At 39.6% G+C, this 288,358-nt stretch overlaps 3 protein-coding genes across 7 annotated transcripts; 2 read left to right on the top strand and 1 right to left on the bottom strand.

Moving 5' to 3' along the window:
- The first annotated feature begins 15,714 nt into the window (after nt 1–15,714).
- On the top strand, nt 15,715–34,710 carry Cldn16 (claudin 16). Its single transcript, XM_057765991.1, has 5 exons — nt 15,715–15,867; nt 25,900–26,002; nt 30,081–30,245; nt 33,568–33,759; nt 34,577–34,710. The coding sequence occupies exons 1-5, from the start codon at nt 15,754–15,756 to the stop codon at nt 34,708–34,710; spliced, it is 708 nt and encodes a 235-aa protein (XP_057621974.1). The 5' UTR covers nt 15,715–15,753.
- A 14,778-nt stretch (nt 34,711–49,488) lies between these two features.
- On the bottom strand, nt 49,489–69,011 carry Tmem207 (transmembrane protein 207). The gene is made up of 5 exons (XM_057763541.1): nt 68,937–69,011; nt 67,105–67,142; nt 60,411–60,455; nt 59,467–59,612; nt 49,489–49,619 (listed from the first exon to the last, which is right to left on the bottom strand). Exons 1-5 carry the CDS (start codon nt 69,009–69,011, stop codon nt 49,489–49,491), a joined length of 435 nt encoding a protein of 144 aa, XP_057619524.1.
- Nucleotides 69,012–128,799: 59,788 nt separating this feature from the next.
- Il1rap (interleukin 1 receptor accessory protein) lies at nt 128,800–267,964 on the top strand. Of its 5 annotated transcripts, XR_009056812.1 has the most exons (13): nt 128,800–128,950; nt 171,967–172,031; nt 215,068–215,353; nt 218,435–218,621; nt 230,207–230,372; nt 233,106–233,177; nt 237,064–237,190; nt 239,408–239,556; nt 247,488–247,637; nt 249,052–249,195; nt 258,900–259,463; nt 259,746–259,827; nt 265,333–267,964. XR_009056812.1 is itself a non-coding variant. In XM_057764133.1 (12 exons), coding segments are annotated over exons 2-12 (1,911 nt in total). In that variant the 5' UTR covers nt 128,800–128,950; nt 171,967; the 3' UTR covers nt 259,748–260,260. The 5 variants fall into 5 exon arrangements, 3 of the variants coding, with proteins under 3 accessions (XP_057620116.1, XP_057620115.1, XP_057620117.1); XR_009056811.1 differs by having other exon boundaries at nt 258,900–259,827; XM_057764133.1 differs by lacking the exon at nt 265,333–267,964 and having other exon boundaries at nt 259,746–260,260.
- The last annotated feature ends 20,394 nt before the right edge of the window (nt 267,965–288,358 follow it).

Below are 288,358 nucleotides of genomic sequence, written 5' to 3'. Positions count from 1 at the left end.
GACCCCAGATTTCTTTCACTGAACTGAGCTGCACAGTCATGAAGAAGTCTGTGCAGTTATGGTCAGGGAGCCTGACTTCTGCTCTAACTGACAGCCGACCTTGATACTGTCCATGTGACGCAGACATGAAAAGATGCGGGAGTCTAGGAACCATGGTGGCTTCCATCCAAACTTCACAGGGAAGCCAGGAGCTAGGCAATGTGTGATGACGCAAGAGATGGGAGGCAGCTACTATCATGTGACCCAAAAGCCTTGAGAGCAAAGATTAAAGTACCGTGAGGACCTCACAATGCTGGAGATGCTGTAAAACATCTCCAGAGAAAGGCTTCAGGAAAAGTAAGAGGCAGCAGAAAAGCCATGTGTGAAAGTGGCAAAGTTAGAAGGATGAGGTCACCAAGCCAATTGAAACTCATGTGCCATGGATGCCCTGCCATGGGTCTAAAGGATTTGTCATCTGCCTTATTGAGTTTCAGGACGTGCACTGTGTCCTTGCTACACCATATTCCTTATTTTAGAATTGGAAGTTCTTCGTGCCACTGTGCATGTGTATGTATGTGTGTGATTTGCATATGTATGTATTTGTGTGTGTGCATGATGTGGTATGTGTATGTATGTGCAGATATACGTTCCTCTGTATGTGTGTGTATGTATGTTCATGTATATGTGTGCAGGTGTGGTATATGTGCATGTATTTGTGTGTATGTGTGCATATATGTAAGTTCATGTGTGTGTGACATATCTATGTGTGTGATGTGTGTATTTGTGTGTGTATGTGTCTGTGTGTGTATGTTCATGTGTGTGGCATGTATATTGTGTCTGTAGGGTATGTATTTATGTGTGTGGTGATGTTTGTGCATGTGTGTGGTATTTGTGAACATATATGTATGTGTGTGCATTTTTGTGAATGTGGTGTGTGTGGCAGCTGTCTTTCTTATCTTATAGGATACTACAGCTAAGGTTTCATCTTAAGTATTAGAAGTATTTCAGGCTTTGACTTTATAAACATAAACAATTTTAGAGCTTTAACAGTTTGCTAAATTTCAATTTCTGTGTGTGTATATCTGTGAGTATATACCATGTGTGTGCAGCAACCTATTGAACCCAGAAGGAGGCACTGGGTTTCCAAGATCTGGAGTTGCAGGAAGTTGTGGGCTCCCTAACATGGGTACTGGAAACCAAACTCTGGGCCACTGAAATAGCAGCAATGGTTCTTGTTGAAACCACTGAACTATCTCTCCCGTACTGAGTGCTGACATTTTAAAGGGACTCTTGGAAAACAATTCAATGCACCTTGCAGAGATGGCTGTGAAGATTTGAGGGTAAAAGGATGCTATGATTTTTTTGCTGAACTGTCCCTGACAGACACTTGTGTTGAATATTTAGTCTGCAAGTGATGAGAGTGTGGCAGGAAGTGAGAGCTTCAGGAGCTGGGTCTGGCCAGAGGAATTCTGCCCTTGAGAGCACACCTTTTGCCTGGGTTTCTACTTCCTACTGTTCCTACTTTCATTCCCCCTGCTTTCCATTTGCCATGGAGCAAGCTACTTGGCCTGCCCTCTCCACGACAATGGTCTGAAACCATGCTCTAAAGAAATATTTCCTCCTAGTAAATTTGTTTCTGTTATCCATCTCTTTATAGTTATAAGAAAGACATTTACTGACCGAATGCTGATGTTTGAGAGATAAAAGTTACCTCCCTACCCAAGGGGAACTTTCAGTGACGCAGGGAAGAAAAGCCCAGAGACAGGAAAGGTCCAAAGGACTGACCTCTTGTAGTGGCTTTCTAGAATCTCCTAGTGATTGGTGACTGGAAATGGCAATCTCTGTGGGCATCTTCCATTTGATAGCAACTTCTAGATGATTCAAGCAGATTTGGGGAGTAGATTAGCTGTGAAGTGACATAAGAGTAATACAGAAGAAGGAAGATGTGTTTGTTCTGAGTGACGAGAAGGGGAAGCATATTTCAGTCAAGAGGAGACTTCTAAGCAGCAGGATGGGGTTACTGATTTAAAAGACAGTATGGATTACTGAATACAATTCAACATGGGGTATGCCAGGGCCTCATAAGATGTGAGTCTAGGGAAGGGAGCACAAAGGATCAGACTGGGAAAGAGCCTGCATGATACACTTTATCTTGATAGCAACAATAATCCTTTAAATGGCAAGGGAGAAGCAGGCTTTCCTGGCACAATGCTGCAGTTCAATACTGGGGAGGCTGAAAGATGGGGCTGTGGGTCTGAGATTTCCATGGGATACCCTAGGGAGATCCTCTTTCAAAAATAAAAATGCATAGAGCTAAGAAATCATTGCTACAATGTTTACACCCAACAAACCTTTTCCTCCCCTGTTTAAATTCTGTGACATGGACATTTCAGGAGAGTGGAGCAAGGGAGCCACACAGTTAATGACTTTCTATTATAAGAGCTTGCTGTTTGGAGTTCTGTTTTGAATTTTATCACTATTCTTTTGGTCTATAAATAAAGTTTAGTGTAGAGCACCTTAGTCAATCCCTGGTAGGAAAGCAGGCAAATAAACAATGAGACTAAAACCAACGCCTTAAGAGTCCCTTTGTCGGCTCCTTAAACCTCTGAGTCGGCCACTAGAGTCTAGTTAGAAGTAAGGCCCAACAGCTTCCTGTGTTCTACGTAGTAACCTGTGACCACAAAATGTCAAATGACAATGAAATTTGATATGTAATTAATGCAATGTGTTTGCAGTGCTGTGGATAGTAAGACAGAGAGCAGATTTCTCACTGCTCAAGATTCTTATAGGCAATGCCAAGCACAGAGAAGAGTCAAGGACTGGGTTTCATCTGTGTCATTAACAGCTACTTCTCTTGGCTAAAATACTTTTCTGGAGCCTCAATTTATCTACAAAATGAGAAAATTTGCCAAGAAGATATCCAAAGTTCCTTTCAAGTTTTGGTGATAATACAGTGTAGAATTCTGTACTGAATAGTGGTCCTGTGACTTTCTTCTCTGAAATAAATTCTGATATTAGATGTTTGCTCCAATTAATTACTCAAGAAATGGCCATGGATTTGAAATGGGGAGATTCTGGGGACACAAGAAGAGTTGGGGGATGGAAATACAATGTCCTTTCATATATGAATCCCCAAATAAATTTGAGACTGAAATAACAACACAAACAGCTGCCTCCCATGTGATTACTGCAATAGACAATAGTAAGTTAATATTAATCTCAATGAAATATTAAATATAAGCTGGAACTACAATGCAGTCATAAGAAGACAGCAGCTGAGAAGACGGAAGAGATTCTCAATGTTAAGGTTCTCAATGATGGGAAAGATGGCACTCTAGTGGCAAAGGTTCTTGCTACAAAAAGGTAGAACTTATACACTGCTTTTGCATTACGTATAAGGCAAGATATAAATGTAAACAGAGCTACCACATTTCATGAGTAATGTGCTCCCAGTGGAGAACTGGCTGAAACTACTTGACTGATTTAGTCAAGGACTTAAGCAGCTTGCTTCATAGTTTCATCAGAGTGCTTTGTGGAATTAGAATGATGATCCACATGTCATTCTTTCCAGGCACTAACTCCTTCTGTTCAGTGGTCAGTGAGGAGAGTACATCTGAATGCTGGCTGAGAATCTCAGTGAGTCAGAAATGTGGGCTGGTAGCAGAGGAAGTGCAAGCCTGCCTCTGAGCAAGCTTTGGTTTTGAGTAGGCTCTGGTTTCCTTGGGCAGATTTCCACCTACCTGACTCACGGAGATGACAATGGTCTGCTCTGATTCTGCTTCCCTGAAGCTCTTTCAGATTGAATAAGTTACTTACTTAGTAAATGGCTTCTGTTTTCTCTTATCTGTAAAATAGTGATTTTATTTCCAAGTAGCTCTTTAAAGCACACACACACACACACACACACACACACACACACACACACACATACTCAAGTTGAGTATGACTAAAACAAGAAAATATAAGAGCTCAGATGTAGCTGTTGGCATGATGGTGCTTTCCCAAAATCTCAACACCTGGGACATGAAACAGGACCAGCAGAAGTTCAAGGCCAATCTCTCAGCTACATTGTGAGATTAAGGCCAGACTAGACTATCTGAAATCTGTGTCAAAACAACAAAAATAGGTCAGTGAGATGGCTCCGTGGGTAAAGGCAGTTGTTGTCAAGCTAATAGACCTGAGTTATATCCCCAGGACCTACATAGGAAGGAAGACACTCACTCCAGCAACTGTCCTCTAAATAAGAGGACACACACATGCCATGATACGTATTTCCTTCCTACACATACACTCATACCTAAACAGTTTTGAAACAACAGTGAAAAATAACTAAAGTACAGGGCATAGGCCTTTTACTTATTAAAGGCATCAGCTACAAAATTTACTTGGCTGGTTTCTTTTTTCAATTGCTTTTGTCAAACCTCAATTATACAGGGTTATTATCTACAATGATCAAATTTATTCAACAGCTGTCAAAAACTTCACTTCTCATATTACTGTTGAATACTGTTTAAGAAAGTTAGAAGTATGTGGTGTACTAAAGTCAAGTATCTAGAATTCCAGTCACTGGTATATCATATAAATGTGCCCTTCCTCTTGAATGTGAAGAGTTTGCCACACAAATGGTTTTAACATAGAGTTACTGTAGCACGGTCTCCTTGGAATTTGTACACTCAGCATGTCTTACCTGGTAATAACAAATATATCTATAGAGATCTTGAGCATGACTGAACCAGCTCTAGAATTCCTTATCCACTGGTTACTCTCTAGTGTATCACAGAATATCCAGAGCATGGAGTTCACTTATTTACATATATGATGTGTATGTACCCAAACCTAGCATTCAATAGATCAGGTTGCACAATTCCTATTTTTTTGGTATTCAAAATTTTAAACAAAACCACCTTAGCATGTGGGCTCCTATAATTATACAACTACTGTATATGGCATTGTTAGACACTTGCACAGTCGAGCCATATAGACTTATGAGGTAGTTTCAGATATGATGTGGGATGCCCTTCTATATGTGTGCTGCTTTTATTGGTTGATGGATAAAATTTCTTGGGCCAATGACTTAGCAGAGTAAAACCAGGCAGGAAATCAGGACAGAAGAGAGAGAGAGAGAGAGAGAGAGAGAGAGAGAGAGAGAGAGAGAGAGAAGGCAGAGTCGAGGAGACTTCATGTAGCTCCTGAAGGAGAAGGATACACCAGAACCTTATCGGTAGGCCACAACCTTGTAGCGATACACAGATTAGTAAAATGGGTTAATTTAAGATGTAAGAGTTACTTAATAACAAGCCTAGGGTATTGGCCAAGCAGTGTTGTAATTTTTTAAAAAAAAGATGGAGAAAATGCCAGAACCTTTCCTAGTAGTCCACAGCCCCATGGTGATATAAAGATTAATAGAAATGGGTTAATTTAAAAAATAAGAGTTAACCAGGAATATGGCTAAGCCATTGGCCAAAACAGTTTTATTGCTCAACCATTAAAAGCAACACATATACAGAAAGACATCCCACATCACAGGTAAGTCTTTATATTGGAAGCTAAAATATCTGAAATAAAGATGCATTTAATACATTTGCTGAACAGCATAGCTTACCGACAAAGCACAACATAGAAAGAGCATCCTTAGCTTAACTCTATGATCCTGTGGCTGGCTAGTTACCATCACCATCATGCTGCTGCCCTTCTTTGTAGAGGCTACATCACTTCTTTGGGTTATCCCAGGAAAAGAACAGTTCAAAATATGAGATGCAGTTTCCACACAATCGAAAGTCAATGTAATCAGTCACACTGCAACATATTCACTGTTATATAATTCACTACGGATGGTTTTTTATTAGCTTCCTAAACTTGGTTGTGGGATGTCATTCTGTTTAAAGCTTAAAGTTTGAGGACAAATAAGAGTAAAGTTTTTAGTTGGCAGGAAAGAGCAGAAGGATGTTACTTGGTCTACCTGATATTAGATAACTCTTTTTCTCTTGCTTATTTGTTTTCTTTAGTATCAGGGATAGAACCCAGGGCCTTGTATAAGTTATGTAAGTCCTCTGTCACTAAGTGACATCCCCAGTCCTTGTCTAGTGTCTAAACTCTTCAGTGGCGTTCAGTGATGAGATCACATCAATTCCAGCTAGAACTGATACTCTTTTATAAAGATGAGGTAAGCATAACCTTGACCTTCAGCATCAGAGTTCCATACTGTCCACATATATATTTTACATTGGACACACACAGGAGAACAGATTTACACAATAAGAGAGCACAGTGCTCCTTAATTTCATACTCCTTTCTTTTACTTATAGGCTCTAGACAATGATATTACTTACATTTCTGATATCATTCAATTCTGCTGTGTGAATGAAACAGTTGGTCATCCACTGTCACAAGCAGAAACTCTCTGAGCATGCTTGAAATTCCCAAGTGTTTAGACAAGGTTAGATGAGCTAATAATCCATCAGATAAGCTGACAGCAGCACATTGTAAGGTGGCCATGAAGGCTGTGATAAGTGCACCACAGCCCAGACTAGCAGCTGAGCTCTGGACATCTTCAATGTTTCTTTACCCAACATAAATTAAGTATAGTCAAAGCACTCACCATTTGACTGGCTTTTGTTATGACTCAAAATAAAGTATCAAGATGGAGGTGGGGGCTTCAGGCCTTTGGTAGCCTTAGAAGTCAAGTCTCTCCAACCCTAGAAGCTCAAAATTTTTCCCCCAAGATGGGACACAGAAAGCAGGACCTATTTGCCTGGAGCCAAATCTGACTCTATCTATCTATCTATCTATCTATCTATCTATCTATCTATCTATCTATCTATCTATCATCTATCTATCTATCTATCTATCTATCTATCTATCTATCTATCTATCATATATTTTATACACACACATACACACACACAAATATATATGCATACTTTAAGCCTCCATGTCATTTCTGTGTCAGACCTGGACATAAATTTTCTAACCTACCTTGTTTGATTGAAACTTACACAGCTGCAATTCTAGGACCTGTCCTTCCCTGCACCGAGAAGGAAGACTCATTGCAAGGGGAGGACCCACAAGGAACTTTCCCAGACATGCCTTGCTGCCCACCCTCAATGCTTTCCTGCTGGCTTATGCCTTTGATCCTCTCATATCTCTCTGGGAGTTTGCATGTGTGTGTAGGGAGGCATGGGGGCATATTTCATGTATATGAGGTTGTATAACCAGCCTGAAAGAGATGAAAATACTCTAAAGAGACACTCCAAGCTATCACATTATTGTATATAAAAAGCAAAAAGTACTCACTAAGAAATGAGAATCCTCCATGAGCCTCTTGCTAGGAAAAGAAAAAGGGGGAATCCAGAGAGGCTACTTTTCACACAGAAAGACATTTCATAGTTTCAACAACTTGTCAATCAACCCTACAGGAAGAGACTGAAGCCCACACCAAGACAGGCCAATGCTAGGTGGGACCACATCTTGATCAGTACTGCTTAGACGTGCATATCCCTGGCCTTGTATTTAAGCTTGCATTTTACTTCAGGACCCCAAAAATGGATTTAAAGGGCTTTCTGGGTCTCTTCGTCCCTCTTCCCAAAATTGCCGCACTGAATACATCTCCCTTTTCTGCTTTCTACTATGAATTTGTCTGTTTTAATTGACTTCTTAAGTATAGCTGACAAAACTTGGCCCCTTGGGGTATAAACTACTGTGAACTCAAGTTTAGCAACAGATTCAGGTCTGTGTCTTTCTCTGTGTCTGTATGCCATGGTGCGTATGCATAGGTCAAAGGACAATATTTCGGGAGTCATTTCTCTCCTTCTGCCCCTTTCCTGAGGTAGGGTCTATTGTTTCTGCTGTTCCATCAAAGCCACAAGTTCACAGATCCTCTCCTGTCTCATCTCCCTTCCCATAGTTACAGCCATGGTGCCACTGCACCTAGCTTGTTTAAATGGGTTCTGGATTTCCGACTCAGGCCACCAGGCTTATTCAGCAAGTAATTTTGCCCCTTAAAACCACTAGACAAATAGTCTTGAAAGAGCCATAGGAGAGAAACAAGTATACTGCCTTACAGTTAATTTTTTTGTCACTAGTATTGTTAAGACTTGTTATTTTATTTTTGTATGGATGTGGACCAAGTACAATAGTACAATATATGCATACATACTTACTTTTGGTACATACTAATAAAGCAAGAAGCAAGATAGTCTAAAGAGAGACATGCTTGCACCTTTGTTTGGCTATCAGACTAAAATTTGGTCCCCCAAAATTGGAATTTCCCCAGGAATGTCATGCTGATGAAATGCTTGAGCACTGGGGAAAGCTATGGTAGAAATTACTTTGCAGGAATAGATTGCACTCAGTGCTGACAACCCTTTTGACAGTACTGCAGGAGAAACTGGAACTAACACAATTAGGGAGGTCAATGGTAGGCAGGCTGGGCCACATCGTGGCCAGCACTGCAGAGTTATACATACCTGTTGATTCTTATTTAACCTTAGTCTCATGCCAGGTCCCCAAAGTTGGACTTGGAGGGTCATTGTTCCTCATGCAGTGCGGCCACATTGAAGAAACCCCCTTCTCTGCTATTTAGCATCATGTTTCCTTAATGGGCTGGTAGCCAGTAGGTAGCCACGCCTAGCTTGGTTGCCTACCAGAGCCCAGACTTTGATCCTGACAACTTCAGCCACAGTTGCAGCTTGTAAGTCACAAGATCTGTAATTTGCTGGTTATTGATTGCATTTTGTATAACATATTGAACCTTTATAAATACTAATTATTTTCCATAATTTCATGAAACAATTCATAATGCTTATTCTATCAGCAAGGAGGCCCATAGGAAATGCTCAGTAGCTTACCGAAGACCTGACATTATTAATTGATGTGGCCCACACTTGGATCTCTGTAACTCTACAGTCAAACGTGTAAACCAATGATTTATTTTGTCATCAGTTACAGCCAGCATAGGTTTTTAACAGCAGCAATTGATTTTAATGTGCAGATTTTCCACTAAATTTTATGCATTGAAAACAAAGAACGAGAAGGTCCTTCGTGACATGTGATCTAAACTTGTTTATCCTAAGGACTTGTGCCGCTATTTTCGTGAATATAAAAATGACTTATGACACTGAGGGAATGTGATTCCACCCAGAAGCATCTTGCTGTGCACTGGTGAAAATGCGGGGCTGCTTCCACCTGCAGACCAAAAGGCCAACTGCAGTGTTTCCAATTTCACAAGCACCTCCTTTCACAGGCCAGCAGCCAGGGTGGTGACAGACTGTGGGTACAGCAGGTGTCTCCAAAGCCTCAGCCAGGATTTACACCAGAGAGTAGTAAATGCCTGAAGTGATTGTCCTAGGGACCTTGTGGGCCATCTGGCTCTGGAGCCACAAAGGTGAACAGGATGCTTCCATAGCTTGGGGGACTGGATGTTTCAGGAAAGAAAAATCCAATATTGCGCCACCTGTCAAATGTGGGAACATGGAGGATTGTGTAAAATTTAATATATATCTTTTGAGAGCTTACCATGTGTCAGAGAGCGCTTTTAGTGTGTGGGTTGCACTGGAAAACAAAACAAAGATGTCTTATCTTCACACAATTTTGACGAGAAAATGAATTTGAAAACATTTAGCAGACTCCATCCAGCTGCTCACATAATGATATTATGCTTTATGTTTACAATAAGCTGAGACATTTTACATTTCTAAGTGATGTCCCTGGGTACTGCTATAGGGAAAGTACTAGAAACCAAGGTGGTTACCTACACTTTTTATCCCAGCAATTAGGCAGATCTCGTGAGTTTGCAGTCAGCCTCCGAACCTTAGGACAGCCAGGACTATGTAGAGAACCCTGCCTACAACAAAACGAAAAAAAAAAATAGTCCAGGCTGATATTAGAGTTACCTGGATGAAACACCTTGTTTTCTTTCCATGCTTTGCCCGCTGCTCTGTACGGTACACTTCTCAAGGACTGGGACCCAGTCTTCAATTTCCATTCTTTCTGTTGCCTTAAAACCTGACATTAATGCTTTGCACAAATTCAGCTGTCCCAAAGTACACGCCAGGTAAAATGGTAATTAACTGTATTTGACTGATAAAACTATATGATGGACCATGGAGAAGAGCCAGACTGAAGAGACCCATGATGCATTGTATCTACATGCTCCATGCTCCCAGCTCCCTCACATTTCTGTCTTCTTCAGAAGCGTCCTCACATCGCACCTATATCAATCTGTTGAGCTCAATTTTAGCCCCTGTCATATGAGCTTCTAACCCACAGAATTTAACATTTAGACATGAGCATTTTATTTTATTCTTTTAAAATGGTAAAAGTCAAAGCACAGTCAACTCTATAGCTGTTTTGAATAATCCTCTCTTCTCAACCACATACAACTCCAATAAATAGTAAGAATAAATTCTATATTACACTATAGATTTTTCGTGTGGAAGAATGTTTGATTTTCAAAACCAGAAACTGTACACACACACACACATACACACACACACACAAGAATACTCAGTGTTTAGTTTTGTTTTAACTTCCTTCCTACTCTGAACTAGGTAGAGATATTGGATTTGTGACCTGCTAACGCCACCAATTAGGAAAATGTTGGGACAAATGCTGATGCAGTACAGGCATCCCCTTTCCTTGACTGTGTGGGCTCTGCAGTACATAGCTCTGAAAGACAGTGTGCTAGTCACTCTTCTGATGTTTGTTTGCTTTCTGAACCAGTCTCTGAAAGCATGATCCTGCATCTCAGAAAAGAGTGTATGTTAAACACAGAAAAAATATGCATTCCCGGCATGCACATGCAATTTCCTGAATCCAGGTCTCTCTGTGTAGAGCTTCCCAGTCTGTATTTATAGCTACTGGCCCTGGAGATTCCAATGTTCACTCAAGCTGAAGAACCACTGCCCTAGGGTATTCAGTGAGCTGGAGAAATAAATTGTGAGAAGTCCCTGGGCAGGAAGCTGAGTAACTGAAGTCAGGCCTTTCCTGTATTCAGCATGCAGTTTCGGAATCAGGTTGGTCCCTTGGATCAGCAGAACTCGAGCGTTTCAGATTTCCCGGCACAAGGGAAGACTGACTTGTGACTCACCAAGGTGGCATGGTGTGTGGCTTTGCACAATGGTCCATCCCTTCATGTTCAGGTGCTACACAGAAGAAGTCAAATAAGATGAATACAGTGAACTAAGTGGAACAAAGAGCAGCTAACTGTGCTAACAAATGAGCGAGAATTCCTACTCAAATAGGTCCTCTGTAGGACAAAGGATTATATTCTGTTATGTTTTGAAATCCAGCTTTGTATTTCAATTGGAATGTTATAAATGGAGTGAAGAGAGTTCATTTCAAAATAGGACAGTGTGGAAGGAAGGAAGACTTGATTGGGGGAGGGGGAGGGAATGGGAGGTGGTGGCGGGGAAGAGGCAGAAATCTTTAATAATTAAATAAATTAATTAATAAAAAAAAGAATTATAAGAAAAAAAAACAAAATAGGACAGTGTGGTCACGAGTTTATCATTTTAATATATCCTTTCTCTCTTTCTTTTCCTTTTTAAACCTGAAGTTGATGTTTTTCATACAATATATTCTGGTTATGGTTGCCCCACTCCTAACTCTTCCCAGATCTTCCCCCCCGCAACTTTCCATCCACCCAAACCCACATCCTTTCTTCTGTCTCTCATAAGAAAACAACAGGAATTGAAAAGAAAAAAGTAAGAAAAGATGAAAAAAAAAAAAAAAACCAAACTTGAATAGGACAAAACAAAAAACTTTGTGTTTCATGTGCTTTTTCTTTTCTTTTGTTTTGACTTTCTGTCCCTCTTACGTGTCACTTTTTTACTTTCAGACAGTCTCGTGTATCCCAGGTTGGCACTCAACTCATTATGTAACCAAGGATGACCTTGAACATCTGATATTCTTGCTCCTACATCCTACGTACTGATATTACAGCCATGGGTCCCTATGAGCAGCTTATGTGCTGCTTTGGATCTAACCTAGGGTTTTGTAGATAATAGGCAAGCACTCTACCCTAGACCTTTCTTTACACATATTCCTGAAGGCTTTTTTTTTTTTTTTAAAAAAAAATCTGTTTTAAGTTTGTTATATTTTTACTTTAAATTCTATGGCCAAATATTACTAAATGAGGAATAAGATTATTCTAGCCATGAACTGATATATCTGAATAACTGATTCTGTTTGGATAATGATCTGTTTGTAATCATTCTCTACTCTTCAGTCACTCCCTCCTCATCTCAATCTCTGTTGCATGGTAACTATGCCAAATAAATTTTTACTATACTACCTCTTTTTACTATCATAGTTCTTTGACCTTAACATATATAAGCCTTTCTGATGAACTGAAACATTTCTAAAGTACTTTTTTTTTTTAACCTAGTGGCTACAAATCACTTAAAGCCATAAAGGCCACCCACCCAGGTAGAGGTAACTTCAGTCGTCTCCAGCATGCTAGGATGCTTTTCAGAGAACTGGGATTGGTCATGTGTTGTTGTTTCGTTAGGCACATTTTCTCAAATTAATCTACGAGATAAGGATAATAATGTAAGGAATTCTTGGATGTGTTAATTTTTACCCCTGTTGCTATTGATTGATAGTCTTTCATGATCTTTTAATCGGAAATGTAAAAGGCAAAATCATTATTGCAAACTGCTTTTCATATGTGTGGGTGTTTTGCCTAGATTTATAACTGTGTACCATGTGCAAGGAGGCTAGAAGAGAACATTAGATTACCTAGGACTGGAGTTACCGAAGGTTGTGAGCATCCATGCAGGTGCTGGAAATTGAAACTCCATCCCCTGGAAGAGCAGCCAGTGCTCTTACCCTTTGAGTTATCCCCTTAACCCCCCTGAAAACTTTTTAAAATGGGTTGGTATTAATTATCATGTATATGTCAGACTTTTCCCTCCTTTTTTGCATGGTCTCACTCTATAGCCCTGGTTGGCCTGAAACTAAAACTCATGAAGATCTCCTTAAAGGTTGGCGTCACCATGCCTAATACTGACAGTTCTTTCTTTTGCCAAACCAATAAATGCAAAACAAAAACCTATGATTGGTCCAAGTAGTTTGAGAGTAAGGAAAAGAGCCCAATATTTCTTCAGGGGTTGGATAAATCGATAGTTATCCCTTAACATTTCAAGGTGTAGGACTAGAGGTGTGGCTCAAACGGAGAGAAACATAACTAAGAAAAAGAACAAGAGAGGTGTTCTGTCAATAGCTTTTGATAGTACTGTTGATATTACCTTTCTTTTCTGGAAACCAAAGCTTCAAAGCAGGCAAATTTACACACGTTTCTAAGGAACTGATTAATGAAAGAAAAGAAAGGGTGTATTCATTGCATAAATTTAATCGCCAATATTTAAGTCCACCAAGAAGATTTGAACTTTAAAAAGGTTGAAAAAACACTTAATTGCAAGAAAAAAATCAAATAGATTTAATTTATAATCTAGGCTTATGCTGGCATGGATCAGCAGTAAGCACTTGCTTTGCAGGAGTGAGGTGCTGGGTTTAATTCCCGGTACCCCCAAAACAGTATTGACAGAACTTAGTCATACTATATAGTATGTCAAACATGACAGGCTGTGTCTTCATTCACACAGCAAAGAAATGATTATTTAAGAAGTGTCACAGGACCACCAGGATGGCTCAGGAGGTAAGAGAAGGAGCAGGGCAAGGCAGGGCTGGCTGCCTGGATTCCGTCCACGGAGAACCCATGGTTTAAAGACAGAATTGACTCCTTAAACCATCCCTAGCCTACACACACACACATACACACACACACACACACAACTAAAATATTTGAATGAAAATAAATCAATGACCAAAGCATCATGTATAGAGTATATAATGACCAAAATCTAAGTCAGTAGCACAATCATTCAACATTTACCATTTTTCTGTGATGAGAATCCTCAACAACCTTACTAGCTATTTTGGAATACATATTATTGTAGCTGTAGTCAGTCTGCTGTAAAACAGACCACTTGAATTTTTTCCTACTGTTTGTAACCTTCCCTGTCACATTTTCCAGCTCCCATAACTACCATTCTGCTTCATTTGTTTTTGAAATCAACTTTTTGGGGAATCCTGCAAACAAGTGATACATGTAACGCTTTCCTCTCTGCGCCTGGAGTATTTCATTTCACGACCTCCTGTTTCATCTGGGTCCCTGCAAATGACAGGATTTCATCGTTTTTACGGCTGAAGTGTATTACCTCGTGTAGAAACTGGTATACTTTTTCTCCTTGTAGTCCTCAGTTAATGAACCCTTAGGTTTTATCTATCTCGGCTGAAATGAAGGACCAAGTGAAGAAGTCTGTTCAAGATCTTGAATGCTGAATTTTTTTTTTTCATACCTTAACTTTTTGAGGAACCTCCATCGTTTTCCACAGTGCCTGTACTGACTTAGAAGTGAGCATTTAAACCAGACAAAAACCGCATAAGTTGTTGCTCTAAGACAGCGGTTCTCAACCTTCCTAACGCTGCGTCTCTTTTAATACAGCTCCTCATGCTGTGGTGACCCCCAATTATATTTGTTGTTACTTCATAACTTTTAGTTTTCTTTACAGGTCATAGCTTTTAATTTTTAGTTCTGCTAATTTAATTCATACCAGTAATTTTACTACTGATATGAATTGTAATGTAAATACCTGTTTTTTTAAAAATCGTTTTAGGCCACCCATGTGAAGGGGTCGTTCAAGCCCAAACAAGAAGAGGCTCACAGATTGAGAACTATTGCTCTAGGAGCAATGGATCCAGTACAAAGGGTTCTTTGATGCATTCTTAAGATGCTGTGGAGCATCTTATCTGTGGAGTATCATGTCTGTAAGTCGTTTAGTATGATTTCATGAATATATTTTACATTAGTACAGTAAGCCAGCTGAACACACACACACACACACACACACACACACACACACACTCATGAAGACCATATCTTGCATTAAGAAAGGAAATAATTAAATACCTCAATTTTGTATTTTGTATTTGTCACACATTTGGGTGCCATTGAAATCCATTGACTTTTTAGTTTCTGTGATTTGCGTGTAGGCACTTGGGGTTTTATTTAACTGGCAAGCAAACAAACCATGCTCTTCTCAATAAGTGTGTCTAAACACCATGTATCAATAAAGATAAAACAATGATTCACAGATGCACATTAGTTCTCAGCCCTGACCTGAAAGCTCAGGGTCCTTGGGCCTTGCCTCCTGCCAAGTGTTCTACCCAAGACTTTGGAATGTGAACTCGCTTGAGCTAGTACCTGCTTAGCATATTTTCTCTGGTGACTTGTCTGTCTAAGGTAGTCTGGGAATATTAAAATAGTCTGACAATAAAACTGCAATCGGTCAACCATATAGCTACCTTCAAAGGGGGAGGAGAACAGCTCCCTCTCCCAAGGGGCTGAGTAAGATCAGTTTACAGGCTCCAGCCCTGCCTGGAATCCATCTTGGCACAGCCACAGGTTCAAGTTAGCCCACAGCCAGGGCTCCTTCTTCCATGCACGACAATGTGTTCAGCTCTTCCCCTGCCCTGGCTTTTGATTGGCAGCGTGGCTGCTGGATAGTGACCTCCAGGACCCTCGCTTGATTACAACCTGTTTGCACGAGTCTTTCTGCAGTTTAAGGTGCTTACAAGAGGGGTGAGGAACAGTAAAAGCCTGGGCGCTCTCATCCCTAGGTACTGACATCAGAGGCCAAGAGCATCCGAAGCCAATAGCATTCCAGTGGGATGGCATCTACTCATGCATCCCTTCCCTGTCTGCCGGCTGCCATGAGGGATCTTCTTCAGTATGTTGCCTGCTCCTTGGCCCTTTGCTCCACTGCGTTTTTGATTGTGGCGACCTGGACCGACTGTTGGATGGTGAACGCTGATGACTCTCTGGAGGTAAGAAGCCAGTCCTCTTGATTTTGATCTAAAATGTCTGTCGGCCTTACGCCCACACACAAACCAAGGTGTTTCACAGGATGAATGCAAGCAAAGACAGGCAGCAAGAGTAAACTGCTACCCTGTTTCACAAATGAGGTAACTAAATAATCCATCTGTTTTCCCAAGGGTACATTTTCACAAGTCATTATCTATATCTCTATTTATCTATCATCTATCTATCTATCTATCTATCTATCTATCTATCTATCTATCTATCTATAAATGTCTGCCACAGAATCCTCCACCCCTCCCTTTTTTATATACCAAGCTGAGCACTGGGACAACCACAGCATTTTTTTTTTATCTTAAGATACATGTGCCAATCTTAATGGCAGAATTCAGAGTCCTGTGAGAGACATTCCAAAGCTAATTACCTGAAGTGTTGAACAAGCTAACTCTGTGAAAATCCTTTTGAAAGAGAGCTAATAATCTCAGGCCTTTGGGAAAGTGAACTCAAGGGGTATAAAACCTACTTAGTTGGTGTAGCATGGGGAAGAGATACTTTTTAGGAGAAGACCCTCAGGGTAACAGTCTTCCGAGTGCATCTCAGAGCTCAGAAATAGGCATAGACTTAAGAACTTCACTTAAACATGGTTACATAGCAGGTACTACTGCTTAGGAGTGAGACAACTGGGTGAACTTACACTTGGGAGTCTGATATTTTTCTCACTTGGAAAAGAAGCAAAGTTCAATTTTTTTTTCCTGTAGTATAGTAGGGATATGGGCAGAGCTGAATAGAATTCAAATCTTCAACCTTCCCTGCTTTTCCTTAATAGTGCTGAGGAGAATGCAGGTCAGATACAACTCATGGAGTGGGGAACTCAGAAGAGTAAAGGGTTAATCTGTCTTCTTTTTTCTGTGTATCCAGGGGGAACGGTCTGCACCTACCAATACTGTAGCATCATCTCTATGAAGGCTAGGGAAGATTGGGTGGGGGGGGGAACGGATATGTTTCTATTCTAATTCTGTTTACTAGACTCTCAAGTTGGAGTTGGTGAAACTCACAACTTTTTCTATGTTGTTGTGAAACCCTTTCCCTTGTGTGTGTGTGTGTTTAAATTTTTTTCTGATTACTATGGGATATTTCAAAACCAATGCTGTTGTCAATGCCTCCTTAAAAGTGAGAGCTTGTTCCTAAAAACTGTTGTAACATGGAAGTCCTCTGGGTCGTCTGCTTTGCAGGGAGAGCTGGGATACAATGCATTTGCACAGTAATGAAGAAAAAACTGTGCCCTTTGGATGGTGCTCAGGGGAGAGTGTGGATCAAACACTCGGCTTCTATTAGTTTGTCATTATTCAGTCTGCCAGTCAGGGGTGATCAATAGAGAAATATGTTGCACTTGAGCACACTTTAAATTGAGTTTTAAAAAACGCTTTTAAAATATGTAAAATCCCATCCAAAGCCATTGGTTAAATATTTTCTAAAGCAGTTTGAAAGTCTTTTGGCTCCCAGTGAGAGAGTTGTTAACCGTCTCCGTTAAGAAATAGAGTTTTCAAAAGTCGGGCTTGCTCAGAGGGAGGCAGGAACTCCGGCACAGTTGCAGCGTCTCCCTTTGATTTTACTTTGTCAATCCATCTGTCATCCACATGGTACAAGATTATCACCAGTTCAAATGAATGAGATGAGCAGTCCAGATTATTCATTTCAAGTAAATCCAAATCTTCAAAGAGTTGATAGTTTCTTATCATCTTTCCTCTCAGCGAAATGTGTTCTCCAAAGAGTCTACTTGTGATAACTACCTTGTACACAGTAGCATCCACTTTTTTTTTCTAACGATCTCCATCTGTCAATATTTTTAAAGGGCCATCAATCTCTCTTAATATTTTCTTTAATTGACCGGAACAAAATTGATTATTTTTTGCAAAAGTGTAAAGGTTCTGGCCATCGTTGACTCATGTAGGTGTTCTCTCTTTTGCCTGCCACCACTAGTCCACACTAGCGTTTCACTTTCTTTAAGCAATTGTTAGGGGGAAGAAGTAAGTGCGATAAAAATATGTAAATGAAAACATTCAAAGAGGCAGATGAAGTATTCTGGCTCATGACTTTTTTAGTGTAAACATGTGGGTTGGAAAATTGGTTCTATGGTTTAGTTCAACTTGGCAAGTTCATAAATTGTATGTCGTGAAAAAGCGTTGTGCCTATGATACTAAAAGAGGCAACAATAAAACAGGAATGCATCTTGCCTTTCAGGGATGGACACTGAGCGCAGGTGGGAAAAAAGATAAGCATGAACTATAACAAATGACATAGATCAGTTCATATTTGAGGAGTAAATGAGCAGAATACCACTGGAGCAGAGTTGATAAAGCTGTCACTCCCCATTAGGCATATAGAAATGGGTCTTATGGAAGAACAGGCTATCAACGTAAGCCTGCAAATGATGCAGTTTCCAAGGGTAGAAATGGCAGCAGGGGCTTTGCAAAACAGGACAGTGTGGCAAAAATACGGAATGGGGAAAAGTCCCAGGCTTGGGAAAGGATGTAAGCCAAAATAGGAGGCACAAAGTAAGACACAAAGAAAGATATTCTTTGATTTTACTATGGTACACCCTCCTTGAAAGGTGAAATTCTTTGTATTTAGTAAAAGAACCAGGAAAAAAGAAACAGCACCCAGGAAGAACAGTGGGCACGACCCTAACACTGAGCCACTCTCTGCCCTCACTAAATCCTTAAGTCTGCTGTTCCTGGGAAGATTTGGGGGCTGAAGAGAACAGGTGGAAAGTTTTGCAAGCCTGTGGTCACTTAGCGTCTTGCTCCTATTAGCTGTCTTCTCATAGGGAAATCACACCATTTGTCTTCAGTTCTCTTTCTCAAATATAAGATGGGGTTGAATTCCATAGTCCTTTTGTCGCCTTTTTCTTAATGTCTGGATTCTTTCACTGTCTGCAACCACTGAGCAATCAATGGCTAGTTAAATGAGACCAAAGATATCCATAGCTTCCTCAGAAAAACAAAACAAAAGCATAAAACCTTCCATTAGGAGTTTGCTGTGAGTGCTCCCTAGCTGTACTCTGTTCCATATCCTCATTTCTCATTTCCTACATTCCACAGCCCTGTCCTCAATATCTCCCTCACATCCTTTTATTTCTTTCTCTTCCCTCCTCCCTCTTTTCTTTTCCTCATTTCTTTCCTTTATCTTTTTTATCCTTCTCTTTTATCTCCTTCTCTCTTTCATTTGGTCTTCATGTTGCTCCTATCTCTTCTCATTCCACAAAGAGTCCTCAGCATCTACAGCTTGGCTCTCACTACAGCAGGTTCCTGGTTACATGGCTTGTGCTCCCTGAAGCATCTATAGGTGATTCACAGTGTAGTTAGGGACACAGACTGTTACAGTTCAGTGTGACAAGTCCTATATTTGATGATGAGCAACTGTAAGTGAATACCATGCACTGTTTTGGATAATCAGAGGAGTCTTCCTGCAAGTTACCTCTAAAGTAGGACTGGAAAAGTAAGCGAAGGAGGAGCAGAGAGTGTCCTAGACAAAAAAATGGAATGCACAGAGCTATCAGTGTGAGAGTGCTGTATGTTTGTTGTATTGTTCACATTTCCTGATGTAGACAGTAAATTATAGGGTGAGGTAATCAAAGTCTTAAAGTGGTATGCAAAATATAGGTCCAGTCCCAAAGGCAATAATGCCTCACTGTAGGCAGATACATAGATGCCTTTTAGAAATATCAGCCTGTCTGGCTGCTCCTGGCGGATGGTTCAAGGGGGCCAAAGGGGCTATGAAGAGACCATTTAGAGGATATGGCGCACGCCTTTAATCCCAGCACTTGGGAGGCAGAGGCAGGCGGATCTCTGTGAGTTCGAGACCAGCCTGGTCTACAAGAGCTAGTTCCAGGACAGGCTCCAAAACCACAGAGAAACCCTGTCTCGAAAAAAAAAAAAAATCAGGAGAAAAACAATAGTCGTGTAAATATTATTGGTAGTTGATGTAGAACGACATGGAAAGATGTAGGAAACTCTGTTTCAGATGAATGGGGTTGGGGGTTGACTGCCTGTGCTAGAGAAGGTAATGGGAAGAAAGAAGCCAGGCTGAAATTTACCTTAGCAACTTGAAGTCACTGCCTTGATTATGGGGTCACTCACCCAGTGTTCAAATGGAAATATGAATTTCTACACTGAAGTCAAGGAACATGCTCCCTACAACACTGTATTTTTTTCTGGCTTAGCTTAGCATGGTGGCTGAAACAGTTCTTCAATGGGGAAGTATATAATAACAACTATACCCAATACCAGAGGCACTCAAGTTAAATTCCCTTTGTCTCCCCTATACTAGGAGAATGGTAACTCCTTTGACATAGCTTCTTCTGAGAATTAAATGAGTCCATGGATTACAAAGTATTTACCACAGCACCAGGTAAACACAAATCAGCCAATAAATGTCAGATATATTATGATTAATTTATAGTTCATTGTTTTGTCTGGTTTTGGGGGAGGAGATGACATTTTGTATAATGCCCACTGAACTGAGAGATTGAAGAATGAAGCTCTGGCCTCATTTCTTCTATTGATTCTCTTAGACTAATGCTGTTTATTTCTCTGGGCAGTGATTTGCTCAGCTTCATACTTATGACTGATTATTGTTTTACTTGAGGATCAAGGCAGACAATGGGGTGCTGTAACAGAAGTTATCTATCTACCAGTGAATGTTCACAATGGACAAGAGTTAGGAAGATTAATAACATTATTATGACGCTAACTATCTTGGAGGATGTGTATTTATTTATTTTAGAAACAATACTTTCTTAAGAAAGTTGCTGGTATGGTCCCCTCATTACCAGGAGGGGGAAAATGTTTATGTAGGATGATTCAATTTCCAGTTAATTTTTTGTTAATTATTTCCTGGAAATCGCTATATTCTGAGCACCATTATGACTAAACTTTTATTACCTCAAAGGAAGATTGCTCACATTAGAATTTATTTCACCCTCATAATCAGGTTTTCTCCTGGGATTTCTATTTGCCTTACTGATGCTATAATTCTTCCAGACATAAAGTATGTATTAAAATTATTATATATTATATTTATAGACCATTTTAACAGTTTTTCCTCCTGTTTGGTTTCAAGTTCTTTTAGCAGACTTTTGGGACTATGTATGGACTCCTATGCAGCTCATGATTTCCTCCTGCAATGAGGTCCACATTAAATAAATTTAGGATGCATTTGTACACATGAACTAAGGGGGAACGTGTTACAAAATGTAGCATATTACTGAGAGAATGAAGGAAAGATGTTTTTAAGAAAAAATAAATTGCTTTATGTGCATTTATGTGGTGATCCATCTTTGTAATTTTGGAACTCAAGAGTGTGAGACAGGAGGATTACTGCAAGTTCTAGGACAGCTTACACTACTCACTGCATCTCTGTTGCATCAAACCAAAACAAAAAATGAATTAACAACTGGACATATGTACCTAGGAAGTAAGAAGTGCATTGTGTAGCACTGACCACCTCGGCCTTCAGATGTCAAAGCAGAGTTAACATACATTTGTGTGGGTTGACAATAATTGATAGACTTTTATCTCTGGTAAATATCTATGGAGCATCTGTTGTACACCAAGAAGGAGGAAAATAAGGAGCCACATGTAAGCTGCTGTTGCCCCATTCCCAGCTTTAGTTGACTTGCTAGTTAGCACATGACAAGCATTCAGTGAAACACATTAGAACATGGCATTGTAGATAAATTCCTGTGGAATCACAGAGGAGGAGGAGATAAACTCCAGCTAGAAAGAGCATAGGGGGTGCCTTATAGAAAAAGAAACGTCTTTGAAGGGGTGGGGCTTGAATTCCTAGTAGAAATTTGACAAGTGGAGAGAAAGGAGCACCATTTTAGTAGTGACCAAGTTTAAATAGTTCAGTGTACTGAGGAACCAGGCAAAGCCACTGTGTGTGAGTGAAATGGCAAGCAGCCACTCACTTTTGGCTAAATGCTGCTATCCACATGGAGTTTAGGAGATGAACTGACCAAGTGGGCAAGGGAAGTCAAGTGTCTGATTGTTTGTGCATCTCTCCACGCTGAGTAGTGGCGAGCCGTTGGAAGATGTGCTTTGGCTTCTGCTTTGTGGATGCTTTGGAGAACTTCATCTTCTGGTGTGGGAAATGATCCACATCTCACTCTGGGGAGCAGTGACGTCACTGAAGCATACATCCCTTCAGCATTACTGCCTGGGTTAAACAGGACGATTGCATGTTAAAAGGAATAAGATCAAAATTAGAATTGACGATTTCAAATGACCCTGTGAGATTAAGTTCTTAGTTCTGATTTTACAGTGTTTGCTCTGTAAGAAAGGTTAGCTACACTATTTAAGCACTAGTTAGCCTTTAAAGAACCTTATTTTAAGGCTTTTGAGAACTTCTGTTGGCTTACCTCATAAAACAGTTCCCAATAAGCCATTTTATCACAGGTAGTGAAAGCGATGAACTGTAGCAAGGAGGGCTTTCCTAAAGTGATAGCAGAAAAGTCTTTTAACCTTGTATTTTGTGTACAAAGGCACCTTTAAGGGTATCTGCAGTAAGTGCTGTATTAACACAGAAGTTTAGTTAATTTTGGCCCCCATTCTCACGTCTCTTAGCCGAGTGTGAATGCCAAGAGATTTAATGGTGTGCCCCTAGCATTAATGCCTAATGAAACTGAATTCCTTGCTTCCTCTAATGACCTCATTGCTTCTCGAAATATGCTCATGGCGGGTAAATGATCAATAGCCTTGAAATTGACACCAGTACTGGATTATAGCTGAATTCCCTTAGTAGTAAGGATGGTGTGTGAGTTACACCGTGTATAGCAGGAGTAGCCATGTATAGCGTAGCAAGGATGTTTTCCCAGTTGATTCGGACAGTAGAAAAATGTGAAAATTCACTGTTTACTTACAGAACAATGCCTGCATATCTTTAGTGTGCCATTTAAGTTATAATAAAACAAATCTGTGAGCTGAGAGACTGAGGACATGGACACTAACAAGGCCTCCTTTCCTTCAGAGTCTTGTGTGTCAATATGTACTCAGCTATATCAGTTTCCTGAGGCTGCCATAACAAATGACCATAAGGAAATTAATCTCTCATTGTCCTGAAGACCCGAACTTTACAATCAAGATCTTTGCAAAGCTTCACTCATTGCCTCTGATGCTCCAGGGAGACTTGCTCTGGATATTTTCAGATTATAATGGCTGTGAGTTGTCTGTGATTAGTATAGTTGTGGCTGCCATCACTGAGTGTTCCTGTGGTCTCCTTCCCTTCTACCTGTGCCTTCCATTTGTGAACATACGATAAGAACACCATTATACATTAGTTCAAAATCTGTCTGCACAATCCAATGTGATGTCTTCTTTTCAGGTCTTTAATTCAGTTATGTCTGCAATCAGGCCCATAGTCATAGTCATGGCTGAATCTTTTAGAAGGCTGCCATTCATTCTATTATATCTAACAATTTTTACTATTATCATTTTCAGTGAAACCCAATATAGCCACTCCTTAATTCGTGTTAGAAATTCACTACCATTTTCATTTGCAGTAATAATTTATACTATGGGTTAGTAATTTTTAATAGTTTCCTAAGCTTGATTTTTAAATATTTATTTTTATATATGAATACTCTATCTAAATGTATGTCTTACATAAGAAGAAGGCATCATATCCCATTATAGATGGTTGTGAGCCACCATGTGTTTGCTGGAATTTGAACTCAGTACCTCTGGAGGAGCAGCCAGTGCTCTTAAACCTTGAGGCATCTCTCCAGCTCCTGATTTTTAATACTTTTAACTACCTTGTCATTATTTCCCTTGTATGGGTGAGGAAATTGAAATTCAAAACAGAGAAGATTTTGCCCAAAGTTATGACATAGCTATTAAAAGTGTCAGTTTGTACTTAAAGCTTATGCTCATATACATGTATATGTACATATCTTTCTTTAGAAATCATATCAGGTTGTTCAAGACGGATTTTCTTCATTAGACCCTTGACCTCTGTGTTCTCTCAGTCAGATAACCCTTTCATAAAATCTAGAGCACTGTAGGGACAACCTGCCAAAGTGGTGATTTGAAGAATGAGAGCCTTGGCATGAGAATCAAGTTAGGTCCATGTTGTGTGAATTCTTTCCATCACCAGTTTTGGAGTGCCTGCCTTAGGACACAGCTTCTGTCTGGGGACACGATCTCTTATAAGGAAGAGGAGGGGTCTTGCTTGCTGTCTTGCTCTGGCTTGGGCTTGGCATGGTCAGAGACTCAAGTGGGGAGGAGAGTCGGCGTGGGATAACAAATCAGAATTTTATACCTTTGTGAGGTCCCACATAAGGGCATTTCACCAAAGGCTGTCTTCAACAACAAAAACAGCAACAACACACGTTGTAAGTATTCCACAAGCAAGGTTTGGAATTACACACACCTGTGGTTCAGTTGCAGCCTGTCTCCTGTATTATTGTTGACTAAATTGTTACAGTATTTTTCCTTTCCTGTTTCTCTATGTCCTTATTTGTAAATATTCCGTTAATGCTCTTCAAGAAACAAATGACATGATAATATACTTCAACAGCAGATCCTTCAAAGTATGAACTCAATATGATTGTTAATCACCGTCAATTACAAATATTTTACACAAAAAGCAATAATGAGAGTATCAGCAGAGTTTTTTCAAGTCCCACGCAGAACACGGGCAAGGGTTTCAGAGTGCTCATGTTACCGTGTCACTATGCTCACCTCAATGTGATTTTCTTTTTTTTGGAAAATGTTTTTCTGTCCTTTCCCTTCCCATGGTTACCATTTCAACACCCCTCTCTTTGTTATTTATTCTTTGGGGATGGGGTTTAAAATGTGACTTTCCACAGTACCTCTCAACGTTTTCTAGGCTAGCGTTAGATTTTCAAGGTAATAGGATATGTTATTGAATCTGAAGAAACAATCATATTGTCTCTGCTCCATATTCATGAGCTCTGTCAAGAATACTTGAAGCTGCTGTCTGCTGAGATGTTTACCATTGTTTTGTTTAAAGTTTATGGTGACTTCCAGTCCACCAATAAAGGATTAGAGTGTGAGGGCACTGGGACTGCTTTGCTCTAAGTGGACATTATCTTCTGCAGGCCAATTCTAAGTAAAAGTGGTGTACAGCTGTCAAATTATATTAGATTACTTCTCAGTTCCTTTATATTCATGTCATAGCTTAAACATTTGTAATATGTCAGTGTAACAGCCAGGAAGATGATCAGGGATTCTCAGTCATTTATTGTTGCCTTAATCATTTATTGGTTTTCTTTGCTAATTTTAAATTTATGAACCTCATATAAAACAGCATCTTTCTTCATGAAAGTCAATGCCTGTAATGAAGATGAATTAATGTGCATTACTGATAGACTTGAGACATTAACATTACCGTCTATTGTTTTATAGATTTATTTATGAGTAAATGTTAGGACATGGAAGTGAAATGGATTGTCTTTGGGTTAAAGCATGACTCAAAGACAGAAGAATAGATTTAGTTCTGGTTTTAGTCCTTTCAACCATGATTTATTTCTCCACAAACCCCCTCTTATCAGGAAGTAAATTCATTTCTTGGCCCAGAAAGCCTTTAATTGTCTAATTGTCATTGTTTAAGGGAAACTTTCCTAACATGCATTGCTTTATATAAATAGACTTCTTTCTTTCTTTCTTTCTTTCTTTCTTTCTTTCTTTCTTTCTTTCTTTCTTTCTTTCTCTCTCTCTCTCTCTCTCTCTTTCTCTCTCTCTCTTTTTACAGGATTTCTTGGTTTAACAATTCTAGCTGTCCTGGAACTAGCTTTTGTAGACCAGGCTGGCCTGGAATTCACAGATATCCACCTATCTCTGCCTCCCAATTGCTGGGATTAAAGTCATGTGCCACCATCACTCAGTCATAAACAGAATTCTAATCATGCCAGTAACCACTGTACTTGGCTAGCAAATAGGATAACTGAGCTTCCATTTGACCAAGAGGAAATGAAGTTGGCTTCATGTTGTTTTACACATGTCTTTTCTCACCTCCAGGTGAGCACACAATGCCGAGGCCTCTGGTGGGAGTGCGTCACAAATGCTTTTGATGGGATTCGCACCTGTGATGAGTATGACTCAATCTATGCAGAACATTCCTGTACGTATACTATCAACCTTCTTGTTTGCCAGGAAGGGAAGCTGAGCTCAAATTTTTATTTGGTTTTGCTTACCGTTGTATGGTATTAATGCTCCAATTTGAAATATTGGCAATTAGAAATGGGTGTCATTTTTGAAATGTTAATTGAATCGTTTATAATATTTCACCTTTCCCCTTGAGTTTGTAAAACACTTTATGCTAAAAATATTGTCTGAACTATGTAATAAGGGACCTGGCACATTGCCTAAGATACAGTAGGCTTATAGTAAATATTTTAATAGTTGAAACTTTTCCTTTGGGTGCTGTGAATTTTATGATTAGGATCAACAACCTAGATGAATAGCATTCATAGATATGCTTCAACTATGACTTAGCTCAAGTAGAACTCTTATTGGGTTTTCTTTTCTCAATTGAAGATTTGCTAAGATAGAGTATGAGATGCAGAGAGACAGAATCAAAGACAGACAGAGGATATGGAATTGGTACATGAGAACACCAGTACGTGAGAGGATCATCACCCTCCATGTTGGAGTCAATTCTTTCATCTTTCTTTTAACTTTAAATCCTACCTCAATATTTGCAAGGCCATGTTTACATAAATAGAGCAATCTTTTAAATTAACAATCCATTGTTGATGCCCTCATTCCTTCTCCAAGGCAGTGACTTATTTACTTAGGACTTTGAACCTTGCCAAGAAATACCAGACCTGCGACTAAAGGAAAATGTTATTAGTCTTTCAGAGCCAATAATGGCTGGTAGTACCCCATGAAAAGATAAATAAAAAATGGGTCTTGTGTATGCTATTTTATCCCAGACATTTATTTCAGTGCAGGATAAAACACTTAAGCAGAGCAATTTTCAAAAACAAACAAACAAACTAACTAACAACAACAACAACAACAAAAACTTCATCTGTATTTTGGGAGTTAGGTGTCAGAAATATTTTTGCCATAATTTATAAGGCCATTTTATTACTTTCCCCCCTATATTCAGCTAGTTCTATCTACATAGACAGACAGACACACAAATACACATACATGCACACACAGAAAAATAACCAGCATGAATTGATGACTAGAAGCTTATAACAGACTCTCAGCCTATTCCAGAAATGCAATGCATAGACAAAGCCAACAAGACAAACATAATTTTTTTTTATTTTCTTAATTATTTGTTTATTATCCTATTCATTTATTTTCTTATTTACTATAAACTAATGTTTGTGTTTGGGTGGGTGTGGGCATGAACATTCCATGGTGCAGTTGTGAAGGTCAGAGAGTTAGTTTATTCCTTCTTTCTGGGCTTCGGGGGGCTTCAACTCAGCTCTTCAGGGTAGGAAACAAACCCATTTATTGAGACTTCTGCCAAAACAGACCCAAGGCAGCAACCCCCAAATAGCAGGCCTGAGCTAGTGACTTCTGCTGGAGCAGGCCAGCGGCAACGACCTCCACAGGAGCCTGTGTACAAGGGAGTCACCACTGAGGGAACAGGCCCAAGCCAGAGACCTCACTGTAGCAGGCTTGAGACAGTGACCTCTGCCAAAGCAGACCAAGAGAGTGGGTTTAGTGGGAGCAGCCCCAAGCAAGAAACTTCCATGGTTATCAAGTTCAAAAGAACCCTTGGATTGCAGAGCAAACCCCTGGGTGCACTGAGAAACCTCTGGGAACATCAAGTGACCTCCAGGGTAACTGCAACTATGGCCCTGACTGTACCATGAGAAGCCACCATTTGAGCCTTGGATCCACCTGGAAGACTGATTACTAGACACACAGCCCAAAATACACCAATCAAAGGAAAAGATAAGTAGACAAGAAAAGAACATATTCAACACCATAAAGAGCAATGTGACACTAATAAAAACTAGTGTCCCTACAACAGCAAGACATGAACAACCAAATATTGATGAAGCAGATGAAAATGACCTAAAAAGTAACTTTAGGAGAATGTTTGAGGCCCTTAAAGAGGAAATGAAAAATTCCCTCAAAGAAATAGAGAAAATTACAAACAAAAAATTGGAAATCAACAAACTCCTTAAAGAATCCAAGTAAAAGCAATAAAACAGAAGAAATAAACTATTCAAGACTTGAAAACCAAAATAGAGACAATAAAGTAAATACAAACCAAAAGAATTATAGAAATGGAAATTATGAGAAAAATGATCAAGAACCGCAAATGCAAGCATAAACAGCAGAATACAAGAGATGCAAGAAAGAATCTCAAGCACTAAAAATACAATAGAGGAAATAGACTCATTGGTCAAAAAAAACCATTAAATCTAACAAAAGCTTAACACAAAATATCCAGGAAATATGGGACACCATGAAAGAATAATAAAGATAAAAGAAGTCCAACTCTAAAGCACAGAAAATATGTTCATAGAAGAAAACTTTCCCAACCTTAAGAAAGATATGCATATGAAGATACAAGAAGCTTACAGAACACCAAATAGACTGGATCAAAAAAAAGAAAGACCCCTTGTCATATAATGATCAAAACATTAAACATACAGAATAAAGAAAGAATATTAAGGGTTGCAAAAGAAAAAGGCCAAATAACATATAAAGGCAGACCTATCAGAATTACACCTGACTTCTCAATGGAAACAACGAAAGGAAGAAGGTCCTGGTCCCCTCAGTTTCTCCTAAATTCATAGAACCGAGCTAGATAACTCCTGCAATTTGTGTTGTCTACCTATACCTGGTGTGTGACCCTAGATGGGCACTTGTCCTGGGGGACTTCTCTTCATAAAGGTAGTTTGAACAACCCCAAATAAGAATGTTAACTCTCTTCTGGTAGCCAGAACTCAACCTCCTCCAAATGCAATTTTTCTATAGCTAGCCTGAACATTTTGCTTGCACATCTGTCCTCCTGGAACCAAACTGACCATGGGCTCAAGTCCTAGAGTTTCACAGAGACTCTCTGTATGGAACAGAAAATGAGAGAGGCTTTAGAGAAAGAGGAAACCTGGGCCTATGTAGATATGGAAGAAGTCAGAGTATCCCATCCTAATGCCATTAATGGCCTTACATGGGCCAAAGTTTTCTCATTAGTTGGAGAGCCACTTAAATATGCCACAGATAATCAAGAAGGTGTGTTGAAATAAAGAAAATAAGCAATCTAGCTGATAAAACTTAGACTTCTCATAGTCATTCTTTTAGTTTTGAGGCAGGGAAGCTGAGGTGACAGGGACTTGAGGAAGCTGAGGTGACAGGGACTTAAGGAAGCTGGTCCCATTACACTCATAATTGCGATGCAGAGTAGGGTGAATGCTTGTGGTCAGTTCACTTGATTCTTCTTATGTAGCCCAGGAAATGGTGCTGCACACTTTTTGGATAGATTTTTTTCCATCTTAATTAACTTTATTGATGATCCTTTGCAGGCAGGTCTAGAGGGAAAATAATCCCTCAGAAATATTTCTGGAGACTTATCTCCTAGGCAATTCCAGATCCTGTCATGGGGACAGTTGGTAGAAACCATTGTATTAATATAAGGACACATGTAGGGTATATTTACCTCCTGATAATGTAAGAGGAAATTTCATGCTTTGATTTATTTATTTTTTTTCTGCAGGCACATCATACACATCTTAAAATTTTGGACATGGAAAATTGGCTGTATTTCCACAAAAATAAACTAGAATTTTATCTCCTCATTGGAAAAAACTACTTAAAAACAAGAAGGTTTCAGATTATAATGAAAATAAAATATAATTAGTTTAAAAAAGGAATGAATGTATTCATCTTTCCTGTGATCCAGGTAGCAGTAGTTCATACACTATTGGGGTGTAATTTCCTTTGTTTTTAGAATTTAGAATGAAACACGAGGTCTCCTGGACTAGCACAGTCTTCTGTCTCTGAGCCATATCCCCATCCCTTCTTATGTAGAAGTCTGTGTAACTGCAGTGGCTTCACGGCAGTTTTGAATTTCTGGGAAATGATGGCACTCATGTTGATGCTTATATAAACACCAATTCTGAAATCTATGTGTGGACTTACATTGTGTCTAACCTTGTATTCTGTAATGTTCTTGTGGGAGTTATGTCTCCTCTTTTCTCTGCTGTGACTCCATGCTCTCCCAGTGAAGTTGGTGGTAACCCGAGCACTGATGATTACCGCGAACATCCTTGCTGGCTTTGGATTTATCACCCTGCTCCTGGGTCTTGACTGTGTGAAGTTCCTACCTGATGAGCCACATATTAAAGTCCGCCTCTGCTTTGTTGCCGGGACCACATTACTTATTGCAGGTACTGGCTTGGTTTGTTATAGTCAGAGACTGTGAGTCCCTGATCGTTCTTGTGTTGTGCTACGGAATTTATCATTTCTCCTCATTTAAAGACCTTTATCCATAACCTTCCTCCTCACAGTGGACAGTTCTTATATATACCAGTGAATTCATTTAACAAGCTTAATGTTGTATAACTTTGTTCTAGAAGATTTTTGAAGATGTCACTAGATACTCTTGTCTTTTTATAAAACAATAAAACAAACATTCAAGTTACTGAAGGAAATCTGTTTAGGTATTAAAATATATAGTCAAATTAAGAGGTCTGAATAAACTAAGCATTGAAAGCATTGTATAGAAATAGTCTGCCATACACATAGATTTTTAAAGCATGCATTCTGTTTTGAAGTTCGAGAAGTGGTATTTTCAAATTAGTTGGTAAATGTAACAATATTATAGAAAGTGATGGTAACATACCTTTTTCTAATGGTTATGTGTTTGAATTGCTTGGATGAACACTTAGGATTATAAACCCAAAAATGTTTAAAATAAATATTACCAACCCTCTAGGAGGGAAGATTTGTTTTTTTCCACAGGCGAAATATTTTTCAAAACACCCTTTCCACATATTGCTTTATCTCTCACTTGTCACCTTTCTCTTTTAGACCTAACTTTTGATATACAATTTATACCTCAGATAGTGGAGCCCCTGTACTACCATTTAAAGCCAGTCTGTTGTTAGAAGACTAATCTGTAGGCTTTAGTCAAAATGGAAAAGGAATGTAATTTCTTGGTTCATTTTGACATGATATGGAATATGGTACATCCATTACTAGAAAGGAAAGGCAGGGTGTTTTTTTTTATTTTGTAAATAGGATTTGTTTGTTTCCTTCCTGTCCCTAGCACACTGAATTGAACAGTACTGGATACAGTTTAGATGTAGGTATTGACTGTACATCTTAGATTACACACGGATGCTGACTGTATCTGGGATGCCCAGTTTACATGTGGATGTTGACTGTATCTGGGATAGCCCAGCTTACAGTGGATGTTGACTGTATCTGGATGCCCAGTGTACATGTGGATGATGACTGTATCTGGGATAGCCCAGTTTACATGTGGATGTTGACTGTATCTGGGATAGCCAAGTGTATATGTGGTTGTTGACTCTATCTGAAATAGCTCAGTTTACATGTAGATGCTGACTATATCTGGGATGCCCAGTTTACATGTGGGTGTTGACTGTATCTTGGATAGCCCAGCTTACATGTGGATGCTGATTGTATATAGGATGCCAAGATTACATGTGGATGCGGCTGTATCTGGGATAGCCCAGTTTACAAGTAGATGCTGACTGTATCTGGGATAGCCCAGTTTACAAGTAGATGCTGACTGTATCTGGGATGCCGCACTTACATGTGGATATTGACTGTATCTGGGACATCCCGGTTTACATGTGGATGCTGACTGTGTATCTTAGATAGCCCAGTTTACATGTGAGTGTTAACTCTGTATCTGGGATAGCATGAATTCTAGTTAGGATTGCCATTGTTATGCTGAAACACCATGGCCAAAAGCAAGTAAGGGAGGAAAGCGTTTATTTGGCTTTACTTCCATATCATAGTCCATTGCTAAGGGAATTCATATCAGAGACTCAAACAAAGCAGAAACCTGGAGGCAGGAGCTGATGAAGAGGACATAAAGTGATGTTACTTACTGGCTTGTTCCTCATGGCTTTCTTACCAACTTTCTTTTTTATAGAACTCAGAATCACTAGCCCACGGAGGGCACCAGCCATGATGGGCTGGTCCCTCCCCCATCAACCACTAATTAAGAAAATGCCTCACTGCCAGATATGATTTTCTCACTTTCTCAATTTCAGAACAATCTAGCTTGTATAAAGTTGACATAAAACTATGCAGCACAGCAAGGTGCTATGATTGACAGCACAGATTATGTGAGTGTTGACTGTGTATCTGTGACAGTACAGTTCACATGAGTGTTGACTGTGTATCTGTGCCAGCACAGTTTACATGTGTGTGTTAACTGTGTGCCTGAGACAGCATGATTACAGGTGGAAATTGGCTGTGTATTATGTGGGATAGCATGGTTACATGTGTTGATTGCATGTCTGGGAGAACATGATTACATGTGACTGTTGGCTGTGTATCTGAGTCATCACAGTTTGCATTCAGGTGTTGATTATGTATCTGGAAGAGCTTCAGACAAGGGTTTTAGAAACACAGAATTTTTTTAAACAGCATATACTTTCCATTGAAAATTAACATAGAAGGCATAGGGTATGGTGGTTTACACCTTTAATCCTAGCACTCAGAGGCAGGTGGATCTCTGTGAGTTTGAGGCCAGTCTAATCTATATACTGAATTCCAGGACAGTGAGGGCTGTGTAGAGAAATTCTGTCTCAGAAAGAAAAAAATTAACATAGAATGAAAACATGTTCCATGCTATTTGTGTTTCTGTGTTTCCTGTTTTCAAATTTTGTTTTGAATATTTTCTTCTATGAAACAATCCTGAGCCACATAAGGCATTTTGTTCAGGGATAAGTCATATATATGATGGAAGCCTCATAAGAATATACTGGAACTAATAATTTATTTTGCCTAGCAATGCAGTAACTGTCATATCATCGCAGCATAAAGCATTACTCATACAGTTGTGGCAGTGTTGGCACTGATGAACATACAAAACTATAGTACATGGTATTTGATGATAATGTATAGTATGTTACCAGATATTATAGATAATATATTTTTACCATTAATTTAGAGTGTACTCCTTCCACTTTAAAAATAAAAAAGCGTGTTTTCTATAAAGCATTGTACCCTGTGCTAGCAGACCCCTCCCACTCACGGATGCTGCATCTTTTCCCTGCACTGTTGTCTCTTGATATGGACCTCAGTTGCAAATTGTTTTGTTCACTGTAGCTTCAGAAGCAATGAGCTATGATATTTTTATATCTGTGTTTGTAGGCACATGCACCTGCCATGTAGCTCAGGTGTACAGCACACCACCACACAAATTTCTCTGTTAAGTGATACATGACTGTACAAAAATAAATTTGGAAAAATGGGAAACGTCTAAAAAAAATCCCAGCAAGCATTTAGAGTTTCAGAAACAGATGAGCACTGTGTTATTTTATTTCAGCGTTTTGTTCTGTGAAGAGAAATATTGAGGGCAATGGTAGAAGCTGTCCAAACTTCAGTTGTTCGTGAATCATGTAGCAATGCTAATGCTTCAGATGCATTTTGAACAATAAGCAGGTCCTTGTGACTAAAATTTGGAAAGTGCTCTGTATTATTCCTGATCCACCTCATTTCTTTCAGGTGCCCCTGGAATTGTTGGCTCTGTGTGGTATGCTGTGGATGTCTATGTCGAGCGTTCCTCTCTAATTATACACAATATATTTCTTGGGATCCAATATAAATTTGGCTGGTCCTGCTGGCTTGGAATGGCTGGGTCTTTGGGTTGCTTTTTGGCTGGAGGTCTCCTCACCTTCTGTTTGTATCTCTTTAAAGGTAAGGACAAAGCAGAGTAAGAGCTCCTCTTTTATAGTCATCTTTCTCAATCCGAAGAAAACACCTCTCATCAGACCGAATGGCTCTGATAGCCTTCACAGTTTCAGCTGTTCAAAGACAACTCAATTGCTGCATTCAGGGTTTATTTCCAAGGAGTAGATGCTAGTGGCCAAGGAAACCCAGAGCTGCAACTCTGTCCAGTATCTAAACATGCACTAGTAGTTCATGTACCATGGTACCTAGCTTCTCTAAATCAACTAAGTTAATGTTTATGGGTAAATGGAGAGCTTGAATAAGGGTCAATCAATATTTTTTGTAGGAACCTAATGTATGATATTAGTTTTCTAAAAAAAAAAATAACCAAAATGCCAAGATATCTTAATCATAAAACAAAACAACAACAAAAAAAAATCAGCCACATTTTCAATCTAAAGTTAAGCTTCAGTTTGAAATACTGAGAACCTCATTCTTGGATGATTTCAACTGAGACCTGTGTGTGTGTGTGTGTGTGTGTGTGTGTGTGTGTGAGAGAGAGAGAGAGAGAGAGAGGAGAGAGAGAGTGCATGTGTGTAACTGTATGCATATGTATATGAGTGTTTGTGTGTTTGAATGTGTATGTATGTATGTGCATGCATATGAGTGTGGAGTGTGTATGTATCTGTGTCTGTATGGTGTGTGCACAAAGCATGTGTTTGTCTGTGCAGGTGTGTTTAGTCTGTTTTAGAGAAAAACATAAAAAAAGACTAGATTTTTTTATTTTTGAAAGTTAAATGGATCACATTTATTTCATTTCTCTCCATTTATCTCTTTGAAACAGGTGTCATACCGGAGAGGAACTATTCCTATGCCATGAGGAAACGCTATTCCATGGCAGGTACTTCCGTGGTGAGGTCCTACATGGCCCCTCGGACAGAGACAGCCAAAATGTATGCTGTAGACACCAGGGTGTAAAATCGGCCAAATGTCAATCTGTGTTTATACATTGTTTAATTAATCAATCAATGTATTTAAACTAAGAAAAACAAGTGATCAATTTTGGAGCATTTATTTACATTTCAAATTCAATGTATTATTTGTTGGTTCAATCAAAATATTTCTAATGTTGCTGTCACATCTTCTATGAGTCTCGCTACTGTTCCCTCACAGTCTCGGTATATTTTGAGTTAAGGCTGATAGAATGTAGAAATATGTTTCAGGTGTCTTTATTGTCTTTGGAGATTATGGCAGGGTGATATTAAAGTGAAATGATGCTTCAGAAACACAAAGCAATTTAAAACAGGTCCAAGGTTCTAATTTTGAAAGGATCGAGGAGCTCTTACCTCTCCCCGACTCTAAGCACAATTTTTATATTCTCAGGGAATTCGTCAGTAACTTGAAGGAAGGTTATTGTTCTAAATTTAAACTTGTATATCAGAATCTACTGTATTCAAATATTATTCAAATGGAAGCAGAAAATACCAGCCTCATATACCAGGCTCCAGTGGGAGCTGCAGATGGGAACTTCCCTCTCACATTCGAAATGTCAATGGCAAATGCTGAATTAATGTTGGAGTCAAGGGGGATGTCTTCCCAAGAACGCAAGAGATCAGAGGATAATTTTCACAGCACCCCAAATCTGCCTATGTGTGGTCAAATTATGTTCTGCTGTATAATGACTTGACCAGGGAGTCCCTCCAAAATGGATTGAACACCCGAAATGCACCACATTACAATTCACCAGCTAAGAAGCTCACTCATCAGCCAATGCTCAGAGTGAAGCAAATACAAATGGATTCTATTATTCTAGAGTTGAACCTCAAATCTACAGAAGAAATCCTCATGAAATGTATGAGGTTTGTTTTTAGGAAACAAACAAACAAACAAACAAACAAACAAACAAAAAAGATAACATAAGCACTTAAAGGAGCCAGTGCAGACTCTTAATGAAATACATGTGTGTTTCCAACATATTCACTCTTTTAAATCATAAAGACCTTTAAAAAACTAGAAAAATTAATGTCAGATTTCTGGTTTTTTTCTAATTCAAACAGACAACATAAATACTCTTATACTACCCTAAAAAAAACCAAACAAACTAAAATTTAGTTCTTTGGGAAAAGAGAAAGGAAGTTATGAATTTCTGGATTCCCCCAAACAAGTGCTTCTAACTTAGAAAACTAAGAGTAATATGAATATGAAATGTCAGAACACTACTGTGATGAGTTCATGGGAACGTCACAGAGTGTCTTCTTAATGCTAGCTTCTGGAACAATTATAATCTAATCTTACTACTAAGAACAGTTGGATCCACCTATCTTGTTCACGGATTTCATTAATGGTGTGGTGGAAATGTAAAAACCTGTAGATCATACCTAGTCATCATGTGGATATTATTTTATGCATTTCAAAACCTTTTTGTTGTAAGGGAGCTGTGGGCTGTGTTCCTGCCACCCCAGCTCCTGGTCGCCTGGCTAGCTTATGCCCTGAAATAACAACACACAAACTGTATTCATTTAAACACTGCCTGGCCCATTATATTTAGCCTCTTCTAGGCTAATTCTCGCGTATTAATTTAGTCCATTTCTAATAATCTGTGCAGCACCACTAGGTGTGCTTGCTGGGAAAGATTCAGCATGTCTGACCTGGTGGCTTGCTTCATCGCGTCTGGCTCTGAGAGGAGCTGCCCTGCATCTGCTCTGGAGCACAGCGGCATGACATCTGTCCCAGAGAGGAGAGCTATGGAGTCTGAGCTCACTTCCTCTTCCTCCCAGCATTCTGTTCTGTTTACTCCACCCACCTATGTTCTAACCTATGAGGGCCAAGCAGTTTCTTTATTATTTAACCAATGACCTTCCTCCATCACCTTTTATACATTTTCCATGCTTGTTTTAATTTTGAGTGTTAGTTGGGAGTGTTTGAGTACATCCCTGTGTGTACACGTGTACAGGTGTGTTCAGAGGCCATAGGAAGATGTCAGTTATAATAGTGTTAATTCTTACCCTGACACAATCAAATGAGAAGAGAGTCCCAAAGAGAGACAGTGTAGATCAGGTTCACTTATGGGTGTGTCTGTTGAGGGTTCTGACCCTGCCCTCCAGCCATTACCCTCTTGGTTCCTGGGGTAACAACTATCCTGTTTCAAACACAGTAGATTAGTTTTTATCAGTTTTTGAACAATTATCTGTTTATCACTCCTATTCAGTTTCTTTCCCTCAGTATCATAGTGAAGTTTAAGATACATCTGCCTGGTTGCATGTAGCTATGTAGCTTATGTAGTTAAGGCTGTTAATTTTGTTACTGTATACTACTGGATGAACATGCTTGTGACCTCCGTTTTCGCAGTGATAGACATTCGATTTGTTTCCTGTAGTTTCCTATTATAAACGAGGTTGCCATGAGCACTCCTGAATGTGGTTTTGTCAATCATCCGCGCTCACTTTTCCTGTAAACCTGAGAATGAGGTTGCTCTATCAGAGGTATGTGTACGCTCACTGTATTGGATGACATAGTCTTCTAAAGTGCTGGTACCAACTTCAGCCTCACAGAAGTGTGGGAATTCCAGGTGCTACACATCTGTATGAACACTGGTGTTCTCTGTTCCTATAGCCAATCTAGTGTTACAATGTACAATAACATACGCTGGCATTGAAAAACAAAAATTAAAATTACATTTAATTTTATTCTCCCTAGTGGATAGTAGACTATTGTATGCTTTGTAAGTTTATTAGTCATTTGGATATCATATAAATGAATTTAATATTCATTCAGTTACAAGTTTTCCTATTGTGTTTCCTGTTTCCTTTTTTCTTATTGATTATTAGGTAGTTATCATATTTTTTTACACTAGGCCATATTCAGAGATATAAAACACAAATGGAATGCAACTTTTTTTTTAAACTCTATAAATGGTGTTTTTGACTGAAATTATTTATAACACATTGCAGTTCTTTATATTTCCTTGGCAGCTATTATTTTTTGTATTCAATAAATATTTAGACATTTTGGGGATATTCTCCTCCACTTTTTTATATTCTATATATCGTAATAATCATTTACATTTATTTTTATTCAAACTGTAACAGTATGTAAAATCTATAAGTCTCAAGTTCATTAAATGATAGTTTTAATACACCCAACATACTATATAATTAGGTTTGAGATTAAGAAACAATAATAGCATAAAACTCTTGACTTATTGTTTAGATAAATTCTGCAAAATTACTCTGTAACATGGTTAACAACTGACTCAAATTTGAAAATAATGTTAGGTAGTTGAGAGAAGATAATACGTACAATTTTATTGTGTTATAGAACTGCACAATTTTCTTCTTATATTCGTTGTCTTTAATTGTAGAATCATGAATTTTAAATTTTTAAATAATCTTAATTGCAATGTAATGATAACATAGTACAATTAAATGTATTATTTAAAATGCTGAATGCAAGCACACAATATAAATGTATCTACATATTTGTGTTATTTATTGATATTAATATGAAATAATATGAATAATATGAAAGATTGTTTCTTCAGTGTCCAGTGTTAACTTAACATAGTTTGCATTAGAGAAATGCTTCCTACATATTAGGGTTGGTATTTTATTCCTTTTAAAAGCACAGTTTTTGATTTTTTAAATCAAAATCATCATCATCTTATTTTTATTATTATTGGATAAGGAGACATGCCATAGCACATGTTTGAAAGTCAGAGGTCAACTTCATGGAGTCAGCTTTTTTCTTTCACTTTTATATGGGTTCTGAGGATCAAATTCACGTTACCATGCTTGTGTGGTAAGTGCTTTATCCACCAAATCACCTAGCCATTCCTGTTTTTTTTTAATACAGTAGAAATATTCACCATTTATTCCTTTTAGCATTAAAATTTATTTTATGCTTGATTTCAGGATGAGTATATTTTAATAAACTTATTTAAAGAATAAAATGAGTGGATCTATTGTCTTTTAGATAATTATGCCCCCTATAAATTTATATACTTGAATGTTTAATCATCAGGGAGTGGCACTACTTTAGAAGGATTAGGGGGTGTGGTCTTGTTGGAGGTAGGCTTTGAGGTTTCAAACATGCATACTAGGCCCAGTATTGCTTTTTCTCTTAGCCTGTGGGTCAGGATATAGTTCTCAGCTACTGTTCAAGGGCCACGAGTGCCACCATGTTCCCATTATGTCCCCCACAATTTGAAAATGGGTTAACTCTGAAATGTAAGCAAGCTCCAATTAAATATTTTCTTTTTATGAGAATTGTCTTTGTCATGATCTCTCTTTGCAGCAATAGAATGGTGATGAAGACAGGTTCCAAAGGAGAGAGTGTAATTATTTTTTTAAAAAAAAAACACAAACTTTCAGCTTAAAAATAGAAAAATATATATACATATATATGGTACAGTTCCTCTATTTTTTTTCTAATAGAAAATGTAAAAGGTGCGAAGATGTTCTAAGTTTATGAAGTAGCCTACATAATATCTACTATGCTGATTATACAGAGCACCTTCACTACACCCTTACTTTGGAAAAGAAGTCATCATAGAAGAAGGGACAAGCACCACAGTTCACAATTGTGAACATTCTCTTCACAAATAAATAATAAATAAATAAATTTCCACAAACACTTATGAACAGTGACAGTCAGAAGCTCAACTTTCTCTGCCAAACATAAGAGAAAAAAAATAAGGTTGGAAAAAAATCTGTCTTAATAATTTAGAATTGTAGAACAATATCAATATAGTAATAGACAGAAGTTTGGCATCATTTTATTTAATGCATTGATTTTATAAAGGGACTATTACATATTTTTGCACTAGGATAAAATAATAAACAGAATTTTAAAACCAGTAGTAGCATATACAATACTGCTATATAAAAAGTTGTATCATAAAAAATAAAAAAATAAATTAAAACGTTACATCATTCTTGATGTAGGCTTGAAGGCAGATATATTGTGATTAAGGTGTACAAAACAGTATCTCTCTTTCCTTCCAAGATAGGAAAATTGAGGTTAAGATATTTATGCTAAAATCTTCAATATCTCTCCTGGAATACAGTCTAGAATAAGTGCCTGCATTATCCATATACCAATGTCTTCTTAAGCCAGACTTTATCATCAAGGATGAATCAATGATTTCTTAATGAAGCTCCTCACCATACCACATTCTTTCCTTTATTTTTTAAATCTTCTTCCAAATCAATTCTTTTATCATTTTATTTTATTTCTATATCTTAATATTCTCAGTCTTTAGAAAATCATCCTTGTCTTCCAGGAGGGGACTTTGCTGCTACAAGAATATTAGAGTATTTTGCATGCAAATGGATGGAAATAGAAAACACTATCCTGAGTGAGGTAACCCAGACCCAAAAAGATGAACATGGGATGTACTCACTCATAATTGGTTTCTAGCCATAAATAAAGGACATTGAGCCTATAATTTGTGATCCTAGAGAAGCTAAATAAGAAGGTGAACCTAAAGAAAAACATATAGTCATCCTCCTGGATATGGGAAGTAGACAAGATTGCCAGGCAAAAACTGGGAACTTGGGGGTGAGGTGGGATGGGGTAAGGGGAAATGGGGAGAGAAAAGTGAGAAGGGGAGGATGGGGGGGAGCTTGGGGGAATGGGATGGTTGGGATAAAGGAAGGGTGGATATGGGAGCAGGGAAGTATATATCCTAATTAAGGGAGTCATCTTAGGGTTGGCAAGAGACTCGATTCTAGAGGGGCTCGCAGGTGTCCAGGGAGATGTCCCCAGTATATTCCTTGGGCAGCTGACGAAAGGGAGCCTGAAATGGCCCTATCTTATAGCCATACTGATGAATATCTTGCATATCACCATAGAACCTTCATCTGGCGATGGATGGAGATAGAGACAGAGACCCACATTGGAGCACCGGAATGAGCTCCCAAGGTCCAAATGAGGAGCAGAAGGAGGGAGAACATGAGCAAGGAAGTCAGGACAGCGAGGGGCCCACCCACCCACTGTGACAGTGGGGCTGATCTATTGGGAGCTCACCAAGGCCAGCTGGACTGGGACTGAATAAGCATGGGATAAAACCGGACTCTCTGAACATGGCGGACAATGAGGGCTGATGAGAAGCCAAGGACAATGGTACTGGGTTTTGATCCTACTGCATGAACTGGCTTTGTGGGAGCCTAGCCTGGTTGAATGCTCACCTTCCTGGACCTGGATGGAGGGGGGAGGACCTTGGACTTCCCACAGGGCAGGGAATCCGGACTGCTCTTCAGACTGGAGAGGGAGGGAGAATGGAGTGGGGGGAGGAGGAGAGGAGTGGGAGGAGGGGGAGAGAAGTGGGGGGAGGGGAGGGAAATGGAAGGCAGGGAGAAGGCAGAAATTTTTTCAATAAAAAAATATAAAAAAATAAGAAACAAATATACCCTGAAAAAAATGTTAGAGTGAATGTAAGTTTTAACATATTCTCTCTCTTGATAGCAGGAAACATGGGTTCACACACTATTACATTGTTTATATTTTCCACTTGAGTATGTCTTTCTGAAGATGGAAACATTCATATGTTGTCTTAGTCAGTGTTTTTTTTTTTTTTTTTTTGCCTTGAAGATACATCATTACCATGCCAATTCTTATAAAAGAAAGCATTTAACTGGGGCTTGCTTATAGTTCAGAGGTTTGATACATTTTCCTCATGGCAGAATGCAGGGCAACACACAGGAAGGCATGTTAGCTGAGAGTTCTATATCTGGATGTAAAGGCAGCAGGTAGAAAGAGTGAGCTTCTGGATCTGGCTTGAGTTTCTGAAACCTCAAATCCTACCCCAGTGAAACACTTCTTCCAACACAGCCACAACTACTCCAGCAAGACCACTTGCCCCAGTCCTTTCAAATAATGTCACTCCCTATGATTATCTGTAGGCCATTTCCTTTCTTAACTCTTTTTTCCTTCTTCCCCCCTTTCTTTTTTTCTGGGGAGAAAAGGCATGAGAAGAGGGAGAGAAAGAGTGAAGAGCAATCATGAAGTTGGGTGAGAAGAGGATGGGGAGGATTTGGGAAGGGCTGGGAGAAGGGAAACTGCTGTGGGATAATGCTCTTGTACACTGTAAAGATTTGTCACTCATGTTAGTTTAATACAATGCTGATTGGCCAATAGCCAGGCAGGAAGTATAGGTGGGACAACCAGACTAGGAGAATTCTGGGAAGAGAAAAGGCAGAGATGCATTCATCAACAGAGGAAGAAGAGGAGGCAAGATGAGAATGCCTTACTGAGAAAAGGTACAAAGCCACATGGCTAAACATGTACAAGAATTACGGGTTAATTTAAGTTGTAAGAGCAAGTTAATAATAAGCCTGAACTAATAGACCAAACAATTTATAATTTATATAAGCCTCAGTGTGTTTTTTGAGACTGAATACCTGGCGGGACAGAAACTTCCATTAACAGGAAACATGACCGAAATATATTGTATAAAAAATTAATACTAAAAATGATGTGAAAGCTAAAAATATACACTATCATTGGGGAATAAAAATAGAAGAGCTAAAACCCAAGTATAGACTCATAACATGGAGACAATAGTTTAGTAATTGCTGCTGTTAGGTGATTCCTCTTATCTTCACAATGAAATAAAATTATAATAAAATTACAACAAATATATATATATATTATATTTACACATCTGACATTAATAATCTGTCATCTATCAATCTATCAATATCTCTAATCTATGCATATATCTTTGTCTATCAATCATCTAACTGATCTATCTACCTACCTATCTATCTATCTATTGTCTATCTGTCATCTAGTATAAACAAACTGAAAGTCTTAGACATTTAGACTTGCTGTCAAGTCAGCACACAGTATCCAGATTTACCCTGATCTGCAACCACGTATTGTTAACTGAATGTATTTGAAGATGACTCTTCCTCCCCTTTAGCAGATTAACAAAGTATTCAACTGTGTACTCTCCTTAGAGCAACAAAAACTGCCATTCTAGAGATATCTTGTTTTGATGCTAGAGAGTTTGGCACTCTATTCCTAACCCAGGTTGCATCATATTGCATTAGTATATTTTGTTATCCATTACAGGTGACAATCACCACACAGCATGCAGTTGTCCATTAATTACTACTAATGAATTCCTGGGCTTTCTCAGATTTCACCTCTTAAGATCTTTCAAGGGCACACACTAATAATAGACCTAAATGTAGGAAGCAATAAGCCAGTGTTCATTAAGACTTTCAACATTATAAATTTATCTAGATATGAATGCTCCTTTTACTACCCAGTGAAGAAAGAAACCAAAATACCAATAGGTAAATAGATATTAATTATAAGAGAGATAAAATTCTATACATTTGCTTTTTATGGCCCCTAAATAGATTCTCAGAGTAAGACCTTCCTAACAGATAGGAAAATACAATCAAGGAACCTGTATGCATTGATGAACTCAATAATTCTGAGAGGTGTGACTCTTTATCTTGATATTCCAAAAGCTGACACCTTCATTGATGGGTCATGATTCTGTTATAAGTCATCACTGCCACTGAAGTAATGGAGGGAGGTGGCAACAATTATGTTCCAAATACACAAATATGCAATACTATGGGTTTATCACAAAATTAGCCCATTTTTGTAAAGGAACACGATTTTGTATTACATTTTTCTTAGAATTGCAGTTAGTGAATTGTCATTAAAAATGATACTATTTTACCAGAATGTAACATTGAAATTTTAAAAAACGCTGTATGTGGAGTTATTTTGTATATAATCACAGAGCAAAATTAATTTCGAAGTGAAAGTTTCTTTTGTAAGGTATATTCTATTTGCTTTCCTTGTTCTTATCTAAAAAATGAAATCTCTACCAAGAATAGGGTTTTATAGTAACACATTTTTCATTGTTTCCTTTGCTCTTATACAATTCCGAAGGATTCCACATTTTGCTTTAATGTGATATTCAAGGTGAGTTTCATTTCACAGTCTACACAAATGCTATCCAGACTGATCAGGCCTCTATTTCATTTCCGTGAAAAGTATTGAATTTTAAAGTTTGACTTTGACAAAAAAAAAAAAAGTTGTGCTTCTAACACAATGACACAAGCATGAAGCTAAGAACAGAAAATATGGAGAACATGTGGTCGAGTAAAGGGGGAATGGGAGGACCCATAATGCCATGCTGTGCTTATTGGGCACCGCATGTGTAGCATACACTGTAGTGAGCCAGGCAGGGCTGGAAGTTCACACTTGGAGGCCTGGTCCTCTGAAGATGAGGATTTTGAATGTTCTATACTCTTGATTGACAGTCATTTTCAGTTTGGTATTACTCAATGTATCAAATACCTCTTACCAAATTTGAGTCTCGTTATCATTCCATTCTTTGCAAATTTTAACCTCATTGCTGCTTTGTTTTGCTCAGACTTGTTAAAGGTTTGTATCAAGAGTAGCCTAACTTCAGGATTCACTTACCATTAAATTAAGTCCAGTTAATCAGCTGGATATGTAGGTAGGGTTTTGCCCTCTGGTGGATGCTTAGGGAAAGAGCTATAGTAGAGAGAAAGCTAAGCATCACTAAATGGGAACAAAAGCTAAAATATAATTCCGTTCAAGTTAAAATCTGAGACAAACAGTTAAAATAGAAATTTTAATGGGGCATCAAACAATCAAAATGTTGGGGCAGATTACGAAGACAACGGGAAAGCAATGGGGTTTCTCTTTTGAAGGTCTATTTTGGGGGTAGGATAGCCATGGGATCTAAATCAACATTATCATTTTATTTATTTATTTATTTATTTATTTATTTTTGATTTTTGAGACAGGGTTTCTCCGTAGCTTTTGGTTCCTGTCCTGGAACTAGCACTTGTAGACCAGGCTGGCCTCGAACTCACAGAGATCTGCCTGCCTCTGCCTCCCGAGTGCTGGGATTAAAGGTGTGCGCCAAATATTATCATTTTAATAAACATGACTTTCCCATGGATCATAGAGGGTATCTACTGTTGATCTTCTAAGTCTCTGTCTGGCAGTTAGAGTAATTTCAACTTTACATGTCTCGTTCAAAGGCAGTTCCTTGAAATCCTATTATTATGATTAAACACAAGAAGTAACATTTGCTGCAGGCATATTTCAAGAAAAATTGATGCTTAACACATGGAAGACATCCGGTATCTTTTAACCATCATATGAAAGCAACCTTTGGTATTTGTCTAGATATCTTTATTTTTTAAAAAAATCTTCTAGGAAAATAAACATTATTTTTCTGCCACTTCAATCCACCTGCATATTCCCTAGGCTCACACTCCCCTCCTAACTACATCTAATCAACAGTATTCCATCCAGCTAACTGTATACCCAGTATTCATTTTGATTTGGCTTGAATTGACACACCTGTGCAAGTAGCTTTGGAATAGGCTCTCATAACTTCAGTGCCGGTGTTTGCTCGTAGACAGAATCCAGTTGCTGCATCACCACCACCACCACACACATCGCTAGTTTCTCCCATTTTCCAGGTATGAATTATAACCACTGCCTGGCATCTGTGTGGAGTGTGCTTTGAGATCCTTATTTCATAGCATATAAATAAGAATTCTTTTCCTAAATTTATTTACTTAAGATAAATGTAATTGCTATCCACAATTCCCGGATTAGGGGATAATCCACAGGTACATAGTTGTAGTGGTTACATTCATTGTACACATTCCCGAGGTACAGAGTATTTGAGCCCATGTATAATGAACAGTAATCAAGTGAGAGTATGTGGTATGCCCGTCTCTCCAGACCCTTAAGAAAGAACTCTGAGCTCTTCTTGTCTTCTTTTTCCCATTTCTTCCTTTTCCCCTCTACATTTTCAGGCAGAGGCTAAGTATGTAGTGCAGACTGGCCTCAGACTCACACTTGGTAGTCTCGCCTCAATTCCCCAGTGTCCAATTACAGCCGTACAGGATCATATCTGCTTTCGATGTTCAACTAAGCAAGTAATTACCCAGATAATCAAACTCTTAGGCAGTCCTGGAGTGTTTGTAAAAGATGAAACTACCTGTATTCCTGTCTCCTACGCTCACTTAGCGGTCTGTGTTTCCTTGTATCCTGACTTCCTCTGTGGGCTTGCAATTGAGAGTCATTGCTGCCAAGGCATCCAGCTGCTTAATTGTACGTCTAAGTAAAAGAGCACATACATTAAGTCAAATAACACTATAGACTGGAGACGAAAACAAATCGGTGCTCCCTGGTCTGCAGTTATCCCCCACACAATTACATTGCCGTCCGGTCTCTAGAGACAATGCTTTTCAGTTCTCAGTGTCTGATGTCAGATGGGCCAATGTACTCGAACACTTTCCTTCTGCGTTCATTTTCTTCCTGGCTTCTGAGAACAGGCTTAGGCCTGATGTCACAGCCTGCTCCTTTACTTCACACGTCATCCTGGCAACTTACAATATACTCTAAAACACCAACAATTCTAGTTCATGTAAACTGTATCAGCTACAATATCTATAGTTAATCATTTTTAAACAGTGTCGTGTATATTACTCATAGCTTAATCATCTTTTTAGCTAATTCAACCTATGTTTTTTGTGGTTTTAATAATTTCTCTTATACTTTGCTTATTTCCATTTTTCAATCACGGTTTTGCATCCTATTTCTCTCTGGAACACGCCTCTAAGAACCTGTTGCTTGCCGCTGCCATACATGTTCTCACTGGAGTGACTCTGCTCTGGATGGCCGCAAGGCTGCATCCCTCATTTAACTAATTAATATTCCCCGTCAAGTGTGGATGAGCTCCACACTCCTACCTTGGTGCTTCTGCATGGTTTCAGCTTGGAGTTAGTTGCTCGCCTATTCTCTGTTTCTTATGTGAAGGCACCAAGCAAGCAGAGCAATGTGGACACTTCAGTCAGCTCTGAGGAGAGCTCTGGGCTCCTCTCTTTTCGTTTACAATACCACCATCCTGTAGCCAAGTCTTCTGTTCTCTTTTCCCTATGGCTATTATTTTTCTTCTGAATTAAATACTTAAGTAGATTTTTTTACACCTTTATTGCAGTCATAATGTCTTTCTGAGATGAGGGCTTATTCACTCTATCATGTGCAGCTTGAAATTAGGATAGTCAGGTCGTAAGACAACGAGGGGCACAAAATCTGATGGTATAAACACAGACAGTTCATACAGCACGAAGTCCTCCTGCACACCCGCCAGGCAGACCACAACACATTGATGCGTTTCTCTAGACTTTCTTTGTCAGTGGATGCAGGAGAGTGTTAGTTTACAGCCTAAGTGGATGAGTGAGCCCTGATTTCTGCCCATGCTCATACCCACAAGGCCTCATGCCCATTGGATGTCCACGTAGCTGTGTATGAGACTTCCTAGAATCTAGGAACAGGAATTATAAATTTTATTTAAAATAAATACTAAGTTCCCAATAAAGTGTTTCAGACACAAGGTACAAATCAGTGAATGATGTTTCTTCCATGGAAGAATTGCCATTCTAGCCACAGAAGGCACATTTTGTCCCCTGAATGCAGTTTAATTTCAATGTTAGTGAAAATTAACACGTATCTGGAATTAGGAGATGGGATTTGCCAAAGGAGGGAGTGGCTGCAATATACATTAAAGTAGGGTATTTTAAATGTCCTATTGAAAGGGTGGCTTGCTAAAAAAAAGTGAGGGGTTGCGGCAGTTTTCTTGCTCGCATGCAGCTATATGCCAAGCTGCAGTATCAGGAGAGTATCAGACTGCTAACACCGTAAAAGACCGCTCTCCATATCAAGGCAGGATGCGAAGTCCGTGAATGCATGATTGAACAATGCCACTTCAGACAGTAGCACGCTATTCGGCACTGAAAAAAAAAAGTGCTATCAAGCAAGCCTCGAAAGACACAGAAGAAATTTATACACACCTTAAACACTCCAAGAAGCTGAGGCTAAAAAAGCTACATCCGTATGATTTCAAATAAGTGCTCCACTGGAAAAGGCAAAACAGGGGAGACAATGAAGAGGTCACCGTAGGCCTGGAGTTAGAATGGAGGTAGGGACTTTGGTTAGTAGAGCGCGGGAATTCTCAGGACAATGAAACTGTAAGATATTCCGATGATGGTGCTGAATATCATAATCAATTCATCACACCCCCAGAATGTACAACGCAACATTTTGTGATGATGTGTACCTGTGCAGCTTCATCAGAAGGATGTAATCCTGAGACCCTGCCCACGTGTGGGTACAGGGAATATGGGAAATGTCTTTGTTATCATGTTTAAAACGGTGGGAAGGAGTCGTGCTATACAACAGGGCTCATATGGGAGATTTGCTGGAATAGGAGAGAGAAAGGTCAGGAAAGGAGACAGAGAAGTGGGCAGAGAGGGGGGTAGAAGAGAAAGAGGTACGTCGAGAGACAGGAGGTGGGCAAGGCCTACCCTTTTAAAAGGAAACAGTGAATGTGCACAGGAGGTGCTCTTAGTGGCTGAAGCTGAGGACATATCCTGTCAGGACCCCAAGGGCAGGCCAGTACAGATGCCTGAATACTAACTCTCTCCACTTTCTCATCAGTATTTAAGCAAATCTGAAACTGTTTTACAATTTGGAAAGAGTTTTCTGGCTTGCTGTGTTGCCAATAGGATACTCGAGAACGAAGATGGGGGCGCCTGGATCAGTTTCAAAGATGTATTACAGGACTCCAGCAAGGACTGGCAGTGGTGGTTCATACTATCAGAGCAGGACCAAGGGGGAAACATTTAGAGACTGGAAATTCGGAAGCTAGGATCAACAAGATTTTCAGACAAAACAGTTGAATGAAGCAATACAAGCCGAAAGTACAAGTCCATGACTGAGCTATAGGAAGGTTGGAAACTCTTTCCGAAAGCAGTTTTGAGAAAAGATTGGAGTTAGGTTTAGTCAAGTTGAATTGGCATTATTATTATTATTATTATTATTATTATTATTATTATTATTATTATTTTGCCCTGCCTCTGTCCTTGCAAAATGATACTTGGAAATCTCAAGCTGCTACTTCTCCTGTTGGAGTCTTCAAGCAAAAAACAAAATCTATAACAAAGTTTCTTCTTATTTTGCTACAATAAATGCAAATCCTGAGGGTCCTGGAAGAGACCAGGCTGTGGAGTTCACATTCCCCAAGGACAGCAAGACCCCTCCCCTTTTTCTCTCAGAATCATTGTTTCCGCCAATTAACATCTTAGGCAATCTTCTGCTTCTAAGAACACGTTTTTCTTCTCCAGCTGGGGAATAAAACGTCTTGTGTTGAGACTAGTCATCTTTCTTCTTCCTTTCCATTCATTTTCCTCTGTCAGTTTCAGAGTTAGGACGTTCTTCTCATTCTCTCGTTTTAACTTTAACTCAAATGCTCACCCTCTAGGCTGGAGCACCATTGCTAAACTGTTTATTCATTTTTAATGACTCTCTGTCAGAGGCTGGCTGAAGATGGAGATGTGGGGGCATCATCTAATAAGCTGTGGAAGGCAGTGGGAGGCAAAATTAATGCAAATGATTCCTAGCTCCCATTTCTGCCTCCTTACAAACTCAAATGTGAGTGTTGTCTGGTCTAAATGTGTAATCAAGCTGTGCTACAAAGTCCACTAATCCACTAGCAAACATCACTATTGCCATCCCCCCTTCCATCTATTCTTTTGTCTGCTTGTTCTTGCTCAGACTCTCAGGTCTCCAAGGTTTGAATCTCCAAGAATTTCCACTAAGTCAAACAATTTGCCTAACATTGGTTGTCTCTTATTTAGAAATAGTTCTACGACATTCCGCTGTCAATTCCGGGTACAATCAGCTTGTTTTAAGAGTCTCTTCATATGGAGGTGGAGGACCTAAGGCACTAAAACATGGAGCAGGACCCAGTTCAGTGTTTGGAGCAGGAAGGCCGGTTCCAGATGCTGGACTTCCAGCCATTTCTGTCTCTGGGAAAAGAAAAGACAGGGTATGAGTTACCATTCAGGGGAGTATACAGGCAGTCACAGAGCTGATAAATCTCGCCTTTCTTGCATCACTGGAGCAAAAAAAAATTATTTGTGCCTGTGACAAAAACATTATGGCCACCTTTCTCATCACACTGATAGCCGAGTCACTATGAGGATGATCTGATGACACCAGCAAGACCGATGCACCAGGAAACATTGACAGTGCAGCAGCTGAAACCAGAAAGAAACAGTCTTTTGGGGACCACGAAGCTGATTTCGCTAAATATTCATGCTATTTTTGCTAAAGCTGATGGGCTAATAGGAACCCCAAGTCTCACTAGGGACATTAGACTATTACTAAACTCCACTGTGTCATATTTAGGTTCTCAAAATATGACAAATACAAATAGTGCAGTATTTTCTTGTAAAAAGGAGTAAGCATGTTGAGCTAAGTGGTGACAATCTTCCACTTAAAATGCATGCAGAATAAAGACAAAACATCCTAAATTAAAGAACTTTCAAATTGATGTCCTTATGCCCAGATTATGTACAGCACAGCCATTAAACAAGCATTTGTTTTTATAATGTGCTAACCTTGAAAGACCTTGAATTTTTTTCCAGAAGCTCTTTCAGAAATCAGTATTTCCTTGAAGGACTATTTTTGAGTCACTGGAAAAATCAATAGTAATATTTTATAACCTTCTCTTTTTGCATACTTATTCTTTCTATTCTGGATGTTTATCTAACTCTGAATTACTTTGACATTTTTATCTACAAACATAAACTGAAACATAACATTCCACATATTTGCATATTGATTATGTCTGCTTTTGAATTATAATGATGGGGACATTAGTCCATCTAGAAACTGTAGGGGTTACAAAAATAAAATTGTTTCTCTCTGTCCTCCAGCTGAAGAGGTTCAGGAACCTTTCTGAAAGGAATCAGAGTTGTTAGCATCCGGAAGCTTGCAAAGAATATACTATACATAGTTTACCAATGGGTTCAGAGTATTAGACATTATCTCACTACAGGAATCAGTCTTCACATTATCAAATAGTTACTTTATGTGTATTATTATAACAGCATCATTTTTCCACACTTGTGTATTTGCCTTATTTCATATCTTGTTGGTTCTCAGTTATTACAAGAAAATGAGAAAGACAGAAGTGTATTGAATATATTTAAATTTACTTCTTGCTCCAGGATTTTTCTTAGTATGATTTTTAATTGAATAACCCACCCCTATGCTATATATTTATTTAGCTCACTTTTCTCTTCTTCAGCAAAAGGATAATGATGGTGTCTATCTCCGTAAAAGCAACATTAACTGTCTGGAGATGGGGTGGAGTTTGATTGACATGTGCAAGACCTAGGTTTAATCCCCAGCACCAAAGAAGGAAAACCAAATGCATGTATAATGTTCAAAAGGAACCAGGCATACATAGCACCAAATACTGTGCAGTGTTAGGAACATGTAGCAATTTAAATCTGTAACATTATTTTCTTATCAATTCCACTTTAATGGTTATTTAATGATTTAAATAATCTTTATCATTATTAGATATGGCAAAAATCATTACATAAAAGTTTAGCAAGGTAAAACCTTTTGAAGTGCATAAGCTTGGACTGAGGTCAGCTAAGCTGGGCTTCTCCATCAAACAGAGTTGCAGCTGATTTTATACAGTCCCCTTTATCTCGGTAATTACCTCCATTCAGAAGTATGCAATGAATGGTAGCCATTTTCCTGGTAGCTGTTGCTAATGTAGTCAGGTCGAAGTTGGCAGTAACTTAGCCTGATGCCTGGGAACGTTTGGCCAGTGGCTTGACACATTCATTTTTAGGCTAGGTTTAATTGATTTCTCAATCAATATTGTGATCCTGGTGATCTGATCCTGACAACAGATCTCTGTGATGCAGAATTATCTCTTTACTACAAATTTGCTTGTTACTTTTATGGCTGTTATGAAAGACATCAGTGTTTTATCGGTAAATTAATTAAACCAATTATCTTAGAAAACTTGAAAACTGAAGATATACCTCCTGCTATTTTTTTTTTTGTTGTTGTTCCCAGAGTGTGTCTATATATAATTTCATGTGGTTTGGACTGGGTGGGGCAGGGGATTTATTTGTTTGCTTGCTTGCTTATTTATTTATAGGGCATGTACGGAGGCCAGTGGACAACTTGTGGAGGCCAGTTCTCCTTTCCCACCATGTGACTCTGGGGACTGAACTCAAGTCATCAGATGTGGCAGCAAGTGCCTTTACCCAGCCAAGGCATTTTGCCACTCTTATGTTATCTTTACCTGATAACAAGTTAACTCTGTTTGAAAGCATTGAGAAAATTCTATGGCTTTGCCAGTAAACTGTGGTTTGAAGGACGCACTTATTTTTCAGCTTTGTAAAACCCACACATTTATCATTGAGTTATTATAATTAGAGTCCAAGTTTCTTACATCACTGATAACAATTCCAATAGATTTCACTTACATTAACATACATTTTCTACATCTTTCATTGCTTACCCCTCATTGTGAAGTGGGGAAGGAGAATGTCTCACTGCAGAAGTTCCCTCCTGCAGGCTTTGAACTTACTATGTAGTCCAGGTTGCCCTGGAACCTGCGGTCCTGCTTAAGTCTCTTGAGCACTGGGATTACAGATATGAATCACCATGCTTGGTCATACTCCCGTTTTCTCTCTCCCTCCTCACATAGAGGAATAGCTGAAGAGTCTGAATGGGAGGCATCGTTCTCTCATAATACCATGCATGTGGATTCATCTGTGAATGTTTTTTTTTTCTGCATCTTCAGAATAGTGAAAACAATAGCAAAGTTTTAGAGAGCTGTTGGGACGAACAAGTGAGAGGTGAGGTATACACACACACACACACAAACACACACACACACACACACACACACACACACACACACGGGAAACACTGAATCATCTGCCATTCGCAGGTCCTTCCACAAACTGTGTGAATGAAGCCCATCTTCTTCCCTTCCTGATACCCCATAAGGTATTTACATGTGGAATATAAACTCTACAGAGAAAATCTCTAACAGATCCTATAATAAAAGAATCCTGAGCCACCTATGGGGGAAAGACTTGTACATGCTAAGGCCTGCTTCTAGTCTGGGTCCCTTCCCAGCTAGGAGCACTCACATCTAATCATGACCAGAAAACCAGATTTTTTTTTCTGAAATAGGAGAAAGAAAAACAATCATGCATGAAACTGCAGAAACAATGAGGTTAGAGAAATTGCCAGCTGGAAGGCAGTGTACCTGAACCATCAGCCCTGAGAGGCTAGGATAGACTGAGCATTCCAGGAGGGGCAGAGTCAGAGGTCCTTATCAGGGACAAATGTGACCCCACCCGTGGAGTTAGGGCAGGAGGATGGCTGTAGGCATCACAGTTGACTGGTATTGTTCATGAAAGTGAGCACAAACAAAGGAAGAGCTGTCTTCTAATGAATGCCAGCTCACTTATATACCTTACCTGTCTTCCACTCTCTCCCAAACCTCCCATTTATTACCCTTCATATCACCAAATGCCGACTTCTTTATTAAAATGAGCTTCTATTCAGCTATTCAGATTTATTGCTTTACTTTCCATGAGATCACAATTTACCCCTAGTTTTAGTGAATTATTTTTATTAATACATTGAAAAAAAACCTTGACATTACTTTTCAAATACAAACTAAAGCACAATTAATCTAACAAACTAAGATTCTTGTATTTCTTTTTCTATTTCTCTATTTTGAAATCATTGCAATATTTATTTCACTGTTTTAATGTCCTTACTTTACATAATGGAATATAGTAATAACTGATGGAGAGCCTTTGCTTGTCGTTAGTTAAAACTTACACAGATTTATTTATTGCAAAAAGATGTCATCATTGGACCAGGAGATGTTCCTGTGGTCTGCAGTGTTTCACCGAGGTCCCAGGTGAGGGATCTTTCTCAGAGCTGATAGCTCATCAGACATTGCTATGGTCTGTGCTGGCAACACCTTTCTTTAGTACACTTTATATATACAGATGAAGGGCTCTGTGCATACTTCTTTTCTCTTTAGTATTTCTAATCAAAGAAATTGGCAACCTGTGGGACAATGGTCTTGTACCCTGTCACTTGTATTGTTTTAATTAAAAATGCTGATTGTCTAGTAGCCAGGCAAGAAGTATAGGCGGGGTGGCCAGGCAGGAAGTCAAGGGGGAGCTGGAAACTACTGTCAAGAAATGGTGCCAACGTGGACAACTACATCCACGTAAAATCTGACAGAGCTTAGGAAGTAATTCTAGACAAAAAAGAACAGAGTTAAGCATGGCCTCTTGGTATCAGTATTTTTTTCAGGTGGACTCCATTTGCTAGAGGCAAGTTGTCTTATTTAAGAGAGGCTTCCTGACTCAGCTTTAGCTGCAAAAACCTTGCAGCCCCTTTAAAAGGCCCTGGCATAAAATACTTAAATGGTGTTTATGAATAGCCAACAGCATGCTTCTGGGTGATGGCGGGACCCTGAAACTCCACAGAGTTGTGGCAATAAACATGACTCCCTCTGCTATCTCTACCTTGAGGCGAGACTCTAAGAAAGCGAAAAAAAAATGGGGTAGATCTAGCCATCAAAGCCATAACTTTAATCCTAGCCATATGGCTCAACAAATTAAATATTCATGTGGTCAGAAAAAGAGGGATATGCAATAAAGATAGATTCAGATGGAAAAAAAAACCTCTAAACGGTTTAGTGTGCTTAAAAATTTGAAGACAAAGGAAAAAGGATAAAGTGCTTTAAAAAAAAAGAAGAAGAAAGAAAAAGAGAGAATAGTGGGGTGTGGTGGCACGCACCTTTAATTCCAACACTTGGGAGGCAGAGGCAGGTGGATCTCTGTGAGTTCAAGAACAGCCTGGTCTACAGAGTGAGTTCCAGGATAGCCAAAGATACACAGAGAATCTCTCTCTGAAAAAAAAAATAAAAATAAAAGGAATAGAGTTTAAAATAAAGTCACGTAAAGATGGAAAATACACAGAGAATCTGGATACTGTATGTTATTGCGTTGTCTTTAAATTGTTTTATGACTGAGGGAGGAACAAAAGCTGCTAAAAGACATTTGATCATAAATGCTGTTGGATTAATCCAATATATGTATTTTGAAAATGGCTTGACTTCAAAATCTAAGTCAAAAGGTGTATTACTTTGGAGAAGAGATCTTGCTTTTGTTTCCACAGGAAATGAGGAGCTGTGGATTCATCCTGGGTTAAGAAAAATCAGGTTTGATCAAAGAAGACCCCTGAAAATACTCTGATAGGAATGGATGGTCTAGACGATCCAATGTTTCAGAGGACCTCTGTTGGAGTTTCCTCTGAGTTCTGTATTCAGAACAGCCTCAAGACTGCTGGCTGAGATGATCAAGGCTCACAGAATATTCCAGTCAGGACTTGACTATAATCCTAAACTTTCTTTAGGTCCCCATAAGATTATCAGTGCCCCCAGTCATCAGGAAGTAGCCTAGAAAACCATGCCCACATTTCCCCCAAAAATGTATTATGGGTGTTTGCTTTTGTTTAGAATGTTGGTTACAAGTTATTATGGATAATGGTAAGGAAAAAAGCTAAACAAAGGAGATTTGATTCAGAGTTCTTGTTTTGAAATAAAAAAAGGGGGAAGTGTGGTGGGACAATGATCTTGTACCCTGTCAGTTGTATTGTTTTAATAAAATGCTGATTGGCCAGTAGCCAGGCAGGATGTACAGATGGGGCAACCAGGCAGGAAGTAGAGGCAGGGCAATGAGAACAAGAGAATTCTGAGAAGAGGAAAGAGTCAGTTTGCAGTTGTCATCCAAATGCAGGAAACAATTTAAGAATGCCTTGCTGATAAAAGGTACCAAGCCACGTAGCTGACACAGACAAGAATTATGGGTTAATGTAGGATGTAAGAGTTAAAAAAGAAGCCTGAGCTAATAGGCTAGACAGTTTATAATTAATGTAGACTTCTGTTTGTTTCTTTGGGACTGAATGATTGTAGGACCAGGCAGGACAGAAACCTCCAGCAACACTGAATGATGTAATATTGTCAGGAAATGCATGTATGTAAAATTGCCTATTTTATATATTTTGTAATAGTAAAGTTCAGTCAATTTTAGCCTTTAAATCAGTTAAAATTTTCCTCTTGGCTTTTCATTTTTGAGGGCAATGTTCATGAGATCCTGAGTGTCAAACCTCTGACCCTTAGGTCAGAATAAGTGAGCAATTTCAATTAATATATGCAATAAATAGTGATATTAAAGTGAAATAACTTTAAAAAAATAAAACAAAGGTCTAGGAGGAACTGAAGGTTAATACAGCAAATGTACTATGTCCATTAAAATGTTTCCAGTGGTTTACTTCCCACATCTTGTGTCTAGCAGAGACTTCCTCTGTGTGTCAGAGATGGCAAAGAGTCAAGACTCGTACTTTATATTTTAGATGCTCATCAGTGCCATTCCTATGATTTCTATTCATTTATTCCCTTTTCTTAATAGTGAATGTTAGGAAAACTCAAAAATGCACTCCGCTAACCTTGAAGTAGGCCCATGAATTGCTCAGTGGCTGGGCTTGGGGTCAAGACAAGACTCAGGCTCGGGCTCAGGCTCAGGCTGTGAACACATGCTTTGTGGGAGCTGTGGAGGGAGATATGGTTGTTTTGATCCTTACAGGATTTACAGGATCTCAGAGGGCTCTTATTTCTGGGAGAGTATATTTATTTAGAAATGAAACAGCTATGTTTAGAGTGTGAAAACATCATGAAAGTCTCATTGGTATGTAAATACAGTGTGGCTCCAGGCTGCTAACTCTTCCAAAATATTAATTCCCTGGAATCTACCTCCTGAAATGACTAGTTGGCATTCCCTAGGAGACAGGGAATGCCATTGTCTAAATTGTTTTCCTGCATTTTGTTCCTGAAAGGAAAACTACGAATAATAAAAAAAAACAATTCTCTGGGTCAACATTTACACCAAAGACTGCCATCTCTGGAAGGGGAGCACCCTCAGACAGGATGGGGGAGGGGCAGAAAGGGGAGGGCTGCCTTCTTCCCATTCTGAGTCACTAAGAAAAATGTAGATGAGAAGAGCTTTCCACAAGACAAGCAGTAGAAGAGACATTGTAGGAGAGTTTAAGATTTCTCTTAAAGTAAGAACCGGAAGCTTTACCAGTGGGCTTGGGGAAAATGATGGGAAATGTCAGAAATTAAGAACCTAGAATGCAATTCCTGCCATCCAAGATGGGCCTTTAAATCTCTGAGTGTTTGCCTGTATGATGTGATGAGCTGGCTAGGTTACGAGCACTCATACTAATTTGTATAGCTACCTACCCCCATTTCATAGCAAAGGATTATTAATATATGAACTAAGAGAGAGGGGGGAGAGAGAGAGCAAGGGAGAGGGAGAGGAGCAGATCTCCTCTAAGAGAACTGATGAGTACTTTTTGAAGCTGACATTTATGAAATAGAGATAAGGTCGAAAAAGTCTCAAATTATTGCTTAGGACTTGGTAGATCTGAAATGCAGATTAGCCTTTTTAGAAGATGATTTATTTCTGGCATTCATTTATTTATATTTATAATGACTCCAGCCTAATACAGAGCTAATAATTCTAGGCCCAGATCTTAGGGACATCTATGCAGATTACTGAGGTAATGTGCTGGATTTAATGTTTTATTGTCCCACTCTGAGGCTGTGCAGGCAAGTTCAATGTCACTTATGAGAACCACCATCCAACAAATAGAAAAACAATGCTAACCATGGCTACAACAGCAGTCTTTAAAAACTGTAACCAAATCATCAGGAAGGATGTTATTTAAAATTCAGGAGACTCTTCTTAAGATTTAAGGTAGCCTGATGAAATAGGTGTCCTCAGAAAGAGGGAAGAGACAAGGAAATAAGGCTGTATTTTTTTTTTTGTAATACAAGTTTTCTCGGCAGAAAAAAACATTACATTTATTAACTAACTCTATTTAAATAAAGAAAAGAAGATCAATATTTCCATGCATATCCCTTTGACAAATGTTTTGTTAGGTTAGTGACCCTAATTCCCTTGATGCTACATGCAAAGCAATTTTTATTTTAGGAGAAAGAGCTATTTATTTTTATTGTAGAATTTAATTATCCTTTCCCAAACAACAGTTTCTCAAACTGATAGCATCTTATCCTTGTTAAGTAATGACTTCATGCTGGGAAGCATATAGACAAAAATAATTACTAAATGTTTTTCTTTTTAATATATTTTGGTTAAATCTTTGAGAATTTCATCCATGTGTACATGATCATAATTGCTCCAACTTCTCCTGGAAACTACTCCTAGATCTACTCTCATCTCCCCACCTACTCCCAGATCCACCCTCACCTCCCCACCTACTCCCAGAGCCATCACTCCCTCCTAACCCACTCTCAGAGCCACCCCACCTCTCTATCTATTCCCAGGTCCACCACTACCTCCCCACCCACTCCCAGCCACACCTCCAGCTCCCCATCAACTTCCAGATCCACATCTTCCTCTCTTCCTATTTCTAACTTGTTGTCCTCATTTTTGTTTTTAATCACCCACAGAGTCCCATTTGTGCTGCTTGTGGGAAGAGACCATCTACTGGAGCACGATTGGCCTACTCTGCTACCCAACAGAATCTCGTAATTGTCAATAGCTCCTCAGGAAGGAATGGGGTCCCGTACACCCCTCTCTCCAGGCTGGAATGCTGTCTGATTTGTGTTGTGCAGGTCTTTGTGAACTCATGAGAGCAGTGGTCCTCTCACATCCAGAAGACACTGTTCTGCTCCAGTCCTCATAGGCCTCTGCCTCTTAAGATCTTTTGGCTCTCTGTTCCTCAGTGGTCCCTGAGCATTGGTGGGTGGCGACATATATGTCACCTTTTGTGCCTGAACATTCCACAGAAGCCTAAGACTCACTAAATCTCAAGAACATTACATATTCAAGTTAAACCCTCTTAACTTATTTTCTTTACCCCTTCGACATAGTCGTTTGCTTTTGTGGTTTATATATTGAAAATCCACACTGGCCCAAGTTTCTGAAAGTTAGCCAAGTTAATTTTTATCAAGAACTCTTTGGGTAACTGTGTGAGAAAGTAAAATCTGGGAGGAAAATCTCAACCATCTTTGAAAGAAAGGAAAGTGCTTAAGGATTAAGAAATGATTATCAATTGTAGCCACTCAGAAACAATCAAGTGATAAGTGGTTTTCACTCTGCTTACTGAAAAGACTGACGGCTATAAATAACTCTTTTTCTTCCTCTTCTTCATTTAACCCTGAAGGAAAACTGGAAAATGATGGCCAGGGCATAATTTGGGATAGATAGGACAGGTGCTGGCAGAACCAGGAATCATTGGGGTTTCTGCAGAGAAAGTACATCACAGCTGACTTTTTTGTGCCCAATCTTAATGATTTTAGACTCTACATTGGCAACTGATACTCCAGAAAATATGGTTCTGTGTTACTTCAGATGAGGTAAATGAGTTGGCAAAGGCTTAATGATTAAGATTTTAACTACGGCATAGGGTAGACTGACATCAAGGCCAAGAGATGCTTGTCTGAACCGTAAGCCCTACCACTCACTTGAACTGTCCATCTCCACGCGTTTCTATCCATCTGTTGATTGAACAAACTGCTTAGGCTCTGTTGCCAATCTCTATCAGTCAGTGAGTCACATTTTTTCCTGTTGTCTATTTTCCTCTTGTATGGTCTCTCTTCAATACATGCCTTTGAGTCTCCCAATAGGGATGTATTTTTCTAGTGTATAGGTCTGCTTTGCAATGGTAGTTTTTCAAGGACCCATAGAGGAATCCAGAAGTATACAGACAACTCACCATAAATGAGATCCAGGTCTCCAACAGCAAAAACAGCCACGGTGCGTCTGGGAGGATCATCTATTCGGCACCTTTTCAGCCAGGACCGGAGACAGAGAAGCGCTACTCCACAGAGGAGAACCACCAAGAGTATCATCAGTAGGAACCTGGCACCAAAACAGACAGAAAAGTGAGGTGGAACATGTAGGAGTGTGCATTTCTGTAAGTGCCTGGGGAACATGCAGAGACTCAGCTATGCTCAAGTGCAAGCAAACTAGAATGCCAAACTACAGGAGATCGCCTTTCTTCATTGCCAATAGATCTGGAGGTCTTCAGAAAGAGCTGGTGCTAATAACTGGTGACGAGCATTTTTTTCTTTGAAAACTAAGGACTAACCTAAAAAGTGAAGTCACCCTTTTCTTTCCCCTTCCTTCTTTTTCCCCTCTTTTCCTTCTTCTTATTTACCATTTAAATATTTGAAGTATTGGGGTTAAGGATTAAAGATAGCCAAGACAGTGCCTCTGCCTTGGAGGAATTGAAAATTTTATTAACAGCATTGGTTGATGTTAGGTTTAGAAGATAGAAAAGTTGTGATTTAGGGAATTAGAGCTGCTTTAAATTTTCTGGAGGAATGTCTTTTTAAAGACACATTTGAGTATGTTGGATGGGTATATACAACCAGAAGTGGAAGAATAATTTAGAAAGATTTCGAGAGGGAGCAGTTACTTTATCAGTAACAAACTCTAGCTATAGAATAAATTTAGAGTCTTGAAAACAATAGATTGTTTATCATAGGAGACATTTAGCAAATATTGTCCTGATATTGTTATGACAAAACTGTTGATTCACACTCCCCTAAATTTCCCTTCAGCTAGTGATTGCACATGCTGTTTCAAATTATCTAGGAGAACAAGTGTACATGGATATCCACATGTTTTCATAAAACAATCTGAAGAAATCCTTACCAGATATACCATCCATCAGAATGCTGGTCCTCAGAATTTGCACACCTAGTAATAAAGAAAGAGCAGTAAGTGTCTAGTTCTAAACAAATAGAGATTATTCTTTGGTGCTTTAAACTAAACACATCGATTTTCCCATAATACTCACCTGCTCACTCTCCTACAGATCTGTTCCCAATATGCTAAAAGAATATCTACCCTATGTCTACTTCATTCGAGCCACTGAGAAGACAGGTTAATTTGGAACCACTAGATATGCAAAGACAAAGCTTTGTTGCTATAGCTTTTATTCTAAAGCATGGAGAAATTAGTGAGGAGCATTTTAAGGTCAAAATGTCAGAGGCATTGGGCAGATAATCATTCCATCATTCTTCTTCTTATTTTTTTTTTTTTACAGATATCCAGAGTAGAGCCCTTCATAATTCAACTTCTCTAAAGAGGGTTTATAATCTTGTTATAAACTTCTACGGTGTGCACATGCATGTGCTATTCAATTCCTTGTACCCCACTACACTGAGAAATATGGTACACTGAACACAAAGGGATAGGGATTTCTTTCAGATCTCAATACACTGATGTTGTCATGGTGTCTTCAGAATGCACAGTGGGAATACTGGAACCCAGGACTTTGGCCAGCATCTGAGATGGTCTCATTTTTGTTATCTTCAGGCAACATTAAAGTGACTCTGAGAGCTTTACAGCTTGAAAACAATTATTGTCTATGGCTCCCAGCAGCCTCTGGGAGGTGGTGCACCAGATGTTCCATTTGCTGATCAGAAATCACGTATGACACATCTGATGTGACATCATTGTACTTAGAAGACAACAATATTTCATTAAGGCAGAATTTGACTTAATTTTTATTTTTTGAACTTTGGATTTTGAGATTTGTCTTGGATACCTGCAGTGGCTAGAAAAGTTCATAATCACAAGTGTATAAGAGGGAAATGGACATTCAAATGTAACTTTAAAAAGGATCCTAAGATGGGAGGCAGAGGCAGGCAGATCTCTGTGAGTTCGAGACCAGCATGGTCTACAAGAGCTAGTTCCAGGACAGGCTCCAAAACCACAGAGAAACCCTGTCTTGAAAAAGCAATAAATAAATAAATAAAGGATCCTTAGAGATCAGGCGATGGTAGTACATGCCTTTAATCCAAGCACACAGTTGGAAGGCAGAGGCAGGTGGATCTCTGTGAGTTCAAGGTCAGCCTGGTCTAAAGAGCGAGTTCCAGTACAGTCAAGGTGACACTGAGAAACTCTGTCTCTAAAAAACCAAGGAAAATAAAAAGAGGACCCTAAGAATCTGGTGGTGGTACATACTTTTAGTCCCAGCATCACAGAGGCATGGACTAGCAAATCTTTGTGAGTCATGAGTTTGAGGTCAGTCTGGTCTACAGAGTTCATTCCAGGACAGCCTGTTTTTAAAAACCATGAGCTAGCAAGTGGCACATCATAGCAAGGGGCCATGATGTCATCATTAGCAGATGTGTGGATTGAGCTCAGGTGCTAGTGCTTGTGCTGTGAATACATCACCATGAGCCCAGAGAGTAACTGTAAACATCAATGTCAGACCATCCATGGAAAGCAGGAGCCATTCCACCAATAAGGGGCCTGCTGGTCTGACAGACATAAATTATCACATATAAATTATATTCTTTGAGATTGTGTAATATTTTTACAATTTATCTCTCTTTTGTAGTCATAAAATTCTAAAGTACTAATTGCAAAAATTTCAAAATGGTATGATACTTAAGCTATGCTGTCCTAACCCCAAAACAAAACAGTAACTTTTGTTTTAGAGATCTCTGAACTCCTAGCTAGGAATATGGAGTATTTTATCTTTCTTTATATAGAAATCTCCACCTCTGTCCTTGTCCATCTAAAATCGTCCACGTGACTTAAAGCCAATTATAAATACCGAGTACCTCCTTGTTAAGTGCAACTTTTGAGCCATTTAACACATGGATTTCAGTGTCAATACGGACCCAACTTTATTTCATTTTCTCCTTCTGTGCCCTTTGCACCCCCTGGTGGAGGTTCTGATAAACAAATGGTCAGGAAATCTCACTGTAGAAATGAAGTCATGGTATATTTTCACAATGTCCAGCATTGAGGGAACATTTATTTCGTTCTCCTCATTTTATACATGCATACATGATATCCAGAATGAGGACAGACATCAATTCCTGGACTTGGAGAATTCAGGAAGACGCCTACAGAGCTATTCAGAAGCAAGTCTCAACTAGAAGATGTGGGAACATTCTTCCTTCTTGGATTCCAGCCCTTTCCCAAATTGTGTTTTTCAAAAGCATCTTTTGAGCTGTTACATGAAATTGAACAGTATTATAATTGCTTAGATTTTAAATATAATATTTTCAAAGTGGGAACAATTTGCATCCCTGAAAATAAAGTTATCCTTGAAGAATAGTCAGCCTAGGATACTGATGTTCAATGGAAACTAACCACCAGTCCACTAGCAAAGAAAGAGACTGTGGAGTGCAAAGATCTAAATAAATAACACTGGTGTCCCGAAGGCTAAGGAGTCATCGTGGAAGTGGGGAGACAGAAAGAGTCTAAGAGCCAGAGGCAGTGAATGTCGGCAATGATACAGTATTTGATGAATGTGGAAATTAGACACGAGCTCACAATGGCTGAGGATGCATGTACAAAACCTGCAAAATATTAAGCCAGACGAATTCCCAGCATGAATGGCGATGGGTTCATGAAGTATCACTCCCATGGTAGGAGTTATTGACAGTTGTTAGTTACTAAGAGAGGAAGGGTCACCTTTCTTCAGGCTTGTAGGCTCCGAGAGGCTGCTCATTCTCCAGGAAATAAAGTTCCACAGCCATGCACAAATTGTCAGCATTAAATGGACTGAGTGGATGTGAAAAACCCAGAGAGTGAATGAGAGAGGAAGGAGAAATGCAAGAAGCTGGGAGAAAAAGGTAGAGGAATTGGAAGTGTAGATTGTATTCAAACATACTATATGCATGCACGCATGCATATTTTCTTATATTTTACAAGACAGAGTTTCTCTATGTAACAATCCCGGCTGTTCTAGACCTTGCTTTGTAGATTAGGCTGGCCTACAAAGAACTCACAGAGACCACCTTACTTCTTCCTCCCAAATCCTGGGATTAAGGGCTTGTGCCACCACATCCAGCTGATAGTAAATAAGACATTTAACTAAAAGTTTTCAAGAAAAAAAATATGTGGGGGAAAAAGTATGAGTTAGTAACAGATTTAAGGAAACACTTGCAGGGACTAGAATTCCCCACAAATGTCAAAGGAAATGCTATGTGAGGCAGAACACGAAGGCTCATCTTTATTTGGACGTTGTGGAGCTGCTCCTGCGTACACAGATGGCTAGACGGGTCCTTACCGTTCTTCTTTGAGGATCTAGGGACTGAGGTTGCAAAATCATTAATGGGGTAACTTCAAGAAGCTCAGAGAGCTGCTGCCTTGCTCCTCTGCTGTTATCATCCCGGGTTTCCTACAGCAGAAACTGTTATGCACCGGGTGCCTAGCTGCCTGCGAAATTCTCTACTTTCAAATCGCCAGTGACCCAAAGAAGGAGCACATTTCTCTGTTCCTCCTGTAAAATTGAGGAAGCTCAGTCCTAGGTGAAATGACTTGGGTGGCATCACTGTTTGGGGGATGCAAGAGCATAAGTAGGAATGAGCTGGAAATGGAGGCCTGTTCTGTGAAAATACAAGTAGGAACCTCGGGCCTCATAATTCCAAATGGAATCTACATCCAGGATCTTTTTCCAAAACACTTTAAAGGAATGCCCCAAAAGAATCGAGCAGCAAGTTCAGGGAGAGTACCTGAAAAGAAAATAGGCCAGGAGTGACACCGATCAGCTGACTGAAGCAGCAAATCTCATATGAAACAGCGGGGCTGACCTCTGACTCTGGTCTAAGCTTCCCTCCAGTTAGGGGAAGGAGAAAAAGAAAGTCATGGAGAGGAACAGAGTGACGAGCTGCTCATAGGTTGTACAGGTACTCCTTGTAGAAGCCAGAAGAAAATTCTGCTAGTAAGAGAAACTGTGTCTTCATAATATTCCTTGAATAAGTGAAATAACAAATTGCATGGGTTCCTTTTTCTTTTGAAAATTAATTTCTCACCATGAGCCAATGTTCAGGTCAACTATAATAATTTGAAGTGGGTGAGGTGTAAATTGTACCATCTAGAACTAGACTGTAAGCTGCACCATCTCTATAAAAACCACAGACTGCTTATCCTTCAGGTATTTCACCAAACATGTGAGAAATCGAATTAAAGATTGGTTATAAATATGTCTTTGCAGTCAAAATACTGGGCACTGAATTCTCAGTTCTGGGTAGAAATTTTGCCCCTTATTTTCTCTCCTACTTTATTTAGCTATATCTTTACTTTCTGTGACAGAGTCTCACCACATACCCCAGGTCTTGTACGGATTTTGTAGCCCAAGCTAGTCCTGACTTGAGATGCCTCAGCCTCCCCTCGGAGTTCTGGGATTATAGGCATGCACCAACACGCCTTGACCTTTTCCTACTATTAAATAAAATGTTTAATCCACTGAACCAGGAAAATTGCTGGCACCTCATTAGGAAATTTATGTAATTAATTTATAAAGTCATTTTATACATGCATGTATATATAACATATTTGTATTTTGTAAATCACTATGTACTCTCTGACAGTGTAATTGGTTATTTATAGGGAAAGGAATAGATTAAAAGCACAACTAATTAAAATGAAAGGGGTCTGCATCATGTTTTATTATATACAATCAATTAGAATATTTAGGTTTTATATAAATCAGAACAATGTATGATTCATACTAAAATTTCAACTACAACTATAAAACGAGCAACTCCTATCACAAAATGTCCAGTATTTAAAAACAAATTTAAGTGGAACTCATAGTCAAATGCTTTATAATGCTCTCAAACGGCTTTGGGGAATCTAGGCAGTAAAAGTTGAGACACTACAAAATGATGTCTTGCTAATCCGAATCCCTTTCTTCTCGGCTTCCACCAGAGCAAGCTTCCCCATATCCAGCATTGCCCTTCCTTAGCTTCTTGTCCTTCTGTGTGTCTGTTTGCAGATGAACTAGGGGCCAGCTTTTCTCTCTTATCTTTTTCATTTTAAAGCCCATCAAGAGCTAACCAAGCCTATCGAGCTCTCCTGTAATCTAGTGAGCCTGTGTTACTCTCCATCCAAAGCAACTGGTATTGGATGGTTGCATTCTTTTAGTCAGGTAATGTATTTAAAACAATGGTCTCAGATCATAGAAATGGGTCTAAATTAAAAGTCTCTCCAATAAACGCAGGCAGAAAAAGAAAATCTTGTTTGGATGTGGAACTTTTGCTCTTTCCCAAAATAGCCTGTCTTTTTTATAGACTTATCCGACTAACACAGCCTTGTGCAAGGTATTGTATCTTTTGTCAATGGACTTATTTCTTTTATATTATTTCCCTGGAATACCAGCCACTTCCTTATCTTTTCTGCCTTTCTTTCCTGCTATTTTTAATGTTATATGAAGAAGTTCCTGATTTTTACTCAACAGAAAGTAAACGAGGGTAAAATTATAACAGACACTGAGATGTAAAATTGCTTACCAAAGAAAGCTCATAGTTAAGCATCAGCTAAAACTGTGCTGTAGAACGATTATCTCCCTCTTCTCCATTTATTCCACATATGAGGACAACCTCAGAAGCAATAAGGAAGCTTTTAGGCTTCCCAGTACCACCCCCCCTTGTCCTATTGATTGGATAGTAGAGTCAACATTTAAGGCTCTTCCCAGTCCTAGGAGTCTATTATTCTGGGTCAAAGACAGAAACAAGAAGGCAAGGTGTGGGCAGCCTTGAAATTCAGAGTCAAGCAAACACTATAAACAACTCATCAGTCACAAGTAGCAGAAGACAGAGTACAATAGTAGGTTCAAAAATTAATGTAAAGAAACAGCCATGGAAGGGCATGCAAATGCTGAAAGAGCAACACACAGCCTAGCAACAGGATGATCTGAAAGAGTGAACGATTCCAGGCCTAAAGACAACTCCCGCTTGACCCCGTCTCTTGCTTTAGAGGCAATGCCCACAGACAGGGCTTTGAGAGAATGAGGCAATGATAATTGAAAACAGCTGCCTGGCGGAGTGCTGCACCCAGAACACAGCACTTGGCACAAGTGCTTCCTTGACACTTGCACTCAGTCACCCTGCATTAGAGTTCCCATTCGTCATCATCAGCATTATTAATGGCACCTTCTCATCTCCTGAACAGAATCCTGAAAACCATTAAGCCTCACGAAGTAGGGAAATGAATCAATTATTCACTTAATTTGCATCCGATGCCCTTTGAGATACACACATAACACAGGATAAGATGTGGGTTCATTGGTTGTATATGAAAATGAATTGTTCAAAAACTGTTCCTTGAAACTGCTATAGTTATGAGTGTAGGGGCAATTCTTTTGTAGCCTAACAACCATGGGAACCTAATGGGAAGAGAACTTAAACACTTGAAGATAGCTCTGTTATTTATTAAACAAAGTGATCATAATGGCAGTAACATTCCTTTTTTTTTTTTTTAGAAATTATTTTTTTTTTTTACATGAGTACCCTTTGGGGCTTTTCAAATGAAGAGAGTCCTACTCTTTGAATTTTTCAAATGCTAAATAAAAACATGGAATATCTTGTTATTTACTTACATTTCATTTTCTTCACATGACAGATCTGAGAGCACCAGCTGAAACACATATTTAGAACAATAAAATCCAAACAGTTCATCGGTCTAATCCTTTAATGAAAACGGTGCTGGAGACAGTGTGGTTTTTACATCACTCTTTTTTTTTTAATTGAAAGCTTTGCAGCATAGTTTAATGTTGGTACACAGAGGATTTTAACTGGGAAAAAAAATGCTCTGGGTAGATTCTCAAACTCAGTAAGAGCAGATCCACTGAAATTTCCCTGCATACCCAAGAACTAGATCTGAACAGTATTTGTTTTCTCTGTAGATTTTGTTTGATCTAGAGAGCCATTGGGACCCTTGAATCTCTTTGTTTTTATATTTTAGTGAGAAGTGTGAGGGTCACAATTTATCTGAGTATAATTTTCATGCAAAGGAAAGATTTTCTCCGTTAGGGGAAACAGAAGTGAATCCTGTTGGCTTTGATGGGAACTAAATATACATACGAAAGGGGTATCTTTAATCACCAAGGTCAATTTATGGTTACATGATACTCCTGTTTGGGAAAAACACACTTAATGAAATTTTCTCTTTATCAAAGAGGAAGATATTTATTTATCAAAAAATGCCCTTTGAGAGGTCTAAACCCTAAACAATCTAACAAAAGTTACCTTAGTTCTCAGTGTTGAACCTCAGTGTTGAGGCTACAACATTTCACACCCACGATCACAAGAAAGATGTTTCTGGAGACTGTTTGTGTGTTACTCTGACTCTTTATATTGAGACTCCTTTGTACAATGTGAAGACTTTTCACACATCATTCACAAACAGCATTGAGAATTAATGAGGCCCGTTAAAGCATTTACTTTCCAAGACTACTATATATAAATGTAAGTACAAGTAAGATGATGCAATATTTCAAGCGATAGTCTTTTGGATTTTGTATGGGATTTGTGTTTCCTGCTCGATCCCAAATGTGCCTTTTGCAGCACCTAGTATTTATGCCAGATGGAGCAATGGATTGACCATCAGAGAACATGATAATGAACAATTTATAAGCACAGAAGATGAGTTGCATTCTCTTTTGCTGGAATGCTGCATAGAGATTTGCATACTAACCGAGGGGAAAATGAACATTCAAATTCTGTCTATAAAGAAGCTTTGTTTATGAGTAGATGCAACCATTTGGGATCTAGCTTAACAGATAAAACAATTGAAGCTAGCATTTCCCTTTCAAGTCAGTTCCTGCTCTCCTCATTCTGCTGTACCCTTACTGGAGTGCGTGGTATCTCATTATTAACACTGAACGGCCAGAGCATTAGTTGCCAAGTTGTTATGAAATAGTGAAAGGAGGAATTTATATGCCATAGACCTAATCTTTCAGATGCATTGCATTCAAGTAACAGAGATACAAGGATGCCATTATTGGTTGGAAAGAGATGCTGGCACAAAAAACTCTAAAATGGTTCTGTCTATAGCAGCCAGCACTGAAAACCTGTGAAGAATCCAGTGAGTTGAAGAAATTGATAAACATTTTCTAAATTAATATAGCTATAGCATCTCTGTGTCAACAGCTCTTCTGAGTTTAAAAACATCTGAAAGCATAACAAAGTGAAGCAAAGTGTACATCACATCCCTTATTTCCGTACCATTGCAACTAAGTAGCAAAGAAGTGAGACTGAGGTCATGAATGTTTTGGTTTTCAGTCTTGAAGCAATAAAAAATATAAAGCATGGGGTGCTAGTCATACCTGGAAGAAAATCCTTTACTCGCAGTAGTTACACAGAGGACAAAAACACAGCAAATCAAACCCTTAGAGAACCTCAGAAAACTCCCAGAAGTATTGATGGTTACCTGGAACGGTAGCAAGCACAGGCTTCCTATTGTTGGAATTTTGGAAGTGACACAGAAAGGACTGGATCTTGACATACTAAAAAAGATGATCTGCCCAGATAGCGTGGCTTGCTCACTCTGATGTACTCTTCTCAAAATGTGTTAGCAGCTCTATGCTATGTGTCCTCCCGCAGTACCCATTAATGATGAACTATGTGACCAAGAAACGGCATCCAGGAAAAGAATGTTCGGTGCATGCTCACAGGGACTAAGAGCTCAAGGAGTTTAAGGTCAGAACCCTGGTGCTGTTTGTCAAGGCTATTAAATACTGACCTGCAAAGCCACTTGACTGTTTGAATAACTTTCAGAATTCAAGCACATGTTTTATTCCAGGAGACATTATGAGTCTTTCTCTTTTCTTTCCTCCCTTGCTCCTTTGCTCCCTCCCTCCCTCCCTCCTCCCCTCCCTCCCTCTTTCCTTTTCTTTCTTTCTTTCTTTCTTTCTTTCTTTCTTTCTTTCTTTCTTTCTTTCTTCCTCCTCCTTAATTTAAAAAGAATCTCACACCTGGAAATAGTTACTCAATTTTCTTTGCTTTGCAGATCTCATCTTTGCTCTTCTGTTTCTACGTATCATTTTGAGTGGGATTGACCTCAGCCTTGAATCTACAGTGATCAAATTAGCAGGTTTAAAATTTGGAAATACAGTGAGAAGTGAGAGTTATGAAGAAGCATCCTTTCATATATAATTAAAAATACTAGAAAGCAATTATTGGGCATTATCTACTAAATTAAAAGGCACCAAATTAAAAGGGCAAGGTTTACTTTGTGGAATGTATCCTATACCTTTCAATTGTTTAAACCGATATAAGGTTTGTAGTAATTTGCCATGCTGCTCACTAAAACACCAAATATCCAAAAACAGGATCAAATACAAAATGGTTACATCCATGCAACAAAGTAGTTGGAGGCTAAGATGGTTACCTCCAGGAATTTCTTTTTAAATCTCGGGGCAGAATACAGGGAATAATGTAGCTTTAAGTACTATCTTTAAGTAAAAGGAACGAATGCTGGTACTTTGCCTGTATCATGTTACATTTTTTTTATACAAAAAGGAAGGTGTAGATAAAGTGTTTTTCTTTGTAAAATCTGTAACATATGCTTTTCTGTGCACAGAATATGGCATACATTGTTAAAAGTGGTTGTAAGAGGGAATGGGAAGCAAGGAAAAGAGGTGTGGAGGGAGAAATTTCACTATTAGTTTCTTGTCTGTTTGCTCTGTGTACGTTTTGTAGCGTCCATACGCCATTCAAATGTTTTGTGCATTCATACTCAAAGGACCAAATTCGAAGTCATGTATCCAGAATTCAGAAGCACTTTGCTCCCTAACTCCCACTCTAGTTTTTACAAATTCAATTCAAATTACTATATGGAAACCCATTTATTGTCACATACGTAGATTACACTGAAAACAAATGGACCATATTAGTTAACTAAACTCCACCTCTGAACTGGGCGTTAAGACCTCTGGATTATTTGACTGCATCTGGACAGGCAAAGCAGGCTCAGAGGTGGCCATGGTCTGTTTAGTATGCAGACACAGACACAGCCATGAATTTCAAAGCAGAGGAAGGGCTCGGTGCCAATGCCAACAGGAGGAAAGTAAAGCAAGCCTACAGTATTATTTGTGCCTAAGACAGCCTCCATTTTGAGTGTCTTTGAAGCCTGTAATTAAACAGAATGAAAAATAGGCTTTTCACTGGTGAACTTATTTATTAGTCGGTCAGAAGCCTGACTTCCGTCAGTGAAGTCAATGATCTTAAGAATTTCTGGGAAGGAAGGGATGGCCAGATGATGAGAAAAGAGAGGGAATGGAAACAAGGTTAGCCTGAGAAACTGGCACAATGACCGACCAGATACGAGGATTAAATAATTCTTGTCTAATAACATACGACTGTGCAGCAGGTGGCCGGCTAAAGGCACAGCCACTGAATAGAGATGCAATCTACAGGCACAGCAATGCAGCGAGCATCACTGCTCCATTTCTGCTGACAGAAAAATCATGCTCATTACTCCTTTTGTCTCCAGGCTAATCATCCATCTCCTTCTGGGACTTCTCTATGCTACGCTTAAAGGGTGCATGGTTCAGGGGACCTAAGATGGTACTCTCCCTATGTATTTCCTCTCTAGGATCAGCACGCTTGGGTGGTCTTGTGGAAAAAATGATGATGATGAATAACGTTTGACCTGAATTATTATTTGCCTATTTATTGGAAGGTAATTGGAGAGCCACATGCTGTTTTAAAAGCTAGTATAGAGCTTGTATCTCCTCTCCACCCAGTTTTTCCTAGTGGCAGCATCTTCCATGACAGTGATATGGAATCACAATTAGGAAATGTGCAGGGCAGAACAGCCACCCACAGGATTTTTACTATTTATGCTGTATCATTTAAAACATCTCTTTAACTGAGCTTATGAGCATGGACATGTGTCAGTGAATTCTAATGACAGGAAACTCTAGTTGAACACGGCCAATTGATTTTGCTGCTAATGAGGTCACTTAGGTTCATATGCACTTACATTTGAATATAAGGATCTGAGGAAGCAAACGTCCCAGAAGGATTAGAGAGAAGAAGAAAGACACATACTGCTATTGTGATAACAGACAAAACTGTGCACTTTGGACTTCCAAGTACTTGCATGGTGAACCTTAGATCTATAGGTATGTAACAAGAGCCTGGCCACATACACATTTGTCTGTTCTGTTTCATTTTCCCAGGTCTTCTTTTTGCTAGAGAGAATGAAACACTACCAAAACGGATGGTGACTATTGACTATGAAAACTACTGTTGGATTCTGCGCCTAGCAAAAGCCCCAATTCCCCGAAGCTCAGAAGTCATATTGATGTTTGTCCTTAAAGGTCATAGAATCCAGCTGTTCAAAAGGAGCTAAGGACCGAAATTCAAAGGATTAAGTGAGAATCAATAAAAGGTATGAGTGTGTGTGGCATGCATAAAGAAGGTCCGAACAACCAGAAAGGGACATCAGCTGTTGACTCTCTTCATGGAACGTGAGCGAGCAGAGTGAGGCTCTAGGGGCTGAGAGACCATCCACGACTGAAGACAGCACTAAGCATTGGTGCAACAGTGAATCAGTTGTGTATCTCTTAAGGGGATGTTTTATGAATTTGGGAGTCAGTCTTACATGCCCTCTGCAACCTTCTCTGTGCAATTTCCACTTTAGTACACCTGCTGCTTTAGCAGGTGTTGAGTTATTAGTCTTTGGTTTTTGGTTCCTTACTTTCTTTCAATCTCCCCAGTATTCTTGCTTTTCTTGTTTTTGGAAACCTGCCCCCTCATGCCTCAAGGTGACTCTCTCCCTAGCCTCTTTTGTTGTGGCATTGCATTATCGGCTAGTATTTCCTGCTCACTCTATGTGAGACCACGATATTGTCCCAGCCCACACCCTTGATTCATTTCGTGAGCCAAAGAATTTTTGAAAATGCCGAATCATAATACCAAATGAATGACAACTCTTGGTTGTTTTTCGCCATCCTCTGGAGTGGAAACTTGACAAATAAAGAGGTGTTTTCTTGTTTCATTCTCTGTATATCTGAAGTACCTAGAACAATGCTCTTCCCATAGCAGACACTCAAAAACATTTGGTGACGACATTAACTACATGATTGATTGTCAGCCTACTGTCCTAGAAATTGGGAGAAAGGAGAAAGATGCCCTCCTACTGTGATGTCACATTCCAGGTGATGTGAGAGGACATAAATGAGCTTCAATTTTAGATCGTTTTTGCTGAAGCTTTCTTAAGCTAATTCTAGATAAATATGAGAAAGTGTCAAGCAGATCAAACTGAAGTGCAATGGGAAGGTCTGGCCACTATAAAGAAAAACCATGTAGATGAACCAAATAGCAGCTTGGGAACACAGTGCGTCTATTGCTTTCTGTGTGGAAAAACTTGACATTGTTTTGTTCTACACTCATTACTAGATTGTACCAGCTACTAAGAGACCATGTCTGAAATGAACCATTAAATGTAGTCCTCTACAGATTTAACACAAATTATATCGCTTTGAAAAGTGCTTTGACATAACTTGGAGTTAAACATTTGCTTTAAGTGCAGATGCTTATGGTAATAATTGACAAGCCATGCTTAGTCTGGATGTGTGTAAGGGGGGGAAGTTGCTCTATTAAATCAGGCCATCACTGAATTCCTGAAAAATAATGTATTCTGGCTATGTTTTCAAAGTCATTGGATAAACATTGCTGTTACTAAGTAGCTGAGCTTATTGATGCCATCCATATTATGCAACCCATAATAAACTGCAACTTGCAGTTCCTTGCACAGATTTCAACAGACCGTCCTTTCTGACCAAATATTTGAAGTATAGGATTCTAAATTCCAAAATCGATTTTATACAAAAACCTTTGTGCTAACATGAGGGATTCATCTCTTGTTTGTTCACCCTTTGTCATGTTGCTTTCCTCTCTAGTTCCTGATGGGATGCTGGTGTTCCTTTTCCCTCATAAACTTTAGAGTCAGTGATGCTTTAGAGTCAGACCTCTTTTGTTATTTCAAAATAAGAAGAGATAATGGATGAGTTTAGCATTTAACCATGTTATTGTTTATATGATAGCTAATGATGGGTACCATTCACATCTGTTACGAAACTGGCTATCTTCGCATTGTGGACAAGACACAACTCTAGGAAACTTATTTTGTTTCTATGCCCCAGTTGACCTAAATGGCCATGCTTTTCTTATTGGAGCAGGCCATATTAGCTATGCTCGCTGTGTCCTGAGTCTCTGTCACTGGTCTGTGGCACCTTTTCATGCTGATTCATATGGCTTTTCTATAACTTACTAGCATGGAGCCATTCCTTCCCCAGGTAGGGTAAATGCCATTATAGAACTTAGACCATCTACCAACATTCCTGAGGTGACACATGTGAGAGGCAATAAGTTGAAGATAAGGATATAGACAGAACCATCGTTTGCTTCTTCAAGGATGTGTGAGATATTCTATCAAGATTTGTAGACCTCTTTGGTTTACATTGTGTGCCAGAACATGAGGATCAAAAGATACAGTCTTAGGAACTAATAACCAGAGAAGCCAGGTGACTGGACAATGAGTGTTTTCAGTGTGACATCTATTTTTTTTTTTTTGAGACAGGGTTTCTCTGTAGCTTTGGAGCCTGTCCTGAAACTCCCTTTGTAGACCAGGCTGGCCTTAAACTCACAGAGAAGTGTGACATCTATTTTATAGCAGATTTTGTAGATGAGAAGATATTGGAGACAAAGTCTGAAGAACACATAAAGCAAAGTCAAGATGCATAAGACTGTTTGAGGATTGCATCCAAGGGCTACCGTGTGGCTTGAGTAGAGATCTAGGACCAGTTCACAGGGGCTTGCATTATCAGAATAAAGAAATTAGTTATATGTTTTTACCTTCATGAAAGCAACTCTTCAGGGATATTTTGTTAGTATCTTGTCTGTTATGGTTCAGGCTGAAGAAAACGTGAAGTGAAGGGTTTGCCATTATTAATCAGAAAGTAGCTGTAGATACTTACAATATTATTAATGATTATTAAACAGAATTAATAATCATAGATTCACAGTATTTATCCAGATGTTAAACATACTAGTAGTTGGTTTGATTAAATAAACTTTACAATGTAAAATGCAACAAAATGTTCAAGACGTAAAATATTTGTTTTCTTATCACCTAATTTTGTCAGAAATTCTCACAAATGATTGGTGTGAAGGGAAATGAAAGACTGACTAGTCACTGCTCCAGGGGACAATTCCTGCTCTATGAGTTTGCAGTTCCACTGTGGCTGAAGGAATGAGTACTTTGTCTTAGTAATTTACACTATAATTTGGGTTGTGATAGGGTGACACTAAGTGGCTGTAAATGGAAAGACTTTGTCAATGAAAATCAAAATAAGAACAAAAAATTACACATATAGTGAAATTTATGACTCCTTGGCAACAACAGAAGAAAATTATAGTCATAGTAACTCAGAATCATTAAAAAAAATCAACAACTAGCAATTTCTTTCCTCTGTGGAACTTATGACCCTTAGAAATGGATGGTAAAGCTGATAGAAAAGGAGTCATATAATCTAAATTGGAAGATAAACTTTTTACTTTTAAATGAAATAAAAATATTGTTCTGTGTTTTCTGCTACTATAGTAGTTTATGTTTTTATTGTCCTTTGTCATTTTAGATATGTTTTTGAGAAATTCCATTTTCATCCACTAAATATAAGAAGATTCTTCCTAGTCTAGCATTTGATCGTTTATTTATTCAGTGAACATTCGACTGAATGATCACTTTTAGTTAACTTGCTTATCATGGCTAATTTTATCTTATTCAATGTGTTATCCACTGCCTTGTAAGTACGTCTGATTGATGGTGACAAGTCTCTGTGTTGTCTGTACATGGACCGTTCAGATTAATTTAGTATTAAAAATTTTCACAGATGTTCCCACTTAACCGTTGAGTAATTTTCACAAAATGCAGAGCTTTTCTTCTTAAATTGGGTTCTTTGTTGAGTTTATACACATTGCTACTAATCCTGATGAGAGGAGTCATAGAAAAGTAAAAACCAAATCTATTTTATCTTGCATTTGACAAGTCTTTAGACTCTAGGCCTCCAGTTTCTCTCCAATTTTTTTCTCCTACCTAAGATCTTCACCTTTGTGAATTGACCACTTTGCTTGCCTCATCTGAAATGTGGTAGTCCCAAATTCATGTGCATGGGGTGCTAGGGAATCATCCTCTTGTACATTGTAAAGATTTGTTACTCTAATTGCTTTAATAAAATGCTAATTGGTCAGGCAGGATGCATAGGTGGGGCAACTTAACTAAGCATGGAGGGAAGGAGGAAGGCGGAGTTAAGAAATACCAGGAGATGCCAGCCAGATGAAGAAGGAGCAGGATATGAACATGTCATGCTAATCAAGGTACCACCACGTGATGGAGGAATTAATTTCATTGGTTAATAAAGAAACTGCCTTGACCCATTTGATAGGCCAGCCCTTAGGTGGGTGGAGTAAACAGAACAGAATGTTGGGAGAAAGAAGCCGAGTCAGGCAGTCGCTATGATTCTCCCACTCCAGACAGAGGCAGGTTAAGATCTTTCCTGGTAAGCCACCTCGTGGTGTTACACAGATTATTAGAAATGGGTTAGATCAATAAGTAAGAGCTAGCCAATAAGAGGCTGGAACTAATGGGCCAGGCAGTGTTTAAAAGAATACAGTTTCCATGTAATTATTTCAGGGCATAAGCTAGCCATGCGGGCGGCTGGGTGCCGGGGACCCAGCCCCGCCATTCTTATTACTACAACCACGTGGAAGAGTGTAAATAAGGAGTTTGGATAAAATTAAAATGTAAGATCTAGTTAGTAGTAAGCTATTATACAATGAGCTGAGCATTTACAATTAATATATACCTCTGTGTGATAATTTGGGGACTGGCGGGTGGGAGAGAAATATCAACTTACAGTAGGAAAAGGATGGCAACTTCATTTTTCCCAATTTTTCTAGTCTACATTTCTGTGGCATGACTCTCTTTTGGATTTCTTCCTGTCTCTCAGATGAGGATTATTATTTATCTGACCCAAGTGTTCTGAGAAGCCCAGCATTAATTGCCTTTGTCATTAGGTGGAACCTGGATAATTTCATCCTGCCTTTGGCATCCATTGTCATCTATATGCTACCCCCTACTTATAGCTCGCACTGACTGAGAACTCTGTAAACAGCAGCCCATGTCCTCATCTACCATACTGCTGCACACACGCTTCCAGCCAAATATATGCACAGAATCCTAGATCCAGGCAGCACTCACTCTGTATTGTCTGTGTGATGTTTCTCCACCCACCCCATTATTCAACAAAGAAACATAAATGAATTTCGTGATAGCAACATTTTGGTTAATATATATTATTTGTATGAAATAATAAATTTCTCTGTGAATTTTCATATACATAAATTACATGGTTTAATCATAATTCATCTATCATTTTATTCTCAGCACTCAGTCCACCAACACACAATTTCCATTGCCTCAAATGTCTCTCAAAGCCTTCTATTTATACTAAGTAAGGACTATTCCCTTCAACCATTTATTATTTTTATTATAGTTTTATTTTGATTTTACTATTTTCTACTTCCTATCATTCTCTTCATCTCCCATTATAACTTTCTAGGCAGACTGAATTTTCAAAGCTTTAAAGTTGATCACCTAATTCTGCCCCTTTAGAAATACATATTGGCTTCCAACAGCTTCCAGAATTAAATTTCAGTCTCTCTAATTTTCTGCATAAAGGAAAGAAGTAGGAGGAGGCAGATCAAGTGTTTCCAGCTCTTAATGAGTCAATGTAATCCTTCTTAAATATGGATGAGGAAAGAATGTAGAAGAAGCAAAGGAGAACAGAGGGAGGGAGAGGAAGAGAAGAGTGAAGAAAGAGACCAGAGGTGAGGGCAAAGGTGGGGTTAGCAGCTGGATGGAGAAAGGGAACCTTCATTACTGTTTCCAAATGCTTCCTTTCAATCCATCTTGCTCCTTTAAAATCTGGCAAGTGGTGCAAGACCTATGCCTTAACTATCTGATGAATCCACATTACTGTGCAGAGTTCCCACTCTCTGTTCTGACTAAAGACTCTGAGTCCCTGTGTCAAAATTCACCATAACTTCATCAGTTCTAACAATTCTAAGGAATTGCTTGAAGGTTAGATCAGATCATGAATAGTTTGCCTCAATCACTTTATTTCGGCTCACTTTACAAGTTTATTATAGTGTATTGATTTAATATATCAAATCATAGAGCAAATAATTTAAAATCTGTAATTCAAGTTTTACCTATTAGGTGTCTGTGACCCTATGGTAATAAAGATAATGAAAAAGCCCATGAGTCCTCAAAATTCTCGTAGCTGCTGTGTGAAGCATCTACTCCTCCAAATTCTCAGGCTCATTCTCTGGTTTCTGGTACACTGATCACACGAAGGCTTCAGAAACTCATGTCAATGGAATCATACAGCTTGAGCATTTTAGGTCCAGCTTCTTTCACTCAGACTTACACAAGTAGTTTCATATTTTAATCATTCACTTTTTATTGCTGATTTATATTCCACTTGCTACAGTTTATTGGTAGAGTCACTTATTTGTAGATAATTTGTCACCTACCAGTATAATTGATTAGAAATAAGACTTCCATGAACATGTACAAACAAGGTTTTGGAGGAAGACATTGTTCAATCCCTCTTTAGCAAATGGCCTAGGTATGGATTAGGTATGTATGTGATTAGGGAGGTTTGTATTTAACTATGCAGGAAAAACATAAATGTTTGTCAATGTATTCCTAATATTTTACATCATCACCAGAAGTAGATGACTGTTGAAATAACAAGGCTAGCTAAGGATAAAACAATTATGTTTTATTTGTTATAAGTGGAAAAACTCACAAAACGGGAAACAAGAAATCCAAGCACAGCATGGGAAAAGGCACAGAGAGAGTGAGCTCCTGGAGGTGTACACGTTTTTTACCTTGGGTCCCAGCGAAGCCACGCCTTAACTAAGACCGACCTCTTAAAGATGATTGGCCAACAAGGTTCCCCATCAGATGACTGTTAAAACTGATCAATATTTTCATCCAAATTTGATTCATGTAGTTGTTTACTGAACAGCTTTTTGAAAGGACATGTGTTGATATACTACATTTAAAAATGTTTTATTGCTGTAATGACTAAAGCTCTTGATCATCTTTTCTTATTGGCCTTTGGTCTACAGTGTAGGCTACTTTGATGTTAATATGACACAAGCTATAGTCATCAGAGAGGAGGAAGGCTCAACTGAGAGAATACCTCCATAAGATAGGGCTGTAGGCAAGCCTGTTGGACATTTTCTTACTTAATAATTATTATAGAATGGCCTAGCCCATTGTAGGTGGGCACCCATGGACTGGCGGTCCCGAATGGTATAAAAAAACAGGCTGAGTAAGCCATGAAGAGCAAGCCAATAAACAACTCCTCCATGACCTCCACGTCAGCTTCTGCCCACAGGCTCCTGCCAAGTTTGAATTTCCTCCCTGACTACCTTCATTGATGGACAGATATGGAAACATAAGCCAAATCAATCTTTTCTTTCCCAAGTCGTTTTGGCCATGAAGTTTCATCACAGCAATAGCAACCCTAATTAAGACATACTTTTAATATGCCTGTTCAAATATGACCGTTTTAAAGAATGAGTTGTGGATTATGTTGAGCTGTAGAAGCTTTTTATATATTCTGGATACAAACAATTTCATATGCTGCAAATGTCTCCTCTCAGTCAGTTATTTCTGTTTTATTTTGATAAAATCTAGTATTTTTTATCTTAGAGTTCACAATTTCTGTGCATTCTGTTCTAACTTAGCAAAGAAATTGGCCCATGTTTTATTGCAAAGCTTTCAGACTGGTTTTGAATGTAACTCCTGGAAAAACTGGTGGAATGTTTCCCAAAGGGACCGTGCCGTACGGTGCTGCACTCACACCAGCCCGTCACGAAAGCACCAGTTTCACTTTCTTTTACTTCACGTTCTTCTTGAGTCAGGTTCTTACTCTGTAGTTCAGGCTGACCATGAACTCATGATCGGCCTGTCTCAGCCTCCACACAGCTAGGGCTACACAAGCCAACAAACCAATAATGCAGGGTGCTGGAGTGTTCTCTTAAGGGATGTTTTAACCATGAATTCAATTGATTTTATAGATAAAAGACTATTTATGTTACCAGAAAGTCAGTTTTCCCTACTGGATTTTTCTAGAGATGTAAACATTAAATTGATTGCCATTAAAATATTTCTAATTAAGCTGAGTGCAAGAGTTGATGTTTTCAGTTCAGCAATGAAAGGGCTGGAAGGATTATCGCATATATGACATAAGCCTACTCTGTCTCTTGAGTTCCACGACAGTCAGAGTGGTGTAGAAAAACTTAGCTCAGAAAATGTTTAAAGGATGTTTTTATTAACCTTTGAGAATTTCATACGATGCATTTTGATCAAATTCATCTTCCCTAATTCTTCCTAGGTCGCTCTCACCTCCATACCCACCCAACCTCATTTTCTCTCCCTCACTCCTGGGCTGAATTATTTGTATATTTCTACTATGTTAACACTTTTAGAAAACATAGTATGACCTTCTTCCCTTCATATAGGGTTCTGCAAAGATCCAGAAGGACATAGAAAAACATAGACAAAGGGACTTATTCATTATGGGAATCAACTCATGAAATTACAAAGATCAGATTATTTACTATAAATCATTTGCAATCTAGAAAATCAGCAAAGTCAGTGGTGAAATTCAGTCCGTATCCAAATGCTGAGAAGCTAGGTTAGCCAAGCCTCAATGTGAGGTCAGATGCTTGCCCGCTGTGGAGCTGCAAGGCCCAAAGGCACAGGAACTGACTATCCCATTGCCAAATAAATGGGCAAATTTTTCCTTCCTCTGTTGTTTGAGTCTACGTGTGTGTGTGTGGTTCTGTTGTATTTCTCAGGAGTGTGTTTCTAGCTTTCATTTTTAGAAAACATCCAACTTAATTGCATTTAAATTACAGTTTTTTTTTCACCTTGGAAGGGTGGGGCCCATTGAAATCTAGTTTCTTACCAATGACCTTCACTGTTTGGGTCCATCCTGGACATGTAGTGAGGTGGACAGTTATGTGATGTCATTCTTCATGTAGCCCTCTCCCCCGTCTTCATCCCATTCATCCTCTGTCCACTTTCGTATTTCCCATGGCCAGAAATCACGGTATGTTGTGTGAATCTGAATGAGACGGGCTTGCTCTGGAGTTGTGGTTTGCCTTCAAAGACTGCCAAAGGGCTAGGAGCTGAAAACTTCCTGCGTGCTCCTCTTTGTTTGTTTCTCCCCATGTCAATTCCTCTCCAAATGGAAAGTTCTCTATGAAGAAAGCTATATCCCCTGCCACATCTGCTCTTTGACTGTTCTCTTCCTAAAGAGTAGGTTATTAAACTGTCTAGAGTGAGTTTAAAATTATCACAAGCGTGAAGTTTAGGCTTTTGGAAGTCTCTTACAACTACACAGAACTGACACAATTATGATTAGCTGTACAAAGTGTTCTATTCCATAGCCAGTTACACCCTAAATGATAGGGAAAGAGAGAAGTGAAGGTCAATGATGTCCTCTGTGTATCCAGTGTATCAGGAGGCTCACAGAATGGAAGAAATCTGGGTTTAGTCTTTTTGAATTGCTTGTGTCTGAGGAAATCACTTGGCTTCCTATATATTAGTGTGCAAAGATTCTATCACCCGACCTCTGTGGTTCTTCCTTAGGCACTTCAAACTTGTGCAGCACGTTAAGAATCCTACTTACAATCCCTCACAACTGGCTCTGTACACAACTCTGTGTGCCGTCTTCAGTTGTCCAGAGGCATTTAGTATTAATTCAATCCTTCTGTAAAACCGAAGGAAGTTCCTAAGACCGTTTGGGGGCTTGAGTTTTAATTGGCATTGCTGTCAGTCCCACAGCTGGAGATGAAATAGCCATCTACTGATGTCTCGTGGCCCTACGCAGATTGTGTGAGTGTGTGTGTGTGTGTGTGTAGATTTCAAGCCAGTTTGGGATGAAAGATCTAGAGCAGAAATTATCCTATCCGCTAACTAACATATAGAACTGCTTCATTTCTTAGATAAAGCAATTAAGAATATGATCATAAGAATATAAGTCAGAGTGGCTGCTGGAGGAGCCTCTTCCCGTCCTCATCACATAGAAGAATAGCCGTGCAATAAAATACAGCTGAGTGTTACAGATTTCAAACTTAAAACTGTAACTATAATTCTGCATCCCCATAAGCATTTTACTCTTCAATAAATGAGTAAGGAGGAATTTTTAAATTACATTTGATCTTTCAAGCAGTTGCTTTCAGCTCTGCCTTCCCACATCATGCCTGTCTGTTCATTAGAATCTGTACTCAGATATAACTTGTAATTGGCATGTGAAAACGAAGCTAGGGAAAAATAATTTATTTGGGATTTCAGGCTTTAAGTTCCCCTTAATCCCACAGAGGGAGGAATGAAAAGGAAGGGATTGATTTCTAAAAACAGGAGAGTTATTATGATTTTTTAATTCCATTTCTGAGATATTGATGGAGTTTTAGTCTGGACTTTGAAATCAGATGATAATGGATGGCACTTTTCATGAGGCGTTATCTAGTCAAATTTCTTGCCAAAACCATTTAGCAGTGAATACTTAAATATATTCTGTTCTGAGGTATTTTATCAGCTAATTCATGCATAGTATATTTGAAATTTCACATTTGTATGGTATATGAATACAGCATGATAAATACCTGAAGTGATTGTTGGAAACCACAGTATTCAATAGTGGTGGATAATTTATTTTCTTTTTCATTTCTGGTTTTCAAAGAACTGGCCTCTAATTCTTCCGCTAATACACTTTTGACATCATTAATCTTACCAGTGATTCTTTTCTTAGAAGCACCCCTGGAAACACTATGTATGATTGGCTTCATCATTAAGAACTGACATTCATTTATAGTCTTGGAAATTAGGTGAAGCATAGGAAAGTCCTCCCAGTGAAGCCAGATCTTGAATGTTCACAATCAGAAGCCTGGGTCATACATGAGAGGGAGAGAGAGAAAGACAGAGAGACATACAGAGACCAAGCTAGAGAGAGACTGACACAGAGAGACACACAGAAAGATACTGCTCTAACAAAACCAACAATGAATGCTGTTAAGCTTCAAGATCTCCTTTCAGTGAATGGAACCCCAAAGGCCAATGTAGTTCTGGAAACCACCAGTATTTCAACTTGAGAGGGAGGGAAAGATCCAAGTTCGAGAGCAATGCAGCCAAGCAAGAGAGGAGCTCTCTTATTCAGCCTCTGTTGTCTATTCACGTCTGTACCTGATTATATGTGGCTACCTACCATGACAGGAGGGAGAGGGAGGGAAGGAGAGGGGAGGGAGAGAGATAGGGAGAAGAGGAGGGGGCCAGACAGACATAGTCTGTTTGAAGTGTTTGATCAAATGTCTTGGAATCTGTGGTCTAACAAAATTGACACTTAAACTTGACTATCAGAATCAATAACAAACGGAGCACTGTCATTCTTTATCTTCCCAGCTCAAACTACTTTAGAGAGCTTAATTTCCTATTGTTGGCAGGCGATAAGATTCCTTGAGCCTGTTTGGACATTAGCTTTAACTATTTTGGTTAGATATACTAGAATTTAAAAAAATGCAGGGTATAAATATATATTCAATATCAATATTATTACGTACCCAAATCAGAATTTAATGAGACTTATTTGACATTGAAAGATTTCCTTGAATTCCTCTTTCACATCTTTGGGGTTTTTTTTTCCCATGAAATAATTTATCTCTCTTCCCATGTATTTAATTTTTATTTATTTATGAGGTATTTTATCTGAGTTTTTACTGTTCTCATTTTATGAAGTTTTTAAACTTATATTTATTATCTCCAGTGATAGATATCAATATTATATCAATATAGATATCTATATTAATCAATATCAGATTAATTGATGGTTTTCATTATAACTGAACCTGGTCATAAAATCATATTCATCTCACCTTAAAAAACAATACGTAGTATGTGCCCTTATCTTAATCTCCTCCTACATCTGAAAGATTTTTAAATTTCTGCTAATATTTGATTGGATATTCATATTTAATAATATCACATTGGAATTTAGAAAACTTATATAAAATTATAGTGAGATCTCTGTAAAAACACATTTAAAATTATGTCTCAAGACTTTAAAAATGAAAAAGAATGTTCTTAAGGAAATATTTAATTAGTCCTAAAACTTAAAGTAATAAGCTGCCTCTAAATATGAATTTTTATTTCATAGCTCTATTGGCTAATTATGATACTTGTTTGGAAAACTAGGTAAATAAATACATTTAAAAACTGGGAAAAGTTGAGAAATAAAAGATAAACTCTATCATGTATGAATTTTGATTAAGACTATATGAATATAAAAGATGCATTAAAATGAAATTATAGGTGACTTCCTATCCTACCTTCTATACTAATAAAGATGACAAAAACATTAAAAAGATATAATATGAAAATGAAGCCACATAAGAACCAAGAAAAATATAAAAATTACACAGCATTTGCATAAACACATGTAGATGCATATACACAAGGGGGGACTGAGAGGAGATGTTCATCCTGAGAGAACCAACTAACAATGCACTAATACTACAGCAGAAAACTTACAGCTTTTTAAATTTCTAAAAACTTAAGAAAATAGTTAATTATTATTCTGAGATAACTGCTGATGCAAACCAAGTCTTTCAGCTTTTGCTTTGTTGACCTGTCATTTTCTACAGAGATACTTTCCTCTTCCTGAGTGGCCTTATTTCCAGGATCTTCTGGGGCTCTGCCAGTGCCCAGGATCTGACTCATCAGCTGGGCTCCTTCAGGAGAACAGGCTAGAAAGAGTCACCTCCAGAAAGCTTCCCAGATCTCCACATGGCTTTCTTTGTGACAATGAGGCTATCTAATCGCCAAGAGCCTTCTAAGCAAGTTAGATTAAAGTAAAAATTAAACAAAAAAAATGACAGAGAACATTTCTTCCAGTGCTGGTAAAAATTAAAGAGCACAAAGTCAGTGTGAACACCTCTCCATGTACCCACAGAAAAATCACAGGGTCAGTGTGAAGACCCCACCATGGACCCAAGAAAGAGCCCATGGAAGAACACGAGGTCACTATGGTAGGGCACAGAGTCAGTATGAAAATCCTACCATATCTCAAGATGGGTGGTGAGGTAATAGACTCTGGCTAACACAAGTTCATCACAAGAAGCTCACAATTTTTCTAGAGTTAAAAGAAGACAAAAACAATGCTAGAAGACTTGGGTGGAGAAAAGGAGAGGAAAGAGGAGTGACAGGAATGGTGAGTGACACTTGAGGACGGTCTAGGAGACCCTGAGGGTCAAGGTGTCAGGACCGGGATGTCTTCGTATGCCATCAAGAACATTCAGACTAGTCCCTTTGTTTCCTAAATGGGTAAACAAAGCCCAGAGTAGCTAAAGGGTTACATCAGTTGATAGTAGTTGCTTTGGCCTTTTGAGACAGGCCCTAACTGTTTAGTTCAGCATTAATTTAAGTGTACCTGGGATTAAGGCTTGTACCACTGTGTCCAACTAGAACTTGATGTTTTCAATGTTTCTAACTTATTAGTAATCAAATAACATATAAGATCCACAAAACCTTTCAGAATCTCTGCTTTGAACAAACATATACTGTAGATGCTATTTTTATATTGTTTCTTTTGTATTATTTAAACAGATATAACCATATCCAATGCAATGCAAACTTAAATCTTATTCACAGTTTGAAATGTTTGAACATCATAATTTTTAATTAGCCACTTCACTAAATTCAATTAAAAACATCACTGTTTTGATGCATAATGTTTAGCGACACTGTGAAACTCTGTAGAAGAATTATATAGTATATTTAATACTTTTCAACCATTAAACCAATGGAAAATAATGAAAGACCCAGAAAAAGCTATGACCACCTAATTTTTGACAAAGGCATCAAAACATACACTGGAAGAAAAATGGTCTATTTGCCAAATGGTACTGGAAGAAATGTATACTCACTTGCATAAGATCACAATTAGTTCTATGTCTCTCACCCTGCACATAAATCAATTCAAAGTGAATCAAATAGTTTAAGACTGAAAACACTAAAATATATTTATTTTATGTGTATGGGTGTCTGTCTTCAAGTTTATCTGTGCACCATGTGCAAGATTCTTGCTCAAGGAAGCAGTAGAGAGCATTAGACCCTCAGGAGCTGGAGTTGTAAACCACTGTGGTTGGTGGAAATTGAACCAATGTCCTTTAGAAAAGTAGCCACTGTTCTTAACCACTGGGACATTTCTCCAGCCCCTGAAATAATTTTCTAAATAGAACTCTAGTAGCATAAGGAGCAGTCCCAATAACTGACAGAAGATATTCCATGAAACTGAAAACCTTCCTTATGGTCAAGGAAACTATGAATAGAGAGAAAGAATGCAGGAGAATGGAATGAGAGAAAACCTTTACCAGCTACATCTCATGCAGGGAGGTCATGGCAAGGACATACAAAGAATTGCAGAAATTAAATACTGTATTAAACCAAAAAAACAACTCTCAGACGATAAAAAGCAAATTGCAAATTAATGTTTCTAACTATAATGGAAATGCAAATGAAAACCTTGTTGAGATTCTCTCTCACCCAGTTAGAATGATTGACTGCAAGGTAACGATGACACTGGATACAGTGGTGCACACCTTCAATCGCAACACTTGGGAGGTAGATGTCTATAAGTTCCAGTCAGATCTGGTCAGGATAGTGAGTTCTATATCAGCCAAGCTACACAGTGAGACTCTGTCTCAAAAATCAAGCAATCAATCAAACAAACCAACCAACCAACAAAAATTCTGGTAAGGATGTGGGGAAAGGTGAGCCCTTAGTCCCTGTTCGTGAATAAGGAAGGTATATTTGAAGCTGAATAAACAAATAGGAATAACTTTGGGGACATAAAAAGGGGGAAAGTCCCTCATCCAGAATCTGGTTGAAGTCATTTGACAGCAGAAACACAAGAATTCCGGTTGTTTGAGGCCCTCTTCCCTTCCCATCTTTTAGTTTTCTAGAAGCCTCACCAGAAGCCCAACCTCAAGTGTCTTCTGGTTTTACACTATCAGATGATAATTCCACCCTAGCACCTTTGGTACTATCCTATAATATTGCTTACCAAAGCAAAGAAATAAGGAAGAAGGTTTTGTAGCAATCTTTTGAGATGTAACTGCGAGTCACCAAGTATATGGGGCTAATGTGAAGACAGTAAATTGCATCTCCCTTGAGAAGCCCATACCTACCTCTATCTTGGAAAGAACCTGCTCACCCACTCCTCACTCTCATGCTGATGCCTTTGTTAGCATTTCTTGAATAAAATATTCAACTTCGCTTCATGGTGCTGGCTAGCTCTGGAATTGTTTTCAGTGTTCAAGCCATAAATCCACATGTGGTCGGAGTGGAGTCTCCTAAAAGATCTAACAAATTCCTATGGCCACTGAAACTAGCAAAATGGAGCTGGGTTTCGGACCCCCTCATTGCTGACAAACTGATACAATCACGAAGAAAGACAATGTAGAGGTTCCTCAAATAACAGAAGATAAAACTGCTTTGTGACCCAGCCTTACTACTTCTAGGCATATGACTAAAGGACTTTCCCTACAAAGAGATATTTGAACACTCATATTTATGAATTTTCTATCTGCAAAAGGCAGGAAATATAGGCACTCTAGGAATCAGATTGTATGTATATGTTTATTAGTTTATGTGTATGTGAACCACAGCTGGCTTGTGTGTCTTAGATCCTGGAAATCTGACTGGGGTGGTGAGAGAGCAAAGAAAGAAAATCTCTCTCTCTCTCTCTCTCTCTCTCTCTCTATATATATATATATATATATATATATATATATATATATATATATGAAGGCTGGGATGTATAGGCTATATGCACTTGGATGGAGTGGCATCATTACTGCACCCACAAGGGACCTCAGTGCATTGATTAAATACAGCACAGAGGGGGAAGTAGCTACTTTCACTAGGAAGCACCTGTAAAGGAGCTCTCTCAGGTTATAAATATCAAGGAGGAGAAAACCATAGTTGCTAACTTATCACACATTGTCAACATTTGCACACAGAACACCGAAGGCTATGCCTCAGTAGTTTGGGAGAAGACTTTACCATTCTCATGGATCTGAGGCATTGTGTCCTGGACATGGCAGTGTTCACGTCAGCAATATATAATCCAATCAAAGCTCATTCACTCGTCACACATTCATTTAAAGCTTTTGTGGTTTCCTACATATATGTAACAATACTGATATAGGAGGGAGGGAGTGTGTTGAGAGGCCTGGCAAATTTGAAGGCAGGCCAGGAAAGTAGAAAAAGAAGCTTCACGAAAGCTGGGTGAGGAGGGCATGAATATGGAGAGGAGCGTACCTTGTAAGCCAGTGAGGGGGTGAGGACAGGGGTGGACAATTAATCAAAGCAAAGCACACATGAAAATGTTATAAGGAAATTTGCTGTTTTGTATCATAATTAAAAAGTAAACCCCACATTAACAAAGCTTATAAAGGAAGTTGAGCTCTAGTCACCCAAGTGACTTTGACTATGAACAGAAAGCTCACCAGAAAAAGTAAATAAGCGAGTAAATAAATATAAGCATTTAAAAGGAGCACTGGAGAATATAGGTCAAAAGGAAAGTTTAATTCTATTTGAGGAGTTTAGAAAAGCCATGAAATTAGATGGAAAAAATGCTTTAAAGAAATGGAGACTCTTCAAATGGAGAAAGGGAAAATAGATCATTCAGATAGGAATACACACACACACATACATACATACATACATACATACACATACACTGGGAAGGGGAATGGAAAAGTCCAATATACTTGAAAAGGGACATCCACTGCATATACTAAGATGATGGAGAAAGTGCAGTCTGTTTACCATTTATAGGAATTCCCCTGCACACAAATCCCCCCGAGGAGCCCTTTCTTAGGGCTTTTCTGTCAGGTGGCCATGAAGATTCCCTGCTGTTTTTTTGTTCACATCACTGTTCTTGGTTTAGAAGTTGTATAACTATAGATTGGCCAACAACATGCATTGGCTTGGGTAAAAAGAGGACAATTGTACTTCCCCTGATTCAACTTTCGGTGGAATCCAAGATGGAAGAGAACACACACACACACCTGCACACACACATAGACTATGGAAGGTAGCAGGAGGAAATGGCAAGTTGACGATATGGGAGAATCCATTCTGTGTAGAGAAGCCACAGGATTCTTTCCTTTCCCCACAACCATAGGATTTTCAGGGGCGTGGGAGCACAGCTCATCCTTCCAGCATCCCTAGAACTTGCATATTCTTCTAAATCTTCTCCAGCCTGAGAAGATTTAGCCTGAGAAGATCTCTCTCTGTCTCTGTCTCTCTGTCTCTCTGTCTCTCTCTCTCAGACTCCAACCAGACAGATAGGAAGGCAGACCTCCCACTCTTGTAGCGTGAGGTGAGTTTCCCCTTATAACCATTAAAATATAATTGTTATCCTTAAGCTTGCCTGGATATTTATCCTGCCGATCTGATTCACAACAAGAGGCACCTCTGGATCTAAACCCAGAAAAAAAAAAAAAAAGATAATACAAAAGTAAGAAAGCTGATGTTTAAATCAGACCAAACATAAGCCTGCAAACTAAGCTGGGAAGTTAATGTTAAAGTAGGTAAATAGGTGGCAGTCTAGGAATTACCATGGGACTTGTTAGGAAGGCGTGGAACCTCCAACTCATTAGGTTGGGCAGGAAACCAGGAGTCTCCCCTTTCCCCGAGTATCTCTGAGGATTCTGAATCAGTGTGTTCATGGAATCTTTTGTGAAATTTTGGCTTAAACTGTTTTAAGGAAAGGCATTAATTATTATACATATTATACATAATCTATATATAATAAAACATAATAATTGGGCAGCTAATAACAGAGAGATCAGGATTACTTGCTGGTAAAATATTCTGAATCGGAATTTTCAGTCTATGGCTTCTCTACTCCAGGGCAATTGAACCCAGTTCTAAAGATCAATATGAAGGTTAGTGCGTGTGACCCACAAATCCATTAACTGTTCAACACTAGCTCAAGAGACCTCTAAATATGCCTATCGGAAGGGAAAGTATATGGGTTTGGTTGAAACAGAATTTGATGGCATGAAAGATTATGCCTTAATCTTGAGAAATCGCTTACAGATTTAAAGGAGTTTTAAATGCTCAAATAGAGAGTGGGAAAGGGGGTAAATAGAAGTATAAGAGAAATAGTTTGGAATAGAGGGAGCATAAAATTCGACACGCTGCTGTGTAATGATGGCTTGCTAAGGATGAAACAACTGTTTTCTGTCTCAATAAACGTGTCTCAAGATGCGGTATCAGCGAGGTTGTGAATCAGCTCTCTGAAAGGAACAAAGGAAACAGAAGTAGGAAGACTTCCTAAGTTAGACTTTTCTTCTTCAATTAAGATTGTAATGAAAATGATGAGGAAGCATCCTATGAAGCACTTTGTCTTTGATTGACAGGATATTTCCCCCGACTTTCCCGTTTTCTTTGCATCAGCCTGAATCATCTGCCTTGCTGACGATCACTAGAAGGACTGGGCTCAGGTGTACTTTGGAAGGTAACATGTAGGCCCTGGCCTGTACAGATTTCTAATTACCCACACTCGAAAGAGAAGTTCACTGTTTATAAAATAGGAGCCAAACTCCTGTGAAGTCTAATGGAAATCCTGATAGCAGTGCAGAGTAATTAAACCTCTCTGCCGCAAAGCCTCTTACTCTGACACCATCCGTTATCGTAAGTGCTTCCGAGCCCCTAGGAAAAGAAGTGACATCAGATCAAAGACATGATGAACGAAATAGCTCGCCTTTACAGGTAATAAGAAGGAATAACTTAATTCTAGAGACTAGGCATGTGGTCATCTCCACATAGTAACCCATTTGTCTCATGACGCAATGACTTTGAGAGAGGGCACTTGAAGATGTGCCTGAGGAAGAGTATTGCTCTAAAGAGTTCTCAGCCAAGTGAAATATTCCATCGACCTATGACAAAGCCGTGACACTGATATTCTTCTTGATTGCTTTCTAAGTGGCCCGGTATAACTGACCAATAATTGGTTTAAGTAATGGTTTTTAAGAGAGGAGTCAGTTGTACAACTCTTAGTAAGGAAGATTTTATTCTCTGCCCAAACTATCTTTGGATAGGTTAGACCACCAGACCAGGGCTTCAGCACTCCTGGTGTGGAAAAGGAGGGCTAGTCTTGTGAGGGTTACCTGAGAGGAAGGTATCAGCAAGAGAAAGGCAGTGTTTAAATGAATGGTAATGAACTCAGAGGAGCGGCTTAATCATCTGCCTTCCACGGGCTTCTATGGGGACCGTACCAAAGGAGTTTCATTTAATGAGAAGATTTATCTTCGATGCCTGTGTAGGGAGAGATGATCTGACATTGTTTAAACAGACAACATCAAAATGCAGGGGTTTAACACTGGTGTATTACCAAAATGCTCGAGGAATCTTTTAACAAATACATTTAAAACACATGATCTAAATCCCCTTTAAAGGGTACCTCACATTAATCCCTCAGCAGGGGTTCCTCATTTTTATAGCATCATCTATCACTTTAATGTAACATTAGTTTAGCAGATAAAAGCTGTGGCAGAAACCCTGAATCGAATGCTGGAACATTAATGACTTAAGCAAAAAAAAAAAAAAAAAAAAAAAAAAGGGAAGCACTTGAAAGACCAGCCAGGGCTCTGGTCCTTCCCCTGGGTGATAATCACAGATGCAGAAAGCAACTGCTGCTGTATAAATAATGCCGCAACGTGGTGGATGTTGGCAAGACCAGACTTATTTGTAACACTAAAGGGTAAACAACAAAAGGTTTGACAAACTGACTCCGGAGAAAAATGTGTGTTTGTGCATAGTGGGGCGGGGAATTCTGAAGGAAAGAAGCAGGGACCCACAGTTCTCTGTTCTGCAGCAGGTCTCCCAAAGGAAGAAAAATAAAGACTCATAGGGGTGGAGGGGAGAGACACCAGGGTAACCTGGCCGTACAGATGCAAATGGAGTTGCCACTTCCCACTGTACCTGAAGCTACACGTACTGCATAAGACAGAGAAAGCTGCGGGTACGGAGGAAGTTTAACGAGGCATTGCGTTTCATTTTGCAGAGAAGCACCCTAGGATTCATGAAATTTTCATCTAGCTTTCACTAGATGTTTGTTTTTTCACTCGACTAAAACATGAACCTGGCCCTCTCCCTAACTTTCTGCATGCTGTCTGGTGCGGGTCATTGCCTTTCTCCCATCACTGTCCACTTCTGTGACTGAGGCAGAGCGACAGGATGCTAAAGCTGAAGGTGTCTAAATGTGCACCTTTATCCTTTGTGGATTAATTTTCCTCTTATTAATGTAGCCGATATTTAAAAGTGTCCATTTTTATTCCGTATGCCTGACTGTGCACGTATGTACATCAAGTATGTACAGGAGCCGGAAGAGGGCGCAAGATCTCTTGAAACTGGAGTCATGAATGAGGAGTGAGGGTGATCTGCCCTGTGGATACTGGGAACTGGTCAGGCCCGTTGCCAGCAGGAAGTGGTATTAACAGCTGAGCCGCCCTTCCAACTTCCTCCTCCCTGGGTGGTTGATAAGTTTTCTATGTTGTCATTTGTGTTCACCCCACCAATGAGCTTGCTGGGATCCTTTTCTTTCCTGTGGTTGGGAATCTAGACAAGGAGTACTTCTTGTGTTGGTTCTGGGTCCTCGAGTGCCCTACATTTCTGTGTTGTGGTGACTGAATCGTGGCTTATACCTCCAAGCCCCGAGAACTAACAATGAATGAATATGAGCCATAAAAGCCAGAGATTATACAGCTCTAGGTGCCAGTTCTAAAATCTTACAGCTCTTGATTCTGATTGCCAGAAGGGCCAGTCTTTAACACTTAGTATAATCTTAAGACCTAGGTGGCAGCCTGCAACAGCAGCGGTCAGAGCCAGCTATGTTAGAGCTCTCCAAGATAGGTGTGTATGTGGGCGGGGAACACTGGGCCTTTACAGTAGCTAGCTAGTGTTGACGTTTTTAACCTGCAATATTTGATAGCTTCCAAGAATTGTTCCAGTGAAGAAAGCTAGACTGTCTCACCTACCACCTTTCTGCCTTCTGCAGTCTTACTTCTTCACTTCTGTGCCCCTCTACCTTCTACCTCCTGCCTCCTCTACCATCAACACACACACACACACACACACACACACACACACACACACCTACCTCTCTGGAACATTTTAGCCACCTAGTCACACTCTTATTGCTGCTGTTTCCTACCACAAACTCAACTTTTTTTTTATTTATAGCAAAAAAAAAATACACTAAGCATGAAAAGATCCAAAGAAGACTTAATTGTGATTCTCCTGCCTCTAAATAGGAAGGAGGAAAAGACAAGATCTCCTGAGTAAATAGGGAGCATGGGGGTCATGGGAGAGGGTAGAAGGGAGAGGAGAGGAAGGGAGGGGAGCAGACAAAAATGTATAACTCAATAAAAACAACAAAAAAAGAAGCTATTAATTGGGCTTTAATGTTACAACACCAGAGGGCAGCACAGGGTGTCTCCTGGCAGAAAGGAAGTGAATGGAATTGCCTGACTGTACAGCAGCGCTGCTGCTGGTGGTGCTGGTGGAGGTCCATAGCAATTTCTCTGAGTTGTGCTTTGCCTAGGATGCTGCCTTAGAAGGCTGGAGTGGGTTGTTTGGAATGGAGAGGACTAGGGCAAGCCTGGAGCATGAGATATGGATGCAGTGGACCTTAGAACTACAGTGCTCACAGAATGATCGGAAGGCACCCACACAGCAGGTCACCACGAGGGAAGCCTGCTCTGTTGTTTGAAGAGGCACTGTGCTCACGGGTGCCCACACAAAGCTGCCGGGCATGAAGGAAGGCTCTCTTTGCTGCCATTCATAGGGTCACTCATTCACAGAAAAACAACAACAGCAAAATTATAGGGAGCTTACAATAGACTTAAAAATAGATCAACACAAAACCATCATTGTTAACAACCTCCAACAATGCTCAACAACATCTAACATCAATTTACTGCATAACACTGGGACTCAGTGCTCTAAGAGAGTCCTGTGTATATCTCTCGGTGAAAATACCTTTTCCAAAGGATAACGGTGGAGATATTTTTCAGAGTTGAGAATTTAAACCAGAGAAAGAGCCATTCAGGGAATTTCCAGCAGCCCCAATGCCACACGGTGTAGATAATCATCTGCTTTCCCAACGTTCTTTTGGTGGAAAGGGGCAAAATTCAAGCAAGTGTCTCATGCTGCATTTTATTTAGCCTGTGGTAGGCATTTCCCATCTGCCCCATTGCTTCTGTCTTTGGGGCCCATCTGGCTTTTGTTTTAATCCCTAACACAGCAGATGACATTCTCTGTCAGTGAATCCTATTTTCAGCTCTCTTAGGCAAGCTACAGATCACGAGCCATGAGTCCAAAGTTATTCCAAGTTTAAAATCAACAACAACAAAAGAATCTTGTGGTTAGTTAATATGTCACTAAGAACTAGTTAAGGTCTGAAATGCTAGGCTCTGTTTTTTTTTCTACAAAGATTTGAAAAATGTATTTCAAAAGAAATTTGTTAAATAATCACTTGGAAGAATGTCATGGGTCTCTGAAGAGTTCTTGATTGCCAACTTTGGAGACTTCTGCATTGTGCCCATCAGTGCCTAGAGACATGGCTCAAGCTTAGTCGCATGTTAGATGCGTCAGTTCAGATGGTAGCCTAGCAGCTGCAGTCATCTGCTTCTCTGCTGCTGTGATAAAACTCTGAGCAAAACCAACTTGGAGGAGCAAGAGTTTATTTGGTTAAAACTTCAGCCACACAGTTCATCAGGGAGAGACATTGGGGCAGGAACCTGGAAATAGGAACTGAAGCAGTGACCGCAGGGAAATTGTACCTTTTGGCTCGCTTCCAGGCTCACATTTCACAACTTTTCTTATACAGCCCAGTCCCATCTGCCTAGGGATGACACCAACCACAGTTGGCTAGGCCCATATACATCCATTCACAACCAAATTTGGCTCACAGGCATGGCCACTGCCTAACCTGATCTGGTCAATCTTTCCTCTTTTTAATTGTGTAAAGTTGATAATCAAGATAAGCCATCACAGTAGGGCTGGATAGTCCCCACTTGCTAGTTTGAGTAGGGAGTTTTGGATAACCTTAAACTAAGATGTGTAACCTTTTCATTGCCCATAATTTCCAGAACACAAATACTCTTTTTAATACTCTCATCTTAGCTTTTGCTCTGGAATTTTCTGTGTGGCTACTAAGGTCCTGATTTGTGGACATGAACATACATTTCCTAATTCTTTGTAGACTTTCAGAACTTAGCCTAGTTCCCCTGGTATCTTGCTCTCCCTCCCCTCTTACCAGAGTTGCCTTTCTCCTTGCCTCCTGGAAGACCTGAGCAACTTTCCTTCACATGTATCTTTCTTTCAGGACACAGGATATGTGTATTAAAGGCAAGCTGATCATTTTCCAGCCTCAATGTTCTGATATATTCCTACTTTTTCTTGGTAGACTCTTCTGGTCCTGGGAAACTTTATTCTTATCATCTCTGTAAGGACCTTTTTTAACCTTTTTGTGTCTGAAGGTGTGAGAATGCAGAACCAAATGAACCTCAGATAAGACTGTGAAGAACATGTACCTAAAAGAATAAAATAGAGTTAGACTTTATCTGAAGTAACATTGTGGTTTAATAGTAGATGGAATTTCACTGACCCGGGAGTGAATATAATTTCAGCTATGTCTGCACTTGTAGAATATGAAAAGCAATATATATGGAAGTACTCAAAAAAGCCAAACTAAAATATTATTGCACTATTTGACTGAAACATGGTAATAGGACCAAATCATAAAAAAGATTTAGAGAGTATTTTTGCTTAAAAGCACTGATTCTTCACTTGAGTGTATAGACCCTGCTGGGCAATCACAGGCTGAAAGCTTGGCATCTTTGCATGTCCTTGTTTTCTTTACTGCCTTTAAACTATGGCACAGATTCTAGACTCATCCCCGCAAGTGGATGTATTAGTCATTTAAGACTGTTCATCAAAAGCTGATAATCCTTCTTACTCAGCACTTACGGTACCCAGATAAGAGTCTAATCAATACCCACATTTGATGGAATAGTGAGGCTTGCAGGTTGGCCACTCCATGATAGGACTGTCTATTAAATAGAAACAATTGAAGAATCTCCTGGATCTGGCAGAACCAGATATCATCAGCTAGACCACAGCTTAACCAAAATCATCCATTTTGATTGACCCCTGCTAAGGCTGTTGTTAGTACCTCAGAGGGTACTAACTAATTCAGCCATTAGACTGCTGGTTTTCTGTCTAGTGTGACCACACTGAAAAAAATTCACGGTCCAGTCTTACTATCATGATTTTTTCAGTTGATCCTTTGGGGCAAATTGCCTGGCCTCCTGCACTGGGTTTCCCTAAGACAAACCTGTAACAGCAAAGACAATTTACTTACACTGTATGCCTACAATTTAGATATAATAAAAATATTTAAGAATTGCAATATGTAATGGAGGGATACTTAAAGAAAATTCAGGAAAATAATGCATTAAGGGTATTATGATTGTTTTTCATTTTAAATTGTCTTTGGGTTCTTATATGTAACTAATAACGTTTATTTTATGCAAGGAGCACAAACTTAACAAATACATCCTTGTCAACAGAGAAAAGACAGATGGGCAGTTAGACCTGGGCTGGAACACTGAGTCTGTGAATTCATTTTGTTCAAGCTCTTTCTCCCTGTACACCTTTCTTCCACAGAACAGGACACAGACTAAATGCTTTTCAAACTGCTTTCCAGTGTGACGGCACAAGACAATTACTCTAGAGCCTGAGAGGAAGGTTCAAATTCAAAGTCTCCAGTTTTGAACTTTCTTAAGCTCTAAGGAAAGGTGGGTGTTTATTGCACACAAGGCAGAGAGAACGCTCAGAATAACAATTAGATAGTTTTCATTATATTGCCATTGATTATTGCTGGTCCTTGAAGATATCTGGGTTTGAAGAATATGTGTATTGAAGCTCATGTTTAAATCTGGGATCTTATTTTTGGCTTCTAGCTTCCATGGCTCATTTCAGATATTCCATGGCTGTATATAAATACAGCAAGAGACCCTTATATGGACACTTGGAAACTGAAAACATTGAATTGTGGAAGGGGATGTTTTGTAGCTAACATCTTCAGCGATTTATTTCTCACTCATTTCACTTGCTTTACTTTCAACATAAATTGATGAGACTTGGTGTGCTGTATAGACACGTCTCATAGCTGATCTGTAAGCATGGGTAAGAGAAAGCAAGACTAAGGAATAAGTTCTTTCTCTATATGAATCTTAACGAAAATTCAATAATAATTTCACTTTCACCAAAAAAAATTATCAGAGCAAGGAATACCCATAGTTTCTTGTTGAGAAAATAGTAAACCTTGTCTCCTCTGAGGAGAATCATAAAATTTTAGGAACTTGTTTTAAAGGATAAATTAACCGAAGACTTTGGGCTTCATGCAACTCTGTTAAGCCATAGTGTTTGGCTTCTACTCTCATCATATCTTTGTGGTTCTTCATCCTGTAGGTCCATGCTTCTTTTTCAAGAATCTATTTTTTGAAAGGCTAATGAGTCTTGTCTCTCTGGTCTTGTCCACTAACAAAAACAAACACAAAAAAATTTAAGCACCCACTAGAATGGCATGCAGCTAAGTATGCTTAAGCCACTCTGGAGCCGTCACCCTTTGACCCACGGGTGGTTAGAATTTATCCAAAAAATCTGCTCAAGCAGTTGTTTTTAGATTTTGGAGGGACTTTAATGGTCATTGTATGAGCTTCCTTTATGGTTGAGGAAAGTGTGTTTGAACAGAAAAACAGCTCATCCAAATTTGTAGAAATATGTAGGAGTAAAAAAAAAAAAAAACAAACCTGAACTCTGGATATAAAAGTGAGCAGGAGAGAATTAAAAATTAAAACCAAAGCCTTAGACTAACAAGTAAAACACTTTCCTGCTTGGCTTTAACTGATCTGGTGAGTATAAGCAATAAGAACAAATGAATCAAGTTAAACCAGAGGGGAAGGGAAGATTTGTGTGCCATTAGTCCAGGGTAGTTTATGTAAAGAGTCTTCCTGCCATGACCTGAGTGCTCTACTTAATTTGGGATACACAAGGCTTCCTGTAAAGGGAATTATTTTCATCATCAACATGTCATGTTCCTGTTCTTTCCAGAGTGAGTGTTTGGAGCCAGTTTTGCAAAAGCACTTTTTTCTAATTGTTTAATATACTTACCAGTTCTTCAATCCCTTCACTATTTGAGCCCTAACATTACTCTGACATTCTCAGAGGAGAAAACTCAGTCCAAAATGCTGGTTGCTAAGCAGTGCCTATTTTTACTCCACTTGAGCAGAATAGAGACCCACTGGATGAGTTTCAGCCTCTGAGACTAGCTTCAAAGCAATTATTGCAGATTAAGAACTTGTCAGTGTCTGTCTGTGTACTTGATACATTGCCGTCTAGAGTGAAGGCATAATACTGAGCCCAAGATGTGGGTATACAAGAAGGTATACATTGATAAAATAAGAAGACCTCACAAATACAGCTGTTGAGGATTTATTGAATACTTACCATATCTAAAGTTTTTGCTTAGGCAATTAGAATACATGATTGAATGGGACAAATTGAATGGGAATCTGATTTCAGAGAACTTAAAGGTTAGATGGAAGGACAGACAAATAAGGAAAGCACCAGAATGACCAACCATGACAAATTCACATGTTACTGAGACAGACCAGCAGCAAAGGAAAACATTTATTTTAAATACATTGTAACATGAGAGGTTTTCTAAGGATTATATAAAGAGCAAGATGGCACCGGCTGCAGAAAGAGGATGAGATCATGAGAAGGGAGGAGAGACAGAGACAGAACAATTCCCCATGGCACTTCTAAAAATACAACTAGAATTTAGGAGTCAAGGATATGAGGAGGCCAGTCAAATCTACACTTGGGTTTTAGCTACAACAAACCAATAAGAATGCACTTATAGGCTTTCTACATCAAATCATTTGACTTTTGCTATTTCTCAAACAGCACAGCTTTGACCATACTTTGATATTTTATGCTTCCCACTTCTTCTTAGAATCTATTTTTCTATCCAGCTCTATGACCCATTGTAATAATTCCTTTAAATATTTATGACTTATCCAAACTTTCTGCACACCCAGATTCTGTAAACCTGTTCCACAGTCTAGCCCAGAGAGCAAGCCTGATTCCCTTCCCTCTGCATACCCCCAAAAAACTTCAGGTGCCATATCCGATGCCCTTGCCTAGTCAGGACATTTCTACCCGTGTTAGTCCTTAATCTCTAGGCTTCCTCCAGGACCCGCCCTGTCTGGCCTTGACTAAGAGGTTATTGCTATGCTACATCCAACCTCTCTGCCCAGCCAAATCATGTACGTCATTTGACAGGGTCTAGCAGGTGAGTCTACCTAATTAATTCTCTCCCCCACCCTCCCAAACCTTCAACCTTGATGCATATCCTGTATGCCATCCCAGCTCCCTGTGCTCACCTGACCTCATTCTATCTAACCCATGTTCAAATTTTAGGCCAAAAACTGCCCATACACCCAGTGCCCTCCCTCAACCTCCTCTATCCACACCAGGCACAGCAAAAGAAGACAACATGCAAAGATCTGATGACAAAAATACAAACAATAAGAAAAATCAAGACCCCTTTCCTCAATTCACAGATAAGAATTACCTAAATGAGGCCCAGGACACAGATTTAAACAGTCACAAAATTCATCAAAGAGTTCGAGGTGTGTAAAGACAACACAAAGAAACAGCAAACTTAAGGAAAATTAACTTAAAGAGAATAAATGCTTGAGTGTTGACCAAGGAAACATAAATACAAGGTTGATGGAAATGACAAAGACGGTCCAGGATTTGAAAATGGAGTTTACAAAAAGAATTAGCATCATTGAAGAGGACTTAAGCTTTAATAAAGATTGAAACACCCAATACCTTAATTAGAAAAGTCAAGGGATAGTCTTAAAAATGGAATGAGTTAAGCAGAATATAGAATATCAGGAAATAATAAGCAAGTAGCTGATTAAGAGAAATAAGCAAAGAATATGAAAAAAGAAATAGAACATATGGAAAATATGCAACACCATGAAAAGACCAAATTGTTGAATTATAGGCATAGGTCAGGGGGAAGAATTCTGGGTTATTGACATAAACCACATCTTCAACAAGATGATAAAAACAAAACAAACAAAAAAGAAACACATACCTATACAAATACAAGAAGAATACAGAGCACCCAATAGAAAGGACCAGAAAAGAAACTTCCCATAGCAAATCACTGTTAAAAGACTAAGGATACAGAACAAAGAAAAACTATTGAAAAAGTCAAGAAAAAACTACAAATCCCAGATAAAGGAAAACCCATCAGAATAATAGCTGATTTCTCAAAAGAAACTTTTAAGTCAGAAGTGCCTGGGGCAATGAATTTCAAACAGCCAAATCCATTGACAACCAACCTAGACTAATGTACACAAAAAACTGCCATAGTTGAAGAAGAAAGAAAACCTTCCCATTATATAAACATACTTAAATTTTTATAGTCAACAGACTAAACCTAAAGAAAATACAAAAAAAATAATATTTGGGGCTGAAGAGAGGAATGAGTATAGACAAAAGGCAGTGGAAAAAAATAAAGCTGTAATTTATGAATCATGAAGTACACTGAGAACACAAATAACAGCAGCAAACATTAACAATCAATGACTATACTCAACATACACCTTTCAATAAAGGAATTGAATATTAACAGCCTCAGTACTCCAAATGAAAGAAACATTCTGGATGAATTGACCAGAAACAAAATCCATCTATCTGCTTCCTACAAGAAACACATCTCTGCTTTAGAGCGAAAGGATGAATATAAGTTGACTAATCAAATGGGATCAGGAAGCAAGCAGGCATTGCTGTCCTAAGAGCTGACAAAACAGATTTCAAACTAACACTAATCAGAAGAGATAAAGAGGGGACATTGTATTTTAGTCAAGGAAATAGTTAACCAATAAGACATTACTAACTTAAACATACATTCACTGAACTCTGAGGTACCTAATTTCATAAAAAAATGTGCTACTAGATTAAAAGACATAAACTAACACCAGGCAGTTAATAGTAGGTGAATTCAATGGCCTACTTTCTTCAATGGACAGGTCATCTGGACAAATATATAAGTAAAGAAACATTAGATTTGAATGACACCATACATCAAATAGATTTATAAGCATTTATATAATATTCCACCCAAGCACTAAAGAATATATGTCCTAATCAACAGAACACACAATCTTCTCTAAAATAGACTACATATTGAAACCCAAAGCAAATATTTACAAAATCAGAAAAAAATCAAAATAACTCTGTGTAACCCTATCTGATCATAATGTGATTAAACTTAAAATTAACAGCAAGTAAATTTCTAGTATGTACACAAACTCACAGAAATTAAAACACTCATTGCTGAATGATAAACTTGTTTCAAAAATTTCTTAAACTAAATAAAAAATGAAACCACAATATAACAAAACCTCTGGTACACATTAAAAACAGTCCTATGAGGGAAATTTATATCTTAAATTGCCTACATTTTAAAAAAAAATGGGGAAAAGGGCCTGTGGAGATATGGCTTAGCTGTTAAGATCACTTGTTGCCATACAGAGGATCTGGGTTTGGTACTCAGAACTCATATCATTGTGAGTTCTATACCATTATAGATTCAATTCCAGGGGACCTGATTCTTCTTCTGACCTTCATAGCCACCAGAAAAGTATCTAGTGTATATACACACACATACATATATGAAGGCAAAACATTCACACATAAAATTAATGCCCAGTAAAAAAAATATTTTTAATCAGAGGAAGCACAAATAAGGATTCAGCTCAAAATTTGGAAAAACAGGAACAAAAGAATGGAAGAAAACTTGAAGCAATTCCACTGACATCCACAATAAGAGAGGGTTGTCCACTATGCCCACTCCTTTCCGCTATCATTCTGAAAACACTGGATGGAACAGTAAGGCAGAAGAAGTAAATTGAGAGATATTAATAGACAAATATGAAATCAAATTGTTCTTATTTTCAGGTGATGTGATATTAAACATAAAAGATCCCAAAGACTTTACCAGAAAATTTTCAAAAAATGATCAATAATTTTAGACTCAATTTGAAAAGAAAAACAGTAGTTTTTTACACCATAAGGGAATATACATAGAAAGATATCATGGACAAATTCCTGCTCACATGATGGAGGTGGGTCTTGTATTAATCTGTTGCTTTCATTGGTTAATTAATAAAGAAACTGTCTAGGCCCATTTGATAGGCCAACCCTCAGGTGGGTGGAGTAAACCGAACAGAATGCTGGGAGAAAGAAGCCGAGTCAGTGAGTCGCCATGATTCCCCCACTCCAGACAGACGCAGGTTAAGATCTTTCCTGGTAAGCCAGCTTGTGGTACTACACAGAATATTAAAAATGGGTTAGATCAATATGTAGGAGCTAGCCAACAAGAGGCTGGAGCTAATGGGCCAAGCAGTGATTAAAAGAATACAGTTTCCGTGTAATTATTTTGGGTAAAGCAGGTTGTTAATAGATAATCATCAATAATTGTCAAGCTTTTAGTCATGTTAGTTAGATTTTCTAGATGTGCATAGATATATTTCAGCTAGATAGACATTCTTCATATCTTTCAAAGACTGCAGAATATGGCATTTTATGTTTTAATAACTTAGGGCTTTTCATGACAATGAGACACGTCTGCTCCTGGCAGCACCAATCTTCTTCAAGAGGAAGATGGACACTGAAGAGGCTTCTTAAGGAGTTTGATAGCCATTTGAGTAAGAAACTGCTCTTGCCTGGACTGATGCATATGCTGGACACAGAGAACCTGCAGGGAGAGGACTGCTGAACTTGCCTAAAGGTGAGATGGTCTTTTGGGGTTCCTGACTCATGAAAGAGTCTGCGAGACATCCTACAGGACACAACAAAAAGTGACTAAATTGTCTTTGAAATTTCCTGCTTCATGGAAATGTCTACTAAAAACTATGGGCCTAAAGGCCAAAGATGGATGCCCCAACGGTACAGAGGAACTTTGGGTGACTGTCCAGGCAGCAAGATGTCTCTGTCATTTCTAGAGTTTTCTTATTTCTTGTTTACTTAGGTAATATTATATCCTTCTGGAGTCTTTAATGGAGTTAAAAAATAAATAGATAGTTATAGTTTTCCTTAGTTATGATAAAAGATAAAATAGATATAAATATTGTAACTGTAATTCTTGTTTGATAACTGTTTTGTTATATGTAATTTTACTATGTTAAAATTAAAGTCTTTATTTTTTGTTTAAACAGAAAAAGGGGAAATGATGGAGGTGGGTCTTGTATTAATCTGTTGCTTTCATTGGTTAATTAATAAAGAAACTGCCTAGGCCCATTTGATAGGCCAACCCTCAGGTGGGTGGAGTAAACCGAACAGAATGCTGGGAGAAAGAAGCCGAGTCAGTGAGTCGCCATGATTCTCCCACTCCAGACAGACGCAGGTTAAGATCTTTCCTGGTAAGCCAGCTCGTGGTACTACACAGAATATTAAAAATGGGTTAGATCAATATGTAGGAGCCAGCCAATAAGAGGCTGGAGCTAATGGGCCAGGCAGTGATTAAAAGAATACAGTTTCCGTGTAATTATTTTGGGTAAAGCTAGCCTATTTCAACACTCACAAGTCCTTAAATAGAATAAAATTTCTAGGTATGATCCTAATCAAGCCAGTGAACTGCCTAAAATAAAATAAACTTTGAGATCTCTGAAGAAAGAAATTGAGAAAGATCCCAGAAAATGGAAAGATGCTAGCAGTGGTGGCACATGCCTTTAATCCCAACACTAGGAAAGCAGAGGAGGCAGATCTCTACGAGTTCAAAGCCAGCCTGATCTATGGAGTGAGTTCCAGGACAGCCAGAACAGTTGCATAGAGAAACACTATCTTAAAAACAGAAAAGAAAGAAAGGAGGAAAAAAAAAATGGAAAGGCATCTCATGCTCATTGTTGCTAGAATTAATTAATGTAAAAGTGACTATTCTACCAAAAGCCATTTATAAACAATATAATTCCAAACAAAATTCTCACCCTCATTCTTTTCAGAAATAGAAAAAACTTGTCCTAAAATTTATTTGGAACCACAAAAGACCTTGGATGACCAAAATAATCTCTAGCGAAGTGAATGATCCTGAAAGGATCAGCATCCCAGACATTAAAATATATTTCCGAGAAAAAGCAATAAGGACGATGTGGTGATGGCATAAAACAAGAATGTAAAACAACGAAAAAAAAATCGGGTTTTGAGTCCCTGTAACTGTCAGATACCCATCTAGGAATCAACAAAAATGCCAGAACATATGCTGAAACATTCGTATCAGCTTCAACATGTGCTGCTATGAAAACTGGAAGTTCACGTGAAAAAGAATGAAATGAATTCAGATATTATCCCCTTGCACACACACACACACACAAAAAAAATAACTCCAAAATTGATCAAAGACCTAAATGTGAAGGCTCAAAAACTAACACTTATAGAAGATAACATGGGAAGGTACCTTACAGAACACAGGTGAGGGAAAGGACTTGCTGAATAGAATTTTATTTGCCCAGGAATGAGGCCAACAATTGACAAGTTGGACTTCTCTTAAAAAGCAAAACAAAATAAAGCAAAAACTGCAGTGAAGCCAAGGAAACAAATAAATATCAAATGAAGAGAATGCACAAAACAGAAGAGATTTTTTTGACAGCTATATATCTGACAGAGATTAATATCCAAAATATATGACTAACTCAAAAACCAAAGAGAAAAAAGAAAATATGACTCATTGAAAATCTGGGCTTTTGATCTTAACACGGAGTTCTCTAAAGAAGAAATAGAAATGGTTAAGGATTTTTTAAAAATGTTCATAATCTTTAGCAATTAGAGAAATGCGAATCAAAACAACTTTGATATTTCATCTTACACAAGTCAGAATGGCAAAGATCAACAAAACAACCAGCAAAAAATATTGGAGAGAACGTGGCAGGAAGGGACTTCATTTATTGCTAGCAGGATGCAAACTGGTCCAGCCACACTTGGTAAGCTGCAAAAAGAAAACAAAAACAAAACCCCCTAAATCTATCATGTGACCACTCCTTGGCATATGTCCACCTGACTTCATATCCCACTCCACAGACACTTGCTCGGCCATGTTCATGGGTATTTTATTCACACTCAGTAAGAACTGGAAACAACCGAAACGTCCTTCAACTGACAAATGGATAAAAAAAAAAGTGCTGCATATACACTGTAGAAAACTCTTCAACTATAAATAAAGAAAAAAATCACAAAATTTGCAAGTAAGTGGATGAGCCTAGAAAAGATTAGATTGAGTGAGATAACCCAGACCCAGAAAGGAAAACAGGCATGCTTTCTCATATCTGCAATTCCTAACTCCATGTCCTCCAATGTAAGTGAGTATACAACATGTAGTGACTGCAGGAACCAGAACAGTAAAAGGAGACCATGTGTCTGGGGGGGGGGGGTAGGGGAAGTGCTTAGTGCTATAAACACTTTTGACCACTTCATGCAAAATACTGAGGTTATACTAACCTCAAAATTCTTTTGTTTTCTGTTTTATCCTCAGCAGACCTTGTTCTACTAGATATGCTCTATTTTGTGGTTTATGTAATTTCTTAGGCTTCATTAATTGGTGAAATGCAATGCATAGATTTTTGTTGCAACAACTTTATATAGTCATAAAAATTAAAAATATAGTATAGAGAGTTTCTGTATTGTTTGTACCCAGTTAGTCTTATTCCCTCTGTGTTGGCTGGTGTTGTGGACTATTTCTTTGTACTGTGTGAAGATGTGTCATTGTGATGGGCTTTCTAAAGACCTAAATGATCAATAGCTAGGCAGGAGAGAATAAATGAAACTTTCAGGGAGAGAGAGATACTCCGGAGGAATCTAGGAGGGTGTTGAGGAAGTTGAGCATACACAATGAAAGAAGGGGTAATGCTACGTGTCAAAATATAGATTAATATAAATGGCTCAATTTAAGATGTAGGAGCTAAGAGAACAATTCCAAGCTAAGGACAAGTTTTCATAATTAACAATAAGTTTCCATGTCATCATTTGGGAGCTGGTGGGTCAAGGAAATTCCAAAGATAGACTACAGACTGGGTTTTTGTTTGTTTATCTTTTGTTTCGGGTCAGCTTGATACAAACTTGAGACATCTGGGAATAGTAATTTCTTACTTCAGTTGAGTACTTGCCAGCATCAGATATTGTAAGCAAGTCTGTAGCATGTTTTCTTGATTGATGATTAATATGGGAAAGCCCAGGCCACTGTGAGTGGTATTGCCCCTGGACAGGTGGTTCTGGGTAATATAAGAAAGCAAGCCATGGAGAGCAAGCCCTCAGTGGCTTTCCTTTCTGGACTCTGCTACAGTTTCTGCCATGATTTAATTTCAGTTTGGCTTGCCTCAATGATGGACCATGAAAGGGACATGTAGGCAAAACAAACCCTTTCTCTCCAAGTTGGTTTTGGTTCGGATTTTATCAGAGTACCAGAAGAGCAAGGTAGAACAGAAGTTAGCACCAGTGAGTTGGCTTTTACTGTGACAGACCTTTCCATGTTGTTTCAAAAGGATTGTGGGAATGTGTGGAACTTTTGGCTGGAAAATCCATTCATTAGTGGTCAAAGTTTGAATGAGCTCTTTTCTGTGGAAGGTAAAAACACTGAGAGAAGAGCGTATGATGCAGGCCTGGCTTGTGAAGTTTCAGTGGGCAGTTCAAGAGTCCCTTTTCCCTCTTACTCAGTTGAGAATATGGCATTGCATTATGTTGCCATGTCTCCTTTGAGGTCTTCTTGGCTATGATTTCTGAAATTATCCTGTTATGGTTCCTTTGACACACTGAAGATGCACTGGTCAAAGATGTTGCAGGATGCTCTGCTTACTGGAAAATTTCTATCATTTTTCTCATGATTAGAATAAGGTTGATGATTTTTGGAGGCATACACAGAGATAGAGTCATAATTTGCATCAGCAGGTCAAAAGTGCAGACATGAATTATGGCAGTGATCTTTACCTTCATCACTTGGCTGACCTGGTATTTATCAGTTTTCTCTGTTGTCACGTTTCTTTTCTCCCTATTTTTTGTATGTATATATGTGAGAATGTCCATGTGTACGCAGGTACACAAGTGTGTGCACATGGGTTTGAAGGTCAGAGGGCAACCCTTGGTGTCAATCATCAGACAACATCTACCTTGTGCTTTAGACAGGTTATTTTGCTGGTCTGGAGCTTGCTAATAGGCTAGGCCATCTGTCAAGCAAACACCACAGAATTGCCCACCTCCACCTCCTCTTACATGCCACTGGACTTAGCTTCTAGTTTGTAATCTGAGCTCTAGGGTTTGAACTCAGATTCTGTTGCTTGTAAGGTAAGCAATTTATGACAGATGCATCTCTTTTACTTTTTTCTCTCTCCTATCTTTCAATAACCATACTCATTGAAAGGACATTATGCAAAACCCACATAAGAAATTCTAAATTGTGGCTGAAAAGATGGCTTAACAATTAAGATCACTTGCTGCTCTTGCAGAGGATCCAAGTTAGGTGCCCAGCACAATAATGGCAGCTCATAACTATGTACAACTCGAGTTATAGGAATCTGACGCCTTCTTCTGGTCATGTCATATGTCGCACATGAATACATGCAGGCAGAATGCTCACACACATAAAATAATGCTAACACAGAGACAACTAGCTCACTGAAAGAAGCGTGTCACGAGAACTATTTGATATACTAGAAATTGTTCTGAGTGGAAAATATGTTTCTTCTCAGCAATCTATTTATTCTCCCATCATTTATTTATTTGTTTAAGGACATAGTTGTGTATTATTCCTAAAGTCTCATCCCTATATTACTTTATTAGGTCACTCAGATTGTTTCCACTTTGACTATTGGGAGTTTGAGAAGTTGCTTCCATAACCATTCAGCATATCTTCACTAATTATTTCTTTAGCACACTTTCCTATTTCCTGATATTAAGAGGTGAATCTAGGTTCATCTTATACACTTCCTACCTCCATCCTAGGATCAATGGTTTCCCCAAAGCATAGCAAAGAATTTTTGCTAGTTTAATTATTTCTTTATCCTCTACCAACTAGAACGGTCCTAGACACAGAGAAGTCATGGAACAACTGGTTGTTGAGGAAATTACCAGGTAGAAGGAAGAAGTGGTCAGAGCAGTTCATACCAGAATCCCTGCCCTATAGCTGACACTTTTTCCCACTCACAATAGGATCCAGCATTTGAGGATTAAAACCTTCTATGTGTAATATTGTAGAACCTGAATTTATTTTATTCTCAATTTTTTCTTTTACAAAATCAGTCGTCCTGGAAAGGGTGTATGGTGACTTGTAATTCTCTTACCCGGGGATTTCAAGCACTACTTCCTTCACTCAGAATTAATAACTCATTATAAATACTTTCTGTCTGCCTATACTCTAATTAATTATTGGATTTTATTTGTTCTGCATTGCTTTTCTTTTTTTTCTTTTTTCTGCCTGTCCCTAGGCTGTGAACAACGTGACTAGAGTCGTGTCTTATTGTGTGCAGCACCCAGAGCACCAAGGCAGCTGGCAGCAGAGAAGCTCTCAGCAAGTGGTTAAGATAGTCACTGTACAAAGAGTGACTATGAGAATAAGGTTGTCTTTGTTTGAGTCAATAATAATTCAAATTACCAAGCAAGTATAAACAAAAGCTAAGTTTTTAAGTGTAGAACAATTGTCTGGAGAAAGTACACATCAATTTTGAACACAAGGAACTGAGAAAATTCTCAAGAATGAATTCTTTTTTCAACTACTTTAACTGCATTTTTCTGAGCTCTTCTCAGTTTTTATTGTTTCCACTAAATTTGAGTAAACAAGAAAATCTCTTGTGCACAGATTCATAAAATTTTTAGAATATCCCTTAGATTTGGTTTCATTCCCTTATCTCAAAAACAAAGAAATTGAGGCCTATTGAATAAAAACTTTTTTGTGCCCACATAGATGCAAGTTTAGGTACTTTGTACAAACATTCTTTGTACACTCATAACAACTACCTTGCTGGTCTACAAGAACCTTAGTATGGGCAGACTTGTGTACAAAGTTCACAGCAAAGTACGTGTTTCTTAAAATAATGGACAGTATTCAAGTGATTCAAGTGTCAAAATTTTAAAAATATTTATTATGTCAAAGGAACTCTTTAAAATTCCCAAAACACAAGGCTATTATCTTCAGTTATGAGTGAGTTAGTATGTGGCTGGATGTGATTGCACAGGGCTTTGATCTCAGCCATCAGGAGGCAGAAGCAAAGACATTGGATTTCTGAGTTCAAGGTTAGCCTGAACTGCATAGGGAGTTCCAGGTGAGCCAAGGTTACACAGTGAGACACTGTCTAAAAGTAAAATTAATAATAATAATAATAAATCAATAAGAACAGCAACAAGAGTAAGTACATGGTCAGAACACAAATAGAAGCTATAACAACATCTATCCACCACTTACAATATGTAAGTTGCCAATGTTTAGGTTAGTATTTTGCTTAAAGTCTTATCTTCAACTGGGTAAGAACTGATATGATGGTAACCCTTTTCTTCCCTCTGACTGGCGACAGAGTGAACACTTACACATGGGCTCTGTAACCCTGTGCCTAATGGCATTTACTATCTAGAGTACTTTAAAACTGCAATTCTTGAGCCACTCTGATGAAAGATTTATGCCCCTGTAATTAACTAATTTAACTAATTGTTCCTATTGCTTATCATTCCATCAGATTTTGAGCTATATTTTCTCAGTGTTCACTGTGTTGTGGGCATTATTAACACATGGCATGTGTTGGTGGAAAGGAAGAAAAGGATCATCTGGATCCTAAGTGGGAAGTGTGGGCCCAGATTCACATCTAAAGAATATACGGAGACTTCTTAAACAGGTGGGTAAAGAGGTCTTTAAAGTGTTCTGCATGTGTATTTATATGTTTAGAGACATAGGGAGAGTACTGACTGGTGTGTGTATGTGTGTGTGTGTGCATACTATATATCATATGAAAGATGCTCTGAAGATACAGTTGTTCTATATTTTCCTACATCCTCTCTTCCCTGTGGTTATAGAACTTGAAATACTTGTATATAGTTTAAGAATTTTATATCCGTGTGTATGTGTGTGTGTTCTGTAAGGATTGTAGATGCAATGCTCTGATTCTGGTTCAAGATTTGAAACCACAATGAAAACAGAAACTGTACCAAAAAGGGAACAAATGAGATAAAATCCTGAATGGCAAAGATTTTCAAGGGAAAATCTTTTCACAAAGACTTGGGATTTTTCTTACACATTCCGCTTTTATTTTTGACTTGGCACACTGTATAAGCATGCCTTATTTGTTAAATTCCAAATTTATAACTCTTCCTTCCTATTCTCTGGTCCTGAATTAATTTTATCTGTCATACCTCAAGGAAATCTGGGAGAGATGCTATTACATTGCTCTGTTTATTCTGACATATGTAAGTAGCAGGGTTATGACAGTCATTTTATTCAGCCAATCCCTTCGGAATGTTTGTTCTGTAGTCATTGTGTAATTTCCGTGTAAGAGCAGGTCACTTGCCATCTGACCTTTAAAATTCACAGGAATGGGCTGCACATTCTGCTCTCCGCTGCTGTTTTCCCTCCCCTGCCCTTTGTGGGAGGTGTTCAGAAGTCAGAAGTCACGAGTTTGAGTACAGACGACTGGACAAACGTGTCTCTGCCTCCCTTAGAAGTTTAGCCATACAGACACCGTGGTTGTCAGTAGTGGTAAGAAGAATCAACACAAGTTGTGTCTTTGTCCGTACAGCCGCAGGAAGGAGGAGACTGACTGAGAGAGGCCTGTCATTTTGGCTATCATTAATTCAGGAAGAATCAACAAGGATTTGAGGTGCCCATATATTGACAGAGACAGTTCAAACCAGGGAAACATGGAAACATAAGCACATGGAAACAACTTGCCCTATGTAATCAACTGGTGTGATTAAAAAGGAAGGGAAAGAAATAGTGCTTTGGTAAACTCGGTGCTTTATCTGTGACTTTCATCTTGCTTCTCTGATACTGATTTGTATGACCTCAACTCCTATGATATCCCCTAGACTTAGTGAGGGCAGATCTCACACACACATATATTTTACACCCCGACTTCAATATCCCTTCTCACATCTCCTTCCACTCCCTTCTCCCATCCCCCCTCTGCGCCCCCCCCCCCAATCTACTCCACCTCCTCCTTTTCTATCAGAAAAGGGAAGGCCTCCCATGGATATCAACAAAACATGGCATATCAAGTTGCAGTAAGACTAAGGACCTCCTCTTGTATTAAAGGTGGTCAAGGCAACCCAGAATGAGGGCTACATTCCCAAAAGTCAGCCACAGAGTCAGTGGCAGTCCCTGCTCCCACTGTTAGGAGTAGCACAAGAAAGCCAAGGTACACATAGATGTAGAGGGTCTAGATCAGTACCTACGGTGGATCTTAACTCTTACAATATCCCCCAAATTTACCGAGGGCAGAGTTTATATTATATCTACAAGCTATGTCAAACAGTTTGTGTATATTTTATATAGTGTATATATATATATATGATATATAATATTCATATATTATTTGTGTGTGAATGCATATATATTACATTTATACTAGTTTCTATATAGGTGAAGAGTATTAACAAGAAGGAAGTAGTGCTGACAGCATGGACCCATGGACGACAGTGCCCGCTGTCTGTATTCCTGTGTGATGCTGTCAGTTCTCTAGGGCTGCGGCTGCCCCTTGCTCCTTAACAACATGCCGATAGGATGAAAAAGACAGCCACTGATTTAATATTATCCAACACATAAAGGGCTTCCTAGGAGACAAGCTATTGGCTTCTTGTTTCAGCCGGGATGGGCTGATGAACCAAATCACAGAAACTGTGATCTCATCAGAGAGCTGCTGTCAATGATCCTGGGCACGACGCTGGCAGTTTCCCTTCCAAGATGCCAAGTTCATTTAATGAATTTCCAGACAAGACAATTTCACCTACGCATTTCACACACTGAGGCTCTTCCCCAAACTCTAGCTCAGAGGTGTGGGTCTTCACGACTTAACATCTACAAACGGTGCTGATTCATTAATACGAATGGGGTATGAAAGGCATTAGTAGACTGGGCGATGGGAAGGAACGGCGGCTACAGCAGTTTTAATAGAGCTGTCCTTTGTGTCTTTCTCTAGCGGAAGTCAGCTTGTTTAAGTAAATCTCAATGCAATAGTTGGTGGAGGTTTGGAGCTGAACATCTGAAGCCTGCTGATGGAAAGATACTGGGTAACTGGATGTCATAGCTACAAACAAGCAAGGAAGCCAGGACCACAAGTTTGCGTGACAGCTTCGCAAAGCTGTCTGGTCAAGCGCCCGATACAGGCTTGCTAGCACCAGCTCCGCTGCTGGCTTTCGCCTGTGTCCTTCTTAGAGAAAAAGTCACATCACGCACTAGGAGCATCCCCTCACAGTGAGAGTAGTGAGTCCCACCAAAGAGCTGGTTTTCGTCATTGTCCTGAGGACCTGGTTTACTTTGTAAGTCACACTGAGTTGCAGGAATATTAAAGACTAATTACTACAGTTGTGGGGAGAGGCCTCTCTATCCTAAATATTTATGTGGAAACTGACTTTCTAGCTTCTCTGCTACCTCAGTGTTTGCACAATAAATCAAGGAAGCATTTTTAAGGTCATACATCTCGCTCTGCAATGTTGATCAATGGGAATGTGTTTATTGAGTGCCTCTGCCGATCAATGCGTATTTTGTCAACAACCTATCACAAGTAAACAGTTGTGTGAAAATTATAGAGAATAAGATTACAATCATCAATGACCCCTTTAAGCCTCCTGTGGTTCCTTAGCGGGAAAGGACTGCTGGGGACCCTCCTTCATCCAATGGCCTTTGAGAGGCTGGACCACGCTGATCGTGGTCCTGGATACCAAAAAGGTGCCGGTGCCTGATTGATCTCTCTCTTCGCTTTCACACCTGGATGCTGGATTCTATTCCTGTTTCTGGTTCCTACAGAGGCCTGTGATCTGTGAGTCCACTCTTCAATAAAAAACCTCTCGTTATACCCTACTCATAGCTAGTGTGGGATTATTTTATTCGTGTTCCCCTTCATCTGGTGCATTCCCTTTAAAGGACCAGTAGTGTAGTCACAGATTTTTTGACTCTCTGCAGAGCAGAGGGTCCCATCTTCTGTCTGCATTGGAGTCACCAGATATAATGGGAGATGCTGTGAATGTATTGTCCCAAGAATCCTCACAGAAACAGACTTTCAGAATAGAAGTATTTCAATTCCCGTGTGTCGTCCATAAACAGAGGACTTTGAAAAGTCAGAGATAATTTCAGAACTCACAATCAGGACTGCGAGGGTGGTTCATGCAGTAAAGTGCTCACAAACATGCAAGCGTGAGAGCGCGAGCTTAGAGCTCAAGAAGGCTTGTTAAAACATAGCCAGACATGATGGAGACCTGGGGCTCAGTGGCCAGCCAGCATAGCTTAGTTGGAACGTTTTTGATGAGTCAGAGCTCTTGTCTCAAAAACAAAAACAAAAGGCAAACAAACAACCCAAGGTGGTGGTGCATGACACCCGGGGAACAACACCGAAGTTTCCTTCTGGCTTCTACATGCATGAACACTTCCATATACATGTACACACAGACACATGGACACACACACACACACACACACAATTAGTAAGTCCAAAGTTTGGAAACTCAATCTAGAAATCAGAGCATATACAAATGCTGGTATACCTGGGGTGAGTGGGTCTTTTCCCTCTTCAGTGGCTTCTTGTGGTTTTTCCGTCCAGGTTCTCTACAGACTTGCATCTTTGAGAAGCTCATGATTCTATTTCTTTCCCTCTCACTTGCTTTATCAAGTCCTAAGATTCATACCAGAATGCTTCATTAACGAATAATGTCAAAATAGCTGTCTCCTGTGGTTTTGTGGGTTGTATCTTCATGTAAAGATAGCCAGGGACAGTTGATAATTAGGAAATGATGTAGGTGAGTGTCCTTACTTCATTTCCACATACAGACAATTTAGGCACGATGATACCTTCTCCAACACACTGAGTTGCCATCCAATTCAAATATATTAACTTTACTTAGCAAAGAAGTGTCCCTTTACTGAATAAAGTAACAATCAATGCTGATAACTTTTGAAAATTACTTATGAAGACTACATATTACATATTTTAATGTGCTTTATGAAATTTAAAATAAATCCCAATAGAAACATTTCATAACACCATATAAAGAGCAAACTCACAGGGAAAATTGTAATCCAATGCCTCAAAGGGAAAAATCCTGTTTGATAAAACATTAATAATAGGAAAAAATCTTTACCAACTCCCACATCTGACAGAGGACTGTTTCCAAATTATATAAAGAAATTAGACATCAAAAGACTAAACAATCCAATAAAAAATGGGTTACAGATCTAAACAGAGAAGTCTCAACAGAAGAATTTCAAATGACTGGAAAACACTTAAGGAAAGGCTCAACAACCTTAGGCATCAGAGAAATGAAAATCAAAACAACTCTGTGATACAATCTTACACCTGTGAGAACTGCCAAGACCAAAAACACCGATGACAGTTTATGTTGGAGAAGATGAGGAGTAAGGGAAACACTCCTCCATTGCTTCTGGGAGAGCAAACTGTGGAAATCAGTATGGCGTTTCTCAGAACCAATCTACCCAAGACCCAGCAATATCCCTCTTAGGAATATACCCAAAGGATACAGACTCACACCTCAAGGACATGTACTCACCTATGTTCATAGCGGCATATTCAGAATAGACGGAACCTGGAAACAACCTAGATGCCCCTCAACTAAAGAATGAGTAAGGAAGGTGTGGTACATTTACACAATGGGGTACTACTCAGCAGTTAAAAAAAAAAATCTTGAAATTTGCAGGCAAATGAATGGAACCAAAAAAGCCATCCTGAGTGTGGTAACTCAGATCCAGAAAGAAAAATATAGTAAGTACTCACTCATAGGTAGGTATTAGACATACACAACCAGCCTACAGGTCACAACCCCAGAAACTAGGTAACAAAGAAGATCCCAGGAGAGACATCCATGGATCTACATAGGAAGGGAAAAAAAGGCAAAATTTCCTGAGTAAGTTGGGAACATGGGTGGCAGAGCAGAGGGTGGAAGTGGCGAGAGGAGGAGGCAAGGGGAATGGGAAAAATGTGCAACACATTCCTATCCAAACAATTAAAATGGGAGGGATTTCAAAATTAACAGTGGTACTAAAATGAGCCACAAATCAGAGGTGAAAAAAATAAAACTGAATTATGCTCAGTTTTTGTAGTCAGAGGCATTTCTGAAGCTGGCAGTTAAAGTTTTAGTTTCTACTCTGTCTTTACACTAAGCTAAACACCAAGTTCGACTTCTCTTTTAAAGCATATAACAAATTGTTTATTTGCTCTTTTTTATATTGAAGGAAGAATATTTTCAGTCCTTTCACATAAGAGAGATGCTACTGAAGCCGTATTTGAGGAAGGCAGTGACAATTTTATTTGTTCTGTAGCAAATTGTATCTCAGAATGACATAAATAAAACACCACAGAGTTTGCATACAGTCATACATTTTCATATATCTCGTCTTTTCAACTTAGTAATTGGCTGCATGGCCACACACTTGAGAATTTTAAATAGTATATTTTAACTTTTAAATATAGGAATCATTACAGTATATATAATTTCTAATGACTGAACAACACTGTCACACAACGTTCCCAAGGGACAGAACTGGCCAGCAGTATAGCTCAGAGGTACAACACAATCCTAGAGGGTGTGTGTGAGGACCCTGATGAATCCCCAGGACATCACACATCCACACATGCATGTACATTCACACGCACACTCACACAATTTTAAAGATTTCTAACACAATCGTATTGCCATTTTAAAAACATATAGTAAAATACACGTTTCAGAAAATTGATTCTCTTAGATATTGTAAAAACTTCTTAAAGTATATTCAGATTATTTGACAATCAATGTTCAGAACTCTTTCATTGTACAGAACTGGGATCCTAGATCCTTTGAATAGGCACTCTCCATTTCCTCCTCAATGTCTCAGCTCTGATTTCTGCACAGGATTCCAACACCTGTTCTCTGTCTTTCCTTCTTTCCTCCCCTTTCCTCTTCTTTCTCTCTTTGCATAGCAGTTTCTCAAATAGGTGTGATTTATTTTGCCCTTGTGGTTTTAATTGGCATTTTTCCACTGACTCATAATAGCGAGCATCTTCTATGTTTATTGGCCATGGACATGTTGTCGGCCAATGTATCTCTATTTGAATCTTTTACATAGTATTTAATCAGGTTATCTGTATTTCTGTTGAGTTGTGGGAGTTCTTTCTAATGAGGTCTGAGTTGACATTTGTTTGGTTAGTTTCATTTCCTTGTGGTATGAATTTTTTTCTTAGATAAATTCTCCGGGTTGAAATGTTATTTTTTTTCTCATATTGCACTTTTAAAGAATTATGTGTTAACTTTAACATCAGGAAGGCGGAACAGTGTAGCACTTACCTCCAAATTTTATTGGTAAAATAAGTTTCAGGTTTTTCTTTCAATAACACATGAAAAAATATTCTTGGTTGGCTGCGTTTGTCTTTTCTTTCTTTTTAGCAAAGCTACAGAGAAGGCCACATCAGCTCAGGTTGCTCTGCTCCTCCTTGTTTGCTCATACCCGGATCATGTATTTCCTGCTTAACTGCTGGGATTTGGATGTTTGTTTAATCACTTCTCAAACATACTGTATTATTGCCTTTATGCATATCTAAAATTTGAGGTATATTTTAATTTTTGACTTTCAAAACTATGTATCTGTATGCATTTGTTAGTTATCTCTTTCCAAGTTTTGAGTTGTGGTGCTCAGTTCTCCTTGATGTATTTTCTATTATTCCTTTTTAGAACAAGGTCATCCTGTGTAGATTTTACTCAAGATACTTCATAATTGACATGCGGGAGCTATGGAATTTACACAATCTGCTGTTCATGTGAGTGGTCACCAAAATGTTAGCCCAAGCTATTACGTGGTCAGCTGAACATATCGGTGGAGGAAAATGCATCTTTCAGAAACATAGCACCAATAAATAAAATGACCTTCGTGGGCAATGAAAGTATCCTGGTGTCAGCATCAGCAATCAAAGCCGTACTGGAAGCACTATGACCAAGAAATAAAGAAAAGGGTTCTGGTTCGGGGTGGGATGTGTGTGGGGTGGGGTGAAGAAGGCTAAAAATTCTATCCTGTTCCATGAATTTTACAGGAATAATAAAATTAGGATCTCTGACGACAGAGGTTGTTACAAGGACCAGGATGAGAGGGGATATTAAATCTTAAGACCTTGGCCAAATTCCAAAGAGGGTAATTGCGTTCGGCCAATTTTAAAGCCCCTCTGCCACTCCTAAAGCAGTCCTCACAACATTCCTCGGGCCAGCTTGATGCATGCTGCTGCTCCATAATGGGAAGTCACTCTGAGCTCTGTCCTAAAGAAACCATGATGCAACTGGAGAAAATTTAAAAGTCACCCCTGCCTTTAACTTCTGAAGAGTCTCGGTAACTTAGGCTGTTGCAGAAAAGTCGGGTATTCACTAAGTCTGTTGTGTTTGGCTTAGGTATTCTTTCATGACAAGATTGGCTACAGTTGAAGCATTCAAATGATCGTTTGGTTTTCAGAGGGACTGAGTTTTAGTCTATGTCATCTAACGCCAGGGACCCCAAGCCATCCAGTGCTTACTACCCATGTGACATGAACAACTTCCCTTTATTCCCTTGCTACCAGGGACTCACACTTGTTTCTGGATGCCTTATATAGCTAGGAAGGCTCACCAACTCCTCATACCATCACATACTCTGTGGAATAGAGATTTGGACAAGAAAAGAGGTCATTTGCTGTCTGTTGTTTGACTAAGCCTATGCCACTTGCCTTGTCCCTGGTCTTTCTCCTGTTTACATGTACCCAATTTTCCTTTCTTCTTAAACAATCCTGTCTGTCTCAGTGCCCAACTCCCACATCATGGCATGGTATTTGATTGGATGTTAACATGTTCATCAGCCACGTGTAGCTTTCACACCAGAAATTTTGACTTTTAAGTTTATTTTACATTTTCTGTGGAGAATTTTATACTTAATAATTGTCTTAATTCTTGTTTCCAGATAACAACCAGTCTGAATATCAAATTAAATATTAAATTGTAAAAAAGAAAAGAACATTTAAACTTTGAGTTTAATGAACACACACATACACACACACACATAAACAAACAAACAAACATCAGTAAATCACTTGCTTTTCCTTCCTGTGGACTTTAGACACCATACAATGACTACATTTCTACAGAGTTTATTGATTTGCTTAGAATTTAATTGCCTCCAGTGGTACAAATTGTGGGGTTATTCCTCATTGTATATGTAGTTCACATCTATTTTTAAGTGAGTAATGATTTTTAAATTTTTCCTAATTTATTCTTTAATATCACTGTAACTGGGGGATGAGCAAGGCCAACCATTCTCTACATAGAGTTTCATTATTGCTGGTTATTCTTGTCACTCAAGACACATAACTTATATGATGACCTGTGGACTGACAGCTCTAATTTTTATTACTATTATTACTTAATTATTTAAATTTTGATCCTCCTATCCCATTTCACTAGCGTCAGAATTACAGGCTAGCACCAATATGCTTGCTTAACTTTGCACATCTCTAATTATTAAGAATAAAACAAACTCTACAAAAACAATAGAATACAATAAAATTTTGGCATTCTATGTGATTTGAGAGATTAATATGAGTGGTTAACTACTCTGGGGCAATAAGAAGAGTTCCTGAGTCCTTCCAGGTGGTGACCCAGATACTCCCGAAGCAGGGTGATTCTGTCAAGAACAGACAAGAATGAGCAGCTAACCCTAGTCAGGATCCATGCATCTTGCTCCCCTCTACTCTCAGCAACACCAGCTCTACTCAACTTTTCTGGGGCTCTGTGTATATCTAAGTTACCAACTGTTTTGACTTCTACAGGTACCAATTCTAAAGGCACAACCCAACAGTGTGATAATTATAGATGGCTGTGAAAATCGCATGTGGAAGTCGCTCTGCTGGCTTCTCTCTTTGCTGTTGGGGATTCAGGGGCAGCGAGAGTTTCCTCAGATCCTGTCATCTGCAGGTATGTCTCTAGTGCAGGTACTTAATGAGGCAACTTCACACCTGAGGGAGCACACATGTTCCCCCAAGGGAAGGCATCATTCACCAATTAACTCATTTTCCATGCAAGCTATGACTCAGGTTGCTCATGAATTGCCAGGAATAGCATGTTCATAATAAGAACTATAAGGAGAAACGTTTTGCACCACCCAAAATGAAGGTGTTATCATACTAGGCAAAATTACATATTGTACCATATATTGTATCGCCATGAAAATTGAGTCATTCATGCTATAGTCTGACACAGATTCTCTCACGTGACTGAGTTTACTTTGCCAAGGCTTACCACTATGTCTTTGTTTGGTTATCTTTGTTTTGTACTTTAAAATGTTTATTTAAAGCAATGAAAATTAGCAGCACAAAATTGCTTTAGCTTGCCAATTTGAACAAGGCAGAGCAGAAAATATTGGTAAGTTCTTGAGTTAGATTTTAAAACTATCTCCACTCTATGATATTGGGCTGTCTGCATTACCTCTCTTGGCTTCATAATTCTTACCTATAAAACTGGAAAAAATACATCATAAAGGTGAACCCACAACCTTTAAGGACCACCTATCTCTCAGTAGGCAGAGTAAATCATTCCTTATCCCCCTCAAACCTTTTTTCATGTCAACCAAACTTCTGGCACACAAGGTCAATCCAGCACCATTCTTGCCATGATAGTAACAACAGGATGATTGAAATTCTGCCAAAGCTCAATCAAGAATAGTAGGAACCAATAGGAACCAATAGTTGCCATGGTGGTGCACACCTTTAATCCCAGCACTCGGGAGGCAGAGGCAGGTAGATCTCTGTGAATTGAGATTCTGTCTTGAAAAGCATTTGAAAAAAAAGAACAGTTGCTCAGCCACTGTTTCTACTACCTCTCACATGTTTTCCAGCTAAAGCCAAGATACTGACTCTGATAATCCTTCCCATCTCCCAGAGATATCAGAAAACAGCTTCCTTGGTGCTGACAGGGAATAGCCTACTGTGACTTGGACATTTCAGGTGAATCCTGTTGCATCTCCAGGGTTTATATAGCAAGAAGTGATTGGGTAGACTAACATTCATCTGTCCCCTTTTCTCCTTGTTGATCCACAATCTTTTCCCATACCCCCGTTACCTTTTGAGATGTGGCATGTTAAATAGCCAAGGCTAGCTCAAACTCACTGAGCACAGGCCAGCTCTGAACTTGCAATTCTCCTGCCTCAACGTCCTAAATGCTGAGATAACATTAATGCTGTCATATCTAGACATATCCCTGCCCACACAATCCCACCTCTCTGTCCAATCCTGTCTGGTGATATCTGTTCCTTTTCCTGATCTTTTCTGAACAGAGAACATTTTCTTTCCCCCAGCATACCAAGTGTACCAAGAATGCTTGCTTCGGCTTTCTGTTTCATGCTAGGGTGATGTAAAGGGAGTATCTGTTAACCTTGGATTTTACTGTTGGTTTCAATGTTAACAAGCTAGGTGACATTCTGTAAATTGGCTTCTGTGATTCCATTTTCTCATCACTATAAGTAGGAGAAATTACCCCTACCTTTTAACAACATAAAGTATAGAGATTATGCTTTTTCTTTTTTGTCAGCTTGACACAGAGTTTTCTGGAAAGAAGAACTTTTACTGAGAAAAATGCCTCCATCATATTGTCCACAGGCAAGTCTGTACTGTGTTTTCTTGATTAATGATTGATTAAGGTGGGCTCAGCCCATAGGGATTAAGGGTGGTGTCACCTCTAGGCAAGTGGTCCTGGGTTGAGTAAGAAAGCAAGCTTTGAAAGTCATGGAAAGCAAGCTGTTTAAGAACAGCTCCTTTGTGGTTCTGACTTCACTTTTGCCTCAAGGTTCCTGCTTTGAATTCCTGCCCTGATTTCCCTCAGATAGAGTGTAATTTGAAAATTAAAAGCTCAAATAAACCCATCCCTCCACAAGTTGCTTTTGGTCATATTGTTTTATGACAGCTACAAAGCTACAGAGACAAAACAAAATAAAACAAACCCTCAAATAAGACAAAAACTCGTACCAGGTTTGTGGGAAGTTGCTGTGAGGGACCTGACCATGTAGTTTTAATGAAGACTGCTGAAGGGTTTTGCAAATTTGGGCTGGGAAAGCCATTGTATGTGCGGAGCCTAGGAGACTGTTTTGGCAGCCTGAAGGACAAGATTATTAAGAACGATGCAAATAATGGAGGCCTGGCTTGTGAAATTTCAGAGAATCTGTGGTTCTGGGCAGTTGGGGCTTCAGAATTTGCTGTGAATAAGCAGAGAACAGAACCACTGAAGCGAGGCCTTGGCTTTATTGGAACGTTCGTGTTACAAAGCAATGCCTCATGCTCATTTCCAGCCACTCTATGAAGTGGCAAGATGACTTCTTGCTCTCATTCTGCAGTCCTGGGAGGCACGGATCTTCTCGGCCTCTCTGCTGGTCTATAATGAAGGAACATCTCTAACCTCTCTCAGCACTGTTCACTGTCCTCTCGTAGCACAAGCGTTTAACGAATGCTTGGACGAATGACTGTCCAAATAATAAAAAAAAATGAGTCTCTCAATACTGATGTCAGAGAAAGAATTCCACAGGGAATTTCTGATTCCAATAGGACTGTGTGGAAATCCTCTGCTGTAGTTGAATAATTTGAATGCTCTCTGCCAGAGGATCATTCAGTCTCTCTGATACACACATGAAAACGACACAGCTTAATGGCACTGGCCTTGCATGTTGCCGAGAACAAGGAAATACCAGCCCTCTTACACTGCCACTGACTGTTCTTTGTCTCACCAGATGGTGAGCAATTTAGATAGGGTCTGCCTAAGAGACTATTGCAATGGTTTCATGTATAGGATAACACTGGTGACAATCGCTATACGGAAACTCCAACTTTAATTGAGGTTAAATTTTGGAAGTTGGAAGCTGGTAAATGTGTTAACTACTTACAAGACCAAGCTGAGAGTATAATAGGGTCGTTTCCTTTCTTTGCATGCCAAAGTTCTGGTCTTTAAATTTCCTTTTGTAGTGAAGTATCAACACTGCATAATAACTGCCCTCTAAGACTTTATTAAAATCTTGACCTTTCTTCAACATTCCTGTTTAGGAGGAGAAAAGGCAAGGGAAAGGCAAGGTGAGAAAATTAGGTCTTTTCTAACAGCAGCCTGAAGCTTAACGGGGAGGGGGGGGGGAGGGATATAGGCCAGAATCACTCAGCCTTTTCTGGAAAACCTGCCTTTAACCATCACCCTGTCACTGACAGGCAGACCTCTGTGGTGACCCTGGGGGTTATCCCTGGAAGACTAGTGCTCAAGGAAGGAGAGATAAACACAGAATCAGGAACTCTAGGAGACATTCTGCTACTTCTCTTGGAATGCTATAGTACGTTTTGGCCTCCGAGGATTGCAGCACTCTGCGTGTATTGCTTCACCCACGCCTGCAGACATAGGCACCATCAAACCTTAGCATAGCCCACACCAGCCCAGCCCAACAGCAGCCTTACGCTGATCCAGACCCCATTAAAATGCTTGTCCAAGAAATCTCTATGTTCCTGGGAGACTGAGTTGTCTGTCTAGTCAGTTTATGATGAGAGGCTCCAAATGCCCTTAAGATATTTGCTAAAAAGAGCTGACCGATGTGTATGTGTCTAGGGCTGACCACTTGGGAACAAATAACCCATCGGGATCATCCTTGGAGAAGTTTGATCTTATCTCTCTCAGTAGCCCTTAGTTGCTTGCCTGTAGCTTTTCATCAAGGGTGGGGTCTTGGAAAACTTCCCCCATTCCCATTGGTATGCTAACTGGTCTTGCCAGTGTGTAGCAAATACTTTGAAATTTGCTTACTAAATCTGCTGACACTTGTGAGTTAATCTTTTACCTCTCAAGGCCTAGGAATATTCCTCTTGGATATAATCATCTGGAAAGGAGCCTGTCATTCCGTCTTTATGAGAGGGCAGAAATTGCTTCAAATAATCATAACCCGCCTACTTACCTCACAGCGACCACCATTCTCTAGATTTTTAAACTGCATTTATTTATTTATTTATTTATTTATTTATTTATTTATTTATTTAGTGTATATGTGAGTGGGTGCCCATGTGCCATGGCTCATGTGTGCAGGCTGGAGGACAGCCTGTTGTAGACAGTTCTTTTCTCCTGCTTGCAGGTCCTGGGGATTGAATTTAGGTAGTCAGGCTTGGCAGCCATTGCCTTTCCCACTGATTTGTCTCACCAGCCCCAAACACTGGCATCTTTTAATTATTCACATCTCCATGTCTTCTGAGCATCTGCTGTCCTGTCCTTCACTGTCCTTTAAAATGTCCAGTTCGCCTCTGGTACACAGAGGAATGAGACTTACCTCTTTCTCCTTCTCTCAGTGCTAACAGCATGAAATCTGGTCCCTTGCCTTCACTAGTGTCCAGCGTTCGTCTTTAACAGCTTCATGCTCTTCCATCTGTGGGTTCTCAACCCATCCATGCACATACGAAAGGAATTTTGGATAAGATGCCAAAGTTCTTGTGGCCCTTTTTCAGGTCATCTGCAAGGATCTGAGAAAGCTGAGGAATGAGGTTGAGAGAGACTCCTACTGTACAGGCCCGGTTCAATTCCTTCTCTACCTTGAATTCAGGCAATCATGTGTCTGCGTTCAGAAAAAATGTACACACATCTCTGAAAAGATGGGTCTGAATTAATAGAAACCTCTCCTTCAATGTGTGGTCAGTCAGTCTTCTGAATTTTTTACCCTTAGCTGTTCCAAGCTGAGGGAAGTAGGGTGGCTTTAAAAAGGAACACAGGCAACAAAGGATAAGAGGCAGGGACTGAAGAGCATAGCATTGTCTAACTACATCCAGGTAGAAAATGCTTGTAACACCGAGAGGAGACAGGAAGAACCAAGAGATACAAAAAGCAGGAACACAATAAATATGGAAAGGGACATGCCTGCCTTGTTTTTTCTTGACTATAGATCTTCCAAAGCCCCTTGGCTCAGACCTGTCTTCACCTTCACAAGGAGGCACACAATAACACGTCTATACATGATACTTTCTTCACCTTGAAAGCAGCCCAGACTGATAGTTGCTGTTTACTTCTCCTCCTCCCTTGTCTTAGCATCCTACAAGTGTGACACAGAAGAGGACAAGACATTTGTCACATATTAAACCTGGATCTTAGTTGAACCATAGAAGTTCTGGACTGGAACCAGTCAGGTGGCTTAGGAAAGGTGCTTGTGCTATAGCATCCACACACACACACTCACTCACACTCACACACAAACCCCCCCACACACACTCACACACACAATCTCACACGCAATCATACACACAATGAATAAATAAATAAATATAATAATGTATTAGAAAAAAGAGAAAGTTTGGGGATTGTATTTATACTTCAGGCTTATTAAAGGAGAGTTGTTTCTGGTTTTATGCCTATCTGCTAGGGAGGCGTCATGTTGCCCTCCCCACCCCTCCCTGTCACCCCCGTAAAGCTTTCATTCCAGTTAGAAAGGTGATCAAAGCTGAGAGAAATTCTAATGTGGCTAAGCTAGAGAATGAAGATATTCCATGTGACTGGTGCAGGAGGATGTGAGCGACAGGGATGCCATGAAGGAAAAGCATTCCAAGAAGAGAGATCAGAAGGAGCAAAGTCCTAAGGACGGGAGTCTGCCAATGTGCTTGAGTAGACACATGGGCCACACAGTGACAGATTTAAGAACTAGCGTGGTATTGGGCACGTCAGGTTAGACAGGTTCCAGGAAGAACTCTGGAGATCAGCCCAACATGATGGCCAGTTGTGCAGTCTTTGAGAACTGAAGATGGTGTAGCCTGTATTTCTCCAGTAGTAGTGGAGATTGAACCTAGGGCCTCACGCACGCTGTGTAAATAGTCTAACACTTTCAGCTGGGCCCCATCCTCATGCTATTTCATTAAAAAAATTAGTAACACAGATTTACAAAGCATTTCTGTTGTCAATCGCAGTTCCAAGAGTTTCATTTGCATGTGCTGCTTACTTTTAAAAGAGCGATATGGGAAACACGCTACCTTTCTCATATTTGCAGACCATGAAAGTAAGACAAAAAAAAAAAAAAAAAAAAAAAAAACAAGCAACGTGGTCATGTGTTACGGGATTCGGAATCGGATTCAGTCTCGCTACAGAAACTCTGCCCTTAATGAGCTTCATTCTGAATATGTGAAGTTTGAGATATACATGAACTATCGAGAATGGATATGAGGGAGGCAGAACAGTATGTTTCGTCTGTGGTTTGGGCTGTAGATTTAAATTTGCAGGTCATTATCATATAGATATTTTAGAAAGCTTGTGTCTGGATAAGATGCCTGCAAGAGGGAATAAAATCATTCCATAAACTGAGCTGGACTGTCACTGCTTTGAGAGAGAGAGAGAGAGACAGAGAGAGAGAGAGAGAGACAGAGAGAGAGACACAGAGAGACACAGAGACACAGAGAGACCTAACAGAGCTGTCCATAAAGTGGAGGATCCGGGACAGATGAAAACTAGCGCCAAACATGACTGAGGGTGAAAGATCAAGGGGTCAGATTTGTCTAATGCAGCTTAAGTGGTCAAGCAAGATGAAGATGGAAGACTGATCATTAAAACTGGAGGTCATTAGAGATTTTGATCATCCCATATTAGTAACGGTACCCTAATTGATAAGGTTGAAAAGACTATACAACCAGAGGTCCCTTATAGTTTTGCTAAGGTAGTTAAAGATGCCCGAAGAGACGAAGTTAGGGAGGAAGGAAGTAGTAGAAGGGGGAAATGGGGTGACTGGCCACAAATATCTCAGTCAACTACAAGATATTCATTGTGCATCTCTTGCGCGTCTAACTCTATGAGGCACTGAACAGCAATAAAATTGAATTTTCAATCATTCGTTCATTTGCTCAGGAAACAATTATTCATTGAATATCCACTATGTGGTGAATGATTTGAATTTTTATTTTTTATTTTTATTATGTTTTGAGAATGAACCATATATTTAAAGGGAAAAATGATGGCTGTCTATTTTTTCTGTTGCTGTCATCGGATAACACCCTGACAAAAGCAGCTTAGGAGACAAAGGGCTGATGCAGTTGGCAGTCCCACGTCACAGTCAATCATATTAGTGGAGCGAGTGGCAGAAATCTGAAAAAACTGATTGCATTGAATCCATAGTCAAAAGCAAAGAGCATGGCCTGGCTCGGCCACCTCTCTTCTTTTCATGCAGTTTAGATCTCCGTGAGTGAAATCGTCCCTCTTACCCTGGGGTGAATCTTCACATCCCAGTTAACCCTGGCACTGGCCTGCCCACAGGCCAACCAAATCTCCATGATTCTTCATTAAGACTCACTTCCCAGGTTATTCTCCATTATGTGGGATCCACCATCAGAGCTGAGGATCACAATGATCACGCTCCCTCCCCTAATCGACACTGCATTGCTTTCCATATCCTTTTTAATTGACATCCATATGCCTAGTTAACTTTTGTTTCACCCTCTTAATAATGTTCCCAGCCTTTCTCCAGACATATGCCCTTGATACAGTAATTGTGATAATAAATGCCTTATTATATGAATATATACATTGGTTAACTAGTAGTTTTATTTCTACTATTTATGTAGGTTGAAATCAACATATGCTGTGTTTATTGATATCCTTTTTATCTCTGTGAAGCTGTGTGCAGCTCTTCAATGTCCAGGATAATATCTGGACCCATTGTGAACTGTTGTAACTGACTGGCTTTTAGGTAGGTCAAGACATTGTGTGTGTGTGTGTGTGTGTGTGTGTGTGTGCAGGAGGGTGCTTAGGAAAGTCAATGCTGGCTTCCAGGGTCCTGATTTTTGCATCTTCTATTTGTTGACTTCTAGCTTTGACAAATTTTCTTCTTATTTTCAATATAACACCCTATCTGTTGTTTTGAGGGTTAATTGAATTAATATATCGGGAACCATTATAATTGATTTATGCTTTCTATTTTGTAGGTAATCAATAAAATGCTTAATAAGTGTACTACACTAAAAAAAAGTTGGTTCCTGGAATATATTTAATGAATAAACCCAAGAGTTGTTATGTTTGTTTATCATCAATAACTTTTAAAATATTCTGGATTATTTTCTTCTTTGGATCAGTGACAATCCTGTGGGCATGTACTATGTGCCAGACAGCCAGACATAAATAATGAAATGGGTATATTTTTGTTTTTGAGGTCAAAATGTGACACGTGACCATCTCTGTAACTTTTTTTAGGAGTTATTACAGTCTGAATAAGAAATGTCCCTTATAGGTATGTGTGTTGAACAACTGTTCTGTTTTGGAAGATTCTGGAAACTGCAGGAGGTGAACTCTAGCTGGATGAGGGCAGCCCATGCAGCATAGATGTGACACTTCTCTCTGGTCCCTTGCCTTCTTTCTTCCCTCTGCTTCCGGTAGGCTGGAAAGTAAACTGTCAGCCCATTTCCCATATTCTTCCTACAAAGCAGCATCCAGAGGCACAAAACCGAGTCGAGGTCTGCACTAAATCTCTCAGACTGTGAGCTAAAGGAGGTCTTCCCATCACTTCATTCGCTCTCTCGGGTGTTTTGGTCAGCGCAAAGTAAAGGTAACTAACACAGGAATGACGCTCCGCCAGGTCAGGGATCTGTCTGAGGTTTGAACAGCCAGTATCTTTAGTAAGTCTGGTATTTCCTGGCTATCATTTTGTTCCCACTCACTCAGGCTCTTTCCTCTTACACCCCTTTTCTCATTGCTTAATTGCTCCGTCGGGGACTCGATTTCTTAAACAAACAAATTAATAAGACAGTTTTAGTAGCTTGGAAGTGGAGCAGACTTCAGGGAGGTGGCAAAGAGCAAGGCCTGTGGAAAGAGACAAGTGTGTTTGGCAGATTGCCTTAGTTGGGGGATACTCTGTGATGGGGACAGGGTTTGAAGGGTCTTGCTTTCGGGGAGGCTCTTGAACAAGGAAATTGACTCAAGGAAGGCCATTATAAAGCTCCTTGGATGATTACATAAACTGCAGTGTAGACTGGAGATGGCAGCTGAAGCTTCTTTAAGGACCCAGAGACGTGAGAATGAATGAATAGGAAATTGTTGTCTTCTGTAATCGATTATTTCACTCGCTCGCCCGTGTATTTTTTTTTTTTTTTTTAATTCCAGCTTACTCGACCTGAATACCAGCTTTGTGCCTCTCACTGTACTAGCTGCTGGTTAGGAACAGTGGACGATACTGATTAAGTCCTAAGGTCAGGATGGGCGCTCTCTTTCCAGTGACCGCCACTACCAGCAGAGCAAAAGAGATCTCCTGACTGCGGACACCGCTCTGCTGCTTCTGGTTCCTGTTGCTCTACAAGCTCGGCACATGGTGGGCTCTCCAGGGTGCAACCTGAATCGAATCACGGCCAGTAGTGTGTGACAGGTGAACGCACAGATGGAAGGAGCCTTGCGGTAGTGTCGCTCTGGGCTGCAGGACCGAGATCTTGCAAGAAGCAAGCCGGTGCGCCTAGGTGTGCAGGGGGGCGCCGTACCTGTCCTGAGCGTTTGGCTGCGCGCCCGGCCAGGGGCAGGGCTAGCCTTTCCTCGCGCGCTCCGCCCCGGCACCGCTGGCCCACGCGGGGGCACCCAGCGCAGCCCGGCATCCGCCCGCAGGCGGGCCCCGTGCGACTCCTCCTCGCAGCGGGCGGGACTGGCCCGCGTGCCGCCCCCACCCCACCCTTGGGAAGCCCGGCTCGAGGGCGGAGCGCGAGCCAACAAGGCGGGTGGAGCCTGTGGCTGGATTCTGGGGCCAATCGCGCGGTGGCGGGGGAGGAGCCCCGGAGGGGAAAAAGAAAGTGCGGCGGAAAGTAAGAGGCTAGTCGGGGGACGGCTGCCAGGATCTGGATCTCCTGGTCTCAGCTTGGACCCGGGATCGGAAAGAGACAGTGGCCGGTCACCCTGCACTCATCCCGTCGCTGTCGCGGAGCCCTCTCGGCTGGCCCAGGAAGGTGAGTCTCGCGTTGCAGGGAGCACTGGGTTAGAATGGCCAGCCGCAGTAACTCGGGGTAGTAGGATTTTTATAGATAAGCTCCTACAACCCTTCTGTTTCACAGACGGGAAAACTGAGACACAGGGCCAGGCAGAAGCCAGGCTGAACGCGCTAACACTACTAGTTAGTGCGGCGGTCGGGATTTGAACTCAACAACCCAAAACCTTGCCTTTGGTATCGCAGTCGTGGGACAGCTGCCCTGGCCGTGTGTGGGTTCTCAGCCCCTTTGAGGGATCGCTACACCAGCTTCCAAGTGCCTAGGGTTCTCCGGAGCGCTCTGTAAGCGTGAGGCGAGCAGGAGGCTGTGTCCCAGAACACCCACACTCCATCACGTCGCTTGCAGCCCCAGCAGTGACAGCCTGGGGAGAGGCTGCCAGCAGCCTTGCTAGTGCCTTGCCTGACCTGCTTTTTTTTTCTTTCCGAGCAAGGCTGGTCTCTACCATGGCCCTGATGAGTTAGGACAGAGCCAGGTGCTGGTCACCACTCTCCCAGCCTTGGAGGCAGCGGGGAAGATTCTCCCTGGGGGGACACAGGATGCCTGTCCTTTTAGGAACAGCTGACCTCATGGAGCCTGGAGGTGCCTTCTACCTCTAAGTCCTAGTTGGGAATAAGGAAGCCGAGTTCAAGAGAAAACCATAATCATGAAAGCAAACTTCTGCTGCTTCCTTTAGTTCACCCCATCGCCTTCCTTCCCTCAACACACTGGTTGTGGGATTATGAATCAGGGTCCACGGGAAACCTTAAAACGCTTTGCAGGGCAGATTCCTGGTTAGCAGTGGCCTGAAAAGGGCCGTTTTCTGTCTGTGCCTGTGTTGGCTGTGTGAGCTTGGGCAGTTTAGCCCACCCTTCTGAGCCTATGTCAAGAGGTAAAACTGACACTAGAGTACTCTCTGGGATTCCTCGGCGTAGCTGGGAGGATGGAAAAGAACAGTGACATGTTCAGGGTGGTATCCGGCCTGGCAACTTTGGTAAATATTGTAGGGTCTCGAGGGTTTAATGAATTTGAGAAAAGTAATTTCCTACTACTTTGGAGTGACCTTTGTTTTTTTAAAACAAACCTGTAAATAGAGTGGTATTCTCCCCTTTTAGAGTTTGAACATTTTTAAAATTTTTTTCCATTTATTTATTTGTGTGTTCATTCATGCGCATACATGTGTGTGCACTCGTGTGTGTATGTGTGTGTGTGTGTATATGCATGTGTGTATGCACATGTGGCAAGGTCAAAGGACAGCTCTCAGGAATCTGACCTCTCTTTACACCAGGTGAATGGAACTCGTTTGGGGGCAGGTGACCTTACCCGAGGGCTTGAATAGTTCTCTCCAGTGCTTTCTGAATTTTGTCTCCAGGTAGACTTGTCTGTAAATTTGGCATTTGAGCAATGCGAATGTCCTCCTCATTTTCAGATCAAGCCTCCAACCTGTGAAATGCCTTGATAGGAGGCATCTCAGGTTGGCAAAGAGGATCTTATATTTTAAAAGGGATTAAAAATAAAAACAAAACAGAGGAGGCGGAAGCTTGAAGTTGTAGCAATGTTCTAGATGTGCCAAGCCTTTGATTCCTGTTCTTAAGTCCATCTCACAACTTCATATTCTTGAGATAATATCAGAAAGCAACAGAATTTTTATGTATTCTTCAATGACCCCGAAGTCCAGTCTCTTCGGGATACTAATTTGCTTTATTTAACACAAACACATACATATGCTCACACAAGCTTTCCTGTCTTACTTGTCTATTAAAATTAAGCAGCTTCCGTAGACACACCTACACTACTTGCATGATAATTGATTTTATTTTGATCCATACAATTATTTACTACCATCTACAGGCCATGCTGCAAGTCCCTGAAATGAGTGGTTAGCATTTATAAGGGGCTGCCTCCTTCCACAGTCCACAGCAATTGCATGCAATATTGATGAACTCCAGGGAAGGAGTGGGATCCTTCTTGAGAGAAGCTGAGTGTTTGGTGTTGGTACCTCCCACACCAGACATCGCCACAGGACAGGGTCACATCTGTTTGTAGGCTCTCCCTTCTGCTTGCATTATGATGACTTGACCAGGATATGTCTGAATGTGTGTCTGAGAAGCCAAGGACTTGTAGGGAAGAGGGGACTGTTCAAAAGAAGGTTAAACAAGGGGATGGGTTTTCAAGACTTTGAAAGCAAATCCCTTTTGGTTCCAGGTTTTTGAAGAAAGTATATTGAGTTTTATCTTTCCTGATACATATTATTATATTATTCATTGTTGTTACACCCAAACTCTCTCTCTCTCTCTTCTCTCTCTGTCTCTCTGTCTCTCTGTCTCTCTCTCTGTGTGTGTATGTGTTTGTGTGTATGTGTAGATGTGTGTAACTTTAAAATTTCCAGGTGTGTTTCACACGTATTACTTTCCTTGTTGCTTGTGAATACTCTTGGAGATGCTCATGGCCAGCATATTACTAGCAGGAGGGCCTATGGTGTGGCAAAAGCTATTTGATTTTAAATTCTGGATCTGATATATAAGTGATGCTGGGAAAATTGTTTCAACTTTATTTTATCCGTTTTATCCAGTTCTTAAATGTCTAAAAAATGCTTCTGCTATGGTTTCATTTGAAGATGAAGTTCAGTGGTTATCATCGGGTACTTGCAGTCAAGAATTGCTCATTAAATAACCCCTTCTCTTAACTTATCTCAGTTCATTGGAAAGAAAATTAAAGCGAGACTTGCAGGAATAAGAGGTTTCCAGGGATCACAGAGTTAGTGAATTTCTGCCCAGGAAATATCATTCATGCTTCTGAGTGCTCCTTCAGTTTCTTTCAGGCCCCTTCCCATCACACCCTGCCACCTCCCCAGTAGAACCTGTGCAAGTTATTTTCCAGTCTGAGATTGACCTTATTTGGCTGGTGATTTTAGGTCACAAAGTGGTTATTTCTTTGCAAAGAGAAGAGTTCTTCAAAGTGGCCCTGTAGAGTTTGTGGCTTTGACCTCCTGTAGATTTCCTGCTCATGCTCACGAGGGCAGCATTCCATTCTCATGTATTTGAGGGGCTGCAACCTCAGATCCAAGGAAGAAAAGTACTGTCAAGACATAAAGATCAGGATTATGTCTGGCTGATCTGCCTATTCTGGTGGCTTCTTCCTCCTGCCTTCCTGTAATTGATTAGTGGTTGGCATGATAGTTAAGGATGAAATGCCACAAATGGCCTAGCACTCTCCAGCTCTCTCAAGGCTTTCATAGAGTAGAATAGAGAGAACAGTATGTGTAATACTTGATCTTTATTGTCTGCTTGATAGGATGCAGAATCACCACTTGGGTTTATGAAACACCTCTGTGTGTGTGTGTGTGTGTGTGTGTGTGTGTGTGTGTGTGTGTGAGAGAGAGAGAGAGAGAGAGAGAGAGAGAGAGAGAGAGAGAGAGAGAGAGAGAGCACATTTCCAGAAAGGATTAACTGTGATGGGGGAGACTCACCTTGAATACAGACAACATTCCATAGGATGGAGGCTTAGAGAGAATAAAAGGATAAAAGGAAGCCATGAGCAGAACAGTGGCTTTTCCTTTTGTGTGCATGTGTCTCCTGGTTAGCCATGATGTAAACAGCAATCCTCTCCCATAGCCTTCCACCCCACTGAAGTTTTGTAGTCATCCACAGGAAAACAGTCCCATGGTTAGACTGCATTTTCTCAACCAAAATCAACCCCACTTTCATTGAGAAGTCTATGTTAGTTATGTTAGCGGTAACGACAGAAAGTTAACCAATAAAGTATGCAGAAGCAGCATTTGGAGAGAACCGATGCTCAACACTCAATATTCTCACTAGCCATTGGTCTAGAGTTTCAGCCCTGTTTTGTAGGAACTGATAGGGTCAGCTGCATAGAGAAGGATGAATGGAGTGGCTGAGGCCATTTGTCCATGGGGAGTCTTCCTGAGTCAAGCTTCTTTTCTTTGTACCCAACAGGCAGCCTGGTTAATGCGTTTCTAGAAGAAATGGTTTGACCAGTTGGGAGCCTCTGTCAGCCCTTGCCCCAGCGTAGGCACTTAGCTTCATCTTCCTGGGTAGACTTAGGAAGGTAGAGCATGACTGGAGGAAATCAGGAGGAGGCAGAGGGAAAGCTAAAAGATTACCTTCAGCACACACAGGGCTTCAGCTGTTGCTCAGCTTCATCAAGCCTTTGCTGGTGGCACAGATGTAGGATCTAGTGAGTCACTGTTTCCTTGACTATGAAATATTAAAGAGAGCCACCTACTGTGCTCTTTGCCCATTTTCAAAATTGTTCTGTAGGGGGGAAGGAAAAGAAAAACACCCGAGAGCAAGAAGGTTGCAGAACACTTGGAATTTGATATTTTGGAGCATGTATTCGGGTTAGCTGCTCATTTTAATGTAGAATGTGTAATTTATTATCATGGACTGGTGGGCAGGCTTTATCAGCCATGAGTTCTAGAATCTGGCATGTACCTGAAGCAAGTGATTCTAAGGGATTCTCTTCAAATTCTATAGCTCCTTGGCTCCTTAGAAACAGTGTCTCAGGACTACCCCCTTCTCTGTATACTGCCTTCCTTTCTTTTATTTGCTTGTTGTTGGTTTGGTTGCTTGCTAGTTTTTTAGAGAAAGGAACTCATTAGTCCAGGCCAGTCTCAAATTTGCCTTGTTGCCAAAAATGACATTGAACTTCTGATCCTCTTTCCTCTTACTACCCCCAGCATGTTTTCTTCATAGGAAATATTCTATCAGCACTAATTTTTCTGTTCATAATTTTTTCTATTTATCCATCTGATATATTACAGTCTTCAGCATTTATCGGTTATCATTTATTAACCTCTCCTGGGATTTATGCATACTCCCCACCCCATGCTGTCTCATCTAAGCCTTGGGATGATTCTGTGTATTCTGGTTTGATGACACTGAGGCTCATGGAGGCTGAAAAGCACAGCCCAGGTCATATAGTACAAGCTGAGTAAATGCTGCTGAGATCCACTATTTTATTTTGTCTTAGAGCTAGCAAAAACTTAAACTTTCCTGTCTCTGGACCAGAGTTGAATACCAGCACTTAGACCTGTGACCCATCCCATCTATACACAAGCGCTATAATCCTGCTATTTGTCCATTTGGGGACTAAAATGTGAGAGATCTGAGAAGACAGTCTCTAAGGTTATTCTGTCATGTCGTAGCTGATGCTTTCTTTAGAATATGTTCTGCTCTCAAACTCTATTTTTTTCTTTAGCAAGTATCAAGCAATGGAGCAAAGGAACTAACGGTAAAGTACCCTTGTTGTTTGATGCCCAAATGTTTTCCAACCAAAAAGAAAACAGCAAGAGAAATGAGTATGTATAGGTAACCTTGCCATTTCATTTAGGCACAAAATAGCTAATATAACTATTATATCACTATTTTAATATATCTATCAATCATCTATCTGTCATCTTAACTACCTATTTCTCTCTCTATCATCATCAATCTAAAATTGTCCACCTTTTCCAGGTGAAAAAACTGATGTAGAGTAACGTGATTTGCCCAAGCTTATGTAGCTTACACAGATTAGGACATACTGCAGTACAGGTCTTTGGTCTTCCTTATTATATTTATTGGATATTGCACTGTAATGCCTTTATGCCTTATTACTGCTATTATAAGTGCCTCTTATTGTGTCCTCAGCTGTGGTCTTGCTACTTTTGTTGTCGTCTTTCCTTCTATATCCTTTCCTGATTCAGCCCAGTTCATGAACCCCAATTAAGTGCTTGTGGCACCTTGTTTAAGTTTTTTTCATATTGAAAGCTGTGGGGTAATTACATGTGTCTTTGCCTGTGTCCTCGGCTAATACTTAAGTCATTTTGACATGGCTTATTACACCCTGTATGTCTTGTACATACAGGAGACAAATTGAACGATTGATAGATTGGTGGTAGATTCAATAGGTCCATGATTAATTTTCTTCTACTCTGTAGTGAAATTCCATATTTTAAAGGTTGCTTCTCTAGACAAATTATTTTAATTTTGTGGTTATACGATCAGACTGGTGATTAAGAGTCACAGACCCTAAGAAGACTAGACATTACTAGTCTTGTGGTGGGAAAGCATAACACTTTTCTATCCCAGTAATAAAGGCTGTTTTTCAACAAACTGTGAAGGGTATTCCTGAAGTGCATAGTTGCTTGCCCTGATCCCTGGGTCAAGTGTCACAAGCATATCACTATGATAGAAGGTTAGACGTTTCCATGGAAGTGGGTAACTGCCATGAGCTTGGATCTTATGATTCATAAAAGTAGTGAAGAACCCATTGATCCAGCTATTATTTGAAGTAATTGGCTTCAGTTGAACCAAACGATGGATAATCTTTTCATTCTGGTTTCTATCTAGCCGATGCTTGTGGTTTCTCCTGAGTGGCACATGCGTTCTTATGGTTTCACCCGCTTCCTAGCCTCCCAACCAATTCTAAAGTGAACAGAAAAGAGAAGGAAGCATTTTATAAGTTTAGGTATCTGAAAATATTCTTTTTATTGATAGCACAATCCTTTAAACCGGTTATTGTTAGAAGCTACTGAAATATAAATTGTGGCTCTGGGACATAGGTGGCTTTGACGTCAGACGGCCTTTGTGGAGTTAACGTTGAGGAGGATATTTGTTCTGTCTCTGCCTTATTTTCAGCATCATCTCTAAAATAGGCTAATGCAGCCCATACCATCATCACATTTTGGTAGGTGTTAGTCATATGCCATGACATTTGTTAAAAGCCTGGCACATGGGACATTGGCCTTTGTCTTTAACAGCAGTGATAATGATTTCCATGCATGTTCATGTAGATACTACAATGGACAATAAAAGATGCCCCATGTTCAAATACAAACAGTTTTGTTCATGTATTCTGTTTCAAAATCTAAAATGTTTGCTTTTATATACATATATGAACATAGATATAAAATTTTTACTCTGTAACAATGATAGCTCTGAGGTAAAGGGGTCAGATGTTGCCAACAAGTTTTACCCTAAGCCTCAAAGTCACTAAGGCATACAGTAAGCAGTGGATCTGAGACCTGGGTCATCTTGCTGTATAGCTCTTACTGCATGACCAAAATGTGTTTCATCCATCCCATACCCATCCTGCCAACCAGCCTGGCATGGATTTCTTCAGTAGGCCTGCTATTTTAAGCTGATGAATAAGGGTATGGACAGGGCACTCTCTTAGGTAGCTGCTGTGGGTCTGTGGCTACAGAAAAGGTGTGGACAATGGTGTGCAATGCTGAGGACAGAACTCTACTCTGTCCAGAGTCATATCATTGTCCGCGAGGCTTCATGGTCACAGAGGCCTGGCAGGCTTATTGGCCACAGTGAGAATCACAACAACACAGGTCTATCAGGATACTTCTGTGTCCTGGGGAATATGGTTCCGCTTTGTTCTTCTGACTGCAGACTCTTCCATGTTCTGAAATCCAGGTTTGCAGATGGGAAAAGAAAGTAGTCAGCCATACCTACATTTTCTCTCTTACACATAAAAATAGAGCCCTAAAAATATAAAGCAAATGCTGTATCACCATAATATTTGGCAAAATATTTAAAAATATAAAAAGCAGTCCTTGGCTTCTGTTTTGATTCTGGAATCATGAGTGTACCTTTTTTGAGCTTTTCAAAAATTGTCCATGGGAGAGTCTTGCTTCTTGTTAAGATAAAAGAGTTCATTTAATTTGTAGAAATGGTTGAGACTTGAGAATGACAGCACACATTAAGCAACACTTCTCTGGAAAGTTTGATTTTAGTTTTCTAATTTCAGAATGCAACTGATAGAGACAGGACATGAATGGAACCAGGTGATAAAAAGTTGGAGGTGCTGGATTCAGGATTTAAATCTTAGATATTTCATGTTTAGCCTGTTTGGACTTAGTTCTTGTGGTAGTTTGAATGTAATTGACTCCCATAATCTCATAGGGAGTGGCACAATTAGGATATGTGTTTGTTGGCATGGGTGCGGCCTTGTTGGAAAAAGTGTGTTACTGTTGAGGTTTCCTATGCTCAGGATACTGCTCAGTATCCCAGTTGACTTCCTGTTGCCTGCAAGATGAAGGACTCTCAGCTATCCCTCCAGCACCATGTCTGCCTGCATGCTGTCATGCTCCCTGCCATGATGATAGTAGATTGAACCTCTAAAACTATAAGGGAGCCGCCTCAATGAAATGTTTTCCTTACAAGCATTGCTGTGGTTATGGTGTCTCTTTACAGCAATAAAATCCTAACTAAGGTAGTTCTCTTACTATAAATTTGTAGTAAGCATATAGTAAGTTCCTCTTACCATTGAGGTGGTTGCATCAAATTTCCACACACTAATTAATTATTGTATTTATTTAGTCTACTATTTATTTTTATTCCTCCCCCACTTGGAAGTAAAATGTACGTGATCAGGAACATTTGCTTACTATTACATCCTAGGAGGCTAGAAAAATGTTTAGAAAATGTTTCCCAATCATGACTCAATGATGAATAAACAAGTGTATGAGTCGATAACTATATATTATTTGTCCCCAAGAGGTAGAAAGAAATATATAGAATGAATAAGAAAATACATTGTCTGTGTGAATATATAATACTGAAATAATTTGATACATATATGCAACATATACACGCATATATGTGTATGTATATATGTACTTGAATATAGGTGGAGGTGGTGAGGATTTTATTTAGAATCCTTAATTATTATATGCGTTCATATGTATCTGTATGTGTATACACACATATTTATTCTTAAGTGTGTACATAAATTTTTATCTATCTATATCAGCTATGTCTCTATTTGTGTGTGTATGTGTTTGTGTTTAAAAATAAGTCTATGTAGCCATATCTTTTGAGTTGTCTAAATCTACCTTTGCAAGCAGAGGCATCCAAGGACCTGTTGTTTGGTGGCAGTAGTGTCAGTTTGGGATGAAGACCAAAACGTGAGAAATATCTATTATCTATCTATCTATCTATCTATCTATCTATCTATCTATCTATCTATCTACCTATCTACCTATCTATCATCTATCTATCTATCTATCTATCTATCTATCTATCTATCTATCATCTATCTGTATCTTTTGATAGACAAGTAGATGATTAAAAAGCAAGAAAAAGAAGAGATTTCAGATTAAAGAGAGGGAGGCTAGAATTCAAGTAACATCAAAAGGTGAACATAGATAATTTTAAGTGCGGCAGTCAGGGAAGGCTCTCTCCCTGGGCTATGGAAGAGCCAGGGTAGACCTGGGGTCATTGCTGAGGTGACGGCTGGGATGGGAGAGGTGTGGAAACAACATTTTATGATAGTCAGGGGTGAGAGTAGACCAGCCCTGCTGCCATAGTAAGGAGCTGGGGAAACTTGTAAAAAGTCTTACCAGAAATGTCACCACGAGGGAAGGGCAGAGTGGAGAGCAGAGAGTGCAGCCAAGCAGCTTATGCACCTGATGAGCAGATAAAGCCCCTGGCCTCAGAAGAGCTGCTGTGAGCAGTTGGAAAGATAGTCTAGTTTCAGTCATGTCTCATTCAAACCTCCAGCTCTTAGGAGAGCATCTTAAAAAAGAAAGAAATCAGGTAAAATGGGCAAAAATGGATTCCTTTGGGTTTTCTCCAATAAATCTATCTCATTTCCAAATGCCTTAAGTGATGGAAAGAAATGTATGCGTGCTGCTCAGTTCACTTCAGCTGGGAATTTTACAGTCCTGTGTAGGTGTTTTATGTAATCAGTTCCCCAAAACATCGGGGCTAGGATTACTTCCTTGTTAATCTTCAACTACCAGTTTCTGAACCCTGCTGTGCTAACGAGTGAGAACATTTAATTCTGCATAGGATGAGTCTCTTCACACTAGTTCTGTGAGTTTGAACGGCTCCTACTCCATCCAGCAGCGGCTTACAGACCATTTTCTTGGGGAGCCTTATGAGCCTGGACATACACAGTCTCATTAATGCATCTCAATATGAGTTCCACATAACTCGCAGTACATGCCAGGTGCTGTTTCATGTGATTTATAAATATTCATTTTTTTAAAAAAAAAATCTTGAAATTACCCTACGAGACAGGTACAGTTATAATCTACATTCTGCAGAAAAGGAAACGAAGGCCCAAAGTCATAGACTTGGTGTCTAGTAGAGCTTGTGTTTGAACTCAAGAAAACTTTACAATAATACCTTTTTGTACTTTGTAAGCAATGACCTTAATATTTATCCATCTCCATTTGTCCGTCCTACTTTATGCTGCTTTATATAAGGGAAATAGTTCAATAACTGTATTTAATCAACGAATCAATATGTGGCCCGTTCGTTGAGATTGCATCTCTCCATTAGCATTTAGTGATTAAAAACGTGAGTTTTAGGCTGAGATAACCTGGGCAGGCAAATCATTTCAGCATCCTGGGATTGGTAAATTGTTTATGTCTCTAAGTGTGTTTTTTCATTGGTGTTCTTGGCCGCTTTGGAGATTAAATAACATATACAAAAAAAAAAAAAAAGTACATAGCATAACGCCTGGAATGCAATTAGTACTCAGTCAATTTATGGTATTTTTATTTATACTTTTCAACTAAAATAACATGCATATGCTTATGTACCCAGGGAACTTTACAGTTGTGCTCGCTTTTATAGCTACCCTTCAAAATTTAGAGCCCCAAACTGCTCACAATCAGCAATGTTAATTTTCTTACAGGGCCTATTCTGGTACCCTTGCTCAGAGCAATGCATGTCTTGTGGGTTCCGAAAGGCCTTGTGGTTGGAAGACCAGCCAGACTCTGGCGTTTGCATGGGAGCAAAAGGTGCTTGACTATAGGCATTGCATCCAGCCTTACCTATTCTTCTCCAGACTTATTCTGCCTAGTTGGAAAGGTATTCTGTATCCTAGCAATGGCTGCAGAGCATTCTGAGTCATAAGAAAACAAACCACTGAAAGTCCAACACTCTTCTCCAGATAACACTTACAGAGGTCAGCTTATGGAATTGCAAAGGCGGATCCTGAGGTGGGCCCAGAGTGTTTGTGCTGAGAACTATGCCCAAGTATTTGGGCTTAGTATTCACGAACCTATTCAATGACCACTGCAAAGGTGTTTAGTTTTAGTTGTAAACCTAACTTAGAAACAAAGAAAAAGAATTAATAAATAATAACAAAACAATAGCAATGACCCATTGCCACCTCCATGTGTACATTACGGACTGTGATGAGAAATAAAATCTGGTATTTCTTACATTTGTTTCACTTTATTTTTCTTAAAAACAAACTGTGCAGACTTGCAGCGCTGGGGGCCTACCCTGTAATGAAGAGATACTTGGCAGGGAAATGAGACAAAGCAAAATCGCAGAGCTTTTCTCTATTTGGCAGTGTGCGTGTGCTTGAGAAGATGCTAATGTAGCGAGCCCAACACTGTTTAGCTAGATGTATTTGTTTGCGTCTTTGTTAGAAGCCGATATGGTGTTTATTTACACTTAACTCCTTTTGAGCTGCTGTCAGAGAATCCCAAAACTGAGTAATTTATTTCTGCTGGTTCGAGAGGCTAGGCAGTCCATGGTGGAATGGCCACATCTGGAAAACCATCATGCAGGCAGAAGAGGAAAGACAAGTATATCCGCACTTCCAGAGAAAAGGGTGCTGGGCTTATCCTTCTGTTAGTGCCCTCCACTGATAACAGTTATCCTTCTGTTAGTCCCCAGCTCCCAACAGTATGGCATCAATGTGCTCAGGAGGGTAGAGAGAGCCCTCTGGGGTTCCTTACCACTTAAAAGGCGCACTTTTCAACACTGTTACATGAAGAGTTAAATTTTGAACACTCCAAATTGGGGAAACTTACTATAACCACAGACTTTGCAATCTCCTTTTGTTGTTGTTGCTTTTATGAAATAATTCAAAGAGGATACTTCTGTTCTTGTATATCTGATGAGGAAAACACAGATGTCTTAGTGAACCAAGCAGGGTGATCTTCTTTGAGGAACAATCTACACAGACACATACATACATACATGCACACACAGGGATGTGAGGGTGGGGAGGGTTCCAGTTGTGTGGAAAGGACAATAAATGACCACAAAAGGAGACGGTTGGGGCATGAGAAATGTCTCTAACCAAGGACTAAGAGCTAGTGCAGAAGGCTGTGGAAAGACAGCACTAGCAAAGAAAAGCTAGTCCTGAAAAGGGAGGTACTCTGGAAGTTAGGAGGACAAATTGTAGCCTCTCTCTCTCTCTCTCTCTCTCTCTCTCTCTTTCTGTTACCCTAATAATTGGTTACTTACAGAAGGCACTGGTACACACAGCCTTGTAGCTGCCTGGCTTCAGACTTGAAGGCTCAGATCTTGCAGATGTTCCATGAGAGGAACAGTAGATGTGGTTTCCGTTTAGAAAGTCAGCCAGCAGTGGCCATTATGGTCCAAAGGCATCCCAACCCCTGATCCAGGATGCCGTGGGATTAAAACTATCACTGTACATTGCAAGTCACAGTAATTTCAACCTGTAATGACACAATGAAATAGCTAAATAGATACATACCTTCTTTAAAAGTCCATGAGGATTTTTTTCTCATGTACAGAGAGCAGAAGTGTATACATCGTGGGGCATTGGCTTAAGTGTGACCATGGTATCATCATTTATAGAGGACAGATCCTATAAATAAAGCTGCTTATTTGCATCAGTAACCCAATGCTTGTGGCTTCCTGAGTGGCGAAGGGAGCATTTTCTGACGCATTTCCAAGTGTCTAGCAGTTTACAAGATGCTTGTGTGTCCATTATGCCACTTGACTCGATCACAGCTCTGTCAGGTCAGTTTGTTCAGTGTTGGACGTGAAAACACCGTAGCTCAGAGGTTGAAATGACTATCAAGTGGCCACTCAGCTCTTGATAATTGGATCATATTTGTTGGCGTTCTGCATGTTCCATGGGGCCTCTTTCTTTGCTATTCCTTTGATCTCCCAGCATCACTGCCCAGGAGTCTTGTTGGGACACATCTTTTGTTATGCTGTGTCTCTGTTCCTGAAAGTATCTGTAATTTTTAGCCATCGCCATTTTCAAGGTCGCTTTCCACTGAAACAACAGGCTTCCAGTAACCTAAGTGTTATTTCCCTTCACTTCTCCTGCAGCGTTTTTAAAGCTCCCATCAAATGCAAGGTAAAGAGGAACCTATCTTTCACAAAACTATACCTGAGAGTGCTCAGATGCCAAGGTCTGTACACCCTCGATTGTGGCTTTTTCTAAGTCTTCCCAGTCAGCACTTCTAGGACACACTCTTGAATATTTAAAATTTGTGTTTTTTAGCTTCTGACTTGTCATGATGCAGCTGAACTTATTCGCTCGTCTTGACCCATTTAAAACAGATACCTAACACCCAACGCATTGTCTCCTGAGAGTTCAACAGCCAAGAGGCCAGTGATTAAGAAACCTATGATCACCATTGAGAGCAGTGGGCTCTAGGGCAGATAGATTTCAGGTGCCTACCAGTCCTGTCCTTTAGTAGCCAGTGACAGAAATATGGACATAAGGGAACTGGGGGGAGTGTACAGAAAGCAAGCTTGCATAGATGCCATTGCATGGAGTATGTATCAGGAAATAAATACTAGATTGCTGTGGTCAAAAGGCTACATGTCTGACTATGCAAAGAAGCCATTGAGGAGTATGCCCTGTTTGGAATCAGCCAAGCCTATCTACAACTAGTCTTCCAAGGTGTGGTAGAGGAATCAGTGCAGGGTGATCCTTTTGCTTGATTCAGGTCTCACATCAGCCCCAATGTCCCACCACATACATGGGTTTCCAGTTCTTTATTTTGTTACGGTATTTAGGGACACATTAAGGAGAATCAAAGGCTAGACTTATACTAATAAAAAGAAAGAATAATAGCACTATCTAATGGCCAAGTGCCGACTCTATACCAGATGCTTAAGGATTTATTGACGTCACCGCTCACGTAATTCCTTGAGGCACTGTTCATCTTGCTGAGACTGAGACTCAACATGCCTAGGTAGTTTGCATAATTACGAAAAGATGCCAGCTCTGGGTGGCATGAGAGCCGGTCCTGAAGCCCTGAACCTTGCCGCAAATGACTAAGTCTGGTCCTGTGTCTCCAGGCTCCTCCACTGTTTCTGCCTATGTTCAGCGAAGCCCTAGTAAGTGACAGAGCCCTAGTTAATATGCACATTTGTCTGACAGTTTCCTAGAAATTCACTCCGGGCTGAGCGAACCCCACTGGCCCTTTGCATTTCTGATTTCTTACTGCTTTCTTCGCTCCTTTATCAGTTTCCTTTTAGACTCAAAACATCATGGGAGATGCCTTGATCAACTGCTGACATTTTAATGCCATTTTCATGTCCTGGGTATGTTATCATCATTCTCAGGGTTGGAGAGGGGAGTATGGAACTCCCCCTCCCCACGCTTCCTAGTTTGGAAAGTGAGCTTTATGGAGATATGGAACTTAGGTTTTCACAGCTGGATCCAGATGTTTCTTTTGAAGAGAGTCACTTATTTGACATTGTCACAGGGATCTCAGTCAGGACAGTTACACGCAGTTACACAGTTACAGAGGATCAGGGTCCAGCTCCATATAATAACACTTCATTATAGGTAAGACCATGTGGAAATGAGATTGGTAATGGGTTCTCTATCGCAAGAGATATTTAAAGAGGGCCTAAACCTCTACTTGGCAAGGATTTTATAGGAAGATTTGAATATTGGCGGGGGGTGGGGTGAGAGATTGAATCAAAATGACATTTAAGGGTCTTTCCGGCCTGGAGAGTCTGTCTTGAATTCACTTAGAAACTTTATATTGGGAATAAAGGTTCCCTCTTGTAATTAATACCAACTAGAGAGGCTGCCTCCTCCCTCCCCCGCTGTGCTTCCCCCTTGGGAACAACTACTCAATTTAAGAAGGGGACTTAGGATGAGGAAGGATGTGGTTCCTTCCCACTTGGCAGCACTGCCTTTCAGAATGGAGGATTGTGTCTGGGCCTGGCACCGTTCCGTCAGGCCCTCTGACCAGCCCAGTCCTGTCTGTGACCAGAGCACGTGGGAAGTGCACATCTGTGTAGGAAAGCCACCCACTGGCTGCCAGCTCTGGACTTTTTCTTTCTTTCCTTTTTAACTTTGTGCTGAATACAGCCTTGCCCAGGGCAAAGCTCTTGAAGGAATAGCGACACACCCAGAAACAAGTTCCAATAAGACCAGACAAGCACCTCCTGAAAGATATCTCCTTTGCAGCTGGCAAGAGCTGAAAAGGTGTCTTTCAGAGAGATTTCTTCTTCTTGCCATTTCAAAGACATGCTGGTAGCAGGCTGGGATTATCAGGGATGTAGCCATTGCCACTACCTCATTTTCTTTTATTCTTTCCAGTTGCTGTATTACCGATTCCAAATGTCTGCTGTTGAAAAGTGATAATCCCTTAATGCCAGAATTCAGGCAATTAATAGGCTCTTGATGGAAGGAATATTTTTCCGATAGCTGGATGGACAGCACATCTGAGATATATAAGGTGATCTGGCCCTGTGGCACAGACAGACATTTTCCCACCAAGCCACTTCAACTTCATCAGATGATGGGCTATCTCAGGATGTTTTATTCAAGTCTGTACACTAGGATGTCTCAAAATATGCATTTCTGTTCCTTGTCAGGGTGCTTCAGCATGCTTTGATAGCTTTAGTTAGGTCAGTCTAACTGTTACCAGAAAATAAAGATGTTGCCAACGTGCTAGCTGTGGGAACTCCACCGGGATCTGTTCAGAGCTGCCTGTAGGAAGTTTGGCCAAGATTTCCCACGTGCCCCATAAATCTCAACTGCGTGATAGGAGAGAAAGGCAGCTTCAGCTTCTTCAGCAGCTTGCTTATTGCTCCTGGGCCCTGGAAGCTGTCCTTTTTTGATACAGGACCCTTGCTTGTTTAGAAATGAATCTTTCTTGGCATCTAAATGGCATGTTATTTTTTGGCGGACGTTTAACAGAGATTGGAGACAGCGTGGTTCCATCATCCGAGAAAAGCCTTCACTGGGAATCAAAAGACATCTCCCATCTCTCCTCATAAGTTATCAGCATCCTGAAAGGCACCTCACTTGTCCAAGTTGCTGTGTCCCAACAATGCTCCCAATGACATTATTGACTTCTGAGGTCCTTACTGATTTTCCAGGGGCTATCTCGATAGATAAGAAGGATGAGAGAATTAAACAAAGCAACAGCAAATTACAGCATGTAAGCTCGGGAACATGACGGCAGTGTTCTAAGTGATTCTCAACAAGCCTTTGTTGTAACAAGGGGACCTGTAAGGACATCCAGTCAGTGTCACTTGTCACATGGGGATAACCCTATTTGCTTCCCTGTTTGCTGAGAGCTGGATGGAAACAGGACTGAGGGCCTCTGGGAAGCTTAAAAGACTATTCTGTTCAATTTACTCTTTACAAAACAACCACAAGGTCTTTGTCAAGTGTTACAGAGCTAAGATCCTATGTTTCCACCTCCTTAGCCATGTATATTCATATGTACTGTCTCTATAGTTTATTCAGATGCCCATAACTCTGGGAAAGAGTGGGGTTCTTTTCTAAACATTGATGGACTCTGAACAATGAAGTTTGGTGGCCAGAAAAACTTGCTAACAGGATGTGCTTATTGCATATGTGTAGCTTTGTTTCACCATCATAATGTGTCAGATATATTTTCCTTTTTTGTTCACTATGAGTACAGACGTCAACAGATATATCTTTCTGGTTTTTGTGTTCTCCCTCTCTCAGAGAACTAAGCCCTATGACTCATTCTTAGCTCCTCCCCAGAGCTACTCATGTTCATATTTACGATCACAATCAGCTGAATAATCAAACTGTCTACCAACCGAGGTTGGGTGCATTGTACGTCATAGGGCAATAAGGGAAGCTAACCCATCAGGCCCTACCTACTCATTTTGAATCCTGGAGTAACATCAAATGGTGGCATAAAATTCACGTGTCCTGTGTTATAGCTTTGACTGTTTCTAGTCACTCACTGAGTTCGGATCAAACTGGCTGAATCCATGCCTTTGTCTTTCTGTCATTTGGTACAGTGTTTTATCCAATGTCTTCCCCAGGTCTTCTGCAATGGAGGATCTTGTATCTTGATAGGACAACTTTCTAAAGTGTGTCAGGTATACTGGGAAAACATTCATTTGTTGACAATTCAGTTTCATAATTTCTTTTCTTATTGTTTTGAGACAAAGTTTTTCTGTAGCTTTGGTGCCTGCCCTGGAACTAGGTCTTGTAGAGTAGGCTGGCCTCAAACTCACAGAGATCCTCCTGCCTCTGGCTCCCAAGTGCTGGGATTAAAGGCATGCACCACCACCACCCAGCCAGTTTCATAATTTTGAACATCCTCTATTTTCCCATGGCATTTAATATCTCCAGACCTATAGAAACAAATAAAACTCGAAGAGTAAATGGGCACAAGCATATATTTTTGGCTTTCTTTGTTTTCCTTTTTAAAGTTTTCTGTTAAAATTATTATTTTCACATATGTGTAGTGTGTGTATGTGTGCATGTGTGTGTACAGGTGCAGACACCTGAAGAGTCCAGAAGAGCATATTCCTTGAGACACGGCTTCTTAATGAACTTGGAACTCACCCTGTTTTAACTAAGCTGATATCCAGCAAGCCTCAGCAAGCCTCCTGTCTCTAACTCCTACTCTCTGGCACTGGGGGTCCAGAAACAAGAGGTCACACCCAGCCTAACTTTTACATGGATGCTGGCCCACCAAACTCAGTGCAGCAAGTGGTCTAGCCCACTGAGACATCTGCCAAGCTCTTTTCTTTCTTTTGTGTGGCAACACATCTTGTAAATGTCTTTTCATTAGGTTTGCTCCTTCTCTGCTTAGCAAAGGGACTCAGATAGTTAAGTTAGAATGAGGAGCCAAGGAGCTGTACCTTCTAAAACTTGTTTTTTTGAATATATATTTTGTTATATTATAGTCACTGGCTAAAGGTTGTTTTGCCTTTTAACGGTCACTTCTACTGCTTGTTGGAAATAATAAGACTTAGTCTCCCTTTCTTCTTGAGTCAGACATTACTACCTTTGGTCAACAGACTCATATCAGCTATCTTCTGGGACAGTGTAGAATGGTGTTAGTGTTTTTGTTTTAAAGGGGAATGAACATAAGCCTTGGTGTGGTATGTATGAAAGGGGATTTTTTTTATAAGTAATCAAAATGCTGCTAATGGGAAAATAATTGAAGTACACTATGGTATAGCTGGACAGTACAATCCCATTTCGTCATTAAAAGGGATGAAATGCAGGAACATGAACTGATCTAGAAAAACATGCTTGATGTATCGTTCTGTCAGAGAAGAAAAGTTAGATCCGTGCACAATTCATTTTTTACACAAAGGAAACGTAAAACTGTGGAAATGGAAAACTTTGATTCTGTTAATTACATGTGCTTACTGTGGGAGGGAGAACTGGTGAGCACCGAGAGGAGAGAGCGTGATAGGCAGGATTCACATCAATCTGAGCACATTAGAAATGGGCATAAGCCCCTCCACCATTACTCTGAAAGTCTGAAAACATACATCGAAATTGGAAATATGTTCCAATAACTCTCTATATATCCATCTAGATTCTCCATTATGCAGTGGTCACTTTGCTATATATCTAAGCATTTATACATGTATGGGTTATTGTATGTTGTGCTGTCTGCAGACATACTTACTTGCTGAAGGAGTTAACTGGAACTTACTTCTAAGTGAACTTTATCTCCTATCCCAGAACCAGGGTTATATTTAAAAGACTGTGCTGATATGGACAGATACATAAAGAAGCACTGGCAGCGAATTTATTAGATGTCTTTACTTGAGATACATTTTCTCTTTTACCATTAATAGTCTTGTTGGCTGGCATGAAGTGTGCTTGTCTCTTAGGCTTTTGCATTTTCTTGGACTCCCTGGGTATCTCGTGTCTCATCTCTGTCCTCTGACACCCAGTATTGACCCAGCGCCATGCCTCTATATGTAGGCAGCTGGGCAAAACACCGTGCATTCTTATAGCCTCATTTGGTTTCTTTTTCGTGATGTTGCACCATGAAACATTTCCACAAATGATCAGGATCTGAAAATAAATATAAATGATGTGTGCCGCCACAGAACGGCTGCTTGATTTTAGGGCACTCGGGGAGGACATTGCAAGGAGCTTGGCCAATATATCCTTCCTTGTTTGGCCCTAAATAACTCATTTGATGAAACAGTATTCATTTGAGACTGGATTGGGATTAACAGAAAAGCAGTTGTCTAGATCTATGCGGAAAATCTGTAATTTTGCATAATTCATTTTAACTGCTGGGATGTGGCAGTCTTTCTGACGATCAGAATTTCCTTCCATCCTCCTTCCCACGCACAGAGGCAAATCCACATCCATAGGCTCTGCATCCTTTCTCCTGGCATACCAATCTAGTCTTTTCATCTTTAGTTCTTCATCTGTTCCTTCACAGATTATATGCCTCTTGCCCTTGTTTTCCTCTAATATTTTTGGCTTTGTAAGTTTTAATTAAATTGTTCTCTCTCTCTCTCTCTCTCTCTCTCTCTCTCTCTCTCTCTCTCTCTCTGTCTTATTCTCTCTACCCTCCTCTCCTCTTCACTGGGTGCTCTTTCTTGTCCCCACCTACCCACACAGACACACATGGATCTGTTACATCTGCTTGTCTCCCTGCTTAGACAAGGTTCTTCCATTTAAAACCATTTCTAAGCCCGGAAGGAGTCAGTTCTAATAGCATTCCCTGTCTGCACATCGTCTCACTGCTCTTTCTGAATGTATGGCCTTATGAAGCAGCAACCACAGCAACCCACGTCTGTGGGTTGACTGGAGACGCGGAAGTCTGCCTTGCCCTAGATTCAATGAGTTCCAGTCTCTACCCTGCCTAGATCTTCAGCTATCCTCACACGGTTCATCAGTGGGCAGCAACATCCGAGAGCATGTCTCCCAATTCCGTTTCTTTTGGTTGCTTTTGGGTCGGTGGAGTCTGAAGCTGTGACATGTGACCAGGGACCATATCAACGGCTTTCCTCTGCAAGGCACGATGGGGTGCTCCATGACTAGAAGGGGCTATAAGTGTGTGCTCATTAAAGAGAGCCCAGGCTGTCATTTAGAGGGTGCCAAGGACTCACCCCACTATCAAGTCTGTTTCTTTCTCTGTTCTTTGAGCAAAGCTACAACTAGATGAATTCACTACCATTGAGTCTGTGCTTATAGCAGAGGAGTGGTCCATATTGAGATTTGTCCCAGGAGAGCTGTCGGTATCCTGGCATAATCATGGTTCTGTTTTAGAAATCAGACAACCAATCCTAGAGTCAAAAATCAGAGCTGGGTGTATCTCATGTCAGGGAAAGGATGTTCTCTTATTGGCTACATTTATCAGAAACAAAGCAGACAACAGAATGGAATAGGGGAAGCTTCATAATCTCAGCAGAACCTCCTCTACTTCCCGTTGTAGGGAACATCATCGGATGTTCTTCCCTACCATGCCCCTCTTTTACATCCCCCCCTGGCATTGCTGTTTCTTATTGGTATCGGGTCATGAAAATCTAAGTCTACATATGTGCTTTGCAGTGTTTATAAATATTCCACTCAAGTTCAGAGAATCTATGTCTATACTGCAAAGAAAGGGGTGCATAGAATTAGATTAGGAGAAGAATAAAAAAAAAACTTCAATCAAAAATAAGGTGCAATATTATTAAAAGCATACTGACTATGTTGCTACTGAATGAGGACCATTGAAATGTTTGGCTATTCGCCAGAGCTTCCTTTCAGGTGCAGTCTTCCTGTATGTAGCCAGGCACCCTGCTGACCACACTTAACTTTGCAGGCTGGACATCAGACAGGGTCTTTCACACTATTGTTGTCTAGATTCCCCAGTCTGTAAGTCTGTGGTGGCTAATCTTCAAGCAAGGACCCTTTCACAGGTGCATTGATTGTGGGGAGAGCAAACACAGCACAGATCTGTGCAGGTGGACGGGTCTCCTTGCTTTCAAATTAGTTCAGGATTGAAGCCCTTGGTGGCGGAGGGATGGGGATCTAGAAGTCAGGACTGGTGTGACCACATCAATGTTCTCAGACTCTACAGCAGTGAACCTTTTAGAAGATACACAGCTCTACAGGCTGGGCAATGGCTGACTTGAGGATATGAGCTATCAGGCTCCGCATTTGTGCTCAGGTGAAAGCCTTGGCTCTTAGCCACAAAGGGCAGGTCTGGTACCCACTTTTACCCTTCTCTGCCTCAGTCTAGTTTTCATTGCCTGAACTTTTCGTCTCTTTGATGTCTGGTACTTCCTCTCCCCACAGCTGCCTCATGTGGATGTTTTCCACTTGCTATCATGACAAGTGGTCCCCAGGGACTCTGACTTGTGGCAGAGTCTATTTATCAGGCCCTTAGAGGATTCCAGTCTTAAGTCCAAGGTCTTTCTAGGTGACAACTGGACACAGCCATCTGAGGCATGTAAAATGACAAAACAGACCTCTCTGAGGCTTACCTGTATCATGCCTGAGATGTCACTGCCTCACCCCACCCAAACCTGAGTTGGGTTACAGGTTTGAGAGAACTGTAGTCACACCTTGTGGGTGGGACTGTGGGTTTCCACCCCTCTGCCAGGGGTGAGTGGAGCTCTATGTTGCTTGCTTCTTTAACATTTGCCCTTCTGTTTCTCCACACCTTTTGCCTATCCTGTCACTGCCTCTGTGGCTTCTGATCCGTGTTCAGCCTTTCTCTCGTTAGGGTCGATTTGTTCTCCTGATTTTTCTCTCGCTGCCTCACACAGAGTGAGGCAGTCCACCCACAGTTCCATCCCAGAAGTATCCAGTATTTTTTTTTAATCCCAGAAGCATCCAGTACTTTTTTTTTTAGAAAATACTTTTTTGAGTTGTGCCCTGTATGTGGTATTTCAATGGATAAAAATGAATTATTAAAAAACCCACACAACTATTTTTGTCTTCCAACCTTTAAAGTTTATATGAAATGAGGAAAGAGCCAAGATGTGTACTAATAAGCTGGCTAGGTGCAAGTACAGGTCTCACTCAAAGACGGAGGATGATTAGTTTATTCTGAGCCAACTGTCAGTGGCCATGGCGTGGGGGCGCATATTTAGATTATCCTGTATAGCAGCCTTTGCTATGGAAGTGGGTGTGTGAATTTCCATAGTCAAAAAATAAAAATAAAGTCATGGTTTAATACACTTATCAAATACTTTTAGTGGTAAAGCCATGTAGATGGGTTCCAGCTAAATTGGGTAAATCCCTTTTTTTAGTTCTCAGATCTTATCTAACAACAATCTTAGCTTTAGGGCTGATGGAAGCAAGTGACCGAAGTGGTTAGACATTCTGAATGTTTTGACCTGATAGTCACGAGGATGTTATGCACTTAGGAGGCTGGTAGGAAGTGACAGCGACATCCCAGGATAATTCTGGCTCTTGGTCTGCAACATTCCATTTCACAATCTCAAAATGTCAATTAGTCTATCAGCATGGAAGATCGTCAAGTCAGCTGTGGCTTTTGCAGATGTCGTTTACAGGTGCAATGGATAACACATTGGCATTCTAGGTGAGCTTGGCATGGTCATTCAAAGATATCAACATATAATCAGAAGATAAGGAGGAAGGAGTAAGCAAAAACCAACAAATGAGCAAAGAAATTGGCCTGTTTGTTCTCAAGGTGCTGCTGACGCAGAAAGGATGAGAGGCCAGGAAGTCTGTTAGAGCAGAGAATGTGTGCACAGGTGAGTTCTAGTCTGTATCCATCCTCTCTCTAACTGTAGCGTTCTTGCATTCTTTCCTTCAGTCTCTCACTTTTCGTCCCTCTGTCTTTCTCCAGATTTGTAGTAGGAGCTGTGGGCAGTTTCCCACCACCCAGCTCCCACACAGCTAGCTATACCCAAATAATTACACGGAAACTGTATTCTTTTAAACACTGCTTGGCCCATTAGCTCTAGCCTCTTACTGACTAATTCTCACATCTTGATTAACCTATTTCCAATAATCTGTGTAGCACCACGAGGTGGTGGCTTACCAGGAAGGATCTTAACCTGCATCCATCTTGGAGAGGAGAGCTATAGCGTCTGCCTCATTGCCTTCTTCCCAGCATTTTGTTGTCTACTCCACCTATCTAAGGGCTGGCCTATCAAAGGCCAAGGCAGTTTCTTTATTAACCAATGAAAGTAATACATAGACAGATGACCCACCTACATCACAGGCTGTTCATCTCGATTCTTACAGTCACGTCTTGCCTGTTCTTGTTTTCTGTTCTTGTCTTCAGCGGGTGAATACTTTCATAATTCAGGCCTGAAATTGAAAATTTGAAGATGCAAAATTCTCTTGTGCGAAGTCATGAACTTATATGGATCAGTATTTTGTCCCCATCCTGGATACATTGCTAGCTAATGCGTTTATTTTTATAGGTACAAACATTCATTATTTTAAATTTTGTATTTTTTTCTTCTGCTATAACTCTATTGGTTTTCTCTTCTGAGTTCCATGCCTTGTTATACTGACAGTAAACAATCTTTCTCATGTGTATCTACGATTTTTTTCCTTCCCACACACTTTGCTTAATGTTAATAAAAATAAATGTTGTGGTTTTAGAAGGTGTTAAGTCAATAAAGTTAGACACAAAAACCATTCCCAGTCAAGGAATTTTCTTCACAAAAGTGAAAGAGAGAAACAACCACATTTCCTATAAAAGAAGCGTTTCTGTGGAATGTGAAACAAGTTGTAAGTAATTCACTAAATGAATGCAGAGCCAGAATAAAATCTCACTCATTAAAAAAAAAACAACATTTTTACAGTTTTAAAATTCATTTTGATAGCAGCTGTACTAGGTAATGTTTTTCCTCGGGGCATTTTCAGGAATGTTTCTCTGTGGTGTGAGACACATTTGCCTAATTTGTCTCCTCACCTTCTTTGTTCCCTCTCCTGTGTTCGTACCACATATGTTCCTCCACCTTCTCTCATTACCTCTCTCCACTTGTCTTAGCTTCATTTCCTGGTGCTGTGATAAAAGTCCCTGACAGGAGCAACTTAGGGGAGAAAGGCCTTATTGGGCTGACTATTCCTGGTAATAGTCCATCATCATGGAGAAGCCAGGAGGACAGGAAGCTGAAGCTTATAGTCACCTTGCATTCATAATTAGAAGCAGAAAGTATTTAATTAAGGCACACAAACCTATGTTTAGCTCACCTGCTTCCTTCATTCCTTTACCATTCAGGATATGCTACCCAAGGGATGGTGCCACCCACAGTGGGCAGGGCTTCCCACAAATCAAGATTATTCTTCATAGCCATGCCCACAAGGTTGCCTAATATAGACAGTCCCTCTTTGAGAATTCTTTCCCAATGGTTCTACATTGTGTCTCATTGACACTTTAAGCTAATTTCTGCACCCCTTCTTTCTTTCCTCTTATTCTTCCCCCCACTCTCACACACAAACACACACACACACATATCACTCCTTTATATGTCCAACAAGTCTGTCTTATTCTTGTTTAAACAAATAAACAGTAGACACTGAGTAAGAAGTGATATCAAACACTGTGTGTCACATATAGATTTGGCAGTTATGACAATGATCTCTGTTAACTAAATCCCTTCATCCAATGGAAACCAAGATTTTCATACTTCTGTGGCAGGTGGTAATTTTGGAAATTATAGTATATATCAACCCATTAGACTCCTGTTATTCCATTGAAAATGGAATTTGGGGTGTCTGTGTGAAAAATGGGCCCTGGACTTTAAAGAATAAAGAAAACCAGCATGCTAAGATCACAAAGTGGCAAAATCTCTTTGTCAGGAGAGATTTTTATTCATTTCAAAGAGAAGAAAGTATTGGAAAATTATAGGAGCTGTTAGTGAATATCCCAAGAGAAAGTTTGGGGCATAGGGTGCAAAGGGGAAAGGGCTTTCCTGACATTCACCAGGAAATTACTGACTCCTGTTAACATGTGTATCCTTTATAGTGAGCAAGATATTTTTCTGTATGTTTATTCAATATAGTTCACAACTGGCATCTTGATTTTGCCCGCTTAGTTTCAGACTAGCCAAAGATTTGCTTGAAATTGATCTTCAACTGTTTTTGGAAGGGTATGGACATATGCATGGATGTGTGGTGGATGTGTGTGTACATACATATGTGGGTATGAATTCATGTGTGTGCACACGCATGTGAAGGTCAGAGGCCAACATCAAGTATTTTCTTCAGAGGAGGTCTTTTACTGGGTCCTGGGTCTTGCTAACTTGACTAGGGTAGTGTTAGAATTCCTTCCCTAAGAGAGACAAAGACATCTACTTCTCTTTCTAAGGTCCCAGTGACAAATCAACATTCAATTCAACCAAAGTTCTCTTTTGGGAACCACTGAGTTTGTTAGGGTGGGGACCTTAAAGCAGATACATTGCATTGTCTGATGACTTCTCCATGGTCTTGTAAACAGAGTTCTCTTCCTGGTCTTTTCCTGCCTTTAGTCTCCAGCCCTGCAGTCCCATGCAGGTAGTGCCAAAGTGCATGGTGTTGCTTAAGAGGAGTGACTGCATACTCCAGTGGAGGTCCTGGGACCCTCCCTATCCCTTCCTTCTACAAGGAAAAGTTGAGTCAGCCAGTGATCTTTGATGATCTTTCGTAAGCAGACTCCACTGAACTCCTGACAATGGTAGCCTTTTGGCTAAATGGTTAGTCCTGTAGGACAAGGCAGACTTCCAGTAAGTTCCAGAGACCACTTTTTGCTGCCTCCCAGTGCTGGGATTACAGCACATGCCAACCTGGCTTTGTTTTGATTTCATCTGGTTACTTGGGGACTGAATTCAGGTCTTCAGGGATGGGTGGTGTGCTGGTTGGGTTTTTTTGTCTAGTTGGCGTCGGCTATGAAGAGGGACTCTCCGCTGAGAGATCATCTCCATTAGGTTGGCTTGCACGAAAGTCTGTGGGTCATTTTCTTGAGAAATGACTGTGTTATCCCTGGCCAGGTGGTCTTTGGGTATTTCAGAGAGTAGGCTGAGCAAGCCGTGGAGAGAAAACTAGTAGGCAGTGGTTCTCCACGGCCTCTGCTTCAGAAACCTCCAGGTTCCTGATTTGACTTCCCTTCAGGATGGCCTCTCATCTGTGAGCAGAAATAAACCCTCTTCTCCCCAAGTGGCTTTGGTCTTGGTGTTTCAGCACAGGAAAAGATACTGCACTTTGGATGAATGGTAAGAACTTCATTGGCTGCCTTTTATCTCTCTGACCCACATCTTTGGCTCACTCCTCCATGATGAAATCAGTTTTTTAAATTCATAAGCATTTTTAATTACTATTTATTACTATTAATACTATTCTTGATAAATGATATGAATATACTAATCACCATTTGAAGTCTGCTGCTCTGTAGCAATAGGGACATTGTGCTATACCAAAGCTCTGTCTACTCCATCTAGGTCATTCTATCTCCAGAGGTATGTCACCTCTGCCAATTGAAACTGTACCCCAATAACACCGATTTCCCATTCTCCGCCCTTCGTGGCCACTGGCAACTGTTGTTACTAACATTTTGAACTTTCTGGTAATAACTCCCCTCCAGATTTCCATATCCTGCCCGTGGGCAATAACTAGAGGGTTGTGTTTCTCTGGATTTGAAAGGCAAAGGTATTTTCTTGGGAAGCTGGGAAAAAGAACTCTGAAGCATTTGCCTGTCTTGCCCCCACTTATGTGGGTGCTGCCACCCTAATTACCAGTAGTGTAAGCTTGTGCACCCACTCAGAGGCGTCTCATCTCTGCTCCCCCATGACTGTAAAGGAATGGAAAAGCTTTCCTCCTGAACTTTATTTTTCCTTATAATTTGGTCATTTTTCTAACATAGTCTTGGCAGTTTCTATGACCTTCACTCCAGTGAATTGTTGCCTTTTTAAATTGATCTTTTGGCATATTTTGTGAAATATAGGAAACTAATATCAGGGACTTCCTTCACGCGTTAGGTTTCTTGCCTACAGTGGGCACCGATGAGAGCAAGGTGAAGATCCAGGGCAGACAATCTGCTGGCCTCGGGGAGCCTTACTTAAAGCCAAGCTCTGCTGTTTGATTGCTGTGATAGCCTGAATTAGACACTTCACCTTTTTGCACCTAATTTCATCATCTGTAAAACAGGAAAATTATAATATTCTCTTCTGAATGAGCTGTGTGAATATCAAGTAGCATGAGACGTGCAGAGAGTCCCTGCGCTCTGCCAGAGCAGGAGTTATTTCTGCTCAGCGAGGCATAGAGGCATACAGTAGCCACGGGGAAGTCCTTATTCTCCATGTTCTATGACCTGGTCTTCTGTCCTGGCGTACCCCTGAGTGGGCCCATAATCTCCCCACTATTTGCTGTCCATTTGTTCGTGACCTTTACAGAATTTGGAGGACAGCCTGAAGGAATTCATGGGGTTCTGGTAGAGTCTCCTCCTCCTTTCTAAAAACTTCGCTTCCTTCTTAAACCATTGGGCAGGTTGGAGAACTGTTAGACAGAGTCATCCACGGGAACACACAGGAAGGAGGGAAGCATCTGCTCTCTGCACAGTGTCATCATGCCCGGGGCATTTCACCCTGACCTCAAGATAATGAGCCGCAGTAATGTTGAATCAGACACCGGGAATCCAAATGAAGCAATATTCAGGCCTTAGTCCCAGGAGTTCCCAGTGTGTCCACTCAGACAAGAGCTCTCCGAGTGACTCTTGCACAATGTCCTCATGCACATGATAAGTGCCAAGGGGTCCATTTTGACATATAACTAAAGGGCATTCTGTTGAAGACAGCTAACAACCCAACAGTATTTTATTGAGTGCAGTTTGACCAATTTTAGTGAGGAATACCCCCTGGATAGGAGCCAGGGAAACAGATGAGATGAGAGTATGCATGCTGAAGATGTAGAAAACAAACTAAAGAATTACAATGCTTCCCTGTACTGAGTAATACTCTAGAACCACTGTATCCGGATGACCTGTCATTCAGTCAACAGCCCAAATATTCTGTATGTACCGGGCTTCATGTGAGACCTTAGGAGACAACCATGACCCAGGACTAAACCTGTCTCCAGGAATTAGAGCAGCGAAAGCGTACATATCTAGTAGTTCCATTTCTGGAGCTCTAGGGGAAGCATAGTATAAAGTACAAGAAGAAAGAAATTACGTTCTATAGATAGAAACAGGGTACCTCAGGAAAGGTACAGTTTTGATATTAGTTCTCAAACGGACGACTGATAGCATTTGTAAACGTGAAGAGGGGAGTGAAAAGCGTCCTTGCCAGAAGAGCCCTTTACAGGGGAACGAAGGTACAGGGTGCTATGTGGTGCTATCTCTACATGTACCTGCTGTGGAAATTGGGGCTGAAGAGTGTTTCAGGAAAGAATTGGAGGATCTGGAATGCCATGTGAAGGACATCTGGGAAATAGCATTAGGATGTTCTGTGTGGGGGAAAAAAAACTGCTTTGGACTTTGACATCAGTCACACCTGATGTCTTACCTAAGCCTTCTACAAGCTTCTCTCTTGTGTTGTGATAAATATCTCTTCCTCAGGATTTAGAAGACAAGATTTTAGTTGGTTTTTCATGCCCTCCTGGATGGAGAGAATATTTGCACGTGAAAACTATTGGGTTTTAGAACAGCCCAATGAATAAACCCAGTTTCTTCCCCCCCCCCTTTTTTTTCAGAAATGGCATGACAATTAAAAAGAGTGGTACCTTTCAGTTTTCCAGCACATAGTAGGGCCACCTGGGTTTCCCATCACGCATTGAAAGGCATGGAAGAATCATCGCTCCCGTCTGTTTTTCTGGTTCTATTGCCTCGTGTTTGGATTTGACAGTGGTTTTACAGCATCTGCGTGCTAGCATGCTAGAATGGGAGCTGAGTCCCTTCCCCCCAGCTATACTGACAAAGTATTACATCATACCTACCCCTACCAGCATGGCATGCGTCTCATGGTCTCTACTTTGCTGAGCTGCTGGTGGACATGATTTAGCAAAAGATAAAATTGACTTGAAGTTCTCTTTGTTTTTTCACCAATAAGAATTCATGACCCTTACTTTAACACCCTGCCCCCAAATAAAACAAATTAGTTTGGTGCCTCCTGGGAGAATTTATAGGTACTTCCTAAACTTGGTTTATTTGGGGATTGTTTCAAGCAGTCAAAAGCCTCAGTTTTTCTAAAGGAAGGCCAGTAAGCATTTCTAATCTCTGCCAAGGACCCTAACGTTTGGAGATATTATAAAAAGGGAATCATTACAGTTGGCTACGATTGAGGAATACTATGATTCATTCCTAAGCAATTTTATTTCATAATTAGTCTTAGAATTTTAAAAGGTCCCGAGAAGACCTGCAAAAAAAGATGGCTTCTTAACTTAAGACTTCACCTATGATGCATAGTGCATACCTAAAATGCAGGCACCACACTAATCCCTGACTTAAAGAAGTCATTCGGTAGAAGCCCAGACGGGACAGTATGTGAGCGATAGCGGCTCCATCATAATTTAAGACTAACATATCCAGAGTTTGAGTTTCCTTCAAATAAACGCTTGAAGCATCCAGAGTTTAGTAGCTGTATCCATTAGGAATATATATTTTGAATCGGTCCTGTCTTTCTGCTTCGATTTACATGAGGGTATTTTTGATGAATGTAGCTGAATGAACCTTTAGCATCCTGTCTGTTATAATGGCGTTACTGCACCTGATATTCCTTTCCTACATGTGATATTATTTTCGTGCATGCAAAGAAACACCAAAGCGGAGAGAAATAATAAGGCATTCATTTTGACCATGGAATGCCAATGCTGTCGGGTTATTGCAGAGGGAGATTAATTATGCATATCTGCCACCCTAGGCTCTGGAGTGTAAGTGCCCTGTTGTAATTCACCACGGGATCATTCACGTAGCCAGCATATTGATATGATTGTTATTCCAGCAAGGTTTCCTCTGCCCCTCGACAATTACATACCACTCACCAGCATCTCTCATTGACTTCTTGTTTAAAATTCCCAGGGCCATGGCAGGCATGGAGGTCCTTTTGTTGGAGACAGTGGCAAATCGATGGCATGGAGCAATGTGGGATTTTCCTTGGGACATGATGAATGCGAAGATTGTTTGCTAAGCAGAAGGCAGACATTCAAATTCCAGTTGAAAATGGTGTCTTTGTGACTTCCTGTCGTCAACACCAACTCTTAAAGTAATTACCAGAGCAAATAGGGAGCGTTCCTGCAGAATGAAAGATCGCAAGCTTTGGTGTCAAGGTATTTGGGTTTGAGTACAGGCTCCCCCATTTATCATTAGTGGAACATTGGGCGAAATCAGTAGTTCTGTAGAATAGGCTCAACATTAAATGGCAGTCTCCTGGAAGTCTGAAGGGATTTAAATGTGTTTCTTTATGAAGAAAGCGACGTGAGACAAAGTGTTCTAGAACTACTTTTTGTGTTAATGGGAATGGAGTCCTCTCGTAAATGGCTAGCTTTATTCGGATCCAAATGACTTCTATGGCCCCATGGCTTGAGAAATGTCCTGTCAGCTCCTATAAGCACTTGTATTGCTATCTGGAGCAGAATGTCGTAACCGAGCCTTGATATGAGTGGCAGCTCCAAGGCGTGCCTGTCCTTGGAATATACAGAACAAAATTCCCACTGCCCATCCACACGCCTGCAAGAATAGATGCATTGAAATTGGCATTTCTGTATATTTTCCTTCGCCTTCTAGGATCATTGGTAAAAAGTATGGCATGTTTGGGGTAACAGTTTTGTCTGGAATGCCTTTGCTTATACAAGGCTGTATTTTCACTGTGCTACCTGCTTTCAGAGTCCAGCTAAATTCTATCTCCGAGGAAGTCTCTACTGCTTCATCTCTGGGTTGCAGCGCCTTTCTATCATCCAGCAAACAGGCCCCCAGTTTGCCTTTCCTATTACACTGCAGGCAATGCCTTCCTTACAGCATACCAGTGCTCTCCCTGCACTGAGTGTGTGCTTATAATAGCGTAAGAAAACGCAATTAAATGTCACTTAAGGACTAATAGCAAATACTCTTTAAGACACTGTATATATTTATATCTAATACATATGTTAACTTGTATAATTCCATCAATAAACACATAAAGTAGGGACTTTAATCTCCCAATTTTGTAGTTGATTATAACAAATTAAATTCAATTTTAATCAATTATAATCAGTCATATTTAAGGTGGAGATTCTCTCTGCTAGGATGTTAGCTCCTGGGTGCCTGAGATCTGATAAGATCTCTACTGCCTTTAACACTTGACATAGGAACTCCACATTGTAGGTACTCACTCACTCTAGTAATCAGTTTTGCCCTGGAATAAAAGCTCCCCCTGCCCCGCAATATTATGGTTTAGCCACAAGATGCTCATCTTGTACATGATTTGTCTTTCTGTGCAATTTGATTCTCTAAGTTGTTTAAAACCTTACATTAAACACTACTTGAATACCTCTCTGCTAGGGAGGCCAGTGAAGTTTTCATTAAGTAGCTGTATGGTGAAGGTATGGCATGACTGTTAAAATTAGTGTCATGAGTGGTTAAAATTCCAGCTTATTTTCACTATTATACAAGGTAGATTGCATGGCATTACTTTGTGTGTATGTAATAAGCTCACCAGATATGCAGTGCACAAGAAATGAAATGCCATGAGGAAGCCCCTCCACCTCCCCTTTCTCTCAGTGTGATTTGGTGGACTGAGGTCACAGCCCAGACTCTGGGACTGGTGGGTGTACATTGCCATCTGTCAGGATGGTCCTGGTGTCCAAAACCTAGTGAAAGAAGCCATAGAATTTTCTCACTGGGGACACAGACATCCTCAGTGTTAGTCCCTAAGCAGATTTTGCTTAACACTTTAGACACAGAGACAGGGTATCGTCTCTAAACCTTGCTATTCTCGCCCTCTTTAAAATTGCCTTCTGCAAGTTTGCATCAAGACAAGGAATATGACTTTTGCGTTTCAGGGGATACGGATGGGAAAGGATGCTGAGCAGACTGTTTTCTCCAGTGCCCTGACAATACGAGCATAGAAGGCTCTGTGCTTCCCAGTTGGCACCATATCAGCCTGGATTATGCTAAGTCCTCCCTGAAGGTTCTGACTTAACTCTTGACTTTAACTCTTCCTAATAAAGCTAGTTGTAGAAGCAGAGACACATAGATAATAAAATTCATGGCCAAGTTCACAGAGTGAATAAGAACAGTCAGCACTGGGGTCCAGGATCATTCCACTTTTTCTCTTGTAATTGAGGGTGGGGTATCCCTTGGTGTTACTTGATTTGACAGAGTAAGGGAGGCCCATCTAGGGCCCCCAGGCAGTGGACAAGAGGGCAGGTGAGGGTGTAATTTGATCAATTGTCTCTAGCAAGCTAATCATTGTTTTGATAGGGAAACACTATGGTAAAGTACTGTGTGAAAGGATGATGCACGTTGATTCCCAAGATCCATTCAAGTATGGTTGCCATGGAAACATAGGGACATACTCTGTGAAAGCATGATGCACGTTGGCGTCTAAGATTCATTCAAGTATGGCTATTATGGGCAGGTTTATTTCACAGGCAGAAGATCTTGACAAGACTCATAGGATTCTCCAGGAGGTTGACAACTCAGAATGAATCTGTAGGTAGTTGTACAAAATAGAATATTGATGTCTCACCATTTATGGGGCTATTTCATGAAGATTAACATGATCCTATAGTACTCTTCAAAGTAAAGATTTCTATCTTATATTATTGATAAGGATACCAGGGTCTATGGTACTTGCAAAATATGTCCAAGGCTACCCAGTTAAAAAGTGACCAATAAGAAATTAACAAGTGGATTGTCCTGATTTAGGAGATTCTCTCTCTCTCTCTCTCTCTCTCTCTCTCTCTCTCACACACACACACACACACACACAAACACATGTTTTTAATTGTGTAACAGTTTTAGATTATATCCTGTGGGTACAAATTTGGAGTCCCACTTTGAAAGAGGAAAGCCTGAACAAATTAGACCAGGGCAGAACTATCGTGAAGCACTCTGGGAAGTCCAAACACCTACTCTGAGCTTTTAGAAAGAGGACAGTTTATTTCTAGAAAAAGAACAGGGAAAGGTTGAGAAGGAGCAGAGAGGCACGCACGAGGCTGAGGACTGTTAGATTCATTTCATTTCAGCGTCAAGTGGGAAGGCAGCTGTGTTTCAGGACCCAGCATTGATCTCTCAATGATGGCTTGCTGTCTTCTTTCCTTTCACAGTTAGATGTTTTATTGTCTGTGTCTGTGTTTCCACTGAGACCCAGATAGGCATTTTTCATATGAAGGCGTTCATGGTCAAATAAATTTGGATAATGTTTTATTAAACAAAGCTAACTATGATATTTACTTCACAGATTGTCTCAAGACACTAAAATGTCATTAGGAATCATAAACCCCCATGAGAGCTGTGACGTATTACTCTCCCAACATTATGATTTTTTTTAAAGTTTTGCTTGACAGTCTTTCAGCGTATTCACTAAAGATTGCCTCATAGATCTCAACATGACTTTGGTGGTATTTGTAATGAAGTTGAACATTTCCATTCTTGTTATTTTGTGTATATATCTTCCCTTTCTTTCCTTTTTCTGTACGTGATCCTGGTTCCCACGCTGCATGGTTTCTCAACATGGCAACAGCACACTTGCTGTGAAAAAAATGTCTAATGATTGTAGCTTAAGAAAGGGAAGGTTTATTTTGGCTCACAGATTTGTGACACGGTCTGTCTGGGTGACGGAGCCTGAGGCGGTTGGTAACATTGAGTCTATAGTAAGGAAACCAAAAAATGTAGGTGCTCTCCACGCTTTCCCCTTTATATTAAGTTCAATTCAAGGACCCTGGGTCATGGACCAGTGAAATAGCATTGCTCACATTTAGGGTGGGTCTTCTCCAAGAAATCCAATCTTGAAACCATTACAAGCATGGCGAGAGATTTGTCTCCTGGTTGAAGCTAGGCCTCATCAAGTTGATAAACAACGTTAACCATCACTGGGTTTATCTCTGTAATGTTTTTGAAGCAGAAGCTCAATAAATAACTTTTGGACTTGAAGAGAATGTGATGTAGACTGAGAAGGTAGAACGTGGGGGTCTTTTAAGCACGGGTCTTTGAAAATGTAGCTACAGTTTTGCCACTTCGGCCTTTTTGGAATGGTTTCTGGAGGTGCCTTTCTCTGGAGAGTTCTACGGGCAGGACCGTGTTCTGTACCCTATTCCTGTGAATTAGAGAGGTTATTGGTAGTCATGTCTTGACGTGAAATTTAAGTAGCAGAAACCCTCAGATGGCTGAGAAGCTTTCTGTGCTGGGAAAAGAAATTAATTTCCTAACCCAGAAGTGATTGGCTGCTAGTCCTAAGGTGACAGGGCTTCTCTGTGTCGGTGGTGGCAATAATTCCACCTAATTCCCTACTTGAACTTCAGGTGGCATCAGAGCACCCAAGTGAGTCCATTTCTCCCCTCTCCGTGCATATGATTAGAAACGTTTGATGTAGGAGGTTTCCAGCCTGGGAGCCTCTGTTTGTCAGGGAATTTCACCTTTCAGAAGAACAGGATAACATCTATTCTCCCTTGTTCCTCTTAAACATTTGCTGAGGGCATTAGAAGGAATGCCAGGTCATCGACTCCTTTCAAAGGTAATTAAAGCAGACTTACTTAATAATAAAAGATGTTTATAGTGTTTGGCATTTAAATAATATCTGTAACTAGAAAGGTCCCCCCCATCCTGATTTAGTAAAATCATTTTTTTCCAAGTTCAAATTTCATTTTAGAGAACACCAGTGCAGCCTCGGCTTTCTGCATGTGTGAGTATTCAATCTGAACCTTGACCATCACCTTTGAAGTATTTTATAATCGCTAAACTAAACTCAGGCCCAGTACATCCATGAATAAGACATAGAGCATTGTCTTATTGTACCCAGCAGCTGATTGTGAGTGAGGCCCTGGTAACTTGAGTTCTTTCTTGCAGAAAATATTCAAGAAAGTTTTTGTTATAGACCTATGTAGATGGCTCCTTGGTTCCAGGTGTTGCCCATGTCATCTCACAGGAGAGGCTAATGGTTGCCTCTCATTGCTGACAACTACTTTTCCATTTGGAAGATGCTAAGTTCCCTCAGGAGCACTCAAAGATGTCCCTCAACAAATAAGGGGACAAAACGTCAGTGTTTACCATCTGCCAGCCTCAGTGTCCCTACAATGACGTTTTAGTCTTTGGAGTGTCTGCACACTACAGAGAAGGCTCATAAAGCACTCCCAACTGTGCTTGGGATTGTCTGTGGACTTCTTGCCCACTAGTCTGAAATTCTGGAGAATGATCAGTTTCCCATTTTTCTGGAGGGAACACCTTTTGTCAGGTGTTTGCCCCTCCCCTCTTCTCTCAGGGTGTCCAGGGTTACGCAGTCAAACCGACAAGCCCAGCTCCAGCCTTTTGTTAAGCTCCTCTTTCACCTCCACTCACAGCAAACCTACTTCTGCTCTCTGTGTGACAGAGATGAGCCCTCATGGCCATGTGTCCTCCCTCACCTCTCAGAACACGTTGTTATTCAAAATGTTAAAGCCCAACATGAAGGCCTTCTGCTCACATTCTATTCCAAGCTTCAGAAGATGGCAGGTGGTGTATTATATCTGTCCTCTCAAAGTTCCCAGGGTTTTGAAGCTCTGGGGAAAGCAATGTCCTAGAGTGTGCTAATGTTTTCTGGTCTGACCTTCGACCTTGATGTTTCACCAGGAAAGGTTAGTAGCACTGGCTCGGTGAGTTTCAAGTTGAGGACAGTTCATTGATCTCTCTCTCTTTACATCTACTGCTGGACTTTTCTGGAACATTCAGTGCTTAATGGCCAGACTGTTAGTTTGAAAGTGAATATTGAAAATAGAAACTGATATATTTCAGTTAAAATGGCTTTCACTAAGACTAAAGGACCTCACAAATCTTTGATCAGTTTTTAGAAAAGAATCATGTAACCTAAAGTGTATTCAATAAGAATAAAATACAATTGACTTTTTGAAGCACAGTTCTATGAATGTGATAGTTACCATTAATTACTGACTTCAGACTTGGGGGCAGGCTTCTGACCATGCCTACGAAGGATTGCCATGATTAAGGTTAACTTCCAAAAATGTCTATAAGGGGTTATATGTTTTAAAGATCTATTATGTTTGTTATTATTGCATGTGTGTATGATGAGTGTGTGGGTTTATGTGCCACAATGTGTGTGTGTGTGTGTGTGTGTGTGTGTGATGTCAGAGAACAACATTGTGGAATCCAATCTCTCTTTCCACAGTTGTGGGAATGCTGGAGTTGGACTCAGGTGGTCAGGTTCCTCTCATCAAGTGGCAGCTGCCTTTAACTTTTGAGGTGTCTCCGTGGCCCATGAGCTTGTACTTATTGAGGGAAGCAGCATGCGAAGACTGGTCTTAAATGTGGTTGGGGCCATTTTCTTAGCAGGATATTCTGGACGATATTAAATGGAGAAGGCAAGCTGAGCACGCTTTTAAGATTTTCTGTACTGCAGATGTACTATGACTAGTGCCTGGGTTCCTAATATATTGACTTCCCTGCATGGTGGACTGTAAGCTCGTACTGTGAACTGAAATAGATTCTTTTAACCATACATTGCTCACCATCAGGGGATTTTTATCACAGTGATGGGAATGAAACTAAGACAATGGATTTTAGCTTGTGTCCTCGACCCCAGAGCCATCGCCACGATCAGGATGTTCAAGTGATCCATGCCACTGAATAAGCTCCTTTACAATATACTATTTTCCCACCTCAACCCTCAATGACTGGTCCCGGTCATACCAGTTCTATCTTTCTGAGAATCTCATGTAAATGGAATCATGCAGTGTGTAGCCCATTCAGAATGGCTTCTTTCATCTGGCAGAATTCCTTTGAAGTGCCCCCAAGTTACTTAACATACACTAACTAATGCTCATTGCTTCGGAATGCCGTATTCTCTTCTTTGCATGCTGCAAAGCTCATCGGTCAGTTCATATATCAAGCGACATTTGAGTTGTTTGCAGGTTTAAGCAATTAATGGTGCACTACATTTTTCATATACAGATTTTGTGTGTGTGTGTGTGTGTGTGCGTGCAAAGATTTTATTTATAATGAAGGAAAGGCCTGAGAGTGAAATTCTGAGGAGTCATATAGCAGGATTGATGTCTAACTTTACAAGAATCTGCCATACTGTGTTACAGTCCGGACTCCCTCAGCAGGACGCTTCCAGCTACTTTCTACCTTTTTCAGCCGTAGGTATTTCGAGTTTTGTTTTAATGCTATTCTGACAAGTTGTACTGATGGTTTTCATTTATGTTCCCCAAATGGGCAATGATCTTGACCAACCTTTGTTGTATTTATTTGCCTCTTGCATATTGTTTTAGGTAAAGTCAAATCCTTAATATTTGAAGAATAGGTTGTTGACCGTGTGATGCCTCCGACTTCATTATTATTATTTAAAAAAATTGTTTCCTATCACGGGGCCCTGCTCCTTCCTTCCATGTCAATCTTCCATGTAAATCATCTATCTATATCTAAAGCTCTTTTTGACATTCTGGTTGGAATTAACTAAACCTGTCAGTAAGCTTGGGAAAAACCAGTGTCTTCTCAATGAAAGATTGTAAGAGCCTAGGTTGAAAAGGGCAGCTGAAGCAAACAATATCTTATGAGTATGACCGGACAGCTATACTCAAGAACTTACAGCAGCTATGGATGTCTGCTTAGGATCAAGTGAACCAACCTTCCAACAAGGAGGGGAAAGTAATTCATGAGCCCCTGGCCCTAACTGAGAGGTTATGGACAGTTGATGGGTTCTGGGAGGAATCAGTTTTCCTCAATCCTAGATTGTAGAAGATTGGCCATGATTCAGGCTCTCGTGGGTTGTCCCACACCCAGGACCAGAAATTAGAGGATATGCTTTACTAAAACAGCAGTTATTAAAAAAAGAAAAAGACATGAAGCTGAGGGTAGATCATCTGGGAGGAGTTGGGTGCAGACTTGGTATTGAATGTGATCAAAATAGGTTCTTAAAGCGTAGGGGGAAATCTCTGGACTCAAACAGATAAACAAAGAAACAACTACAAGACACCGAGGCATTACATAGGTTTTGTGAACCAGAAGAACAAAGGCAGAGCAATGCACTTGCTTCTTTGTTGTTTGCTCCTGTAAGATTGGCATCTAGGTGTTATCAAAACTGTACTCTTCTAGAAGCTCTAGAGATGAACACATTTTCATACCCTCAGTATTCAAAGGACTAATCGGGCTATATTTTATTTTAGCTAAATGCTGTAAGTTTGTGTCTTTCAAGATGTTGGTTCATTGCATCTATGTTATCTAATTTATATGCCCAAGATTATTGAGCTGGCTTATATATTCAATTCCTCTATGATCAATGGACATATCTCTTCTTTAATGACTGTTTTATGTATGTTCTGTCTCTTCTTGCTTTACCTGTCTTGGGGTAGATCATTTTTACCTCTCTTTTCTGAAAACCCATTTTACTTCTTCCCCGTTTTTACCCAATTTAAAATACTTTGTTCTCAGCTTCTTATGTTCTTTTCTTTGTATGTTTGATTTGTGTTTTGTTTCTTAGTTTACTTGTCTTTTCACTACTAGGAACTAAAGGTAGACTATCAAATCAAACTGCCCACTTTATAGCGTTCTTTCTAGCACAGTGCATTTCATACAACATATTGTTTTCTAAGCACAGAGTCAGTATATGATATTTCAAACTCAATTCTGCTCTCCCTTGGAGATTTTATTTTGACCTATGAATTATTTAGAACTATATTACTCACTTTTGAAGATTTTTTTCTCTTTTATTCTCTGTTTTTATGTCTCATCGGACCCTATGGTTAAGGGCTGTCTTCTTATTTCATTTAAAGAACCTATGGTTTGATTAGTCACACATGCTATGACCTACCTGGATGAATGTCCTCTGTGTACTTAAATAGATTACTCAGTTGTTTGCGCTTTCGAGTCCTCAGAACGCTGCCCTTTATTGTGCTTGTGTGCTAAAGCTTTGTTGCTAAGAAGGAGAGGGCAGAGCACACTTCTTTCATATTACCTTTAATGAGTGCCTTTTGTGTTAGTTTGTTGGAAAGCTTGCTTATTTGTAAATATTGGTTGCTGAAATTATCCCACAGAGACCCTCTTATGGGTCCAAATTATCTGCAAGGCAATATAAGGTGAATGAAAACCAATCTTCATTCCTTAATAAACATTATTCTACTTTTTTTTAAATAAAATGAGGTAAGGTAGAGGTTTACTTGTCATGTCTCAGATGTGTGTTCATGGGAAACCTATTTAGGCTTATCTGTAATTTAGAGACTGGAATGGAAAACATGGATCGACTTACAAACATAGCATAGAACTGAGGGAAGTGTTTTGGTAGCAGTATTCACCTTGCATGGGTTTGGACATCTAAGATTTGTGCTTTGGTGTTAGTGGCCAGGTTTTCCATGGTTAGATCATTAAAAAAGGCAGGAATAAAGCAAGTCAAATCAGATTCATGACCATAGCAGAAGTAAAACTGGCAGAGGCCAGACTGACTGAAATCTCAGTGAGAATTCAGGGGTGACCATTCCGTGAGCATACAATTATACATAGAGTCATCTAACAGAAAGTCATTACTCCATGACTCTGGAAATGCCATTGTGCAGAGGGAAACCTGAGCAAATGCATGACAAACAGCCTTGGGGCAGCAAACTGAGGATGCTGGTCCAGGGAGAGAATCTGTGATGGCCTTCCCAAAGCCTAGGAGAGCCAGAGCTTATTAACCCAAGAGAATGTGGCCAAAGAAGGTTTCTCATGCAGAGATAGGTATAAAAGTCATGAGCAGAAAGTAAATTCTTGATAACATTTTTATACCTATGTAGAATTAAACTTGTATTTGAAACTGCTTGCTAAATGATATATACATTTAAGTTTGTATATTAAGAAACAATGACATTGAACATCAGAGTAGTACTGATAGGAAGTGAAGTGGGTAACAGGAAAGGTTGCCTGGAAATACATGTAGGTCTCTATTATCTGAAACAAGAGCAGGATCTGATAGACACCACCACAGTTAGGTAAAACCAACTGTAATTTAGACACTGTGAGTCCTTGCGTTAGTAGACAGTTCCCCTGCCTTCTGCCAATTTCTCCATTGCTGATTCAGTGCCCCCTTCTACTCTAAGAACCAAGAACTAAAAGCGTATTCCTCTTTATTCAATAACAAAATTCCAAGGCTGAATGCAAGCCAGTATTAAATGGATCATCACCTTTTAAAGGAGTTCAGGCCAGTTAGCCATCTTCCACTAACCTTGGTACCTTTAGTCTGTCAAAACATGCTGCACAAGCCAATTTCTGCTTTGTAGGCTTGATGTTTTATTCATCACAGGGCAAGGTTGACCCTGGATTTGTGTTTGAACAAAGGTTATCTTTGGATTAGCTCTCTATTGGTGACCTGACTCTGCTCCATCCTGCATAATCTAGTCACTCTTGGGAATATCAATTAAGGTTCTCAATCACACTAATTAGAATGTCTTCTACATGTTACTCTACATATCCAGCAACTTACAAACAGGGAATTGGTAAAAATCCAAAGAGGTGTGTGTGTGTGTGTGTGTTAAATAGCCAAAAGCAATAAGGAAGGTCAGAATACTTTAACAGCACTGAGCAGTGGGGCTGAAACTGCTGTGCTCCGAATCAGCAGTGCAGAATCTTCCTGCTCACGCTGACAAGGATTGATGCAGAATTATTAATTACTTTTATTAATGACTTGGGTGAGGACATAGGTGGCATGCTGAGCAAGTGTGTCAATGACAAAAAAAAAAAAAAAAAAAAAAAAAACCTAGCAGGAGAGCAATTACTGTGTGACGAACTCAGGATCCAATATGACTCCAAGACAGAATTTAGTGGCCAAATTATTCTTCCCCTCCGTGTGTGGCAGAGTGACTTCCCTAAGGCATAAGCTGATCACTACTCTGTCACTGTAGCACTTCTCCACTCAGAAGACATCAGTTCTCTTGTTTGCTGTCTAAGTTAAATCACATGTCTTTAGCCTGCCCTTCACAGCGCTGGCATTTTCAGATTTCCAACAATCATCTATAGTTCTTTTTCTAGTACCCTGTTCTTGAGCCAAACAGAATTATTATCAGACTATTTTATATTTGGGTCTCGTATTTTCTTTATCTGTAAATGTTATTCTCCAAGAGCCCATTTCCCCATATTTTTCCTTCTGTCTCAATTCCCAATAACCACCCAGTTCTTGCTTACTGTGAAAGAGTTTTCACAGAGTTCAGTCTTCCCAGTCTTTGGCTGGAGAAATCTTTTCTTTGCTCATATTTAATCATATTGATTGGTTGCTCTCTTTTATCATTTATTGACTTTGTACTGCAGTTTATTCTTTTTGTACATATTTTAAGTTCCCATAAGACTCTACTTACTACTATACCTGCTGTCTGATAAGTCATATTTCTAGTCTGTCTGCATGTGTATATTTTATATATAGTTGAAGACATTGAGGTGGTCTTCATGGGTTTATTAACAGCAAAAAAGCAGTCTCATAAAAGGCCCTGCATTATGCATACTAAAATACACTGCAATTGGATTATTGTAACTTATTAAAATTTTTGTAATACTTTTAGGAGGAAGATGGTATTGTGGCTCAAGCCCTGGTTATTGAATATGTTATGGAAGTGCTATAGCACCATGCTCACTCTCCAGCCTTCAAAGTACTTTATTAAATGAATGAGTGATGGATGGGTACAGCTAAATTTTAAGATAATGTTGTGAGTCTTGGAAAGCAGTTGTTCAGAAAGAAAATGGCAATTGATATTTGAGATAAAGTATTTTTATGTGATACCTCTTATGAGAAACTCGCCTGTGATATTTATATAGGTAGCCTAAAGAAGAAACTGGAGATTTTTGCCTGTCTGTTGCTATAATAAATGTTGGTGGTAGTAATTTGCATTTTGTGCTAGGATGTGCAACACAGCCTATGGTGTTCGGGTGATTTCAATTCATCCCCTTTATTTCCATGTAGTAGTCTTAAATGTGGCCCATTTTGATGGTTTATGTCATACTGTCAAGTATTTGGTTTTGGCCATTTTAGGTATGTGGTTCCCTGCACTTGATGAGAGTTTAAAAATAAAATTAAAAAAAAAAATCTGATCTCCGTTGTTTCTAGAAGTGTGATATAGACAAGTTCCCAGATGTCTCCAAGAATGTTTGCATGGGTGCTTTCATCAACCAGAAGGCAGAAGTCATGAGCCTGGAATGTCTGAGTCATTCCATATTTCTGTATTTATAACCCTGCAGACACTTCCCCATTGGTCAGGCAGGACCAGAGGACTAGAAAAAGATGTACTTTACAGAATTGTTGAATCTTCTACATTAAAGACCACACAACCATATATGGGAGCAGGATCTTGCTAGTAGACAGTTCCTGTTGGTTATCATTAGAAAGCTAAAGATCATAGAGATTACTGCCCTGTCGTTTGTCTTTTCCGTGCATAAGAAGGGTAGGAGCTTTCCATATTTCCCAATGATATGAATGGAATTCTATGTGACTGACTGCAGACTCTGTCTGAATCCAGGCCCTCTAGATTTTTAATTCACCACTAAGATAGAAAAGTACCTGATCATAACATATTTCCTGCTGAGACTAGACACGGGAACTTAAAGAAGGGTAAGAGGGTCAAATTCATCTGCCAGAAGTGTGAGTCCAGATCAAAGAATCTGGATGAACTTACTTTTTAAAAAAATATACCAGTTATAGTTCATGGATTAGCAGAGAGTTCAGGAGCCTCACAGCTGGATTGTAATGGTGCCTGAACCACTTTCTAGTCAAGGGATTCCAGTTACGTTATTTAGACTTGTTTGAGTTTGTCGATATGTAATTTGGGGATTCAAAGGCAAATGACAATGTGAAACAAAACTTACCAATTTTGTTGTTGGTTCTGACAATACAACTCGTTAATATTGTGAAACCCGTGGGATTGTTCTGTATCTCTAGTTAGCACGAATTGCCAGTGATTATTAAGACTCTCTGGGGAAGAACTACCCTCCCTTACCTTTCTTTTTATGTTGACAGGATGGGACTACTATGGTGTTTGATGAGTCTGTCCTTCTATGGGATCCTGCAGAGTCATGCCTCAGGTGAGTGTGTGGCGCATAGTAGATAATTGAAATTAAGATAACATACAGAATCACGCATTCTCTCTTTCTCATGGGGAGCTTAAAAGAACACAATGTTGGTTTTGTTCTGTGGTCTTCTGTAGCTGCACAGAATCAGTTATCTGCAAGAGCAATAGAATTTGGGGATGAGGGGGACAAGAACACTTAGGAAAAGAACTGATTTGTATAAACACAGGGGAAACCTCAACTCCATACCCTCCAGGATATTTCTCCTTCTTCTTACCGTAAATCCTATGGAGGACATAGTAGGGATCTAGCACGACCTATTTTCCAAACTTGTACCAGCACCAAAGAAGACTCATTTGTCAGCAGTCCAGTGGGATGCTAAAAACCAAACCAAACCCATGGTTTCAATCAAACTGCATCTAAACTGCATAGGCAACAGAGGCTTTGCTGCTAGGTTCTTTCTTTCTTCGGATATGACTTTGCAAGAGGATACAACCAAGATCTTTAGGGAGTTTGAGTAACCAAACTTAGTAACCATGGTCCTGGATCCAATGGAAGCAGAGGTATGAGGCTGGGTATCCCAAAGCCCATCTTTTGATGCCTCCTTTCATCTCTAAATTGCTTCTCATCGTCATCCAGGTTCGCTCTACCTAGTGAACATATAATTGCAGACTGTTTTATTTTTTTGATTCATCAATTTTTATAAAAATCTTGCACCTAGGACTGAAAATAGTCTCTGTCATTTTCATATATTTCTTTGATTTAGCCTCTTGATTGAAAAAAAAATACCTAAAAGCACAGGTTCTTTGGTTTTTACACAGGGACCCCAGGGATCCTAATTTTAATAAAGATCCCTATGTATAATTCCTATGAACACCATGGGTTGTGCTTTGACTATCATTGCTTTAATGGCTATTCTCTTTGAGAACCCTTTGGAAGTGTTAAATCAGCATTATATAACCATGACCCCAGTGTTCTGCAATATGTACCTTCAACTCTTCTTCACTTGGCATGAATTTCAGCCCTCCTACCATCCTGATCATCGTTGCCGGGTGCATTTCAGTTTTTCTATGCCACTTAGAGCATTGTATTAGAAACCAAAAATAACTCTAAAGACAGGGTGTAACTAGGACAGAGTACAGCTGAAAGAACAGATCATATCTAAACTTGTGGGCCCTGTGGGACTTCACAGAGCAAAGGCTGTGTTTTTTTTTTTTTTTTTTTACTTATTTATTTATTTTTATTCTTTTTTAATTAAAATTTCCACCTGCTCCCCATTTCCCATTTCCCTCCCCTCCTCCCAAATATTGCCCTCCCCCCACTTCCCTCCCCCTATCCCCACTCCTCTTCTCCTCCCCCCACTCCATTCCCCCTCCCTCTCGATACTGAAGAGCAGTCCAAATTCCCTGCCCTGCGGGAAGACCAAGGTCCTTCTATCTACGTCCAGAAAGGTGAGCGTCCAAACAGGCTAAGCTCCCACAAAGCCAGTTCATGTATTAGGATCGAAACCTAGTGCCATTGTCCTTGGCTTCTCATCAGTCTTCATTGACCGCCATGCTCAGAGAGTCCGGAATCAACCCATGCTTATTCAGTCCCAGACCAGCTGGCCTTGGTGGGCTCCCAATAAATCAGTTCCACTGTCACAGTGGGTGGGTGCATCCCTCGTGGTCCTGATTTTTTGCTCATGTTCTCCCTCCTTCTGCTCCTCATTTGGACCTTAAGAGCTCAGACCGTTGCTCCAAATTGAGACTCTGTCTCTACCTCGATCCATCGCCAGATGAAGGTTCTAAGGTGATATGCAAGATATTCATCAGTATAGGAAGGCTGTGTTTTAACCAGGCCTAGGATTCAACTGGGATGTGCTAGCATACAGCTGAGCCACACGAATATGCCAGCATCTATTGCATATCTGTTTGATTGGAAGGAACTTGGTGTAGTGATTCTTAAATATGATGATGAAAACCCCAGCCTATAATTTATTTTCATTTGACGTAGTCCTGACTGACTGTTATCTTCTCACGGAGGCTTTCCTTGACCGTTTGAAGTTAAAATGGCCCTGCCGATCACTCTCCTGTACCCCATTAGTGTTGCTTTGGCATCTCCCATCATCTGCTAATACCCCATCAGTGCACTTCACTGTACCACTTTTCTGTCATTTGCCTTTGAACCTCTTCTTATCCTCTCCTCCCCTGTTATCTTTTTCTTTCCAACCTTCTTCCCTCTCCCCCTTCCCTTTCTTCTTCTTTCTCTTTTCCCCTGTGATCACCCCCCCCTCTTTATTTTAAGGTACTTGAAGGTGTAGATTTGTTCATTTCTTTTGTTTCTAAACTCTTGGAAACCCTTCTTCTCAAACTGGACAGTTTCCTGTTGGCACTCTTTGAAGCCACACTAATGATTCCCATTAGAGTGTCAAGTGCCACACCTGGAAGTCAAACTGAGCGGTGACCATTGCTACTGCTGTGGAGAGATCAAAGCTTCCAGAAGCTTGTGAGGTCAGCTGCCTGCCCAGTTATCCTGGTTGAGCTGCTTTTCTGAGCGACCTTTTTGTGTTCACTCAAAGATCCCCTTCCCCCAAATGTTGGTAAGTGCACTTTCTCCCCAGGAACTGTGACTCATAATTCTGTCAGGGGAAGCTGCCCGCTTGAATAAGATGCGTTCTCATACCAGCCCCATTGAGTCACCATGGGAGAGGAAACATGTTGTAATCCCCTTAGCCCATCTGGCACACACTCATGCCTTCCTTATGAAGAGGTGTATTGTGTCTGTGTCTGTGCCGCACTTCCTCATTGGAGGGACAGGAACAAAAAGGAAGCGTTGTTGACAAAAATGAAAGGGGCAACTGGCTCTGGGATAAAAAGGATCATGGCAACCTTGAGGAATCAGTCAATGTCTTTACATGAAGGCATTACCGTAGACAGGGATGGGGATGTGGACACACTGATTGGTCTTCCATGAGACCCTCTGCGCTCCAGTTTCTTCTCTTATTGGAAGCACACTCTAACATAAGCAACAAAGCAGAAATATCCTGAGTAATCTAGAGTACTCTAGATTCCTAGGATACAAGTCAGGAATTTTGCACTCCGGACCCCAAATTCACTGTCCTACAGTGAGGTTACTACACAGTGAACTGGCCTTCAAGGCAGAAAATCCTGATTTCAGAATGTGGTCTCCTGCTAGGTGAATTTTGCTTTCTTCATACCTTCAAAAACTGATGAAGAAACATTTTCATCCTAATAATAATAGTAACAACAACAATAAAAAACAAGCATAATTAAAGCTTGGATAGTTACGTTAGTGACAACATAATTAAACGTGGTCATCTTAGAAGTCATGTAACACCTTTTCATTAAAACCAATTTACACTTTACACACTCAGGATCACTTGGTTCTCATACCAGATCACGGCTGTTGTAGCTCCATCTTTTCCAATAGAAACTCAAGTCCCATGTGGCTAAATAAATTAAGTGCACACAGTTAGTGTTCAGCATAGCTGCAGTCTCCACTCATGCTTCAGTTCCTAAGGCTCCTGTTGTTTTTATTAAATACACTTCGCTTGGGCTCGACTAGAATATAAACGATGCAGAGAGAAGGCTGTGGTGTGAAGAGTAGTGGGATGCCATTGTGAGAGAGTCCCTCGCTCATAGCTGAAGAACTGCCTGCTGGTTTCTGTGCAGTCTACTTAAGCAGTTACGTCATTACCCTTCCCTCCAGACCATTTTCTTTCAGGTGGAAAAATCACTGCGATTCTCATTTCCAAGCTCAGCACTTCCCTCTTTGCTTGTTAGAGCTCGGCATTCCCACTATTGGCTGGAAGGAGTTCCCGCTTACAGGAATTCAAAGGGAAAATGTCCTTTCGTCCTGTCACTCTTCTTTGGTTTGTTCCCTTTAGCTGCATGATAGAAAGCTGAACTGCTAAAGCTGCTTCAGAGTAGGAAGGAATGTTTGGTTGGACCCTTTGATTCCAGGTTTGGAGAGAAACTGAAAATATCATCCAGGGTGGTGAACTTGATAATTTTACCAGATCAAAATTATTTTTTATGTAGGTCCTATTAAAAAAAATAGGTAATGCATTATCTCCCCCAAATGCGTGGACACACTCAAGATGAATGGAAGTGTGTATTTTGTTTCAAAGTCAACACAGATAATGATGGCTCACATACAGGGCTTTGGAAGAGGAACTGCAGCCTTGTAATTGATGAAAGAATCTAGAACTTGACTGATGTGCAACATGCAACTCATGAAGATGCTCTTGGGAGGAGATCTGCCTGTCTCCACCCCTGACTACCAGGTTCCAGGGAATATGGCGATGCCTGGTTTTGCCTGTGAGCACTAGAGATTTGAACTCAGATTTTCTTGTTTTCTGGCAAGTGCTCTGACCCCGCCCCACAGGGCATCTCCCTAGCCCTGTCATCTTTTCTTTATATGGCAAATGGAAGTCACATTCCCTTTATTAAGTTTTATTGAAATTTACAGTCTGATGATTTGTAGTGCATGAAGTAGTCAATATGAAATAAGTAAGTGGAAACCCTGTGGTTGCCTAGTAATTGAGACATGGGTTCGAGTTCTGAGAGTTATTCTGTGAGCTGTTTGACGCTGTTAAAAATTTACATCATCACTTCCTGTGCTATTTCTCACCTTTAAGACGAACAAATGCGGCTAGAGAGATGGCTCAGTGGTTAAGATTACTGGCTGCTCCACTAGAGGACCAGTTCCTAGCACCCACATGGCGACACACAGCAATCTCTAATTCCAGTTCCAGGGGCTCTGACCCGCCTCCTCTGGTCTCTGCAGACACTGTGCACGCATGCTGCTCACAGACATAGGTGCAGGCAAAATACCCATACATGCAATTAAAATAAATAAGCTTTGAAGCAAATAAATGAACAAACTAAAACCAAAGTCAATCAACTAACCAAAGCATTAGTAGATCCCAACCGGATTATTACTCTATCCTCCTCCCCCCCCGTGTGTGTGTGTGTGTGTGTGTGTGTGTGTGCATGCACACACACATCCATCAGAGGCAGGTATATAAAGGTCAGAGGACCTATCTCTGCATAAGTTCTCTCTCAGGATCTGAGGAGCAAGCTCAGAATGACAGGTCCACACACCACTGCCTCTGCCTGCTCAGCCATGTCTTCTACACACTTTCTTTGTTTTAAATTGCAGAATATTATATATCTTGGGCATACCTAAGATATATATTTCTAATCTAATTAATCAGATTTTAATAACAATTATAACAATGACTTTAATTGTGAAGATCATGAATTTGACCACTTTTATATGGTTAAAAATGTGAAAATGGGGTTATACTTCTTTTAAGAAACTCAAAGTATATTTTCCAAGATTCAAAAAAAGAACCTAAGCAATATATACGATGCCACAAGGAAACAGAGAAGCTCTCAAACCTTTCAGAATGCCCGAGAATTTTTTCTTTATTGTCTTATGGTTTTATACATATTAATGATAAATTCTGCCCTGTTACTCTCTGGCATCCCCTTTCTTTTCCTGTCATTTTTTCACCTAGTCTCTCAGCTAAACTTTTAGAGAAAATGATGTGTCCTCTTCAGCAGCTATGGACAGTCACCAGCTCCTCAGGAAAGGAGGGGGTCTGTGGCTGTCTTCTATTCATGACAGAAAATTGGAGGACCCTGTCTTGTGTGGGGATCCGTAGCTGTGTGTGTTCATGATTGTAATGGGGAAGACATCTCAGCTGGCTACGCTGTACTGTGAAGCATCCATGAGGCAAGTGTGGAGCCATGCTGAGGAGACGGGAGATTCATCTCAGTGAGTGCAGTATTTAACCTCGCAAGCATGAAGCCCAGAATTTGATCCCCTGTGCCACATATAATGACCATGGTGGATCATGCATGTAATCCTACCACTTGAGGTAAGGGCAAAGAGATTAGAATTTCAAGGTCATTCTTGGTTACACAGCAGTGTTGAGACTTGAGGCAAGTTTGGGCCACATGAGACTGTTTAAGTCATAAACAAACAACCGGAACTGAAAAGATATATTGGGGACAGAAGTGTTTGCTTTTGAAAAGCTTTGTTTTAGTGTCTTTGGGACATTTTAGGGTCACTGTCTTTATGAACTTAGAGCGACTGTGGTTATTGCCTGCACCAGATTAAGCCAGTCAATGTTCTAACATGGAGAGGGAAGAGCTTCGTGAGTGGCATCCTCTAACTGAGGAGCTATGTTCAGTCAACTCCTCTCAGAGAGTCAGTTCTTCAAGACTCCTGGTAGGTCATCACGAGACAGTGGATGGCTGCTCCACACCTATGAACATATAGGCGGCATAAATTGGAGCCAGTGAACTGTAGTAAAACCAAACCAAAACCAAAGAGAACATGAAGTTGTGGCATGGTAGGGAGATAGGATGGATCTGAGAGAAGTTACGGAGAAGAGCTGGAGGTAAATGTAATAAAAATATGCTCTCCAAAATTTGCAAATAGCTATTTTTTTTAAAAAAAAAAATCTGTTTTCTTTCTGGGGGGATATGTAGTATTTTTACATTAAAAATTATGACTATGAAGAGTCAGTGGCTGGCTGCTTTGCTTTTCTGGTCTTTAGGTTGAACCTCAATTTGTCTCTTGGTTTTTATTATTCATACATCACATTTCCATTGGCTGTACAAGTTTGTACTCTCACCAGCAACAGATGCATGTTTCCCTTACTCCACCTCCTCAGCAGCACGAGCTGTCACTTTTGATCTTTGCCATTCTGACAGGTGAGAGATGGAACCTCAAAGAAGCTTTGGTATTTCCCTGATGATTAAGGATGTTGAACATTTCCTAAGTGTTTCTCAGTCATTTGAGTCTCCTCATTTGAAAATTCTCTGTTTAGATCTGTTCCCCAGTTTGGAAATGGGTTATTCACTTTTGTTTGTTTGTTTGTTCTTTGTTTTGCTATCTAGCTTTTTTGAGTTATTTATATACTTTTGGATACTAGCCCTCTGTCAGGTGTACAGGTGGTAAAAGTCTTTCCTACTCTGTAGGCTTAATTGATCTTTGTCTGAATGATGATGTCTTTTGTCAGGCAGATGATTTTCAGTCTCATGAGGTCCCATTTATTAATTGAGGAACTTAGTGTTTGCACTATTGGTGTTCTGTTCAGAAAGTCATTCCCTTTTCTTGTGAAAGAGTTCAAGGATATTCCTTACTTTCTTTTCTCTCAGGTTCACTGTACCTGGTTTTGTGTTGAGATATTTGACTCATTTGGAGTTGATATTTTTGGCAGAATGATAAGTATGTATCAATGTGCATTCTTCTACATGCAGATATCAAGTTTGACCAGCATCATTTGTTGAAGATGCTGTCTTTTTCCCAGTGTGTGTTTCTGGCTTCTTTATGAAAATGCAGTTGTCAATGGGTGTGTAGATTTATGACTAGGTCTTCAGTTAGATTCCATTGACTGATAGATTTCACTGATTTGTACTAATATCATGTTATTTTATTACTACAGCTCTGTAGTACATCTTGAAGTTGGGGATATTTATATCTTCCACAGTTCTTTTATTACTCAGGATTGTTTGACTAACCTGGGTCTTTTGTCTTTCCATATGAAGCTGAAAAAATTCCTTTCAAGATCTGTGAAGAATTGTGTTGGAATTTTGATGGGGATTGCATTGAATCTGTAGATTGCTTTTGTAGGATGGCCATTTTACTATATTAATTCTATTGATCCATGAACATAGGAGCCATTTCCATTTTCTTATATCTTGAATTTTTTCTTCAATGTTTTTTATTGTTATTTAATAAATAAATATTTTTATTATTTAAGACAAAAATTATTACTTTGATAAATTTATTTTTTTAAAGTTGCAAAAAAGTAATAAAATCATCAGGCACCAAAAATTGACCAGACGTATAATATTCTTAATTTCCTGCAATGATTCTTTCAATTTTTCCCAGGAATTCAATTTGCTACCAGACTCAAAGGCCTCGTTTTACACGAGGTTGCATTTTTTAAACACTCTGCATTCAAATGTACTTGTGACATTCAGTCCTGTCTCTGCAGCCCACGACTGCTCATACTGAACACTTCGTTTCTATGCAATTTTGTTCAAACATTTAGAGAATGCATGAAGAGTATCATTCCGTTTTATTCTTAGTCCTAAAGGTCATTTGGAGTTAGAGAATTCCACCCCATCTCTAAAGTTTGCCTGAGAGCAGATCTCACCACTCCTTTATGTCCGGGCTGCGTTTGTATTTTGAAACACTCGGCTACTTATTTTCAAATTCCATTTACTTCCTATGAGTAACTATTATGTAGACTTAGGAGAGAATTGAGTGCCCTACTTGATTGGTTTGACGCTTACTCTGCAAATAAAGAGCTTCTGTGTCCCAGTGATAATTTTATGTTTGGAAAAATGACTTGATTCTCTCCTCCTATGGCCATGTTAGTTATAAGAAACCCCAGTTTTTGGAGGGAGGTTACAAGTGCCTGTGGTTGTATATGAGAAAGCTGGGTTCATAAGAATGGATGTGCCCTTTAAATTGCCATGACTTCCATCCCCTCTTCCCTTTCTGCAGTCTAGGTTTCTCCCCCATTGCAATCCATTTGGAAGCTCCCAGACTTGGTTTTAGTGGCAACTCGTGGCCAGACCTGTTTCTGCCTATTTCTATTCTATGGTTTAAAATTTTTCTTTTCCTTTTAGCTGATTAAATTCTTCAGGGAACGAAACAGATTTATACCCAAAGCAACAACATGATTCTTGCACTTTGTGTTTGAGAGACATAGGAAATAGATGCATTAAAAAAATTGAAGGAACCACAACCAATACGTCCTAATATCCGCTGTACAAACCCCCAGGAACCAGTGTTCAGAATTGCCTTTCTTTGCCTTCCTGCTTGAGTGGCTAGAGGGAGATTGCATATACTTCAAAAGACACAGAAGACACCAGTGTGCCATTAGTAACTTGTAACTTTCCTATATCAATATCACCATTTATTAATTTGTTATGGTTGTGCTTTGATTCCAATGTGCATACAAATCAATAAGGACAACAAAACTTTACTGTGTTTTAAAGCAACACAAATATACATATTATTGTTCCAAGCATCTTACATCTACTTTTGACTATTATTCTTGGTGGTTTCAATTGTCCTATTTCATTTGGAGAAGCAATCATTAATTGTTCACCACAGTCTTGCTTATGACACAGACACACCAACAGATTAGTTTAAAATGCATGTATGTTTTTCTCTGGATTATCTGGGTATTCAGGCTGTTCAAATGCTGATTAATGAACTGAGTTTTGCTTTTCGTTCCAAGAGAAAACATTCATTTGCCCCTTCTAATTTCTTCTAATTTTCTTTGGACTCTTGATTTATTTCTCCCAGAGAAAATTGAATTTCTCTTCTGCTGGATATTTTGACATCCATGGTTTGATTTTAAGTGCCTCTCCAGAATTTTTCACTGTTCACTCAAGATAAAGGTAGATGAAAGAAAAGGGAGGGAAGAAAATGAAGAAAGAAGTAAAAGAAAGAGGAAAAGTGCAAGAGAGATCAAAATGCACATTAAAACTAGAGGTAAAAGGATAGTCTTTTACTAACATATTTGTAGATTTGATGTAAATCTACCTTCATGATTTTTCAGATTTCAGAAACCATCTAACTGCATTTCTCACATTTACCAGAAGCTTTTCCCTGAATGGTTTCCTTTTTGAACAATTAAGTCTTTCTAGTTTTTCCCCCTTTAAACATTCTTGTTCCTTCTTGCGTTAAAAATGAAAGAAAGCTCTTTATCTGGTAGCTGTTACATAGTTCCCTGACACTGTGTACCCCTCCAGTTGTGAGAGCTGTCCTTATCTCCAGTGGAAAGGCTCTGTCAGTCGGGAACACTTTCCTTCCGAAGGAGATAAACAGCAGAGATTGACAGTCCCTAGAGCTTTGCATGGCCTTGGCAAACTTGATGGAAGAGGTGACAGCTGGAGACAGTGTAGGACTCTGGATCATCTTTTGCATGTTCATGTTTTAGAAGCAAAGCAATCTGCTACTGCTTGTACTTGACGCTCAGCAGTCTTTCCTGGAGGTAATGTATTGAGGAAGTTTCTGTATGAACTCAGTTTCTACTGGGGTCTAGGCAGAGAATGTAGCCTCATCTGGAGAATGTTGAAAACTTGGAAATGGCAATGGAATAATTAGTAGATGGAATTGTTGGAGGAATCCCTCCCTCTCATTATGTATAAGGTCACTGAGATGCTAAGGGGCTTTCGGGGAAAAGAGAAGACAAAGCTATTGTTCTTAGTTGCTTCATTAAAGTAAAGGCTTCGTTATCCTACATTTATAGCTTCAAATATCATGTTATTAAAAATGTTCTTTGGCTCATCCAGAACACAGCGATAACTGATGATTTCAGCAAGAACCGTGAGACAGTATATGATACTGAAATGTTTAATCATTGAAGGAAAAGGGGATCATGCTAAGATATATATGACTTTAAATCTCTTTCAATAGTCTATAAATGGGTAACAGTTCTATGGTGTGTGTGCATGTGGGTTTGTGTGTATGATTGAAAGAAAGGAAGATAAAGGAAATAACATTAAATGAAGTACAGTGTATATAACATTATATTAATCAGCATGATTGGACTAGAGGGATGTTTCCTTCTGTCTTTACCCATAAGGTACTCCAGGTTCAGTAAAGTGATTTAATTGTTCCAAGTTCACTACAACTAGTGAGGAGTAAGGCAGTGTTTCTGCCTGAGAAGCACAGCATTTCAATGTGTTGCTAATACTGGATTCATTCAATTAAGATATTTTATTTTTAAACTATGCCAACCAAAGGTAACCTGTCAATAACTGAAGACCTAAAAAACACATTTGGAAAGTAATTCCCCACCCATGAAAAAACAGAAAGCATAGATGTGTATTTATGATGTAAATTCTCTTTCAATTCTTTTGCCTACCTCTTCTTAAGACATAGACAGCATGTTTCCTTTTTTCTTTTGTTTTCATTCAAATTGAAGATAATGTTTTCAAGTCTGTGAACATTTCCTACAGGATAGAAGTTGTGAGAAAGAAGACCCTTGCAGTTGAATACATGGTGGTGTTTCAGGATGAACCCCGTGGGTTTGTGTGGAGGTGGGGCTGTTAGCTTCAGGATGCTACAGGGGTGCTCTCAAGTTAGCTAGCCCTTTGATCTCTCCAGGGCCAACTCAAAGATGCTACCCACAGTGCAGGGCTTTTCCTTTTTACCCAACCAATGGAGGCTCTGTTCCTCCTCCAAGACGGTAGAGCCTCAATAAGCAGAGTTTAGTATGCAGCTCAGAAACATATTTTCTTTTTTAGTTCCCAGTAAGTGTATAGTTCTAGAAAATTCTTTTCATTCTAAAAATGCCAGTCTCTTTCAGACTTTGGCAGTGATCGGGTGTGAATTTTGAAATTTCGTTGTGGTTTCACTCCAAGTTCTAGGTTATTTCTGATGGAACTGGAATGGTTTATGCTTCTCAGAAACTGTCAATTATTTTTACATGTTGCAACAAAACAGCTAACATAACTGTCACCTGAACTTGGCAAGTGCGCGCGCGCACACACACACACACACACACACACACACATGAGCTGGAGAGATGATCATTCATTTATTCACAGGTAGGCTGGGAAGCTTCACAAAGTGAAACCCCAGCATCAAGTCAAGCATAAACCCTCTTGAGTCCTAAGAATCCAGTCTCTCAGTAGCCCATCTTCATTTAAACCATGTAATACTTTTTTTTCACAATGTGAGTTTCTCCTTTGTTTTGTTTATTTTATTGTATTGTTACTAATTGAAATAGACTAAATATCTGTGCACCCCAATCTGAGAATGCTTCCCCTTTGGTGTTCGTTCCTCTCTACTTCTGGAGAGGCTGGAATTTTTTGATGAAACACCTGTTCCTCAGGTGTTTTCAGGGCACCCATTACACAAAGCTGTGTATAATGGAAATGGAAAAACAAATAAGGCATTTTGCATTGACCCATTGATTCATTTACTCATCAGTTCATTCATTCATACTGTGTGATTATGTGCAGAAATTGTGCTTATTTCTACTGGTTAGGAGAGCAGGAATTTTCTCTGGGATTAGGGTGCTTACAGTTTGGGGAATAGGTTGAGACTGAAAAACTGAAGTAAGTCAGGAATTTATAACAATCTCACAGTGGCCATCCATAGAGCATTATCTAGTTGGAAAGTTGGCTGCAGTCATACTTTTTCTTGTGTGGTAACCAGGAAAGAAGGATTTACTTAAGGTGATACGGTTCTTCTATTAAGAGTTGAAGGATGATAAAGATCTGCTGCATGCAATGTGTAAGGAATAGCAGTGGGCCAGCAAGTGTGAAGAGCTTCTCTGAGGCATGGGCTCACTCTGTAATGTTACTGGAGCTTCAGCAATTAGGGAGTAAAAAGTGTGGGATGAAAAGGAAGTAGCCATGGTCCAGAGAAGAATATGGATGTTCTGACAATTTCCATTAATGCAGTGAGGATACACTGAATGATTTGAGTAATGTCCTGGTGTTATCCATCTAGTAATGAAATATTTGTGCTAATATTATATAGAAAATGGATTGAGGAAGACTTGGGTTTTCCACCGTACACAGATCTTTAATTAACTCTTTTAGCATAAAATGCATAGAAATGCTGCATTTTAAAGTAAACTGGTTTTATAATGAATTCTTGAGAAGATAAGAACACTTCAGAGGCCCAGATTAAAGTCAAATCAGAAATCCAAAAAGAAAAGAAGCTAGCTCTGTGTTTGGTAGTGCCATGGGTATCATTCAGTCTGTGACAAAAGATTTATTTGGATATTTGATAATTTTATTCAAAATAAAATTTCTGCCTTAAAGTTTATATCAAATCTAAACTCAATTGTATTAAAATTAAAATATAAAGACATAAATTGCTAATTATACTAGAATCAAATATTTTTAAGAAGTTGGGATTGGTTTAAAAATGTTATCATGAAAATATCAACAAAGTTAAATAAAATCATTTGATATTTTTGACAATGTAAAGATTTGGAAGTCATTAGTGAGGCTCCAAATTATTATAAACTAGGGCTTGAGAGATGGCTCAGCAGTTCAGAGTACTGGCTGCTCTTCCAGAGGACCTGGCTTCCATTCCCGGCACACACACATGGCAGCACACGCTGCTCTAGGAACTCCAGTTCTTGGAACCCATTGCTCTCTTCTGGTCTTTGTGGGTACCAGACAGACATGTGGTGCAGACATACATGCGGGCAAAACTCTCATCCACACAAAACAATAAATGCTTAAAAATGCTATGATCTGTATGACAAATGAAAATTAAGAAAATATAGATATGTGGAAAGATTAATGACATCACAATGCAAGGAGCTTTTTGCAATAAAACGCAATTCCACAGATATAAAGTCCACTCAGGATTAAAAAGAAAAAAAAAGAATTGAATGAAAATAAAAAAGAACATAATACGTTGGCTACCTAGAATAAATTTAATGTTAATTTAAAAGTTAAAGTGAAAACAACAGTAAGGAGTTTCTTTTCTAAGTCCTTGAGTGGTCAAACATCAGTGAGTGCAGTCCTAGCTCATGCCTTCAGGTCATGATGAACCATACGCAAAGATAACGTGACTGATGACTGAGATGGCTGTGCACAGGACACCTTGTTCTTTGTGTCAAGGTTGTTACCACAACTCCAGAACTTCTCCCTTTAACCTTGACATGAAGCTTTCACAAAGAAAAGAAGCAAAGATACTTTCACACCTGGGTTTTCCTAGGAAGCTTAAAACTGGTAACATGGAAAACCTGAAATATTTATTCAGAAAGTAAGGTGCTATGCTGGAGAGCCAGTAAGGAAATAGTCTACACTTACATTTGCTGATGTGATAGTCAGATCCCCCCCCCCCCCCCCGTTTCCCAGCTTTAAACCAGTTATGGTAAAGCAGAAGACTGTAAGACTTTATCAGCTGTTTCCTCAAGCTGGGAAACACTGCTTTGTTCCAATTGTTAATTTTTCAGATTTTTTGATCCAGCTATCAAGTTGTCAGCGTTTTCAAATTGCCTTCTTCGAAAGAATTAATCCTGTAGAAATGGGCAAAGCCATGCTTCAAATTATCCTCTGTCTTCCCAGCCGCGTTAATACCACAGAGGCAGAGAGGCCAAAGCATGAAATTACAGACCTTCGCTAGGATTCCCCCTCTCTTTCTCCCCATTTTCTATTTCAAATTGATTGTTTGAGAATATCATAAACATATATAATGTGTTTTGATCAAATTCAACCCCTGCTTCCTCCCTTCCAGCACCTCCGTAGGCCACACTATTTTCCCTTCCAGCTTCATGATCTCTTTTGTTTAACATTTTAATTACTTCTTTGAGAATTTTACACAATTTTGAAAGTGATCACCCGCTTGGATTCCTCCCCGTATTAGTCTTTCAGCCCCTCCTCCCATTTCTTCCCCCACAACCTTGAAATCATTCTTTTTGTCTTCTTTTTAACCCCCCGTGTCTACTCAGTGCTGCTAGCATGCATGTGGCTATAGAACCTGCTGGCACTATCTTTAGGAGACAGAACATTGCTGTTGCTTTTCTCTCTTAGCGTAACTTTACTTATTGTCCTAATCATCACACTTCTATTGTACTTATCATTGAAAATAAAGACTGAGTTAGTCTTCAGAAGTAGGAAAGAGTGAGAACTGCATGGTTGAATCAGGATGGCCAACCTGGCGCAGCGGCGGCAGGTGTTAAAGCATTAACTATAGTTCCTCCCGCTAAGCTACACTGCTAAGAAGTCCTAGTCCAGAAATCATTCCGTCTCCGTGTAATTATCTTGGTGGACTACTAAGATGCTCTGGGAGGAACAGAGCTATGCCTATTGATTTTTCTGTACTACAACTGTGGCTATTGGTTAAGTATGTAGTAAGTTCATGAAATCAAATATTAACTAAGCAAACACTTAGAAGTTGCGATCAGTGTGTCCTCGTTTTTGTTCATCAATATTTCTAATTTGGAGTACTTGGTCTCCAAACTACTGACATTCTTACCTCGCTTATTTATATTTGTAAACATTTCCTTTTGATTATAGGCGGTTTTCTGATTTGATTTGTTTTTGTTTGTTTGGTTGGTTGTTTTTGTACTGTGTAGACAAAAATCATACTGCAGAGTTTGCTCAGCCAACTGTCAACATTTTCAATTTCTGTAGATGTTGATTATGTATGAGTTAAACAAATGACTACGTTTTCCTTCATCTGTCAGCCTTCCTGAATTTCTTTCTCCATTGCAACGAACATATGTAATATTGTTTTTTACCATGGGCCAGAGATATTCACATTATTTTCTACTCACTAGTTACCAAAGTGGTAAATAACATAATTAAGTATTTTTCAGTTCAAAAGTGCTTGATCCTTAGGAAAATATTGTGAAATACAGCATTATCCTGAAGAGACAATACAGGCTTGTCGATGTTCAGTAATTCAGCCATGGGCACACAGAGACTCAATAAGAAAATAGAATCGTACTCTTGCCAGGATCATTGCTCTTTGACCTGTGGGACTCCACACCATTTGTCTACTAAGGACATTATATAAATTTTCCCCATAAGTGCCCTGTGTTATAGACAATACAATCAGACATGTTAATCTTACAGTTTCCACCACAGTCTAATTTTAGAACTTCCTATCACCGTAAGAAACCTTTCTTACTCCGTTTTCCCCCTACCCTCATCAACAACTAATCTAATTTATATTTCTATAGATTTGCGTATTCAGGATCCTTTCATAAATGGAATCATACTAAAGGCGACTTTTGCCATAGGTTCATAGCACAATGTTTTCACTTAATGAACGATTTCTGAAATAAATTCATGCTTCACAACCTTTTATTAGAAGATAATATTCTTCCTTTTATCCATTTGTCATTGATAGACAAGAACGTTGTCTCTGTTCTTTGGCTATAAAGAACACTATGAGCACTTGTTTAAGCTTCCATGTAGACACGCACTCTTATTTTTCTTGGTTATTTACCAAGAAAGAGAATTGCTAGGCTGGGCATGAAAAAAATTTCAGTTTTTCAACAAGGTGATTTTACTATTGTGCATGCATTTTTTTTTTCCTTTGAGACACAGTCTCTCACAGTATCACAGGATGGCCTAAAACTTACTGTGTTATCCAGACTAGTCTAAAAGTCATGACAATCCTCCTGTCGTAGCTTCCCAAGTGTTTGATTTTAAATGTGAGTCACCATATCAACTTTTCTTTTGCTGTTGTTATTGCTGTAGTACTTTAAAAAAAAAAAACCCTCAAATAGTGGGTTAGTATCAGGCTATAGAATGAGATCCTTATTGAAAACTGTATTGCATCAAAAAACAAGCGGTTTTTTGATGTACGTTTTGGTATGGTACTTTTGAATTTGGATGTAGGGATGAGTGTGGCCGTGAACATGAGCATGATTTCAGTTCCCATGGATGTAAACCCAAATGGGCATTTATACTTATCAGAAAAATGAAGAAGATACTGGTTATGCCTTCATAGCAGACTTGTTATAGAGATCTCAAGAGACAATTTGTTTGAAAGTTTCTGTTATCAACAAAAGACAACAGATGCTCTGTTGAATTAGCCAGGAATTAGGCATCATACAGTCAATAGATGGTAGATGAGTACGTACCAACTGTTCCTTATGCTGGGGTTCTGATTAAGACTTTTGCATTGAGAGGTTCTTTGATTACAGGCATCCTCATTTCCATTTTTGATAAACCTTGGCCCAGAAAAGACCTGTATTCTAAGTGTTTTTAAGTTATCAGTGTTCTAAGAGCCAAAGGGCAGCCAGCAGTGCCTTCCCAGTCAGTTGCTGGATGCAGACCAGGTCCCAGTGTTCTCTACTACTCCTTCTGTCCTGGGGGACTCCAAGTCAGTTCTGACATATTTTTCACTTGCAATTTTAGTATAATTGCAGAAGACCGAGGCGTCTATTAACACAGAAAACAAAATGAGCATCAGAGATGCAGCTCCTTTATTCTATACCACCAGGACTCCCCTGTGCTTGTTTTCTGTCGGAAAGTTTTTTGTAAATTGCTATGATTCATGGATAACACCATTACTATTATTGTTTTACATTAAGAATGCAGAGCAATAGAAGCATAACATACCTGATGCAGAGGTGCCAGTGACTCGGTGATTTGCTGGGTGTTTTGGGGCAAATTGTTTTAAGCTCTGAGAATCTATATGTCTTTGTAAAATCTTTCAGCTCCTTCTAACTCAACCTCACTGAAATTGAAATGAACAACTGAAAAGATAAATAAAATCGAAACATTTGAGGCTCAAGAGCCTCTGAGCCATGCCACAAAGATGGCTTTGTGGGTGAAGGCACATGCTCTCACTTCACAGAACCCAGGTGGTGGAAGGAGGGACCCAGCTGGGAAAGTTTTCCTCTGAAGTCCACATTCAGGCACCATGAAGTACCTCCCACCCAGCCACTATGTAAGGAGATATAAGTGAAGAAACAAGAGCCACTGAACAAAGTCACTTTCTCTTTCTTTTCTCTTTTCATCAGTTTGCCATTTCTTTCACGTGACTCTGTCCATTTTGCCCACCTTGACTCATCCTGCTACCAGCTCCACAGTATTGTTGCTCGACTGACTTTTCTGCAATACTTTCATGATGCCTTCATTCTCTTCCTTGTGCTCCATTCTTTATACAACAAACTAGCTAGTTAGCTATTTAAAATATTTTGGATCAAGCACTTCAATGGATGAAAATCCAGGTAGTGTTCTTACTATTCTCAGAGTTCATTTTCAGTACCTCTGGTCCCTAAAACTATGTGTTCAGATCCTTAGCTGGCATTCTGGAATGTCAATGTCTTTACGTTTCACTGGATTTTTAATCACTTTTGTGTGTGTGTGTGTGTGTGTGTGTGTGTGTGTGTGTATCTATGTGATAGTGCACTGTGGAGGACACACATTTCAGAGAACAACTCAAGATCACCAGGCATGGAACCTTTACCCACGGGTCCATCTCTCCAGCCTTATTCTGCTTATTCCACTCCCTGGGTTTCTTTCAGACATCCTTGTACACCATGTCCATCTCGGGATGAGCTATTCCTTCACATCTTAACATATATTTTTTTAAGCTTTGCCTGTCATACTTAACTGCCCAAGAAACATCTGCTATACCACCAAACACCAAAAGCCAAAAATTAGTGATATCATCATGTAGAGCCCTTCAGACTGCCAGCATTTCCTATGGCACCCATTCAAACATGTATAATTGGTTATTGATTGCTTAGTATTTATCTATTGACTTAATTTGTTACATAAGGTCAATCATCTATAGAATGAAAGTCCTCTGGGGACAGGGTCAGTTCCTCTACCTTTAGTTATGAATAGAGGCTTTGCTCTGAGCAAGTGCTCAGTAAATATTTCATGTGTGAATACACTGTTATAGTCGATGGCAGCTGTTTCTTGCTTTGTGCTAGCTGTGAGATTGTGTTGTATGGGGACACATGGCAGATGTGGCAGGCAGTTCTGACAGGGCATGTACTTCCATTTCTGGGCTACTGTTTGACCTCTGCCTTTCACTATGTGCTCCCTCAGCCCACCCGGTTTAGAAACTCATTGTATACTGGACTCTGTGCTGGGCACCATGCCGAGTGAGCAGGACCTGAGCTCTGGCTTGGAGTTCACAGTCAGGCTGTGGATCAGCCGCATCCTGAAATAGTAATTACATGAGGTAGAAAGTGGTCAGTGGTACAAGAGGTCCGGAGGAAATGCAATAGAGATTTCAAAGTGAGAGAAATTGCTTCTAACTGAGAACAGACAGCTACGTCCGGAGGTGGGATGTCCAATTGAGGCTTTAAATGATGGCTACAATTTTAGTCTTCGGAGATTGTGAAGAAAAGACATTGAAAAAGGTCCATGAGCAAATCCTTTCCCCATTCCAAGTTTACAATCAATCCAAGTCTTGACATGCAATTTGAAATTTTGTTTTTATTTTTTATTCATGTATACTTACATATAATTAAAGATTTTAATGTATGGAGTCTAGAAGTTTTGAAAAATGAATTTGACAGTATAACTAGTGCTATTATGATATTGGTAATTTTCAATACTCTCTCAAAGTGGTTTCATTCTGCTCTACCAGCCATCCCTATTTTCAGTCCCTAGCAGCTACCGATCTAGTTTTTGCCCCCAGAATTCTTCAGAATCTCAGCCAGATGAGCTTGCACTGGTTTTATTTGACCTAGTAGGATGCACTGAAAGAATATCCACACTGTTTTGTCTATTTGAAGGTCATTGTTTGTCGAGCCATATTTCATTATTTGGTGAAGTGTCTACTGAAATCATTTTTCCCTTTTCTGAGGATTTGCTTTCTCCTTGAACTTTGAGAGTTCTTCATGCTGGATTCTGGATATCAAACCTTTGTCACATTGGTGGCTAGTGAGTACTTCTTTTTGTGGTTTGCTAGTTATTGTTAGTCTTGCCTCATGTGTATCACTGGATCACTCACCATCCGTTTTCCTACTCAGTGTGTTTGAACAACTTCAATTTTTTTTTTAATTCGTAGACAAAAGTTAGAGAGAGGGTCAGAAGATGAAAAGGGCCATTGTCAGGCTAGCAAGGACCCTTAAGGTACTTGGGGAGAGAATCGAGATACTCAAATATCTGTAACCTATGAGGTGAGTCCTGAATGTCATGTGAATAAATAGTGTGCTCCACCATTCCAGTGCTTTGCACTGCTCTCCATTGAGGTTTCTGGTTTCTAAAGTAATTTTAAAGCAGATTTCACTAGAGAGGAACAGTGAAGACTCCAGCTTGCTAGATTTTGAAATCCGTGATAAGGTGATGACCCCATCCATTGTCACTGATGTTGATGGAGATTGGTGGATGGTAGGAGAACAAGTCAGGGAATCTAGTGTTTCTCTCTTAGTAAACCCCAATTCTCTGCACTGACTGTGTGGCAAAGAACATCCTAAAACGCTAGCTTCGCAGCATCCTTCCTCAGTCCTAGTTGCTCTAATTTATCTCTTGGCTTCGTTTGTGATTTATATAAGTAAAATATTATTAGGTTGCATATGGATAAATAGATCCCATTCATTACAGATGTGTGCTTGTGTTCATGGAACCTGTCAGAGAACCGCATGATGCCAATATGCTTCTTAACCCATGTTTGCTCTGTGCCCCAGGGTTAGTTTGCACTGCTTCATCCTTGACTCTCAGAGCTATATGACACTATTCTCCAATATCCCAAATGTCTACTAATAGTCCCACTCCAGTGCCTGAAGGACTGAGCAGTCATGACTCCCAGAGTCTGGCTTCCTTCCTTGTATCTGTCTGTACATATTTGTGTACTTTCTAGGCTTACGTCAAGAGAAGATAAGAAATGACTTAACTTGTCATCTCTTTTGTGGGGGCACCACTGAACTCTCCCCACTCACTGTCCGAATTAAGAGTTCCATCTGTCTTTTTCTGACACGTGTCGTTTCTCTTTAGAGCATTTGCTTTATTCTCCTTTTTCAAAGACCGTTTGCCTGCCTTTTTATTCCAGATCGTGAGATTTCGAGAGGAATGCGATGTTTTCCTTGTATCTTTATCTCCTGCTAGAAACTGTCATGTGTGGTAGGTTTTCATTGAGGGCGTACTGATTGAAAGACGTGCCATAACCTGCATTTCACCCTGCTTTGTGACCCAGACAGATCAAGTGTCTCAGTGGCTGATAGTCGTAACTGCAGGTGACAGGGTGATGTGATGTGTTCTAAGCGAAGACATTCCCATTTTCCAATTGGCTGTAATTTTTATTTCCTGCCTGAAATAGAAAAGGGCTGATTTGATTTTGAGTAATAAGCAACCTGACTCCAATCATCTCCTTTCCTTGCCTCCCATTGTTCTGCTTTAGGTGCTTCTCCGTCAGCATGAAATGCTCTCCCCAGACAGTTGATGGAGGTGCTGAGTCATGTCTGCGTGGACTTAATGAGACAGGGACAGCTCCCTTGATGGAGCTGCCTCGGAGGATGGCTTGACATTTCCAGCTCCCCTGCTTTTGAAAAGTGGGTTTTGTGAGGGATACTTGAGGATGAAGATCACTTTGGAGCCCCCACTGGAGCTTGTGATGACATTCTAACTGAGACAGACGTGACTGGCTCCGCCACCTCTTGCTGTGACATGTGACACCTGGTGCCGAGAGCTGCTAATCAAAAGTTGTATGCTTCTTTTTGACTCACTTTGCCCCACTTTTGATTGGCTTGTGAACAATGCCCCCTCCCCCCCACTGCTCAAATGCCTGCAACATACGCAGTATTTTCCTTTCTTTGAAAAACTTGATTTTGCATTTTTAAAATTCAGGCCAAGATGGACTCAGAGTTGATTATAAACCTGTCCTGTTATGGAGAATGAGGTTGAGGAGGTCATGTGATCCCACCTTCTTATAATGAACAAATAAAATGTGAATACCAGAGAAGTAACAGTAGTTGGGCTGAGTCTACAGTAGATGCTGGATTCTCGAGAAAGCCACTTTGGTTTAGACTCCCTGTCTTCTACATACTTGATGTTGTATTGTGTGGATGTCCCTTATCTTACGTGGGCTCTCCCTACTCATTTTGTAAAGGGAGTAAGTGCTAAAACTATGTGGAAGAGTTTGCCTGAAGACTAAATGATAGTAAATGTGCAACACTCGAGGTTGAAGAGTTGACTTAGTGAGGAAGATTCTCATCATGTAAGTAAAGGCACAAGGTCAGTTCTAGCATTCACATAAAGTTGGGCATGGTGACATAGGTCTATAACTCAATCATAGGCATGGGACAGCTAGATACTATGGTGGTCATCAAGGTTAGCCTGAACAATGAGCTTCAGGTTCTGTGAAATATAATGTTTCAAAAAATAATATGGATGAACTGGAGAGATGGTTCAGCAAATGAGAGTATTGGTTCTCTTGTAGAGAACCTAAGTTCTGTTTTTAGCAGCCACATCGTAGCTCACAACTATTTGCAGTTGTAGTTGTAGGACATCTGAAGGCACCAGACACACACATGATGGCAAACACTTGAAAAATGTTTGTTTTTCTTTAAAAAAAAATCTTAAAAAAGAAAGATGGAGAACGATAACGGCACCCAACATCTGCCTTTGGCCACCACATGTGTATACCCATGTAGGCACTATACCTAAACACACCAAGTAAAATAGTTAATAATTGCCACATGAAAAATGTTCAGTAATGAAGTGATGAGGTCTGTAACCATAGGACTTGTGACAAAATGCCCCATTTTATGACCCGATGATATTGTTTTCTCTAGAGAATCTCACACAATATACCTTAGGGGCAATACTGTGTGGTAACAAAGATTAAAAGGATTTCTCTGATGATTAATTGCAAAAGTCAAAGAGTCAAGCTGGGGGTTGTGGCACCTGCCGGAAACTTGAGATATTAAAATAGGAGGGTTGAGAGTTCAAGGTCATCTTGGGGTTCATAATTACATCCTCTTTAAAGCAGGCAAAGGAAGAAATAAAAAAAACAGATGATTTAGTTGGTGGTTTGCTATAGGATAGTGGAAAGAACAATGTAGAGATGATTCTTAAGATAAAGAATCCAAGAATATAAAGTATTTTAGGGAAAATTTGTACATGAGTTCTGAGGCTGAGTGTGTCCTGAGAACTGAGAAGGTGTGTGGGCAGATCATTTGCTCTGGTGTGAGAAAACTCCACTGTTCACTGGTCCCCTGAATTCCCCAGCTTGCCCTGGTAGCCTCTTTCCCAACCCCACAGTGGAACGAGGACTACCAACACCAAGCAGAAACCAGCATCAAACTGTGGATCACACACATTCCATTACAATTGACAACTTTCTAGTCTTGGATGAGGAATGGTCTAAGAAAGAAGGGAATGACTCCTATGTGATGAGATTAGGACAGTTTTCTCCCTCACAGGTGGTGAAATAAAATGCTATTTCACATCCTTCTGAGCAGCCAACTTCACTACTGTTTCCGTGAGGCAGAGCGATACAGCCCTGGAAGACTGTGTGTCCCAGGAAGATTAATGTCCTGAACTTGGCAGTGTTGATTTGGGATATGTGCAAAGATGTACACACACACTTAGACACAGTCACACACACTATAGATATGTGTACTTGCAGACATATTTGGTCTACTATGGCCATACCTTATAACTTCTAAACTCCCTCTTCATATGACCTCAGGTCTTTCGTCCTGCCCCAGATCCTGTTTTTTTTTTTTTTTTTTTTTTTATTTTTATTTGGCCACTTCCTCATAGTTGTTTAGTTTTTTTGTATATGGCAGTCTTTTTGCTGGTTTAGCCATGGGAGGCAGGCGTGGATGGCTAGGGAAAGAATCACCACGTGACTCTGCTTCAAAGTGGGAATTAGGTGTTTTGGAGTGTTGTCCTGTGATTTGTGAGGATTTGTAGAACCACACCATGCTTTGTTTTTCTGGTCTTAAGAACTCCGGATTTCAGAGATGTCAGTTTCTGATTTCTTTTCGATAATGACTATGTAGGAGACAAACATTCTCAACTTTAAGAGTATAGTGAGTCAAGATACTGGGTAGAAATGTGGGTTACAAAAATCCCCCTGTAATTTTTGAGGAGAAAAGAAACCAGACTGATAAGGAGTGTAGGGTGAACCTCTTTGTATCTGATTTTACCTGAACAGCTAGGATAGCAGGGGAGCTTCACCCTGTCCCTGTCCCTAACCTTGTCTTTGAGCTCACACATCCTCTCACCACACTGCTCTCAAAAAACCTGAATAACATGTCTGCGGCCAAATGATTTCTTAGGTCCTTTCCCGCTCAGATTTGCATTAGTTTTTTTAGGTGCACTTAGAGTTACAGGTAACTTGAATACTTAGAATGGGAAGAGAATTTCACAATAGTGTGTGCCCTCCTCCCTGCTTTGCTGCCTAGGGGCTAGCTCTGTTCTCTGACCATGGTTCCCTGACCATGGAACACCTAGCCACTCTGAGGCCTGCCTATTGAATTCTCCCTCGTACCGTGCTCTCATTCCCAGGCCCTTCCTCAAGATCCATTTCTCATGCACTCAGCTTTTGATGTTCCCTTCGCCCGAGTACCTCTTAGAATCTTTTGTTTTCTGCTTGTCACTACCAGCCTTCAAGAAAAATATGCGTATTTGACACATTATTAAAATTGGATGAGACCCAAGTGATGTGCACCGGTGATGCCTCTGTTAAACGTGGTGGCAGGGTTGGAGCCTGCATCTCTTGCTCTGGCAGGTGATTACACTAGTAGGCTTCTTTTGCTCCAGGCAATTTGTGCAGAAACGGTGGGGAGGTTTCTGGCAGGGCTCACAAGCTGTGCTTTCCTCTGATTTTTGTTCTTGTGAGTAAAATATGGCTGCAAATTCTTCGATGGGGAAGAAGTCGCCTTGTCCCAACATGAAACCTGAAGGTTTCTACTCGCTTTGATGCAATGAACCTCCCACTGGGAAATGAGGCAAACGTGGACTGAAGGCTCCAGAGACACTTGGGTTCCTGGAGGATGTTCAGTTTCCATTCTGCTGAGTGATAGTGATACCTTCCGAACTGACTCAGTCTGCTTGCCATATCTTAAGACTGAAGTCTTCATGTTCAATGTTTTTGCCCTGATTCTCTAAAACTCATAAAAGTACAAAGGCAGACTTGCAAGATAATTCATGTTTCCTTCTCTGTACAATTGTAGCCCAAACCCAGAAGGTTCTTACCACAGGCCAGGTGCCAGGTGAACCTTTCCTGTCGGGTTTCATTCAGCCATATCCACAACTCGGTAAAACAGGGCCTTTCATCAGTGTTCTACTTTGTTTATGTACTCTTGGAGAGAGGGAGACAGGGCTTCTAGATCCTTCTTTATGGGCACCACACTTATGGGAAGCAGTGCTTACTTAAGCAAAGACCTAGCCATCAGTTTTTTTAACTTGATAAATAAGGATAAGAATCATGTATTTAAGTGGCTTGATCAAATAAACGGGTTAAGCTATGGTCTGTGTTCCACAGATGAAATTCTAGTGTATCAGATTTTCCTGGGTAGTTGTAGAGATTTTACTTTTATTTACTTCTGATGAGTTTTGTTTTGTTTGATACAAGATCTCACTGTGTATTCCTAACTGACTTATAACTCTTTGTCTACACTAGGCTGGCTCAAACTCTCATAGGTCTTCCTTGCCTATCCCTTCTGAGTGCTGCGATAAAAATGTGTACAATCATGTCTGGCATTCATTTTTATTTTTATCCATGTGGATGTATGTATATCTGTGTGTGGTTATGTGAACATGTGTATAAGTATCTATGGAGGCCAGAAGGCATTGATGCTCCCCTGGAACTGTCATTATAGGTGGTTGTAGAGTTGGGTCCTATACAAGAGCAGTAAATGTCTTAACCACCGAGTCCTATCTCCACTGTCCCGCTTCACTTTTGTAGGCAGTGTTTCATGTAGCCCTCATTGGTCTCAAATCTTGAGCTTTTTGCTTCCACATTCAAGTACCAATATTACATGTGTACATGGCCTCCACACCTGCCTTTTGTCCTCTATTTTGAAAGAGACTGTACATATATACTCTTTTCCTACATTGACTGAGAATAGTTATATTGCTGTATATCCAAAATATTTATGTGACTAAGGTGGTAGAGTATAAAGAACATAAGATTTGAAGCGAAAAAGAAAGATGCTAGTGAGCTGTGTTTCGACATCAAGTTCACTAACTCATAGCTCTGGGCTAACTCATTAGCTTGTAACTTATTTGTAAAATAAGACTCTTCTAAATGTTTTTTAAAGCCCCTTTATAATCCTATACTCTTAGCAAGGTGTTAGAGCTCAAGCATCATAAATTAACCATCAGTTAATTCCTAACTGTCCTGAGTTTGGAATTGAGAGAGAAGAAGGTAATGATGTTCATAGGAAGGGCCACGTGAAAAGCTCTCTGCTAAACATGCTGCCAAGTGTGGTTGAATTTTCTTCAAAAGTGTGTTCTTTTATATTTGGAGGCATCAAGTTATTTACACATGCCGTGTATATATGTGTTTGTATGTCTGTTTATATATAATTTGTTCTGTGACCTCAAGTATCAGCTACTGTAGTTTTGAATTTAAACTTCCTAATTGGTAGTTCTCATCTAATTGGCCTGTGTGTTCTACCTTTCTTTTCCCTTCTCTTCCTGGTCTTCCCTCTCCCTTTCTCTTTGTTTTTGTGTTTGACTGGTAAGCGCATCCACTGGGCTTTTTCTTTGAAATCAGACAAGGCTGCCACTTCCAATTGATATAAAATGACAACCATTAGGGCGGTGTAAAGAGAAATAGCTGGTGTTACATGGAGGATTAGTGTAGCTCTGCAGCGAGCTTGTTCCGGAGCAATCTCTAACTACACATCTGAAGGGTGCCTTGTGGATTTCCCTCCCCAGCCTGAGCCTTTTTCTGAATTTGGCATCCTTCCCTTATCTAACAAACCTCATCATCTGCTATCATCTGCCCAGGGCTATTTCTTATTTTCTTCAAATTACTCAATCAAGAAAATTCCCCTCTTTTTGGTGGGAGCAAGGTATTTCTAATTATCTGGTCCAGGAAAGCCATCTGCCAAGTTATTAGCCCAGTACTATTGAACAGCAGAAGTGACATGAGGATGGATGATGGGTGCTCTGCGCCACTCAGCTCTCCTCCCCCTTCTCACTTCCATCTCCTTCCCTTTGATGGCTTTGTTGACAAATATGAATCTTTCAGAGGCGTTTTCTATACCTTGGTTTGAGACTTTTTTCTATTCCCTCTCAAATAAGTGATATCTAAGTTTCAATATTTTATAATGTGTCATATTCTCTACAATGTCATTTGTAAAATTTTGAAAATTGGGTATTATTGGCAAGACAGTGCCAGGGAAATGCCTAAATACTTTAAATGTTCTCTTAAAGGTCAAAAATGTTTTAAATTTAAATATTAATCAAAGAGACATTGACCCATGAGTGTGATAAAACCTTAGGAATGGTTGGAGTACTCACTATAACAGGTGAAACGAGACCTCAATGTCAGTGATGATAAATCGGCTACAAATGAGACTCAAAATAAGTGTGCGTTTTAGTGAATGAACCTCCAACTTGAGTAGGCTCAAGAATCAGCACAGAGCATTCAAACAGGCTCGGCTCCCACAAAGCCAGTACATGAAGTAGGATCAAAACCCAGTGCCATTGTCTTTGGCTTCTCAGCAGCCCTCATTATCCGCCATGTACAGAGAGTCCAGTTTTATCCCATGCTTTTTCAGTCCTAGTCCAGCTGGCCTTGGTGAGCTCCCAATAGATCAGCCCCACGGTCTTAGTGGGTGGGTGCACCCCTCGCAGTCCTGACCTCCTTGCTCATGTTCTCCCTCCTTCTGCTCCTCATTTGGCCCTTGGGAGCTCAGTCCATTGTGGTTCTCTGTCTCTATCTCCATCCATCACCAGATCAAGGTTCTATGTTGATATGCAAGATATTCATTAGTATGGCTATAGGATTGGGCCATTTCAGGCTTTCTCTCCTCAGCTGCCCAAAGAGGGGGGAGGACCTTGTACTTCCCACAGGGCAGGGAACCCTGGCTGTTCTTTGGACTTGAGAGGGAGAGGGAAAGGAGTGGGGGGAGGGAAATAGGAGGCGGGGAGGAGGCAGAAATTTTTTCAATAATAAAAAAAAAGAAAGAAAAACAACCACAACAACAAAAGAATTAGCACAGCATCTTTAAACTAAAAACTCTGGTGCAATTAGATTTCAAATAGGGTCTGAACACTTCAGTCCCTTCAGGCTCCTGAGGTGCTGATGGCTCAAGGACCATACTTTGAATAGGGTGTAGAAAGAATATGACATAAAAGTGTTTCATTTTCACGTAAAACTTAGAGGAGAAAATTCAAGACCGGCAAAGCAACTGTATAAATAAGCATTCCAAAATCCCTCCTTGTTTCAACAACTTTAGCGTGTTCCATGCTTACAACCTGTGATAGAACAGCAACTCCCATGCCCGTGTTCCACACAGTTAGATAGAGGGAGGAATATGGACGGAGCTGCAGAAGCCTTCAGTGTCTCTGGAGGAAGGCTTCTGAACTCTACCCTAGGATAGTTTCAAACATTCCATTGGCTCAGCTTAGTTTCCACCCCACATGTGTGTGGATGGCAAGCTGGAAAATGTCACCGTTATTCTGAGTAGCTATGAGTCAAATTTCAAATTCTCCAACTCTAAAAGAAGGCATAGGAGTACAGGAGATGGGACATGGCTAAACAGGACCTGTCACAGACATGGAGATCTGCCCCAACTAAGAATGACAATTCACAGGTTAATTATAACTAGTAGTTATATGAAGCTTCCTAGCATATGGCCAATTCATACTGTAGTGTCTTTCATGCTTCATAACTATTCTGTGTAATCAGGAGTCTCGATTCTTGGATGTAAAAGTTGTGCTGAAAATAGTCAGGAGTCATCAGTGCTGATTTTGGGTACCTCTGCCTCACTTCTTTTGTTTCCTCTACCGTCCACTACCCACTCACCTTACCAGGTTCTGTGGTTATGTTAAACCACATTGAGTTGTCAATCTCCAACATGCTTCTATATATGTCTTGCCTTATTTTACTATGTTGTTTAGTGACAGTTATCTGGTATTAGTAGTTTTGGGTATTATGAGTTTTAGAAGGTCTTTGTAGTACTGATGAGAACCTCCTGTAGCGTGCACACACGATGGGATGCTTAGCATGTGGTTTAGCAATTAATAAATAAAGCCAATAGGTGTCAAAGGCTGCCTTTGAATCATGTCTTTGATTCCCCAGCCCTGATGCTCTTTGCTACATGCTGTTATCTGTTGAAATTTGTTTTCATTCTGAAATTCCTGCATTTGTCACATAAACTCACCTGAATTAATTGATTTATTCATGATATTCATGACGCTCAATGGATGTGGCTGCCTACCTTACCACTGGCTCACAGCTTGGGTCACGCACTACTTGAAAACATGAAATTAAGTCAATTATCAGATTGGATGTAAGATCAGCCTTTGTGTTTTTCTTGCTCTTTGTTGTCTCATGGCAGTACTAGAATATTCTGATGGCAGGATTTTTAAAGTGTTCTCATCAACATTAGACTCCAGTTTGGAATGTAAAAATGAATTGATAATAATCCCAATGGACTCTCAGCACCACCACCACCATCCTATACCCTTTTTTATTATCATATGAAATTACAAAACCACATATTTCCATGCTTATTTTTATTTTATTCATTCATTTGTTTGTTTGGCTTTTCAAGGCAAGGTTTTTCTGTGTAACAGTCATAGTTGCCCTGGAACTAGTTCTTGTAGACCAAGCTGGCCTTGCACCTGCCTCTGCCTCCTGAGTGCTGGGATTAAAGGCGTGCGCCACCACTGCCCACTTCTGTGCTTATTTTTAGATGCTATTTTTCAGTTATTATTACGAGTTTTAAGATAGAAAGGTCCCTGATTTGTATCCCAAAATATGAGGTCTGACCATTCACTCTAAAAGACAAATAGAATAGTAATGATGAAAATCAAGAAATTAATTTAGTATTCCACATAGTTAGATCAGGAAGATAAAGGGATTATTGGCCTCAGCACTTTCTTCAGAAGATGTGACTTTCGAGTTTAAATAGAAAAGAGTTGCAGTGGGGATGAAAAGTATGCATACTGAAGTAGCCTTGGTCACTTGTTGGTTTATTATCTCATGTCTGGTTCTACACGGTCTAGAAGCCATATTGCTTATAGAGCAATGCAGTTCCTTTCCCATTGTGGAGATAGATGATTGTTGCTGCCTAAGTATCCAGCCTCAGTTCCTGTCACGAGGTAGTCGTTCTGTGTGGAGACAGTCTTATCTTGCCATGATCTACCTATTCCGTTCCTGGAATCTTGGAAACATTGTGCTTCCTTTTTTCTAGGTGATTTCAGCATGAAAGGCAGATAAGAGAGGTTAGGAAAATTTAGGACCAATCAACCTTTTATGACTTATTTTTACCAATCACATAAGGGCATTCCTTATGTAATTAATATGTCTTTGTGTAGAGTCGAGCAAAAAAGGTTTTCTAGAGTGAAAATTAGAAAGGAGATGAATTCAACATGAAGGCACAAATGCCAAGTCTAACCTGAGGTGCTTGTTAAGTAGCAAACTAGTGGGAAGAGGAGGTCTATGTTTTAGAAAAACCAGCTTTGCTTGTTATATTAGTTCGTTTTGACAATCATATATCAGTATTAGCTTTACGAAGACTATTAACTTCATTGTGGGGTAGCACCAGTTCAGATTTGTCATGTAGATTCACCTAATACATTGCCATAGTTTGAATCTTGAATGTTATGCCTTGGAGGCTTTAAGGTGTGGAGCCTATGGAGAGGGATTTAGGTTTCTGGGGCATATGTGAACCGAGGCCCTGTCCTTCCTCTGTTTCCTTCTGGCTTCTAGGATTCAGAGATGCCTCCTCTACCACAGAAGGCCACAACATCAACAAGATCATAGGCTAAAATTTCTATAATCTTGGGTCAGAGTTACTCTTTTTAAGTTCATTTATTTCATATGGCACATCAAAAAATATATGTGATCTTTTATATGAGACCCCTGAAGTTTGTTGCCACGTAGGTTGGTTATGTGTGCTAGATGAAAGAAGGCATTTTGCCTTGAGTCATATCAAAAGTGAATTTTATGTGGAAAGTAGCTCCATGTGGAAAGGAATTCTTCCGTAGGTCTTCCACAATGCAGAGCTTTGTTCTTGCTTTTCTGTATCTGAACATCCTGCATTCTTATACGCCCCAACACTCAGTTCAGTGCGCACAGCAGGTTCTCAATAAATATTTAATAAATACAAATATATGAACAGCTTTCCTGTGGGAAATATCCTGCTTTGAATGTCTGTGCATAGATTTGAAACAAGTGCCCTGGATCTATGTTCGGGCAGCTTTTATTTGTGCTACCACTCAAGCAAACGGAAGCCAGTGAATCTCTCTGTCTCTATTTCCTGGCATGTAATGTGGGAATGGGCAGGAGGCCCAAGAGGGTGTTGTGAGATTAATTAGTTAAAATGTATACCCTGCTATATAAATGCTAATTGCTGTCAGGAGCGTGGGCTGGATTCTCCAGTGACTTGGCTTTGCCCAGCTTTTCCATTACTCCTGTGTGTCACCCGGACTCAGCCTTAAGAAACCCTTTGGCTGAGAGAAATGATGACTTTGTGTCTCCCTCATGCTGAAGGGCCAATTTAGACAGGACTTCTACTGTGGAGTAACCTGTGTAAGAAAAGGCGTTTGAAACAAAAAAGTAACTCACTGTACCAGTAATTTGTTACAGTCCCTTCCTAGTATTAGAAATGACTCTATTTATGTAACAGCCTTTCCCTGGCTGTTCTAAGGCCAGTGCCTGGAGTGAATCATATAATTAATTTGGTTGGATACGACACTGCAGCTGGTTGCCACAAATTTTATTTTTATTTGTTTATTGGATAATTTAAAACAATGTTCTGAAAAAAAAAGCCCCTAAGATAATAGCTAGAGAAACTTTAAACTCACAGAATAAATTTCAAATGGATTCATACCCCAAAGGGAAAGCTCAATAATAATAGCATTTTTTATCAATGTTCATGAATACTGATATGTATATTCTCAATCCCCGTGGGAGTCTGGTTGACTTATAGTCTTACTCATATGCAACAGAATACAAAGAAGACACCTGGAAAGTATAGTTATTTCTTGTCCCTTTAAAGATAAATTGCATGTAGTTCAGTTGAAAGTATAGTGAGCCACTGAAATCAGGTTGAATTGGTGTGTGGTCCTTATTTAGATGTCAATATGTAGAAACCTTCAGTAAGTACTATTTTCTTATTATTTTATGTATATGTTAGTTCTTTGGAAATTTAATACACTGTATCTTGATTATAATAACTCCCTCATCTAATTCATATCAGCTCTACCCCTTTCTTATCCATCAACTTTGTGTTCTTAGTTTTAAAAACCCATTGAATCTGATTTGTGCTGACCGCATACTCTGGAGTGTATAGTCATCCTCTGGAGCACGGTGGTTTATGCTGCTACTGAACGTTAACTCTCCCTCTCCCAGAAGCTATCAATAGCAAGAACTGTTCTGCAGGGTTCTCAGCCCCAAATGGGACATCTCAATCAAACTTCCTCCTTTCAAGGCTCAGTGATTATCACTAGGGAGGGAGCAGAAAGATTGTAAGAGACTTAGGTGCTGGATGACTGTGAAAAACCTCTTTCCTGGACACAGCAGGACTTTTGTACATGAACTCACAGTATTTTTGACTATGTGCACAAGATCTGAGTAAACTCAAAACAGAGAAAATTCTAACCTGGGAGTGAGGGGGAGGTGGGCAAAAAGTCTTACTTGAGAAGCTATTGACAACAAACACTATTTTACTTTTATTTTTGCTTTTGTTTTTATTTTCCAAGACAGGTTTCTCTGTATAGCTTGGAGCCTTTTCTGGTACTCCTTCTGAAAAACAGGCTGGTCTTAAACTCAAAGAGATCTACCTACCTCAGCCTCCCAATTGCTGGGATTAAAGGTGTGCACCACCACCGCTGGGCCAACAACATATGCAATTTTAAAACGTATCTTCCGTTCTTGGTTTATTTATGTTAGGAAACAAAAATATCCACATCAGTCATGATAGTCATTGGTTTTTGTGATAAATCTCAGTGTCTTAACACAACAGAGATTCTTAAAAAGTATTTATTCTTCTCATGTCAAAGTTCCATGAAAGCAAGGTCACATTCCTAGAAAGCTCTGCTCCAAGTGGTAGGGATACAGGATCCCATCATGTGATGCTGCATCATTAGGTCATTACAGAAAACCACAGTCAGTCAGCATACAGAAAAGAAAGTGATCTTCTGGTGCCCAGCCCCATTTATACATCTACAGTACAATACCTGCACTTAAGGCTCAGGTCACAACACGAAGGGGTGGGGGCAGAAAGACTGTGAGAGCCAGAGGACCAGGAAATCTCCTGTGAGATTGTCTTCTGGAAACGTCAGAAAAGCTACATCCATCAAGGTTCAGCTGCATGGCTGCCTAAACCAGACCTAAACGAGTACAATACCAATAGGCAGGCTAATATTAAAAATGGAAATCCCATGGAGGCCACCCATATACAAAGACATAGATGATAGGCAACTAAGAAAGGTTGGGAATGGGAGAAACATTTCTCCTCAGGAATGAGCCCTGTAGTTGGTTATCCAATACCAAGTGATCAACTCTGTAATTATACACGTACAAATAATACTAGACAGACTGAGCAGGTTGTATTTATGTTTTTAAGCATATGTGCGGGGTTGTGTGTGCATATATCTGTGTATACACCACAATAATAGTTGAAGAAAAGGAAGCCATGACTTTGAAAGGAAGCAAAGAGAACAAATGGGACGTGTTAGGGATGAAAGGAAAAGTAAGCAATGGTGTAATTATATTTAAATTAAAAATTAAAATGAAGAAAATTTGCTAGACTTTTGTCTGTTTGCCTTTTTACCATTGTTTTTCTGCTCTATAAAACCTCCGTGTAAGGACAGAGACAACTTCAAAGATTATGGATGGGGTTACAAGCACATCACTTGTAAACACTTGTAAACAGGACACATAGCCACCTTACCACTGGAAACATAATTACCCAATTCTTAATATGGTAGGCATGCATGAATAATTTTAACACGATTAGCACCACTCATTGTTATGAAATAGGTCACACAATTAAAGACACACCTTGGCCTTCCCAGGACAGCAGTGCTAACTCGCTGGAGTCTCCTGTGCTGCCTCTCAGCTTGTGCATTTCCACCTCCTCTTCTAAATAAGCTTTCAGTTGCTGACCTGTGTATAAATTTTTTCACCCTTGAAATATGCAACATGAATAGAGAGTGGCCTAACCATCCTCTCAGATGTCCCGTAAATCATTGTGATAATTCTCACCTGAGAGTCTTGTCTTTACCATCATCTACTTGTGATAAAAGCAGAGTTTTGATGGAGCTGCCTTTGGGAGCAAAACAGTAGAGAGTGTCTTTAGGAAGCACAAGGTAGCAATACATAAGATCATTTGGACACCAGGCATAGCACAGGGAAGTCTGAACCTCCATCAGCTGTTCAAACAGTCTGTCTGTTTTTTTTTTTTTTTTTTTTTTTTGGATTTTTGAGACAGGGTTTCTCCTTAGCTTTTTGGTTCCTGTCCTGGAACTAGCTCTTGTAGACCAGGCTGGTCTAGAACTCACAGAGATCCGCCTGCCTCTGCCTCCCGAGTGCTGGGATTAAAGGCGTGCGCCACCACCGCCCAGCTGTCTCCGTGTCTTTTAAGGTATGTACTTCATAACTGAGAAGTGAACTGACTGTCATATCTGTTCGTAGTAGCATGATTTTTGTAATTAAATAAAAAACAAAGTGAAGAAATATTCTAAAAGAAAGGATGTGGCTCTAAGATCATTTGACACTGGGAAAAGCTTTGTTAGTTGTATTAGGTGATATATTCTTTCCCTCCCTCCCATCTCCCTTCCCTCTTTTCTTTTTTCCCATCCTTCCTTCCTTCTTTCTTCTCTACCTCCCTTCCTTCCTTCCTTTTTCTAATGTTCTCAATTATATCAATATGTTAAGTCAATCATTGTAAAACATTATGACTTTCCTTTCCCTACCAGCTGTCCTCCTCAAAGACACTTTCAAATTTTACTTATTTCTTTGGCCATGCCCCTTTTGTCAATTTGTGTGCTGGGTATATTTTTATTCAACCCAATGTGTCATATTTTTATTCTTATTATAATAAATAAACATTATATTTTTACTTTCTATCTTCCCAGTTTTTGTATCTATTCCTCATTATCCAATACTATTGCATATTTAATTGAATCAGCAATCATTAAATCATTTAACTTTATATTACAATAAACTATTGCTATGTTTCTTTCCTAATTTTTGAATGTATTAATTTTATTTTCCATGTTCTCACTCTAGTTTGCTATTTCATAACCATTTTCTGACTTTTTGTTGATTTTCTGTATAGTTTTTTTTTATAGTGATAAAGTCGCTGTCATCTACCAGATGTTTGACTATCTCTCCTTACTGTGGTTTTACTCGCCTTTCCTGAACTCAGTCACATGGCTGTTATCATGAGACCTTCACAATCGTTTTATATACTATTTCTTTGTTCGCTTAAATTGGGCCCCCTGTTCCTGATCCTGTGTTTTCCTTTGTAATTATTTTGTTGTCATTTTCATGACATACATATCCCAGAAGCTTTCCTATAGAGAGCATGGGAGATAACATGAATAAGTTTTGCATGATGGCAAATCTAACCTTAGCCCCTGACTGTCCATTAAGCTTAGTGTCAAGACTGGAAATCATTTTTCTCCCCCTAGCCTATTTTTTGTCTCCGATCTTTTGTTTTGGTTTCTGAGGCTCCTGCAGCCTATTCCTTTCTGACAGTAGTTAAGTGTGCAATTTTTTCCTTCTTACTCCTCTATAGTTTGTAGAATTATCTCTTCTATTACAATATTTTCAGAATGCCGTACCCGTGTGCATCTGTTTTCACTTTCTGGTGGGGCGTAATGGGTGTAGTGATAAAGGCCTTGTCATCTGAGTGTTCTGTATTTCCACTCTGCAACTTTTTCCTTTGAGTTATTTAATTTAAAGTTTTCTTCTCTTTTATTTCCTCTCTTTTGTGACTTGTATCATGAAATGCTGCACTTCCTTGATGGGCTTCTGATTTCCAGGTCTGTTTTCTATATGCTTTCCTTTATACTTTACCTTTTAGGGAAACCTCAATTTTAACTTCTAAGAAAACATGCATTACAGTTTTACATTTGCAGTTACACTTGGATTTCAGACTCTCTTAGAATTCCTCAATCACAGGATCGATCTCCTGTTCTCCTTCAGGAATGTGGCCAGCTCCTCACCTCTCTGAAGATAAGAATTACAATACTTTTAAATTGTTTTTCTTGGATTATTTTAGCTTTGTCCAAATCCCTTCACTCTATGGCATTGAGGAGTATATTTTGTGTCCAAGTGTTCTGAGATTCTCCCTGGGTTATATAATCAGAGTTAAGCGATTGATTAGAATTCTGGGTGTGAATCTGAGACCAACTTTGGAACTCTCCTTGGGAGATAGGGCTGCACAGTGAGTTCAAGAGCCTCAAGTTCAAATGTTTGGTCTTTCTCTGAAGATCTTTTTTCTCCAGCTTATGGGTGTGTGCAGAAGTCTGAATATCTGAAAGGCATGGTGGTGACCATGCCTTTAATCCCAGTACCGGGAAGCCAAGGTCTGCAGATCTCTGGTCACATAGCAAGTTCCCAGCCCATCAGAGCTCCATAGTAACTAACATGTCTTTAAAAACTCGTCTGGATGCCTTTACTTTGGAGCTGTGTGCTGAGTGCTGCTCAGTGAGAGAAGGACTAGAACTCAGGATGTAACCTTGATTGATATTTTCTTCTCGTCCTTTCTGTTTTGCCACTCTCCCGTATCTTTAGCATTCGGAGTGATTCACTTGCCCAGTTAGAATGTATTGATGGTATTGGTAACAAGAAGATCTCAATCACCATGACTTAGAAAACCTGCGGCATTGCACAGAGGGACCTAAGCAAGGGAGTCTCGGTATAAGTGTCCTAGTTCACAAGATAAAAGAGAGCTTGATGAAATACAACCTAGCCATTGGAATCCCCATCATAAGTGACATTTGTGTGTTGACCTAAGTAAGCCACACGCCTCTTCTTATTTGAGATGTGTATAATATGTAAGGAGGAGGCCTGAGTATGTGTGGTAAACAGCAATGATGACTCCTTGTGTTGGTGCTGACAGTTGCTGGGTCTTGGCTGCATTCAGGATTGCAGATTGGTTTGTTCTCCAACATTTCCTTGCTGACTTAAGATTTGTATTTTGAAATCTGGTAAATTGGTTAGCCTGTGTTCCTTTAATATTGACATAGCCACATAGTCGTTTCTTTTTCTCTTGTTATTACTTTTGAATGTGTCTTGGAAAAATATTTCTGTTTTAATGGAGCTGGAAAATAGTAAAATTGGGTTCACGTATTAAAACGGTTAACTTTATCCGAAAGCTGTTGTAATTTTCTGTAAAGTAAATGAACTTACTCTGCAGCGTCACAGCACCAATGGAAATGTAATTAATGAGTGTGAATACTTTTATAAAAATAATATACAGTTATCACAAAAGCACGTTGATGTAAACAGCCTTTGAACTTTCCAGTTCTCCGTGCATGTTGAATACTAAAAGCAATGTTAATGAAAGAAGATCAAAAGTTACTCACTACTGAGTCCTGGGAAGTACTATGTGTAATTTCCAGGAAGATTGCTTGGAATGCCAATCTTTCCTTTTTTATTTTTCTGAGATAGAAAGATGCAATTCTTGACTTTTGTCAAAAGGAAAATAGTTGTTGACTTAGTTTATCGACACTTAGTTACTGCTGCAAAAACGTCGTCGAACAATCCTAAACTTGAATGACAAGACTTTGCTTTAGCTGTGACACCCGTGTCTGGGCTCAGGCGTCTGTAGGCTGCCAGAGGCAGCTTCTCTGGACTGGCTGGTCAATTAGTTTTGGGCTTTGGCCAGACAGCTGTCCTTCTGGATGTGGTCTATGTGTATACAAGTTATTGCTCATTTCAGCTCCCAGTTGAACCAGGTTGATTCTTACAGTGATAAGAGAGTTCCAGGAAGGAAAAAAAAAAGTCTTAAGATTTAAGGTTGTGGGCTGCATTGTATCTGCCAGTGTAGATTTCCATGGTAGCCCAGATTGAAGGGGGTGGAAACAGTGTCGCTTCCCATTGTAGAAGGTGAAGGACACAGAGCAGACAAAGACTACAGACTGGTTTGGAAGATGACAACTTCTAGAATCTTCAAATGATGGTTAAAAATAACTTTTCTATTGAGATAGGTAAACCAGGCACATCAAAGAAGGAGTTTAAAATGTGTGTAAACTTTAATTTCTTGGGGTAAAAAAATATCCTAAGTGGTGATATATAAATGATGAATTGCTGCCAGCTGCTACATCAACTTTATTCCTCAGAAGCAGACTGTCCAACTTATTCAGACAGGATTTGGGGGCTGATGAGATGGCCCAGCTCTGTCGGAGGACCTAGGTTCAGTGCCGGCACCCACATGGTATCACACAGATTTCTGTGATTGCAGTTCCAGGGAATTCAATGCCCTCTTCTGTCCCCTGAGGGCACCACACATGCATGTGGTGCACATATACACATGCAGGCAAACCTTTTTTACATATAAAATACATATGAATAAAGTCTTTTTTCATAAAATTTTATATTTAAAAATTACTTATAAATTTGGTATGTATTATTCAAATAATAAATGTCATAATCCAAATTAATAATTCTAGAAGAAAAGTAGCTTTCACACTTTGAGCAACTTGTACAGTCAAATGTGATAATAAAAATATTGTAAATGCTGTAAATAGTAACATTCAATGAATATGAGGATATTACAACTAATACAGCTTCAAAAGTGCTTTACAGAGAGAGGGAGGGAGAGAAATGAAGTTGGGTGGATAATGATGTGGAGGAGGATCTGAGAGGATTTAGGAGGTATTTTGGAAGGGATGTGAATATGATTGAAATATGCTATATGAAATACTCAAGGAATGAATAGAAACTTTATTTAAAAACAGCTTACTAAAATAATTGCAGCTTTAGTGTCTGTACATGCTGAATCATTCTATTGTGATTAAAAGTGGGATATGTAAAAAATTTAAAAAGGAAAAGTGATCATTTTAATTTTTAATGATATTTTACTTAATTGATATTTTAATGCTTTTTCATGCATTTTCTTATATACAATGTATCTTGACCATTGTCACCCCTTACTCCTCCCTCCCACCCCTCTGGAATCTCAACATGCCCCCCCCCACACACTTTCATGTCTCCTTTTTTTCTGTCCCTGTGATTCCAATAAGGGATGCTCAAATGTGCATAGGTGTAGGGCATCCACCAGCACATGGGCAACCTACCAGTGGCCACACACTTGAAGAAGACCCCACCTACCCCTACCAGTCATCAACTGCCAAAAGCACCTTACCTAGGGAAGGAATTCATGAGCCTTTGTCTAGTCCGTGCTGGGTTGCTGATTGACATGATCATGGGCATGTCTTGTAGGGTCGCCACTGCTGCTGTACATGAGTTTGTGAGGGTAACAGCCAAGTCATGACCAGAAGACAGCATTTTACAACACTTTGTGTTAGTTTCAGACTCTTATGTTCTTTCATCCCTCCTCTCCAGTTATGTTCTGTGGGTGTTGGCTATAGAAATATTGATTTTAGGACTGAGCACTCAATAGTCACAATTCTCAATGCCTTGACCATTTAGGAATCTAAAGTGACTGCTACCCACTACAAAAAAAGAAGTTTCTTTGACCAGGTTGAAAGCAGCACAAAGCATAGACTTAAACATAAACATTTAGAGGACACTTGGAGAACATGTATATTTTACAAAACAACAATAATAAGTCATTTCTCACCACTGCATGAACTTTCCACTCACGGGATTTTGAACATGTACGTTTACAGTAGAAGGCATGAGTTCTTTGCTGTGGACAGACCTAAAATCTAATCAGACAACACTTGGTTACCCCCATAACAGGCATACCATTATTTCACGAATAGATACATCTTGCTTGGCTGATCAGTATTATATCAAACATAGTCTACCACTGAATAAGCCCATTGATGATTTTTTTTTTACCTCCAGTGGCTTGCAAAACACATTTCAACACTGTGAGAGCTAGCCAGCTTAGAGGAAGTTTTCTAGTCAGTTCTAGCTTGATTTGTGAGTTTCGGAACCAAACTGTGGTATGTTACACAAGAGGGTCATATAATCTAGTTACAGTGGGCAACCAAGAACAAATAATGATAATGATAATAATAATAATAATCTAAGTTGTTTAGGGTGTCTCTGGGGCCTTCCTAACCAATAACTTGTAAGGAGTTATCCCACACTATGCACTAAGGTTTTCATTTAATAACATATTTCTTCTGGAGGAAGCATTATTCACCCATGCAGAGGACCTCTGTTCACACTCCTTCTGCTTTTATTGTTGCTGTTAAATCATATTTTTACTTAGCTGACAAAATACTGAATTTCCAGAAAGCTTTTTCAAACTTTGTTAGTTTTCATTAACCCACATCTGACCAGCTCTTTTCCCTCATCCCTCTGCTCCCACCTTTGCAAGACCTTATACTCTCAGTACTCTTCCCCTGCTTTACCATCCCATGTGTGTTACTCTCCTTTCCCTCCCTACTGCCTCTTCACTGTCTGCATCTTCCAGATCAGTTGTAGTTTGCAACACTCTCCAAACACCCCAAATTAAACACCAATCTACAAAATTTAAGATCAGATTTACTTAGGAGTAAAAAGATGTGGAACGTCTTTCTGGATTACCCCACTTAATACAGTATTTTCAATGCCATCCATTTCTTGCCAAGTTCAATTTTTCTTTATAGCTTAATACAATTCCATTGTGTATAAGATCACATTTTACTCATCTTTTCATCAGTTACTGGATATCTAGGCTGATTCTATTTCCTACTTTGTATGAATAGATCATCAATGAATCTGGATGAGTAAGTATCTCTCTAATATGATATAGAATCCTTTGGGGTTAAGTCCAAGGGTGGTATAGATGATTCATGTAGTATTCCTATTTGTGGCTGTTTTAGAATCCTTCACACTAATTTTCTCAGTGTGTGCACCAACTTATCCTCACACCAATAGTACAAAAGGGTTGTCCTTTCCCCACATTCAGCATTTGCTGCCAATTGCTTTTTGGATGATAGTAATTCTAACTTGGTGAGACAGAATCTTAAAGTCGTTTAAATATTCTTGATGATGCTGATCATCTTTTGAAAGTGTTTATTAGCCATTTGTATTTCTTATTTGGAGAATACCTTTTATCAGTTTCTATGTAGACCAGACAGGCCTCAAACTCAAAGTGATCTTACCGTATCTTTCTTTTGAATACCTTGGTTTCCTTAACTAGCCCTTTATGGTTTTCATTGAAGAGGTCTGTGTAGTTATTTTTTAATTGCTGTGGCAAGGCACTAAGACCAACACAACTTTTAAAAGCAAGCATTTACTTGGAATTGTGGTTTTGAAGGGTTAGCATTCATCATGGCAGAGCAAAGCCAAGGCAGCGGGAACTACTCAGAGCTCTCAACTTGGTCCACAAATAGGCAGTAGAGAGCACCCTGGACATGACAGGAGTCTCCTTAATTCTCAAAGCCTTTTCCAGTGACACTCCTCCCCTTACAAGGCCACGGCTGCTAATCCTTCCCAAATAGTTACAGCAACTGGGGACCAAGTATTCAAACATATGAACCTATGGGGACCATTCTTGTAAATGGTGGCTGCTCTTTAGTTTTCCAGATGCCCCCTCCCAAATTATCCCACATCATCTTAGATGATAGAGTGTTTTTCTTAATTTGCAAAATGCAAATGGACTAAATATTGCAACTATAATTCTTGATTGATAACTGTTTTGCATATGTAATTTTACTATGTTAAAGTTAAAAACCTTCCTTTTTAATTAGACAGAAAAGGGGAAATGATGTGGGACATCCTTCTGTATATATGTTGCTTTTATTGGCTAATGAATAATGCTGCTTTGGCCAATGACTTAGCAGAGTAAAGCCAGGCGGGAAATCAGAGCAGAGAGAGATAGAAAGAGAGAGTAGGTGGAGTCAGAGAGCTGCCATGTAACCAATGAAAGAGAAAGATGCTAGAACCTTACCAGTAGGCTACAGCCTCATGGTGATACACAGATTAATAGAAATGTATTAATCTAAGGTGTAAGAACTAAGAATACACCTAAGACTAACACCACTGGCCAAGTAGTATTGTAGTTAATATAGTTTCTGTGTGATTATTTGGGCATGGGCATCTAGGAAACAAATGAACAGTCTCCTTTTACATATTCTCATTTAAACCATTACAAAGTCTTTCATATCCTTGGTTGCTATTTTATTTTAAAATACCATTACCTACACGATAAGCAAAAATCTGCTTTTCATTTATTATAAATAACATAGAAAGTTATAGGTGCAATTTGGAATGTTAGGAAGCTTATACTAAGTTTAAATATTGTATGCATCTTATATTTAATATACCATATGCTTTGTATACATTATATAACACACATATATGATATATATTTATGTACTTATATGATACATTATATATGTATTTATATATGACTATTGGGAGTCCAAGGAATAAATGCAACTATTGTCTGGTGGTTTGGTTGGTTTTCACAGGACCCTTATCATCTGTGGAATCCTTTATGTATTCTTATGGTACCTTCTGTCTGTATTGTAACATTCTGATGTCACTCTCAGGAAAAAAACTAATTATTATGTCTTTTTTTCCCCTGAATACACCAGTGGTTGCTTTTCGTCATAAAATAAGTTATAAAAACCATTAACTTTTTTTCAATCACTGAAGCATGAACAGAAATTTCCCCCCCCTCAGTTTGCAGTCCTCTTTGCACAGTGTGGTCATCCCTTCACATAAAAGGGACATCCCAGGTTGATGTGCAACACAACTGTAAAACCCACTGAATTTTAAACATTTACTACACAAATGTAGATGTATAAAAGATCATTAATGTATTGGTTTTATTGAATTTATCAATTAGCAAAATATAGTATTTCCTTTTGCCTTCTAATGTGGCAAGTTGGTATCTTCTATTGACTTTGTGGCTTGGATTATATTTCTGCTGAACAGTACAGCTCTGTCCCCAAAAGCAGGAGACTTGGGGAGAACTAGGAGTCTCCTCTCCATGTAGAACAAAGTTGTCTTTTTAGCTATGTCCTTTTTATGTCCCTGTGGTTTAATCAATCCATGTCTTCTTTTAAAGACATTCCTTGAAGGGTTCTACAGTACCAAGACACAGATAGCTGTCAATAAAAGCACAGCACAAAATGATAAAGAAGTAATGATAAAGATAGAAGTAATTCTTTCTATTAGCAAGTGTTTATTAGGTATGTTTATCAGAGGGAAGTTATTGGAGATGTCTGGAGAAAGAGGCCCATAGAGAAGGCCAGACAGTATCAAGGAGACAATGTTCTGGGGGTCTTTATTGGCTAATGACTCACCTACCCTTTCTTTTTGCTTTTTCCAGAACGCTGTGATGACTGGGGACTAGATACCATGAGACAAATCCAAGTGTTTGAAGATGAGCCAGCCCGCATCAAATGCCCCCTCTTTGAACACTTCTTGAAGTACAACTACAGCACTGCCCATTCCTCTGGACTTACCCTGATCTGGTACTGGACCAGGCAAGATCGGGACCTGGAGGAGCCCATTAACTTCCGCCTCCCAGAGAATCGCATCAGTAAGGAGAAAGATGTGCTCTGGTTCCGGCCCACCCTACTCAATGACACAGGCAATTACACCTGCATGTTGAGGTAGGCTGCTTCTCAGTGGTGACTTTCCCTTGTCCTTGGAGTCCCTAGGGTTTTATTTAAATCATGACTATGCCGTGACAACTGTGCAGAGGAAGGACACATTAGATGGGTTATGCCTTACCTCGGTGATACGGGAGGTGTGCAGAGAGGTTCTGTCTCTGAGACTATTCTTCACAGGTGGTTTCTTTTAAGAAGTGATACATAGCAATGTTGTCAGAATCTGGGGTTGAGTTTATTGGCTTCTTTCCATGGCTATGGATCCTGCCTACATGGTTGCCCTGCCTGGAGGCATCGTTTCCCTGGAAAATGAACAATGAAGAGTCAATTCATATCTGTTATGCTTGGCTTTTTCTTGAAGTACCTGGAAAAGACACTACACTCGGGGTATGCTTGTAGAAGGAAGACCGTTTGGGATGCATCGAATATATTTAGCACAGTGCTTTTCAAATTTCAACCAAAATTCTCTTCAGAAGCAAGTGAATACTATGCCCTTGGGAATCCCAAAAATATAACTTAAAGCAAGCAACCAAAGTTTATACAGTTCGTCTTTGTTCTATGCACCTTTTATTGTTAATGCTTCAAGATGCCCATTTTCTTCTCTGCACATCAATGCCGATGTGTGCTTTTTAATATCCAAATCCCTTAAAAAAATCATCACCATTGGGCTTAGCTCTCACAGTTCATTTTGCTACCAAGCTGCAATGTGCTTTCTAAAGTCGTATATAGGACATGTCTGTCACTTAATTTAACACAATTTTCTACTATTTGTTAGGAATGTTGGTATCAGTTTTGGAGGCTGGAGGGTTTCATTCCCAGTGTGCAGCTTACAGATACTTATCTTCTTCCCCACTCTTCAGCTTCTAGTCTCTGTGTCTTCACCTCCACTTATTATGAAGTGGTTGCATTGAATGACCATCCATGTACAACCCCATCTGCCTTAACTGTGTCTTGAGAGGCCCAGTTCCATGTGTAATCCAGTTCTGTGGTTCTGAGCTAAATACTTAACGTTTGATTTAATGGGAACTATGAACACAGTTGATCCTCTAATAATTAGTCAGCCCATTTCCTTTCTCTCTCATGAGTCTTATCTCCACTGAGAGATAGAACAACATTTTGATAAATGTATGCTATGTTATTAGGTGAAAATGTTCTCTGCTCCACCCAAACCCCACCCCCTGAAAAATCTTTAAATCACTAGTCCTTTGGAGAGTGCTTGTAGCCTGTGATGCCCCTTAGAGATTGTCATTTGATAATAATTTTATTGGAATAAAGTTTAGACTTACATATAGACTTCCAGTGAGCATGGAATGCTCCTGTTCTTATTATCTACACTCCAAAATGGTATTAGTGATGGCATTCAAGCCGATTGTACCGAAAAGAGCATTGGATGAGAGACAGAAAAGCACAACCTTTGTTAATGCTTAGCTGGGGACCTGAGGCAAGTTGTGCACAAATCTGGAGCTTTGTCATCATATCTATACCATGGAAGACCGGGATACATGTTCTTTGAGCTCCTTTTCAACTTTGACAGCTGTTAATCCTTTACCATTTCCTGGGTAACCATCAGTCAGTCCCTGGGGAGGAGCCTTTAGCCTCTTCTGCTTGAATTGTACCTTTGCTGTGCACCTGGTGCTGCTGATGCCCCTGCTGTGCACCTCATGGTACAGAACCTATGTTACTCTTCTTCCACTGACTATCTTCGAAGCTCTGACTATGGTGGCCCATTAAATCCTGTTTATGGTATTCAATAGATTTCCTAGCCCAGATTCCCAATGTGGGCCACATTCTTCTACAGAATAGCATGGGCAAACCTGTCATAGCAATAGCACTTTCCTACTGATTTCTTGCTAGTTACTTTCCTGTTGCTGTGGTAAGATGCATGACCAGGGCAACTTATAAAAAAAAAAAAAAAAAAAAAAAAAAAAAAAAAAAAAAAGAAAGTATTTAAGTTGGGGTCCTTGGTTCCAGAGGGTTATAGTGCATGGCCATCAAGGTGGGGAGCATGTCAGCAGGCAGACAGGCATGATGGTGAATCAGTAGCTGAGAAGTCTTATATTGATGATAAATCATAAGTTAGAGAAAGCTAACTAGGGATGCCATAGGCTTTTGAAACCTCAAATTTCATCCCCAGGAACTCACCTCCTCCAAGAAAGTCACACTTCTTAATCCTATTTAAAGATTTTCATCAGCTGGGACCAAGTATTTAAATGTATAAGGCTATGGGGGCCATTCTCATTCAAACTGCCAGAAAGGTTTGGGGATGTTTAAGGCTTTGGAGTTAGATTCATTTTCCTCTATTTATTGTTCAATTTCTTATGTTCAAATGGTACAGTTGAACTTAAATGTTACTAAGATAATAGATAATGCCTATCATATCTTATATGGTTTTTAATTATCATATATATATATATATATATATAATTAAGGGATATCCAAGGTGTTTGTTGTATAGGAGACCTAGTATAGAAATGCAGGGTGGTGTGTGGTAGAGCTTGATGAAGGTGTGGCTCAGGCTGGACGAACAATACTGCACACTTTCCCCCCACTGCAAGATGCTTCCTGTACCTGTTTCTGCCTTCATCATTGCTTGTAGCTGTATACAACAATATTGAAAATGGCGTAGTTTTTTAATGACCTGTTTAGTTTGTTTTTTTCTATGAATTCTCTTATTTTCCTGGCACAGGGGACACTGGGTGAATGCCTTGTCTCTATTTCCCATTTTTAAATTTTGATCTTCTAAAAAAAAAATTCCAAACCTTACTGGTCATAACCTGGAAACTGTTCTGTTTCAAAGGTTGATTGCACCCTTAAACACGCTGTCCTTACCTTTGCCTAGTGCTGACGAGAGTATTTGAAATGACCACTTTAAATACATGTTTGAGGTCATGTATGGAGTATAAATATTTTAGCACATTAGTATTAGATACTGTTTGCTTTTTAATGTGCCATGTTAATTAGTGTGAGAAATATTTCAGCGAGTCACTTAATCGGCACGTGAACTCACATGTGTAAAGAAGTCCCAGCTATGTGCCACCAAATGCAGACGGGCCTCCATGCTCTGGGCATGTTTTGTTTTTTCAGGAACACTACATATTGCTGCAAGGTTGCCTTTCCACTGGAAGTCGTTCAGAAGGACAGCTGCTTCAATTCCCCCATGAGACTCCCCGTGCATAAAATGTACATCGAGCATAATATTCATAATATCACATGTCCAAATGTAGATGGCTACTTTCCTCCCAGTGTCAAACCAGCCGTCACTTGGTATAAGGTAAGGAAACTAGAGCATGTGATTTTTTTAAAAAATAGCAATAAATACCTGAGTTGAATGGTAACACCATTACTTTGTTATTCAGATCTTTGACTTCTTCATTAATATCTTTGTTCATACTTCTGCCACTTCCTTGTTTTGTTCTGTTTTAGGAGGAGTGGTGTGGGTTTCTTCCATTCAGCCCACTGTTTCTCATATGATGTTCTCTGGAGTCCCAGAACTAACTACCTGATTTCTGTAAACTCCCAGGAACACATTTTGAGAAATGCTGCCCGCTTCCTCTTACTGCTTTGGGAGGTCAGAAGCTGCTGATTCATGACGTGAATCTCAGCCCCTTGTTGAGTCAGGACTGTCATTTTTTTATTCATGTGTGTTTTGTGGTTTGCCGTCATTTGTGGGCACCATCCGTCTGTGGACTCCACATCTGAGGATCTGTAAAAATGTTTTATCAAAAAATGTGAATATTGGAAGGTGGTGCATGTGGCGACACCACAGTGTAGCCTTTGAATCTCATGGAGTCTCCACTGGCACCAAAGTAGAGAACACAGCCAGCCTACAGCAAAACTCCTTAGGAGCTGAGCAGTGGGAGAAATTTCACTCCCTGAGACAAGTCACAAAAGTCCCACAGCAAGAAGTTCTAATGGGGCTGGGGTAGTTCTACCATTGTGCTCCTCGGAAATGCTAGCTAGAGCAAGGAGGAGCTGTAGGACTAGAGAGACATTTGCCTACGATGCCTGATGCCTTGAAGTTTGATGCCCTGCTTACAGGAAAGGAAAAAGGCCAGCTAGATTTGATCAGTATAAGGAAAGAAAGAAAATGGCATTACTGGACATGGAGGAAGGGAGGGGTAGGAATATCTCAGGACTGAGGCTAGACATGGAGGAAGGAAAAAAATGGGAACTTCTCAGGACTGAGGCTAGACATAGAGGAAGGTAAGGGATGGAACATTTCAGAACTGAGGCATTTTGAAGAATCTCTGTTCATATGAAGACACAATCATATTCTAAAGTCCAGAAAAGGTTATTTTTAGATGAAAGTGAGCGATAAAAAATTTAAGTTCCATTTATGTTTCAAGAAAAGGGTGCATAAAACAATAATATTTCTGCAGCAAAAAAGTATGTCAGAAGGCTATACTCTTAATAACTCTTTAAAAACAGGCCTACATCAGGGAAATGATATGATACATAAATAAATAGGGTGCAGAAATAGAATTTAGTTGTCTGAAGCTTATATAAATATTAAAAAGTTAATGTGGAGAAATTATTTTACACATGAAACCAAAGTAATATGGAAAATAACACTAAATCCAGGCATGCACATATATACACATGCACATACACACAAGCATGCATATGTACACAGAAATATATACATGCACACAATACATGTATATAAATAAGCACACATATGCACACATATGTACACATACATATGTGTGCACATACAATCACACACATGTACATACCAAAGTACCTGTATACATACATATGTGTATATATGCACACATAGAAGTATGCACAATCATATATTCACACACATGCACACAGATATACCCATTCCCATGTTCACACAGTGCACAGAAACTGCTGAAGATTGGTAGGAAGTAAAGAGAAAATTTTAAAACAAAGATAACCATAACCAAAGGCTAGAGTGGCCGCACAAATATATAATAAAGGAGATTTTTAAGACAGTGAGTGTTACCAGAGAGAAAATGGACATTTCACAATAGTGTCAAGATCATTTCTTTGGGAAGCATGAAACAACAGAACTGGATTACAAAAGTGTTTCAAAATACATGAATTTCTTAGAAATTGCCAAAACTTGAGGGGGAAATAGACAAATTCACAAGTGCAGTTCAGCAGCTTAAATTGTCTTTCTTGGTCAATTGCTAATGAAATGACTTAGTAGTCAGCTTTCTTTTTTTAACTGTACCAGTACTCTGTTAAGATTTTTTTGCAATACATTTTATTTTTCTATTAAATTAATTTATTTTTAAATGATCTTTTCTCATGCCTTTTGTGGGCCAGAAATGGACAGTCTGAAATTTACTAATGGTAAAACATTCAGTGGTTTCAGTCCACCAGAGTATGTAATGAGAATTTTGAAATTTAACTAGTTATATAGGAAGTCAGTGTGTGATCGTGAAAACTAGGAAACAAAGAGAAATAAGAATTATTCTCTTTCTGAAACTAATATCATGCCATGGGTTGACATACCAGAGACACAGAGAACACAGGAAGGCCTAGAGCTACTACATCATGAGTCTAAAATCAGCAAAGTGCACCACATATGCATGGTTCTCCTGATATAAAAGGGAAAAGTACCAAATTATGGAAACATGAAATGATTTTTTTTTAGAAAGAGAATGAATCCACATATCTAACAACAGACGTACACATACATGGTAAAATTATACCTGCAATGAGACTGTTTCAGAGAGTTTAAATGGTATCTACTCAGATGAGAAAATAGTGAAGGGAGGTTTGATTGACAAGGGCTGTGTGGAAGGCCTACAATGGTGATTCTCGGTATTATATTCCTGGTCTTGCTGGTGTTTACAAAGATAATATACGTTGTAATAACTCAATAGTTAATTCACACGATTATACTGGTTTCTGCATATGTTTTGTTGTGTGCTAAAATAAGTACGAAAGAAAAAGATACGGAGAATTGAGTGTGGGAGACAAGAGAGAGAATAAGGGAGGGGAGGAGAGTGGGAAGGGAAGTAAGTGGGCAGGAAAGACAGAGAGATTGAAGATACAATAACCTACTGCAGTGTGTGGACCGCAGGTGAGCACTGTTTCACATACATTACAAAACACGATAGAAAACTGGAATATTCTGAGTGTGGAACACAGATAATAGCAATAAATCATTACTTTTAAGTGGGACAATGGGGCCATAGTTACATTGTCAAGTAGGTTTAGTTTAGAGATGCACACAGAAGTATTTACAGGTGACAGTATTAGTATTAGTATTAGTATTAGTATTAGTATTAGTATTAGTATTAGTATTAGTATTATTAGTATTAGTATTAGTAGTGAGGTGATATTAACAGATTCACTCCAAAAAAGCAAAACCTCACTGTGGGAAGCTTCCTTGCTCACCAACATGACTTCTTTTCAATCCTATGTATTCCTATACACATTCTATCCTTCTTCTCATTTTCCCCATGCATGGACTCTGCCTAGGATTCTCTCTCAGAACAAGACAGATTCCACTCCTATCATGGGTTGCTCCTCGGGTCACGCCTATAGACCATTACCTATGTGATGTCCTTTTAAGGTGACTTTCTATTGCACTCACCACTGGAGTCTTCTATTCACTTACAAATACACTGGTTAAAGATAAACAGCTTCCTCATAGGCACAGAGTGGGGTTTAGCATGATAAATGAGATGTAGGCCCAGCTCCGTGCAATCTCAATAGGAACACACAATTCAACATGAGTACCATGTACACATGTGGTACATATGTACACATGCAGGCAAACACTCACTCATGTAAAACAACATTGAATACATCTTTTTTGTTTTCTTTTTTTAAAAAAGTGTAATGTTAAGTCCCACAAAGTAGTAGAGAGAAAATGTTCTGGTTTTCATAAGAAAATTTTATGTCCTGTGAGAGCAGTTGACTCTTGCATACTTCATATCAAATTATTCCAATCTTTGAATTTCCTGTCTCCATGAATTGTTATGCTAATAACCAATATATGAGAAATGGAGGATACTCTGGAGTAAGTTATGGACTTAGTAAATATCACATAAATCCAGAGACGTCTAAGACATCAGGGTAACAGGTAGATAGACAAGTAGAGAGTGGTTGCTGTCTTGTGTAAGAGTCTGAAACTAAACAATCACATTGCACATAGAGAAATGGATGCATCTCTGTGATAATTGAAGCAGTCATTAATTGAAATAAAGTGAGAAGAGTCACTGGGAGGTGGTGACACACGCGCCTTTAATCCCAGCACCTGAGAGGTAGAGGCAGGTGGATCTCTCTGAGTTTGAGGCCAGCCTGATCTACAAAGCAAATTCCAGGACAGCTAGGACTGTTACACAGAGAAACTGAAAGAGGGGGAGGGAGGGAGAAAGAGATGGAGCTGGAAAGGAGGGAGGGAGGGAAGGAAGGAGGGAGGGGGAGAGAAAAAGTGGGTAAGTATGTCTCTAGAGAGTGCAGTGATTGAAGACATAAAATCTAGATAAGAGATTGAGAAAATAATCACTTCTATGTAACTATTGCCAAGGCAGAGTCTTCACAGTTTATAGATGACTCAATGGGTAAATCATTTGCTGTACAACATGGGAACTTGAATTTGGATCCCCCAAACCCACATAAAGTGTCAGTTGTGGTGAGCACATCTGTAACCACATCAAGACTGGCGGGTTCTGCAGTCTCACAGATTTACTAGTCTAGGTGAAATGGTGGGCTGTACATTCAAAGCAAACCTGCTTGAACAAATGAGGAGAGAGTGGTACACAGACAAGTGCACACTCACACATGTATAAGCCTGTGTACACACACACACATATATATACACAATATACATACATATTAACACACACATACATATACACACATGAAACACACATACACAAATATACCCACATATATGCAAGTACACAAATATACACACATGTGCAAGCACACACACACACATACATACACACAGTGCAATTACTTGCTTTAAAGGAGAAGAGACAATGAGAACACAGCCACTCCTTCTATCTTCTGGTCATGATGAAACTGCTAATGTGGGTTGCATTGTTTTCTTTTTCTTTTTGTTTCTCATTTCTCTGCCTTTGTCTAATTGACTGGTACCGTTGAGCTCAAGAATTCTGCCACCAAGGGGTCAGGACTGAGGTTTTGGGTGGGTGCTTTCTCCAATTTGTTTTGATGACAGTCCTGATATTTCAGTTTTCTACCTTCTGCAGTCATCCTCTGATATATACAGCACTTCTTTTTAGGAAAATGGTCCTCTATAGTAATAGAAATAAAAGTTGGAGGCTTAAAAGTTACATAATTATAATCCATTTCATTAACTTGCCTTCCTCCTACCACCTACAAGTTGAAGAATGTTCGGCTCAAAGGAGGAAGAGGAAATGAGTGACTTCTACTTCAGTAATGCCGTCTGTAAGCTAAGTACTTTATTACCTCTGTCAGTGATCTTCAGAACTCTAAAAGGTAGACAGTGCCATTAATAGGGTACAGGATGTATTCCAAATGGCCTACTGTACTTTATTCTCCCAATGCCCTGAGAAAACACAGTGCCCTATTTCCCATGTTTTGTAGTCAATAACTACATAAGTCAATGATTCTGAGGCTGGGACAAAATTCCTCAACTAGGCAACTTATAGATTTTAATGGCTCATAGTGTCAATGATTTGAACTCATTTACCGACTCTATTGCTCTATTGTGCATGGCAAGGCAGAATCAACATGGCTAAAAGACAGGACAGAGGGTAGCTGTCTAACATGCCACATAGATGGTAGAGGGACAGACATGAAGGGGCCAGGGGAAAAGATAGTCTTAAAATGCAAGTTCCCAGTGACTTACTTCCTTCAACCACAGTCAGCTCTGAGGAATTCACTAATGGGTAGGTGTATTGATGAAGTTAGAGATCTTGTGAGCCAATCACCTGTCCCCAGACCATCACCTGGCAACCAAGTTTTACTACATGAGTTTTTGTGGGATATTTTTATATAAAAACCGTAACAAAAACCTAGGTGAGATGCTGTTGGGAAATTTATCAAATACCACTGGGCTAGAAGCCAAGCTTCAACTGCAGGTGTCAAGAGGATGTACTTTAGCTTTAAATTTTGAATTTATTCAACAGTCCAGCTGTAAATGGACATCCTGGGAGTGCAGGCCATTTCTAAAGCTTTTCCTGCCTAAGACTGATGCAGAGCAGGGAGTCCATTTCCTACTTTTAGATCTCAGGGCACTATAAAGGGAAAGACAATACGTGAACATATAGTGGTTTGTGAACTAGGTGATGAGATATAGAGCAAACTGTGAGTAGTGGGGTCTGGAAAGGATCCCAGTGGACTGTTAGAGGAGGAAAAAACCAAGTGTTCCCATTTCAGAAGTGTGGAGAAAGGGGAACAAGACAGAGCATGCCATTCATGTCGTTTCTTCCTCCGTCATCCTATATTCTTCACTGTAGGGTCTCCCTAATTCAGGACTTCTGTAATCCTGGCATGAATTGTTCAGTAAGTGACTGTCAATTGAGGCAGATTTGGTAACTTATCTGAAAAGTATACTATGCTTTATCAGTGATTTATTGAATTCCAAATATCTGGCTAGCCAAAGAACTTCTGGAATGCAGAATGTATTTAAGAATATAGGTTTAGGGGCTGGAGAGATAGCTCAGAGGTTAAGAGAACTGACTGCTGTTCTGGAGGTGCTGAGTTCAATTCCCAGCAACCACATGATGTCTCATACCCATCTATAATGAGATCTGGTGCCCAGAACACTATATACATAATAAATAAATTTTAAAAATATGACATTTGAAAAAAAAAGAATGTTGGTTTAGTCACGTAGCTACTCCAAAGAATATAGTAAATTCAAGTGTGATTTTTCTTACTGCCATTTATTATTATTATTATTATTTGTAGAACTTATTTTTCATGCCACCATGCATTTCATGTGGTTGAATTAATTCCCCCTTTTTATTGTGATGGTTGTCTATTTCAAATTTCCCTTTATAGAGACTTGTAAAAGGGAGGTCAATTTTCCCTTCTCCATGAGATGGGAGGAACCCATGAGGAAACTGTTTAATTGGGTGTTTCGTAACTATGTTACGGTAACTGTGAAGATCCTCTCCTGCCATGTAGCAGGATGGATGTTAGTCCAGATTGCAGTTTATAGAAACTGAATGTCTTCATGTCCATTGTGATTAAGTTTGCCACAGTACCTCTACTTTAAAATTTTTTAAATTAAAAAAATTCATACAATATATTCCCTTCCCCGAATTCCTCCCAGACCTAAAATAAAATTAATCACAATTGGCTAGATACTGTTGTGGATGTTTCTCCGAAAATATTCAAAGTATTGTCTTTTGTTTCTGATAAAGAACCCTGTGCTGGTGCTGGTGAGTTTTTATGTGAACTTGGCACAGGCTAGATTTTTTTTTTAAAGGAGAGGCTGTCAATTAAGAAAATACATAAGATTGGTCTATAGGCCAGACTGTAAGGCCTTTTCCTGATTGATGTTTGATGAGTCGTACCACCTCCAGGATGTTAGTCCTGCGGTGTGTAAGAAAGCAGACTGAGCAAACCAGTCAGCAGCACTGCTCTATGGCCTCTGCATCTGCTGCTCCCTTCAGGGTCCTGCCCGACTTCACTCAGCAATGGAGGGTGACCTGAGAATTGTGAGCTGAAATGAACCCCCTCCTCCCCAGGTTGATTGTGATTTAGCATAGCAATAAAAAGTCGAAGACATCGCCTTAGGAAAAAACATTTGTGAAAAATTACCAGGTTCAGACTCTTGTCATGGCACATGCTATTGGGAAGTTAATCCAATCTCTGTGTGATAGATTTTGAGTTACTCCAAGTTACTGTTTCAACTCGTTCGAATGGTTCTTCATCTCCCACGTTTGTCAACAATCTGTAGAGAGGGATTTTTAACCTTTGGCATGAAGTCAGTGTATTCACATTTCCTTTGAGAGCTGGGCACTTAGAATTCTGTGAATGTACACAAACACAGCATTTGGCATATAGTTTTAGGGCTCCTGAAAACATGAAATTCATTGTTTAAACTGAAAAACACATTAAATGGACATTTTGATACCTTGAGTCTAAATCAGGTCAAATGAATCATTCACTGTGTACACTAACTCAGAGCACATCTTTGTACCTTTCATGGTTATATTTCTTTGTTCTGTGCTAAGGGTGAGAGTTCTTTGTCTGCCCCCTCTTGAATACCCAGCATACACCATGAAACTGAGCCAATCTTCATTGCACTTAAGAATTGATTGAATAATGGATTTAGACTGCGTTGTAAAACTTCATGAAAATGTATGCCATCTCATTCTTTATTATTATGTGTCTAGCTCTTAACATTGCCTGGCACATAGAAGGGACATTGTAAATATTTATAAACACTGAAAGACTGAGTTCTCTTTATTGGAAATGGCTGACTTATGAAACTCCACAGAACTCAACAAAGTGAAGCATAGTTTATGCCAAGATTTTCATAGACTCAGAGCATCCATAGCTACCCCTAACTTTTCAGACAGTACATCTTAAACTCTTTATATTTTTACTCCCATTTACCGCCAAGTATCCCCTAAAACCTACTCCACATGTAATGGTCTGTATATTTAATACAACACATACTCTCTGAGCTCTCAATTCTGTGACATGTATCTGTGCTGCTTTCATACATATTTCAATCATGTAACACAAATGTTTTATACTCAATATGCCAAATATTGGTCCAATTACAGGCCCTGTAGACACAGTGCTTATCTACCCCTCACTGGCCCAATAGGAGTTAATTTTCCAGAAGAGGGTAAGCAATGTAGGGAAACTGACATTATAATAAAGCAATGCAAGTAATATCCAGGAGAAAAAGTACTCCAAGAATGAAGGGAGGTTCTTCACTCTTTCCTGTGCCCAGAGGGTTCTTTCACTTCCCCCACTAGCTCTCAATATTTTCCATCTTGTTTTCAGATCCAACACAAATCTTTCTCTAGTAAGATTTTTTTTTTCCTGTAGGCTCACTGTTTGATTCTCATTATATACTTCTTGACCCCAGTATGAATTCTTTTTCATTTATGACAGTCTTCCACTAGGCTGAACACCTATAAATATATTTTAGAAAATTGTGTCTTTTCCAGTCATATTTTCACACAGTTCCTGTTTTGTAATAGACTTCTCTAATGGAAGCTACTCCTTACTTTATTGTGACATCATCCTACCCACAACCTTTATCTCCTCACACAATTTTTTCCTTTCTAGGATCCCCAAAATCATTTCATGTGCTGTTGCCCACTTACGTGGTGTGGTAGGTTGTCATAGCAACTATTGCGTGGTTGACCAGTTGGTCTTGTGTTTAACTTCTCTCTTTTGAATTCAGAATGAGGAACTAATGGGCCAGATCAAAGGGCCATTTGCTAGTCATACAAGTGTTTTTGCTCCATTGAAGAAATTGACTCAGTGCTAACTAGTTTCTTGATTTTGAAAACTTGTTTTTTGTTCTTTGAGTATCCAAATCTTTGTTCATGCCACTTTTCTTCTGAATTTTAAGCAAATGTCTCTGAAGCTATAATAATGATTGTTTTCCGGAATAGTTTATTATCTATAAAAAATAATGTCTTTAAGACACATACTAAAGAGTCTAGATGTGGAGCTATTTGTATTTAAAAAGCTCTAACTAAACTGCAGACTGAGATTAATGTGCATTTGTAATAGAACAACGTGCTCATTTTCTATACTGCAATATACATATTTAAGATGTAAGCATTTCCCTCCTTTTCATTCAAAAAATGCTATTGGACTAACAGCTTTGAAACTGTCCAAAAATTCAGTAAAAATATCTACCACTTCATGCAGAGAAGTATACTTTGCAGTTTAGCCCTAACTGTAGAGAATAGTCTTTTCACACTCTTAGCACTGGTGTTGGCCTTGAGTGTGACACAGATACATGAGTATGGAAAAGATGCAGGGGTATGACAAAGATGCAGGGGTGTGATGTAGATGCAGGGGTATGACATAGATGCAGGGGTATGATGTAGATGTAGTGTATGGTATAGATGCAGGGGTGTGACATAGATGCAGGGGTATGGCACAGTTGCAGGGCTGCAGTATAGGATGATAGCAGAGTGTCATGTGGAATTAAAAGTAAAAGCTTTGAGACAAATGTACTTTGATTCACAATAGAAATAAATATATCCGGTTCCAATCCCAGTCCTAGCACTACCACGTTGTAAGAAATCAGCAGTTAACTTCTACACATCTTTGTTTCCTCATTCATAAAATGGGGTCAGAAGATTACGAACTTTGTAAGTTTGGGACACGTGAGATAATATAGCATCTTAAACACATATCCTACTGTGATTTTCATAACCCTGGCTTTGAATAACAATTTTTGACTCTTAGTTCAGAATCCAGTGAGAGACCTTTATTCTGGCACCTGGCAGCGAGTTTCAGCTCTGTGCTGTGCTGTCTAGAATGACTCTTTATCTACCTCGTTTCTTTTCCTATCAGCAAAACTGGGACACGTTCAGCCCGATCTGCCTGCTTCACACGGATTTAAGAACAGCTAAGTCAACAAATGAAGGAATGCTATCTGGTGGCTGTTCAAATGAAATGTGTCGTCCCGTCAAATAGAGTTCTAGAGACATAATCAAATCAGCCCAAACCACGTCTGACATGAATTCGTTATAAGTTGTCAACCTTTCTGACTTCCTACTTTGGGGTAACCTTGGGGTCCTTTTGTGACAAGCATCTGGAAGGGCTGCTTACCCAACAGAAGAAATGGATTGAGAAAATGTCTTACCTGAGCCAGTATCAGTTCCTCTTAATTTCCATGAGGCGCAACTATATTTCCTCTGACAAAGTCTTGCAAAATGCATTTCTGAGGATAACTGTCATCTTTCAAAATTCACAAGCCAGGAACTGAAGTAAAAAGAAAAAAAAAAACCCTTAAGCATCCAGAACTTCAATGTTAAATGTGTAAAATACAAGAACTTTAAAATATAAGTCAGTGACAGATATCCAGGAGCTTAAAGATCTCAAGTCCTTAAAGATAATGTATTATTTTGTCATTCACAAATTAAGTCTTAAACAAAAAACCAGTTTTGAAAGTAAATATTTAAAGTACATTTTTGTCATATTTTGACTTTTTATAAATAAAACCACACAACCAGAGACTAAAACATAAACAGGACTATGATTTTTATTTTGCAAGAGACGCCCCAGTTTTATATTTTAAATAGCAGCTGATTTGTATCAAAATATGATCTAGAAGCAGAAATAACTTCTTGAGCTATACATTTTGGGGTGGCAGATTAAAAGTGGTTTGTAGTAATACTCTTGAGAAAAATGGAATAAAGTTAAGAGAAGAACACAAAATGTTGTTTGAAAATGACTAACAGAGAAATTCAATGAAATAGAATAGCTAAGCATACCAAAATTGGTGTCAGGTTTACCAAAGTGATGCAATTCCTGAATAGACAGAGTCAGTAAGGAGGGACAGGAAATGGTGTATGACTGTCGTAAAGCAGGGCTTGCAGCCGTCCGTATTTTCTTAGTTTTCATTGCAAAACACGAATCTTGTTTCACTATCGAGAAGGGATTCCAAGAGTTTGAAAACTGAACCTGAGACAGAAAGCTCGATTTTGATGTCTTATATTGAATTAGAAGTTTAATTTCTCTTATACACAAAAACTTAAAGTTGTACTTAATCCATATACTTTTTATTGTAAATAACATTGTCCGGATACTTGACTAAATATTTTTATGAAAATTATACCATAGATATTTGGATGTTCTGTGTAAAATGAGGTGTAAAAGCCACTTTAATGTGTGTTATGTGTGTACATGTATCTAAACAGCAAACCGCTTTTCTTATTCTAGGGTTGTACTGAAATCGTGGATTTTCATAATGTACTACCTGAGGGTATAAACTTGACCTTTTTCATCCCCTTGGTTTCAAATAACGGCAATTATACATGTGTGGTCACATATCCGGAAAACGGACGCCTCTTTCACCTCACCAGGACTATGAGTGTGAAGGTGGTAGGTAAGCATGACTTGTCATTCACAAGTGTATCACGGAACGGCTATGATTTTGTTTAGGCTCTTAATGGGTTATTATACACAATCACACAAACTCTACTGAAAAAAAAAAAGATACAGAATTTATTCACTGCCCTAAACTCAGAGCCTGTAAGCAAGACCATGTACAAAGTAAGCAATCAGTAACTGTTGGTTGACTTACTGCATATGTGAATGAGCAACAAGTGTGCCGGGGTGTCAGGGAACGAGAACATAGCTGGATAGGTGGGTGCTCATGGTCTGTGGGTGCTTTTGTTAGTCATGCGTTTTTGACCAAGGCCTAGGAATCAGCTGCATAACAAAACAGAGGGAGAACGGCTTGGGATGGAGACCGTGTGTAACAGGTTCAGGTATACTTGAGTCATCTTTCTTCATACCCCAACTTTTACTAGATGGGGACTCCGCATAAAGGTGCTGCATGAGTTAGTGGAAAGATTTTCAATTCCAAGTCTCTGTTTGAGACTGTTTCCTTGAGTGAATCTGCCATCGGATCCAATACAAATTACCACAAAAAAAAAGGAAAAAATAATAGTGCAAGTTTTTAACACAGCACCAGTAATATCTAAATCCACCAATTCTGTGATTGCATTTTTTCAGTTACTTTTGGAATGATGCTAGGTTGGGAATGAATTCATGAGGAAAAAAGAAGGCTGGATTTAGAATCTGAGTGTGCTTTAGAAACCAGATGAATTATATCACATAATCTTGATCTCAGATGTTGTTTATAATTTATGTGCCTATATGCCCGTAGTTTTATCTGTGTTTGGAAAGTGAGAACAGGTGTTCTTGGTCACAGATTTAGGTGTAAAGTAGTTGACAAACACAGCTAAGCTGTAGAAGTCATTCTTTTTTTTATCCTTTATTTGGCATGGTTATTCTATTTATATTTCTTTTTTATAATTAATTAATTTATTTATTTATTAAAGATTTCTGCCTCCTCCCCGCCACCGCCTCCCATTTCCCTCCCCCTCCCCCAACCAACTCCCCCTCCCTCAGCAGCCCTAAGAGCAGTCAGGGTTCCCTGACCTGTGGGAAGTCCAAGGACCTCCCACCTCCTTCCATGTCTAGTAAGGTGAGCATCCAAACTGCCTAGGCTTCCACAAAGCCAGTATGTGCAGTAGAATCAAAACCCAGTGCCATTGTTCTTGACTTCTCAGCAGCCCTCATTGTCCACTATGTTCAGCAAGTCCGGTTTTATCCCATGCTTTTTCAGACCCAGTCCAGCTGTTAAAGGCTAGGCTCACAACCAAAAATAGAAGTCATTCTTAACTAACCCTCAAATGACACAAGTCTACTTTTCAAAGCTGTGACACATTGGGCATTTATTAAACTTCACTAAAGGATGCTTTAGTATATTGTACTTAATTTGTTTTTATGTAATTTATTCCTATTAATGAAACTGGGGGTGAATTTTATTTACCATAATTAGAGTTATAGAAAATATATTCTTCAAAGTAAAATATACTTGTGTACATATGATTACTATATGGAGAAATATGGGTGAGAACCTGGTCAGTCTTTAAGCACACACTCTTAAATACCATACCTGGGTTAAAGAGATGCTTCAGAGGTTAAAAGCACTGACTTTTCTTCCAGAGAACCCAAGCAATCTGAGACTCCCTTCTGCCCTCATGTGCACCAGACATGAATGTGATACATAGGCATACATGTAGGCAAAGCATCCATATTCATAAAATGAAAATAAACAAATTTTCAAACACACCACACTGCAAAACTCTTTCAAGGTACTTTAACACATAGACCATACAAACAGCAGCATTTCCATGCATGGACATTTGGCTAGTAATCCAATATCAATCAGTCAGACATGTTAAAGTGTCCTTAAATTTAACTAGCTAAATATTCATTTACGATTATCCAGGTCTCATACTAAACATTCTGAGTATCTAAGGGAGAAATACTTGGACAATAAGCTTAAACAATAAGCAAGGTTTACAAATTGAAAGCACATAGTTTCATGTATGGAATATGTGTGGAAAAAGTAGCTTGGAAATTAAAAGAGGATGAAGAAAGAGAAGAAATAAGACATGAAAGTTGCTATTTTTAATATGGCAAGAGGGGTCTATGCCACATGAGCACTGGAAATCGAGAACACTGCTAAAACAATCTACCCACCCCCTAAAAAATGCAGGGGTTCCATATATTTCATTTGGATTTTTGCAAAGAAAAAGCTGTTTTTCTGTGCTCACAACACTGCTGTCACTAAATGTGCGAATTTTCCACACCAAGCAATTCTCTAGTTCTCTGAGACACCCTCTGTGTTTCCTACATTTTAATTCATTTTGATACTAAATACCTGGAGTTTGCACAGACCACACAGATTGAGGGCTCCATCTTCAAAGAATCTGAGGGACTCAAAAGCTCTGGGTTCAGGAAGTGGGGACTAAATGTAACTATCAGAGGACTACGATGAAAGATGCTCACGCCATCCACAGCACTCAGGAAATTAAAGGGCTCTCAGTAGTTCTGTGTTAGGGATAAGTAATAGCGATGAATACAGATTTCCTATTACATCACATTTCATTTTCAAAGAGTGAAGTCCAGGAATTGGGTATATATTAGGCCATAGACCTTCTCAAGAATTGACAAACTATGCCAGGAAGTTGAACAAGTTGGATGCAGAGGTTTGCATAAGCCTGGATGATTTAACATCCCCCTTTTGCATTTCCTATCGTAGGCTCGCCAAGAGATGCATCACCACCCCAGATCTATTCTCCGAATGACCATGTTGTCTATGAGAAAGAACCAGGTAATTATCGGTGTGGTTCCTATGTTTGATTAGAGTCTCTTAATTACAAGAAGCAAAGCATAGGTTAGCATGAAGCAGTAAAGGATAATTGGACAGAAATGCACAGGTTTCCAGTGAAATGTGATGGAAAGCCACGGCACATAAGGACTCAGGAGTCTGAGCTTCTCTTCCAGTGCAGGGCCTTGTCCTCTGCTCCTTGCTTTCCTCTGTGGTTACGATCTGACGAAAACTTGACTTTGCGCAGCACTTTGGTTTGCCGAGGCCTCAATAAAAGGACAAGATGGCTTTTAAGTTTCTGCTTCCTCTTCAGAACGTGGAGCTTGGAATCAGACAGGACTGAGAGCATCATGGAAATAAACAGATTCATGACCACTGTCAAATGATTGCCATGACTCCCTGGGCCGCCCATAAGTTTTCATAACATTTTATTCTAGAAAGAAATCATTCATAAATTACCAAATAAGAGGGTTTTTTGTTGTTCTTTTGATTAAAAGCCTTCTACAATAGAGTAGAAAAACATGGAAAATTCTGACACTTTTACATCATCTTCTTTTTAAATTTAGCTAATACATTTTTGTTATTTTTCATATCAGTCCCAGTTCCCTCTCCCTTCCTTCCTCCTGCTCCTCCCACCATCTCCCCCACCCCAACAGCATCCACTCCTCAGAGAGGATGAGGCCTCCCATGGGGAGTCAACAAGGTCTGTCACATCACTTGAGGCAGGACCAAGGACTTCCTCCCCGTATCTTAACTGAGGAAGGTAACCCTCCCGAGGGAATGGTTTCCAAAAACCAGTTCATGCACTATGGATAAATACTAGTCTCACTTCCAGTGGCCCCCTAAACTGCCCAAGCCACTGTAAAACCATTCTAGACCTGTGAGAAATATAGAAGAGTTGTTTGTGTGGATTGAAGCTATAAAGCCAGAGGTCATCTAGGTGGCTTGCCCAAAAGGCAATGTTCTGATGAGTTTTCAGATATGATTTGGATCGTAAGGAATAGAGGATGTATTAAGAGTTGGTTGCTCTAAAATAGACTGCATTTCCTAGGGTTAATATGAGCTTTGTTTAAGAACTGGAACAATATTGTCACCGTTGAAGTAAAAACCTCTCAGCAACCCAAGTACGTTTCCTCTACTTACCGGGCCGCATTTCCAAAGCATTCCTGAACTCATGTTCATTTTCCTTCATTATGGAAACAACAATTCATAATCTGTATGGTGACATGAGAGAGGCCATGCATTGTAGTGAAAGGTTTGGAGCCAGTGTTAGTCAGTTCATCCAAGATAATTAGAGGTTTCTTCAGAGTCTGGGCAATAGTGAGCCAAGAGTACAAGCATAAAGCAGAATTATTCTCAGCAGGCTGGTGTAACAGTCAAATCCTTCCCTAGTTCTTATTAACAATTTGACCTACAAACAATGCTGCTTAACACGTAGACATTTCAACTTTTGCTTCTGTGGGACATTAATTTTTAAAAGACTTCATGCTGTTTGATTAAGAATAAATGCCTAGGGTAGGGAAGACTTATTTGGGAAGGAGGGAGGAGGGCAACACAGAAGGACAGGGAAGGAGGAGGAATGTATAACACCAAGGATGTTTTAAGAAGCTGGAGAGAATTATGATATTTTATGTTCACTTAAAATTACTATATATATATATATAAAGTTATGCCACTTGGGAAAAAAATTCTCCCCACAAAAAAAAAAAAAAACATAGACTATTTAACAAAAACCTAATGCCAGTCATATGATATCTTCGTTCATGTTGTTGGTCAGGATAGTCCAAAAAGTTGCCAAAACAATACAGGCTGTCACTGTTGTCCTTGAATGCCTCTCAGAAATTGAAAGTAAGACCTTATCACTGATGATTTAGCAAACTTGGAAATCAGAACTTTGAGGATTCAATCTGAATCTAACCTAGAAGTCTCTCCTCTGAAGACTAGTTCTCATAGTATGGGAAGGAGATATGCAAGCTTTCAAAGGAGAAAAGCAGTCAATAGTTCTACCCATCTGTAAAGCCGACAAACTAAAATAGCCAGAACATCAAGGTCTTGCAAAAGGTACAATAATAGCTCTTCTATACCAGGACCAAAGAATAGCCACCTAGTTAGACTTAATGTCATCTTGATCGGTAGGAATTCATGCCTACCTCTGTAAACGTAGTTAGCTGGTGAGATTTTGAAATCAAGAAGAGCATCTACTACTGCCCCTTGCATAAGCCAGTATAATTTCTAACTTCTGTGTAAATACCCACAGCTAGGTATAGCTCTCACCCCTCATCAAAGAAGCCTATTTTTGCATCAAGGCCATACTGATCAAAATTTGTAGAGATCAACTGACTATGTGGTACCCATCACTGTTGGCACATCTATCACAGTTCCTTTACCTACAGCTCAAGGCAAACATATAATTATATATCTGTAATTTAAGTAACTGTTTCGTGGATTCCTATACACCCCCTGACTCTTATATCCTTTCTGCTTTACCTCCATTAATGTTTCCTGAGCCATGGAAGGGTTGTTCTAAATGGGAACATTTAGATTTAGACACTCAACAGTCACTAATTTTTTTTCCAGTACCATAATCATTGATAAGTTGCCCATGTTTTAGTAAATAGAACCCACACTCATGCTCATGGAAACAATCCTAATTATATTCAGGGCTTAACAAAAAAAATACATCGACATATGAGAAGACTTGGTAAAAAATAAGGTACTCAGGGGAGTAGAGGGACAGGATGAAAATAGCCAAACTTGGTTATGTAAATGTCTATGATTCTGAAAGAAGAAAACATAAGAATAAAAAAGAATAAGGAAAACAATAGCAAGTACAAGTATTTAGTTCTACCAAGTTCACAGCAATTATGCTGGTCTTGACATGATTGCTAGCACTATTATCCCCACTGGTGAACCTCCCTCGTCTCATGAACCATCTCAGCTACGTAACTTAGAACTGCTTTTTAAAACTAAGATTCTGCATGTTTGGAGATGTGGATTCCCTGGCCAGTTCTCTTGGCAATGTTTCATCCTCTTGGATAAGGACCCATCATCTAAGAACTCTTTTATTGGTCACTGTGGTTGACAGAGAATAGCCATGATAGGCTCGTATATTTGAATTCTTAGTGCACAGTTTATGGAACTGTTTGAGAAGGAGTAAGATCCGTGGCTGGGAGTAGACTTTGATGCTACAAGATCTCCTATGATATTCTATGTTAGCTCTCTCTGCCTCACATTTTTTGATGAGATGTAATCTCTCAGCTCCTGTTCCAGCACCATGCTGTCTGGTCTGCTGCCAAACTCTTGTGATGGGCCGGGCGGTGGTGGCGCACGCCTTTAATCCCAGCACTTGGGAGGCAGAGGCAGGTGAATCTCTGTGAGTTCGAGACCAGCCTGGTCTACAAGAGCTAGTTCCAGGACAGGCTCCAAAGCCACAGAGAAACCCTGTCTCGAAAAAACAAAACAAACAAACAAAAAACTCTTGTGATGGTCATCATTTCCAACCATCTGGAACCGTGAACCTCAAATTAAATATTCTCTTTTATAACTTGCCTTGGTCATGGTGAAAAGGAACTGAGGCAGTCAGACTTTATGAGGGAAATAACAAAAGGGGAGGTTTGGGCCTGAGAAGAATGCTGCCAGAGTTCCTCTGGCATTTTAGAGCATATTTATATAGTGATAGAAAATGGCCATTTTGGTAATTGTATGTACAGTTGTTGGGCTTCTCTTCTTGGTTTTATTTTATTTTTTGTGCATTTGGTGTTAGAATGATGAATGCTTTATTGGCTTTTAGTGGCCACTAGAGAATCAGGCACATATGAGTCATATGAAAGATGCATATTGATGGCTTAATATAGGTTAACATCATCTATTCAATTTGGTTGTTTGTCAGGAGAGGAGCTTCTTATCCCCTGTAAAGTCTATTTCACTTTCATCATGGACTCCCACAATGAGATCTGGTGGACCATCGATGGAAAGAAGCCTGATGATGTCACCACTGACATCACCATTAATGAAAGGTAACATGGGTGTATACAGGCTCTCTAGTCATTGTCAATCTCAGGTCTTGATACACACCATTCAATGTGCATGATGATTGTTTTTCCTTTAATAAAATGTAGCAAGATTTTTGGTGGCTGCATCCCAAAGCAGGGCTATGGGACTTGCAATGCAAGTGCACACACTTGATAGATTGCATGCCAAAATTTGGTATTACATTGTCTTGAGTCCGGGTACCTTCATCACAGTTGTTACAGGCATGTGCTATATTGTCTTAAGCTCTACAGACGTCACATGTTTATGCTATGATTCTTATTTAGAAACATTTGGGATGTATCTCCCTCATGAATCTAAAGATACATGAGAAGGAGAAATATTGGGATGTGGCTACCTGAAAGTATTTGGGTTATAATCTTCCTCACTCCTGGAGAATGGATCTAGATATTTGCTTCTCTTATAATTATGTTTATTTCTTCTATTAATATAACCATACTTTTCCTATCTTCCTTTGATACTTGAGAATTACTTGTTAAATACTAATATTTTTGTTCTTTAAATTTCACTTTAAAAAGTAAATGTGCAAAACTCTCAAAAAGCTAATTTTTTAAAAAGCTGATGGTTAATAATGTTGACCTCTCTTAAAATGTCAAACTGAGTCACTTTATTCTTAAGCAAACTTGATATTTTTAAGCATTTAAAGCAAACTTGATATTTTTAAAAATTTAACAAAGGGGGTATACAGGTCTCTGAAGACTGAAGATTTCTCTATAAGTGAGCTATAAATTGCTAGAAAGAATTGTTTTGCTTTGGAAACCAATAAATCACAGTGGTCAAGAATGTGACAGAGTGGCAGAAGTCCCCAAGTTGATCACCTTGTGCCAACAGACCTTAAGCTCATTGTATTTCCACAATCAAAACCTGTTTCTTTCCTACTAGTAAGTTAAGATTTTGTAGAAATTATAAAATATCTACTTTGAACAGCTTCTTATCCTTAGATAGGACAAACAGTTACAGCAGAGATTTAAATATTATATGATATATAAATGATTGAGAAGGAATGGGTGTTGCAGGAAGAGTTCTTAGGGGACTCGGTCGGTTTGGAAGGATTAGGGGGCATTTCACAGATGAAAAAGTTTTCAAATCAAATTTGCTAAGTTACGAAATTAAAGCTGGTAAAAAGAAATGTGTTCAAAGACTTTAGGGAAACAGAGGAAAATTGGAGGGAAAAAAAAGCCTCCCAACATGTCATGTTTCGTAGAAGGAACTACATGATGAAAGGTTCAGCTTGAGGCCCCAAGAGACAGTTACTGATAAGTTCAGGAATTCTGAAAATTGAGATTCTCCTCTTCATATTAAATGAATCCTTATGAGAACAAAGTCATGTTATTCCACCTTGCTGCAACTAAGACAAACTTGCAGTGTTCGTGAGAGCAGGAAAATAAGTTTGGGAGAAAACTACTTGTTCCTGAAACACAGTTTTATGACTGACACCATGTCTAATCTACAGGAGAACCTGGTCAGCTAAGGGAGAGATATATTTAAACCCCTCTGAGACAAGGAGTTGAAGGGATTTTAAATCTTGGTCTTAAACACAAATACTTGCTCTTGGACCTACTGTAGTTGTATATCCTTACTTCACAGCTCAGTTTTCATGTTCTGAGATGTTTCTTCTCTTTGCACATAAAGATTGAACTAAGCGGTTTCAACATTTCACACAAACATCCTGGCTGTCTGCATTTGGAAATCAAGCTTTCCGTATCTCTGTAGCATGACAGTTATGTGGGGCTGTGATAACTCAGAAGAGCAGTCATCAAGCGTGGCTGCAGCAGAGACGCCTGTTCAATCTTCTGAGTATTTCAGTAAATTATTCCCATAATACACTCTTTTACAAAAGAGCCAAGGCATGGCAAGTTTAATGGCACTGCCCAAGGTGCAAATGACAAAACATGGATCAACCCCCCCAAATAAGTCTGATACCAGAAGATTCTTTTCAAGCTGATGCAGGCATCGTTCCTCAGCGTCTAGAGCAAGGGTGACATTTAGCTGTGAAGGAAGAGCTACAGTGAGAATCTAGCATTGGGTTTGTCCGGCATTAGGCTAATGTGTGGTATGATAAGGCCTTTGTCAGCATTACAACCCTCTCCCGCAGGACTCTGTAGTTGCTTGCTTCTTATTCACACAGAGGGCACAGCCTGTGTGTCTCACAAACGTTTTGATTTCTTTCTCCTTGTCTGTAGTATAAGTTATTCCCCAACAGAGGATGAAACAAAGACTCAGACTTTGAGCATCAAGAAAGTCACCCCTGAGGATCTCAGGCGCAACTATGTCTGTCATGCTCGAAATACCATAGGGGAAGCTGAGCACGCAGCCAAGGTGAAGCAGAAAGGTAATGGATGCACCCAGCCGATGACTCTGTGAACTCTCAAATAACGCTGTGCTGAATAGGAAATCAGAGAGAGAGAACTCCAGCGCCTAGCACATCGGACAAAAAACAATGAATCAGTTAAATGAAAAACCTTAGGAGAAAGCTTCCATCTTTGCAAAGAGGCTAGCATGTTAGTTCTGAGAGTGTCAGCACCTTAGTACCTAAATGTTGCTTGAAAACTCCATGAATGCAACAGCAAGACACAATTTTATATCTTAAATAATCATGAAAAGCGAAAATCCTCAAAGCTAGTAAGGGGTAATAGAATTTCTAGAATCACATATTGTTGTTGAAGTTCAAAGATGCCCTTAGATATAACTGAAAGCAGAGTTTAAGGGTCACATATTTGATCGTGCCTTATGACCTTTAGAAATTTTTCCTCAATCACACATCCTCGCTATTCTTAGAAGTGTAAGAAAGAATGAAACATAAGTAGCAGTCGTCTATTTGTCTATAAATACATAAGGAAGGAACAGGATATTGATTCTCAAAAAAATGTAATTTCAGATTCATGTTTTACACATTATGTATCCATCATTAGGCAGTTTTATATTATAATTGATAAAATAAAATTTATTAAATTATGATTTAGTTTGATGTTAAAATAATTCCTATGTTATTATCTGTATTTTCTAAAATAAATAAAAATTACAAATCCTTCTTGTGTGAGCTGTTGCTCCTGAAGCATATTGCCTAAATTTTTCTTTGAGTCTTTCCCCTGGCACAAATCCCATCCAATTGATCCCTTCCTGATTATTTTCTAGAGGTATGGAGTAAACTTAACAGAGACATCACGTGGTTAGTATGGCATTCTGAAACATCCTAGCCCTCACATTTTATAGTTTATAACATATATATATAAATGAAACATTTGATACACTTTATAACATTTATATAAAAAAGGAAAATGTTGACTTATGGTTGTTGCATTTGCTTTAGACTTGAATCCTTTTTATTTATTTATTTTAAGCTGAGCAACAAAGAGGGCACAATCAAATGTTGTCTTACAAATTAGAAACAAATTGTTTATAGCTCTTAAGAAGTCTTAAAGAATTTGTTCAGGATGCTCCGTTGCTTCCATCTCAGAAGACACTGTAGTGAATTATCTGTGCTCAAACATCAGATACCCTAATAAAATCCTAGTTTTCTTTTAGCCCAACTCTCTGATCTTGGAAAACTAAAGCACTCTTTGAGCCTCATTATTTTTATCATAAAAAAGGGAGAAAATTATACTAGCACCTCTAAGGTTGTCAAAAATGCACAGAACAAGCATTCTTACTAGTTCATACTATCATCAACTGTTCAATAAATGCTAGCTCTTATTTCTCTAAGGGTGTTATAAGCAATAATTAACAAAAGCATCTGTAATCAAACAAGTACCATTATAGTCTAGGTTACAAAATAAATCAAATTACTTTAGTTCAAGACCTGTTAGAGCCTTTAATATTTAACATTCCAAATGAAGGTCTTCAGGGGTTTAGATTGCTGCAGGCTGGGTGTTTTCAATTGTGTTAAAATCCATATTGCTGAAGTACAAAGAATCTGGGGGTTTTCTTTTTTGGCATGTACTCTGTAAAACAATAATAGAAGATGACATAAATTGATCACTTATCAATGTTTTATGTGGGAGACGTACCCAAGGATGTCCACCCAAGTAACTATTGTAGCATAGAAACTCAGATTCTAAGTGTAGTGGGGACAATATTGAGCCTGTGAAGGGACACATGACCTTCTTGACCAATGAGTGTTGATTCCAAGATTTTATGTCTGCACATCATCAAAAGTATGACAGGAAGCACAAAGTGGTGACCCAGGCTTGTAATCCTGCCATATGGGAGATTTGATCCAGGAAGTTTAGGAGTTCGAGGTCAGCGTCAGCTACCTAGAATATTGACGACCAGCTTGGATTACATGAGACCCCAACTCAAACACAAACAGCAAACATGACAGGGAGAGATTAACACGTGGAATGAGAATTCCCCGGATCAGGTTTTATTGACTGCACATTTCATCCATTCAGTTGGCTAAAGTCCTTCATATGAGAGAACTAAAGTAAACATGTCTAACGTGCAGTTGTTTGGTGATCAGAGAGTAGCAAGGTAGGTTCTAAGGAGACGTGTGTTTTAAATCATATGAGAAGTTGCCAAACAGGTTTGCTGTTGCACACGGCCCCCAGCACAGCACAGAGCCTTTGTACACTCTCTTTTCTCACCAGTTTTTGGATATGTCAACTGTTAAGATTCTAGCTTCTTAGGAAATGAGTGTTTGTGTCTCACTGCAGTTGCTCTTCGAGTCCCTGGTGATGCTGAAGGCTTTGTTGTAAATTCATTGATCATTAATAAATCTTTCTGTGAGACCAGTAAAAATCTTTGGTCATTTTCAGCTGGATCGTTTGTTTTACATTTAGTGTGGTATGTAACTCATGCTGGACACATGCATACAAGACACATAACCACATATGCATGCCCAGATTTACACACACCGAATGCACATCTTTTGTTAACTTTTTTGGAATGTTAAAAATATTTCCATCCAGCTTGTGAATTTATTCATTTTTGAAAGATTTGTTTCTATTTACATGTATGAGTGTTTTTGCCAGCATGTATGCATGTGTATCGTGTGTGTGCTTAGTGCCTGCAGATGGCAGAAGGAGACATCAGAGCCCTTGAAAGTGGAGTTAAAGACAGCTGGGAGCCAGCATACAGGTGGTAACTCCCCAGCAAGAATGCTGGTGCTCTTAATCCCTAAGTCCATGAGTTGATGTTTTGATAAGCACAGTTCTCAGTAATGTGAGGAAGCTCGTTTCACCAGTCTCTTTTCATGTGTTAGTGCTTTCTGAATTCTGTGCTTCTATTCTCTGTTGTATAAAGTCAAATGATGGCAGGCTTTGTTCAAAGATTTCTCCTTTCTATTTAGGCCTTTGTTCCATCGTAGATTGTAGTCTTGAGGGCGTGAGTTGCAGACTGGAGTCTGATGTTGACTTTGTTCTGTTTCTCCACAGAAATAGTTGTTCTGACATCTTGTTGAATGTGTTTCACTGTTTTTTTTTTTCTTGAAATGTCTTGAAAGTTCGGTCAAAAATTCAATTATCTTTATGAGTTTCTGCATTTCTTGCTCTACCCCTTTAATCAATAGTTGCTGCTTAGTCTTACACCATTTTTATTACTATAGTGTGAAATTATTAAATAAGACACTGTTGCCCTTTTCTCTTTTTCAAGGTAGTTTCATTATTTTAGAAAAATACATAGTTTCCTTACATGTTTTAGTACCAGTTTATCAATTTCTATTCTTCTTTGATTTTGATTGAGACCCCATTAAATTTGTGAGTAACACTGAAGACTTACCAATACCGATTCTATCAATCCATAAAGATGATAGACCTCTCCATTTATGTAGAGTCTTAGTAATTTATTTCATCAATTTAAAAAAAGTTGAGTGTACAGGTTTTTATTACATGTTATCAAATTTGTCTCTAAAGAATTTAAAAATGTATGCCATCAGACTTTTTAAGTTTTCTAATTGTTTATTAATAAAGCATAGTCATGCAGTTAATTGATTTTTATGTGCTCACCTTGAGCTCTTCTTCAAAATTCAATTATCACAATTTCTGCTTGTCTCTCTCTTATTCTTTTTCCTTAAGAGTGTATTTTCTTGTGTCAGTTTTCTAAGTTGTCCTTCAGGGCACTCCCTTGTTCTTCTAAGTTGTCATGTATGGGCATGCTTTCTGGGGATTATTTCTTTCAATTGTTTCAGAGCCTATGGAGGCTTTAGTGGTTTTTGTTATGATAAATGATTTGTATGCTTTTTCAAGAATATATTTTTCATGTTTTGAATTTCTGCCTCACTGGAATGTCTCCATTGATATTTCCTATTTACTCTTCACAAGTGTTCACTTAAAAAAATCTCAGCAGACACCTTTTAATATGGATTTTAAAATGCTTAGCTAGTCATTAAATCATCTCTGCCAATTCTGGATTCTATTTTTACTTGTTGATATGTCTTTTGAACGTTGATTCTTTTATCTTTCTGCTTTCTAGTGTTTTATTGTTATTTATCATAGATGTTATGCCGTGGAATGTATTTTGTGAGCAAGTTGAGTTTTATTGTAGCAGGTGTTTAATTTGTTTATATTATAGGTTTCCCTTCCTTTTCTCCCTTCTCTTCTTCCTTCTGGAATTCTCTTAATCGAGTATGTTACAGTAGCTAGAAATGCCCTTTCTGGTAGGGCTGGGTGGGTACACTTCTCAGGCTCAGCCATGTAGGCTCCAACGCCGGACACCTGGGTCACCTCAGATTCGCATGTGCTTCTATGGTTTTTCATTTTTTAGTGTTCTTTATAGGACATTGTAAGTGCAAACCAAGTCTCCACAGCTTTGCATTTTCACACTCTTTGCCACAGACTGAAGATAACCTCATGCAGATTCCTAGAGTTCATTTTCTCCTCAACTCTCTTCTTTCTGTTACTTAGTCCTTGAAATGCAAACTGGCACAATCATCTCAACTCTCAATTCTCTCCCTAGCTCAGAGCAGCCACCACCTTCTTAGGACTTTCCTTTCTGTACCAAAATCTGGAAGATTACCTTTGATAATTATTAGAAAGAAAAAGACATAATGACCATGGGCTTATCTTAGTTTTACCAGTTCTCCAACTGTATGAAGCTAAAATGCAACAACAACAGCACTATGTAAGGTATTCCAGAGTGCAGGCTAGTTCATTATCATTTACTTTTCTGGTACCAAAGGTGAGGTCCAGAGGACAGAGGTTGTAGCCTCATCCCTGAACCATCAGATTTGCAGACCAATTCACCATTCTCTGTTTTGACATCACTAAAATAAAACACTCTTTTGTTAACATTTCAAACTAATGGCCATCACCACAATTTTAAAAATTATGCATAATTGAGTACTGACTAGCCTTGTTCTCTGTGGCAGGGGACAATTGGCAGTTCAGGCACCTGGCATTCAGAGGAAGAGCTCAGTAAATTGCAAGCCCAGTTACAACAATGAAGATAGATAATTTGGGTTGCCAAGGACAAAATTTATTGTAGAGCCAGAACCAAAAGCAGGGGAGAGGACCGGTGCTGGGGTCTTTCATTCTTTTAACAAAGATGGCTGGCAGGGTATGTGGAGTTCAGGGCCAGTTTATAATACAGAGCTGCAAAGCACATTCTGATTTGGGGAGTAGCAATAAGCAAATGACGGCATTTGGCTACGTTCTAATTGAGACTTATTGCAATCAATGAGGGGGAGTTCAGGAGTCCAGCGTGGTCAGATTGCATCACTCCTTCTTAATTGGAAACCGTTTTGTCTGAGATGGCATCAGTGCAAACTTGTCATTTCAAATGCCGAGGCTCGCAGTAGGAAGGACACAAAATAGAGGCCAAGGGTCACTGCTTCCCTGTAACGTCCTTTCGCTTTACAAGACAACCCTTTAGAACCACAGCCATTTAGATGAGCAGTCTGGTGGATTATTAATTTTTGGGTCCAATCAGTTAAGCACCATTAGGGAATCTTTAAAAAGAAGATGACACCAGGAAGCACAATCTGAGCTGTAAATATGAGCTGTGTCATCGGAGATACAAAACAAAATTGAAGAGCCCTCTTCAAAGTGAAAGAGGCTGTAGAAATGAGCCTGGCAGAGAGAAATCAATTGTTTAATTGATCTTTTGGTCATCAAGCAAGACCTCTATTAATACCTGGAAAAACACCCACCCATTTAGAGGACCACCATCCTGCGACCCCAGGACTGGGTTACACCTGATAACAAGGTTTGAATGGTCAGTTCCAGCATTCCCCTGTACTAGATAGACAACACACTGAATTCAGGTTGATGAACTTGAAAGTCCGAGATTTATCTCTAAATCGAGAACTTTGGACTCTGCTCCAGGTTGCTTATCGTGTTTTCATTCGGATTAAATGTCATTTGTAAAGTTCTCCCAGCCACTGAGTCCGCATCTGGCCAATGATCTAACACCAGGGAAGCATTCCATGTGCACTTTGAAGAGAACCTAGATAGCAGTCCCGCTCTGAAGGAGATTCTCCATACCTCATCTCAGCAAACAGATGTTCAGCACTAAAGTGTTCAACTGCTCAGAGAAGCATCTTTTTCTCTCCGCTCTTACACCTCCCCTGGTCCAGTCTCACTCCATCTGGCCCAGGTCTCCCCATCTCATGACCTGCTTTTTCAAAACATCAGTAACAATTTTTAAACTAACCCAATGAAATATTCTCTTGTTTCTGTGCTTCCCCTGCATTAGATTTTTTTTTAGCCCTTCCTGCTGTCTTCCCTTTCTATCCCTCAAGCATCTGGCAGATATGCCAATAAAGGCATTATCGAGCCAGCCAATACCAAGCCCAGCTTCATCTCCTGCAAATTACTCTGTTCTTCCTCAAAGTCTTCAGCTGCCGTGCCACAGCTAACGTAGCAAACAAATGATGCTTCTGCCCTTGACTGTAACTTTGGACTTCTTTCCTTATCCTGAAAGAGGAAAGGGCTATTTCTGGGAAAGTTTGTTGAGAACCCAGGTGCTGCAGGGATAGGATGGACAAAATGGAAGGTGTGGAGGCCTAGTCTATTTTGCAGGGAGTGGGAAGGAATGGTGAAGGAGTAACTCTCTACAGTTCACTAATATTGCTAAGATAAAATCATTGAAAAGTAGATATTTCTATGAACAAAGGCCGGGCTGAAGAACAGAACAGCTTTATTGGTGGGATGAAGATATATATATATATATATATATCATATATATATATATATATATATATATATATATATATAAATGAACTTTGAAATTAAAAAAAAAGAAAGACATATTATGGCCAGAAGTCATACTATGGTCACAGCATTATGTTTGCTTTTCCTGAGCCCTTTGAAACAAGGACAGTGTAAATGAGACAGGACAGTGATTGGAGGCTTGGTTAGAATAGTCAGTGGAGTGAACAGAGCTTGTCTTAATTCCTAGCTTTTAATAAGTTGGGAATTATCTCACTCTTATTTCTGTCCATAAAGCCTGCCTATGGTATTCACAGTGTCAAAAAGTAAGTAGATAACAAGGAAACAATCAAATCCCTGAAAGTCAGCCTTTGAAGTGTTTGTCACAGAACTGTGAGCTTGGGAAATATAAGAACCAAATACCACTTCCTATTCTGTAGATTTGCCAAAACTCAATGAAAATACTAGTTTGAAGCCTCTTTTAAATAAAGGAAAGGAATCAGATTTCTCTGATATTGACGTTAGAAAGAGGATGAAGTCAAAATTAATAGACACGGCAAGATTTTTGCTCAGGTATACTCCTCTGATAATGGACCTCTCTTCTGGGAGGGATCTTGGGAGAGCACTGCAAGAACAAACAGTCTCTGGACACAGCAGTTTCAAAACTATCCCTGTTCTAGGATCATGGCACAGTGCTGCAGTCTCAGTTCCCAGGAGGCTGAGGCAGGAAGTTGGTGAGGTTGAGCTGAAGAGCAAGACCTTCTCAGTTTATACATGACTGGGGTTATAGTTCAACAGTAGAGCTTGCCTAGCATGGACAAGGCCCTGTGTTGAGTTGAATATGATAACCTTCCTGGAAACCCTTCCCAATGTTAACATCCTATTTATTTTATATACATTTAGGATCTATTCAAATCACTGAGTCATTTAAAGCACTTTCTGTACCAGGAACTATAAACCACAGCAGTAAGAACAACAAAAGAGTAAATAAATAGTATGCAATCTAGTATTTAAAAAATTATGCCTAATCTGTTATCATGTTGTTTCTGCTTGTTAATATTTGCAAGTCAAGTGCCTGACTTGGCCGTTGGGCTGCTCCAGCCATGAAGGACATGGGGGATCACTATGATCACTGAGTAGAAGTTAATTATCATCATCATTATTTTGTCATTTGCTTTAGTAATACCGCCGAGGTACACAGTGGAACTTGCCTGTGGTTTTGGAGCCACGGTATTTCTGGTGGTGGTTCTCATCGTGGTCTACCATGTTTACTGGCTGGAGATGGTCCTCTTTTACCGGGCTCACTTCGGAACAGACGAAACAATTCTTGGTGAGTACTGGAAGTATGATACAAATCTCTTGTATCACCATCTTTAGACAATGTGTTTCTCTAGCATATGAGCCACTGTATTTAATAAGATCATCTTTGATTTTAGCTCTTACTAGTAAAAATCTTTGCAGTATGCCCTGTTCACCTTTCTTGATGGAAATATGGTTTAGTCTAGACTAGATTTGTCATTATATAAATATGATGCATATTATATATGAAATTAACATTTCCCCCAATGGTTCAAAGGGCATACGTGAAAATAAGGATTTGATTCAATATTCATACATTGTTCTTTCAGTATAAAATGATATCTAAAATGTTAATGAGATGTTTTGCCAACTTTCAAATACAGAAGGCTGCTTTAAAGTCCTGGCACATCTCAGGGGGACAGCTGCGCTCAGATGGTCAACAGACACATGTGGTTCTTGGTCACTAGAGAGGACAGTGCAGGGCCACAGCCTTTTGTTTTGCTTTGTTTTGTCCTTTGTGTTGTGACACAGTGTCTCATTGTGCAGCTCAGGCTGACCTCAATCCTGAGTGCTGGGATGGTTGGTCTGCACCACCACGTTCAGCTGTAGGTTCATATGCTTCAGGGGAAGATCCATGGGCCAGCAGCATCATGATAATCCGAAAGCATTTTAGGTGGAGACTTTTAAACATGACTCCTTCTGAACCAGAACATATGCTATAACAATACCCCCAGGTGGTCCAGGTGTACATAAGAGTGTATTGTTTACCTTGCTCTCACTAATAAAACTCTTTCCAATGTGTATTCCTGGGAGAAATTTTCCTGGCAGTATCACTGAGACATCTGAATCTTTACCAAATCTCTACTGTACAGGAAAAGGAGAAACAGCCCACCCCATAAAATTCTAATTCAGCAGGCCTTGGGAAGAAACATATAATCTATATTTTTAACGACTCATGAATTTTATTAAGCAAATTTCAGAAAGATCAATATATCGATCTTAACATAATTTAATTCTAGTTCTTTTTGGGTATAATTTAGTCAGTCTCAAAAAGTCTTTCTTAATTTAGAATTCTAATGTATAAACGAGTTGTTTTCTAGAACACTGCGTAGAAATTTCCTGCCTGGCCTTAGCTCCCAGGACCTTTGGTGTGCATCCTTGTTTCCGTGATTCAGGGGACAGTCTTTGTCCACTACAGGCGTCACTCCCTGAGATGAGAGTAGAAGATACATCAGATATAGTCTGAACCCACATGGTCCTTCTGCCTGAATCCTGTCACCACTACAAAATTACAGTGAGATCTGTCACATTCTTCACAGATGCAAAAAGGAAATAAATGAAAAAAAATTAAAACGCCCAACACCCAAAAGTTAGATTTAAGAAAAAAAAAGAACAATTTGAGAAGTTTTTTCTAATTTGCTTTGGCTCTGTGCTCCTTTTGCTAGATGGAAAAGAATATGATATTTATGTTTCCTATGCAAGAAATGCTGAAGAAGAGGAGTTTGTGTTGCTGACGCTCCGTGGCGTTTTGGAGAATGAATTTGGATACAAGCTGTGCATTTTCGACAGAGACAGCCTGCCTGGGGGAAGTAGGTATCACGCATGAGCAACACGGGTGCCACCCTGAGGGGCGAAGTGGATCCTGAGTTTCTGGTGCATGAATGGGTTGTAGCACAGTCATGGTGTTCAGATACTGAGCATACAGTTCCTTCAGGTAATGGAGACTTCTCCAGATGTACAGCCACAGTGTCAGGTAGACAATGTTCAGTCTAGTCCATGGTTTTAAACTTTTCCCTTGTAATCTCAAAGAGTTCCATGCCGGAAAAGAGCCAGCCCTGAGGAAGTCAATCTCACTGGAATTTAGATTTTCAAGAAGCCTTGGGCTGACACACATTAATTTTCGTTCATTTTCTTTAACAAAGACCAAATGGAGAGAATGTTTCTTTACACAAACTGAGTTTTACTCTGCTTACCTGGAACGGAGCTGCAGGACAGAGTAGAGCACTTCCCCGCTAACACAGCATGCCCTTTTCTACTTTCTCACCATTTCCTCACCTCTGAGCCAGCGAGCTGCTGCTGTCCAAATCTGCCTGTTCATTGTTTGTATTTCCTTTTCTAACAGTGTGGATGTTTGTGTTTTAGCGTAACATATGGAAGGCTATTGCATTCTACCTAGTTTTACAAAGAAAAGCTTGAACTAATGTTAAAAACCAATGCTTCCTCTTTTCAAGTCCAAACAGTCATGGTTCATTCAGGAGTTTGGTAGCAAGCATGGCAGCAACACTGTTCAACACTGTTCAATTCCCTTTCCTATCTAATATAAGCACACTGACTCCCATCTGGCGCAGAGAAAGATATTTTCCTCTCTTTTTCCAAGGAAATCTGTTCACGTTGACTGTTCTATATGTTTTTGAAATGCGTGGGTAATTGATACCTGAAACAGTTTTCTTCTCATTTTGAGTTAATAGATCATTTTGTTTATCTGCCCAGCCATCACCCCAAGCCTGAGCTTGTGTTCTACAGAAAATGTCTCCTTGTGTGTCATTGTGCCATGAAATGATCACTTACATGGTGAAAGGCAAAGTTCTATTCATATTAATTAACAATTTGCTTAACTCATTCATGCATCTATTGATTCGTTTACAAAGTCAATCAAATTATCTTATCTACTATGTGAAGAGTGAATAAAAGATGCGCAGTATATATCCGGATAAGACCTGCAGGGGACTAACAGTCCTTCAAAAAATGCAGCTACTCTTGCACACTGCAGGCCCTCTTCTCTTTGGATTCTTCCTGCTGCTATTTCTGAGGCCACTTTGCTGCTCAACCTCTTTCTGTGCTTAGACACAGTCAACCTCTGCTGGAAATGCTTAAAGGAAACACACACCCCTTCCTGGGTTCTCCCCTAGGCTGCACATGTTAGATTTTACCTGGCAACTCCTTCCCTATTACTTCTGCACCCGTAAAGATTAAGAATGGAAATCACTGCAGAGGGGAATGTGATACAGGTTCGCACACCACCAGGGCACTGCCTGGAGCCAGCGAGCAAGCATCGCTCCTCTAGGTGAAGGATTATGCCGGTCTCCTTGAGCATCTGTGAGCAGATAGATTAGTCTCAAGAATTTAGCAGCAGGAATTAATCAGAGCCCTTGAATAAAATTAGCCTGTGTTTCCCTCTTCTCCACTTTGTTTTGTTTATCTCGGGGAAAGTGTTTGCTAGTGAATGTAAGTACAGCAGCTAGCATTTGCTGAAAAAGGGCTGGCTTCCCAGGGACTAAATGTTGAGGAGAAAGATCCGTGTTCTGCTTTCATCTCCACCCCAGAGAAAAGGAAGGGGCTGATGTGGGAAGACACTGTTGGCCAAAATGCCATTTGTTTGAGTTACTAATGCAGCTACATTGTGACATCAGTTGGCATCAGGAAAGTACACATCTGTAGCCAGCTTTCTTGGGCCACCAGCCCCCAAATCACGACAGAGAAGCTTATTATTAATTATGAATTTTTGGCATTAGCTTAGGCTTGTTTCTAACTAGTCTTTTTTTTTTTCCTTTAACTTAAGTTAACCCATTTCTACTAATCTATGTGCTGCCCTGAGGCTTGTTTACCCCATCTAAATACTGTCCATTCTGCTTTTCTGCTTCCTCCATGTCTGGCTGTCTCCTGGCTTGCTGGCTGGCTAGCTGGCTCCCCTTTTCTCTCTGCCTGCCAACCCCACCTATCCTTCCTCGGCCTAGATATTAGCTGTTCAGCTTTTTATTAGACCGATCAGGTGCCTTAGGCAGGCAAGGTAAAACAGCAACACCTCTTTGCATAGTTAAACAAATTCAGCATAAACAAAGGCAACACATCTTGTGTAGTTAAACAATTATTCTATTCCACAACACACATCAGCAGACAGATACTCCACATTCTCTGCTCTTGCCCTTGGTTAGCTGCAACTTAAACTTGGGAACTTTGAATCTGTAGTACATGGTTTTTAATTCTTTTCATATGATGGCTTATTCTAGAGTATCTTTCAGGAGCCAGTTGGGCTGAGACACAACGCTGTTTGAAGAAATTGATGTCACTGCAATGTGTCTAGTCTATCTTGCTCAAACAGTGCTTGTGAGGACTGGGTGACAGCCGTCCACCATACTTTTGGCTTTAGCTAATTTGGAAATATTTTGGGCATAGGACATTTATATAGAACTCCATTTTCCCTGAGCAGAGTGACGTTCGGTGGACAGTATGTTTGGATTAAAGATGAATACTGTTGTTGGGGAGCGTGTTAGAGTTTTGATTCTCAGGTAGCCATTCCCAGTCCCCTCCCTGCCTTTGCTCCCTGAGCTTCTTACATCAGGTGGTTCCTGGCCAACACTAATCCCCACGGTGTTTTCTTTCCCAGTTGTCACAGATGAGACCTTGAGCTTCATTCAGAAAAGCAGACGCCTCCTGGTTGTCCTAAGCCCCAACTACGTGCTCCAGGGAACACAGGCCCTCCTGGAGCTCAAGGCAGGCCTAGAAAATATGGCCTCCCGGGGCAACATCAACGTCATTTTAGTACAGTACAAACCTGTGAAGGACATGAAGGTGAAAGAGCTGAAGAGGGCTAAGACGGTGCTCACGGTCATTAAATGGAAAGGGGAGAAATCCAAGTATCCCCAGGGCAGGTTCTGGAAGCAGCTGCAGGTGGCCATGCCAGTGAAGAAGAGTTCCAGGTGGTCTAGCAGTGACAAGCAGGGTCTATCCTATTCGTCCCTGAAAAATGTATGAAAGGGAAAGCCAAGGAGCAAAAGAAACAAATGGGCTCATGTGAGGAAGAGCCCCCTTCTTCCCTCCCAGGCTGTGGCTTCATAGATAGAAAGAGAACCCTGTCTAAGCCCCTCATAAGGAAACATCCTAGGGATTGTGTGACTGGCAGTTTTGCTTCTCAGGCAAACTTAAGGGTTAGAGTGATATTCTCTACAGTCTGTCGTGAGGTCTGTAGTCATTATGCTCTTTGCGAGTCAAAGATGTGTTCGATGCATCCTCCATCTCTGTTCCTCCCTCTCTTTTAATCTCTTTGGAAAAATGTCATCATTATGGAGCCCCTTTGCCCAGTGACTCGAAGCTCCTTTAAAGATAGGTTACAGGGAGTATCACCTGTTTTGCCGTAGGATTTTCCTTGAGTTTTATTTTATTTTCAGTCATCCATTGAACATATCACCAGAGGTTAAATCTATTTCAACTGAGGATAATTCACTCCATTGCTTATTTGTCTGTTGAATCCACTGCCTCAGTAAGACTAACAGTCAAACTACAGCTGTTCCTAATGGCGGATTAAGTGGCAAGATCCCTTTCATACTACTAAAACCACATTTCCCTTGTCTCAGGTAATGGATAGCATATTTATAAACTTGACAAAGTCACAGCTTCTGCCTTATCATCGTAGCTTCTCAAGGGTGTACAGATAGAGAGGTCCACACTTGTCAGTCTGTCTCCCTACCTATCGTGTCCATTGTCCACACTTCATAGGAGGCACCAAGCTTTTACTGGTGCTAACAGAAAAGCGAGAAAATGCCAAAATGCTCTCAGGGCGTTGTTGACACTGGAAGAGAACAGGAAGCAGGATACTTGCAGTTTGTCTTTTAATTCCAACCTTACTAATAGGAGAACCAGGGAAGTGGTTAATCCCTGCTCATTCGCACCTCTTCATTATGAAGTGGAGTTGAGAGGTAGCGATTTTCCTTTTGGCATTACTATTCTAAAAGAATGACCACATCCAATAATTTATTCACGAGTACATGTAGTACCTTGTTCCAAATAAATCACCCTGAAAGTCACTGTTGATGAAACTGGGGATTTTTAGTTTTAAGCAGAGGTTTACTATTCCTCGGACTTGTAAAAGTGAAAAGTAAGTACATTTACATTTAGAGTGGCCAGTTTCTACATCGTGTCTAGCATGTGTGTATACGTATACACATCTGCAATATCGGTACATGTGAATTTTATGTGTGTATGTATATAGAAGTTCCCACAAACTATGTGTATGGGTGTATATCCACTTGCCTGTAAATTATCTGTGTGTATGTATTTGGGGCTATACATAATCACACACATATATCTTTAAACAACCATTGGTATATTATTAAAAGCCAGTAGAATTATTGTCCAGTTTTAAAATTTATGTTTATAGTGCAATGGTTTTCTGTTGGTGCTTTCATTCCACTACTGTTTTATTTGTGACTTCTTGGTTCTCTGTGTATAGTTATCATAGATCTTGCCTCCCCTGGACTAGTATGAATGACTTACTGTTCTTACAGTTGATCTGGGCTGCAGGGCTATCTCTTGTCCAAGGACCTCCCATTATCACTGTTCACCTGATATCAGTTGATGTTCTATTATATTTCCTGTGAGACACATTTAAAGTCTAAGTTATGTGAATCTCAGTGCTCAGCTGTGTGGACTACTGACTGATGAAGAAAAACAGACATAGTTATAAATGAGTCTGAGTATCCCATGAAACACATCTTCTAACTTAAGGAAGACTTTATCCAAGTTATGTTAATGTTAATAAGAAATTCTGAAATTTTCTCTTATTTTAAGTGTTCATCAGTACTGATGCCTGCAATAAATTATTGCTCTGTGTTAGAATTATTGGTTACTCTAAATTGAAAAGAGTTCCCTTGTGAATCTTTGACATAAAAACTATAATATATAGTCTTTTCGGCTTTTTAAAAGTTTAGTGCTTTTTGTTATTTCAAATAATTACCATTTCCACTAATAACCCTTTAATCACAGTACCAGATGAAAGCTGGCCCCAGATAAGCTTTGAATGTTACTTCCAGCACGAGCTATAGGAAAGGAAGGGACAAGCCCCTCACCGCAGGCCAGTCTCTGCACTGTGTAGTTTCTGCCCTGCTGGATTCTGTACTCAGCCCAACTGCTGTTCTATACCCCTAGAAATGCTTCATGGTTTCCTATTTATACTCTTCTTTGTTGTACTGACCCTGCTCCAATTCCATAGTGTAAAGCATCTCATCTCAACACTAAAGAATGTATCTCATCCTAAGAGAACTTAGTTTCAAGACTCTTGTCTGAGTTTCAGAAGATGCTCCATACAGAATATCAGAGCTCTGGAGGAGGGGTCACACACTTGTCCTAGGAGGGCAAGAAGATATATCATGTCTCTTATGAATAAAAAAACATCCTCCATAGTTTTAGGTTTATGATAAAGGGAACGTCTGCACCCAGGTTAACAAAGAACCATGCTATATAGAGTGTCTACTCACACAGTCACATGTGGTCTATTTAATTGTCTTTTGTACTTTAAATGACTCCCTGGGATTCTACTAATAAAGTACTGTCCTCTACTGGGAAACAAAGCATCACTCCACTTGTTACTTATGCATCGGTTTCCATAGGTTTTAGTACTTTATGACTGTCTTTTTAATTTTATTCATACCCATTTGTATTTTCCATTTTCATTTGATTTGTATATTTTCATATTTTTTACAATAAACCATTTATTTTCAACTTTGAATTTTATTTTGTGCATGTGATTTGTGTCCTTATATTTTTTTGTCTGGGTTTGAGAAATAGGGGGAAAAAAGAGCAATTATGTTTACAAAAATAAATGAAAGAAGTTATAATAGCAAAATATTTATTGAGGAATAAGAAAAATGTGAACTTCATATCAAGAACATTTCCTCTGCATATGAGTAAAAGAATTGCTTAAGTAGAATGAATAGTTGAGTACATTAGATGAGTGGGGGCAGGGAAGCAAAAGCCACACTTAGTGATAACATTAGAACAAAACCACAGTTATTTCTCTGGTTTCAGCTTCAAACACCACTAATGCACAGAAAACTCTTACTGGTCAACAAAAGGAAGGAGCCAGGATGCATGGACCACAGCCACGAGGACACGGTTTTCTATTCAGTTAATAAACAACTGCCAGGCAGGATTGAAAGGCAACAAAATTCTCTTCTGTGGGCATATAGAATCCCCATTCCAGGAAATATGCATTGTATTACATTTTTTATATAGATTTTTGCATTGAATGCATGGTAACCAGTCTTAAGTTGCTTCACCCTTCAATCCGTTTAGAAGACTTGGGATTGGCATTCATTGCATTGGTGTCATCAATCTCACTATCACTTGCCTAATTAAATTTCTCCAGACATTTTCTCCGTCCAGTTGTCTACATCCCTAAGCAGATCTTTTACGCAAGCCAAGTATGCAGCACGGAATGAAAGACATGTTCAGCAGCTAATCTAGTGTTTCTTTTGAAGCATTTTAAAAATTAGATTGTTATGTATTTATTTTCTATCCCTATGTGGGGATGGCGTACGTACTAGTCAGTTCTCATATTCTGCCCAGGGATCAAACTCAGAATGATAGGCACTTTCACCTACAGACTCATCTTACTAGCTCTGATTTTTATGTTTTGGCCAAATTATAAAATTTATTGATGTATTTATTGATTTTTTTATCAGTTCTTGATATAGATTTAGAATATAAACAGTAAATTCATGATAGTAATGGGGTTTAAATTTTCTATGCATTTAGTTTATAATAGCTGCAGACAAGAACAATTACTATTAATACAGTCTCACAATCTCTTTGACCATTGCTAATTTTTGTTGTGGCCCTATACCTTTGCCTTTATCATATGTGTTTTGTAGAAGAATAGACTCAAATATAAAGGTATTAAAATAAAAAATAGAGATCAAGGAAAAATGAATAGTTGAATTCAGATGGTTCTTTAGTGTTGCTCTGTTTTTCAAAAGGAGGAAAGACAGCATGAGAGGGGAGGTTTTTCTATAAAAACCCTAGCAAAGGAAAAATCATCAGATTCAAATGTAGTGGGAGCTGTGGGCTGTGTTCCTGCCGCCCCAGCTCCTGGTAGTCTGGCTAGCTTATGTCCTGAAATAACAACACACAAACTGTATTCTTTTAAACACTGCTTGGCCCATTAGCTCTAGCCCTTACTGGCTAATTCTCATATCCCTATCAACCCATCTCTAATAATCTGTGTAGCATCAGTCTAACCGGGAAAGATTCAGCATGTCTGACCTGGTGGCTTGCTTCATTGCGTCTGCCTCTGAGAGGAGCTGCCCTGCATCTGAGCTCACTTCCTCTTCCTCCCAGCATTCTATTCTGTTTACTCCACCCACCTAAAGGCTGGCCAATCAAATGGGCCAAGGCAGTTTCTTTATTAGCCAATGACCTTCCTCCATCATTCAAAGTTTTCTTGTAGATGAATATGGCTTGCATGGCTATTACAATTTTTAAAGGCATGCTTTATAGAGTTCTAGATCAGAACCAAAGCTTAAAAAACATCCTAATGATTCAAAGAAATGAATCCATTGCTGTATAATTAGACCTCATTCTTCTAAGCCCAACATTAAATCACCTAATTCATTATGCCTCTACACAAACTCTAACATCACCCTCATCCTCAAATGAAAATCTCGGAGGAGTTTTAAAAAGCATAAAAGGAAGCCACTTGTTTCTAAAGTATGAAGAGAAGATCTGAGCACAGGAGAAGCTCCATCTTGGGAGCAGCTCTAAACCTTTGTCAGGGTCTGTTTCCATCACTCAGATAGCATCCACACGGTTCTCTTCCAAATGGAAACTTTCCACTTTGTTGAAAGGTACAATATTATTTTTTTTAATTCCACAAGCCCAAGACAATGTTTAAGACCTGTCTTTTACTTCCACACATGGTTCACCCACTGAAAACAACACACATGTTCCTAACTTTATCACTTAGCTTTGGTTACATGCACACTTGTAGGATTTGACTGTATGTTTCCCATGTTGGAAATCTAGCCATATTGTCCTATTTTCTAGGTTGTTTTCTTTTTCTCATGATCCAGGTAAAGCAGTGGACTCCTCACTAATATATTAAAGGCATTTCTTAAAACCTGAATAAGGGGAGATGGGACAAGGGAATTGCCAAAATACACACATACACAACATGCACACCTGCATACACACACATGGTTTTGAGACCTGAAAATTTAAATCTTTCAATATCAGAACAAAAAACTCCTTTCACTGATTAGAAAGAATGAGTGGGGAAGGATCCTGGCTTCCTCAAGTTCATGGCGATCAAACTCACTGCAAATTCTCATTGTCTTATGGAGACAAAAAAAGCAAATCCAGCTGCAGCACTGAAGACAACATGTTTTCAAAGTTGTCGGCAGTAAGTGTTACATGGGTGGGATTTCTTTCCCGTGATCTAAGACCCTTCTCTAAGTCCCTGCATTTCATACTGGGTTAGATACTGCATTAATTGGAGGAATTTTCCTTTGGGTCCTATCCATATCCCCTCGGCAAACATTAGAATCAAGTACTCTGCCAGAAGTCTTAATTAATTGATTGATTCTTAGCTACCATGGTGGCATTTGGCTCTTTAATTGACTTTAGGCCACTTCTTTACACACACACACACACACACACACACACGAGAAAGAAAAGCAAGAGAAAATTGAAGTAACAAAGATAGGAAGGCAGCAGGAAGGAGCGAACAAGGAAGATAGAATATTTTAGTTGATAGAAACCAATCCTGTGCTCAAAATGTTAAGTACCTGGGACTGGCTGCTACTCCAGATCTAAGGAAGTGGTAATTCCCCAGGTAATTTGGCAGTCAAACATTCTGAAGAAGTAAGTATGCTCATTGTTATTTAAAATATTATTATTCTATGAGACATATATACAGTTTGAATTATTATCACAGGAATGATGATGATGATGATGATAAGGGATGAAGGGTCTGGAAGTTATGTCTGGTATAGGATAAGAGTAAATACCTGAAGTCACATGATCCAGTGGTAAGAAGAAGCTACAGTAGCTTCACAATAGCACCTAGCTCCTTCGAGCTTTTCTTTGAAGACATCTGGTCTAAGGCCACCAGATAAAACTAAAGGAAACGAGAATTCTAAACCAAGAAATTCTTTACAAGCAGAGAGTAGGCTGCTTTCTGAAATAGTTCATCTAATTCTCCTTCCCTTTATTTTCATGATCTATCAGGGGAAGATATTTTCATGGCATTTTATGATAGGGGAAGAGACCATCTGCAGTGGAAGGAGGTGTTGTGTATGGAGAGAGATTAAGTTCAAGCGACTCCTCTTTCTAACAGGAAACAAATTCTTACCAATTGTCAGTAAGAATGGTGTGGATGAGATTACTTGATTTCTTAGTTTAACACTGATATTCTATTTTCTCAAAAGCGTGTGCATGCCCGTCTTTTGCGAACTAGACAGCGACCAGCTGGGTATGAAGACATCATTACCAGATGCTATGCTATCTTTCCATTCCCCTGTAGATACGGTGGAAGCCGTGTTTGATTTCATTCAGCGGAGCCGAAGGATGATTGTTGTCCTGAGCCCCGACTATGTGACAGAAAAAAGCATCAGCATGCTGGAGTTTAAGCTGGGCGTCATGTGCCAGAACTCCATTGCCACCAAGCTCATTGTGGTGGAGTACCGTCCCCTCGAGCATCCCCATCCAGGCATCCTGCAGCTGAAGGAGTCTGTATCTTTTGTGAGCTGGAAGGGAGAGAAGTCCAAACATTCTGGCTCCAAGTTCTGGAAGGCCTTGCGCTTGGCTCTTCCCCTGAGAAGTCTGAGCGCCAGCTCAGGCTGGAATGAGAGCTGCTCTTCTCAGTCTGACACCAGTCTGGATCACGTTCAGAGAAGAAGTCGATTGAAAGAACCCCCAGAACTCCGGAGCTTAGAGCGGGTGCCTGGAGTAGCTCCAGCCCAGGGCATCATGTCCAAGCACCGAGGGAAGCCCTCCGCAGCCTGTCGCTGCTGTGTCACCTACTGTGAAGGAGAAAGCAAGAGCCGGGCAGAGATGCATACCCAACCCCAGTGGGAAACACACCTCTGTAAGCCTGCTCTCCAAGAGTCGGAAAATCAGTGGATACAAAATGACACCAGACCCGAGCGAGCTCCCCAGATCTCAGCTCTTGCACGGCACCAGTTTACAGATTTATCCAATAACAATGACTTTTATATCCTGTAATCACTTTATATGGAGGGTGGCGGCTGCTATTTCTACCAACTCTCCCTGGGTCGCAAACATTTGGGAATAATTGACATTTTTATCATCTAATAGACTATCAGATTTGTGTCCCCTTTATTGATTTCTAAAAACTATTTGTTTCTAGGAGACAAAAGACCGGATGCACCTGAATGCAGTTATTGCCTCTAACGGCCTCGGAAGAGCACACTCTTCTCGGGCCCTAGAAGGTCAGTATGTAAAAGTTGCCTAGAGTCTGATCTTGCCCATCGGTTTAAAAGTAGCTCAGAACTGGGGTTTCCTTATGACGTGGGTCGGTATACTTGGGCTTTGACAGAGGGTGTGTGTACCCAAGAGAACAGGGCTTTGACACTCACAAGGTGTGTGTACCTAAGGGAGCAGGGCTTTGACACAGGGTGTATGTACCAAAGGGAACAGGACTTTGACATTCACAGGGTGTGTGTACCCAAGGGAGGGACTTGAAAAGGAGCAGGTGCTGTAGGGCAGTGCTCAGCAGCAAACCTACAGCACATTTTGCCCTCCCCTTCCCCCCCATGGTGAAACTTTCTTAGAGAAATTTATGCCTCCTATTGCCTCCCTGTAAATAGTGTGCTCTGAACTTCCTAATGTTGTCAGTCTTAATAAAGGTATATTTTTATGTCATGTCTTTTGTACTAACAGATTTCTAATGCCCTCTCCTCATTCTGCATTTTCTGACTTTTATATTCAAATCTAAAGAATATTCCAACTCAAGAAATTGAGATTTGGATTAGGTAGAAAATGTAAGAGGTCATTTTGTTTTGTTTTCTTTACTTTTTTCTGGTGTGTATCTATGGAAGTACCAAAGACACTGAGTTGGCAGACTATGAGAAGCGGGGCTTAACTAAGGATCTTGCTTTGTTCGGACCACAGCAGAAAAGTTTAGTATCAGAATGGAACTATAAGTAGGATTTGGTGCCTACACCCTTTCTTCAATATTTTGAAAAGGGATGTTGAGGTCACGTGCCTCCCTCCCAGGGGCAGGAGGTAAGAGAAAAGGAAAAAAGAGGACAGATGTAGGTTTAACTTCCATTGACTCTATCCAACAGCAGCAGGATAGAGTGCAGGTTCAGAGTAGCAGACTTTTCTGCAAACATTCTAATGACCATAAAAGGCTCTTGGCAATTTCCTTTCAAGTAGGAGTCCTACCAGCATCATTTGAGCTTGCAGATAACTGGCGAACACATGAGTGCTCACTCAGTTCTGTTTGTTTCCTCCAAATTAGACCCTGCAAGGCAGATCGTCCAGTTTCCTTTATGAGGTCCCACACATTAATATTGGAATGCATGCTTGCAATTATATTCTGGCTTAAATCTATAAAAAAAAAGCCAAAGAGTAAAACAAAACAAAAAACAGACCAAACAAACAAACAACACAAAAACCTTCATCTGTGAGATATATTTATCCTGAGGGTCACTAGTGTGTAATTTCTGGGCAAACATATTTAGCCAAAGAATGTATGCTGAAATAGGGGTACAAGCGCCATTGGCAGCTGTAGCCTTGGAAGTGCAAGTTGGCTATGAGAACATCTGGAAAGTATGTATTCCCTCTCCACGCTGAAAACATCTGGCCTTCATAGTAGGGTTGATCCGATAAATCCTCCAGCCCAGGAGACAGCTGAGAATCAGTGTTTCTTCTTGCTGCTCGGTATGCTCCATGTTTACTATAAGACTGTTACAAGCACAAAATCTGCTGCTTCTGAACAGAAGTAAATCAAAAACAGCAGCAGACAATACTTAATGTGAGCAGACACCTTCAGTGTAGCAGCTTCTTGCTGCTAGTGTGCTTGGTCCAGAGACAGCCTCTCAGCCAAACACAATGGGAATGTTAGACAAATAAAGCACAAGTGAGAAGTCTGCATTTTATCTGTTGAAACAAGAATTAGCCCTGTCGAAAACACTAGTCACTATGGAAGATCTGCCCAGATGTGATACTCAGCAGACAAGACTCGGCACCTCCTAAGGTCTCATCTCAGGTTACATCATTTTCTAAAGAGATGTTCAAATGCCTCAACTTAGCAGCCAGAAAATGGGTAATATACATGACTTCAAATTCTATGAGGGGAGGAAATAATCTTATTTCTTATTAATATACAAACTGTAAAATACCTTTGGAAAATTTTAAAAATTATTTTTATCACTTATGCACAATAATTTAAACATTCTTAAAAGTACTCCTCGCCGGGCGGTGGTGGCGCACGCCTTTAATCCCAGCACTCGGGAGGCAGAGGCAGGCGGATCTTTGTGAGTTCGAGACCAGCCTGGTCTACAAGAGCTAGTTCCAGGACAGGCTCCAAAACCACAGAGGAACCCTGTCTCGAAAAACCAAAAAAAAAAAAAAAAAAAAAAAAAGTACTCCTTGAAAATTTCATCCATGAAGCTAGAGACTGGATCAGCGGTTGAGAGCTGACTGCTCTTACAGAGGAACCCAGACTTGGTTCACAGCACCTACATGGTGACTCATAACTGTTTGCACCCAAAATTCCAGGGGATTCAATGACTCTTGACTTCTGAGGACTCCTGAACACGTGGTGCACATACACAGAGTTAGCACACAAAATAAAAGTAAATAAGTATTAAAAATATAAGTAAATGAAGAAAAAAATTTATGCCTGTATACAATGAAAGATGATCATAATCACCCTCCCTTAATACTAATAGCAAGTCCCTTTTCCAACTTCAAGTCTTAGAAAAAGAATTGCACACTAAGCCCAGTTACCAATATGTGTATAGATGTAGGGTCGGCAACTGAAGCACAGGTGCCACTGACCCAAGAACTGTGATTGTCTCTAAACATTGCTTGTACAACAGCTCCTCTGCCATTCATGCTAGAGTGTGGTTGGCTTGTGTAGACAGCCACAGCTGCTCTGAGTTTGCAAGTGCAACAGATGTCTCATGTCTAGAACAAAGCATTTCACATCAGTCCTTTCTATTTTACAGCTCTTATAACTTTTTCTGCCTCCTTTTCCACAGTGTTCCTTAAAAGCCTTGGCTGGGTGATTGGTAAAGTTGCCCTTTTTAAGGTTGGGTAATCATAGTCATTTATTATTACACTGATGAGTTATGAGTATCTGCACTGCAAAAAAAAAAGCTTTTTGACCAGCATAACTCTATATTTATAAATATAACTATTTTGAAGGCAATTTATTTGATAATGCAACCATTTAACAGCATAGAAAGTTCCACCTAAGGTAAGGCCTATGCATCTCCCTAATCATGGAGTTTGACCATATTTTAAATACTAGGCATGTATTAAATGCCAGACATGTAGCAGGCCTCAGATTCAATCAGAAAGTAGTTGTTTACTCCATAAACATAATGCCACTGTTGCAGCAGTGAACGTGTCTTGCTTGAAAGGTTGGTATTGTGTCCTGCAGTGTTCATTGTTGGGTAAGACAGTTGGGATCTTTTTCCTCCAGCAGCCTGCAACAGCACCTTCTGACCCTGGGAGGTGTCAGATTGATGTCTCTAGGTCTTGTAGAATCATTTTCTTAGGAAACAAAATAAAATAAAATAAAGAACTAAAGGCAGAAAAGTGAATGTGAAATATAAGTTCTATTAAACAGCTGTGTAATTTTGGTACTCTCAAAGCTAAATTTTTATAGTTATTTTTTTAAAAGATATAAGCACATAGTTAACAACATAAAGTCATATTTTGGGGCATTTGGCTATCGAAGAGTCTGAAAGACAATGACCTATATTTTAAGTTTATGAAGAACGACTCAGAAATTAGCATTATTCTTTTATCTGTCATGCCACAATAGAGTGATAGTCAGTGTCATGTATTTCAATGTAAATAAAAAGAAATTTTACTTATGGGCCATGACTATCTATCTTTGAAATGGTATAATTATTGGTTAAGTGGACATGTCATTATGTAAGAAATATCATTTCTATTTAGGAGCATGATTTTAAAGTCAAGTGCAGTCTTCCTTATCTCTTTTCTCTTGGGATATAATCTCTCAGCCTTGGTGTTCTGCTAGCCAAAACAAAAGTAATATCATTAATTTTACTGGATGTTTTGAACATTAAATGACATTCTACAAGCTTAATTAGTATGCAACATTTCTTTTTATATTTTTGTAAATTTGTCCTAATTCAACATAGAACAAGAAACTATATCCAGGGTAAGTGGCTTTCCCAAGGGTTAGTAACTCAGAGAGTTAGTATGCTAATCTCAGCTTCTAACCATACATTCCAGGGCCAGTTCTCAAACCAACCCTGGTGGGTGCATGGGAAAGAATTTTTTTCCAAGCCTCCTACATGGAACTATTTTATCATGACCATGTATATCACAATATATAAAAAACAGGCACATTAGAATTTTCTATAGGAACATAATAAATAGAATGGAGTGTTTGTATGTGTGTGTGTGTGTGTGTGTGTGTGGAGGGGGAGCAGGTCTATTAGAATGGCTTATAGGCTCTGGTCTGGGTAGTCGAGCAATGTCTGTCTCCCAATGGAAATGCTAAATATTTGATAGTTATTCACTCCACAAGACTAGATGAACTTGTGCTGGCTTCATAAAACTTTAAAGAACTACTGGTCTTTAGTCTACATTGGAACTTAAAGAAATGGATTATACTACCAATGAAGGGGGTGGGGTGTCAGCAACAGCATGGATGGTTTTGTCAGTAAGAGTGAAGGCAAACAGGCAAAAAGCAAATACTTGCTTCTTCAAAGGAATTTTACGTAGACTGCCAGCAGAAGGTGTGGCCCAGACGTAGTGTGGGTATTTCCATGTCAAATGATAGATAGCACCAAGAAAATCCCTCACTAGCGTGACAAGCTGTAATCAAGTCAACAACCAAGACTATCCATTACAAGAAAGATCTACACAGAATTGTGTTATAGCAAGTATCTAGCGGATCATCTAAACTTGTTGTATTGTGATTCTATACAACTTTGTTTTCATATATAATAACATTAAAAACTAGACTTACTATCTTCTGGATTTTACAATCATGCTTTTAAATTTTCCCAAAGTAAATATAAAAGTGTATTACCTGTGTACATTAAGACCAGAATTTAAGTTTTTAAAGCTGTGATACACATTATGAGTTCCTCCTCTTACAACTACTAAGAACTCCAGTAATAATAAATTTCCTTCCAGATAGATGATTTGAAGTGGTTGGATAAACTAAGACTCCAGGCTAGAAATAACTTGAACTAATTATTACAACATGCCACAAGGTAAATAAAGAGGTAATGTTTGCAAACTGTTGTGTCTCTGGGAGTCCCTTGGGGAACACCTCCACACTGAAGACATAAAAACAGCTCCTTCACTACAGTGGTGTTTTCATAGGGGCACACAGTCTATGTGTCTGCCTTTTTCGAGTGTGCCTTTGGTAATTTGAATAAGGTAGGTACCCCATGAGTCTCTCGTGGAAAACTATTGCCTACAATACTCTTTAACACTTTTCATATGTCCTATAGTGTAGTTCAGATTGTGAGAAAGAACCAATTGCTCTAACCTTGACAAGCTCTCCGGTCTTTGACGCACTTATAGCAGAACCATTTGTACTCACGTGGAAATGCGCATTTCCTGCTGCTGGAAACGATGAAGTCAGTGAGCTTCATAAAGGTGTGGCAAAATGTCGCTAAGGCGGGGCAAAGCATCACTGAAATTTCTCAGGGGATTCTGATGCACAGATTATTTAAGAACCATTAATTTTTACCTCTCTTTTACCCTTGTAGGCTCTGATTTTCTCCAGTCAAGGAGGACTACAAATCATCCTTTTAACAAACGTTTGCAGGCAATAGCTGAAAATAAAGGGCCTGTTTAGACCTTGGAATTGTCTCAGCACAAGCAAACAATCGAATACAGTGGTTGGTAGAGTGTATTTATAACCCATGAACTATCTAACACTGCTTTTCAGAACTTGGTGAGAGTGTTCCAGCCATCATCTCGACTAGAGTAAGATAAGCTATGCTGGTCTAAGATTTCAATAACTTCCCATCCCATATGTTACTTTTGTTGATGCTAAACATCCAGCATAGGGGCTTGGAGTTTGTTTTTTTGTGTGTGTTTGCCATGTGAAATGTGTAGCTTGCAGTTGTCCTATAATTGAACTTAAAATGATGCCTCTTATTTTCTTTCCCTCATGCTTTATTAACTAGAACTATCTCCAAGGTCTTGATCCAGTCATATAGAAATCTACAAAATATGTTCTACAGTCACTAGGAAGGGATAATTACATTGACCTTTATGAACACGTAGCATTGTCTTCTACAAATGAGATAAGGTTGAGATATTTAGATAGGGTGATGAAGCAAAGAGGGACCTTCAGTCTTCTTTCTGCTACTTCATATAATAAAACAACAAAAGACTCTGATGCTCACGTCCAACCTGAGTATGCCAAGTTATCAAGATGAAAGTCCACACAGAAAAGAATGAAACTTGCACATAAGTGCTCCCTAATTGAACGTTGTTGACAGACATCACTACAATAATTGCAGTTTTTCTTATAAGAGGAAGCATGTTCTATAATTTGAATGCTATCATGTTGGGTTACTTTCCATTTCCTGGCTTTAGTTAGTACTCTTAAGAATGTGAAGCTCAAACTGTCTGCAAATGAGCCGTTTCATTTTGGAAATTCAGGGAGCCTCAGAAGAATTGAAGGCATTTAGAACACAGTAGAGCATGTAACATGGTCATTAGAAAGCATCATCGATCCATTTATCTAAAGAGTTAAACAGGGAATTCAAACTGAGGGTGCTGAAGCTCAGATGAGTTCAGTGGAGATCAGTACCAATGGGTATCATGGAGTCTGCGACTCCTTTCCTTGCATTTTCTCTCTTTTTGATTGGGCTCTGTTGACATTGAGTATCTGAATTTTCACATGGTGTTTTCTAATGTATACAGTATTATTTGGTAATAACTAAAAGCTCTCTATAATTTGGCAAAAAATAATATTTTAAGTCTTGGTTCATGAGAACAAGCTTCAGTGTTGAACAAAGAAGAATTTTGCTTCTCGGTGTCATAGGGAAATTATTCACTAGCTAAAATCCTTCTAAGAATAGTTCGCATAGTTTTGCCTTGAGTACATCAAACATTTAAAAATACTCAAGTGTAAAGAATGACTTTCTGGGTATAAAGATGAGTATATGAACAACATCTGCTGGCAGATCCTGAGCTCTACTTTTTCCCTGGATGACTGTTATTTCAATACTTTAAAACAATTTCAAACCATGCGTACTGGACCATTCCTCCAGTCTCAATACCCAGGAGACGAAAGCAAAAGGATTATGAGTTGGAGACCAGTCTGTGCTACAGGATTAATTCCAGGTCTACCTGGGTTATATAGTGAGACCACAACCTCCAAAATAAAATAATAAAATAACTCCTGATTTCCATGTATTTAACACACTGATTTGTTTTCAACGGTGACAGCTAAGTCACAGGATGACTGTGTTTTAGCTGCCAGGGCAAGTGATGCTGAGCCAGAAGTGAACTTAGTCCTGGAGGCCAATTGCACATACTGGCAATGTGCCCCAGAGAGTCAAGTCTCCCCCAAAAGCTTGAGAAACCTGGTATTTCCAAGGATGATGGCTTGATCTTTATAATTTTGAATAAGAGTCAATGAAAATTCAGTAATAATATCTTGTATATATGGAATGAAAGGGTAAAAAAAACCTAGTATTACAGATAGTATTCTTCCTCCTTAAAGGGTAAAACATGAAACTCATTTTCAAAAGCTGAAAGTGAATTATTTGTCAATGGGTAAAAAAATCTTTTAGCCTTTTTAGGTCTTTGATTTTATATTGTTTGCATTCTGGATTATGAAATAATGAGAGGATAAAAACTAAGAACATAAAATTGTGAAAGTAAATAGAGTTTCTAACCTGGATAACCAAAGAAGACAGTAGTCCTAGTGTTTATTATTTTTATATTATCAGTCCCCTGAAGCAGAAAAGACTGTATAAAATCCAGTCACTTGGTTAGTGGCAAATTTCACTAAATGATGTCTAAGAAGAAACTGAAGAAAACAGCAAGGACAATCAAGCCTCGTTTCCCTACTTTGAAGCACCAGGATAAAAGAAAAAAATTGTAAAATCTCTTTGGTATCAACTAGAGTAAGGTGTTGGGTGGGTCTCAGGGCTTAGAGAACAAAGTTAGACAGTTATTTCCATTTCAAGCTTGATATTATATAAAATATTAACTTTGGAGTCAGTACATATGATTTGGGATACCAATTATTATAGTGAATGTGCATTTCAATAGCACATGTTTGCTCTCAAATTCTGTTTCTTCATGTTAAGTGGAAATAATATCTACCTCATTGAATTGTTGTAAGGGTAAAATTATTCAATAAATGTGAACTTCTGAAACCTGTAACTACACATGTGGTAATGGCATTGTTTTGTCATTGTTGTCGTCATCACCACCACCATTACCATCATCACATAATCATCATACTCATCTCTTCCTCCTCCTCATCATCACCACCACCATCACCACCACCATCACATAATCACACACTCACACTCATCTCCTCCTCCCCCTCCTCCTCCTCCTCATTATCACATAATCACACTCATCTCCTTCTCTTCCTCCTCCACATCACCACCATCATCATCATCATCATCACACACTTACACTTACCTCCTCCTCATCATCATCATCACCACCATCACCATCACATAATCACACACTCACACTCATCTCCTCCTTCTCCTCCTCATCATCACATAATCATTACACTCATCTCTTCCTCCTCCTCATCATCACCACCACCATCACATAATCACACAATCACACTCATCTCCTCCTCCTCCTCCTCCTCATCATCATCATCACATTATCACACTCATCTCCTTCTCTTCCTCCTCCTCAGCACCACCACCATTATCATCATCACATACTTACATTTACCTCATCATCAACACCACCATCACCATCACATAATCACACACTCACACTCATCTCCTCCTCATCATCATCATCACATAATCACACTCATCTCCTTCTCTTCCTCAACACCATCACCACCATCATCACCACCATCACCACCACCATCACATAATCACACAATCACACTCATCTCCTTCTTCTCCTCCTCCTCATCACATAATCACACTCACATCCTCTTCCTCATCATCACCACCACCATCATCACATAATCACACTCATCTCCTCCTCATCATCATCAGCAGCAGTATTTCATTATAATACTTCATCTCCTGGAGGAGATGAAGACCTCCAGGAGAAATTTTCTGCTGAACATCAGGGTGCTTTCTAGAATACTTGGTCCAGCTGTAATTTTTTATATAACAGAGTAGGGGAGTAGAAAACCAAAGTTTTTATTGCCCTAAGCACTTAATGTCTCAAAAGTAATATTTAAAAAGTAAGAAGCAGAACAATAATTGTATTTTGTGCTTCTTAATGAGAAATTGTACTATAGAAACCTAACATAAAAAATCCTTATTACATTACGGCTCTGTGGATCAGAAATCTGAGAAAGGCTGGACTATCTGATTCTTGCTCAACATCACAAATGGAGAACCAAACTATTGGCCAAAGCTGTAGTTACCTGAGGCTTCAGTGGGGCTCAAGGACCCACTTTTAAATATGGTCTCATAGAACTTGGTGGGGAGCTCCCATGATATCTGCTCAGTCCTATATGAACTTCCAAACTAGGGGTGTTTCATATTGCATCATCAGGCTTACTCTTATCTTAGAATATGTGGTTGAGAACAGTAGGCAAGGAGGAAGCCAGCATGCCCTCTATGACCTGATCGCCAAGGGACTATATTTCAACTGATGACTGTTTTGTGTGTTAGAAAAGAGCCCAAACAGGGGAACAGAGAAGAGTTTTCTCCTTTGTGGTCCTATATGACTCCTCTGTGTCTCCCTGTCTCCTTGTCTCTCTCTGTTTTTCTATCTCTCTGTCTCTGTTTCTTTCTGTGGCAATCTCTAATTCTTTCTCTCTCCCTCTTTCTTTCTCTTTCTAACTCTCTCCTCTTTCCAACCTCCATTTTCTTATCTCCTAATTAAGAAACAGGAAACATGAGCTATAGAAACAGGCCTGAAAGATATGAATGAGACTGTGAAGCCAAATTCTTGATCTGGGATCCAAAAATTAAAATATAACTTTTATTCTGGACTTACTTATAGAGGTATTGAAAATGAATACTTATTCCATTTAAAAAAATCAGTCACTAAGAAAGAAAAAGACCACATAATTGTTTTCTCTCATGTCACTCAGAGCTTCATCATACTTGGTAATGAAATGGTTATATATTAATAAGCAAGTCATTTCTCCTTTCTGTATCTCCATCTTATGATTCCTCAAAGTGATGGATTGGAGCAGAATCCATCATTTTGGATGCTAAATTCTGACTGGTTCACTGAGTGATACTAAAACAACCCCCCCCCCTTTTGCACATAGCCACTCACAAGCATGTCATTGTTAGTACTATGAGAAAGATGTTTAAGAGGAGCGAGGATTTGTCTCTAACGTGAGTCACAAATAGGCCTTACCTGTCAATTATTGCCTTTTACCAAATGGCCTTTTCACTTGCAAGGCTCTGCAGCTGTTTTCTCTCACCCTCTCAAGCCACTAGAAAGAGCATTGCATTATGTAAAGCCGGTTCATAGATCAAGACTGGTACTGTAATTTTTCTGCATTATTTTACTTCTCAGGGTCTAAGGTTTCTGGTTTATAAATGCATTTATACAGAACCTATCTTTCTATTCTTAACAGTGTTACTCCTCTCTCTCTCTCTCTCTATATATATATATATATATATATGTATATATATATACATATATATATATATATATATATATATCCCATGTGCTTCATGACACGAAACAGTTTGAGCCTGGTTTTGAAATGGCATGGTGTATCACTAGCAGCATCTTCAGAGTTGGGGGCTCTATGTTCAAATCCCCCCATAAGTGCTTTGCTATGAGACTTTGAAGAGGTACTTGACTGTATCAAGGCAATTCAAGTATGATGCTCTATGAAGTAGAGCAAAGTAGCCAAATGTGACTTTTGTGTAGGTGCAGACTCATCCTGCTGACCCTAATCCAGATGGCTGAAGGGTTTGCACAGGAACTCTTAAAGGGCAATCACTACAAAGTCATTGCCTTCCTAAAATGTCACTGCAAATCTTATTTCCTCCTCTTCCCGAAGCTGTCAGGAATGTAAGGTATGTAACACTACAGACTCTATTTCTGTAACATGCCATATACTTGCATGATTATATCTATCTGCATTTCTAACATAACTGTTGGAGTATCTATTCTTCCTTATCCAAGGGCTCTTAGAATGCTCCAGGTTTGGTACAAATGCTCCGAAGTCTGTGAATTTTTCCCCAGGCAAGTAGGATGTTCCACCTTACAAATGTATAATTCATAATACTTCTGATATTGAAACATAAGCTTCCCAATGTCTACTTTGCCTGCTGTTTTCGAATTCCATTGAGAAGATAATATATTGGAACTCTAATTTGAGCACTTAGCATGGTGGCTAGCATATACGATTTTTTCCACTAATGTTCCTATGAATTAAATACCATGACAATTATCATTGAGGGCAAGATAAAAGAGCCTTGCCTATGTGTTTCTTCCACTTTCCTTTCATTACAGATGCAGTGCTTTATCAAAGGCACTGCTTCAGGCTTTTGTTCATCACTGTGTGAAATGAATTCCAATATTGGAATCCTGGGTCTCCCAATACCATAGCCAGCGCCAGTAAATTTGGCCCTTGGTGTTACTCGAGGACAGATGATCCATGGTCAGACAAGAAAGAAAAGACGTCCAGCTGTGTCAGGCCTGGCCTGGGTGCCTCCTCACATTAGGATGTCCATCCTGCTCTTTTTCATCTGCAGTCACAACCAAAGCAGGGCATCCAGCGCCAGGCTCATCGGCAGATGTTCTGCTTGGGATCTTGCTATTAAATAGCTCAGAATGACAGGACACGGAGCTGTGATAAGTACTTTCTACCTACAGTGTACCACAGAGCTTCGCAGGCTAATGACTTGAAGCCACAATAATTAAACCTGTTTGCTATTTCAAAGTCCAGATCGCACAGACAAAGTGAAATAGAGAACTGTGTCGGTGTAAGTAAGGAGAAAATGAAGAGATAAATTCTTCACATATTGTAACATGTTGTCCTCTAAGGGCATAAAACTCCTTCCAAGGCACTGTCTTGCAACCTCTCTCCACACTCACATGCCAGTGCTGAGTCGGAGCTTTCTTATTCCTTCAATGACTGTGTAGCTCTTCCTCAATTTTGCCACAAATCCACCACAAAAAGAGGAAGCTAAGATGGGGAAGCGCTAGTTTTTCTCCCAACCCGGGTGACTGGGTATGAGACTAGCTTTGGCCTGTGCCGGTGGCTAAAATGTCTCAGGCAAGTGACTTTTATTTTGTCAGTTCATACTCCAAATGTTGGGCACCAAATATAACATGATTAATAAAAACCCAGAGGCAGACATTGGTGTTCATCTTGAAGGCCAGAAAAGCAAAACAGTCAACCACTTGTTCTTACCTCTACCTCAGTCTGAAATGGCATTCCTGCCTCCAGGAATCTCAGAATGAGACTGTATCTGAGAGCTGTCTCTTTTCTAGTGCTGGGATTAAAGGCATGCACTACTACTGCTTGGTTTCCATGGAAAATTAGTGTGGTTGCTGGGATTAAAAGTGTATGTCACTACTGCCTGGTCTGTAAGGCTGACCAGTGGGACTGTTTTACTCTCTGGTCTTCAGGCAAACTTTATTTATTAAAAGACAAATCTACAACAAAACAAATCAAGAGTCCTGACATATCACTTCCGTACTAATAGCTGATTCATTTTGATTTGTTTTACTTTGCATGTGGTGTTTTGCATTCTCAAATATCAGCCTATTGCTAGAAACACAATTTCTTCTGTGTTCATATATACACTCAGCATTTAATTCAGCTAAAAGATTGAGGATAAATTAACTGCTTTTGCATCAGTGTGAGCATGTTCAAACCACTATGGTCTAGGAAAACCCTTTATTCATCTCATAGGTCCATTTTCTTTTCTTTTATTTTTTCTCCTTTGTTTGTTTGTTTTTTGAGACAGGGTTTCTCTATTCAACATCCCTACTAGTCCTGGAACTCCTTCTGTAAGCCAGGCTGGCCTCAAACTCACAGAGAGCCACCTGCTTCTGCTTCCCAAGTGCTGGGAATAAAGGTACTAGTTGCCACACCCAGCATATGTCCATTTTTCAGGGACTTTTAAATGCCATTTCTCCAACATTACCAGCAAAAAGAGAATTCCTTACATAGTATTCTTCCAGATTTATATTAACCCATTCATTCAACAACATAATTGTATGTCTACTCTGTGCATAGGGCTCTTACAAAAATCCGAAACATGAATGAACAGAACAAGTTACCTCTTCTACTTAAAGGCACATGTTAGTTATAAGAGCTAAAATAATCAAAAGAAGAGGGGATAATATAGAGGGCTGGAGAAATGATTCATTGGGCAAGCTGTTTGCCACACAGGTATGAAGAACTGAGTTCAAATCCCCAGCATCCATGGAAGGCTGGATGTGGCAGCGTATGTCTGTGCTCCCAGCATTCCTAGAATAATGTGAGAAGCAGAGATAAAAGATTTCTTAGAAGCTCAGGTACAAGTTAGCTTGGTATAGATTGTAGCAAATAAACCTGTCCCAAAAGGTAAAGATGGAGATAGATGGACAGTTGATATTACCTCTGACCTTTACATGTATGTTCTGTCACATGTGCATCTGCACCACACATATGAATATCCAAGCACACACATCCTATGCAAACACACACAATGATTTTATAAAGGTATAAAAGAATATGTCACAAAATAGAAGGAAATAAATCAGTTACATGGGATGGTGTAAAGCAAGAACTTGTAATTTTAAATAGTGTCCATGGATAGTTGCTCTAAAAAGAAAACTTCTGAATGAAGCATTAAATAAGATAAAGGACTGGATAGAATTAATAATAGTCAATATAAAACTCCTAAGAAATCAAAAGGAAGAGCAAAGGGCCCCATGTTTGGAATACAATAGTCAAGTAAAGAAATATGTCATGAAGCTCACATACTGGGAAGAAATGCTCTTAATTAATTCTTTGTAGGATGCTGTAATGGTGCTTTTTTATTCATAGTTAAATAAAATAAGTATCTTATATAGTCCCAACAGCAGGGAATTCCTAACATTCAGAAATTAGAAATCTTAAGGCTAGTTTAAAACAGGTATTGTGGCATATGCCTTTAGTCCCAGCACTTGGATGGTATCTGTAAATTTGAGGTTAGCCTGTTCTATGTAGTGGTTAGCCTGTTTTACATAGTGATTTTCAGGCCAGCTAGAGCTCAACAGTGAGATCTTGTGTCTTAGTTGGGTTTCTATTGATGTGAAGAGACACCATGACCAGACACCAACGGCAACTCTTATAAACCTTCAATGGGACTGGCTTACAAGTTCTTAGGTCTGAAACCTCTTGGAAGGATCAAAACAAAAGGACATCTTGTTCTTCATATTTTAGCAAAATAGATCTTTCTTTACCGAGAACAGTAAAGTTAAGGCCAAGATAACATCACTGAGAGGTTGCCTTAGTAAACAAAATAGGAGATGGTGGAGATTTGGATCTCAGGCTCTCGGGGAAGGAGGGAGATCTTCCTGTGGTGGGATGTGCCTGAAACCTCTAGTTGCGGGTGTTAACTGACATGATCTTCTGCCAGATAAGATGAGCCATGTGTAAGCAGAAGAGGAACAAGAATGAAACCACACTTTTGGTCTGAGCAACCAGAAAGAATTGTGGTTTTGATGGGGGAGAGAAGTTGGGATTTCAGGGTTTGGTTGCTGTTTTTGGTTTTAAGTTGAAGATGCTCTTGGATTTTAAAATGATGCTGTTTATGAGACAGTTTACTGAATCAAACACACCATTTAATAGAAAGGTTTTAAAGGGATAGACTCACATTTAATTTATCAGGTATTACCAGAAAACCATTAATTAAAGTGCCCAAGGAATAGTATTGAAACATCAAAGTTATGTGAACTGAAGATAATGAGAAAAATCTAACAAGAGTCTGAAGGGAGAAAAGACTTAGGAACGTAGAGTCCTGGAAGTAAACAAAGTGAAGGGAATGAGCAATATGCCAGATGCAAGGTCTGGATCAAATTAAGTTCTCTGTTTGTGACTTGACCACTGGTTTGATCAGCATCTAGTGGCAAAATATAAAAGAGAGAGAGTCTTGCAGAGTGATGGGAGCAAATTCCTCAGGGGAGTGTCTTCAAGAGCATTGAGAAAGAGAATGAAGTTCCAAGAAATTTGAAGTAATCTGGGTGAAAGGGAACAGGAAAATTAGGAGGTAGAGGAGAGGAAAGGGGGCATCAAGAAGTATTTTGTGACGCCTTTTTTTATCCTACTGAGATCCAGGAGACTTCATTTCTGAATTTTAATCAATGTTTGTTATGGAAGCAGTTACAACACTCAGTGTGCTTCCCTTTAGGGTTGCATGCAGATAGGAAGATAGAAAGGGACAAATTAAAGTTGCAGGAACAGAAAATAGATGAGGAAATGATCCTGAGTGAGTGGAATCCGATACACTAGTTGGGAAGGCTTGTTTAAATACCACAAGGTTGAAAAAAAGGAGAGCCGTGATAGAAGGTGAGGAGACATTATGCTTGGAATTTGAGTTCAAAATCTTTGTCTTAACTAGGGTTTTTATGGTTATGAACAGACATCATGACCTCGGAAACTCTTATAAAGAAAAACATTTAATTTAGGCTGATCATCATGGTTGACCATGGAGATGTGAGACAGACATGGGGCAGAAGAAGTAACTGAGAATTCTACATCTTGATCTGAAGGTAACAGGAAGTGAACTGAGACACTCGTTGTGGTTTGAACGTATATAAGTTCTCTACAGTTACACACTTCTTCCAACGAGGTCATATGTACTCCAACAATGATACACCTCCTAATAATGCCATCCCTTATGAACTTATAGGGTCAATTACATTAAAACTACCACAGTCTTCTAGGCTTTTTTTTCCTGTTGATCTACAAACTTCAAAACAGTATAATCAGTCTAGAGTGAGATAGAGTAAGAGAGGAAATGACGGTTGTTAGATGTTAGGCAGATAAACCATGTAAGAGGTAGTCATTTAAAAAGGTTGGGAAATCCATAACCCAAAGCAATATGGCAAGATTTAGAGAGAGCAGTAAGAATCTACATGATAATTTTTGTCATGGAATGTATAAGAGCAATCAACATACTTATTTTTGTCTTTGTCATGTGGGTTATGCGTGTACAGAGGTAAATGGGTAAACAATGGGTTATTAAGTGGGAATTGAGAATGCACACCAAATTGTGATTGTGTTGATTGCCTATGGGATTTATGCCACATAAATAATGAAGTTAATGCATTAGGAATGGAGAAATGTTTTAAGAAAAATAAATCAATGATCATTGATCTTGTTAAGGGAAATTGAATGTTAGAATTGTCTACATTGAAAGTAAGGTCAGAAAAAAATGAAGTATAGAATATGTGTGAAATGAGAGGGCTGATTATTATAGCCTCAGGTTCATGTGTCACTACTAATAAAACTTGTTTGATTGATTCCAACATTAATATGGTGTGAGAGTGGAATATACTGGGAGAGGTAAAGAGTCCTATAAGGAGCAGATTTTAATATTTTAGGTCTGACTGTAGAGTATTTTTTTGTCATAGTTGATGAAATAAGGGCATAGCATGATGGAATGATAAAATCTGTTGCAATACTCCCTAAGTATAAAAGGATAAAGTGGCTGTAACTGCAGTAGAAAAAGTTGAAGCCTTGTGAGCACCACATGCAGCTGTAGGGCTAGCTCATGAGCCAATGGAATGCTACTGGGTGAGAGAAGAATGAGACTCTTTGCTTCCGTCCCTGCAGTGAGTGATGGACTTTCATGTTCTATAGTCCCTTGCAACAGTTCCTTAGATGGTAATATTGCTTCAATGTTAAGGCCTCCAGGCCATTCAATGTCACACACAGAAGACACCTTCATAAAACAATTGGATAAAATCCAAGCTCTTCTTCTAACTTCCTATTGAATAGGATCAATTCTATTCCACTTGAAATTTGTGCACACATTTAAATATGTTTGAAAACTTGAGGTCCTGGAGCCTTGAATGTAACACCCATTTAGAGGTGATACTGCATAGAGAATCAGGAAACCTAACTACAGAAATAACCAGTTTGTTTTCAGCTCCCCAGGTTACGATAGCACTAGTCATCTGTAAGTATTGAGGTACTCTTTGCTTCTGCTGTTCACTGCTTGGGAACTATATAAACTTCTGCTCGGCAATTGAGGTTAAACAAAATCATCACATTCTTGACAAAACATGGCAACAGACTTTTATAACCCCATACCCATCTCCTTCTTTCACAATAATAACAGTCTAACTCTAAATCATTAGGGAATCTAGCTATTCCTGTTCTTAATCCTTGTTTCATGGGTAGATGAGACTCAGAAGGCAGCAGATTTAAGACCACTCTCTAAGTAGGATGTTTCTGGCCACCATAATAAGTTAACAGAAGGGAAGTCATCTAAACTACTCTGAAGAAATTCTGCTAGATCTACTCTTGCCAGCTATGGGAAGAAAACTGTATTTTCGTGAGGTTTCTAGGAGAATAGGTGTTGTAATAAGAGCGGCGGGGCTGCGTCCCAGGCACCCAGCCGCCCGCATGCTTTATGCCCCAAAATAATTACACGGAAACTGTATTCTTTTAAACACTGCCTGGCCCATTAGTTCCAGCCTCTTATTGGCTAGCTCTTACATATTGATCTAACCCATTTCTAATATTTTGTGTAGTACCACGAGCTGGCTTACCAGGAAAGATCTTAACCTGTATCTGTCTGGAGTGGGAGAATCGTGGCGACTCCTCGACTCGGCTTCTTTTTCCCAGCTTTCTGTTCTGTTTACTCCACCCACCTAAGGGTTGGCCTATCAAATGGGCCTAGGCAGTTTCTTTATTAATTAACCAATGAAAGCAACAGATTAATACAAGACCCACCTCCATCATTTCCCCTTTTTCTGTTTAAACAAAAAAGAAAGGCTTTCACTTTAACATAGTAAGATTACATATAGCAAAATAGTTATCAAGCAAGAATTACAGTTACAATATTTATATCTATTTTATCCTTTATCATAACTATAACTAACTATTTTTTAACTCCATCAAAGACTCCAGAAGGATATAATATTACCTAAGCAAACAAGAGATCCAAAACTCTAGAAATGACAGAGACATTTCACTGCCTGGACAGTCACCCAAAGTTCTTTTGTACTGTTGGGGCATCCTTCAGGCTCATAGTATCCAGCAGACATTTCCATGAAGCAGGAAAATTTCAAAGACAGTTCAGTCACTTTCTGCTGTGTCCTGCAAAATGTCTCGCAGACTCTTTCATGAGTCAGGAACCCCGAAAGATCATCTCACCTCTAGGCAAGTTCAGCAGTCCTCTTTCTGCAGGTTGTTTCCAGTTCATGCATCAGTACAGGCAAAAGCAGTTTCATGCCCAAATGGCTAACCAACTCCATACGGAGCCTCTTTGATGCCCATCATCCTCTTGAAGTAGATTGGTGCTGCCAGGAGCAGACGTGTCTCATTGTCATGAAAAGCCCTAAGTTATTAAAACATTAAATGCCATGTTCTGTAGTCTTTGAAAGATATGAAGAATGCCTAATTGAAATATATCTCTATATATCTAGAAAATCTAACTAATGTGACTACAAGCTTGACTATTATTTATGATTATATTTGCAACCTATATTTCCTAATTACACATTACATTTTTAAATGAACTACACAATCACAATACCTTAATCAAGATCAGAAATACATATACATATAACAAAATTGACCTTAAAATCTATACCAATGTAAATTATTTATATCTATATTATATCCCTCTTTAAATGTAAAAGAATATTCATAAACAATATTTGGGAATATGGGCGCAGTTTTTTTCTCTCCAAACTGCTTCCTGCTGAATGGGGGCGCTGTATTCACATCTTTCATGGTGTAACCTGTGTGTCAGGGTCATCTCAGTCGGCAGTTGAATGAAGTAATTTTCTGAAGGTGTTCACAGCAACCTTTTAGGAGGGCGTGGTCTATCATTGGGATAGACGCAATCCACAGAGTCTCATCCTCTGTGAAAACAAAAGAAGACCCTCTCCAAAGCATCATATCCTTAGACCCATATTCTGAAATCATAATACCCTTATATCCATTCTGGTTTAGCTTGGCAGCCCATATAATGAAATGTCTCTCTGCACTTAGCTCCTTTACAGTCAAAAATTTTAAAGAAAACACAATAATACAAAGAATCCAGACTCTCTGTGAATTTTCCATTTTTACGTGGCTTATTTTTCTTTATTTCTTTTAATCTATAACTATCTGTACTCTGTCTCTTTAAAGACTTTACCCCCCTTTTTTAAGACATTAACTTTATTCTTTATATTTTTTTTCTCTCTCCCAAGCCTACGTACATTCATCCAACACTGTGACTCATTTAGTGCTCTTTTATGTCTGAATCTGTTTTATTGTGAATCTGTCATTTTTTTACTATCCAGGAGCATTTCTTAAAATGTTAAGCAGGATAGCACACACTCACCAACACACTGAACCTGATAGAAGAAAAAGTGGGAAGTACTCTACAACATATGGGTACAGGAGATCACTTCCTACGTTTATCCCCAGCAGCACAGACATTAAGGACAACATTGAATAAATGGGACCTCCTGAAACTGAGTAGCTTCTGTAAAGCAAAGGACACTGTCACTAAGACAAAAAGGCAACCCACTGACTGGGAGAAGATCTTCACCAACCCTGCAACAGACAAAGGTCTGATCTCCAAAATATATAAAGAACTCAAGAAACTAGACTGTAAAATGCTAATGAACCCAATAAAAAAATGGGGCACTGATCTGAACAGAGAATTCTCAACAGAAGAAATTCAAATGGCCAAAAGACACTTAAGGTCATGCTCAACCTCCTTAGTGATAAGGGAAATGCAAATTAAAACAACTTTGAGATACCATCTTACACCTGTCAGAATGGCTAAAATCAAAAACACCAATGATAGCCTTTGCTGGCGAGGTTGTTGAGAAAGAGGCACACTCATTCATTGCTGGTGGGAATGCAAACTTGTGCAACCACTTTGGAAATCAGTGTGGCGATTTCTCAGGAAATTTGGGATCAACCTACCCCAAGATCCAGTAATACCACTCTTGGGAATATACCCAAGAGATGCCCTATCATATGACAAAAGTATCTGTTGAACTATGTTCATAGCAGCATTGTTTGTAATAGCCAGAACCTGGAAACAACCTAGATGCCCTTCAATGGAGGAATGGATGAAGAAAGTGTGGAATATATACATATTAGAGTACTACTCAGCAGTAAAAAACAATGACTTCTCGAATTTTGCGTGCAAATGGATGGAAATAGAAAACACTATCCTGAGTGAGGTATCCCAGACCCAAAAAGAGGAACATGGGATGTACTCACTCATAATCGGTTTCTAGCCATAAATAAAAGACATTAAGCATATAATGTGTGATCCTATAGAAGTTAAATAAGAAAGTGAACCCAAAGAAAATCATATAGTCATCCGCATGGAGAGGGGGAAGTAGACAAGATTGCAGGGCAAAAGCTGGGAACTTGCGGGTGAGGTGGCATGGGGCAAAGGGGAAATGGGATGAGAAACATGAGAAGGGGAGGATGGGAGGAGCTCGGGGGATTGGGATGGTTGGGATATAGGAAGGATGGATACGGGAGCAGCGAAGTATATATCCTATCTAAGGGAGCCATCTTAGGGTTGGCAAGAGACTTGACTCTTGAGGGGTTCACAGGTGTCCAGAAATATGTCCCCAGCTGGTACCTTGGGCAACTAAGGAGAGGGAACCTGAAATGACCCTATCCTATACTGATGAATATCTTGCATATCACCTTAGAACCTTCATCTGGCGATGGATCGAGGTAGAGGCAGAGTCTCAATTTGGAGCAACGGTCTGAGCTCTTAAGGTCCAAATGAGGAGCAGAAGGAGGGAGAACATGAGCAAAAAATCAGGACCATGAGGGATGCACCCACCCACTGTGACAGTGGAACTGATTTATTGGGAGCCCACCAAGGCCAGCTGGTCTGGGACTGAATAAGCATGGGTCGATTCCGGACTCTCTGAGCATGGCGGACAATGAAGGCTGATGAGAAGCCAAGGACAATGGCACTAGGTTTCGATCCTAATACATGAACTGGCTTTGTGGGAGCTTAGCCTGTTTGGACGCTCACCTTTCTGGACGTAGATAGAAGGACCTTGGTCTTCCCGCAGGGCAGGGAATTTGGACTGCTCTTCAGTATAGAGAGGGAGGGGGAATGGAGTGGGGGGAGGAGAAGAGGAGTGGGGATAGGGGGAGGGAAGTGGGGGGAGGGGGCAATATTTGGGAGGAGGGGAGGGAAATGGGAAACGGTGAGCAGGTGGAAATTTTAATTAAAAAAGAATAAAAATAAAAAATAAAAAAATAAAAATAAAATAAAATGTTAAGCAGTTCTTAAAAACTTAAGTTGCACCATGTACAGGTAATACGGTACCGCCTAAGTCCTGCCCAGTCTAAACCTTAACTGCGCTGTTATTATGGTAATTATGGTAGTTCCTGCCTGAGACCAGCACAGTTCAGCATGGCAGAGCTGAGCCACTCCTGCCTCAGAGCCATTTGGTGCCCCTGAGCCATGCACAGTTCCAGGCACACAGCAGTCCACATTGCCATCAAGCAAGCCGTAGCACTTTACTCCAAATGCTCCATTCAAAAGCTCTGTCTCCAGCAGGAGCCAGACAGAGATCGCAATGGCGGCACAGCCCAGAAAGCTGGCATTTTAAAACAGCCAGTTTTTTTTTTCTGTTGCTGAGTCAGGACAATTTCTTTGCTGCAGGCAACCCATAAACAGCAAAAAGCTGTCTTAAATTCTCTCTGTGTCCTTTTTAAGCCCTCTCAGGTTTTACGTGGAGTTCATTAGCACGTTGGGTGCCACTCTGTTGTAATAGGAGCGGTGGGGCTACGTCCCAGGCACCCGGCCGCCTGCATGGCTTTACCTGAAATAATTACACAGAAACTGTATTCTTTTAAATACTGCCTGGCCCATTAGTTCTAGCCTCTTATGGGCTAGCTCTTACATATTGATCTAACCCATTTTTAATATTCTGTGTAGCACCATGAGCTGGCTTACCAGGGAAGATCTTAACCTGCGTCTTTCTGAACTGGGAGAATCATGGCGACTCCTGACTCGGCTTCTTTCTCCCAGCATTCTGTTCTGTTTACTCCACCCACCTAAGGGTTGGCCTATCAAATGGGCCTAGGCAGTTTCTTTATTAATTAACCAATGAAAGCAACAGATTAATACAAGACCCACCTCCATCAAATAGGGACTGTCATGTCATTCTTCACTCTCTAGCAAGACACCATCTAAATTAAGCCAGATTGGGGAAGAACAAAATATGAAGAGGATGGCTTGAAATATGATGTTGAGTTTCTTCACTAAGCAACTGCTATCTCTGGAGCTTACAATCATATATATCCGTCAATTTTCTATTTTCCTGAAGGCAATAAGAATGGATATCTTCTTTTATAAATAATTGGCCATAATTAACATAATAATTTTGATATGTTATGAATCAGAAGTCCCGAGTCAATTAATCAAAACCCCAGATCTGGAGAGTTTTTGACCTTATAGGACCCATTTATAAGAACATTAAGTGTCTTTGATGCTGGGAAGAAAAGAACTTGTCCAGGGGTGTGCTCCTCTGCTGTAGCCCTCTCTTTATGCTTCTCATGTGATGGATAACCTCAGTCAAGCCATTAATGTAGAGATAATTAACCAAAGATAATTAAAGGGAAATGATTCTTTCTTTTGAAAGCCATTCGAAGTCTACAATTAAAGATTCATTCAATTATGACGGTGCCCTATTCAACACAAGTCACACAACCTTAAAACAAAACCTGTCCTTGAAAGAAACAGAGCAAAGTTTAAAATCAAAATCTGTCCAAGGACTTCTGTTTCCTATTACGTTCCATCAAGTTATATGCCCTGAGCAAGAGTTTTCAGTATATTTCATTTAAGAATTGCAATCTTTTATTCAAAGCTGTAAGTCAATTAATTAATTAACAATCGTTAATTCAGAAACAACCGAGAATGTATTAGTGAAGAGACCCACTTCTCTAAGAGTTCCAATATACTTAAAAAAAAAAAAAACAGATCAAAGACATATCTTATTAGTTGGCTGGGGGAGACATATTATCTTTAGAAGAAAGGCAGGGAATGCAAGGAGCCTCACTTGTGGAGAATGACAGCCATACCTACAGCATGTCTATAACAGGTGGCATCATTTAGTCTCACATTCCTTGATCTGGCAAAACTGGGCTAGATATTTTGTTCAGGGAACTGCATAGTTGTATGAAGCAGATCATAGTGATTAGGCGACAAGTTCAATTCAAGGTGGTTAACGACTTTCCTCGAAGAGTATGTGTGATCACTTACATCGATAAGAGCTCCGTGAAAAGGTCTCAGCACTGAACTAATTAAAAATGTTTTTTGAGATTTACTTCCTTTTTATGTATCTGTTTTTATGCACTTTAATTTAAATATAATTGCATCATTTCCCCCTTATCTTTCCTTCCTCCAGCCCGTCCCAAATTCTCTCCCTCCGACTGCTCCCATGTATCCTCAAGTCTCAAATTGATAGCTTCTTTTTCTTTATTTTGTTACATATATACACATATATGTGTATGCATGTACAAGTGTGCACAGATATAAACCAAGCCCACAGAGTTCATTTTGTTGTTTGTGTATATCTGGTTTCCACAGTGAGGGGCCTCATCCCTGGGAGAGGCTAAACCTCCTGCTCTAGGAAGTCATTAGTTTTCTGCAGCATATCTATTGATCTTGCCATTGTTCCAAACTTGTTTGTGCAGCTATTTCTAGGAGAGACTGCTTCAGAGGCTGCTTCTGGATCTTTTAGTCTTTCCCCTTTCCCTGAGCCAGAGATGCTGGAGACGGGATGTAAACTGTGTCCCTTAGGGTTTAGTGCTTATGGATTTCTTGAATGCTGTCTGTTTGCTGTAAAGAAATAAATATGTCTTTGGTGAGGAGTGGTAGGGTTAACACTTATCCAGCAAAAATGACTCTCAGACCCATATGGGTATTCTGATTGAATTAATATATGTGCATTATCTGCATGTTTGGTGCCTGAAGATGTCAAAAGAGGATGACAGATCCCCTGGAACTGGAGTTACAGATAGTTGAGACTCACCAAGTGGGTTCTGTTAACTGAACCAGGGTCCTCTGCAAGAGCAACAAGTTCTCTTAAGCACTGAACCATCTTTCCAATTCCTCAATTAGTTATGTTTACAGATAGTCTTCATTTAAGAATGAATGTTCTCTTCCTACTACACAGCTCTTTTCTATCTCTCTGACCTTGAAACTTCATGTAAAGAACTGTGTGGGGTGGCTTTAGGAACTGGTTGAAGAGAGGTACATAAAAAGTGGCAAGGTCTACTATCCTCCTGTACTTTTAAACATTAATCATCTCAAGATAGCAACAGACCAGAGAGTTGTCCTTGCTTCTCAAATGAGGGAAAGTAGAGACAGAAAACCACTATCTTATTCAAAGATCAAACAACCATCAAAAGCTAGATCAATCACCATCCAGTGTCTAAATCCTCTCCACAAATCAGTCTGCCTCATAATATTTCAAACCAAATTGGTTCTTATGTGGTTGTCTACATTTTGGCAATGATGACATATTGTGATGTTATCAAGAATGGTATCACAATTACTATGCCTTTCTATTTTGCCTTTACAGACTGTAATAATACTGCCTAAATTGTCTTGGGAGATAAAATATAGTTTTTGCTTGCTTTTATGGTGATAGCAATGAATCACATTCACATAACATTTTACAGTTTCAAAATATTTCCACACATTATGTCTCTTTTTGTTTCTATTCTTATAGTAACCTGTGAAGTAGGCAGCACCAATATTACTCTCACTGTTTTATAGTGGAAAAGTTGAGGGATAGATAAAAAGTTTGCTCTAATAATGTGAAGAGGCTGTACAAAACACAGGTTTTTTCATTTATGCATTCAGTCTTTTAACAAATAGCTTTGTACAACCATTGCCTAAAACATACTCCTTTTTTTAAAGCTGCATCCTGTCTAATACTGTTCTAGTTTGTTTTCTATTCCTGTGATTAATTCCTGACCAAAGGTTATTTGGGAAAGAAAGGTTTTATTTTGCTAACATGCACTAATCATAGAGTATCCTTGAGGGAAGTCAGAGTAGAAACTCAAGTGTGAGCAGAGGCAGGGACCACGAAGAGTGCTACTTTTTGTTTTCTTTTACAACCTAAGACCAACTGCCCAGGATGACATCTCTTACAATGGTTTGGGTCCTCCCACATCAATCATCAATCAACAAAATACCTCATAGACTACCCTACAGGCCAATATGATGGAGGCATTTTCCCAGCTGAGATAACCTTTTCCCAGTTGACTCTGACCCAAACTTTCCCAGCACAGGTATTTATTTCATGAGTTCAAACACTGCATAAGAAGACAAATTAAATATGTCAATAAAAATGTTTGTAATAATAATACATTTTCTAATCATAGCCTATTCTTCTATTAAGAGGTGATCACTTTGAGTGAAACTATTAGTTTTTACTACCAATGTAGTGGGAGCTGCGGGCTGCGTTCCTGTCACCCAGCTCCCCGCCGCCTGGTTAGCTTATGCCCCAAAATAACAACATACAAACTGTATGCTTTTAAACACTGCCTGGCCCATTATATCTAGCCTCTTCTAGGCTAATTCTCATGTATTAATTTAGCCCATTTCTAATAATCTGCATCGCACCACTAGGTGCGCTTACTGGGAAAGATTCAGCATGTCTGACCTGGCGGCTGGCTGTATCGCGTCTGGCTCTGAAAGGAGCTGCCCTGCATCTAAGCTCACTTCTTCTTCCTTCCAGCATTCTGCTCTGTTTACTCCACCCACCTATGTTCTAACCTATGAGGGCCAAGCAGTTTCTTTATTAATTAACCAATGACCTTCCTCCATCATTTCCCCCTTTTCTGTTTAAACAAAAAAAGGAAAGCTTTAACTTTAACATAGAAAAATTACATATGACAAAACAGTTAAAAGTAAAAATTACAATTACAATATTTATATCTATTTTATCTTTTATCATAACTAAGGAAAACAATTATAACTATCTATCTATTCTTCAACTCCATCAAAGACTCCAGAAGGATATAATATTACCTAAGTAAATGAGAAGTAAGCAACTTACAAAACTCTAGAAATCACAGAGACATCTCACTGCCTGGACAGTCACCCAAAGTTCCTCTGTACTTTTGGGGCATCCATCTTTAGCCTACAGGTCCATAGTATCCAGAGACATTTCAATGAAGCAGGAAATTTCAAAGGCAGTTCAGTCACTATCTGCTGTGTCCTGCAGAATGTCTCGCAAACTCTTTCATGAATCAGGAACCCCAAAGAATCATCTCACCTTTAGGCAAGTTCAGTAGTCCTCTCTCTGTGGGTTCTCTGTGTCCAGTTTATGCAATAGTCCAGGCAAGAGCAGTTTCTTGCCCAAATGGCTATCAAACTCCATAAGGTGTCTCTTCGATGCCCATCTTCTTCTTAAGTAGATTGGTGCTGCCAGGAGCAGAGTGTCTCATTGTCATGAAAAGTCCTAAGTTATTAAAACATTAAATGCCATAATCTCTAGTCTTTGAAAGATATATCTATGTACATCTAGAAAATCTTAACTAACATGACTACAAACTTGACTGTTATGATTATCTATTAACAACCTATATACATTACATTTTTAAGTGAACTACACAATCACAATACCTTAATCAAGATCAGAAATACATATACATATAACAAAATTGACCTTAAAAACTACAGCAATGCAAATTATTCATACTTATATCATCTCCCCGTTTAAATGTAAAAGAACATTTATAAACAATATTTTGGAACATGGGCACAGTTTTTTCTCTCCAAACTGCTTCCTGCTGAATGGGGGTGCTGTTATTCAGGTCTTTTATGGGATAACCTGTCTGCTAGGTTCATCTCAGTCGGCAGTTGAGCAAAGTAATTTTTTGACGGTGTTCACAGCAACCTTTCGGGAGGGCGTGGTTTATCATACCATATTGGGATAGAAGTAATCCACAGGTTTTCATCCTCTTTGAAAACAAAAGAAGAAATTCCTTTCCAAAGCATCATGTCCTTAGATCCAAATTTTAAAGTCAAGGTATTTTCAAAATATCTATGTTGGATTAGTTCAGCAGCATTTGTAAACAGATATCTTTTAGCAGCTATTGCTCTTTCCTCAGCATTCAAACAATTCAAAGAAAGCATAATAGCATACAGTATCAAAATTCTCTGTGTATTTTCCATCTTTGTGCGCTTTATTTTAGCCTCTATTTTGTTTATTTTTACTTTTATTTTTTGCTTTTTGAGACAGGTTCTCCGTATATCTTTGACCTGGAATAACTCTGTAGACCAGGCTGTCCTTGACCTCTCAGAGATCCTTCTGTCTCTGCCTTCCAGGCATTGGGATTAAAGGTGTATACTGCCACACCTTGAAGTCACAGAGGTCAATTTCCCTCTGCCTCCCAAGTGTTGGGATTAAAGGTGTGTACTATTACACCCAACTACTCTCTTTCTTCCTTATTTTTTTTTTTTACTTTAAGAACTTAACTTTTAGCCTGCATATATTTTTAACACACTGTAAACCATTTAGAAATTTTCTTTGTCTTTAAATCTCTCTTTACTCTATATCTCTCTTTTTCTGACCACAAGAGCCTTTAAATTACTGAGCAATATGGGTAGGATTAAAGCCGTGGCTTTGCCAGCTAGATCCAGCCCATTCCTTAGCTTTCCATCCTCATGGCGGAGGTACTGCTGGAGCCATTTTTATCACGACAACTGTTGGCATTTCAAAGTCCCTGCCAGAAAGCAAGCTGCAGCATTCTGCTCACAGACCACACTTGGCCTGCCTGTCTGAAAGAGTCAGAGTTTTCCCTGGCAGTACAGACCAGAATGCCAGCATTTTAAAACAGCACAACTTTTTCCCTGCTACGGCTGAAAACAAACAAGCATTCAGTCAGCTTTAATCAACACCATTTAAGTGTTTCGTGGCAGAACCTCTTAATGAGCTGCAGGGTTTTGCAGCTAAAGCTGAGTCAGGAAGCCTCTCTTAGATGAGAGCGCTTGCTTGCCTCCAGCAAGCAGAGCAGACCCGAGAAATGCTGCTACCAAGAAGCCATGTTGTACTCTATTCTTTCCCAAGCTTTCTCAGGCTTTCTGTGGATATAGTTGTCCACACGTTGGGGGCCATTCTGTAGTGAGGAGCTGCGGGCTGTGTTCCTGCCACCCAGCTCCTGGCTGCCTGGCTAGCTTATGCCCGGAAATAACAACACACAAACTGTATGCTTTTAAACACTGCCTGGCCCATTATATCTAGCCTCTTCTAGGCTAATTCTCACATATTAATTTAGCCCATTTCTAATAATCTGCATCGCACCACTAGGTGCGCTTACTGGGAAAGATTCAGCATGTCTGACCTGGCGGCTGGCTGCATCGTGTCTGGCTCTGAGAGGAGCTGCCCTGCATCTAAGCTTACTTCCTCTTCCTCCCAGCATTCTGT

Source organism: Chionomys nivalis, chromosome 3 (assembly GCF_950005125.1).
Source record: "Chionomys nivalis chromosome 3, mChiNiv1.1, whole genome shotgun sequence".
Lineage (NCBI taxonomy): Eukaryota > Metazoa > Chordata > Mammalia > Rodentia > Cricetidae > Chionomys > Chionomys nivalis.
The sequence above is the reverse complement of the archived record's forward strand: the minus strand, read 5'-3'. Positions and strand labels throughout refer to the sequence as shown.

Excerpts from the sequence above, each read along its gene's own strand:
- Cldn16 (XM_057765991.1), top strand. The coding sequence starts at position 15,754 with ATGAGGGATCTTCTTCAGTATGTTGCCTGCTCCTTGGCCCTTTGCTCC. Across the intron at positions 15,868-25,899 it reads ACGCTGATGACTCTCTGGAG|GTGAGCACACAATGCCGAGG; the intron begins GTAAGAAGCCAG and ends TCTCACCTCCAG. Across the intron at positions 26,003-30,080 it reads AATCTATGCAGAACATTCCT|TGAAGTTGGTGGTAACCCGA; the intron begins GTACGTATACTA and ends ATGCTCTCCCAG.
- Tmem207 (XM_057763541.1), bottom strand. The coding sequence starts at position 69,011 with ATGTCAAGATCCAGTCCTTTCTGTGTCACTTCCAAAATTCCAACAATA. Across the intron at positions 67,143-68,936 it reads TGTGCTTGCTACCGTTCCAG|CTGGTGCTCTCAGATCTGTC; the intron begins GTAACCATCAAT and ends TATGTGTTTCAG. Across the intron at positions 60,456-67,104 it reads TCATGTGAAGAAAATGAAAT|GTGTGCAAATTCTGAGGACC; the intron begins GTAAGTAAATAA and ends CTTTATTACTAG.
- Il1rap (XM_057764132.1), top strand. The coding sequence starts at position 171,968 with ATGGGACTACTATGGTGTTTGATGAGTCTGTCCTTCTATGGGATCCTG. Across the intron at positions 215,354-218,434 it reads AATTACACCTGCATGTTGAG|GAACACTACATATTGCTGCA; the intron begins GTAGGCTGCTTC and ends TTGTTTTTTCAG. Across the intron at positions 247,638-249,051 it reads AACAGACGAAACAATTCTTG|ATGGAAAAGAATATGATATT; the intron begins GTGAGTACTGGA and ends TCCTTTTGCTAG.